A 248,510-nucleotide genomic window follows, 5' to 3' on the forward strand; every position below is an offset into this window, starting at 1 on the left:
TGTGGAGGAGCAGCAGGCCACCACGATGTGGCCGACCCTTTCAGCATCATCCTGGAGGGTCCCTCCAGAGCGGTCCAGGCACCTGAACTGCTCGATCATACCCCTGGTCGCTGCATGGCCGTCGTTGTAGCAGGTCACCGCATCGGTCTGTGGCCTCCGGATAGGCATCATCAGCCACGATGCAGCAGATAGCCCCTGCCACCCAGGAGTCAACTCCCCCAGCCACTGGGGAGGGGCGGAAGGCATCTCGAAGAGGCTGGGAATTGTCAAGTGTGTCAGGATGAAGGGGTTGTGCACACTGCCCGGGTATCAGACACAGACATGCATGATGTGCAGCTGATGGTCACTTATCAGCTGCACGTTCATCGAATGGAACCCCTTTCTGTTTGTGTAGAGCAGCCTGTCATCTGCAGGTGCTTATAGGGCGACATGCATCCTGGTGACCATCCCCTGGACCCAGGGCATCCGGTCGATGGCAGTGAACCCCGCTGCCCGGGCATCCTGATGGTCTCGCTCCACATTGAAATGAATGTATTGTGACGATTGGGCATATAGAGCCTCCATGATGGTGCAAAAACACCCGTGCACCTAGCTCTGTGAGATTCCTGAAAGGACCCAATGGCCTAAAAGTTCAGGTGACCATCACCTTGACGGCCACCAGGAGTGGGTGTCCTGCCCCATACCACTGCAGTGCCAGGTGCGCAGATATGTCGCACTGTCCCATGCTTATCCGGAGTCTTCAATGGCATGCCCAGTCCAGCAGGTCCTCGAATGAGAGGTGGTGCCGGTACACACAAGGCCTCAAGCGGCGCCTCCTTTGCACCTCCACTTCCACATGTTAGCTTGGTCAGTCCCGCCATGCCCAACAAGGTCCAACGGGCTATATGGTGCCCTCAGGTTAGCACTATGGACTCTGCCCCTGCATGTCCACCCCTACCTACCCCCCCCCCCCCCCCCCCCAATCCTCGCACCCCTGGCCCCATCAGCGCCCAGCACCATGGGGGCCTCTGGCCCTGCACCCGTCCTGGCTGCCAGTGATACCGTCGACTGGCGCTGCCTTTGCCAGCGGTACACTCTACTCGTCTGGTGCCCCCGTAGGGGCTACAGTGGGCTTTGTCCTTGGGTGGGCTGCCTGATTGTGGGGGGTGAAGGGGGGATGGTGGAGGATGGGGTGTGGGGGTGGGGATACCATGCAGCTAGCGTCACTCTGCACAACCAAGGCCAAGGTGGGTGGGCAGTGGGTGTGCAGCAAGATGGCTGCCTTGCAGGCCATGGCAATGGTGGTCCGTGCCTGGACACTGCCCCAGTCCAGTGGGGGGGGGGGGGTCACCCCAGCCACATGGCCTGTTTCCCCGTCATCCCACTCTGGGGACAATTGGTTACCCCATGCCTCTTGGGGAATATGAGCTCCCCCAATGAGGGAAGGAGGGCTATCACTAGTAGTTGCAGCTGTGTAAGTAGAGCTGGCCAGTGTGGTACCAGCTAGAGAGGGAACCAGTAGTGAACAATTGGCCCTGTGTACATATTGTTGTAAATAAAGTTACTTTCTGTTTGACTCTACAAACTCCTGCTGGATTCTTCATGCCCTCACAAAACCCTTGCCCCCCGGCCCTAGCAGGGTCCCCTCCCACCCCAGCCAGTTTCCGGCCCGGCAGCCCACAGTCGCGCCTCTCCGTGTCCGACCTCCTCTCTCTCCCTCATCACCAAGGTGCCAGTTTCACGATTTTTAAAAGCACAAGTGAACCTTGCTGTCGGGAATTCACCCCAGTGGAGGCGGAGCATTGCAGAGGTCCCTGAGAACACTGGGTCAAGCCGGTATAATGATATGCCAATGGCTTTTAATGTACTTGCATTCTGGAATGCATTGATTCCGCCGAAGAGGCGACAGAGAACTGCGATTTGGCATGAAATCGGCGCTCGCCACGGTTTCTGCGTCGGAACCGATTCTCCACCCACTCGCGTTTTCCTATTCCGCCGTCGGCCAATGGAGAATCCCGCCCCGCGTGTCTACTTTGTCTACAGGCTGAAATTTGACCTCTCCCTGCTTGGTGCTTTTTCTTGCCAATTGGCTTAGTTTCCCAAAAAGTGTGACCCACAGGCTGATTTCTCAGAAGTCTGATGTCACAGCCAAGAATTCTAATTTGCAACCCTCTTTCCCAGAAACCTGGAGATTTGGCTGGGTTTTGATGTGGGTTCTGGTCTTGTCCATTGATTGGAAAACTAATGGGAGCCCATTTCGCTTTTCTCCGGGAGGCCCAACACTATTTAATTCCAATCGGAGAATTAGCCGGCAGCATCAGACTTCCCATCCGGTTAATCTCCCAGCTGGGCAGAAATCCTGTCACACGAGCTGTTGGCCAATCAGAGGCCAGCAGCCACCAGTGGGACTACCAGTAGTGGTGGCCACTGGCCGTGTTACAGTGCGGCCTACCGTGAGGATCACCAATGGATCCTTAAATAGAGGTGAACATGGGCAGGATGGGGGTCACCGGGAGAGGCCGTTGATGAAGGGAGGGCTTGGAAACAAGGCCAAGGGGGATGGTTTGCTGTTGTGGCCTCCCTTCTCAATAGAGGCAGTGGTGTGATGGCATTGTCACTGGAATTATAATCCAGAGACCTAAACCAAGATCAGGGGAGCTGGGCTTGAATCCCACCACAGCCGATGGTGAAATTTGAATTCAATTAAAAGTCTAATCATGAAACCAATTAAGGGGCAATTTAGCGTGGCCAATCCCCCTAACCTGCACATCTTTGAGTTGTGGGGGTGAAACCCACGCAGAAATGGGAAGTGTGTGCAAACTCCACACGGACAGTGAGCCAGGGCCGGGATTCGAACCCAGGTCCTCAGCACCGCAGTCCCAGTGCTAACCACTGCGTCGCATGCCGCCCATCATGAAACCATTGTGGATTGTCGTAAAAACCCATCTGGTTCACTAATGTTGTTTATGGAAGGAAATCTGCCATCCTTATGTGGTCTAGCCTACATGTGACAGCACGACAATGTGGTTGACCCTCAATTGCCCTCTGAAATAGAGGCCAGTTGGGAATGGGCAATAAATGCTGACCCAGCCTGCGACGCCCACCTCCCATAATGAATTTTTCAGAAATTTTAGAATTATCAATTAAATGAGAGAACATACCCCCCCCCCCCCCCCCCCCCCCCCCCTCAGCCTCCGCACACAAACGAGGCCGCTGACAAAGGGAACATATTTCTGGGTGGCCATTCAGGATGCTCCCAGTCCCCACTGGTTGAATACCAGTGGCAGCAGATAAGGCTCTTCTGTGGCGACTGGAGGGGCTCAATTGACCAACGCAGGCTTTGAAACCATGGACAGCTTGCAAACCACGGATGTCATCACAATATCTTAAAACGCGGCACCATAAACTTAAAGGTGGCAGCTTTGCCAAGTTTGCCTTGAGCGAAAGTCAACTCGGGACTGTTGTGGTTCTGTGATCTTGTCTTGCAATGGTTCTACAGGCTTAACCAGAATGATGATTTATTGATGTACACATGATAAGGTAATGATCAGAATGCTATACAGGCCAAGTTATCAGAGAGTTACATTAAACTCTACTGGGACTACCCTTATGTGCGACTGTCCTCATGTACGCCTCACAACCTTCTCCTGATAGCCGGATGTCACATGACTGATGTCTGACGCCAACTGCTGATGGGAGGTCGTACTGCTGAGTACATGTAATATTATCCACAGGAACCTCTGCTCATTGTTAGTCTGAAGACCAGAATCGCTGGGTAATAGTACAGAGTGAAAGGAAGGCACCTGCAGATATTGCTTTGGGCCGTCAGATGAATAAATATGCACTGTAATTTGTGAAGCTACGCTTGGTAACAGCATAATTGGCCGGGTCGAGAGCAAAACCTTTATACAGTTGGGAGTTGTCGAAGCAGTTTACTGTAATTAAGTATTTCATTAGAGACTCAGACAGCATTTCAGCTGCTGATGGAGATAGATCTACGATTGGTCCTGGTTGGTTTTAATTGCAGCCCTCAGCTGAAGATGTTACAGGAACCAATTACAGAATTTCAAAGTGTCTTCATGTAGCAACAGCACCAGCGAAACCTTACTGAAGAAGGAGAAAATAAACAAAACTTTCAAGTGGTTCAGTGCCATAGTGAGGGCCACCACAATCATGGCATGGAGAAGCAGTGTGATTCGCCTGAACTTTACCGTATTTTAAAACATTGCCCTGGAGATATGAAGATTGGGGTGGGATTCTCCGGTCCACCAGCCGTGTGTTCCTCGGCAGCGCACCGTTCACTGGTAGTGGGATTCTATCTTCCTGCCCATTGTCAATGGGGTTTCCCATGGTAACCACCCCGCTCCGCCACAAAACCCAATGGTGGGACTGCACCGCCAGCGGGAAAATTAAATCGCAATGACCGGAGAATTCCAGACTGTATTTTTTCCGATTCTGTCTTAAAATCCATGCCAGATGTAAAGGAAAGAACGAGGCGCTCTTAACAGAAGAACTCGAGCTCTATAACGTCAAAGTCATCATTTCTTCCGCTACAGGAAAGTAACCACAAGGTCACTGAAAGCTAAGCATTGCTGTGAACTGAAGTGGGCATTGTAAGCATGTTTGTCACTGTGAACTGTGACGGCTTGCAGCTGGCAAATATCGCTCAAGCAGCTATCACCCTGGGAAACTAAACAAGTCCCTGAAATCATTTCATCATTTTGGGATTTTCATTTGCCACCGTACCTGTCTCAATGCTCCCCACCCCCATCCTCAGCCCTTCCTCGCCCCCAGCTTTTTAGGGAGACACCTTCAATTTTTCATTACTGTGTCCTTCTCCCTGACCTAGCTCTGATTTAAAGGTGATTCCTCCCCCACCCCCGACCCCAGCCCTTGGCACCCACCACCCTCCCCTCCACCAGAGGAACTTCAATCACCCATCCTTCAATTCCTTCACCCCTTAATCCTCCATATTCAAGCCAATGCAATCTTAGTTTATGCTACCCGTTTCTCATAATTTCACCCCTTCTAGCCCAGGGTCGTTCTGATCAATGTACCAGAGTCTGCAATCTGTACCAATACCCAATGATACTGGTCATCAGATAAGGGGAAAGCCACTTCGGACCGAGATGAGGAGAAATATCTTTAGAATCATAGCATTCCTACAGTGCAGATGGAGACCATTTGGTCCATCGAGTCTGCACCAACCATTCGAAACAGCGCTCTTCCCATGTCCACTCACCTATCCACCCCATCCTATCCCCATAACCTAACCTGCACATCGCTGGACTGCAGCAGGAAACCAAACACCCAGATCCAAATTGGATGACCACACACTTTACCACCTTGAACTCCATCTGCCCTAGTTTTGCCACTTCACTTCATCTAATATTGCCCCTTCACAACTTCCCATTTCCATCTTACTGTGACATCTAGCTTAGTGCCACCGGCAAACTTAGGTGATACTTCTATCTTTCTGCTCCTTTCAGCCAATACTTGAAACCAACCTCTGACCTAATTTTGGTCATGTGTTCTAATATTTCCTTATGTGCGTCTGTCTCAGATATTCAATGATAACCCTCCTATGAATTTCACTGTGACATGTTTGCATTGGTAATTCCCGCTATGGAAGAGAACGGAGGATTTTATAATGGAAAAAGACAACAGAAATTGTTTAATATTGCCATGGTAACGGCACCGTTGCCGCTCTCCCCTAAGAGGTTTACCACGAGCCCGGTGTGGTGGCGGCGACTCTAAGAATCTGGGGACAGTGGAGACGGCATCGGGGGGAAACAGGGGGCTCGATGGAGGCTCCACTGGGTGGCAACCATCGGTTCATCCCGGGGAACAAGGATGGGGGATTTAGGGGGTGGCAAAGGGCAAGCATCAGCAAATTGAGGGACCTGTTTATTGGCGGGAGGTTTGCGGGCCTGGGGGAACTGGAAGATAAATTTGGCCTTCCCCAAGGGAACATGTTCAGATACTTGCAGGTAAAGGCGTTTGCTAGGCGACAGGTAGAGGGATTCCCTCTGCTGCCGTCGCGGGTGACAATGGACAGAGTGCTTTCGGGGGTGTGGGTCGGAGAGTGGAAGGTGTCTGACATCTATAAGGTAATGCAGGAGGTGGAGGAGTCGTCAGTGGAGGAGCTGAAGGCTAAATGGGAGGAGGAACTTGGGGAGCAGATAGAGGACGGGACTTGGGCGGAGGCCTTGGAGAGAGTCAACTCTTCCTCCTCATGTGCGAGGCTTAGTCTCATCCAATTTAAGGTGCTACACCGGGCCCACATGTCCGGGACTAGGATGAGTAGGTTCTTTGGTGGTGACAGGTGCACCAGATGTTCGGGGAGTCCAGCGAACCATGCCCATATGTTCTGGGCATGCCCAGCACTGGAAGAATTCTGGAAGGGGGTGGCGGGGACAGTGTCGAGGGTGGTTGGATCCAGGGTCAAACCAGGGTGGGGACTCGCGATGTTTGGAGTTGCGGTAGAGCCGGGAGTGCAGGAGGCGAAAGAGGCCGGTGTCCTGGCCTTTGCGTCCCGAGTAGCCCGACGAAGGATTCTGCTACAGTGGAAGGATGCAAGGCCCCCAAGCGTGGGGACCTGGATCAGTGACATGGCGGGATTTATAAAATTGGAAAGGGTCAAATTTGCCCTGAGAGGATCAGTACAAGGGTTCTATAAACGATGGCAGCCTTTTCTGGACTTCCTGGCTCAAAGATAGGTATCTTGGTCAATAGCAGCAGCAACCCGGGGGGGGTTCCTTATTGTAGTGTCTATTCTGTAACTTTATATTGTGTTAATTTGCGTTGTTATTAAAATGCCGTGTTGTTTATGGAGGTGGGGCGAATGTTCATGATTGTTAATATTATTGTTATTTTTGGTATTTTACTATGGTGCGTTATTGTTGTATAAATTCAACATTTCTCAATAAAAATTATTTAAAAAAAAAAAGAAATTGTTTAATATATCACAGGTAGGTCAATAGAGTATGATTAATATGGCACTAGTCTACGGGCTCAACCTCACCACAGTTACTTTCATGAGTTTACTGTTTAGTACCAGTTTAGAAGAAAATCTTCAGTGATCACTCGCTATCGAGTATGATTGTCCACTTAAGAGCCTGATCCTAGAGCCGCATCTTTGGCTTCCCACGTGGCAGGTGTTTCCGGAAAATGGGATCAGTCCTTGGGCTCTAGATGGCTGGTATTCCATTCTCAGGCTCCTTTTCCGGGCCTCCTCTTGCCGATGGGTGTCCTCGAAGAACTGTGTCCCTTCAATCAGGAGGTTCCTTCAAGTAGGTCTCTTCTGAGCAAGGGTCTCCCAAGCGTTGACGTCTATGTTGCATTTCTTGAACACAGTAAGAAGTCTTACAACACCAGGTTAAAGTCCAACAGGTTTGTTTCAAACACGAGCTTTCGGAGCACGGCTCCTTCTTCAGGTGAAGCATTTCTTGAAGTAAGTGTTCAGGGTGTCTTTGAAGCACTTCCTTTCTCCTCCTCTTGTTCGAGAGTCTTCCTGGAGGTGGGTGAAGATGTTTTGGTTTGGCAGTCAGGATTCTGACATCCAAAGGCCGGCCCAGCAGAGTTGGCTTTGGATGATTATAGCCTCGATTCCTCTTGGCTCCTTTGAGGACACTGTTGTTATTATGGCTGTTATCCCATCTGATGCAGAGAATCCGTCTCAGACAGCTTTAATGATACCTCTCCAGGATCTTGAGCTGTTCTCTGTATGTTGTCCAAAATACTGAGCCACATAGATTAGTTGGGAGGACAATTGCCTTGTACACCAGGATCTTGGTGTCAGCACGTATGTCGCAGTCGACAAAGGCTCTAATGCTTAGGCGCCTGAAGGAGACGTTCGGGAATTAGATCCAATGTTGGATTTCTGCACCGATGTCAGCCTCAGATGAGAAGTGGTTCCCCATGTCGGGGAAATATTCAACGTTTGGTATGGTTTTTCCGTTGATCTTGATGGGATGAGAGACCGGATCTTACCCTGGGGTAGGTTAGTATAAGACTTGATTCTTCTTGAGGTTGAAGCTGAGACCGATTCTTTGGTATGCTTCCGCGAAGGCGTCAAGCACGGCTGGGAGATTCTCCTCTGAGAGTGAAGATGGAGATGTCAGCTGCGTACTGAAGTTCCACAAGCGATATCGGTGTCGTTAACTTCTTGGATTTCAACCAATTGAGGTTGAAAGGTTTTCCATCCATCCTGTAGACTATGTCCACTCCACCAGGAAGCATGGACGGAATTCTCCGACCCCTCGGGGGGTCGGAGAATCGCCCGGGGCCAGCGTCAATCCTGCCCCCACCGTGTCCCGAATTCTCCGCCCCCGAGATTTGGCGGGGGCGGGAATCATGCCGCGCCGGTTGGCGGGCCCCCCGTGGCGATTCTCCGGCCCGCGATGGGCCAAAGTCCCGCCGCTGACAGGCCTCTCCAGCCGGCGGGAATCAAAACACCTACCTGACCGGCGGGATTGGTGACGTGGGCTCCGGGGTCCTGGGGGGGGCGCGGGGCGATCTGACCCCGGGGGGTGCCCCCACGTTGGCCTGGCCCGCGATTGGGGCCCACTGATCGGTGGGCGGGCCTGCGCCGTGGGGACACACTTTTTCTTCCGCCCTGCCATGGCCTTCACCATGACGGGGGCGGAAGAGACCCCCTCCCCTGCGCATGCGCCGATATGACGTCAGCAGCCGCTGGCGCACTGGCGCATGCGCGGACTTCCGCCGGCCGGCGAAGGCCTTTCAGCCCCGGCTGGCGGGGCGCTAAAGGCCATTCGCGCCGGCCAGCGGAGCGGGAGCCACTCCAGCGCGGGCCTAGCCTCTCAATGTGAGGGCTTGGCCCGACGGCGGAGTGGTTCACGCCACTCCGTCCCGCCGGGAGCCCCCGCCCCGCCGGGTAGGGGAGAATCCCGGCCCTTGTTCTTGACAAGGTGAAGGATAGTGGCGATGAAGATGGAGAAAGGGGTGTGTGTGTGTGTGTGGGGGGGGGGGGGGTGAGAATGTTACATCCCTGCTTGACTCCAGTCTTTTTTTAAAGTATTTCTATTCCACAAATTTTCAACATTTTTACAATTTACAACAAACCCACACGTCCCCCACAACCTTTTAAGCCCCCCAACCCTCCCTCAGCATTCAACGGTAAGCAACTCCCCAAAATGCAAAACAAACTCTAACTATTGTAGAACCCATCACTCGATCCCCTTAGAGCGAATTTCACTTCTTCAGGGCCAAATATTCCAACAAATCCCCCCCCCCCACCCCGCCATGCCAAGGCACAGGGTGGAGAAGCTGACATCCAAACCTACAAGCAATCTGCGAGACAAAGTCTAAAACATCTGTCCCCGTACCCGCCTGCAGCTCTGGCCGATCCGACACCCCAAATATGGCTTCTAGGGGACCAGCCTCTCCTCCACATGTAGAACCCCCGAAATGGCGCAGAACACTGTCTTCCAAAACTTTTCCAGCTTCAGGCAGGGCCAAAACCTATGCACATGTTTCACAGGGCCCTTCTCACATCGCTCAGAGACATTTTCCACCTCACAGCACAGCCTGCTCATCCTAGACTTTGTGAGGTGCGCCCTGTACACTACCTTCAGTTGTATCAGCCCCAGCCTCACACACAAGGTTGAGGCATTTACCATCCGCAGCACCTCTTGTCACATCTGCCCCCTTTACTTCCTCCCACTTCACTGTAACCCCTCCATTGAGAAAACGCTGGAAAATCTCAGCAGGTCCGGCAGCATCTGTAGGGAGAGAAAAGAGCTAACGTTTCGTGTCCAGATGACCATTTGTCAAAGCTAAAGGGCGGAATTCTCCGCAGAGGGCCGAATTCGTGAAGGCCGTCGTGAACTCGGCCGAGGGAGCCCGCTCCCCGCACCTAATTCACCCCCACCCGGGGGGGCTAGGAGCGGGCCTCCGTCTTTTTCGGCAGCGACCTCGTCATGCCGAGAATGTGAAGTCATCCACGCATGCGTGGGTTGCTGGGTCCAACCCACGCATGCGCGGATTACTTTATCGCGCAGACGGCATGAAGCCGCGCATGTGCGGTGGCCGTCTTTCTCCTCAGCCGCCTGGCAAGACGTGGCGGCTTGATCTTGCCGGGCGGCGGAGGGGAAAGAGTGCATCCATTTTGGACGCTGGCCCGATGATCGGTGGGCACCGATCGCAGGCCTGTCCCCTCCCGAGCACAGTCGTGGTGCTCCCGTGCCAATCGGGCCCCTAGATGCCCCAAACGGGCATCTGGCGCCCGTTTCACAAATGCAGCGACCAGGTGTGGTTGCTGCCGTGGTGAAACGGGCGTGAAGGGCCGGCCGCTCGGCCCATCGGGCTCGGAGAATCACCGTTCGCTGTGAAAAACGGCGAGCGGCAATTCGGGGAGTGAGGGGGGGGGGGGGGGGGGGGAGAATCTCTGGGGGCGCCAGGGGGACGTAAAAAATGTTGGGAGGCCCTCCCACGATTCTCCCACACCACGTGGGGAGCGCAGAATTCCGCCCAAAGACAGAGAAAATGGGAAATATTTATACTGTGGAGTGAGACTGAAAGGTCATCTCTCATTCTCACTCCACAGTATAAATATTTCCCACCTTCTCTTCATGAAGGCCATGTAGAGTGGCTGACGTAGCTCCTGGCATTTCTCTTGAAGTTGTCGAGCAGAACCCCAGTAGCATCTTGCTCACACTACTAAAAAAACAACTTGGGCATGAATATTGGGAGATTCTGAAACACAAACAAAAACTTTGAGAGCAGTGTCATCTTTATCGTTTGGACCCTTTCAGCCAACGACAAAGGCAACACATCCCCCCCCCCCCCCCCTAAAGTCCTTCATTCCCTCCACCAGTTTTGCCAGATTCAACTTGTGCAGCTCGGCCCAGCTCAGTGCCACAATCCCAAAGTACCAAAAGCCCGCCCCTACCAGCCTAAATGGCAACCTCCTCAGACTACCCGCCCTGTCCACGGGAATTTTTCAGAAATGCCTCACTTTTCCCCATATTGAGCTTACATCCTGAAAAAAGACTGAAATCCCCCCAGGATTTCCAGAATCCTGACAAAACCTTCAACCAGCTTCGTAACATATACCAAGAGGTCATCAATCCCACCCAATCGACAAACCCCTGCCCAAACCTGAACCGCCCCAGCAACTCAAAAAAGTATGGCCACTCCATGTGGTCAAACATCTGTTCCGTGCCCATAGACACAACCACCTTCACCACCCCCACCCCCCACACCCCTGCCCATTGAGGGCATCATCGCATTCAATAACCTCCAAACATTGGGCGATAGCTGCCACCCCTCCATGAATTCCGTCTGTTCTGCCCCTATCACCATGGCATGCAATTCTCTTGGTTTCGCAAAAATGTGCTCGCCTCCTCTGGCGTGTCCATGTAGAAGTCCTGGCCCTGGCATGCAACTCACAACCGGGCTGGGTACAGCGCCACAAACTTCATTCCTTTCTTCAATAGGACCGCTTTGATCCTGTTGAACCCAGCCCGGCTCTTCACCGGCTCCGCAGTCAGATCCTGGTAGATCCAAATCACATTCCCTTCCCAGGTGCACTTCTTCGCCTCCTTCACATACTGCAGAATCTTCTCCTTGTCTAGATGTCTTTGAAGTCGTACTGCCATCACTTTCGCCTGCTCACCTGCCGTCAGCCTCCTCCTCAGTGACCTTTGCGCTCCTCCTTGGTGAGTCAGTCAAAGACCCCCACCCCCACCAGTTTTACAAGCATGTTAGCTAAATATTTTGTGGCCTGCGTTCCCTCAACGCCTTCAGGCAATCCCACAATACAGAGATTCTACCTCCTCGACCAATTCTCCAAATCATCCACTTTCTCCCTCAGCTTCCTTTAGCTCTCAGCCACCAGCGTAATCTCTGCCTCTAACCGGCCCTCATGGTCCGCCACCGACTTTTCCACCTTTTGGAGTGACTCACCATGTGCCTCTAACCTCTGCTCCACTTTCCCCAATGGTTGCCCGCATTGGGTCAGTCACCTTAGCAGGTCTTCTGAGGCCTCCTGCCTTTGCTGCCGGAACTTGACCATCAAAAACTCTGCCAACTGTTCCGTGGACCACTGAGCGGGCAACCACGCCGCAGAGCTCTCCGCCATCTTTCCTTCTATCGCACTCCTCGAAAGCTCCTGGTCTGACTGTTGCCCCTTTACTGTTGCACTCCTTGTGTGATAGGGCTGAGACATGCCCACAGGAAGAAGAATCCTTCGCTCTATCTGTTCCTGTACTTTGTATCAGCAAACACCCCTGTGACGGGAACAAGAACCAGACAGTTCCGCCTCAAGCAGGAGGCACCAAATGTGCGACCACTCACTCCATGGCCACCACCAGAAGTCAGCAATCACCATTTAAACCCACCAATGGTATTCAACTCAAAGTTAGACAGGGAGAAGACATTTAAGTTTAATCAAGTAAAGTGTGTGAAAAGAAGGGTTATTATCCTTAATCGTTGCCTACAGCAACCTACTCTTAATAGATCTCTTCTTCAACCCTGCCGTCTCTCTCTCTTTGTGTTTTCTTTTCTCCATATAATTAATATCTTCACAATGGTAAAAAGCTAAGGTTTGAACGGTTTGTTTCCGTTGAACATTGCTGTCCTTGGCTCCTGCTTATGTGCTGAGTTAGGAAGAGGGGAGAGACCTGCACGCCCCCCCCCCCCCCCCCCACCTCTTGTCATATTTGGGTACAATTTGCAATGGTTCCCATGTGCACTGGTCATTATCTACCATTGGACTCAAAGGGTTGGACTCCGTTTGAATGTCCAGATGTAGGGAGATGGGATCAACCCTCACGAATCAGTCTCAATCCTGGCCTTCACTGCCACTGAGCCACATGATGAACTACTGGACAATGATAACAATAGCTTGCAAATTTATACCACTTATAACATTGTAAAATGTCCCACAGCGCTTCACAGGAGAGTTTTCAGGCGGGCAGCACGGTGGCACTGCTACCTCACAGCACCAGTGATCCGGGTTCAATTCCGGCCTTGGATAACCGTCTGTGTGGAGTTTGCACTTTCTCCATGTGTCGCATGGGTTTCCTCCGGGCTCTCCGGTTTCCTCTCACTGTCCAAAGCTGTGCAGGTTAGGTGGAGTTACAGGATTGCTGGGATAGGGTGGTGGTGTGGGCCTAGGCAGGGTGCTCTTTCAACAGGTTAGTGCAGACTCGATGGGCCAAATGGCTTCCTTCTGCACTGTAGGGATTCTATGATTCTTTGATGTCCAGGTTAGGTGGATTTGACCATTATAATAAAAAATTGCCCCTTAGTGTCCAGAGATGTGCAGGTTAGGTGAGTTTCTGGGGATAGGGCAGGAGTGTGGCCTAGGTAGGGTGCTCTTTCAGAGAGTCAGTGCAGACTCAATGGGCCAGATAGCCTCTTCCTGCACTGTAACGATTCTTTGGTTCTATTCTATGGAATCATATGAGGCCATATTACAGTTGGTGATCAAAAGCTCTGCGAAGGAGATGGTTTTTAATAAGAAAGTTTAGGAAGAAGGAATGGTGTGGAAATAGAAAAGTTTCAGGGAGCGAATGTCCTGAGCAACCAAAGACGTGACCGTCTATGCTGGAGCACAAGCTATGGTAAATATACAAGATATACACTTGTACCTCGTATGTAACTTCATTGAAGCCTACTCGTGACAATAATCGATTTTCATTTCATTTCATGTAAATGCAATATTTGTTGATAAAACAGCAAGAGAACTGTGGAGATCCTGGGAATCGTGTAGGGCTGGAGGCAGCGACAAAGATAGAGATAACAAACTCAGCCCAAACACCAAGCAGCAATGTCTTCAATTCACCCAACAGAGAGCCATGAACACAGCCCAGTCCATCACACAAACCCGCCTCCCATCCACTGACTCTATCTACACCTCTCGCTGCCTTGGGAAAGTGGGCAGCATAATCAAAGACCCCTCCCACCCGGATAATTCTCTCTTCCAACCTCTTCCATCGGGCAGAAGATGTAAAAGCCTGATAACGCGCTCTAACAGATTCAAAAACAGCTTCTTCCCCGCTGTTACCAGACTTTTATGGACTAATCTGATCACTCTACGCATCTTCTCTATTGTTGTAGCACTACACGCCGTATGCTTCACCGCAGTACAGTGTGTATTTACATTGTGTAGTTATCATATGTCCTATGTTTTTCAGGCTGTGATCGATCTGCCTGGATTGTACACAGAACAGTACTTTTCACTGTACTGCGGTGCACGTGACAATAAATCTCAATCTAAATATTGCCAAGACTGGGCGTGGGAAGGTGGGGGAAGGGGTGATACCGTTCTGTCGAGTGCAGCCTTTGAATCAGCAATCGGACAAAAGACAATACAAACACCAAAGGCATTTGCTGCCCCAATATTAGATTAAACTGAAAATGCTGCAACTCTAACCCTTCGCTGTGTCATAAATAAGACATGCAGCCTAGCCCTAATGGGTTACTTGTCATCCTCTCATCGGCTTATATTTAGCCAACGCGTCGGGAACATAAGAGAGCTTTGTCGTTTTGGATGCAATGCTATAATTTTCTGAAATCCTTAGCTTAGAATGCCACCCCGCCCTACATAGCCTCCAGGCAGTATCGAAAATTGAAAATATGACAACACACCTGTATGCCTCATCTATATGCGCGTCCCTTAATCTTGTAAGTGAAATCTAATAACCTTGATTGAACACAGCGTTGAAATTGCAGCTGTGGGTGTCAAACGGGTCAAGACCTTGTTCATATTTCAGAAACATTTGGGGACAATACCTGTTCATCATACTGGTTTGAACTAATTATTCCTCCGCACGGTACATCTTGTTGGCACCACCTTACTCTAAGTGAGCTCGTGGGCAAGGGTTGGGCACTTCTCAGCAATGGCCATCCAGGCAGTCAGTCTGATTCAGGCTGCAATTGAACGTGTCTCCTAGAGCTGGTTATCAGCATTATTGGCAGGGTGTTACGAAGAGCTGCCCACCTACCCATCTGGACACTAATAGAAGACGTGGTGTGAAGAAAAGGGGGGGGGGGGGGGGGGGGGGGACATGTGGCGCAGTGGATAGCACTGGGACTGCAGCATTGAGGATCTGGGTTCGAATCCCGGCCCCGGGTCACTGTCCGTGTGGAGTTTGCACATTCTCCCCATGTCTGCGTGGGTTTCACCCCCACAACCCAAAGAGGTGCAGGTTAGGCGGATTGGCCACGCTAAAATTGCCCTTTAATTGGAAAAAAATAATTGGGTCCTCTAAATTAAAAAAAAAGAGTGAAGAAAAGGTAAAACAAAGGAGGGGAATGTAAAACGTTTGCCATGGAAACTCAAAGTGTGCCTACATACATGGAGTATCATCTTTCTCTGCATCTATTAATTGCTGATTATCGATGACAAAGATGTGCGTGCACTATGTGTTTCATCACGCCAGGATGGAGGAGCAGGGGGTTCTTTACTCTAACCTTATTGGAACTCATCCAAGGACAAGCTTCTAAAGATACTTAAATCAAAGCAAAATATTGTGGCTGCTGAAAATGGTGGGAAAACTCAGCAGGTCTGGCAGCATCTGTGGGGAGAAAAGCAGAGTTAACATTTCAACTCCTCTTCAGCTCTGAGTTCTTCCAGCACTTTCTCTTTTTATTCTAAACATACCGCCGCAGTTCATTTCTGTCTGCGCCCGTTCCTCTGTGGCCATTTGTATCTTGCAGCTGAGGTACAGGATAGCGAGGGAGGGCCATAGGCTGGTTTTCCGTCAGATTCGCTTCATTTTGCACACCGCGCAGTCTCGCCTTTACTCGACAATAAGAAGAGGTGATCAAAGTTACTGGGGGGTTTCCATAGGGTAAAGAAGGTTTAACATTTTCCACTGGCAGGTGGGTCGGTAACCAGAGAACCCAGACTCAAGATAATTAACAAAAGTATCAGAAAAATGAGGAGATATTTTACAGAGTGAGTGGTTGTGATCCGGAATGTTCTGTCGGAAAGGGCAGACAGGGGTGCATGGTGGGGGAGGGGAGGGGGGAACGGGGGGAGGGGGGAACGGGGGGGGGGGGAAGGGGGGATGGGTGGATGCAGATTCAATAGTAAGTTTCAGAAGGGAGTTGAAGGTCCTGGTATTATACAGTACAGGAGGCTATTCAGCTCATCATGTCCCTGCTGGCACTTTGATAGAGCTATCCAATAATTTCCATTCTTTCCTGGAAGCAGGCAGCCATCTTGAAAACAATGTGGGACTGCCAGGCCCTGCAATAGAAATCTCTCTGCCACCATTGTTGCAAGTGCCCCTCAAGGTGGAGGCATCCTTGCCTTTGCTCTGTTGCCTCAGCTGCAGCTGCCCTGATCGATGGCGCAGCCGAGCCGTCTGATTGGGCTGGCACTGTGGGTGACCCGTCAGCCTTCCCTAATTGGCCATCCTCTCTGTCCACTGACTCTTCATTGGCTCCGCCAAGCAATTTTTGTGGTGGGGAGGGGGGTGACTTTCACCCGCAAACCCCCCCCCCCCCCCCCACCCCGAGCTGTCCATCCAAAAAAAGACTGATGACGGGCACATCCACACACGCACCCCCACCTACGCCCCCCCCCCCCCCCCCCCCCCCGACTCCCTTCTGGGAAGAGTACATCCCCGGACTCTCTCCCTCACAAGGCTGTAGATGCCACGTCGGCTGGAACTTTGAAGACTTGCGACAGGAAGGATTTTATTACCTGTGGAATATGGCTCAATGTTGGGTAAAGGGGACTGAGGTACAGATCAGTCATGATCTACTTAAATGATGGGACTCTTCGAGATGTGCTGAATGGCCTATTTCTGTTCCTGATGATTCGCTGAATGCTTGTTTCTTTCCTGGGGACTCTTAGGTTGTCAGACAAACGTGGAGTGGGATCATACTCTGCTCATTGGTTCACTTCAAGCCTATTTTGACCGGTGGGCCCCTCGGGAATAAAACAACGGGCTAAACCTTCAGACATTTATTAATGTGTTGGGGGCTGACTTCTTCTCAAAATCACAGAATTCTCCAGTCCAGAAGGAGGCCATTTGGCCCATCCTACCTGGGGCTGGCCCCTCACAACTCACTGTGATAAAATCTCTCCAGTGCCTCCCTGGGCTTCCTCTTGACAATTATTTTGAGTCAAATGTCCTCTGGTCATTGACCCTGTCCTGTTAGAATATTGTTCATCAAGGTTTCCTGGATACTTGGGGGCAGTTTGTTGGTCTGTTCCAAAATCAGTTCGAGGCCAGCAATGAGGAGTAAGCTAATAAGAATTTTTAAAAACATCTGGATAGATGTGGTACCAAACGACTGTGCCGCCCGGGGGGGCAGAGGCGGAAGGAAGGTGGGGAAACCCCCCTTCTTTTTTTTCCATTCTGTCCGGAAAATAAAAGGAAAAGCACAGCCAAAGCCGGGGGGGGGGGGGGGGGGGGGGGAACAACAGGGAAGAGGGAGGAACCATAGACCGATCCAAAGGGCAACGAAATGCACGTAGAATCAGTTAAACGAAGGACAAACTCAACCTCTCTGTGTAATAAAGGAAATTAGCGTGGGCGAGAAAAATGTGATGCGTATATATATACAACTGCTTATAAATATGGGAAAGGCCAATAAAAAGATTTTGAATAAAAGAATATAGTTCGTCAAGGCAGCATAGTGGCGCAGTGGTTAGCACTGCTACCACACAGCGCCAAGGTCCCAGGTTCGATCCCGGCTCTGGGTCACTGCGCATTCTCCCTGTGTTTGTGTGGGTTTTGCCCCCATAACACAAAAATGTGCTGGGTAGTTAGATTGGCCATGCTAAAATTGCCCCTTAATTGAAAGAAATTAATTGGGTACTCAAAATGTATTTAAAAAAAGAATACAGTTCATCCCGATAGGAAAATAGATCATCCCTATTTATTTGATTTTTAAAAACCCTTCCTAATTGTGAACCCCATAGAACATAGAACATTACAGCGCAGTACGGGCCCTTCGGCCCTCGATGTTGCGCCGACCCGTGAAACCATCTGAAGCCTATCTGACCTACACTATTCCATTTTCATCCATATGTCTATCCAGTGACCACTTAAATGCCCTTAAATTTGGCGAGTCTACTACTGTTGCAGGCAGGGCGTTCCACACCCCTACTACTCTCTGAGTAAAGAAACTGCCTCTGACATCTGTCCTATATCTACCACCCCTTAATTTAAAGCTATGTCCCCTCGTGTTGGGCTTCACCATCCGAGGAAAGAGACTCTCACTGTCCACCCTATCTAACCCTCTGACTATCTTATATGTTTCTATTAAGTCACCTCTCAGCCTTCTCCTCTCTAACGAAAACAACCTCAATTCCCTGAGCCTTTCCTCGTAAGACCTTCCCTCCATACCAGGCAACATCCTAGTAAATCTCCTCTGAACCCTTTCCAAAGCTTCCACATCCTTCCTATAATGTGGTGACCAGAACTGCACGCAGTACTCCAGGTGCGGCTGCACCAGAGTTTTGTACAGCTGCAGCATGACCTCGTGGCTTCGAAACTCAATCCGCCTACTGATAAAGGCTAGCACACCATATGCCTTCTTAACAGCCCTATTAACCTGGGTGGCAACTTTCAGGAATTTATGTACCTGGATGCCGAGATCTCTCTGTTCATCTACACTACCAAGAATCTTGCCATTAGCCCAGTACTCTGCATTCCTGTTACTCCTTCCAAAGTGAACCACCTCACACTTCTCCGCATTAAACTCCATCTGCCACCTCTCAGCCTAGCTCTGCAGCTAATCTATGTCCTTCTGTAACCTATAACATCCTTTAGCACTATCCACAACTCCACCGACCTTCGTGTCATCTGCAAATTTACTAACCCATCCTTCTACACCCTCTTCCAGGTCATTTATAAAAATGACAAACAGCAGTGGCCCCAAAACAGATCCTTGCGGTACACCACTAGTAACTGAACTCCAGGATGAACATTTGCCATCAACCACCACCCTCTGTCTTCTTTCAGCTAGCCAATTACTGATCCAAACTGCTAAATCACCTTCAATCCCATACTTCTGTATTTTCTGCAATAGCCTACCGTGGGGAACCTTATCAAACGCCTTACTGAAATCCATATACACCACATCAACCGCTTTACCCTCATCCACCTGTTTGGTCACCTTCTCAAAAAACTCAATAAGGTTTGTGAGGCATGACCTACCCTTCACAAAACTGTGTTGAGTATCGCTAATCAACTTGTTCTTTTCAAGATGATTATAAACCCTATCTCTTATAACCTATTCCAACATTTTACCCACAACTGAAGTAAGGCTCACAGGTCTATAATTACCAGGGTTGTCTCTACTCCCCTTCTTGAACAAGGGGACAACATTTGCTATCCTCCAGTCTTCCGGCACTATTCCTGTCGACAAAGACGACATAAAGATCAAGGACAAAGGCTCTGCAATCTCCTCCCTGGCTTCCCAGAGAATCCTAGGATAAATCCCATCTGGCCCAGGGGACTTATCTATTTTTACACTTTCCAAAATTGCTAACACCTCCTCCTTGTGAACCTGAATCCCATCTAGCCTGGTCGACTGTACCTGAGTATTCTCCTCGGCAACATTGTCTTTCTCCAGTGTAAACACTGATGAAAAATATCCATTTAACGCTTCCCCTATCTCCTCTGATTCCACACACAACTTTCCACTACTATCCTTGATTGGCCCTAATCTTACTCTAGTCATTCTTTTGTTCCTGATATACCTATAGAAAGCTTTAGGGTTTTCCTTGATCCTATCCGCCAATGACTTTTCGTGTCCTCTCCTCGCTCTTCTTAACTCTCCCTTTAGGTCCTTCCTGGCTAACTTGTAACTCTCAAGTGCCCTAACTGAGCCTTCATGTCTCATCCTAACATAAGCCTTCTTCGTCCTCTTGACAAGTGCTTCAACTTCCTTAGTAAACCACGGTTCCCTTGCTCGACAACTTCCTCCCTGCCTGACAGGTACATACTTATCAAGGACACGCAGTAGCTGTTCCTTGAAAAAGCACCACATTTCGATTGTACCCATCCCCTGCAGTTTCCTTCCCCATCCTATACATCCTAAATCTTGCCGAATAGCATCATAATTGCCTTTCCCCCAGCTATAATTCTTGCCTTGCGGTATATACCTATCCCTGCCCATCGCTAAAGTAAACATAAACGAATTGTGATCACTATCACCAAAGTGCTCACCTACATCTAAATCTAACACCTGGCCGGGTTCATTACCCAGTACCAAATCCAATGTGGCCTCGCCCCTTGTTGGCCTGTCTACATACTGTGTCAGAAAACCCTCCTGCACACACTGCACAAAAACTGACCCATCTATACTACTCGAACTATAGTATTTCCAGTCAATATTTGGAAAGTTAAAGTCCCCCATAACAACTACCCTGTTACTCTCGCTCCTGTCGAGAATCGACAGTACCTCTACCCTCGCCACCCCCCGCCCCTTGTAAAAAACAACACGTCATATTCTTTTGCCCCAAACAAAAGCGAACTGCGCCTGACTCTGGCATGTTAAACTTCTCTAAGCTTTAGAAGTACAATCCCTCTTGGAAATTACTGGGATGTTGCTCCCACAGTGAAATTAAACACATTCAACATGAAAAGACTGCTTGATTAAATATTTATGATGTTGAGACAGATTTTGAGAAATAAAGTCATGACAGTTGTTAGGATTGCGGTCTAAGCAAAGATAACAGCCAGGAGGCACGGGTTAGAGGAGAAAGGAGAGCTTGGATATGGAATGAGGGGAGGAATGGGCTGCTGCTGATATATTGATAGAAGCTCACACAGCAGGCACTGCCCGTGAGGCAGTAACCACGACAATGCTCCACAATATCAGCTGTTTTGGAAAGCTGCACTGTGGTGGGGAGCAGTCCATTTAAACAATGGGGCAATCAGCTCTGAGTGAAGAGGTAGCAGGAGCAGGGTGTGTGTCAGCACAGAGCAGGAGCAGGGTGTGTGTCAGCACAGGGCAGGAGCAGGGTGTGGGTCAGCACAGGGCAGGAGGAGAGTGTGGGTCAGCACAGGGCAGGAGCAGGGTGTGGGTCAGCACAGGGCAGGAGCAGGGTGTGGGTCAGCACAGGGCAGGAGCAAGATGTGGGTCAGCACAGAGCAGGAGCAGGGTGTGGGTCAGCACAGGGCAGGAGGAGAGTGTGGGTCAGCACAGGGCAGGAGCAGGGTGTGGGTCAGCACAGGGCAGGAGCAGGGTGTGGGTCAGCACAGGGCAGGAGCAGGATGTGGGTCAGCACAGAGCAGGAGCAGGGTGTGGGTCAGCACAGGGCAGGAGGAGAGTGTGGGTGGGTCAGCACAGAGCAGGAGCAGGGTGTGGATCAGCACAGAGCAGGAGCAGGGTGTGGGTCAGCACAGGGCAGGAGGAGAGTGTGGGTCAGCACAGGGCAGGAGCAGGGTGTGGGTCAGCACAGGGCAGGAGCAGGGTGTGGGTCAGCACAGGGCAGGAGCAGGATGTGGGTCAGCACAGAGCAGGAGCAGGGTGTGGGTCAGCACAGGGCAGGAGGAGAGTGTGGGTGGGTCAGCACAGAGCAGGAGCAGAGTGTGGGTCAGCACAGGGCAGGAGCAGAGTGTGGGTCAGCACAGGGCAGGAGCAGGGTGTGGGTCAGCACAGGGCAGGAGCAGGGTGTGGGTCAGGACAGGGCAGGAGCAGGGTGTGGGTCAGGAGCAGGGTGTGGGTCAGGAGCAGGGTGTGGGTCAGCACAGGGCAGGAGCAGGGTGTGGGTCAGGACAGGGCAGGAGCAGGGTGTGGGTCAGCACAGGGCAGGAGCAGGGTGTGGGTCAGCACAGAGCAGGAGCAGGGTGTGGGTCAGCACAGGGCAGGAGGAGAGTGTGGGTGGGTCAGCACAGAGCAGGAGCAGAGTGTGGGTCAGCACAGGGCAGGAGCAGAGTGTGGGTCAGCACAGGGCAGGAGCAGGGTGTGGGTCAGCACAGGGCAGGAGCAGGGTGTGGGTCAGCACAGGGCAGGAGCAGAGTGTGGGTCAGCACAGGGCAGGAGCAGGGTGTGGGTCAGCACAGGGCAGGAGCAGGGTGTGGGTCAGCACAGGGCAGGAGCAGGGTGTGGGTCAGCACAGGGCAGGAGCAGGGTGTGGGTCAGCACAGGGCAGGAGCAGGGTGTGGGTCAGCACAGGGCAGGAGCAGAGTGTGGGTCAGCACACGGCAGGAGCAGGGTGTGGGTCAGCACAGAGCAGGAGCAGGATGTGGGTCAGGACAGGGCAGGAGCAGGATGTGGGTCAGCACAGGGCAGGAGCAGGGTGTGGGTGGGTCAGCACAGGGCAGGAGCAGGTTGTGGGTCAGCACAGGGCAGGAGCAGGTTGTGGGTCAGCACAGGGCAGGAGCAGGGTGTGGGTCAGCACAGGGCAAGAGCAGGGTGTGGGTCAGCACAGGGCAGGAGCAGGATGTGGGTCAGCACAGAGCAGGAGCAGGGTGTGGGTCAGCACAGGGCAGGAGCAGAGTGTGGGTCAGCACAGGGCAGGAGCAGGGTGTTGGTCAGCACAGGGCAGGAGCAGGGTGTGGGTCAGCACAGGGCAGGAGCAGGGTGTGGGTCAGCACAGGGCAGGAGCAGGATGTGGGTCAGCACAGAGCAGGAGCAGGGTGTGGGTCAGCACAGGGCAGGAGGAGAGTGTGGGTGGGTCAGCACAGAGCAGGAGCAGAGTGTGGGTCAGCACAGGGCAGGAGCAGAGTGTAGGTCAGCACAGGGCAGGAGCAGGGTGTGGGTCAGCACAGGGCAGGAGCAGGGTGTGGGTCAGCACACGGCAGGAGCAGGATGTGGGTCAGCACAGGGCAGGAGCAGGGTGTGGGTCAGTAACGGGCAGAAGCAGGGTGTGGGGCAGGAGCAGGGTGTGGGTCAGCACAGGGCAGGAGCAGGGTGTGGGTCAGCACAGGGCAGGAGCAGGGTGTGGGTCAGCACAGGGCAGGAGCAGGGTGTGGGTCAGCACAGGGCAGGAGGAGAGTGTGGGTCAGCACAGGGCAGGAGCAGGGTGTGTGTCAGCACAGGGCAGGAGCAGGGTGTGGGTCAGCACAGGGCAGGAAAAGAGTGTGGGTCAGCACTGGGCAGGAACAGAGTGTGTGTCAGCACAGGGCAGGAGCAGGGTGTGGTTCAGCACAGGGCAGGAGCAGAGTGTGGGTCAGCACAGGGCAGGAGCAGGGTGTGGGTCAGGACAGGGCAGGGGCAGGGTGTGGGTCAGGACAGGGCAGGAGCAGGATGTGGGTCAGCACAGGGCAGGAGCAGGGTGTGGGTGGGTCAGCACAGGGCAGGAGCAGGTTGTGGGTCAGCACAGGGCAGGAGCAGGGTGTGGGTCAGCACAGGGCAGGAGCAGGGTGTGGGTCAGCACAGGGCAGGAGCAGAGTGTGGGTCAGCACACGGCAGGAGCAGGGTGTGGGTCAGCACAGAGCAGGAGCAGGGTGTGGGTCAGGACAGGGCAGGAGCAGCGTGTGGGTCAGCACAGAGCAGGAGCAGGGTGTGGGTCAGCACAGGGCAGGAGCAGGGTGTTGGTCAGCACAGGGCAGGAGCAGGGTGTTGGTCAGCACAGGGCAGGAGCAGGGTGTGGGTCAGTAACGGGCAGGAGCAGGATGTGGGTCAGCACAGAGCAGGAGCAGGGTGTGGGTCAGCACAGGGCAGGAGCAGGGTGTGAGTCAGCACAGGGCAGGAGCAGGGTGTGGGTCAGCACAGGGCAGGAGCAGGGTGTGGGTCAGCACAGGGCAGGAGCAGAGTGTGGGTCAGCACAGGGCAGGAGCAGGGTGTGGGTCAGGACAGGGCAGGGGCAGGGTGTGGGTCAGGACAGGGCAGGAGCAGGATGTGGGTCAGCACAGGGCAGGAGCAGGGTGTGGGTGGGTCAGCACAGGGCAGGAGCAGGGTGTGGGTCAGCACAGGGCAAGAGCAGGGTGTGGGTCAGCAAAGGGCAGGAGCAGGGTGTGGGTCAGCAAAGGGCAGGAGCAGGGTGTGGGTCAGCACAGGGCAGGAGCAGGGTGTGGGTCAGCACAGAGCAGGAGCAGAGTGTGGGTCAGCACAGGGCAGGAGCAGGGTGTGTGTCAGCACAGGGCAGGAGCAGGGTGTGGGTCAGCACAGGGCAGGAGCAGGGTGTGGGTCAGCACAGGGCAGGAGCAGGGTGTGGGTCAGCAAAGGGCAGGAGCAGGGTGTGGGTCAGCACAGGGCAGGAGCAGGTTGTGGGTCAGCACAGGGCAGGAGCAGGGTGTGGGTCAGCACAGGGCAGGAGCAGAGTGTGGGTCAGCACAGGGCAGGAGCAGGTTGTGGGTCAGCACAGGGCAGGAGCAGGTGTGGGTCAGCACAGTGCCGGAGCAGAGTGTGGGTCAGCACAGAGCAGGAGCAGGTGTGGGTCAGCACAGTGCCGGAGCAGAGTGTGGGTCAGCACAGAGCAGGAGCAGGGTGTGGGTCAGTAACGGGCAGGAGCAGGGTGTGGGGCAGGAGCTGGGTGTGGGTCAGCACAGGGCAGGAGCAGGGTGTGGGTCAGCACAGGGCAGGAGCAGGGTGTGGGTCAGCACAGGGCAGGAGCAGGGTGTGGGGCAGCACAGGCCAGGAGTGGGTGTGGGTCAGCACAGGGCAGGAGCAGGGTGTGGGTCAGCACAGGGCAGGATACCACAAGACAGCAAAATTGGCCTGGATAGGAAGTCCATTCTGCCCATCTTAACTCCTGCATCGTGGAATTATCATTGTCTGGTGGTGATTGCACTGGATTAGCAACCCAGGGACTTTGATATTTACCATGTTTAGAATGAGGTGGGCTGGGGGATCACCTGTTTTGGAAAGGAAATTCAGAAGTAAGAGTTTCCTGGGTGTCTGCAGCTTTTAATATTTTTCTCCAGGTTTGTCACTCTAAGGCAAGCCTGATTGACAAACCGATTGACATTCTGATTGACAGTTTGATTGACAGTTTGGTTGATATTGTTTGACAGTCTGGGCAGTGTGATTGACAGTTTGATTGACAGTTTGGTTGATATTGTTTGACAGTCTGGGCAGTGTGATTGACAGTTTGATTGACAGTTTGGTTGATATTGTTTGACAGTCTGGGCAGTGTGATTGACAGTTTGATTGATATTGTTTGACAGTCTGGGCAGTGTGATTGACAGTTTGATTGATACCATGTTTGATAGTCTGATTGACAGTTAGATTGACTGAAAATGATTGACAATCTGATCGGCAGTTTGATTGATTCCCTGTTTGACAGTCTGACTGACAGCTTGATTGATAACCTGTTTGACAGTCTGATTGACAGTCTTGTTGACAGTCTTATTGACAGTGTGCTTGACAGGTGTATTGTTACTGTTTGATTGATGTCCTGACTGACAGCCTGATACAGGTACAGTAAGTGATTAGAAATGTAAATGGAATGTTGTTGAATATTGCAATGAAATGAAGTGAAAATGAAAATCACTTATTGTCACGAGTAGGCTTCAATGAAGTTACTGTGAAAAGCCCCTAGTCGCCACATTCTGGCATCTGTCTGGGGAGGCTGGTACGGGAACCATGCTGTTGGCCTGCTTTAAAAGGCAGCGGTTTAGCGAGCTAAACCAGCCCCTATGGCTATGGATAGAATATAAATGTTTTGCTCCTGTTTGCACAGGGTGTTGGCGAGGCTGCATGTGGAGCACTGTGCAAAGTTTTAGTTCCCTTATTTAAGAAAGGATATAAATGCATTCGAAGCAGTTTAGAGAACGTTCACTTGACTGATTCCGAGAATGGGGTGTTGTCTTATGAGGAAAGATTGGAGGTTCGAAGAATGAGAGGCGATCTGATTGAAACATATATAAGACCCTGAGGAAATTTGACAGGGCGAATGTTGAAAGGATCATTCCCCCTGTGGGAGAGGACAGAACTAGGGGAACACAGTTTAAAAATTTAAGAGATGAGGAGAAAATAACTTTTTTCTCTCAAGGTGGTGTGTCAGTGGCCCTCTCTTTCCCGGAGGCCTGTAGGGGCGGGGTCATTGAATATTTTTAAGGCAGAGGTAGATAGGTTCCTTGACTAACAAAAGAGTCAAAGAGGGTAGATGGAATGTGGAGTTGAGGCCACAATCAGATCAGCCTTGATTTTATTGAATGGCGGAGCAGACTCGAGGGGCCGAATGGTCAATTCCTGCCCCTGACTCATTTGTTTTTGTGTTTGTTGACAGTTTGATTGATAGCATTGCGGGCGGCACGGTGGCACAATGGTTATCATTGCTGCTTCACAGCTCCAGGGACCCGGGTTCAATTCCAGCCTTGGTGACTGCCTGTGTGGAGTTTGCACATTTCCCCCATGTAGGTTTCCTCCGGGTGCTCCGGCTTTCTCCCACAGGCCAAAGACGTGCAGATAGGTGGATTGGCTTGGCTGCAATTGCCCCTTAGTGTGTAGGTTAGGTTAAGGGGTTATTAGGGTAGGGTGGTTATTAAAGCAGTGATTTCTTTTCACTGTCTCTGTCTGGACTGTTCTCTAGCTTTCAGGTCGGTGTCTCTCTTATTGGGGGCTTCCTGGCAGGGGTCTCTCTTATGGGGGAGCTTCCAAGCAGTGGGCTCTGTAATTGGGGGGGGGGGGGGTCTCTCTCATGGGGGCTCTCTGGAAGGGGTTCTGTATTAGGGGGTCTCCAGTGGGGGTCTTTGTAATTGGGGGTCTCTGCTGGTGGTCTATCTTATGGGAGTCTCTGTTGGGGTATTGTGGGGGGGTGGTTGGGTCACCCTCATACTGTAGGGGGAGTGACCTAGAAAGAAAATTCCTTGATGGATGGGGAGGTGGGCGGAATTGTGTTACGGGTTGGAGACGGCCCAGTCGGCAGTCCTCGCTATTGGACCGTCTGCTCAAAATGGTGGCCCGGTAGTGGGATTCACGAGGGAATCTCTCACAATCCCTGCCGTGCAGAAATTTGCATGGCCAGGGTTTGTGAATCGCTTCTGGATTTGCGCTCCCAGCACGAGGGCACAGCAGAGGCGATTTATCTCCGACGGGAGAACATAGGGCTGGGATTCTCCGCTGTCGGGATTCTCCGTGGCGCCAGCATCCCTGGGATTTCCCAACGGCGTGGGGCTGCCCACAATGGGAAGGCTGGTACGGGAATTGAACCCGCGCTGCTGGCCTTGTTCTGCATTGCAAGCCAGCTGTTTAGTCCACTGTGGTAGTCACCACTGTTGCATTATATTGTATCTCTGGGTATTACGGAAAGGCCCCAGTACTACAAGTACGGGGGTAGATCCCTGCCTGCTGGCTCCGCCCAGTAGGCGGAGTATAAATATGTGTGCTCTCCGAACAGCAGCCATTTCGTCAGCTGCTGTAGGAGGCCACACATCTCTGTGCAATAAAGCCTCGATTACATTCGGCTCTCGTCTCACCGTAATTGATAGTGCATCAATTTATTACACAGAGATTTTTTAGAGATGAACTTCCACATCAAGCCGCATCGCCTGCAGCTGCAACCTCAAGCAGAAAATGCCAAAAAGGATTTAGAACATTGGCTAGCCTGTTTTGAAGCACACATTGGGTCTGTGCCAGACCCAATCTCAGAAGCACAGAAGCTCCAGATTCTGTACACGCGGCTGAGCTCCAACATTTTTCCCCTCGTCCAGGACACACCTACCTACACAGAGGCCATGGCGCTACTGAAGGAGAATTACGCTCAGCAGACCAACAAGATCTACGCCAGGCCCTCCTGTCCACATGGCACCAACTTCCCGTTGAGTCTGTGGAAGATTTGTGGCATGCCCTGCTCGCCCTGGTGAGAGACTGTGACTGCGAGGCCGTTTCGGCCACTGAACATTCGAACCTGCTAATGAGAGATGCATTCGTTACGGGCATCGGGTCTGACTACATCCGCCAGCGGCGACCAAGAAACTAGTGCTCTCGCTCACGGTCGCCTCACGCAATGTACAGGCTTATGCCCCCGACCGCACTGCCCAACCCCCTGTGCATCGTGGACCCCGCCAGCGGCCACCCAATCGTGGACCCCATCAGCAACTTCCCTCAGCCAACCCCACGCCTGCGCCGCGTGGCAGTCAACCAACCCCGGGGGACCCAAGTGCTACTTCTGCCTACAGACAAAACATCCACGGCAGCGCTGCCCGGCAAGGCCTGTGGAAAGAAGAGACATTTCGCTGCAGTGTGCCAGGCCCGCTCAATCGCCGCTATTGTCCTGGCACCCCCCACGTGCGGCCAGTGGACGCCTCCATCTTCCTCTCCTCAGACCACGTGCGGCCCATGGGCGCCACCATCTTGCTCCACTCACAACACCTGCGGCCCGTGGGCACTGCCATCTTGCTCCACTCACAACACGTGTGGCCTCAGAACGAATGGGCGCCGCCATCTTGCCTGCCCCAGGACACGTGCGGCCCGTTGGCGCCGCCATCTTACCCGCTTCAGGACCCCTGCCCGTCAGGCACCTCATCGGGCCGCTCATCATCTGCAACCAACAACGACCAGCCGCGTCTCGCCTCGGTCACGATCGATCAGTCTTGACCGCACAACCTCGCGACCGCTTCGACAGAGGTGAAGGTCGACGGGCACGAGATATCCTGCCTTCTGGACTCCGGGAGCATTGAGCGCTTCATCCACCCCGATACGGTAATACGCTACTCCCTCGCGGTGCACCCCGCTAACCAAAGAATCTCCCTGGCCTCTGGATCCCACTCTATGGTGATCCAGGGGGTACTGCATCGCCACCCTCACCGTCCAGGGTGTAGAGTTCAGCGTCTTCCGCCTCTACGTCCTCCCCAACCTCTGCGCTGCTTTGCTACTCAGCCTGGACTTCCAGTGCAACCTCCAGAGCCTAACCCTGAAATTTGGCGGGCCCCTACCACCCCTTACTGTTTGCGGCCTCGCGACCCTTAAGGTCGACCCGCCTTCCCTTTTTGCAAAGCTAACCCCGGATTGCAAACCCGTCGCCACCAGTATCAGGCGGTACAGCGCCCAGGACAGGACCTTCATCAGGTCTGAGGTCCAGCGACTGCTGGGGGAAGGTATTATCGAGGCCAGCAACAGCCCCTGGAGAGCCCAAGTGGTAGTGGTGAAAACCGGGGAGAGAAACAGGATGGTCGTTGACTACATAGAACATTACAGCGCAGTACAGGCCCTTCGGCCCATGATGTTGCGCCGTCCTGTGAAACCCCTCTAAAGTCCCTCTACACTATAGAACATGAACATGAACATGACTACAGTCAGACCATCAATCGCTACACGCAGCTCGACACGTACACCCTCCCACACATATCTGATATGGTCAATCAGATTGCACAGTACTGGGTCTTCTCGACTGTGAACCTGAAATCTGCCTACCACCAGCTCCCCATCCGTACACTGCATTTGAAGCAGACTGCCGCCTCTATCACTTCCTCAGGGTTCCCTTTGGCGTCTTCCAATGGAAGATGGACCGAATGGTTGACTGGTACGGGTTGCGGGCCACTTTCCCGTACCTGGACAACGTCACCATCTTCGGCCATGATCAGCAGGACCACGACGCTAACCTTTCCAAATTTCTCCACGCCGCCACACTCCTCAACCTAACTTATAACAAGGAGAAGTATGTGTTCAGCACGAACCGGTTAGCCATCCTCGGCTATGTGGTTGAGAACGTAGTTCCAGGGCCCGACCCCGTCCCCGAATGGGATGGTCTGGAGGGCCGTCCAGCTGGCCCTACGGTCCAGAAATCTCCCGGTCTCCCGCTCTCAGGAGGTCCTCCCCGACCCACTTCACTCCATTCGGTCGCTCCTGTGCACCGCGACTAACGAAACCCCCCATGAACGTCTCTTTGCCTTCCCCAGGGAGTCCACCTCCGGGGTTTTGCTCCCAATGTGACTGGCAGCTCCAGGACCTGTTCTCCTCTGCAAGCACATTCGGCTACACAAGGCAGACCCATTGGTTGAGAGGCTACTCCACGCAAACCCGCAGTACGCCTACATAGCGTACCCTGACGGCCGCCAAGACACAGTCCCCCTCAGGGATCTGGGACCAGCTGGGTCCCCACACCCCCCCCACCCCTGCCCCGGCGCCACCCTCCCTTCCCCCGGCACACCCCACCGCAGCCCCCGCTCCAGGACAATCCGCCCTCCCCTTGCTCCCACCCGGGGATGAAGAGGATGTTGACACGCTCCCGGAATCACCGAAGACCAAGCAGACGCCTGAGTCGCCACCAGCACTGCGGCGCTCTCAACGACAGATCAAGGCACCCGATCGTCTAAATTTGTAACCTTCTCTGTAATTTTGAAATGCAAACTGTATGTAAATAGTTTTCCACCACCCCCGCTGGAATCATTTTTAACAGGGGGTGAAAGTGGTAGTCACCACTGATGTATTATATTGTATATATGGGTATTACAGCAAGGCCCCTGTACTACAGGTACGGGGGTAGATCCCTGCCTGCTGGCTCCGCCCAGTAGGCAGAGTATAAATGTGTGTGCTCTCCAAACAGCAGCCATTTTGTCAGCTGCTGTAGGACGCCACACATCCCTGTGTAATAAAGCCTTGATTACATTCTGCTCTCGTCTCATCGTAATTGATAGTGCATCACCCACTGTGCTAAACCAGCTCCTGAGTTGGTTCGTTGAAAAAAGAACTGCTGGAAAGCGACAACAGCAGGACTCTCATGTCCTGAGGGAGAGAGGTTTCATAGCAGTGAGCCTTGCCGCTAACGTTAACCCCCCCCCCCCCCTCCCCCCCCCCCCCCCCCCCCCCACCACCCCCGCAGAAGAGATTTACCAGGATGTTGCCTGGTATGGAGGGCATTAGCTATGAAGAGTAGTTGAATAAACTCGGTTTGTTCTCACTGGAACGACGGAGGTTGAGGGGCGACCTGATAGTGGTCTACACAATTATGAGGGGCATAGACAGAGTGGATAGTCAGAGGCTTTTCCCCAGGGTAGAGGGGTCAATTACTAGGGGGCATAGGTTTAAGGTGTGAGGGGCAAGGTTTAGAGGAGATGTACGAGGCAAGTTTTTTACACAGAGGGTAGTGGGTGCCTGGAACTCACTTCCGGAGGAGGTGGTGGAAGCAGGGACGATAGTGACATTTAAGAGGCATCGGAACAAATACATGAGTAGGATGGGAATAGAGGGATACGGACCCAGGAAGTGTAGAAGATTTTAGTTTAGTCGGGCAGCATGGGCTTGGAGGGCCGAAGGGCCTGTTCCTGTGCTGTACTTTTCTTTGTTCTTTGTTCTTTGAAACTCAGAGGTGAGAACTGATGTGTTAGGCAGGTTGGTTCAACGTTGACTGCAACTGGATGCAGGGAAGCTAGAAACAAACGTCTGACACCGGAGATGATCCAACACTGTTTTATTTAACTATGGACTGCTGTACTTATTCAGCTGTGGGTTGACAATCTACTAATCTAACTGATTACCTCTTACTGGCTCGACCAGACTAGTTACCACATGGCAATAGTGCCCACTAACTTGTGCACTCTGACTGTCTCAGTATCTGGGTCCTGAGAGAGATGGAGTCTTAATGCCCCTGTGGGCTTTATAGTGGTGGTGTCCTGTCTGGTGATTGATTGTTCTGTGTTGTGTGTTCATTGGTCATCCTGTGTGTCAATAACTGCCTGTCTGCATCTCATTATATACATGAGTGAATATTGTGACATCTCCCCTTTTTTTTAAATACGTTTTGGAACGTGAAGGTATATACATGCCTGACTATGTACAAGTGGTGAGCTAATGAACATATGTACATGGGAAGCTGTCTATCATGCAGATACAGAGCAAACTGAACAAATTTTACAAAAGTAGTCTATAGATTTAGTCTTTGAGGCGGGCGACGAATTCTTGTCGATCACCATAGAGTTGGAGCAAGAGACGCCGGTACTTGGACAGGCGGGATTGCTGGCATTGCGGCGGTGTCATGGACATGGTATAGACTCGCTGGACCAGACTCAGGAGCTTGCAGGCACGAGCACCGAGCAGGGACGCCCTGTCAGGCTGGACAATCTCGAATCGTAAAGTTGCCTTGATTTCCTTGTGAGATACCCTTAGCCGACACGATCCACTGGCAGCTATGGCATTGCCATTGTCGTCAAGGAGTTGGCAGGCTGGTGGAAGAATGTTTGGTTGGTCACGGATGCTGTCGAGATCTGACTATGAGATGAGGTTCGCAGATGCGCGGGTGTCCAGTTTAAATCGGATGCGAGCCTGGTTGACTGTGAGGACAGCACACCACTCATCATCGGGATCCACACTGAGGATCGAAAGGCGGGTTGCAGGTGCAGTGGAGACCAGCTCGCGTGTGGTTATGATGCCCACCTGATATGGAGACTCGAGGCAGTCAGCACCAGGGTCCATTGGGCTGTTGGGATCAGAATCCTGCATGTCTTGTTGTACCGAGGGGACACTTCTGCGCCGTGTCTGGGATCGATGGCTGATAATCGGTGGAGTGGACCTGCAGCAGGCCGTGTAATGGGCAGGCTTCCCACACTATAGGCATCGCCGTCCTTTGGCTAGATATTGCCGCTTTAAATGGGCGGAGCCACAATTCTGACACGTCATAACGCTGACGTCAGCACGGTCCGTGCGCCAACACGGATGCGGAGTGCAGTCGGCCGACATACGCACCTGCGCATTAGGGTTTTCGGCCTCGTCGTCCACCCGGTTGTGGCGCGCATGAGTAGAGACCCGGGAAAAGCGCGCGAAACGGCCACTCTCCTCGATGCTCAGGACTTGCAATTTTTCAATGCCTGCACCCGTTCTGCCTCGTGCAAGGTCAGTTTTGCAGTTTCTGCCGCCCTGATGTGGGAGTAACGATTCTTGGCTTGCTCATGGACTACACACATCTCGATAGCGAAGGAGAGGGTTAGCTGTTTGATTTTGAGGAGCTGCTGCCGCAGGGAATTGGAGTGGACCCCGAAAACGATCTGATCCCGGATCATGGAATCAGCCGTCGAGCCATAATTACATGACTGCGCCAGGATGCGGAGATGGGTCAGGAAGGATTGAAAAGGCCCATCCTTACCCTGAAGCCTCTGTTGGAAGATGTACCGTTCAAAGCTCTCATTCACTTCAATGTCGCAGTGGCTGTCGAATTTTAGCAGAACTGTTTTGAACTTCGTCTTGTCTTTGCCATCGGCAAACGTAAGTGAGTTGTAGATATGGATGGCGTGATCCCCCGCGGTCGAGAGAAATAAGGCGCTCTTCCTTGCATCTGATGCTGCCTCGAGTTCGGAGGCCTCGATATACAGGAGGAACTTTTGCTTGAAGATTTTCCAATTGGTGGCGAGGTTGCCGGAGATGCGGAGCTGCGGAGGAGGCTGGATGTTTCCCATTTCGCTGGATGGCCGCTTGCTGGTCGTTGCAGATTCACTCGAGGTAGGTTTGGCAGAATTAATAGCACTCTGGTACCATGATGTGTTCGGCAGGTTGGTTCGACGTTGACTGCAACTGGATGCAGGGAAGCTAGAAACAAACTTCTGACACCAGAGATGATCCAACACTGTTTTATTTAACTATGAACTGCTGTACATGTTCAGCTGTGGGTTGAGACTCTACTAATCCTACTGATGACCTCTTACTGCCTCTACCAGACTTACTAGCTACCACATGGCAGTAGTGCCCACCAACTTGTGCACTCTGACTGTCTCAGTATCTGGGTCCTGAGAGAGCAGGAGTCTTAATGCCCTGTAGGCTTTATAGTGGTGGTGTCCTGTCTGGTGATTGGTTGTTCTGTGTTGTGTGTTCATTGGTCATCCTGTGTGTCAATCACTGTCTGTCTGCATCTCATTATATACATGAGTGGATATTATGACAAGAACTATTGTCACATAGGACTCCTGACCTACCCTGCAGAACTGCACATCGTGGACCTGTGTAGCTACAGAGTGCCACGTTTCTGTGGGGAGTGATGGGGGTGCTTAAGGCTGCACGAGACAATTGGAAACTCACCTGCTTATTTAATGTGGAGATACCGGCGTTGGACTGGGGTGAGCACAGTAAGAAGTCTCACAACACCAGGTTAAAGTCCAACAGGTTTATTTGAAATCATAAGCTTTTGGAGTGCTGTTTATTTGAGGCACCATTCTCGGTTCAATTTGTATTCGATCTGATTCATGTTAAATTAAAGGCTACAAAAAGTGGAATCTTGATTTCTTCACTTGTAGTTATTTTGGTTGACCCCAAGGGGCAGGTAACCGCACTCCAAAAAATACAACACACCTGGAGGCGTCCTGAGGTCATGAGAGGTGCTATAGAAGTACACATTATTACTTTCATAATAGATGCCAGCATATTCTGCCAAAGCTGAATGTAGTGCAGCGGACGACTGGATGTGGGCAGGCTTTTGAATGGAAGAGGGAAGACCTCGGGAACTGGCAGAATTGGGAGATTGTGTGGTCTAATTATGTCTAAAAATTCCCCAGAAGGAAATATTCCAATTTATTGAATGGGAAACTCTGATTCTAATCTTTCCCTCACGGTAGCATGGTGGTTAGCATCAATGCTTCACAGCTCCAGTGTCCCAGGTTCGATTCCTGTCTGGGTCACTGTCTGTGTGGAGTCTGCACGTCCTCCCCGTGTGCGCGTGGGTTTCCTCCGGGTGCTCCGGTTTCCTCCCACAGTCCAAAGATGTGCGGGTTAGGTGGATTGGCCATGCTAAATTGCCCGTAGTGTAAGGGTATTGGGGGGATTGTTGGGTTACGGGTATACGGGTTACGTGGGTTTAAGTGGGGTGATCATTGTTCGGCACAACATCGAGGGCCAAAGGGCCTGTTCTGTGCTGTACTGTTCTATGTATGTTCAAACCCTTCACCAGACTTTACCAAGCTGTTATTAGTGCATTCAATTTAGCAATCAACTCCTTTTGACTAACGTGTTGCATATGTTACTGTGCACAGTGGGTCATAGCGGACAGTTCACTGGGAGTGTTTGATTCTTGTGTCAGTGCCTGCACATGTCTGTGATTACTGTCTGTGCACTAAAGAACGGGAGAGCAATATGTTGGTGGCCGAGGAATAGGGATTAAAGGGACACGGAGTTTAGGAATAAATGTTTGGCAAACCAAAAATGGTAAAGGGAGTCAATCTGTTGAGCCGTCAGGGGCACGATGCTGGGACATATTAGGAGTTGTACACTGCATCCCAACGCCAGGATCTTTGAACACATGGACCACGACTGGATTTGCTCGGGCGTCACCTTCCCACCTTTCCATGTTTCAATTTTCTGTGGGTCTGGAGGTTTTGGGAAAGGCTGCTCAGAGCACTATCACTGGTCAGAATATTTCAAGTTATCAATTTTGAGAATTCGGGAAAAATGGATCCAATCCCATCCCCTGCCACGCTTCATCGCACAAACCGGTACAATGGTTGTTCTATGCGTCCTAATTGTTAAGTATTTTAGTATGGGACAGTCATCTGTTTCAATCAGCAGGCCCTCATTTCGGAGAAGGGCTGGGGAGTTTTGCCCAGTCTCCTGGTTAATATTTATCCCTTAACCAACATTGCTGACCAGGTTATCTGGTCATTATCATAGTTTCTGTTTGTGGGATCTTGCTGTGCTGGCTGCTGCATTTCTTACATTACAACAATGGTGACAGTTCAAAATGACTTCACTGATTGTCAAGGTCAGGAAAGATGCTCATAGAATTTGGAGTGCAGAAGGAGGCCATTCGGCCCATAGAGTCTGCACTGGCCTTTGGAAAGAGCCCTCCCATTTGAGCCCATACTTCCAACCTATCCCTGTAACCCAGTAACCCCACCTAACCTTTTTGTTTTTGGACACTGAGGGCAATTTATCATGGCCAATCCATCTAACCTGGACATCTTTGGACTGTGGGAGGAAACCGGAGCACCCGGAGGAAACCCACGCAGGCACGGGGAGAACGTGCAGACTCCGCACAGAGAGTGACCCAAGCAGGGAATCGAACCTGAGACCCTGGAGCTGTGAAGCAACTGTGCTAACCACTGTACTACCGTGCTGCCCACTGTTGTTGTTGAAATGCAAGCTCTTTGTTTGTCAGCAAACCGACAGGACACTTAGTGAGTTTGATTTAACGCAGGGTCAGGGTGACTGACCCCTAGCGGGATGATCAGGTACAAGCCCACCCTAGCTCCAGCAGCCTGGCCCACAGGAATTCAACACTCAGATTTAAGGATGGGAACTTCCAGAAGGTGGTGTTCCCATGTGTCTGCTGCCCTTGTCTTTCTAGGTGACAATGGTCGTGGATTTGGAAGGTGCTGTCTAAGGAGCCTTGGTGCGTTCCACCACTGTATCTTGTAGATGGTACACACATTTGTCACTGTGTGTCTATGGTGGAGAGAGTGAAGGTTTGTGGAAGGGGTGTCAATCAAACAGGCTACTTTGTCCTGGATGGTGTTGAGCTTTTTGAGTGTTGTTGGAGTGGCGCTCATCCAGGCAAGTGGAGAGCAATCCATCATACTCCTGACTTGTGCCTTGTAGATGGTGGACAGGCTTTGGGGAATCAGGAGGTGAGTTACTCACTGCAGGATTCCTAGCCTCTGACCTGCTCTTGTTGCCGCAGTATTAATATGGCTAGTCCAGTTCAGTTTGTGGTCAATGGCAACCCCCAGGATGTTGATAGTGGAAATTCAGTGATGGTAACGCCATTGTATGTCAAGAAGCGATGGTTGAAGATGATCATTACCCAGCACTTGTGTGACTTGAATGTTTCTTGCCAATGTAGCACCCCAGGGAGCTGCTGGTCAATCAAATCTCCGGTCCCAGCAGTGCCACCATGAGCTGTGGTCCCAGTTGGGACTATATCCAAACCCCTACAACGAGAATGGAGCCAGAGTGAAAGGTAATCATAGAATTACATAGAATTTACAGTGCAGAAGGAGGCCATTCGGCCCATCGAGTCTGCACCGGCTCTTGGAAAGAGCACCCTACCCAAGGTCAAGACCTCCACCCTATCCCCATAACCCAGTAACCCCACCCAACACTAAAGGCAATTTTGGACACTAAGGGCAATTTAGCATGGCCAATCCACCTACCCTGCACATCTTTGGACTGTGGGAGGAAACCAGAGTACCCGGAGGAAACCCACGCAGACACGGGGAGGATGTGCAGACTCCGCATAGACAGTGACCCTGGCCGGAATCGAACCTGGGACCCTGGAGCTGTGAAGCGATTGTGCTATCCACAATGCTACCGTGCTGCCCAGAGAGGGCTAAGGGTATCACTGGGACTAGGCTGGCTGGTCTCCACGAGTATGTGAGGGGAATGGGGAGATAGCGGGAGGGGAGGAGGTTGGGGGGGACCAGTTGGTGGAGTGGAAAACCTAGGGGCCTCTGATGGGCCTATGCCACCCGCCATGCCCGCAACCAGCTTGTCCAGTGAGAGTTGCCGTGGGCCTCACCTACCACTCATTAAATCCCACCGGTAGCTGGATGAGGCCCTAAAATGGCAATTAATTATCTTCATAAGAGATTCAATTGGCCTATGTGTTGGTGGGCTACCTTAACTGCCCCTGGTAAAATTCTGGCAGGACGAGGGGCGTGCAGGTATGTGGTGGGCACAGCATTCATGACACCCAAGGCATTTTTCAGACTTCATCCTGCCAGGAAACCCGCCACCAAGGGGTGAAAGTGTGGAGGGATAGGCGCAGGGGGCCATAAAACCAAGCCCAAAGAATCTACCAGTATTCTAGATCCTAGACATTGGTGTGAAAAACAGTAAGGAAGAGCATTTTCTAAATGGTGATATATTGGGAAGTGTGGATGTACAAATGAACCTGGGTGCCCTTGTACACTAGACACTGAGGGCGAAATTCTCCGACCCCCACGACGGGTCGGAGAATAGCGGGAGGGCCTTCCCGACATTTTTCCCGCACTCCCGCTATTCTCCCTCCCCCCCCGCCCAACTCCCGACACGAATCGCTGCCGCCGTTTTTTTACGGCCGGCAGCGATTCACAGCTGTTCGATGGGCCGAAGTCCCAGCCCTTTACGCTGTTTTTACGAACGGCAAACAGACCTGGTCTGGCCGTTCGTAAAAACGGCGGGAACAACTCGCTTTTTATAACCATGGCACCGATTGGCACAGCTGTACCACGGCCGTGCCAAGGGTGCCATGGGCCCGCGATCGGTGGGCACCGATCGCGGGCAGCGGGCCCGATGCCCGCGCACTATTTGTCCTTCCGCCGCCCCGCAGTATCCATTCGCGGGGCGGCTGAGGGGCATCCCGGCCCGCGCATGCGCGGGTTTCGCGCAAATACGCGATGACGTCATCCGCGCATGCGCAGGTTGGAGTCTTCCAATCCGCGCATGCGCGGCTGACGTCATATGACGCGTCAGCCGGCGCTAACTCCGGCAAGCGGGCTTAACGAAATTCGTTAAGCCCGTGATGCCGGAGCTTGCGGCGTCGGGCTGCTAGCCCCGACCGGGGACCAGAATCGGTTCCCGGTCGGGAAGGGGCGCGCTGGCGTCAAACCCGCCCGGGTTTGACGCCAGCCTTACGATTTCTCCCGTTTTGGGAGAATCGCGCCCTGAAAGTGGAGAAGCAGGTGCAGCAGGCAATTAGGAAGGCAAATGGTATGTTGTTCTTCATTGCAAGAGGATTTGAGATCAGAGGTAGAGATGTCTTACTGAAATTAAACAGGGCCTTGGCGAGACCACACCTGGAGTTTTGATCTCCCTATTCAAGAAAGGATATACTTGTCATAGAAGGAGTGCAGCAGAGGCTTGATAGGCCGATACCAGGGTTTGTAGGACTGTCCTTTGCAGAGAGATTGATTCGACTGGGCCTGTATTGATTAGGGTTTAGGAGGATGAGGAGATCTGATTCAAACGTTTAAAGTTCTAACAGGGCTGGGCAGACTAGATACAGTGAGGATGTTTTCCTTGGTTGGGGAATCTGAACCAGGGGTCAGTTTCAGGATACTGAGGTAGATCATTTAGGCCTGAGATCAGGAAAAGTTTCTTCCCTCAGAGGGTAGTGTCCCTGTGGAATTCTCTACCACAAAAGGCTGCGGAGGCCAAGTCACTGAATGTATTCAAGAAATAGATTTTCTTTTAGATGTTAATGGCATCAAGGGGTATGGGGAGAAAGCGGGAGTATAGCATTGAGATCGGGATCAGCAATAATCACATTGAATGGTGGAGCAGACTCGAAGGGCCAAATGGCCTACTCCTTGTTTCTATGAAATGGATTGCACTGAGCACAGCTGACAGTATAACTACTCTCCTGCAGGTACAAGATGGAAACTAAGGCATAGATTGTGAGGTTAAAACTTGAGAAATTGCGGTTTTTGATTCGTTATTGTGCTTAAGTTGCGAGATTTCTTCACTTTGTTTTTCACACACGTTCTCTCTGCGCTCATTTTAATTTGGGTTGAATGCCTCATTTTAACTTTGAATGCTCTGTTTTAACTTTCACTGACAGTTTGTAAAAATTAAAGGCTCTCAGTCTGAGCTGAAAAAACATTTACTGAGTATTTTATACCATCACCCACCAATTAGATCCATCTTTATTGGATGCTCTTAATCTCATTTACTTTAAATTGGGCTTATTTTAAAAACGCAAACTTTCTCTGTTAATTATACAGGGCTCTGCCTCCAAAGGATATTCCGCACATCATTCTATTTTGATTGCTGTGTTTCTTCTTCTGTTTGTTTACTTGTGTTTCCTCCCCGCTGCTGATTCTACCGGGCGCTGTTGGGGAATAGTTTTACAGACAGTCTCGCCCAAGAGGCCTCATTGTTACCCCAAACACTCACCAAATGTAGAAAGGATTGTCAGGAAGAATCTGTCTGTCACAGACTTGTAACACAGAGCCCTTGTGTACTCTGGTTGAGCTCATCTAACTCAGCACAACCTGGACAGCATCAACTTACATTTATCATAGAATCAAAGAATCTCTACAGTGCAGAAGGAGGCTATTCAGCCCACCGAGTCTGCACTAACCCTCTGAAAGACACCCGACCCAGGTTTACCCTCCTGCCATATCCCTGGAACTCCACCTAACCTTCATTTCTTTGGACACTAAGGGGCAATTTCAGCATGGCCAATCCACTTAACCTGCACAACTTTGAACTGTGGGAGTGTTATAACCTCCGTGGAGGCCACAGAGTTGTTGTGTTCCATGATTTTTTCTTTGCAATGATTCTACAGATCTGCTGGTGACTTAACTAGAATGATGATTTATTGATGTGCGGGTCTTCAGAGAAGGTACTGAAGTCTGAAGACCCGCACATCCAGACAGAGGAACAGCTTCTTCCCCACAACTACTAGACTCCTCAACGACTCCCCCTCGGACTGATCTGTTCCCTGTAAGAACACTATTCACGATGCCCTATGCTGATCTTGCTCATGTATTGCTTGTTTGGACCCTTGTTCCACACTGTAACCAATCGCTGTTTGTCGATGTACCATTTGTCAATGTACTCTGTCAGTTATTCTTTTGTCTACTATGTACGTACTGTGAACGTTCCCTTGGCCACAGAAAAATACTTTTCCCTGTACTTCGGTACATGTGACAATGAATAGCAATCAATGTACGCGTGGTAAGGTAATAATCAGAATGCTATACAGTATTGATTGAGTTACATGGACTCGCCTGGAACTACTCTTATGTGCGACTGTCCTGGTGTATGCCTTACAACCTTCTGCCAACAACCGGATGTCACATGGCTGATGTCTGACGCCGCATGCTGGTGGGAGGTCGCACTGCTGAGTGCATGTAATATTATTCACAAGCATATCACCACAAGAGTGTGGAACATTTGGTTCCCTGTGACCTCCATATGAACTTCCCCGGTAATGGGGCGGGCTTCCCCTTTAACGTGGGTGATGTGTTATCTGTGTTGGTCCAACATCGACTGCAACTGGATGCAGTAAAACGAGAAACAGGCTTCCGACACAGGAGATGGTCCAACACTGTTTTATTGAACCTGTTGATTGCTGTACATAATCTGCTGTGGGTTGACACTCTATTAACAAAGAACAAAGAACAAAGAAAATTACAGCACAGGAACAGGCCCTTCGGCCCTCCCAGCCTGCGCCGATCCAGATCTTTTATCTAAACCTGTCTCCTATTTTTCAAGGTCTACTTCCCTCTGTTCCCGCCCATTCATATACCTGTCTAGATGCATCTTAAATGATGCTATCGTGCCCGCCTCTACCACCTCCGCTGGAAAAGCGTTCTAGGCACCCACCACACTCTGCGTAATAAACTTTCCACGCACATCTCCCTTAAACTTTCCCCCTCTCACTTTGAAATCGTGACCCCTTGTAACTGACACCGCCACTCTTGGGAAAAGCTTGTTGCTATCCACCCTGTCCATACCTCTCATAATTTTGTGGACCTCAATCAGGTCCCCCCTCAACCTCCGTCTTTCCAACGAAAACAATCCTAATCGACTCAACCTTTCTTCATAGCTAGCACCTTCCATACCAGGCAACATCCTGGTGAACCTCCTCTGCACCCTCTCCAAGGCATCCACATCCTTCTGGTAATGTGGCGACCAGAACTGCACGCAGTATTCCAAATGTGGCCGAACCAAAGTCCTATACAACTGTAACATGACCTGCCAACTCTTGTACTCAATACCCCGTCCGATGAAGGCAAGCATGCTGTATGCCTTCTTGACCACTCTATCAACCTGCGTTGCCACCTTCAGGGTACAATGAACCTGAACTCCCAGATCTCTCTGCACATCAATTTTCCCCAAGACCTTTCCATTGACCATATAGTCCGCTCTTGAATTTGATCTTCCAAAATGCATCACCTCGCATTTGCCTGGATTGAACTCCATCTGCCATTTCTCTGCCCAACTCTCCAATCTATCTATATTTTGTTATATTCTCTGACAGTCCTCCTCGCTATCTGCAACTCCACCAATCTTAGTATCATCTGCAAACTTGCTAATCAGACCACCTATACCTTCCTGCAGGTCATTTATGTAGATCACAAACAACAGTGGTCCGAGCACGGATCCCTGTGGAACACCACTAGTCACCCTTCTCCATTTTGAGACACTCCCTTCCACCACCACTCTCTGTCTCCTGTTGCCCAGCCAGTTCTTTATCCATCTAGCTAGTACACCCTGAACCCCATACGACTTCACTTTTTCCATCAACCTGCCATGGGAAACCTTATCAAACGCCTTACTAAAGTCCATGTATACGACATCTACAGCCCTTCCCTCATCAATTAACTTTGTCCCTTCCTCAAAGAATTCTATTAGGTTTGTAAGACATGACCTTCCCTGCACAAAACCATGCTGCCTATCACTGATAAGTCTATTTTCTTCCAGGCTAGCTCTCTATCACATGGTGATGATGTTCATTGGCCTGTGCACTGCGACTAACTCCCTGGTCGTGTCCTGTGAGAGAGAGAGAGCCTTAATGCCCTGTGGGCTTTATAGTGATGGCATCCTGTCTGGTGATTGGTTGTTCTGTGTCGTGTATGTTCATTGGTTATCCTGTGTGTCAATCACTGCCTGTCTGCATCTCATGATATACATGAGTGGATATTATGACAGAGGGGAACCACCACAGTATAAAATCCTCGACCTGGTACAAGTTGGGGACGAGATCCTTCGTGGAGAGACGTATTTGTGTATAGTTAATAAAAGAGTATCGTTTGCATCCTATTTGCCATTCCAAGCGTATTCTCTTGGTGCGGATACTACAGGGAGTAAACGGGAGCACCCAAAGGAAACCCATGCAGACATGGGCAGAATGTGCAAACTCCACCACAGTCACCTAAGGCCACAGAACCTAGCAGCACAGAAGGAGGCCATTCAGCCCATCAAATCTGCAACGGCTCCTTTGCCAAGCCACCCAATTAGCCCGCAATCCCGCTCTCTCTGCCCCATCACTGTAATTATTTCCCCAGTTCCCTTCGAAGGTACTACTGAAGCTATTAAATCTCTATCCACCACCCAGTCAGAGGCAGCCTGACCACCATGTGTGGAAAGGTTTTTTAAAAATCCCTTGTCACCTCTGGTTCCTTTGTCAATCATCTTGAATTGTGCCCTCTGGTCCTAGTCAGCCATTGGAAACATTTTCTCTTCATTTACTTATTTAAACCCTTCATGATTTTCAACACTTTTAGAGACTTTAACGTACTGAAACATTCCGAGGCATATTGCATGAGCGAGTTCAGACACTGAACCATGTAAGGATTTATTGGGACAAGCGACCAGATGCTGCAGGGGGGGTGGAGGGGGGGGGGACTTAAGGAGCATCTAAAAGGAGAGAGGCAGCGAGATTTAGTGAGGCAATTCATGAGGGATTAAAGGATCATGCATATTCAAAGTATCTCCTCTTCATCCTGTAATACACCATGATATGAATGTCAGCTGGAATTGGTTCATGCAAAGCTGTGATTTTTGATTTATTCTGTCCGTATAATGTAGGGGAACTCCTTCATGTCTTTACGTTTAATGTTACTCTGAGGAGCTCCATGTCGAGAGGATGATGTGCGGGAATCGTGATGTCCAATTCTAAAATTAGAGCTCAGCGCCCGAGTACTCTGACAGAATTATGTTAGCAAATCAAGTGTGACCTCATTGCAATGGAGGATCAATCTACTTCCTCGTTCGCAAGCTCAGGGATGGCAAATGTGTGATCCATAGATAAGACTGAGAGTTTGTATTTATATTGCGCCTGTCATGACCTCAGGACCTCTGAGAAGCTACTGCAACCAATTAAGTATTTCCAAACTGTAGTCACGGTGTTTATGTCAAAACATGTTGGCAGCAAATGAAGCCCATGGGATTAAAAGGGCAGTGGCAGAATGGAAACAAAATTGATTCAGACAGGGGGCGGGATTCTCCGACCCCCCGCCGGGTCAATGAATCGCCGGGGGTCGGCGTGAATCCCGCCCGCACCGGCTGCCGAATTCTCTGGCACCGGAGATTCGGCGGGGGCGGGAATCGCGCCGCGCCGGTCGTCAGGCCCCCCCCCCCCCCCCCCCCGGCGATTCTGCGACCCGCGGTAGGCCAAAGTCCCGCTCATTCTATGCGGGTCCTGCCGACATAAATTGGACTAGGTCCCTTACCGGCAGGACCTGGCGGCGCGGGCGGGCTTCGGGGTCCTGGGGGGGGGGGGGGGGGCGTGGGGCGAACTGGCCCCGGGGGTGCCCACACGGTGGCCTGGCCCGCGATAGGGGCCCACCGATCCGCGGGCGGGCCTGTGCCATGTGGGCACTCTATTCCTATGCGCCGGCCATGTAAGCCTCCGCCATGGCCGACGTGTAGGTGAACCCCCCCCTGCGTATGCGCGGGGATGACGTCAGCAGCCACTGATGTTCCTGTGCATGCGCAGACCCGCGCAGGCCGGCGGAGTCCCTTCGGCCCCGGCTGGTATGGCGCCAAAGGCCTTCCACGCCGGCGGGCCTAGCCCCTAAAGGTGCGGAGGATTCCGCATCTTTGGGGCGGCCCGACGCCGGAGTGGTTCACGCCACTCCGTCCTGCCGGGACCCCCCGCCCCGCCGGGTACGGGAGAATCCCGCCCAGGGTTTTTCAAAGTGTGAGTCAAGAACCACGGGTGGGTCGCAGGCGGGTGTCGGAAGGGTCACGGAGTGATCTGTGGTGACATTCCCGCGATGGTCCCAATCACGGAGGAAGCGCCCAAAGCCCTATTCCGGTATTTTTAATGATAATGGCGGCTACTGCAGCCTTTTAACTGAGAAGGAAATGAGGCTGTTTGCAGTCTTCTGGCCAGACACGCAGCAGTGAGCAGAACACATGTGCCGCATAGACACTTGACATTGAGCTTGTACATATGTGCTTTTGGTGCCAAATCACAAAGGAGTGTTTCTGCCATTTTCTAACTGCTGGCAAGCAAAGGCAAGACGACTGTGAAGATGAATGGTTTTTTTACAAGAAAGAGACAGCCAGAGACACAAATCAGCAGTGTACCGACTAGACAAGATCTCAGAACCGAATCCCCTGGAGAGAGCTACACAGGAGAGTCCAAGGCAGGACAGAGCAGTGCCAGTTTAGCTATGTACAGAGCTCCGGGGCTCTGGTTAACAGCCTACAAAGAACACGGGTGTAATATTTGAATATTGCTGAAAAAAGAGACACATTGAAACTTTTTGTCTTACACTCATCAGAACACTTCTCAAAAATACCGACAACCATGTATACTGTATGACAAGAGAGCACTGATTGCTTGACAAGTAAGTTGTTAGATATGTTGCCACGGAAAATGAAGATGACTGACAGTTCTATCAGGGTGTAAAATTTGCAACTCTCTAATGCCCTGGCACCACCCCTGTATCTAAGGGGAATGGGACGATTATGGCCAGAGCTTCCGTACTTTCCACCCGATGTCCCTTAGCATCCTCGGATGCACCTCATCCAGTCCTGGTGGCTTAGCAACTTTATGTACAGCCAGACTTTCTCAAACTTTCTCTTTATCAACTCTTAGCCCATTCTCAGCTGTCTTCCCTCGCACTAGGACTTTAACATGATAAAGACAGGCGCAAAAGTGTAAATTTAGTACCACAGCAATGTTCTCTGGCTCTATGATAGATTCCATTTTTGGTCCTCGATTTACCCTTTAACTATTTATATGTCGGGGGATGACTTTTGCATTCTTCCATCTTAGCTGCCGGTCTCCTCTCATGTGTTCTCTTTGCCTGTTTATTTTTTTTTCCCCCTCCCTTGCTGAACTTTTTACATTCAGCCTGGTTCTCCAATGTGTTATCAACCTTGACATCTGCCATGTTCCCCCAGTGATGGAGGCCTTTAACAGATTCTTCCTTCCTGCCTGCATAGAGGTACAACCAAAGATGCCCCTTCAGAAAGACTCCCTTCACCCCTCCGACTCCCCCCCCCCCCCCCCCCCCCACACACACACACACACACATATACAATACAGTGGCTGCTTTTATGTAATTTTGAATTTAATTTAATTAAAGTGGCTGCGAAGGGCACCTTGTTCTTGTGTTTCTCAGATGCCAAAAGCCTCTGATTAATGTCGAGAGCCCACCTGCCACCCTGAGTTGGACAGAGAACCCGTCTCTCTGCAAATTAATATTTCACCTATGTGAAACCCTGACTTTAATGAGCTACCTGCTGGAGACAGGTTCGGGATCCAAAAACGGTCCCAGCTTCTGTCTCCATGGGGAAAATTCAACCCAAAGTTGATTTTGTGCAAAATGAGCATGGGGATGGGAAATAAATCAGCGGAATGGTCAGATACGTGTCCAGGCAGTGGTGGTCAGTTCCAGCCGAGGCTGCCCACAATAAACCTTATAGGCCTTTTGAACTATATTGCTTAGTTTGTTGTTGTTTGAATAGTAACTGGGACATGAAGAAAGAAAGAAATTAAAACATTTCACACAGGAATGTGGGAAAAACCTGAAGAGGCGGGGGGGAGGGGGGGGCGAAATTCCTAAATTACATAATGAGAAACCAAGAAAAACAGTCCAAGGTTTTGAAGGTTCTTCAATGAAATGCAAATGTTGGTGGCTCAATTGACATTCAATGTCAATAATGCAGACATTTTAATGGGACATTATTATATGTGGTTTTCTGAAAATATACAATCATGAGACGCAGAAGTCTTGAGACACTTTACTACAGAGCCACATAATGTCAGACCTGTCATTTTGACAATGGTTGAGGCAGTCCTTGCTGCTTGCCAGGTTTATTAGCGTTCCTGGTGTAAAAGCTGATGTCCAGATGTGTGGGCGAGTTCCCCATGTCCAGGTGAGAGGGATGTCAAGCCTTTGTCAACGACTCACAGGAATAAGGTGGCATCATATTGAAAGATCTTTGATATTTGGGATTTTCATATACTGATACACATGACAGAAGTCACTCACGTCCACTGTCTCATCCCTTCCCTATAGCGGCAATGTTGTGATTGGTAATGGGCAACAATTGTGGAAGGGGAGGGAAGAATTGGGGATGTATACAAGTGGCTGGGGGAGCAGGGAGGCGAGCGGGGGTGAAGATCAAGGAGAAATGGGAAGTGGAGCTGGGAGGGGAGATCAATTGTGGATTATGGAGCGAGGCACTGCGTAGGGTAAGCGGGACCTCCTCTTGTGCAAGGATGAACCTGACACAGTTTAAGGTGGTGCACAGGGTGCACATGACTCGGACGAGAATGAGTGGGTTCTTTCAAGGGGTAGCAGGTGTGAGCGGGGGCCAGTGAATCACGCGCACATGTTTTGGGGTTGAGATACTGGGCGGGAGTGTTTGCGGTCTTAGCCAGGATAGTGGAGGAGGAGGTGGACCCTTTGGTGGCGATATTTGGGATTTCAGAGAAACCGGAGCTCATGGAGAGGAGGAAGGCCGATGTCTTGGCCTTCGCCTCTCTGATTGCACGGCGATGAATTTTGCTGGAGTGGCGGTCGGCATCGCCACCGGGGGTAGCGGCTTGGTCGGGTGACCTGTACGACTTCCTGTGATTGGAGAAGACAAAGTATGAGTTAAGGGGCTCTTCAGGGGGGTTTGAGGAAAGGTGGGGGATGTTTGTGACCGTGTTTGAGGGGCTGTTCCTCGCGGGGGGGGGGGGGGGAGGAATGAAATAGGGGAAAAATCTGTACAGACTGTATACTTGATTGCTGGGAAGTATGTTTCCCGGGGTGTTTATTCGCTGTAACCTGTTTTGATACATGTTTGTAATAAAAATACATTTTTTAAAAAATGTAATGGGCAACAACTCATTCTTGTCTACATAACAGCACTCACCACACAGCAAACAGTGATTCATCACACAAATCACCTAAAGATGTGACAAATGCAGGATTTTAGATATATTGGATTATAAACGTTGGGCAATTTAAGGGTAAAAAGCTTGGGGTAGAAAATGTTTGACTAGAGTAGTCATGTTTTTTTTAATATATTTTATTCCAAACATTATCAAGTTCTTACACACAAAGGCTTAGCTATAACATACAAACAGTTGGTCATTTTTATTTTAACAAAGCAACAGCAATAACCCTAAGTCCCCTATCCCCCCTCAGCCCCACTATTCTCTCTCCTTATCCCCTCCCTCCTAATCCTCCTGCCCCATCCCCCTAATTGGCAACGAGCAGGTCCTTAAAGAAAGTGATCGATGGCAATCAACTGGAATAGAACCTTTCCTCCTATCCTCTCAGGGTATATTTAATCTTTTCCAATCGCAGAAATTCTGCAGGTCACTCAACAATGCCAAGACTCTGGGGGCACTGCCGACCTCAATCCAAGTAGGACCAAACCTAAGTTGCCCAAGACCTCGAAGAGGTAGCTCCACTCCGCACGGTCAAAGGCCTTCTCCTCATCGATGGAGATGATCACCTCCGGCACCTGCTCCACAGAGGGAGACATGACCACATTCAAAACCCTCCTGATGTCGGCCCCTGACAAATCCTGTTAGGTCCTCAGAGATCACTTCTGGTTGCATCCCTCCAAACCTTAGCTGGTATTTTTGCGTCAGTGTTTAACAGTGAAATGGGCCTTAAAGACACACACTCAAGGGGATTTTTGTCTTTTTTTGGGATTAGAGAAATCGAGGCCTGCGTTGGCATGGCAGGCAGCTCTCCTCTCAACAGAGAGTCTTTGAACATTCCCAGTAAGCGCGGTGCCAACAAGGCCGCAAACTGTTTGTAAAATTCAGCTGGAAAACAATCTGGCCCTGGTGTTTTCCCCGATTGCATGGAACTAATACACCAGCCCCTCATCCAAACCAAAAGTTTGCCAAAAACAATGAATAAATAAATAGTCCACACTCCTAATTGGCCAATCAAACTACTCCATATTATCATGTGCACGAAGGACACGGAACCCCAAATAAGTGAAACACAAACAGTAACGGGGACTATATACGTGAACATGCAAAATTCGAAAAACTCCAAAAAAAATTCCATAACCACAATCAAATCTCTCCTAGTCCGCTCCTCCTCACAAAGTCATTCGCCTCCTCCCGTGAATTAAAGTAATGGTCCTTGTTTTAAACAGGACCCACAGCCGAGCTGGGTACATCATTCCGAATTGCACTTCTTTTTTATAAAGCGCCCTCTTGGTCTTGTTGAACCCAGCTCCTCGCATTGCCAGTTCTACCCTGATATCCTGGTAAATTCAAACACCGTCCCCTTCCCAATAGCTTTCCTTCGTGGCCTTCGCACGTTTCAAGATCCACTCTTTTATCTAGAAATCTATGAAGGCGGACTATAACTGCTTGTGGTAGATCACTGGATTTTGGTTTCAGTTGTAGTGACCGGTGGGTCCAGTCCACCTTGGGAGAGTTAGCAAAGACCCCCTCCCCAACTAATTTCCCGAGCACCTTTTCCACAAATTCTGTGGCATTCATGCCTTCAATGCCGTCCGGTAACCCAGCTGTTCACAGATTTTGGCACTTAGACCTGTTCTTCTGGCCTTCAACCATAGCTCTTAAAACTTTTGAGTCTCCGCCATCAACTTAACCTCAGCCTCCAAAGCGGCAATCTGGTCGCTGTGATCCGAGACCGCCTCTTACATCTCACGGATCTTCATGCCTTGTTCCTTCATCTGCTGCTCCACCCTCTACAAGGTTAACTGAAGGCAGGCCACCTCTTCCTCTCTTGCTCGAGAAACATCTTTCGCCATCAACTGCTTTTGTTTATAGAACTTCCCCACAAGGAATTCCATCAATTTCTCTGTTGGCTCCAGGGTAGGCGTCGATGATCCGGAGGGCTCTGCCATGTTTTTCTTTCCCTCACCACGAGGTTCTGCCTTTTCAGATGAGATGCTTTTAAGTGCCTTCTGACTGTTTTTACCCCCTGCGGGCATTCCACATCGGAGGAGAGACTGGTAAGGGCAAAATTGGCCTGCCTTTTTCCAAAACATTTACACCCGATAATCGGATAACAAGGACCAAAGGTGCGTCATTGAACGGGAGCCGCCTTGTACTGGACCACTCACCGCATCATCGCAACCGGAAGTCAGTAGTCATGTTTTTAAAAGAATCTTGTTTTGCAAGACCAGAAAGCTTTTAGGAGCCAGAGATGAAATTGACCAGAGTCAAGGGCCTGGGCTGATGCACTGTTGTTTGACTAGGGGGGATTCCCTGTGGAGTTAATCAGCAGGATTCTCCGATCCCCCGCTGGGTCGGAGAATCCCCGGGGGCGGGCGGCGCGAATCCCGTCCCGACGGCTGCTGCCGTATTCTCCAGTGCCGTTTTCCAGGCGGGGTTCACGCCACGCCAGTCAGGGGCTGTTTTTGGCCCCACTGGCAATTCTCTGGGCCCCGATGGGCCAAGCAGCCGTTCGTTATTGGCTATCCCGCCAGCATGGGTTAGACATGGTCCCACACGGCGGGACCCTGGCAGCTAAGTCGGCGGGGGCGGTCCACGGGGGGGCGCGGGGGGATCTGACCCCGTTGGGGGCCACGGTGGCCTGGCCCGCGATCGGTGCCCACCGATATGTGGGCGGGCCTGTGCCATGGGGGCACTCCTTCCTTCCACGCCAGCCCCTGTCGGGCTCCGCCATGGTCAGTGCGGAGAAGAGACCCTCGCGCATGTGCAAAAACATGCCAGCAGTTCCAGGCATGCGCGAGATCATGCCGGCCCTTTGGCGCAAGCACAAACTCGCGCAGTCCCTTCACCGCCGGATGGCGCTGCGCCATCTCCTCCGGTGCCCACCTAGCCCCCGGAAGTGCGGAGAATTTCCCGCTAGCATGGGGACTTAGTCACCGGAAAGGAGAATCCAGCCCAATGTGTTCTCAGTCTGGGGAGACAATGTCATTGCTGGGTGGAGTTAAGATATTCAGGCATTTTGAGAAAGTCTGTTGAGTTGTGTTCTTATCTGGCTACCCTTTTAGACCAAAAGTAAAGTCTTTTGCTCTCACAGTAGAATAGTTTATTAAAAAGTAATAGTATTTAAAGCAGAGAAGACTTGTCTAAGGACAAAGGGAATGCTGAAACAAACCAGTTGAAACAGCTTTTTGAAGACATCCAACCAAAGTCTGCAGGGGTTCTTACAGGAGCCAAATTTGTTCTGGAACGTCACTATTACTCTGTGCCATTGGGATGTGGGATGAACTGAGAATTGTATGTTTTTCCTTTCTTCTTGTTTTAAAAAAAAATTAGAGTACCCAATTATTTTTTTCCAATTAAGGGCAATTTAGTGTGGCCAATTCACCTAACCTTTACATCTTTGGGATATGGGGGTTGTTGCACGTTTTACTATGGGCGTAAAACGCGTTTATTGGAGTGTATTAACACGCCTCCGAGTTCGACGTGTGCTTAACACTACTAGGCTCTGTTCTATGTAATTATTTAGCTCTGGAGTCGCCAGTTGCCGTATAGGCAACGTCACAAGTATCTCAAGGTCAAGTTCAAAGTAATAAAGACGATACACCGATTAGTAAAGTTCAAACGATCAATATTTATTATACAGTTATAATAAATACTCATGCACACACTAAGAGACTAAGCTATAACTAAACTTAAGTGAACAGAATACTTATCTAACAGGAACAGGCAAGGTCAGAGAACGAGGCCTTCGTCCTGGTTTGGTACTGCAGCCTTCAGCAAGCGTTCTGGTACTTGGGAGTCTAGTGGGCTTGGATCGCGTAGCGAGCGTTGAACTTACGGTTTCGGCGGCTGGTGCTCAACGGCTGGAGTCAGGATGCAAGATGTCAGTCAGAGCCGGAGCACGAGTTTAACAGACCGGGCTCTGTGGGGAATTTGCTTTTATACCCCTCTCTAATGTCCTTGCCCCCTTCTAGGCGGGCTCTACCTTTCGGTACCGATTGGAACGTTTCCAAACGGCTACCTTCGAAATCCTCCAATGCGGGGCTTCCCTCGATGTTGGGGGGTGGTTTCGATATTCGTTACTCTGGTGCCATCCTGTCTGCTCCACCAATTAAGTGCTACATTGAGATGGAAATGTTGCCATTGTGTGTGCCTGGATCTGGGCCGCCTCATCAGAATGTTAAGCGCTTTGCCATTAACACCTTTGGCTTGGAGATCTGCACCTGGCCAGAAAACTGGTTTGCTGCTTGCAAAATGCTAATTAGTTGAGAGCAGGCTGTCTGTTCTTACTAAACAGGCTTTCCCTGCTGTCTTCCATTTTAGTTTGGCTCAGTGTCCATTTTGCGTGGCCAGCATGGCTACAGGGTGAGACCCACGCAGACACAGGGAGAATGTGCAAACTCCACACGGACAGTGACCCAGGGCTGGGATCGAACCTGGGACCTCGGTGCCGTGAAGCAGCAGTGCTAACCACTGTGCCACCATGCTGCCACTCCTTTCTTGTTGTTTAATTGGGAATAGAGATAATAATTAAGGATATTGTATTTACTGTATTGAGTCGTATTGTTCAAGGAGTAATTGTAAGCTAGTTTCCGGTGTGATGTTAAAGAATTTAATAGTGAGTTAGTGATAAAGTTTTGTTTTAAAATACCAAATCCCTATTTCTTCGTACAATCATCCCTGGAGCGAATCATTCTTTCCGCTCAGTGGGGTTTTGCTCCAGTTTCCGAGCCACGACTGGGTCTGGTTTGGGATCGTAATAGAGACATGAAACAATCCCTGTCTCTTTGTGTTCTGGATAGGGGGGGGGAGGGAAAAGGGGTCTCCTTAGCGGGAAGGGTCACTATTTATTTCTATTCTGGATGGAGGGAGGGCACTGTCCAGTTCTGTTCTGGGATGGGGGGGTCACTGCCCAGTTTAGTTTTGGGGTTCACTGTCCAGTTCTGTTCTGGGATGGGGTCACTGCCCAGTTTAGTTTTACGGGGGGGTCACTGTCCAGTTCTGTTCTGGGATGGGGGTCACTGCCCAGTTTAGTTTTGGGGTTCACTGTCCAGTTCTGTTCTGGGATGGGGGTCACTGCCCAGTTTAGTTTTGGGGTTCACTGTCCAGTTCTGTTCTGGGATGGGGGTCACTGCCCAGTTTAGTTTTGGGGTTCACTGTCCAGTTCTGTTCTGGGATGGGGGTCACTACCCAGTTTAGTTTTACGGGGGGGTCACTGTCCAGTTCTGTTCTGGGATGGGGGTCACTGCCCAGTTTAGTTTTAGGGTTCACTGTCCAGTTCTGTTCTGGGATGGGGGTCACTGCCCAGTTTAGTTTTAGGGTTCACTGTCCAGTTCTGTTCTGGGATGGGGTCACTGCCCAGTTTAGTTTTGGGGTTCACTGTCCAGTTCTGTTCTGGGATGGGGTCACTGCCCAGTTTAGTTTTAGGGTTCACTGTCCAGTTCTGTTCTGGGATGGGGGTCACTACCCAGTTTAGTTTTACGGGGGGGTCACTGTCCAGTTTGGTTCCGGGTATCCAGTTCTGTCCCTGGTATTTTGAATTAAAATGAAAGTATGACTGGGTTTAATTTTATTTGGCGAATGTGGATTGGCCTGTATGTCTCCTCTGAATTCTTCCCTTTTCCTCACATTGGAACTGTATCGTTCCAAACAATATCACCAGCATTATGCCCACACGATAACACTAGCAGTACTTTCATTAACCTACCTCCTGGGAAGCTAAAAATAAACCAAACGTCCAGGTTTAATATATATCTGAGAACTCGACTGCAGGAGTGAAACTGGCCCCCTTCAGACAGCGGAGAGATTACTTTTCGAGATGTAATATAGAAAGGTGCATGAAGGCAGAGAAGGGTGTGAATCATTTTGCAGCGTTATAACATTACCCAAGATCAATTTTCCCACAAACACAGCCTGTGCTACAATCAATGACATTTTGGAAAAAAAGGCCAAAGAAGAAAAGAACAAATTTGTGTTGATACACAGTCTTTCTCAGAATGTCCATTAACGTCTGCCAGCCATGAAGTATGCTTGTGGTATAGTTACCAGCGGTGGAGGCCGTTCTTGTCCATGTTTGAAGATTTGTTTGTCACCAGAGGAATTTGACAAACTGTGCGTGACATGTTTGTTTTGAGGTGTTTTTTGTAGTTTGTGTTTGACAAACACAAGTATATTTTGAAAAGATGCTTGAGGTGCAGTGATGAGGGAACCATTTTGTGAACAGTTATCAACAGCAATGTGATAACAACCAAATAGTCTGCTTATTAGGAGCTGATTGAAAGATAAATATTGGCCTGGACACTGGGGAGTACAGTACTACCCTGTTCTCCTTCAAACACTACCTGGGATCTTTCACACTCACCTGAGTGCAGACAGGACCTGGCTGGTCACATCGGTTTGCCTCTGTCTCTACCCTGATGCAGTGATGTGCGGCTGATTAGGAGAGGCCCCACATCCCCAGTGGGCCCCTGGAATCAGAGAATTTACAGTGCAGAAGGAGGCCATTCGGCCCATCGAGTCTGCACCAGCCCTCGGAAAGAACTCCCCACTTAAGCCCACACTTCCACCCTGTAACCCCTAACCTTTTTGGACACAAAGGAAAATTATGAAGCTGAGATGTAGAAACTCAAGGTCACAGTGATCTTGAGAGCCACTGGTCCACCAATACTTCCAGAGATCACCTCCTTCCACATCAAGGTGCACAGATCGGTCATGGCCTCCTGGGAGAGGTGCCATCTTCAGTGACATTGTCACTCCAACCTCTAGAGACATCTCACCCGTTACATCTCATTCGGGGGTGCGATTCAGCGGACTCAAGTTAAAGTCTGCCAAATGGCACATTTAGCGGGGTTGTTCTCAATGGTGCAGCGCCAAGAATCACCCCGCTATCCAACAGCATGGGAAGATCGAGGCCGCACTTAGAGGGATTTCCTGCGGCTGACTTCAGCATTTATGTGCAAAATGGTTCCCTGGTGGGGTCTGCCAGGCTCAGCTGGTGAGTCCCGGGCTTTGAAGCTCATTTAAATATTCAATGAGGGCGAGATCCAGATTGCGCTGGGCGGCACAAGTCAGGTGACCCGGGCTCGGCCTGGTGCCCAGCGCGGAGCCCAATTTGGAGCTCGCACTCGATTCACCCATTGCGCCCATCACTGAATTGCGCCTAATGTTTCTATTAAAAATTATATATATCATGGGCGGCACGGTGGCACAGTGGTTAGCACTGCTGCCTCACGGCGCCGAGAACCCGGGTTCGATCCCGGCCCAGGGTCACTTTTCGTGTGGAGTTTGCCCATCCTCTCCGTGTCTGCGTCACCAACATACCCCAAAGATGTGCAGAGTATGCCGATTGGCCACACTAAATTGCCCCTTAATTGGAAAAAAAATAATTGGGCACTCTAAAATTATATTTTTAAAAATAATTTTTTTAAATTTATATGTATCATTAATTTTTTTTTAAAGGACAAAGGGTTTAAATTGGCGGTAGCCATGACGAGCTATGACTCACACCAAAGGAATTCCTGGTCTTCAGCAAGCTCGTTATTTCTAAAGAGGTGTTAACTGCAGAGATCAAATCCCAAGGATTTGTGCAATGGTCTTTTACATTTCCAAGGTGAACAGAGACGATTGTCTGCAAGGACGAAATTTTCTGGAAACCTCTGTTGAATTTATAGTGGTTGAAACATTAACCATCTCAAGAATCCAGATAAGGAACCTACATCCTTTGTCCAAACCGTGGGTCTGAAAGGGGCAAAATCCATCCAGCGGGCAGCAACAGAGAAAGGGCTCGGTCCAGGTTTGGATACCTGGCTCCCTACCTGTTCTGTCTCTACTGGGATGTCTGAGTTTCTGTTCCACCGCCTACAAAACTAATTCATCTCTACATCTCTACATAGGGGCAGCACGGTAGCATGGTGGCTAGCATAAATGCTTCACAGCTCCAGGGTCCCAGGTTCGATTCCCGGCTGTGTCACTGTCTGTGTGGAGTCTGCACGTCCTCCCCGTGTGTGCGTGGGTTTCCTCCGGGTGCTCCGGTTTCCTCCCACAGTCCAAAGATGTGCGGGTTAGGTGGATTGGCCATGCTAAATTGCCCGTAGTGTCCTAAAAAGTAATGTTAAAGGGGGGGGGGGTTGTTGGGTTACGGGTATGGGGTGGATACATGGGTTTGAGTAGGGTGATCATTGCTCGGCACAACATCGAGGGCCGAGGGGCCTGTTCTGTGCTGTACTGTTCTATCTATCTATCCCTCTCCCATTGTGGAAGGCGATGCAACTGGACAGGTGGACCACCTAACATCCACTTCAGCCAGCTAACCCATAAAATCCCATAGAATCCCTACAGTGCAGAAGGAGGCCATTCGGCCCATCAAGTCAGCCCCAACCCACCGAAAGAGCCACCCGACCTTGGCCCACTGCGCTGCCCTGTCACCACCTAACCTGCACATCTTGGGACACGAAGGGGCAATTTAACATGGCCAATCCACCCAACCTGCACATCTTTGGACTGTGGGAAGAAACCAAAGCACCCAGAAGAAACCCACGCAGGCACGGGGAAAAAGTGCAAACTGCACACAGACAGTCATCCAAGGCCGGATTTGAACTCGGGTCCCTGGCGCTGTGAGGCAGCAGTGCTAACCACTGTACCGCTGCACCGCACTGTGAAGAAATACACCATTGGACATTTGATTCTGGATTTTGGATTCAGGTGAAACAATAGTTCTTATTTTTTCTGTGGAGTTTACCTTGAACCCCTTTCTTTCCTTTATCCCTCTTTTATTGTTCCAGCGTTCCAGCAATTACAAAGCACCACCACCTCCCGCCCCCGTGTTTTGTGTGTAAAATAAATGAACCCTCTGAGTTTACCCCATCTTATGTGTGCAGTGGGGTTTTTAATAGAGAACTGGATCATTCCAAAACTGAGGGGTTGGGGAAAATACGGCATCAATCAAACACCTGGGCAGCATGGTGGCGCAGTGGTTAGCATTGCAGCCTCACGGCGCCGAGGTCCCAGGTTCAATCCCGGCTCTGGGTCACTGTCCGTGTGGAGTTTGCACATTCTCCCCGTGTCTGCGTGGGTTTCGCCCCCACAACCCAAAGATGTGAAGGGTAGGTGGATTGGCCATGTTAAATTGTCCCTTAATTGGAAAAAGTGAATTGGGTACTCTAAATTTTTTTTAAAATTATAAATCAAACACCTTTCTGTTTACAGATCGGTAGTGAGAGGAGGAATCAGGACTGTTTAAATTAAACTCTCTTCTATTCGTAACAGTATCCTGAGGGGCCTGGAGGGGGGGAAGTGTGTCCACATGGATTGGGATAACAGCAATCCCATAGCCACCCACAGGGAGAGCCTCATGAAGGCAGAGCAGAAGAAAGGCCACAGATGGGGACCACAAGCAGGCGCCAGCATGGAGGCCAGGCTACCCTCTAGCCGTTTCCTCCTGTGGCTTGCTAACTGCCACTTGTAAACTTGGAGGAATGCCATGTTGATGTCTGGGGCCATCTGATTGAATTCACCACCTCACTGCCATCCACCATAATGTCCCAATCCAAGAAGGTACCAGGGTTAACCCTGGACAGAGTAACTAATCTACACGAAGCAAAAGCTCAACCTCAGGGTCCTCTGCTCCATGGAGTTCGTAAAAAACAAACAAAATGGAGCCACTGGAATGAGCCACAGGCTTGGCTGTGAGGCCTCTACAATCCAATAACTTGCTGGCAATCATGCATGAGGGATAAGTGGCCTTGGAGAGGAAGTGGAAAACTACGCGATCCCCACGTTGGCGTAGCTCATCAGCTTCAGGGGGATAGAATCTGGAACATTAAAGTATCTAAGAAGCAAGAAAGAGAAATAACCATTGGGAAGGAAGGTTTAGGTGGGAGATACAGGATTGAATTTTCCTTGAAGCCATTGGGGCATTGCTGGCAAGGAATTTATTACTCGTGCCAACTTGCCTTAAGGTGTTGGGGCCGCTTGAACTACTCTGGTTTGACACAGCTGATTGTCTTGATGAGTTATTTCCGTGGGTAGTTAAGAGTCAACCACTTAGGCGTGGGACTGAATGATAATTGACAAAGGTCATCATTAGATTTTTAATTCCAGATTTTTTGTTGAATTCAAATTTCACCATCTGCAGTGGCAGGATTTGAACCTGGGTCCCCAGAGCATTACTCTGGTTCTCTGGTTAGCCAGAGTCCAGTGTCAATACCAAGATGCCACCGCCTCCCCTTCTGCCTTCAGAGGTCTATTTACAAACATGTCAAGGTCTCTTTGTTCCTCAGGACTTCCCAGCGTGGTGCCATTTATTGAACATTTCCTTGTCAAATTGCTCCTTCCAAAGTGTAATACCTCACACTTTTCAGGATTAAATTCCATCTGCCACTTTTCTGCCCATTTGACCATCCCATCTATATCTTCCTGTAATCCAAGACTCTCAGCCTCAACCACCAGCCCAATCTTTGTGTCATCCACAAACCTACTGATCCTACCTCCCACATGGTCATCTAAGTCATTTATATAAATGAGGAATAATAGGGGACCCAGCACAGATCCCTGTGGTACTCCACTAGACACTGGCTCCCAGTCACTAAGGAAGCCATCTGTCATCACCCTCTGTCTCCTATAGCTCAGCCAGCTTTGAATCCACCTTATCAAGTTCCCCTGAATCCCATGTGCATTTGCCTTCTTTATACATCTCCCACGTGGCACCTTGTCAAATGCTTTGCTGCAATCCATGTAAACTACATCTACACTACCCTCATCTACACCCATCTCCAGTTCCAGCCATCCCTCCCAATCCCACCACAACAGCTGCCCATTTTGCAGGGTCTGGCGTCATTATAAATGTTGGCCAGGGTTTGGGATCTGCTTGGATATGAGGGAGACACTGGAGAAGAAGCAATGGGACCATCACTGAGGAACCAGAGGAGGGGCAGGAGAGCCAGGAGGAGAAGGAGGAGCAGGCTCAAAATCAATAATCAGTCTACCTCAGTCGAGAGGTAAAGGCTGCAATAGAGGGAGGGGAGGCTTCAACTAGGCCCTATAGGAAATCGAAGTATCATTACCACTACTGTTAACCAGGGTACCAGATGGTGGAGGTATTTGACCACGCTGCAGGTAAATCTCCCAGAAAACTAGGGCAAGAAGGCAACAGTGGGCCTCACCATCCGATTTTTCCTGGTGATTTTGGAATGGGTATTGGCTTTAATTAGTGCTAGTATTGACGGAACAATACTCGCTGTCAGATGCCTCTGAAATAGTATGTGTCTGTGTTCAGGAAACAATTCGCTGTTGTATGGTGTTGAGGAACAAATGATATGGAAGCAGTATTTTTTATATGTGGTAATAATAAAACCACAATCCTGTTTTAAAAAGAAACAAAGGCGGAGGGGGCTGTTGGAAATGAAAAGAAGTGACCTGGAACGTATCCTGACAGCTGTCTCTGACATGCCCGCTAACAAGGGCAAGGTCCTCAGCAGGTTGGGGGGGGGGGGGGGGGGGGGGGGTGGACTTGCTTAGCAACTGCTGGTGGCAGGAGCTGATTGAGCTCACAAACCCACTGAGAGGCAGAGCCTGCTTAATCGCCATCAATCAGACCAAGCAGAAAACACTGAACACACCGCCACCCAAAACACTGTACACCATGCAGCCTTTTCACATATTCACATTATTTTGTATAGTCTTACCTCCTCATTGGGTGCGGGTAGCGTGTTTGAAGAAATCCCCTGTCTTTCAATCCAGTCGTAGCGTTGAAGAATCAAATGTTATTACCTCTCTCCCAGCTTTAACCTGAGGACAGTGTAATGGCTATGTTACTGGGCTATTAATCCTGAAGATTGAGACAATGATGCCGGGGATGAGAGTTTGTAATCCCATCATGGCTGTTTTGAGAATTGGAGATCAATTTTGTTTTTAAATTTAGAAAGGAAAAATTGATATCACTAACTGTCCATGAGATTATTGGACTGTTGTAAAAACTCACCTGTTTCACCGATGACAAAGAACAAAAAATAACAAAGAACAATACAGCACAGGAACAGGCCCTACGGCCCTTCAAGCCTATACCGGTCATGATACCAACTTTTGCCAAAACCCTCAACACTTCCTTGTGCCATATCCCTCTATACCCATCCTATCCATGTGTTTGTCAAGATGCCTTTTGAACACCGTTAAAGAATCTGCTTCCACAACCTCCCCTGGCAACGCATTCCAGGTGTCGAACAGGCGCTGGAATGTGGCGACTAGGGGCTTTTCACAGTAACTTCATTTGAAGCCTACTTGTGAAAATAAGCGATTTTCATTTGTCATTCAGGCACTCACCACCCTCTACGTAAATCACCTGCCTCGCACATCTCCTCTAAACTTTGCCCCATGGACCTTAACCTCCATCTGGGTCTATTCAGCCTCTCCACATGACCAGAACTGTGCGCAATATTCCAAGTGCGGCCACACCAAGGTTCTATACAACTATAGAATCATAGAATTTACATTGTAGAAGGAGGCCATTCAACCCATCAAGTCTGCACCAGCCCTTGGAAAGAGCCCCCCACTTAAGCTCACACCTCCATCCTTTCCCCGTAACCCAGTAACCCCACCTAACCTTTTTGGACACTAAGGGCAATTTATCATGGCCAATCCACCTAACTGGCACATCTTTGGACTGCGGGAGGAAACTGGAGCACCTGGAGAAAACCCATTTGGACATCGGGAGAACGTGCAGACTCCGCACAGACAGTGACCCAAGCCGAGAATTGAACCTGGGACCCTGGAGCTGTGAAGCAACTGTGCTAACTACTGTGCTACCGTGCTGCCCCTATGACTGTAGCATGAATTGCCAGTTTTTATACTCGATGTCCCATCCAATGGAGGCAAACATTCATTATGTTTTTTTGACTATCTTGTCCACTTCTGTTGCCACCTTCAAAGATCTGTGGACCTGCACGCCCAGATCTCTCTGACTTTCTATATTCCTAAGAGTTTTGCCATTAATGATATATTTCCCCTCTATGTTAGACCTACAAAAATGCATTACCTCACATTTGTCCGGATTAAACTCCATTTGCCATTTCTCTGCCCAAGTCTCCAACCTATCTATGTCCTGCTACATCTTCTGACAATCCTCAACACTATCTGCCACTCCACCCAATCCTGGTGGCATCTGCGATCGTACTAATCAGACTGGCTACATTTTCCTCCAAATCGTTTATGTATACTACAAACAACAGAGGCCCCAGCACCGATCCCTGTAGAACACCACTAGTTACAACCTTCTATTCAGAAAAACACCCTTCTACTGCTACCCTTTGCCTACTGTGACCGAGCCAGTTCTGTATACATCTTACCACCTCACCTCTGATCCCGTGTGACTCTTATTTTCTTTTCATGTACGTAATGATCTGTTGAGAAAAACACAGAAAAATACTTTTCACTGTACCTCGGCACACGTGATAATTAACCAATCCAGTCTTCCAATCCAATCTTCCTTTTGTACCAGTCTGTCATGAGGCACCATGTCAAAGGCTTTACTGAAGTCCATGTAAACAATATCCACCGCCCTCCCCTCATCAATCATCTTTGTCACCTCCTCAAAACACTCGATCAAGTTAATGTGGCATGACCACCACCATACCGATGCCAAAGAATAACCAGGCAATGTGCCTCAATGACTACTGTCCGGTGGCCCTGACTTCAGTCGTAATGAAGTGCTTTGAGAGTTTGGTAATGAAGCGCATCAACTTCATACTCCCAGAATGCCTTGATCCACTGCAATTCACATACCGCCGCAACCAGTCCACAGCAGACACCATCTCCCTGGCCCTACACTCATCTCTAGAGCATCCCAGCAACAAGGACTCCTACATCAGACTCCTATTTATTCACTACAGCTCCGCCTTCAACACCATAATCCCAGCCAAGATCATATCAAAGCTCCAAAACCTAGGACTTGGCTTCTCACTCTGCAACTGGATCCTTGACTTTCTGACGTACAGACCACAATCAGTAAGAATAAACAACAGCACCTCCTCCACAATAGTCCTCAATGCTGTGCAGCTGGGCAGCACGGTAGCATTGTGGATAGCACAATCGCTTCACAGCTCCAGGGTCCCAGGTTCGATTCCGGCTTGGGTCACTGTTTGTGCGGAGTCTGCACATCCTCCCCGTGTGTGCGTGGGTTTCCTCCGGGTGCTCCGGTTTCCTCCCACAGTCCAAAGATGTGCAGGTTAGGTGGATTGGACATGATAAATTGCCCTTAGTGTCCAAAATTGCCCTTAGTGTTGGGTGGGGTTTCTGGGTTATGGGGATAGGGTGGAGGTGTTAACCTTGGGTAGGGTGCTCTTTCCAGGAGCCGGTGCAGACTCGATGGGCCGAATGGCCTTCTTCTGCACTGTAAATTCTATGATCTATTCTATGAATACCAGGGCCCCACAAGGCTGCGTACTTAGCCCCCTACTATACTCCCTGTACACACACGACTGCGTGGAAAAATTTGGTTCCAACTCCATCTACAAGTTTGCTGACGATACGACCATAGTGGGCCGGATCTCGAATAACGACGAGTCAGAATACTGGAGAGAGATAGAGAACCTAGTGGAGTGGTGTAACGACAACAATCTCTCCCTCAATGCCAGTAAAACTAAAGAGCTGGCCATTGACATAGGAAGCAAAGTACTGTACACACCCCTGTCAGCATCAACGGAGCTGAAGTGGAGATGGTTAGCAGCTTCAAATTCAGAGGGGTACATATCTTGAAAAATCTGTCCTCGTCCACCCACACGATGCTACCACCAAGAAAGCACAATAGCGCCTATACTTCCTCAGGAAACTAAGGAAATCGGCATGTGCACATTAACCCTTACCAACTTTTACAGATGCACCATAGAAAGCATCCTATCGGGCTGCATCACAGCCTGGTATGGCAACTGCTCAGCCCAAGACTGCAAGAAACTTCAGAGAGTCGTGAACACCACCCAGTCCATCACACAAACCTGCCTCCCATCCATTGACTCCACCTACACCTCCCGCTGCCTGGGGAAAGCAGGCAGCATAATCAAACATCCCTCCCACCCGGCTTACTCACTCTTCCAACTTCTTCCATCGGGCAGGAGATACAGAAGTCTGAGAACACGCACGAACAGACTCAAAAACAGCTTCTTCCCCACTGTCACCAGACTCCTAAACGACCCTCTTATGGACTGACCTCATTAACACTACACCCTGTATGCTTGACCCGATGCCGGTGTTATGTAGTTACATTGTGTATCTTGTGTTGTCCTATTATGTATTTTCTTTTCTTTTCTTTTCTTTTCATGTACCTAATGATCAGTGTGAGCTGCTCGCAGAAAAATACTTTTCTCTGTGCCAATATACTTCTGACTTTTCACGTGACAATAAACAAAATCCAAATCCACTCACAAATCCATGCTGTCTATCGTTTATGAGTCCATTTGTTTCCAAATGGGTGTAAATCCTGTCCCTGAGAATTCTTCCAATAATTTACCTATGACCAACGTGAGGCTCACCGGCCTATAGTTTCCTGGATTATCCCTGCTACCTTTCTTAAACAGCGGTACGACATTAGCTATTCTATAGTCCTCTGGTATCTCACCTGTAGCCAATGAGGATACAAATATGTCAGTCAAGGCAAGCAATTTCCTCCCTTGCTTTCCTCAGTCTTCTGGAGTAAATCCCATCCAGCCCAGGAGACTTATCTACTTTAATGGGCGGGATTCTCTGAGCCTCCACCCCAAAATCGCGATCAGCGCGGGGGCGGAGAATGGACCCGGAGAATGGCCACATATCGTGCGGCACGGTCTATGCGGTGCGAGTAGGCAGCCATTGACAAAGGCCACCCCTGCAATTCACCAACGGAAACTGGCCGAGTTGACGACAGCGTGATTCTAATCACGTTTTGCCTGTCGGGAATGCCCAGTGGCGGCAGCGGAGTCAATCCGCGGCCACCCTGGTGGAGGGCAGGGGGGATCCTTCACCTGGGGGGGCCTCAGGGACGGGTAGGCTCGCGATCAGGGGCTACCAATCTACGGGCGAGATCTCGGGGGTGGGGCCCATATTTTCGGGGCTGGTCCGCGATGTGAGTCCGTCATGGCGCGCGGGGCGGCCGCCGCCGTGCGCATGCGCAGACTCCCGACTGGACATGCAGGGCCCCTTATCAGCAGCCGGAGCTGCGAGGAATACTCCGGGGGCCCTGCTAGCCCACTTCAGGTAGGAGAATACGGCCCTGCTAGCCCACTTCAGGTAGGAGAATTTTGACGCTGGAGTGGGACATAGCTCCATCATTGGAGAATGTCGCCCAATATCTTTTAAAAGACCCAAGTCGCCTCCTTTTCGATGTTAACATGATCCAGACTGTCCACCAAGAATCATCTTCCACAAAGTCTTTTCTTTGGTGAACACTGATGCAAAGTACTCATTCAGTACCTCACCCATTTCCTCTGGCTCAACACATAGATTCCCCCTGTGGTCCAATCCTTTCCTTAGCCACCCTCTTGTTTTTTTACATATGAATAAAAAGCTTTGGGATTCACCTTAATCCTACTTTCCAGGGACTTTTCATGACCCCTCCTAGCCCTCCTAATTTCCCGCTTCAGTTCCTTCCTACTTTCTTTATACCCCTCAAGGGTTTCGACTGTCCCTACCCTTCTAGACAGTACAAAAGTCTCCTTTTCCTTTTTGACGAGGTTCACAATATCCCTCGTTACCCAAGGCTCCCTAATCTTTCCATACTTATCCTTCGTTCTCTCAGGAACGTGACTTTCCTGAATCCTAATCAACTGTCGCTTGAAAGACTCCCACATGTCTGATGTTGATTTACTATCCAACAGCCGCACCCAATCCAAATTCTTCAATTCCTGTCTAATGTTATCGTAATTTGCCTTTCCCCAGTTTAGCACCTTACCCTCATCCCTGTCCAAAAGTACCCTAAAGTTTATGGAATTGTGGTCACTGCCCCCAAAATGTTCCCCTACTGAAATCTCAACCACCTGTCCAGGCTCATTCCCCAATACCAGGCCCAGTACTACCCCTTCCCTCGTTGGACTATCTACATATTGCATCAAAAAGCCTTCCTGGATACACCTTACAAACTCTGCCCCATCCGTAGCACTAAGTGAGTCCCAGTCAATATAGGGGAAATTAAAATCCCCTACCACGACAACCCTGTTAATTTTGCACGTATCCAAAATCTCTCTACTTATCTGCTCCTCTGTCTCTCGCTGGCAGTTGGGGGGCCCTGTAATAAACGCCCAACATTGTGATTGCCCCCTTCCTGTTCCTGAGCCCTACCCAGATTGCCTCATTGTTTGAGCCTTTCACAGTGTCCTCCCGCAATACGGCTATAATATTCTCTTTAACCAGTAATGCTACTCCCCCACCCCTTTGACATCCCCCTCTATCTCTCCTGAAGCATCTATATCCTCCAACATTCAGCTGCCAATCCTGCCCTTTCTTTAACCATGTTTCTGTGATAGCCACAACATCATAATTCCAAATGCTCTAAATTAATCTGCTTTACCCCCTATACTTCTGCTGTTGAATCAAATACACTTCAAACCACTGTGTTTGAGCAGACAGTTGTTTTCTTATTTTTGTTCCCTATTTCCCCTTCAGTTACTACACCTTCTAAGCTAACATTCTGGTTCCCACCCCTCTGCGATACTAGTTTAAATCCTCCCAAGAGACTCGAGTAAATCTCCCAGCCAGGATATTGATGCCCCTCCAGTTTAAATGCAACCCGACCTTCTTGTACAGGTCACACCTACCCAGGAAGAGATCCCAGTGGTTTAGAAATCTGAAACCCCCTCTCCTACACCACCAGTTTAGCCATGTGTTTAGCTGCACTATCCTGTAGGCAGAGAAACCTGCTGTCCTGTCCCTGGCTGGCCTGCATCCAGTTGCACATAAGATAATTGACTCTTAACTACCCTCTGAACTGGCCGGCTGAGCTACTCAGTTGTAGCAAACTGTTGCAACCACACTGGTACAGTGGTTAAGGAACGCAGCTCACCATCGCCATCACGGCAAGCACGGTAGCATGGTGGTTAGCATAAATGCTTCACAGCTCCAGGGTCCCAGGTTCGATTCCCGGCTGGGTCACTGTCTGTGCGGAGTCTGCACGTCCTCCCCGTGTGTGCGTGGGTTTTCTCCGGGTGCTCCGGTTTCCTCCCACAGTCCAAAGATGTGCGGGTTAGGTGGATTGGTCATGCTAAATTGCCCGTAGTGTCCTAAAATGTAAAGTTAAGGGGGGGGGGGGTTGTTGGGTTACGGGTATAGGGTGGATATGTGGGTTTGAGTAGGGTGATCATTGCTCGGCACAACATCGAGGGCCGAAGGGCCTGTTCTGTGCTGTGCTGTTCTATGTTCTATGTTCTATGTTCTATCACTGATATTGTCGTCCTCACTGTCACTGTCTCCATCACCATCATCTTCAACAAAAGTATGATAATCACCATCACCGGCACCATCAACGTCATGATTGCCATCACTGCTGCCGTCAACATCACCATCACCAACACCTTAACCATCACCATTACCTTCAATGTCACCATCCCCATCACCTTCACCACCACTGTCACCGTCATCAACATCTTAACCATCACAGTAATCATCAATGTCACCATTCCCATCACCTTCACCATCACTGTCAGAGTCATCATTACCATCACCATTGCCGTCAAAATCACCATCACCATCATCAACACCTGAACCATCACCATCACCATCAATGTCACCATCCACATCACCTTCACCATCACTGTCAGAGTCATCATTACCATCACCATTGCCGTCAACATCACCTTCACCATCATCAACACCCGAACTATCACCGTCACCATCAATGTCACCATCCACACCACCTTCACCATCACTGTCAGAGTCATCATTACCATCACCCTTGCCGTCTACATCACCGTCATCGTCATCAACGCCTTAACCATCACCGTCACCATCATCACCACCATCACTGTCAGCATTACCATCATCACCACTGCCCCCGCCACCATCAATGACAACATTGCTGTCGTTACTGTCACTGGGACTATCGCCGTCACCATTGTCATCACCGTCACCATCATTACGTTAAGGCCCCTGTACTACAGGTACGGGGGTAGATCCCTGCCTGCTGGCTCCGCCCAGTAGGTGGAGTATAAATGTGTGTGCTCTCCGTAAAGCAGCCATTTTGTCAGCTGCTGTAGGAGGCCACACATCTCAGTGTGATAAAGCCTCGATTACATTCTACTCTCGTCTCGTAATTGATAGTTACAGAGAGATTTTTCAGAGATGGACCTCCACATCAAGCCCGATCGCCTGCAGCTGCATCCTCAAGCAGACAACGCCAAAAAAGACTTCGAACATTGGCTAGCCTGTTGTGAAGCTTACATCGGGTCTGCGCCAGACCCAATCCCAGAAGCACAGAAGCTCCAGATTTTGTACACGCGGCTGAGCTCCAACGTTTTTCCCCTCGTCCAGGACGCGCCGACCTACGCAGAAGCCATGGCGCTACTGAAGGAGAATTACACTCAGCGGACGAACAAAATCTCTGCCAGGCACCTCCTGTCCACGTGGCACCAACTTCCCGTTGAGTCTGTGGAAGATTTCTGGCGAGCCCTGCTCGCCCTGGTGAGAGACTGTGACTGCGAGGCCGTTTCGGCCACTGAACATTCGAACCTGCTAATGAGAGACGCGTTTGTTACGGGCATAGGGTCTGACTACATCCGCCAGCGCCACTTAGAAGGGGCCACGCTTGACCTCGCGGCGAGGAAGAAACTAGCGTTCTCGCTCACGGTCACCTCATGCAACGTACAGGCTTATGCCCCCGACCGCACGGCCCACCCCCCCCCCCCCCCTGTGCACGTGGACCCCGCCGACGGCCACCCCATCATGGACCCCATAAGCGACTGCTCCCAGCCAACCCCACGCCTGCGCCGCGTGGCAGCCAACCAACCCCGGCGGACCCAAATGCTACTTCTGCGGACAGTCAAACCACCCCCGGCAGCGCTGCCCGGCACGGAGCGCGCTCTGCAAGGCCTCAGGCAAGAAGGGACATTTTGCTGCAGTGTGCAGGCCCGCTCAATCGCCGCTATTGTCCTGGCACCCCCCACATGTGGCCCGTGGGCGCCGCCATCTTGCCTGCCCCAGGACACGTGCGGCCCCTGGGCGCCGCCATCTTACCCGCCTCAGGACCGTTGCCCGTCGGGCACCTCATCAAGCCGCTCATTGCCTGCAACCGCCGACGACCAGCCGCGTCTCGCCTCAGTCACGATTGACTAATCTCGACCGCACAACCTCGCGACCGCTTCGACAAACGTGAAGGTCGATGGGCACGGGATATCCTGCCTTCTGGACTCCGGGAGCACTGAGAGCTTCATCCACCCCGATACGGTAAGGCGCTGCTCCCTCGCGGTACACCCCACTAACCAGAGAATCTCCCTGGCCTCCAGATCCCACTCTGTGGCGATCCAGGGGGTATTGCATCACCACCCTCACCGTCCAGGGCGTAGAGTTCAGCGTCTTCCGCCTCTACGTCCTCCCCAACCTCTGCGCTGCTTTGCTACTCGGCCTGGACTTCCAGTGCAACCTCCAGAGCCTAACCCTGAAATTTGGCGGGCCCCTACCACCCCTCAATGTTTGCGGCCTCGCGACCCTTAAGGTCGACCCGCCTTCCCTTTTTGCAAACCTAATCCCAGTTTACAAACCCACCGCCACTAGGAGCAGACAGTACAGTGCCCAGGACAGGACCTTCATCAGGTCTGAGGTCCAGCGACTGCTGGGAGAAGGTATTATCGAGGCCAGCAACAGCCCCTGGAGAGCCCAAGTGGTAGTGGTGAAAACCGAGGAGAAAACAGGAAGGTTGTTGACAGACCATCAACTGGTGCACGCAGCTCGACGCGTACCCCCTCCCACGCATATCTGATATGGTCAATCAGATTGCACAATACCGGGTCTTCTCGACAGTGGACCTGAAATCTGCCTACCACCAGCTCCCCATCCGTAAGGTGGACTGCCAGTACACTGCGTTTGAAGCAGACCGCCACCTTTACCATTTCCTTAGGGTTCCCTTCGGCGTCACCAACAGGGTCTCGGTCTTCCAAAGGGAGATGGACCGAATGGTTGAATGGTACGGACTGCGGGCCACTTTCCTGTACCTGGACAACGTCACCATTTGCGGCCACGACCAGCAGGGCCATGACGCTAACCTTTCCAAATTTCTCCACACCACCACTCTCCTCAACCTCACTTACAACAAGGAGAAGTGTGTGTTCAGGACAAACCGATTAGCCACCCTCGGCTATGTGGTTCAGAACGGAGTTCTAGGGCCCGACCCCGATCGCATGTGCCCCCTTATGGAACTCCCCCTCCCCAAGTGCCCCAAGGCCCTCAAACAATGCCTGGGGTACTTTTCGTATTACGCCCAGTGGGTCCCAAACTATGCAGACAAGGCCCGCCCACTCAGTCAATCCACCGTCTTCCCACTGACGGCCGAGGCTCATCAGGCCTTCGACTGTATCAAGGCCGACATCGCCAAGGCCGCAATGCACGTGGTCGACGAGACGCTCCCCTTCTAAGTCGAGAGAGATGCATCAGACTTCGCTCTGGCCGCCACCCTCAACCAGGCAGGCAGGCCCGTGACATTCTTTTCCCGCACCCTCCATGCCTCCGAAATTCGGCACTCCTCCGTCGAAAAGGAGACCCAAGCGATCGTCGAAGCTGTGCGACATTGGAGGCATTACCTGGCTGGCAGGAGATTCACTCTCCTCACTGACGAACGGTCAATTGCCTTCATATTCAACAACATCCAGCGGGGCAAGATCAAAAATGATAAAATCTTGAGGTGGAGGATCAAGCTCGCCACTTACAATTACAAGATTTTGTACCACCCCAGTAAGCTCAACGAGCCCTCTGATGCCCTGTCCCGAGGTACATGTGCCAGCGCACAAGTGGACCGACTCTGGACCCTGCACGACAATCTCTGCCACCCAGGAGTCACCTGTTTTTACCACTTCGTTAAGGCCCATAATCTGCCCTACTCCATCAAGGAAGTCAGGGCTATCACCAGAGAATGCCAGGTCTGCGCGGAGTGTAAACTGCACGTCTACAGGCCAGACCGTGCACGCCAGGTGAAGGCCTCCCACCCTTTGAACGCCTCAGCGTGGACTTTAAAGGGCCCCTCCCCTCCACCGACCGAAACACGTACTTCCTCAGTGTGGTCGACGAATATTCCCGATTCCCCTTTGCCATTCCATGCCCTGATATGACGTCTGCCACTGTCATCAAAGTCGTCAACACCATCTTCGCTCTGTTCGGTTTCCCCGTCTACGTCCTCAGGAACCAGGGATCCTCATTTATGAATGATGAGCTGCGCCAGTTCCTGCTCAACAGGGGCATTGCCTCGAGCAGGACGACCAGCTACAACCCCAGGGGCAACGGGCAAGTGGAGCGGGAGAATGGGACGATCTGGAGGGCCATCCAGCTGGCCCTACAGTCCAGAAATCTCCCGGCCTCCCGCTAGCAGGCGGTCCTCCCCAACGTTCTTCACTCCATTCGGTCGCTCCTGTGCACTGCGACAAAAGAAACCCCCCATGAACGTCTCTTTGCCTTCGCCAGGTAGTCCACCTCCGGGGTTTCGCTCCCAACGTGGCTGGCAGTTCCAGGACCCGTTCTCCATAAACACTCCACAGGCGGACCCATTGGTTGAGAGGGTACAGCTACTCCACGCCAATCCACAGTACGCTTATGGAGCATACCCCGACGGCCGCCAAGACACAGTCTCCCTCATTGACCTGGCACCAACTGGGTCCCCACACACCCCCTCTGCCCCGGCGCCACCCTCCCTTCCCCCGGCACACCCCACCACAGCCCCCGCTCCAGGACAATCCGTCCTCCCCTTGCTCCCACCCGGGGATGAAGAGGATGTTGACACGCTCCCGGAATCACCGAAAACCAAGCCAACGCCTGAGTCGCCACCAGCACTGCGGCGCTCTCAACGACAGATCAAGACATCGGACCGTCTAAATTTGTAACCTTCTCTGTAATTTTGAAACCAATCTATATGTAAATAGTTTTCCACCACCCCCGCTGGACTCATTTTTAACAGGGGGTGAATGTGGTAGTCACCACTATTGTATTATATTATATATATGGGTATTGCGGTAAGGATCCTGTACTACAGGTACGGGGGTAGATCCCTGCCTGCTGGCTCCGCCCAGTAGGCAGAGTATAAATGTGTGTGCTCTCCAAACAGCTGCTGTAGGAGGCCACACATCTCTGTGTAATTAAGCTTCGATTACATTCTATTCTCGTCTCGTCGAAATTGATAGTGCATCAAGTTACAGATAATGACAGGAGCTGGAGACACTGGAAGGAGGCAAAGATATTGGCAGGAGTGAGAGACACCAACAGGAGTTACAGACATTGCCAGAAGCCAGAGGCGAGCAGGAGGTAGAGATACTGGCAGGAGCCAGTGACACTGGCAGTTAGAGACACTGGCAGGAGCCAGTGACACTGGCAGTTAGAGACACTGGGAGGAGCCAGTGACACTGGCAGTTAGAGACACTGGGAGGAGCCAGTGACACTGGCAGTTAGAGACACTGGCAGGAGCCAGTGACACTGGCAGTTAGAGATACTGGCAGGAGCCAGTGACACTGGCAGTTAGAGACACTGGCAGGAGCCAGTTACACTGGCAGGAGTTAGAGACACTGGCAGGAGCCAGGGACACTGGCAGTTAGAGATACTGGCAGGAGCCAGTGACACTGGCAGTTAGAGATACTGGCAGGAGCCAGTTACACTGGCAGGAGTTAGAGACACTGGCAGGAGCCAGGGACACTGGCAGTTAGAGACACTGGCAGGAGCCAGTTACACTGGCAGGAGTTAGAGACACTGGCAGGAGCCAGGGACACTGGCAGTTAGAGGCACTGGCAGGAGCCAGGGACACTGGCAGTTAGAGGCACTGGCAGGAGCCAGTGATACTGGCAGTTAGAGATACTGGCAGGAGCCAGGGACACTGGCAGTTAGAGATACTGGCAGGAGCCAGTGACACTGGCAGTTAGAGACATTGGCAGGAGCCAGTGACACTGGCAGTTAGAGGCACTGGCTGGAGCCAGTGACACTGGCAGTTAGAGGCACTGACAGGAGTTAGGGATACTCACAGCATCTATCCATAATGGTTTTTAAAAATTATTTCATGGAATGCAGGCCTTGCTGATAAGGCCAGCATTTATTTTCCATCCTTAACCCCCCACCCCCTCAGGTTCTGGTTAGAAATCAATCAAGGTCAAAATCAGACATTGATTTTCATGAATTCAGGAAGATCCCGCTTACCCACTGTTAGTGCCTCAGTCACCTGTCTGCAGCAAGCAGTTCAACAGATAGGTGTTGGATATTCAGTGGGAACAGGGTGGTAGACCTGAAAAACATTTTAGTCCACTCTCTCATGTGGACTGGGCTAGTAGCGAAAGCATGAGGTTTGTTTTGAATATCCACTGGAGGCTGTGGTAAAGAGGGGAGATTGAAATTCCACAAGGGTGAAGTCCTTTGCCATTTCCATTTTGAGCAGGTGCCGTATGTCTGGGGTCAGCTGCTTCAAGGATCTGTTTTGGGGCCACTGCTGTTTGTCATTTTTATAAATGACCTGGAGGAGGGCGTAGAAGGATGGGTGAGTAAATTTGTAGATGACACTAAAGTGGAGTTGTGGACAGTGCGGAAGGATGTTACAAGTTACAGAGGGACATAGATAAGCTGCAGCGCTGGGCTGAGAGGTGGCAAATGGAGTTTAATGCAGAAAAGTGTGAGGTGATACATTTTGGAAGGAATAACAGGAAGACAGAGTACTGGGCTAATGGGAAGATTATTGGTAGTGTGGATGAGCAGAGAGATCTCGGTGCCCATGTCCATAGATCCCTGAAAGTTGCCACCCAGGTTGAGAAGGTTGTTAAGAAAGTGTACGGTGTGTTAGCTTTTATTGGTAGAGGGATTAAGTTTCGGAGCCATGAGGTCATGTTGCAGCTGTACAAAACTCTGGTGCGGCCGCATTTGGAGTATTGCGTGCAGTTCTGGTCACCGCATTATAGGAAGGGTGTGGAAGTATTGGAAAGGGTGCAGAGGAGATTTACCAGAATGTTGCCTGGTATGGAGGGAAGATCTTATGAGGGAAGGCTGAGGGACTTGAGGCTGTTTTCGTTAGAGAGAAGACGGTTAAGAGGTGACTTAATTGAGGCATAAAAGATGATCAGAGGATTAGATAGGGTGGACATTGAGAGCCTTTTTCCTCGGATGGTGATGTCTAGCACAAGGGGACATAGCTTTAAATTGAGGGGAGATAGATATAGGACAGATGTCAGAGGTAGGTTCTTTACTCAGAGAGTAGTAAGGGCGTGGAATGCCCTGCCTGCAACAGTAGTGGGCTCGTCAACACTAAGGGCATTCAAATGGTCATTGGATAAACATATAGACGATAAAGGAATAGTGTAGCTGGGCTTTAGAGGGGTTGATGTGCCATCAATTGTACGAGAGACGAGTTGCTTTACAAAAGTTAGGCTTTAATAAACTAGAACTTAGTCCTGCGGTTGTCTACAATAAAATGGACGACCGCCGGACGTTTGACTATTTATACCTCGGCAAGGAGGCGCGGTTAACTCAGCCTCTCGACCAATCGGTCGAGAGGCACATGACCGACCAGGGCCAATGGTAAGCCGGTGTTCTGCCCCAATGGCAGACAGGTATGCAAATCATATCACCACAGGGGTTTCACAGGTCGGCGCAACATTGAGGGCCGAAGGGCCTGTACTGCGCTGTAATGTTCTATGTTCAGTAAATATCTGGTGACCCACCCTCATTTACACCTCCCTGTCTTAATGTGTGAGGGTTTCCATTGCATTACACAGCAGACAACTACATCATGGCTGGTTGAGCACATCCAAAGGCTCGTATATTTTAGTTATTACAGTGACCCTGGCCTAAATGTTCTGGATGGTGAATGCTCGGTTTGACTCAAGTGAGCGTTGATATCTGTAACCAAAACGGGGAGGTCTCACCCTCCACATTTTGGGAGGCACTGAAGGCGGTGATCGGGGGCGAATCATAGCGTATTGGGCCCTTACGGACAGAAACTAAAGAGCCGCCAGGCAGGGGCTGACCGACTCTGGATGTGGATCGGTGGTACTCTGCAGCCCCAACTGTGGAACTGCTGACAGAGAGGAAAAAGTTGTAGATGGAATTTGACCTGCTCTCCACAGGGAAGGCAGTCCAGCAGCTCCACTAGGTACGGGGGACCTTCTACGAACATGGAGACATGGCCAACCTCATGTGGCGCAGCAGCTAAGAAAACAAGCCGTTGCAAAAGCGATAGCACAAGTTAGGGACAGAAACGGTAGGATGGTGGCAGATCCGAATGAGATGAACAAGGCCTGTACACCTCTGAACCCCCGGAGGGGCACTCGGACGTTAAGCAATTCCTCGACAGACTGGACATTCCGGTGGTGGGGGAGGACAGGAAACAGGGGCTGGAAATACTGCTAGGGCATGGCAAATCATGGGATGTATTAATTCTATGCAGTCAGGGAAAGTATTGGGACCAGAAGGGTTCCTGGCAGACCTTTACAAAACAATGGTAGGGCTGGACGGGTGGGGGGATGACAAGTGTGGCGACATTTACAGACGACTTATAGAAAACATGAGGATCCCACTGGATGAGACCAGACTGAAATGGGGGAAGCAGATGGGCTTGGAGATGGTGTTGGGGGTGGGGGGGGGGGGGGGGGGGCTGTGGATCGATGCACTGCACAGTGTCAGGTGAGAGTACCTTTAAGAAATGGGTGTTTATAAATGGGTATGTGTATAAGTATCTATCGTGAGAGTACCTTCAAGAAATAGGTGTTTACTACTGCAGTGATGTCAGAGAGTGGGTGGAGCTGGGTTGTCTGTCAGCTTTTTACTTTCATTTGCTGCAGGATGGGTTTTAGTTTCGTTTTCAGAGCTGGATAGCTGCAGTCACAGCCAGAAGGTGTATTAGAGTCTCTCTCTGTAATCTAAAGACTGTAAAGTGATCCTGGTGATTTAAAACTAATAACAGTAGTGACTTTATCCTGATGTGCTTCTTGTAAAAGGTGTTTTAAGTCTTTTGGATGTTAAAAGGAAAGCTTAAAGGATTACTTAGTGTTGTATTCATTGGGGGTTGTATTTGAATTAATGGTTGCTAAGATGTTCACTGTATATTTTAAAAAGATAAACTTGAGTTCATAGAATAAACATTGTTTTGCTTTAAAAAACTACTTTTCCATTTCTGCTGTACCACACCTGTAGAGTGGGCCGTGTGCTCCCCATACCACAATCTTCATGATAGACTTTGGGGTTCTCTAAAGCCTGGCCCATAACAACAGGATTATCTCCATCCCCTCCTGTGCCGGGCTTAGCCTGATATAATTCAAGCTGGTGCATAGAGCGCACTTTACCAAGACACGCATGCGCGGGATCTTCCCAGAGCTGGAGGATAAGTGCAAGTAGTGTCAGGAGGCCGGCCAACCACACCTACATGTTCTGGTCCTGCCCCAGACTCAGGGGGCGGAATTCTCCCATCGGGAGACAAACAGCCGACGCTGGAGTGAAACCCGGAGTGTTTCACTCCGACGTCGGAGGCCGCTCCTCGCCCCCTATTCTCACCCCCCCCCCCCCCCCCCCCCCCCCCGGAGGAGCAGCGGTGCGTGAATTCCGCGCGCCGGGCCTTGACGTTTGCATCAAAGCAGCGCGCCGGGAATGACGCAGCCAGCGGCGCCAAAGTGACGTCAGCCGCGCATGCGCAGGTTGGCCGGCGCCAACCCACGCATGCGCGATTCCCGTCTTCCCTTCCACTGCCCCACAAGACATGGCAGCTTGGAGTGCGCCTTTTAGAGACGCCGGCCCGACGATCGGTGGGCACCGATTGCGGGCCAGACATCTGCTGAGTACGCCCGTGGTGCTCGATCCTCCCTCTGCCCCCCACAGGCCCCACACTCACCTGTCGCGCGCTGTTCACGTCGGCAGCGACCAGGTGTGGTTGGCGCCGGCGTGAACCAGTTGGGTTCGGCAGGCCACTCGGCCCATCCGGGCTGGAGAATCGGCGGTTGCCATGAGAAACGGCGAGCGCCGATTCTCCGAGCGGCCTGTCGCAAAACGCGACACGCCATTTTGGGGGGGAGGGGGGGTGCCAGGGCGGCGTGGCGTGATTCGACCGGCCCTCCCGCAATTCTCCCCCCCCGGCGTGGGGAGCGGAGAATCGCGCCCAGGGAGTTTTGGATGGGCTTTTTTGAGGACATGCCCAAGGTGGTGGGGGTCGAAATGGTGCCTTGTCCATCTGTAATCTTAGGGATGTCAAAGAATTTAGAGTTCTGGACAGGGAAGGGAGTAGGCACCCTGGCCTTCACCTCATGATCGCCAGACGGAGATTTCTGCTCGGCTAGAATTCGGCAGCGCCACCTCGGGCCTCAAAGTGGCTCTCAGATCTGGCCAAGTTCCTGAAATTAGAAAAGATAATATTCTCGATCGATCAGGGGTCCGACGGAAAATTTTACGACACTTGGAAGAAGTTGACAAACTCTTTGAGGACCTGTTCGCAACCAGCAGCTAAAAAGTGGAGGTGGGTTGCAAATAGGAAGGGAGGAGGCAGAAAGGGAGACGGGGCAGAAAGGGTAGAGGGGGGGAGCGCTGTCAGGATGGAAGGGAGCTTGCATGCAGCTGATGAGAGATGGGGAAGGAGGCCATTAGCTAAGGGGGCACAGCCCCCCCCCCCCCCCCCCCCCACATGGAAAACCAGGGAGGCAGATTATCCAAACCTCTTTCGAGAATACAATAGGGGAACAGGACTCCTCCCCCACCCTACCCAAATCAGGACAAATACACATAAAGAAAGTCAAGAGTTCTGACATGAACTATATATATAAATGTAACTAACAGAATGCAAGCACGGGAACCTTGGGCACAGGCAAAGTGATAACCGTTTGCACAGGTGTATATACAACTATTGTTGCTTAGTTTCTTTGGTTATGTATTTGCCACTGGCACTGTTTTTTTAATAAATTTAGAGTATCCATTTTTTTTTCAATTAAGGGGCAATTTAGCGTGGTCAATCCACCTAACCTGCACATCATTTGGGTTGTGGGAGTGAGACCCACGCAGACACGGGGGCTGTTTTGTTATATATAATTAAGGGCAGCACGGTAGTATGGTGGTTAGCACAATTGCTTCACAGCACCAGGGTCCCAGGTTCGATTCCCCACTGGGTCAGTTTGTGCGGAGTCTGCACGTTCTCCCCGTGTCTGCGTGGGTTTCCTCCGGGTGCTCCGGTTTCCTCCCACAGTCCAAAGATATGCAGGTTAGGTGGATTGGCCATGCTAAATTGCCCTTAGTGTTCAAAATTGTCCTTAGTGTTAGGTGGGGTTACTGGGTTATGGGGTTAGAGTGGAGGTGTGGGCTTGGGTAGGGTGCTCTTTCCAAGAGCCGGTGCAAACTCGATGGGCCAAATGGCCCCCTTCTGCACTGTAGATTCTATAATAATAATTATCTTTACACTAAATGTTAAAATCCCAATAAAAATATTTGTCTAAAAAGAAAAGTGAGCGTTGATTGGCAGCAGGCGTGATTTCCGACCGCCTTTGGATGGATGTCCTGCTAAGAGAGTTGTCAACCAATCAGATTGGCCGACAGCTCTCCCATCCTGCCGGGCACAGTGCTGCAGTGGCCAAAAGAGGTACTGCAGTGCCATGCCTGAGCCGAAGGGCTGAATTTTCCCTCTTGTTTTCGTCTAGCCTGTTCGCCATCATGAGCGGAAAATCTTGTGAGAAGGCCAAATCGGGATCACACCGTGATACATGACGTGACTGTCTTCTCTCCGGTCAGTGACATAGCATATTTATGTCAGGAACATTATCTAAATACACTGGCATATTATTATCTGGCCTCCCTGTAAGAAAGTCAATTCATGAGGATAGACCTGCATTAAAACCGATTGTTCTCCTACTCTCCCACGATATGCACCTGGTGAGAAGACCTCCCAGAAGAGCTCAGGTGAGTGCATTGCTCAGGGGAAAGAGGGTCATGACCAGGTACTGCCCCCTGACCCTGTCCTTTAAAAAAAATAAATTTAGAGTACCCAATTCATTTTTTCCAATTAAGGAGCAATTTAGCGTGGCCAATTCACCTACCCTGCACATCTTTTGGGTCGTGGGGGTGAAACGCACGCAAACACGGGGAGAATGTGCAAACTCCACACGGACAGTGACCCAGAGCCTGGATCGAACCTGGGACCTCGGTGCCGTGAGGCAGCAGCACTAACCACTGTGCCACCATGCTGCCCTCCCTGACCCTGTCCTAGGAGGGTCGTGCCAGTTGTGGCATGGGGAGGGGGATTCCTCGTGAACTAAAGTACACTGGGGTAGCCTTTCGAATGGTGCCCTAGTCTTCGAGGGATTGTGTTGCTGGTGGGACTGGCCGAAACAGAGCACCCCTGCCAGCGTTACCTTGTGGGACTTGCCCCTTTATGTTTTACTGACTAAGTCCTGACTTATATGGTGGAGAACGCCATCTCTGCTCCTGGTGACTTCAGTAAGAAGTCTTACAACACCAGGTTAAAGTCCAACAGGTTTGTTTCAAACACGAGCTTTCGGAGCACGGCTCCTTCTTCACCTGAAGAAGGAGCCGTGCTCCGAAAGCTCGTGTTTGAAACAAACCTGTTGGACTTTAACCTGGTGTTGTAAGACTTCTTACTGTGCTCACCCCAGTCCAACGCCGGCATCTCCACATCATGGCCTGGTGACTTCAACATTGCATTTCCCACCCATCATCAACCTGTGCCAATAGCCTGGAAAATTTTGCCCTATGTCCCGGGACTGCATTTCAGGTAAATCCTGAGGATTTCAGTGGCTGGAGGGTAAGGGATACCCTGGTGGTCAGGTGGGGAATGTCGGTCAGTAGGCCAAGGGAGCTTCCAGGTTCCTGAGGGGAAGGTGCCCAAAATCTGAAAAGAGCCTTCAGATTGAGGTGCCCACCAACCCTCCCCACTTCCTGCCTGAGAAGCTTGACGACTTTTGCTATCCAGCAGCCTGATCCAATCTGCGCCCTCCAGCATACAAACTGAGGGGGAACGGGAAAAGGCCATTCTGGCCCTACCGTAAAATTGCATAAGTGTCAGGGTGGGTGGGATTAGGGTGGGTGGGATTCCCCACTCCCACCCTCTGCCTTGGAGGGCAGCGTAAAATTCTGGTCTATGCTTTACAGTCAAGAATTACTCTTAAAGTGTGACCACTATTCCAATGTGGGTAATGCAGCAGCTTTGTACACAGCACGATCCCGTACACAGCACTGAGATTACTGGCCAGATCATCGGTCTTAGTGATATTCACTGCAGGATAAATATCAGCCAGGCTCCCAGGGAGAAGTTACCTATATATTTTTTACATTTGCTCTTGGATCTTTTACATCCACCTGGGGGTACAGAGACAGGGATGTTTAACGTCTCACTCGAAAGATGGGACAGTGCTGAAGTGTTAACCTAGATCACACGCTCAACTCTTTGGCTTGGGGTGAGAATCCACAATCTCTGACTTTGATATGAGAGTGAAACATGTCACTGGGTATCACAGAGATTGATTGATTGCGACCAATTAAAAACATCAAGGGATCATCCCCCCCCCCCCCCCCCCACACCCCATCTGTTCCCTGTTCCTGGTTGCGCTTTGACACATTGCTTATCTCTGTTCAGCCATTAACACATTCTAATCTCTTTTTGTGCCACTATCAGCATACTCCTGAGCCTTAATCACCCCCATTTACAGGTGGTACGGTTGCACAGTGGTTAGCACTGCTGCCTCAAGGCACCGAGGGCCTGGTTCATTCCTGGCCCTGGGTCACTGTCTATGTGGAGTTTGCACGTTCTCGCTGTGTCTGCGTAGGTCTCACCCCCGCAACCCAAAGATGTGCAGGGTAGGTGAATGGGCCACGCTAAATTGCCCCTTAATTGGAAACTAAAATTGGGTACTCTAAATTTTAAAAAATCACCCCCCTTTACATTCCCTTTGTCTTTCTATCCACAACATCTTTGTCAATCTCCACCTATCACTGGCCCTCTAGCCAACCCAACTGTTCCACGCTGTCCCCTCCCCTCCCAACACACACACACACACACACACAAAACAATATAAATCGGATCCTGTTTCCAGTTCCCTCTAGCTTTGACAAAGAGTCATCCTGACTCGAAACGTTAGCTCCCTTCTCTCTTCACCGATGCTGTCAGACCTGCTGAGATTGTCCAGTGTTTTCTGTTTATGAACCATGCTCGTATGTTCTGGTCATGTCCCAAGTTGCTACGCTTTTGGGTCTCCTTCTTTAACACTATGTCAGTCATTCTTAATTGCAGCCTTGTCCTTTGGTGGCCATTTTCTGGCTATCGGACTCGCCGGTGCAGCAGACGGGGGTGAAGGGGGACGACCCTGCCATTGCCTCGTTAATAGCCTGGAGGCGACTTCTGCCCAGGTGGAGGTCTCCTACTCTGCACAGTGCCTCGGCCTGGTAGAATGGCCTCATGGAATTTTTGCATTCAGAGACGGTCAAATGCACAGTCGGGGGCCCGTTGAGGGGTTCTACCTGAGATGGTAGCCATTCATTTCCTTTTATAAAGAGTTCGCCACCATCAGTCGTTAGTGGCGGGGGAATTTAGTTTACGGTTGAGGGAGTGGTTTGTTGTATGTGATCCAGACTGTTGGCTGTGTTTCTTTTATAGTGTAACTTGTAATATCTGTTTTTATATGGTTATATTGTTAAAAATGAAAATCCTTCAATAAAAATATTTTAAAATAATAAATCTGTCTCTCTCAAACTTTTTAAAAAATATATATTTATTCAAGTTTTCAGTCGATTTTGAACAAAGAAAACAAGAATTATACATAAGGATTTCCCCAAAATATAATAGCCCCCCCTATAACAATAAGAACACAGATCGGGAAACACCCCACCCTAACCCCAACGTTACCCCAAGAGGAAAGCCCCTTCCCCCCCCCCCCCCCCAGCCCCCTCCCTGGGTTGCTGCTGCTGCTGACCTCCTCCTAGCGCTCCACGAGAAAGTCTAGGAACGGTTGCCACCGCCTGAAGAACCCCCGCACAGACCCTCGCAAGGCAAACTTTATCCTCTCCAACTTGATGAACCCAGCCATGTCATTAATCCAAGCTCCCACGCTAGGGGGCTTCGCATCCTTCCACGGTAGCAAAATCCTCCGCCGGGCTACCAGGGACGCAAAGGCTCTTTCGCCTCCTGCACTCCCAGCTCGTCCGATTCCCCAAATAATGCTACCCCCCAGCTCGGCTTGACCCGGGTGTTCACCACCTTGGACATAGTCCTCGCAAAGCCCCTCCAGAACCCCTCCAGCGCCGGGCACGTCCAGAACATATGGACGTGATTTGCTGGACTCTCATAGCACCTCACACATCTGTCCTCCACCCCAAAGAACCTACTCATCCTCGCCCCTGTCATATGCGTTCTGTGAACAACTTTAAACTGCATCAGGCTGAGCCTGGCACAAGGAGGAAGAATTGACCCTGCTCAGGGCATCAGCCCACAACCCCTCATCGATCTCCTCCACGAGCTCCTCCTCCCATTTGCCCTTCAGCCCCTCCACCGAGGCCTCCTCCTCCTCTTGCAGCTCCTGGTAAATCGCCGAGACCTTGCCGTCTCCAACCCACATCTCCGAGATCACCCTGTCCTGAATCCTGCGTGCTGGAAGCAGCAGGAACTCCCTCACCTCTCGTTTCACAAACGCCCTCACCTGCATATACCTGAAAGCGTTCCCTGGGGGTAGCCCAAATTTCTCCTCCAGCACCCCTAGGCTCCCAAACGCCCCATCAATGAACAGGTCACCCATTCTTTTGATCCCTGCTTGATGCCAGCTCAGAAACCCCCCATCCATCCTTCCCAGAAGAACCGATGGTTCTCTCAAATTGGGGACCAAATCGAGGCTCCCACCTCGCCCAGTGTCGCCTCCACTGCCCCCAGATCTTCAGAGTCGCCGCCACCACCGGACCCGTGGTGTACCTTGTCGGCGGGAGCGGCAGCAGTGCCGTCACCAGCGCCCTCAGACTCGTGCCCACACAGGACGCCATCTCTAGCATCTTCCACGCCGCCCCCTCTCCCTCCATTACCCACTTATGAATCATCGCCATGTTGGCTGCCCAATAATAGCCACATAGGTCGGCAACGCCAGCCCCCCTCTGTCCCTACTACGCTCCAAAAACACCCTCTTCAGCCTCTGGGTCTTATTCGCCCACACAAATCCCATGATGCTCCTGCTTACCCGTTTGAAAAAGGCCTTAGGGATCAAAATGGGAAGGCACTGGAACACAAAAAGAAACCTCGGGAGGACCGTCATTTTAATCGACTGCACCCTACCCGCGAGTGAGAGTGGCAACATATCCCATCTTTTAAAATCCTCCTCCATCTGCTCCACTAGCCGCGTCAGATTGAGCTTATGCAGGGTCCCCCAACTCCTAGGTACCTGGATCCCCAGGTACCGAAAGCTCCTTTCCGCCCTCTTCAGCGGAAGCTCGTCTATCCCCCTTTCCTGGTCCCCTGGATGCACCACAAAGAGCTCACTCTTCCCCACGTTGAGTTTATACCCCGAAAAGTCCCAAACTCCCCAAGGATTCGCATGACCTCCGCCATCCCCTCCACTGGGTCCACAACATACAACAACAGGTCATCGGCATACAACGACACCCGGTGTTTCTCTCCCCCCGGACCAATCCCCTCCAGTTCCTGGACTCCCTCAGTGCCATGGCCAACGGCTCAATTGCCAGTGCAAACAACAAGGGGGATAAGGGACACGTCCCCCGGTACAACCGAAAGCATTCTGACCTCCGCCGGTTTGTAGCCACACTCGCCACAGGGGCTTTGTATAGTAGCCTGACCCAACTTATGAACCCTTCCCCGAACCCAAACCTCCACAGCACTTCCCAAAGATACTCCCACTCCACCCGATCAAAGGCCTTTCCCGCGTCCATAGCCGACACTACCTCCGCTTCCCCCTCCACCGAGGGCATCATAATCACGTTGAGGAGCCTCCGCACATTAGTATTCAGCTGCCTATCCTTCACAAATCCCGTCTGGTCCTCATGAATCACCCCCAGGTCACAGCCCTCAATTCTCATGGCCAAAACCTTCGCCAGCAACTTAGCATCAACATTGAGGAGCGAGATTGGTCTATACAACGCACATTGCAATGGGTCCTTGTCCCGCTTCAAAATCAAAGAAATCAGCGTCCTGGGCATTGTCGGGGGCAAGGTCCCCATCTCCCTCGCTTCATTAAAAGTTCTCACTAGCAACTTCCTGTAAAATTCAACCGGGAACCCATCCGGCCCCAGGCAGGCCTTCCCCGCCTGCATGCCCTCCAAACCTTTAACCAGCTCCTCCAGCCCAATCGGTGCCCCCAGCCCAACCACCTGCTCCTACTCCACCCTCGGGAACCTCAGCTGATCTAGGAATCATTGCATCCCCTCCCCCCCCACTGGGGGCTCAGACCTATACAGATCCCCATAGAAGTCCCTAAATACCTTGTTTATTGTCACCGCACCGTGTTCTCCCCTTTATCCCTAACTCCACCAATCTCCCTCGCCGCTTCCCTCTTACGAAGCTGATGTGCCAGCAGCAACCAGTTCCCCCCCACCCCAGCTAGATCCTCATCTAGCCATTTTGCTTCCCCCATGGCACTCCCGTAAGTCAGCTTACTCCTGCTGACCCCGGCCTCTCCCGCCATTCCAATGACCCTCCCAGTGTGAGAATCCCTCCCCCACCTCCCCCTGGCAATCAGTGTGCGTTCCTCTCCAGCACTGCCCTTCCCCCCGGCCCCGCCCCCTTCCTTCCCTAGCGTGGGAAAAAGCCCGCGCTTTCCACACAAGACGGCCCCGCCCCCTCGGGCGCAGCTCCCTTTTTACGGCCTAACCCCAACTCCCCATCCCCGGGCCTCCGACCCCCCTCTTCCTCCGCGGGGCCCTGCCCCTCCAACTCCGACGCCCACACTCTCACAGCCCTCACATCAAATCCATTCACCCAACCCCACCCGGCACCCAACAAAAACAGAACATTCCCAAAACACAGTAACCCCCATAAGCACCCCCCCCACGACAAACCCTCAGTTCGAGTCCAACTTTTCAGACTGAATAAAGGTCCACGCCTCATCTGGCGTCTCAAAGTAGTGGTGTCGATCCTGAAATGTGACCCACAATCCTGCTGGCTGCAGCATCCCAAACTTCACCCCCTTCTGATGGAGAACCGCCTTAGCCCGATTGAAACCAGCTCTCTTCTTGGCCACCTCAGCACTCCAGTCCTGGTAGATTTGGATCTCCGTATTCTCCCACCTGCTGCTCCGTTCTTTTTTGGCCATCTCAGGATGCACTCCCTGTCTATGAAGCGGTGGAACCTCACCACTACAGCCCTTGGCGGCTCGTTGGCTTTGGGTCTCCTTGCCAGGACCCGATGAGCCCCGTCCAGCTCCAGGGACCTCGGGAAAGCAGACGCGCCCATCAGCGAGTTGAGCATCGTGACCACATATGCCCCGGCATCGGACCCCTCCACTCCTTCAGGGAGACCCAGAAACCGAAGCTTCTTCCTCCTCGACCGATTCTCCAGGTCCTCAATTTTTTCGTGCCACTTCTTATGCAGCGCCTCCACCTTCACCGCCAGGCCCAAGATCTCGTCCTCGTTCTCCCAGGCTTTTTGCCGCACCTCTCGGATCGCCGCCCCTTGGGCCTTTCTGGGTCTCCACAAGCTTCTCGATCGACGCCTTAATTGGCGCCAGCATTTCTACCTTCAGCTCCGCAAAGTAGCGTTTGAGGAACTCCTGCTGCTCCTGTGACCATTGCGCCCACGCTGCTTGGTCTCCACCCGCCGCCATCTTGCTTCTCCTCCCTCGCACTTTTCAATGCACTAAAATCACTTTCTTGACCGCTCCACTCCTGGTCCAATCCATACAGTGCCGGGGCAACCGTACTGTCACCTTCCACAGAGAATTCCACAGATTCACTCTTGTCTGAGAGAAGAAATTCCTCCTCATCTCTGTCTTAAATGGACGATCCCCTTACTCTGAGAATATGTCCTCTGGTCCTAGACTCTCCCACAAGGGGAAACAACCTCTCAACATCTACTCGTTGGTCCTATTTGTTGCAGTTCTGATGGCTCCATATCCCCAACTAAAGTGACATAAACCGACCTACAGCCACTGGTGAAAGTTAACTGATTTCATCAATGTTCTTAAGTTGAAGTGTAATTGTGCTGATGGATTGCAAACATTAATGTCCCTAAAATGCTCTGCAGGGTGTTTACCAGGCCTCACACGCATCTGATCAACCCAGCATGGAAAACATTGCAGTGGTCCAAAATCTTCAGTACCTCGCGCTATCCGATGAGAAGAGTTTGATTTGATTTGATTTATTATTGTCACATGTATCAGTATACAGTGAAAAGTATTGTTTCTTGCATGCTGTACAAACAATGCATACCGTACATAGGGAAGGAAGGAGAGACTGCAGAATATAATGTTACAGTTATAGCAAGGTGTAGAGAAAAGATCAACTTAATACGAGGTAGGTCCATTCAAAAGTCAGCAGGGAAGAAGCTGTTCTTGAGTTGGTTGGTACGTGACCTCGAACTTTGGTATCTTTTTCCTGACGGAAGAAGGTGGAAGAGAGTATGTCCGAGGTGCGTGGGGTCCTTAATTATGCTGGCTGCCTTTCCGAGGCAGCGGGAATTGTAGACAGAGTCAATGGATGGGAGGCTGGTTTGCGTGATGGATTGGGCTCCATTCATGACCTTTTGTAATTTCCTGCGGTCTTGTGCAGAGCAGGATACATACCAAGCATACAACCAGAAAGAATGCTTTCAATGGTGCATCTGTAGAAGTTGGTGAGAGTCGTAGCTGACATGCCAAATTTCCTTAGTCTTCTGAGAAAGTAGAGTCATTAGTGGGCTTTCTTAACTATAGTGTCAGCATGAGGGGGACCAGGGCAGGTTGTTGGTGATCTGGACACCTAAAAACTTGATGCTCTCAACCCTTTCTACTTTGTTCCCATTGATGTAGACAGGGGCATGTTCTCCATTACGTTTCCTGAAGTCGATGATAATCTCCTTCGTTTTGTTGACATTGAGGGAGAGTTATTGTCATCGCACCAGTTCACCAGATTCTCATTCTCATTCCTGTACTCTGTCTCACCATTGTTTAAAATCCGACGCACTACTGTGGTGTCATCAGCAAATTTGAAAATCGAGTTGGAGGGGAATTTGGCCACACCATACAGTCATAGACACAGCTTATCCGTAAGTTCTCTGAGTGGCTCCAACTCACCGGGAGCTGCAGCACAGGGAGAGTTAAGGAGAGTTGTCAGGGCAGGATTTTCTGTTCGAGCTCGGGATCCCCTGGGTCTCGAGCAAGCGGAGTACTGCGCCGTTTCAGGACCAATAACCCAATTGCAGGATTGGTCAATTTGTGTCCACAAAGCGTGCTCACCGTCCAATGAGAATGGCAGGTGGGCTGCAGAACAAATTAGAGACATCACCAATCCCCACCACTAGCATTAGACCTGTGACCTGCTGTTTTATATGTTCATAGGATGTGGGCGTCGCTGGCAAGGCCCAGCATTTGCCATCCATGCCTAATTGCCAATGAGAAGATGGCGGTTGTTGCAGGTATGACAGAGAGAGGCACTTTGAGACAGCCTCTCAGCACTCTGAAAATACTTCAAACTTAAATGACCACAGCTGCCCAGCAGATTGATGTGGAGGGAAATCCTCCCTCTCCATGAACACCCAGCAGCGATGTAACAGTGGTAGACGGGCAGACAGTCGGGTCTGAGAACCCCCTCAGTCGCCCGCTGCCTGGACCTGTTGATGGCAAGTTTGGTCAGGCCCAGGAGCAGGTTCATGAGAGGCCCCCAGACCCCCTGGAAAATTCCAGTTGATCTGTGATCAATGGTATTAATTGACCTTTTAATTGATTTGACAAGCAACCCGCTGCTTGTAGATTTGTAGCTGTTCCTTGCCCAATCCAGCCTCCAGGAAAATGGCAGGGTCGGGACAATGCATGCATGCATGAGTGAGTGTGTACGTGCATGCGTGTGTGAGTGAGTGTGTATGTATGCGTGTTTATGTGTGTGTGTCTGCTTGTAATAATAATAATCGTGCATGCATGAGTGTGTGTGCACGTATGCGTGAGTGCATGCGAGTGTGTTCATGTGTGCAAGATGTGTGTGCATGCGCGTGTGTGAGTAAATGGGTGGGTGTGTATGTGAGAGTGGGTGCGTATATGAGTGAGAGTGTGAGTGTATGTGAACGTGTATATGTGGGTAAATTGACCCTTGCACCGTGCCACCATTGATGAAAGAGCAGATTGATACTTTGCAGTTCAGTAAGGCTGTCACGTAACTCCCACCTTTCCACACTGTTTGTGACAAAGGACATGATCCTTCTCCTGGGTCCCTGAGATTGTGAAATATCTCAACCACTACGAATTGAAAGGAAGGCCATTTCAGGGGCAGGGGTTGTATGTTGAATTTACTTCACTTCCTACTTACCGTCCCACTGAGCAGAATTTACAAGGCAATCAGAACCCACGCAAGCCTTAAATATTTTCCATCCCGTGTAACTGATGAAAGGCAGGAGGTTTCCTTCAGTATCAGAAATCTTCAACTCAAGGAGAAAGAGTAAATCTGAAGGTGAGGAACAGCGGGGGAAGGGAGAGCAACTTCAGAGCGAGAAACAGCGTGGGCTTAAAAAACCCACCAAAACCCAGCCAAAGGCGAAAGGCACACAAAAGGATTATGGATGGAAAAAATAACAAATCGAAGGGAGGCAAGATGCAAGGAGCAGCAGTGAGGGAAAAGCGCAGGAGCGGAGGGTGTGCAGGCAGGCGGCCCCACGAGACAGGACGGAGGTTCAGGCGAACCTGGGAGGGGAAAAACTGGCGGACTAAACAGCGGAGCAGGAACAGGATGGGGTGACCATCATCCCCCCTTCCCACACAGGGGAAAGTGTGGAGAAGTGCACTGAAAAGGGAACTGAGTGCCGTAAAGGAGGCGCTCAAGACTGGCATGGCTGGGGAACTAGGAGTTTTCATGGAACAGATGGGGGCGGTGGAGGTTCCTGCACCCGAGAGAAAAGGAATTCTCATACTTTTCACAAGTACACAAGGTATACCCGTATCGACTTCTTTGCAGTGGGGAAATCGGTGCTTTCAGGGATCACGGGAACGGAATACATTGCGATCGTTATCTCCGACAACGCTCCACACTATATGGATGTGAGGTTGGAGACAGGCCGGGCCCAGCGCCCCACGTGGAGGCTGGACACGGACCTCCTGGCCGACCAGGCCTTCTGCCAAAAAACATCGCGGGCCATAGGCGACTACGTTGGTAACAACCAAAACGGGAAGGCCTCACCCTCCACGTTCTGGGAGGCACTGAAGGACGTGATTAGAGGAGAGATCATAGCCTACAACACAAGCAGAGATAGGGAAGAGAGGGTGGCCAGGCAACTACTAGTGGACTCCATTCTGGAAATCGACAAAAAATACTCCTAGGCCCCGACCGTAGGGCTGCTGGCGGAGAGGAAAAAGTTGCAAATGGACTTTAACCTGCTATCCACTAGGACAGCAGTGTACCAACTCCGCCAGGCACGGGGGACCTTCTACTAACACGGAGACAAGGCTGGCCGCCTATTGGTTCACCAGCTGAGAAAGCAGGCAGTCACGAGCGAAATACGCAGGTAAAGGATAGCAGAGGCAGACTGGTAACAGAACCAAAGGTCAATCGGGCATCTGAGACCTTCTACCGGGGAGTGTACACCTCCAAGCCCCCCCCCCAACAGGGATGAAAATTGCTTATTGTCACAAGTAGGCTTCAAATGAAGTTACCGTGAAAAGCCCCTAGTCGCCACATTCCGGCGCTGTTCGGGGAGGCTGGTCGGGGAATTGAACCCGCGCTGCTGGCTTTGGATGTCCTAGACGGACTGGAACTACCAGTGGTGGGGGAAGACAGACGGGGGGAACTAGAAGCACCAATAGACCTGGGAGAAATCATGGAGAGCATCAGCTCCATGCAGGCGGGGAAGGAACCGGGACCCGACGGGTTCCCAGCGCACTTCAACAAAACATTTGCAACAGTCCTGGCCCCACACCTAAGGGACATGTTCGCGGACTCACTGGCAAGGGGCACCCTGCCCCCTCCCACGCTACCGCAGGCCACAATTACACTGATTCCCAAAAAAGATAAAGACCTGACGGAATGCGGATCATACAGGCCCATTTCACTGCTGAACGTGGATGCAAACATACTCGCAAAGGTCCTGGCCAAAAGGCTGGAGGGCCGCGTACCAGAGGTGGTCACAGAGGGCCAAACGGGCTTTCTCAAGGGTAGGCAGCTCACAGCTCACATCAGGCAGTTGCTGAATATAATAATGATTCCCCACGGGTAGAGAACACGTGGGGTGATAGTCTCCCTGGACGCAAAAAAGGCCTTCAATAGTACTCGAGGTACTGGAACGGTTTGGGTTGGGAGCGAGGTTCACCATCTGTGTGAGGCTCCTGTACAACGCTCCCAAAGCGAGTGTGTAAACTAACACCATTGGCTCTGAATACTTCCAGCTACAGAGAGGAACAAGACCCCTGTCCCCACTTTTGTTCGTGCTAGCGATCGAACCCCTGGCGATAGCCCTGCGGGATGTGAAAAGCTGGAAGGGAACCCGGAGCGGAGACAGAGAGCACAGAGTCTCACTCTATGCAGATGACCTGCTCCTCTATGTCTCGAAGATACAGAAGGTACTGAAGGCAATACTGCAAATACTGAAAGAGTTTGGAACCTTCTCGGGCTACAAACTTAACCTGGGCAAAAGCGAGGCATTCCCAGTGAACCCAAAAGGGGGAGGGACTGAGCTGGAGGGCCTCCCGTTTAAAACGGCCCAGAACAGATTCTATTACCTGGGGATCCAGACAGCCAGAGACTGGACACAGATCCACAAGTGGAACCTGACCAGCCTGATGGAGGAAGTAAGAAGTGACCTTCAAAGGTGGGGCTCACTCCCACTCTCCCTTGCGGGGAGAATGCAGACGATCAAGATGAACGAACTGCCAAGGCTCCTCTTCCTTTTTAGATCCATCCCGATCTTCATCACCAAGGCCTTTTTCCAAAATGTAGACAGTCTAATCATGTTGTTTGTGTGTGTGTGTGGGGGGGGGGGGGGGGGGGAGAGAGGGGCGCGTAAGAACATGAGAATTCCCAAACCGACATTGCAAAGAAGGAAAATCAAAGGGGGCTTGGCACTCCCAAACCTACAATACTACCACTGGGCAGCTACGACAGAAAGAGTGAGAGAATGGGTACAAGAACCCGACACAGATTGGGTACAAATAGAGGAGGCACCCTGTAAAGGAACGACCCTCAGGGCCCTGGCCACAGCAGCACTCCCATCCTCCTCAGCAGGGTACACAATGAGCCCAGTGGTAGCGGCCGCGCTGAGAATGTGGACCGAGCTGAGACAACACTTCGGGATAACTAAAATGGCCCCCATCGGCAGCAATCACAGATTCCTCCCAGCCATGCTAGATACCACCTTCAAAAGATGGAGGTGGGACAGGGGCACACTGGGTCGGGGACTTTCTCGTAGGGCTCAGACACTGGACGAACTGACGAGGAAGTGGAAACTAGCAAAAGGACAGGAAATGAAACACCTTCAAATATAACACTTCCTCCGCAAAGAGACAGAAGGGTACCCTGGGGCCCCAGAAACCACACTACTAGAGGACCTGATAGGCACAGGCAGCGAGAAGGGGGTCAATGTGGGAAAATATACGGACAGCTACTGGACAGAGCTCGAACACCACGGATGAGACCAGACAAAAATGGGGACGGAGGTAGGATGGGGACTCTGGAGCGAAGCACTGAACAGGGTGAACTACACCTCCTCCTGCGCAGCTCAAAGTGGTGCACAGAGCGCACCTGACCAGAACCCGAATGAGCAGGTTCTTCCCGGAGGTGGAGGACAAATGTGAGCGATGCCAGAGGGGCCCAGCCAACCACACCCACATGTTTTGGGCATGTCCCAAACTTCCTGAGTTCTGGACAGCCTTTTCTGAGGCAATGTCCAAGGTTGTGGGGTGAGGGTAAAGCCATGCCCGATAGTGGCAATCTTTGGGGTATCGGAGCAGCCAGAGCTACACATGGGGAAGGGGGCTAATGCCCTTGCTTTCGCTTCCCTTATCGCACGCCGGAGAATCCTGCTCGGTTGGCTGTCGGCAGCACCACCCACGGCTGCAGGTTGGCTCGCTGACCTTTTGGAATTTCTCCACCTGGAGAAGATTAAATACGCCATCGGAGGGTCGGAGGAAGGCTTCCTGGGTACTTGGGGATAGTTTGTTAGTCTGTTCCAAAACCTGTTCAAGGCCAGCAACAAGGAGTAAGCTAAGAATAAAAAAACCAAGATAGGCGGGGAACTAAAGAACTGCGCAACCCGGGTGGAGAAGGTGGGAACAATGGTGGGAGGGGGAGGGGGCAGACTGGGCTGTCATAATATACACACAAGTATATGATGGTGCCCAGACAGGCATTGATTGACATACAGGATGACCAATGAACACACAGAACACAGCAGCCAATCACCAGACAGGACATGACCACTATAAAGCCAGAGGGCACTAGTTTTCCCGGTCTCTTGGGATCCAGCCTCTGAGACAGTCAGAGCCCATGAGCAACAACTAGAACATCCACCATGTGGTCGTAAGATAGTCTGGTCAGGTTAGCCTCAGGTCTCCAGTCAAGTCAGCATAGTGTCAACCCACAGTTAAAGTATGTATGATAGTTAAGAGTTCAATAAAATAGAGTTGCATTTCTCCAAGTGTTGGAAGGCTGTCTCTCTCACTGCTGCAGTAAACGCAGTCTTCGCAGACCCAGCTTACCCAACACTTCATGGGCCAGGTTAGAGGAGGAGTCTTGTCAGGGTACCACTCGCTCCAAAGAAGTATACGGGGATATGGTGGTGGATGTGGTGATAACCACTGTCGTGATGTGTACTTGCAGTAGGGGGATGTATGGTTGTACCTGTAATACAGCTTCCTCCGGTAAGCCCTTGCCGGCTAGCTCCGCCCACAGGGAGCTTGTGTATAAATATGCGTGTGAGTCACCCAGATCCTATTCTACAGTAGATGAGACACTGCCTTTTCAAGTAGAAAGCGACGCTTCAGATGTTGCCCTTGCCGCCACGCTGAATCAGGCAGGCAGACCCATGGCATTCTTTTCACGCACCCTCCACGCCTCCGAAATTTGACATTCCTCTGTTGAAAAGGAGGCCCAGGCAATCGTTGAAGCGGTGCGGCACTGGAGGCATTACCTGGCCGGCAGGAGATTCACTCTCCTCTCTGACCAACGGTCGGTAGCCTTCATGTTCAACAACACACAGCGGGGCAAGATCAAGAATGACAAAACCTTGCGATGGAGAATCGAGCTCTCCACCTTTAACTACGAGATCTTGTATCGCCCCGGCAAGCTCAACGAGCCCTCAGACGCCCTCTCCCGAGGTACATGTGCCAGCGCACAAGTGAACCAGCTCCGTGCCTTGCACGAGACCCTTTGCCATCCGGGGGTCACTCGCTTGTACCATCTGATCAAAACCCGCAATCTGCCCTACTCCGTTGAGGAAGTACGGACAGTCACCAGAGACTGCCAGATCTGTGCGGAGTGCAAGCCGCACTTCTACCGGCCAGATCGCGCGCGCCTGGTGAAAGCGTCCCGCCCCTTTGAACGCCTCAGCGTGGACTTCAAAGGGCCACTCCCCTCCACCGACTGCAACACCTACATCCTTAATGTAGTCGATGAATTTTCTAGGTTCCCTTTCGCCATCACATGCCCTGATATGGCGTCTGCCACCATCATCAAGGCCCTGGATTCCATTTTCACTCTGTTCGGTTTCCCCGACTACATCCACAGTGACAGGGGATCCTTGTTCATGAGTGATGAGCTGCGTCATTTCCTGCTCAGCAGGACGACCAGCTACAACCCCCGGGGAAACGGGCAGGTAGAGAGGGAGAACGAGACGGTATGAAGGGCTGTCCAGCTGGCCCTATGGTCCAGGAACCTCCCAGCCGCTGGCAGCAGGTCCTCCCTGACACGCTCCATTCCATTCGGTCACTACTGTGCACCGCAACTAACAGTACACCCCATGAACGTGTTTTTGCCTTCCCTAGGAAGTCTACATCCGGGGTGTCGCTCCCGACGTGGCTTACGACTCCGGGCCCAGTCCTTCTCCATAGGCATGTCCGGCACAACAACGCGGAACCCCTGGTGGACAAATTATGCCTTCTCCACGCCAACCCTCAGTATGCCTACGTGGAGTTCCCCGACGGCCGTCAGGACACAGTCTCACTCCGGGACCTGGCTCCCTCAGGTGCTGATCCCATGCCCATGCCCCTTTTCCCCCCCACGCCACCCTCTTTTTCCCCGGCGCCCCCCGTATTCGTCCCCACCAGGCCCATCCCTCGTCCCCCTGCCCACACTGGAGGACACGGAAGATTTCGGCTCGCTCTCGGAGTCATCCCGCCAGCAGCCAGCACCAACATCGTCAGCACCTGCACCATCGTTGCCATCACCGCCTGGGCCGACGCCGCCACCACAGCTACGCCGATCACAGCCGAACCTTCGACCGCCGATTCGGCTCAACCTGCAACCTGCTAACCGGATGGTTTTCTTTGTTTGAACCCTTTTGTAAATATATAACATCCTTTGTATTATAGTTACACGTCACCCCCGCCGGACTCATTTTTGTACAGGGGGTGAATGTGGTGATAACCACTGTAGATATGCATACTTGCAGTAGGGGGATGTATGGCTGTACCTGTAATACAGGTTCCTCCGGTAAGCCCCTGTCGGCTAGCTCCGCCCACAGGGAGCTCGTGTATAAATATGCGTGTGAGTCACTCAGATCCTATTCTACAGTTGCAGCCGGAGAAATAGCACCACACAGCAATAAAGCCTCGATTGTACATAGAACATAGAACAGTACAGCACAGAACAGGCCCTTCGGCCCTCAATGTTGTGCCGAGCCATGATCACCCTACTCAAACCCACGTATCCACCCTATACCCGTAGCCCAACAACCCCCCCCCTTAACCTTACTTTTTTATTAGGACACTACGGGCAATTTAGCATGGCCAATCCACCTAACCCGCACATCTTTGGACTGTGGGAGGAAACCGGAGCACCCGGAGGAAACCCACGCACACACGGGGAGGACGTGCAGACTCCACACAGACAGTGACCCAGCCGGGAATCGAACCTAGGACCCTGGAGCTGTGAAGCATTTATGCTAACCACCATGCTACCCTGCTGCCCCCACATGTCTCTCGTCTTTGAGTATATTTGTTAGCGCCACAGTGGAGTCCTCTATAAATGTCTGGAACTAGTTAAGGAGGCACTTTAAACTGGCTCACGTCGGTGTAGACACCATTGTGTGGGAACCATTGGTTCATGCCAGTGTGTGTGCGGGGGTGGGGGGGGAGGGGTGATGTATAGGCGGTTGGTTGAATTGGAGGTCGGTTACGCCACCTGGGGCTGCAGCACGGCTGAGGGATCTGTACAAACTTTGCAGGTTGGCGAAAATCGAGTTTGCCCTCTCGGGGTCAGAGGAGGTGCTTTGAGGTATGGTGGAGGTCACTCATGGCTATATTTGAGGAGCTGTTTGTCCACCTTTCAATGAGATCATACTGATTGACCCAGTCAATCAATCTAGTTGATTAGTTGACTCTCTGCTGCTGTCTGAAGTGGTTTTCTGGAGTCACTTGGCTGCATCAAATCACAGGGTTGGGGTCCGTCCTCAGTTTCTCACAGTAAATGGCGACAGGCCAATAAACGTCAGCCCAGCCTATCTACACTCATATCCCGAGTTTGAACAATAATAATTTAAAAAATCCTATCTGGGGACAGCTCTTCCCAGCGCCTCTTCTCACTAATACCTCACCTGCTCCTTCCTTGGGAGGTAATTCTCCGCAGTCCTGCTGGCTGTGTGTAAGCCTGGCATTAAAATATTCTGTTAAGTTTACTTCAAAAAAGGGAAATTATGGGTGGAAGAATATGAACTACAGTCCTGTCAGATTGTAATTAGGCTTACCAAGTCATTCCCTTTCAAATAGCTAAAAACTGTGCCTTTGCCAACAGCTTCTGGAAGACTCTGGCTTACGTTGTCAAAAAGTTTACTGTTTATGTTAAACTAATGTCTGGGTTCAAAATTATATAGCTTTCACGTTATACTTTGAAAAATGTCTCCTTACAGCATTGGGTTTGTTAAACATTGGGTATTGAGCAAAAAATAGTTTTGTGGTTAGGAAGGCACAGCCAGAGTGCCGTACCGTGGAGTGGATAGGGCCCACCAACCCACATTTGGCTGGCGAGGTTACCCAGAGGCAGTGGAGCACTTTCCAGATGGGGAGGGAGGCAGAATCACCTTGATACAAAGGCAAAATACTGAGGATGCAGGAAATCTGAAATTTTGAAAACAATGTTTTGAAATTCTCAGCAGGTTTGGCAGCGTCTTAATAATAATAATCTTTATTGTCACAACTAGGCTTACATTAACACTGCAATGAAGTTACTGTGAAAAGCCCCTCGTTGCCACATTCCAGCGCCTGTTTGGGTACACAGAGGGAGAATTTAGAATGTACAAAATATCTAACAGCACGTCTTTCGGGACTTATGGGAGGAAACCGGAGCACCCGACGGAAACCCACGCAGACACAGGGGGAACGTGCAGACTCGCACTGTCAGTGACCCAAGCCGGGAATCGAACCTGAGACCCTGGCTAACCACTGTGCTACTGTGCCGCGGACAGCATGGTGGTGCAGTGGTTAGCATTGCTGCCTCACGGCGCCAAGGACCCGGGGTTTGATCCCAGCCCCAGGTCACTGTCTGTATGGTGTGGTGAATATATAATGCTTAACTCACACTATATACCATTGTGTCCTTGTGGGCTCTGTCTGTGAGCCGTTGCGTGGCTCTGCCCACAGGGGCAGATGAGGAGCTTGTACAGGGCTCCACCCTTGGCTCCGCCCGTGGCTCCGCCTATGGCCCCTCCCATAAAATGCTGCGGTCTTGTGAGGCTGCCCTCAGTTCTTCTGGTCGCAGGCAGGATCAGTTGTAAGTCTATTAAAGCCACAGCTTACTTCCTCTCGTGTCTCGAGTGAATTGATGGTCACATCAATTTAATAGACTTAAAAAACCACCATGGAATCAGCCCTCAAACCTGATCGACTAGAACTCAACCCGCAGGCTGTAGAAGCGAAGGAAATCTTTCTACACTGGCTTCGGTGCTTCAAGGCCTACCTGGCTGCATTGACTACCTCCGCTACTACTGAAGAGCAGAAACTCAGCCTACTGCACGCACGGGTGAGCCATCGCATCTCTACGCAACTCGATAGTACCGACTCGTACACCGAGGCCCTCGCTATACTCGACCGACTATACGTGCGGCCTGTAAATGACGTCTACACGTGGCATATTTTCACTACCCGCCGCCAGCGCCCTGCAGAGTCGCTAGAGGACTACCTGCGCGACCTAAAAGCTCTTGCACGGGAATGTAACTTTCAGGCTGTGACTGCCTCCCAGCATGTGGAACTCGCTGTGGGTGATGTGTATGTTGCAGGGGTCCGGTCTAACTACTTGCGCCAGCGTCTCCTCGAAAAAGGGGCCCGGAACTTGGAGGACACTGTAACACTAGCAACCTCACTGGATGTCGCGTTTCAAAGTTTGAACTCGTTCCCCGCAGACCACGCGACCCCATTGTGGACCCCCGACCAGCGACTGCCCCAGGCCTGCGCCGCGTGGCCACCCACTCACTATGGAGCGCCAGCGTGCCATTTTTGCGGTGAGCCCCAACACCCACGGCAGCACTGTCCGGCCCACTACGCGACCTGCAGCAGCTGCGGTCGAAAAGGACATTTTGCTAAGGTATGCCTGTCTAAATCTAAACCCTCTAACTCTCCCGCTGTCCAGAGCAATCGCTCCCCCAACGCGCAGGCCCGCAGACCCCGCAGGCCCCGCAATGTTGCAGCGTGTCTGCCGACTCCGCCCCCCACCCAACATGTGCGACTCATGGGGGCCGCCATCTTGACAATCCTCCCCCACGCGGCCGGCCATGTGCGAGTCATGGGGACAGCCATCTTGGGCGCCATCTTCGTCGCCGCCCTACACATGCGATTTACGGGGGTTGCCAACTTGGACACCATCTTCTTCATCGCCCGCCACGTGCAATCAACGGGGGCCGCCATCTTGGCCATCACCCGATGTTCATCTCGACGACTACGACCTCCGCGGACAGTCATCACGGGGCCACTCCAGCACTGCTGATCAAGTCACCGACTACCCGCAACTCAATGCAGTCACTTTGGACCAGTCGCGGCCAAAGCACCTCAAGAGCTCGATGATGTCCGTTCAGGTCAACGGATACAAGACACCGTGCCTCTTCGACTCCGGGAGCACCGAGAGCTTCGTCCATCCAGACCTGGTAAGACGCTGTTCACTCCCTATCTTCCCTGCATGGCAAACTATCTCCTGCACCTCGGGTTCGCACTCGGTTCAAATACAAGGCCGCACCGTTGTGACATTAACAATACAGGGCTCCAGCTACTCTAATTTCCAGCTGTACGTACTCCCAGACTTCTGCGCCCCCCTCCTACTCGGGCTCGATTTTCAATGCAATCTTAGAAGCCTCACACTTAACTTCGGGGGACCCCTACCCCCTCTCACTATATGCAGCTTAGCAACTCTTAAAATCGACCCCCCTCCACTCTTCACTAATCTCACTGCTAACTGCAAACCCGTAGCCACTCACAGCAGGCGGTATAGCCTGCAGGACAGGGTATTTGTTAGAGCCGAAGTCCAGCGGCTCCTACGTGAGGGTGTTATAGAGGCCAGTAATAACCCCTGGAGAGCTCAAGTGGTGGTCGTCAAGACCGGGGAAAAGTTCCGGATGGTGGTTGATTACAGCCGGACCATTAACCGGTTCACGCACCTCGATGCGTACCCCCTCCCCCGAATTGCAGACATGATCAACCAGGTCGCCCAGTACCGCATATTCTCCACGGTGGATCTGACGTCTGCATACCACAGGCTCCCAATCCGCCCGGAGGACCGCCACTACACAGCGTTCGAGGCAGATGGCCGCCTCTTCCATTTCCTCTGCGTTCCCTTTGGCGTCACGAATGGGGTCTCGGTGTTCCAACGAGCAATGGACTGAATGGTGGACCAGTACGGGCTGCGGGCCACGTTTCCGTATCTGGATAACGTCACCATCTACGGCCATGACCAGCAGGACCACGACGCCAACCTCCACCGATTTCTCCAAACTGCCTAGAAACTCAATCTCACATACAATAAGGAGAAATACATTTTCCGCACAACCAGATTAGACATCCTCGGCTATGTCGTGGAAAACGGAGTCCTGGGGCCTGACCCGGACCTGACAACTCCCTCTCCCTCATTGTTCCAGGGCCCTCAAGAGGTGCCTTGGATTTTTCTCCTCTTGCGCCCAGTGGGTCCCCCAGTAGGCGGACAAAGCCCGCCCACTATTTAAGACAATATTCTTCCCACTGTCAGCCGAGGTCCACCAGGCCTTCAACTGCATCAAGGAGGACATTGCCAAAGTCGCCATGCGGGCGGTGGATGAATCCGTCCCCTTTCAGGTGGAGAGCGACACCTCAGAGGTCGCTCTCACTGCCACTCTGAATCAGGCAGGGAGACCAGTAGCTTTCTTCTCCCGAACCCTCTCCGCTTCGGAACTTCGACACTCCTCAGTCGAAAAAGAAGCTCAAGCCATTGTGGAAGCCGTACAGCACTGGAGGCACTACCTCACAGTTAGGAGGTTTACCCCCATCCCCGACCAGAGATCGGTTGCCTTCATGTTCGACAACTCGCAACGGGGCAAAATAAAAAACGATAAAATCTTGAGGTGGAGGATCGAAATCTCCACCTATAATTATGACATCATATATTGGCCGGGGAAGCTCAACGAGCCCCCAGATGCCCAGTCCTGCGGCACATGCGCCAGCGCGCAAGACGACCGATTACAGGCTATCCACAATGACCTCTGCCACCCGGGGGTCACCCGGCTCGCCCACTACGTCAAAGCCCAAAATCTGCCTTTCTCCACCGAGGAGGTAAAAGCCATCACCAGGGATTGCCCGATCTGCGCGGAGTGCAAACCTCACTTCTATAGACCAGACAAGGCCCACCTGGTAAAGGCTTCCCGGCCCTTTGAATGCCTGAGCATCGATTTCAAAGGGTCCCTCCCCTCGACCAATCGAAATGTGTACTTCCTCAACATCATGGACAAATTCTCCCGTTTTCTGTTTGCTATCCCATGCCCCGATATGACCTCCCATATAATCACCTGAGCCCTGAACAGTGTCTTCACCCTGTTCGGCTTCCCCAGCTACGTACACAGCGACAAGGGTTCGTCCTTCATGAGCGACGAGCTGCGTCAGTACCTGCTTGACAAGGGCATCGCCTCGAGCAGGACTACCAGCTATAACCCCAGGGGGAACGGGCAGGTGGCGAGGGAGAACGTGACGGTCTGGAAGACCGTCCTACTGACCCTACGGTCCAGGAATCTCCCGACCTCCCACTGGCAGGAGGACCTCCCCGACGCGCTCCCTGCAATTAGGTCCCTCCTGTGTACGGCCACTAATCAGACCCCTCACGAACGATTATTTGTTTTCCCTAGGGGCGCTACCACGGGGGCTTCGTTCCCATCTTGGTTGAGGACACCGGGCCCGGTTCTCCTCCGGAAGCACGTCCGGACACATAAAACGGACCCACTAGTAGAAAGGGTACTACTGCTACACTCGAACCCACACTACGCCTTTATAGAACACCCCGGCGGCCGTCAGGACACCGTTTCCCTCCGGGACCTAGCGCCTGCAGGATCCACCACCACCACCACCACCATCGAGATACCCCTCACACTACACCCCACCCGACCCCCCACACCCTGCGCCCCCACGCCTACAGGTTTCCTTCGCCCCCCTTCGCCCGTCGCACCGGTCAGGATCGAAGCTCTGAACGAACCACCCTCGGAGTCCACCCTCCGATCCACACCGCCCGTCAGCACACAGCCATCCGAAGCGGCTGCAATCCCGGTGCTCCGCCGATCCCAAAGGACGACTCGGCCACCGGACCGGCTCAACCTGTAGACCCGTCACCCCCGCCGGACTTGATTTTTTTTCCAGGGGGTGAATGTGGTGAATGTATAATGCTTAATTCACACTATATATCATTGTGTCCTTGTGGGCTCTGTCTGTAAGCCGTTGCGCGGCTCTGCCCACAGGGGGAGATGAGAAGCTTGTACAGGGCTCCACCCTTGGCTCCGCCCATGGCTCCACCCATGGCCCCTCCCACCACCGGAAGTATAAAATGCTGCGGTCTTGTGAGTCTGCCCTCAGTTCTTCTGGTCGCAGGCAGGCTCAGTTGTAAGTCTATTAAAGCCACAGTTTACTTCCTCTCATGTCTCGAGTGAATTGATGGTCACATCTTATGGCTTTTGCACGTTCTCCCCATGTCTGCGTGGGTTTCGCCCCCCCCCCCCCCAACCCAAAGATGTGCAGGGTAGGTGGATTGGCCATGCTAAATTGCCCTATAGTTGGAAAATAAGAATCGGGGACTCTAAATTTATTTTAAAACAAGGCTTGGCAGCGCCTGTGCAAAGAGAAGCATTTGAAATGGACGAGGCATCACTTGAATCGTTAGTTCACAGCTCCTCGTGCACAGTTGTTGAACTGCAATAGCAGAGCCTGGATTAACCTTTTGTCTCATGGTAGCAGCATGGAGGAGACTTACAGAGGAGAGAAGAACCAGGGTCAAAGGGCTAGATTATAGAATGGTTTCAGCACAGAAGGAAGCCATTCGGCCCATCGTGTTTCCCCAGCACCGGGGAAAATATGATCTGTACCTGTAGTACTAGGGAACTAGAGAGGGGTTGAAACTAACTATGAGGGGAAGGCATCACATTTTGGAAGATGTGGTAAATCGAAGAATGGAGACAAGGCAATAGAGTGAGGTATTAATATGGGAAGCGATAAAAAGACCACGACAGGAAGCGATAGAGTGCAAAGCTAAGAGAAAGGTAAGCAGGTAAGGCTACATGTTAAAAATAATAAAAGGACAAAACTAATGGCTCGGTATCTAAATAAACATAGCATTCATAACAAAACAGATGAAGAGAGCACAAATTAAGTTAAATCACCATAGTCCCATAGGCTGCTTTCTCTGGGGAGGGAGAGCTGACTGGTTGGTTTTTAAACCTGAGGCTCGTCCCACCTCAGGCGAGGGGCAACGTTGAGAAGCTGGGGCCTTCATGAATAACATTAGCTGGTATGGGAATTAAACCTGTGCTGTTGGCCTTGCTTTTGCATTATGGACCAGCTGTCCAGCAAATTGAGCTAAACCGACCCCCAATACAAATAAATAAGAACTGATAGCCATTACAGAGATATGGATGCAGAATTACATAGATTGGGACCTGAGTATTGACATGACGTTTAGGAAATTTAGGAAGCTAGAAAAAGGTGGAGGGGCGGCTCTGTTAATGAATGGTGGTATTCGCACAATTGGGTGACCTAAGTTCAGGAAACCAGGATATAGAAGCAGTTTGGGTAGAGGTGAGAAATGATAAAGGCAAGAAGTCACTTGTGGGAGTGATGCACAGGCGCCCTGGCAGTAATCACATGGTAGACAGAGTATAAAGGAAGAGATAATGGAAGCTTGTCAGAAAGTTACAGCGATAATCATGAGGAATTTTAATCCACATATCTGAAAAATCATATGGGCAAAGGTAACCCAGATGAGGAGTTCATAAAATGCTTTTGGGATAGTTTCTTCGAACAGCACATTCTGAAGCCAACCAGAAAGCAGACTAAACTAGACCTAGTATTGACAACGAGTCACGATTAATTAATTATCTCATAATGAAGGCGTCCCGAAGTGACAGCAATCATAATGTGGCTGAATTTGGCATTCAGTGAGAGGGAGAGAAGTGTGGGTCCAAGAGTAGTATTTTAAACTTAATAAGGGCAATTATGAAGGCAGGGAAGCAGAGGTGAACTGGCAGGTTAAGGGATAAATCAATAGAGATGCAGTGGCAGACATTTATAGGTATATTTCAAAATAGACGGGGGCCGGCACAGCGACACACGGGGGCAGCAATGTGGCACAGGGGGGTGGTACAGTGGTTAGTGTCATAATATCTACTCATGTATATAATGAGATGCAGACAGGCAGTGATTGACACACAAGATGACCAATGCACGTCCTCCCCGTGTCTGTGTGTGTTTCCTCTGAGTGCTCCAGTTTCCTCCCACAGTCCAAAGATGTGCAGGTTAGGTGGGGTTACAGGGTTAGGGTGGGGGAGTGGGCCAAGGTAGGGTGCTCCTTCAGAGGGTCGGTGCAGACCCGATGGGTCAAATGGCCTCCTTCTACACTATAGGGATTCTAATAGATACATTCTGATGGGAAAGAAAACTTCCAAGGGAAGGACACACCATCTGTGGTTAACTAAAAAATGTAAAGACATTATCAAACTTAAAAAAAGACCATATAATTACGCAGACAAGTGGCAGGTCAGAAGATTGGACAGAATGTAACCAACAACAAAGAATGGGTGAAAGATTAATAAGGAGGGAAAATTAGAGTACGAGTGAAAGCCAGCTAGAAATATAAAGGCATATAGTAAAAGTTCCTTCAGATATTTAAAAAAGAAAAGTGTTACACAAAGTAATTTTTGGTCCTATAGAAAGTGAGTCTGGGAAATTACTAATGGAAAATAAGGAGATGACAGGTGAATTGAACACGTATTTTGCATCTGTCTTTGCTATAGAGGGGCTGGTTTAGCAAGGGCTGTTTTAGCACAGTGGGCTAAACAGCTGGCTTGTAATGCAGAACAAGGCCAGCAGCGTGGGTTCAATTCCTCTACCAGCCTCCCCAAACTGGTGCCGGAATGTGGCGAGTTAGGGGCTTTTCAGAGTAACTTCATTGAAGCCTACTTAGGCAGCACGGTAGCTTAGTGGTTAGCACAATTGCTTCATAGCTCCAGGGTCCCAGGTTCGATTCCTGGCTTGGTCACTGTCTGTGCGGAGTCAACATGTTCTCCCCGTGTGTGCGTGGGTTTCCTCCGGGTGCTCCGGTTTCCTCCCACAGTCCAAAGATGTGCAGGTTAGGTGGATTGGCCATGCTAAATTGCCCTTAGTGTCCAAAATTGCCCTTAGTGTTGGGTGGGGTTACTGGGTTATGGGGATAGGGTAGAGGTGTGGGCTTGGATAGGGTGCTCTTTCAAAAAAAGAGCCGGTGCAGACTTGAATGGACTCCTTCTGCACAGTAAATTCTATGATTACTTGTGACAATAAGCTATTATTATTATTATAGGATACAAGTACCATCCAGAAATAACTGTAAGTCAGGAAATGGAAGGGAGGGAGGAACACAGGAAAATTACACCAGGAAAATGGTATTGGGCAACTTTTTGGAGTTTTTTGAAAAAATAATGTGTATTGTGGATAGGGGCTGGTTTTGCACAGTAGGATAAACAGCTGGCTTTTAATGCAGAGCAAGGCAGCAGCGCAGGTTCAATTCCCGTAATGGCCTCTCCGAACAGGCGCCGGAATGTGGCGACTAGGGGCTTTTCACAGTAACTTCATTGAAGCCTACTTGTGACAATAAGTGATTATTATTATTGTTATTATAATGGGGATTAGGTAGATGTACTGTACTTAAGATTTCCAGAAGGCAGTTGATAACATAGAACATAGAACATTACAGCGCAGTACAGGCCCTTCGGCCCTCGATGTTGCGCCGTTCTGTGAAACCACTCCAAAGTCCCTCCACACTATCCTTTATCATCCATATGCCTATTCAATGACCATTTGAATGCGTTTAGTGTTAGCGAGTCCACTACTGTTGCAGGCAGGGCATTCCACACCCTTACTACTCTCTGAGTAAAGAACCTACCTCTGACATCTGTCCTATATCTATCTCCCCTCAATTTAAAGCTATGTCCCCTCATGCTGGACATCACCATCCGAGGAAAAAGGCTCTCACTGTCCACCCTATCTAATTCTCTGATCATCTTGTATGCCTCAATTAAGTCACCTCTTAACCTTCTTCTCTCTAACGAAAGTAACCTCAAGTCCTTCAGCCTTTCCTCATATGATCTTCCCTCCATACCAGGCAACATCCTTGTAAATCTCCTCTGTACCCTTTCCAATGCTTCCACATCCTTCCTATAATGTGGCGACCAGAAGTGCACGCAATACTCCAAATGCGGCCGCACCAGAGTTTTGTACAACTGCAACATGACCTCATGGCTCCGAAACTCAATTCCTCTGCCAATAAAAGCTAACACACCGTACGCCTTCTTCTCAACCCTCTCAACCTGGGTGGCAACTTTCAGGGATCTATGGACATGGACACCGAGATCTCTCTGCTCGTCCACACTACCAAGAATCTTACCATTAGCCCAGTACTCTGTCTTCTTGTTATTCCTTCCAAAATGAATCACCTCACACTTTTCTGCATTAAACTCCATTTGTCACCTGTCAGTCCAGCTCTGCAGCTTATCTATGTCCCTCTGTAACTTGTAACATCCTTCTGCACTGTCCACAACTCCACCGACTTTAGTGTCATCTACAAATTTACTCACCCATCCTTCTACGCCCTCCTCCAGGTCATTTATAAAAATGACAAACAGCAGCAGATGACCAAAACAGATCCTTGTGGTACACCACTAGTAACTGGACACCAGTCAGAACATTTCCCATCAACCACCACCCTTTGTCTTCCAACAGCTAGCAAATTTCTGATCCAAACTGCTAAATCACCCTGAATCCTATGCCTCTGTATTTTCTGCAATAGCCTACCATGGGGAACCTTATCAAATGCTTTACTGAAATGCATATACACCACATCAACTGCTTTACCCTCATCCACCTTTTTGGTCACCTTCTCGAAGAACTCAATGAGGTTTGTGAGGCACGACCTACCCTTCACAAAACCATGTTGACTATCTCTAATCAAATTATTCCTTTCCAGATGATTATACATCCTATCTCTTATAAACGTTTCCAAGACTTTACCCACAACAGAAGTAAGGCTCACTGGTCTATAGTTACCGGGGTTATCTCTACTTCCCTTCTTGAACAAGGGGACATTTGCTATCCTCCAGTCTTCTGGCACTATTCCTGTAGACAAAGATGACTTAAAGATCAAAGCCAAAGGCTCAGCAATCTCCTCCCTAGCTTCCCAGAGAATCCTAGGATAAATCCCATCCGGCCCAGGGGACTTATCTATTTTCACACTTTCCAGAATCGCTAACACCTCCTCCTTATGAACCTCAAGCCCTTCTAGTCTAGTAGCCTGTATCTCAGTATTCTCCTCGACAACTTTGTCTTTTTCCTGTATGAATACAGACGAAAAATACTCATTTAGCACCTCTCCTATCTCCTCGGACTCCACGCACAACTTCCCACTACTGTCCTTGACTGGCCCTACTCTTACCTTAGTCATTCTTTTATTCCTGACATATCTATTGAAAGCTTTAGGGTTATCCTTGATCCTACCTGCCAAAGACGTCTCATGTCCTCGCTTGGCTCTTCTTAGCTCTCTCTTTAGAGCCTTCCTAGCTAACTTGTAAATCTCAAGTGCCCTAACTGAACCATCACGTCTCATCTTTACATAAGCCTCCTTCTTCCTCTTGGCAAGTGTTTCAACTGCTTTAGTAACCCATGGTTCCCTCGCTCGACCACTCCCTCCCTGCCTAACAGGTACATACTTATCAAGGACACGCAGTAGCTGTTCCTTGAACATGCTCCACATTTCCATTGTGTCCATCCCCTGCAGTTTTCCTCTCCAGGCGATGCATCCTAAGTCTTGCCTCATCGCATCATAATTGCCTTCCCCCCAGCTATAGCTCTTGCCCTGCGGTGTATACCTATCCCTTTCCATCGCTAAAGTAAACGTAATCGAATTGTGGTCACTATCACCAAAGTGCTCACCGACCTCCAAATCTAACACCTGTCCTGGTTCATTGCCCAGTACCAAATCCAATACGGCCTCGCCTCTTGTTGGCCTATCTACATACTGCATCAGGAAACCCTCCTGCACATATTGACAAAAACGGACCCATCTAAAGTACTCGAACTATAGTGTTTCCAGTCAATATTTGGAAAGTTCAAGTCCCCCATAACAACTACCCTGTTACTTTCGCTCCTATCCAGAATCGTCTTTGCAATCCTTTCCTCTACATCTCTGGAACTTTTCGGAGGCCTATAGAAAAGCCCTAACAGGGTGACCTCTCCTTTCCTGTTTCTTCACTCAGCCCATACTACCTCAGTATTCGAGTCCTCATCAAATGTCCTTTCAGCCACCGTAATACTGTCCTTGACTAAGAATGCAACCCCTCCCCCTCTCTTACCACCTTCCCTGAGCTTACTGAAATACCTAAACCCCGGCACCTGCAACAACCATTCCTCGCCCTGCTCTATCCATGTCTCCGAAATGGCCACAACATCGAAGTCCCAGGTACTAACCCATGCCGCAAGCTCACCCACCTTATTCCGGATGCTCCTGGCATTGAAGTAGACGCACTTTAAACCACCTTCCTTCCTGCCGGTACACTCCTGCAACTTTGAAACCTTACTCATGACCTCACTACTCTCAGCTTCTAGTGTACTGAAGCTACAATTCAGGTTCCCAATCCCCTGTCGAACTAGTTTAAACCCTTCCGAAGAGCTTTAGCGAACCTCCCCCCCAGGATATTAGTACCCCTCTGGCCCAGGTGTAGACCATCCCATTTGTAGAGGTCCCACCTACCCCAGAATGAGCCCCAAATGTCCAGGAATCTGAAACCCTCCCTCCTGCACCATCCCTGCAGCCACATGTTCAACTGCTCTCTCTCCCTATTCCTCGACTCGCTAGCACGTGGCATGGGTAACAACCCAGAGATAATAACTCTGTTTGTCCTGGATCTAAGTTTCCACCCTAGCTCCCTGAATTCCTGCCCTACATCTCTATCCCTTTTCCTACCTATGTCGTTGGTACCTATGTGGACCACAACTTGGGGCTGCTCCCCCTCCCCCTTAAGGATCCCGAAAACACGATCCGAGACATCGCGGACCCTGGCACCTGGGAGGCAACACACCAACCACGAGTCTCTCTCGTTCCCACAGAATCTCCTATCTATCCCCCTAACTATGGAGTCTCCAATGACTAATGTTCTACTCCTTTCCCCCCTTCCCTTCTGAGCAACAGGGACAGATTCTGTGCCAGAGACCTGTACCCCATGGCTGACCCCTGGTAAGTCGTCCCCCCCAACAGTATCCAAAGCGGTATACCTGTTACTAAGGGGAACGACCACAGGGGATCCCTGTACTGACTGCTTCCTCCCAGCCCCTCTCACCGTCACCCATCTATCTTTATTCTTTGGCATAACTACCTCCCTGAAGCTTCTATCTATGACCCCCTCTGCCTCCCGAATGATCCGAAGTTCATCCAGCTCCAGCTCCAGGTCCCAAACACGGTTTTTGAGGAGCTGGAGTTGGGTGCACTTCCCACAGATGAAATCAGCAGGGACACTGTAGGCGTCCCTCACCTCAAACATGCTGCAGGAGGAGCATTGTACTGCCTTCCCTGCCATCCCCTCTAGATACAAAGCAAGAAAAAGAAAGGAAGAGCTTACCTGATATTCTCTCAACCCCTTAGGTTAGAGGGGGTGGAAGGGTGGGGGACACTCAAGTGTAGTGTCTCGGGTTTAGCAACCGCCCGACTTGTATACAGGTACTCACCTTTCCGACAGGCCCCTGCTCCCGCCGAAAATCCAGAGGCCGCTCCCACTGAAAAGTAAGCAAATTTAAAGGCACTCACTCGCCTTCACGACAGGCCCCTGCTCCAGCCGAAAATCCGGAGGCCGCTCCCGCTGAAAGGTAAGCAAATTTAAAGGCACTCACTCACCTTCACTCCCGCCGAAAATCTGGAGGCCGCTCCCGCTTCCCAACGACTGCGGTTGGTTTTTTTTGGTTAGAGGAGGAGGTAGGGGGGGAAACACTGAGTAAGTGTTTCGGGTTTAACTGTCACTTGACAACAGACCCTCCACAAACCACCTTCAAATTACGCTGACCGCACTGCATGTATGCAAATTTCCCCGGAACAACCAATCAGTAGCTCCTCTCTACTGCCCTCTGCTGGATAAGGTGCCATATCAAAGGTTATTGTGGCAAACAAAGCTGATGGTTCAAAGGGGAACATGCTGTTATGGACACATGATTGGCTAGCTGGCAGAAAACAGAGAGTGGGCATAAATGGGTCTTTTTCTGGTTGGCAGGGTATGATGAGGTGTGCAACAAGGATCAGTGCCGGAGCCTTGATCTTTTACAATTTATAGAAATGACTTGGATGAAGGGACCAGAGGTAGGTTTGCTAAATGTGTTGATGACACAAAGATAGGTAGGAAAGTAAGTTGTGAAGAGGACATAAAGAGGCTACAAAGGTATATAGACAGATTAAGTGAGTGAGCAAAGATCGGGCAAATGGAGTGTCATGTGGGCAAATGTGAAATTGTCAGTTTTGGCAGGGAAAATTAAAAAGTAGCATATTATCTAAATGGTGAGAAATTGGTGAGGTATCTGGGTGTCCTAATGCATGAATTGCAAAATGTTAGTATGGAAGTACAGCAAGCTATTAGGAAAGGTAATGAAATGTTATTGTTTAATGTGAAGAGAATAAAATACATAAGTAGGGCGAAAGAGAAAATGCTGGAAAATCTCAGCAGGTCTGGCAGCATCTGTAGGGAGAGAAAAGGGCTGGTTTAGCTCACTGGGCTAAATCGCTGGCTTTTAAAGCAGATCAAGCAGGCCAGCAGCACGGTTCGATCCCCGGACGAGAGCCGGAATGTGGCGACTAGGGGCTTTTCATAGTAACTTCATTGAAGCCTACTCGTGACAATAAGTGATTTTCATTTTTCAAGAGCTAATGTTTCCAGTCCAATGACTCTTCGGACTTGAAACGTTAGCTCTTTTCTCTCCCTACGGATGCTGCCAGACCTGCTGAGATTTTCCAGCATTTTCTCTGGTTTCAGATTCCAGCATCCGCAGTAATTTGCTTTTTTACATAAGTAGGGCGGTTATGCATCAGTGTACAGGGCATTGGTGAGGCCACTACTGGAGTATTGTGCACCGTACTAGTCACCTTATTTAAGGAGGGATGTAAATGCATTAGGAGCAGTTCAGAGAACATTTACCAGACTAAGACCTGTGATGGGCAGGTTGTCTTATGAGGAAAGGTTGCAGAGATTAGGTTTGTATCCGCTCGAGTTTAGAAGAGTAAGATAGAAACCTTTATGATCCTGAGGGATCTTGGCAGGGTGAATTTGGAGAGAATGTTTGGAGAGAATCCTCTTGTGGGAGAATCTAGAACTAGGGGTCACCCATTTAAGAGAGAGATGAGGATTTATTTTCTCCTCAGGGGGTTGTGAGTGTCTGGAACTCTCTTCCTCAAAAGGCAGTGGAAGCAGAGTATTTGATAATTTTTAGGGCAGAGCTAGATAGATTTTTGATAAACAAGGAACAATTCACTTGGTATCTTCCCTCACCTCCGCTCCCAATTAAGCAACAAGAATAACTTTATTAAAGCACCAGAAATGTTAACATTAATTACAATAATTATTTCACTTCTAAATATTGTTTGAAAGTATGGTCAATACATGGTCAGTGATAATCTATTCCCAAATCACAAAAATGACTCCATTTCAAAATACTTTATTGGCTATAATTCGCTTCGGGACGTCCTGAGGTTGGTGAAGTTTGAAAATCATTGTAAATCTTTCTTCCTTGGTTTAATTTTTTCTTTTAATATTTAATTCATTTCTCAGGAGAGTTCATTCAGAACGTATTCACCATGCACATAGCTATAAGTTTTTTGTGTGGAATCAATCTTTTTCAAGTACTTTTTGTGATGGTGTCAGGGGTCACCCTCTCACCTCTGGTTTAGTAGGCTGTGGGTTCAGGATCCACTTTGTTAAAGTTGAATCTAGACTTATACTTTAGTGTAGCACTCAGTAAGTGCTGCGCTGTCAGAGGTGCCATTATCCAGATGATACATTAACCTGAAGCTCCCCCTATCAAGTGAAACTGAAAGATCCTGTGGCACAACTTGAAGAAAGCAGGGCGGCATGGTAGTGCAGTGGTTAGCACTGCTACCTAGGGCGCTGAGCACCCGAGTTCGATCCAGGCCCTGGGTCACTTTCTGTGTGGAGTTTACACATTCTCCCTGTGTCTGCGTGGGTCTCACCCCCACAACCCAAAGATGTACAGGTTAGATGAATTGGCCACGCTAAATTGTCCCTTAATTGGAAAAAATAATTGGGTACTCTAAATTTATTTTTTAAAACTTTAAAAGCAAGATAATTCTCCCAGTATCCTGTTTCATAAACACCTGTAAAAGATTATCTGGTCATTATCCCGTGGCTATTTGGGGGACCTTGCTCGACATAAATTGTGCTTTCCTATATTATGTCATTGACCAGACTTCAAAAATACTTCACTGGCAGTGAATTATCATGAGGATGGAAAGATACTATAGGAATCAAAGTACTACATCTTCTTTCATTAACGATGCTGGTGAATGGAACATTTCATACACCAAACACCAGTATCAAGCATCCATGTGTCCCATACCATGCTTGGCAAAGTAGTGCAGTGGTTTGCCATTGCCTTTTGCAGTATGCTGACCAGGAAACTCTCTCACTCTCACTGCTTGCTATCAGGCATATTGGAAACATGCATTTACGAGCTGATAATCAACCTGTTTGGTTATGTTATGAATGCAATTTCACCTGACCATCAAGTCCCAAAGTGGGACTTGAACTTGGAGCTTCTAGCCTAGAGTGGGGCACAATCAACTATGCCACAAAACCTCCACCAAGAATCGATAACCAAGATAAAAGAAACAATTTGCATTCATCTCTAGACCCACTAAGAATTCTTTAAGAATGATGTTTGTACCTGTGTTACTATTATGAAATTGACATGATTTTGTGTTCTTTGTGTTGCTTATTTCAGGATGGTTGGTGTAGTGTTCACAAAGACCACAGAATATCTTGAGCTTAAACAAAGCTATGATGTTATTAACATTACTAACTGGGATTCGACACATAGTCCTTCAGAATACATAATTGATCAATAATGTCTAACTACACTCATCTACTACTAATCGCACTACTGGTTTAAACTATAGTCTAATTTTACTTGCACCATCTGCTCTTCTGACCTTCACTAGCTAACTCCTGCATACACCCCTCCCCTAAGGTCTAGCATCACAGCCTTATATAATTGTAACTGTAACTGTAGCTCCCTCTAGTGGATACTCTTGACATTACATTAACCCTTGCAATGCTGATAGTTATGATACTACCACAATGATCACCAGCTCCACCATCTTAAAAATGAATAAACAGCAGCTGACTGCTCCTCGGACCCAAACCTTCAGACTCCGAGTCAGCTAGCTCTACTGTGTTACTCACATTAGTTTGTCTGCATAAAGGAGATTCACGGAGATGCAGGAACACTACAAAATATTTTTTTTATTTCTTCATTCATGGGATACAGAAGGTGGTGGTAAGCCACCTTCTTGAACCACTGCACCCCATGTGTTGTAGGAACACCCACAGTTAAGGAGGGAGTTCCAGGATTTTGACCAGCGACATTGAAGGAATAGCGATATATTTCCAAGTCAGGATGGTGTGTGACTTGGAGGGGAACTTGCAGGCATTGGTGTTTCCCATCCATCCACTGCTCTTGTCCTTCGAGGTGGTGGTGGTCACAGGTTTGGACGGTGCTGTTGAAGGAGCCTGGGTGAGTTGCTTCTTGCAAATGGTACACACGGCTGCCATTTTGCTTCAGTGGTGGAGGGCGTGAATGTTGAAGGTTGTGGGTGGGGTGTCAATCGTGTGGGCTGCCTTATCGTGGGTTGTATCGGGCTTCTTGAGTGCTGTTGTAGCTGCATTCATCCAGGCAAATCAATTTTAAAACTGCTTAAAATATTTAGAAAGTACTGGTTGATCTCAAGTTGACCAACTACAGTTTTCAGCTGAAGACTGAGGGTGCACAAGATCATTGGAGCAGAGCGTGCAGTGAGATTCAGACATGTTGTCCTTATTTTGATAGCATTGTGATTTCATATTATTATTGGTTATTCTGCAATGGGCTGAGAAGGTGCAAGACACAGAAAAGCTATATAACAGCACCACCAATGGCAAGGCTGTGCAATTACAGGGTGACGTGTTTACATAGGCAGTTTGCGCTGTAAATATGGACACAGAAATCTATAGATGGAAAACGTTGACACAAATACTTGACAAAAGATGTCGAAAGAAAGCAAGATTTTGTAATCAGGATATGTGCACAAGTTTCGGGTGATATGGATTCACTTTTCACCTGGGTTTCAGACCGACCGAGACAGGTTGGATGGAAATCTGCCGCCTCTGCTCGATGTAGGACTACTCAAATTAAATAATAATAATAATCGCTTATTGTCACAAGTAGGCTTCAATGAAGTTACTGTGAAAAGCCCCTAGTCACCACATTCTGGCTCATGTTCGGGGAGGCCGGTACGGGAATTGAACCTGCACTGCTGACCTTGTTCAGCATTACAAGCCAGCAGTTTAGCCCACTGTGCTAAACCAGCACCTCAAAATTGTCTCAAATTAATGATTTATGATTGAAAATTAATGATACCCAAAATAAAAGCAGAAAATCAGATCACATACAACTTCCTTTGGGCTCAGGTCGGATAGCATAAATTGTCAATGATTTGGCATAAATTGGCTATCCCAGTCTGAGAGCTGATACAGCTGGCTGACAGGGTTAATGTCTTTTTAATACTGAATAAAGAGATATTCCTTGACCAGGTTGTACTGACCTGGGAGAGCTTAAGACTGATGCAGGACAGAAACAGGAATGAATCAAGATACATTTACTCCTCTACAGTTGGGCTATTTACTGTTTTCAATTAATGATTAAAGGAAACAAAATTGATGGATGATAGTTGTTCTTTAAAAAAAACTGTATGCTGATAATTTTGTTTGTAGATTATTAAATCTAAATTTTAATCTGTGCTGGATAAGAGAGTGTGAATTCTCATCAACACATGTTTACCCAACCCAATAAACAAATGCCTGCCACTTGTGCTGTTCCTGTCCCAAGGAGTACAGCAAAAAAAATAATCAACTTGCATTTATATAGCACCTTTCACAACCTCTGGATGGTCCAAAATGCTCACAGCCAATGAAATGCATCTTGAAGCCACTGGTGTAATGTAGGAAACAGGACAGCCAATTAGTGCACGGTGATACAGTGGTTAGCACTGCTGCCTCACCGCGCCAGCAATCTGGGTTCAATCCTGGCTTGTGACTGTCTGTGTGGAGTTTGCACTTTCTCCCCATGTCTGTGTGGGTTTCCACTGGATGCTCCGGTTACCTCCTACAGTCCAAAGATGTGCAGGTTCGGTGGATTGGCCATGTTAAATTGCCTCTTTGTGTCCAAAGATGTGCAGGTTAGGTGGATTGGCCATGTTAAATTGCCTCTTTGTGTCCAAAGATGTGCAGGTTAGGTGGATGGCCATATCAAATTGTCCCTTGTGTCCAAGATGTGTAGATTAGGTGGGGTTACGGGATTGAGCGGGGGAGTGTGCCCAGGTAGAGTGCTTTTTTGGAGGTCGATGGCGACATGATGGCCCGAATGGCCTCCTTCCACACTGTAGGGATTGCATTCTAAGGAACAAGCTCCCACTAACAGTAATAAGATATTTTGCTTTAGGTGACATTGGAGAATTAATGACCAGAGCGTCAGGAACAACTCCCATTGAAAGCATGCCAGGTAATTGCAGATGGGGCCTGGGTTAAACATCTTATCAAAAAGACACCGTCAGTGCAGCTGCCTTCAGTAAGGCACTGAATTGTAAGCCTAAAAAACAGTACCTCCGACAGTGCAATACTCCCTGCACTGTCACTGAATTGTGAGCCTAAAAAACAGTACCTCCAACAGTGCAGTGCAGCACCCCCTGCAGTCACTGAGTTGACAGCCTAAAAGACAGTGGGCTGGATTCACAGAAAATGGGGCTATGTCTCCACACCAGTGTAAAAATGCTGGCATTGCACTCCCCAGTTTTCTGCAAAAAATATCATTGACTTACTGCAGGGAGTGCTGCACTATTGGGGATACTGGGCTGGATTCCCCGCAGCCCCACGCCGAAATCGCGTTTGGCGCACGGGCGGATAATCAAAGCTCATGAAAAGCTGCAGGGAATCCAGCCCAGTATCTCCAACGGCAGCACTCCCTGCAGTAAGTTAATGAATTGTCCGCCTAAAAGACAGTACCTCCCACAGTGTTAGTACATAGTATATAGAACATACAGTGCAGAAGGAGGCCATTCAGCCCATCGCGTCTGCACCGACCCACTTAAGCCCTCACTTCCATTGTCTCACCGTACCCCAATAACCCCATCTAACCTTTTTTTGGTCACCAAGGGCAATTTATCATGTCCAATTCACCTAACCTGCATGTCTTTGGACGGTGGGAGGAAACCGGAGCACCTGGAGGAAACCCACGCAGACACGGGGAGAACGTGCAGACTCAGCACAGTGACCCAGCAGTGAATCGAACCTGGGACCCTGACGCTGTGAAGCCACAGTGCTAGCCACTGTGCTACCATGCAGCACTCCCTGCAGTAAGGCACTGAATTGTCAGCCTAAAAGACAGTACCTCCGACAGTGCAGCCCTCCCTGCAGTAAGGCACTGAATTGTCAGCCTAAAAGACAGTACCTCCGACAGTGCAGCCCTCCTTGCAGTAAGGCACTGAATTGTCAGCCTAAAAGACAGTACCTCCGACAGTGCAGCCCTCCTTGCAGTAAGGCACTGGATTGTCAGCCTAGGTGATGTGCTCAAATCTCCGGCACGGGAGGCTCAAACCCACTGCCTTTGGGACTCAGAACCCAATGACCTCTCCTCATTTAGAAAATTGGGAAATTGTACGTTCAAAAAAAAAAGCCGAGATAATCAGCAAGCACCAGATAACTTCTCCTTTCAGTATTTCGGAGCAGCGTCTGGGTCTGTGCCCCTAGCTGCAGTTTATCGCAGAGATTTCCTCTCCCTCGCTCTCTCTCATAAACTCACGATCGCCCGAAGAAAATGAGGAAAAAGATGTTCCTAAATCGCGCGAAGTATTTACATCGACATACTGCGGCGGGCACTTTGTGTGTTTTGTAACAATCTCACAAAATATGCTCACATCCAATTGGCTTTTATGCTGAGTGAGTTTTCCAGTTGCAATTCCGACCAGAATCTCCAGACGGTCAGATTGTTCACAATTTAAAATTAAAGACGGCGTAATCGAGGCAGATACAGAGATAGCGCCGAGTACAGAGACACATCTTGCCCGGAGCTGACTGAAACCCGGGTGCAGTCTCACTGGGGGTGGGGAGAGGGGAGGCTACTTGCTGGTGGGTCCCACCGGGCAGTGCCTTTGAAGCAGGTTTTCCACACTGTGGCGGTGAGGGAAACACCATTTTAAAGGACAGGGGGGAAAAAAGTCAGAAGATTTCTCCGGGCACCAACTTGTGCCTCAGTTGAGGTTTGATTGCGGAGGGAGGGATGGAGCAGGGTTGCTGGTGGAGAGAAAGCTGCCGGATCCTCATTCTGGCGGGGGGCGGGAAGACGCTGATCTGAATCTCAATTTGTGTTTATCAGGACAGACACACGCTGTGTTGCTCTTGTGGGTTTTTTTTAAAGGAGGGGCTGGTCCAGTTTTATCTCCACCCTCAAGTGTGTGTGTGTGTGTCCGGGCCGGTTGATCTTCACTCACTCCCAGTGCAGTGCAGTCCGCGGGAAGATGTGTGTGGAGAAGGACACCTCAGACTGCCCGCTCTCCGGCTCCGTCTCCTCGGAGGAGATCCAGACCCTCCGCGACACCGGCGCCGCCGCCGAGGCGCCCTGCAGCCCGGCGGAGAAATTCCGGGCGCTCTACCGCCTGCGCCCTCATATCGCGGCCGGGGTGCTGAGCTTCGGCTACGTGGTGAATTATATGGACCGGTACACGGTGGCAGGTAAGGCACCGAGAGCGAGAGGGAGATTCCCTGGGACGGTCAAAGGGGGAATGAATACACCTGTTCTTAAACCGGCAATGTATTCTGATCGAGAGCATCACCTCCACTGTAGTTAGAATGTGTGTGCGTTAACTGAAATTCTACCATAGTGTGTAACTAATGTGTCTTTAAATAGCTATTGTGTATCTTTACATACAAAATACTGTACAGTAGTGTGTCTTTACATACAAAACACTACACTAGTGTGTCTTTACACTGGCTAGTGTGTATCTTTACATACAAAACACTACACTAGTGTGTCTTTACACTGGCTAGTGTGTATCTTTACATACAAAACACTACACTAGTGTGTCTTTACACTGGCTAGTGTGTATCTTTACATACAAAACACTACACTAGTGTGTCTTTACACTGGCTAGTGTGTATCTTTACATACAAAACACTACACTAGTGTGTCTTTACACTGGCTAGTGTGTATCTTTACATACAAAACACTACACTAGTGTGTCTACACTGGCTAGTGTGTATCTTTACATACAAAACACTACATACTAGTGTGTCTTTACACTGGCTAGTGTGTATCATTACATACAAAATACTGTACACTAGTATGTAACTAGTGTGTGTCTTTACACTAGCCAATGTGTATCATTACATTAGTTACACACTAGTGTACAGTATTTTGTATGTAAAGATACACACTAGCTATAGTAAAAACACATATGTATAGTGTTGTGTGTCTTTACAATAGCTAGTGTGTATGTTTACATACACAATTCTGTACACTAGTGTGTAATGTGTGTCTTTAAATGGCCAGTGTGTATCATTACATACAAAATACTGTACACTAGTGTGTCTTTACGCTAGCTAGTATAGTGTTTTGTGTGTCTTTACATTAGCCAGTGGATCGTTACATACAAAATACTGTACACTAGTGTGTCTTTACACTAGCCAATGTGTATCTTTACATTAGTTACACACTAGTGTACATTATTTTGTATGTAAAAATACACACTAGCTAATGTGTATCTTTACATACAAAATATTATACACTAGCATCTAACTAGTTTGTGTCTTTACACTAGCTAGTGTGTATCTTTACAAACATAACACTGTTCACTAGTGAGTAATTCATGCGAAACACTTAACTACTGTGTGTCTTTACAAATCAAACACTGTATATTGATGGTTTGGGTACTGTAAGGGGATTACTTTCCCCACATTCTCTCCCCCCCCCCCCCTTCCTGGTAGAGCTGGATCACAACCACGTTTCAAGTTGATGTATGGAACTGTAACATTGAAGGGGAGCAGGTGTCGACAGGCAGTGCCGTCCAAGGAGTTACCTGTTCACGGTGCCAATCACCAGTCACCTGAACAGGTGAGAGGGTCTTATTCCCAGGCTGTTGAGGAACATTAATACAAAGCTCTTTCAAATGAGTGTAAGTGGCCTACAAATGTTCCATTGGAATGGGTTTCTGTGATTGTCTGCACTCGGGTTCTCTAAAAGCACCAGTATCTTCTCTAAGACCCATCTACTTTCAGGTCTCCCTGCACCAGTAACAATGGAACAGACTTCCTCATGGTTATAAAAGGAGAGCAAATATTAGGGCCTGGCCAATAAATGCTTTGCTGCTGTCATTTCTGTATCCACTCATTAATTTTCAGTGTGTTCTTACAAACCGTTCCAAGGAGCCCAACAGATGATCCATAAAGCTAATGGGCTTTTTTGTATAGTTCAGTCTGTGTCCAAGGGTTTACATTTGTATAAAATAAATCTCAGCCTAGAAGGGGAAAAGATTACTGTTAGATGGGTTGGTTCCTCTGGGCTAATATTAACAAGTGGACAAATTCCTTTTTTTAATATAAGTTTAAGAGTTCCCAATTCTTTTTTCCAATTAAGGGGCAATTTAGCGTGGCCAATCCACCTACCCTGTACATCTTTGGGTTGTGGGGTGAGAATGCGCAAATTCCACACAGTCAGTGACCCGGAGCCGGGATCGAACCTAGGTCGTCAGCGCTGTGAGGCAGCAGGGCTAACCACTGCGCCACAGTGCCGCCCCAACAAATGGACAACTTCTTAGTGGATTTCTCCAACTTCGAATCCCTACGGTACAGAAAGAGGCCATTCAGACCATCAAGTTTGCACCAACTCCCCAAAAGAGCACTCTACCCAGGCCCACTCCCCCACCTCATCTTTACACCCAAGCTTCACATCTTTGGACACTTAAGGGGCAATTTAGTGTGGTCAATCCACCTAACATGCACATCTTTGGACAGTGGGAGGAAACCGGAGCACCCAGAGGAAACCCATGCAAACACAGGAGAACGTGCAAATTCCACACAGTCACCCAAGACCGGAAACAAACCCGGGTCCCTGGTGCTATGAGGCAGCAGCACTAGCCACTGTGCCACTGTTCCACCCTTAATATCATTCCAATTCATTATAGACACTGAACTGTGTATGCAATACGCATTATATATTTTATGGATTCAAAATAAACAGGGATCATTGAGAAATAATTTAAACACACTACCATCACTGGTTCTAAACTTCCATCCTGAACTGGAAACTCACATTACTGGATGTGAAGATTCCTTGTTCGTTATTTTGTCTGACCTACCATCCCCATATGGGGGATCTTGTGACACAATGGGTAGCATCCCTGCCTCTGAGTCATAAGCTCTGGGTTCAAATCTCACCCCAGGACTTGATGACCAAGGAAGGTGAGTTCATAATGTGGCCAAACAGTTTAAGCATCAATCTGTAAATCTTTCCAACACTCGCCAATGGCAGGTGCTAAAATGGGAGGGATTCCTGATCAGCCAGAGAGAAATTGCAATCTATTCCATCATCATCTGTAGCTCTGGACTATGACATGCGTGTCCAATTCTCCACACTAACACGCATGCCTTGCGGAAACTGTAACACATCGTAACACCATCCCTTTTAAGACCTGTTCCTTTGTGCTATATTACAGGATGTGCTGAGGTTTAACCCCGTTTAAAGGCTACTCCCCCACCTCATCCTTACAGATAATTGCTCCTAAAGGGTTTTTAAAAGTGTAATTCCTTTTCCTTTCTGTAACATGTCTCTTTAATCCTGTCTTTTCTTTCACGCTCTTTAATTCTCCTTTGGTACCTGATTACACTCTAATTCATTATTCCTTTTATTATTTGTGAAAATCCTTCCCACCTGAATAGGTTATATGATTCATACCCAAACGAGAAGTCTACCCATCCACAGGGACCATATAACTCTCCCAGACTGTACATTGCTCAGAATTTGCTGCCACAAATACCCGGTTTAATAGGAACCGACAAGGAAGAGATACTCCAGGAATCGCAAACCCGTTGCAAGTTGCTGAAATAATTAGTATTGGCCATGTGAATACACGGCCTCACCCTCCACCTCCTTGTGATTCTTTGAAATCGTTAAACTTGCACATTGACTGTCATTTGATCTTGCCACAGCATGTGAGGTTTACAGCTTGAGTAAAAGCAATCTACTGTGGTTGCGGGGAATCTGAAATGAAAACAGAAAATGCTAGAAAGACTCAGCAGGTCTGGCAGCATCTGTGGAAAGAGAAACAAGAATTAACATTTTGAGTCCGTACGATTATTCTTCAGACCCACAGCTTCTTAATGAGGAGCTTTATCTTCCTGCAACCTTACTAAACCTCTCCAGCCCAGAAAGGGAGCAATTGAGATTGTAAAGGATCATTCTCGCTGGTAGATAATTGCTCCTAAAGGGTTTTTAAAAGTGTAATTCCTTTTCCTTTCTGTAACATGTCTCTTAATCCTGTCTTTTCTTTCACTCTCTTTAATTCTCCTTTGGTACCTGATTACACTCTAAACCATTCTCACTCCTTCTCTGTCATTTTCCTATTTTCTTTTTCTATCTTAAATCTCTTTGCTTAAGGAGATGGACTGTTGATCCTGTCATCCAGCAAGGTTCCAGGACCCCTCTTGCCCACAATGTAACTCTCAATGTAAAATGTTTTTAAACCGAAGGTTGAGGAATGAAGTCCAGCTGATTATCGGATCATAGAATTTACAGTGCAGAAGGAGGCCATTCGGCCCATCGAGTCTGCACCGGCTCTTGGAAAGAGCACCCTACTTAAGTCCACACCTCCACCCTATCCCCGTAACCCAGCAACCCCACCTAACCTAAGGGCAATTTACCATGGCCAATCCACCTAACCCGCACGTCTTTGGACTGTGGGAGGAAACCGGAGCACCTGAAGGAAACCCACACAGACACGGGGGGGGGGGGGGGAAGTGCAGACTCCGCACAGACAGTGACCCAATCCGGGAATCGAACCTGGGACCCTGGAGCTGTGGAGCAACTTTGCTAACCATTGTGCTACCATGCCACTTATAATGGGGTGCATTATGAGATGATCTATTCCAACAGTATCCAAGTCCATATTTTACCTTTTCTCTGCATGTATTCTGGACACAAAAATCTGTTGGAGATACTTTTGGCAGGCACAGATTAGCAGGTGCATGACACGGTCTGTATGTTGAATCAATTCAACGCTGACACTGTCTCGACAGTAACCAAATCTATTTGAGCAAGTTGAAGGGTCCTGTTTCCATAAGACAGGATAAGTAGCCTGAAGCAAAAACTAAGAAATGCATTGTCAATATATGTTGGTATTCAAACCAGGGTCGCATATTCTGCAATGTACTAAAGTGTGAGATATCCAAAGCATTATTCAAGTGATTAAACCACATGTATCATAAAGTTCCCTGTTTAAATCAGTAGACTTAGTCCTCCAGTCAAAAAGGAAATCACCATCATCTTTGATAGGATGTTGTAGTGGGAAATTGGTTGACACAGATGAGTATTTTTTGGGAGTGGTAGGTAGGAATGAAAAATAGTATTAATTGACTTCAAATCATTCCTTTTTAAAAAATAAATTTAGAGTATCCAATTATTTTTTCCAATTAAGGGGCAATTTGAATGTGGCCAATCCACCTACTCTGCACATCTTTGGGTTGTGGGGGCGAAACCCACGCAGACATGGGGAGAACGTGCAAACTCCACACGGACAGTGACCCAGAGCGGGGATCGAACCCGGGACCTCAGTGCCGTGAGGCAGCTGTGCTAACCACTAGGCCACCGTGCAGCCCTTTCAAATCATTCCTTGTTGAATTTTTGTTTAAGGAGGAAGAGTAGTTTGTGGATAAAATGCACCTCTGTCCCAAACAGGTCCAACCTGAAAAGATATGTCCTAATTTCTGCTGCCAAGCAGTTACAGGCTGGTTAGAACTAGGTGGTTGAGTAATCTTTGACATATGTTTACCCGATTGTGTATTTGGCAGGGGAGGGGGTTTCAGTGTATATTTCACAGGTGGGGAGGGGAGTTCAGTGTAAATTTCACAGGTGGGGAGGGGAGTTCAGTGTAAATTTCACAGGTGGGGAGGGGGTTTCAGTGTATATATCGCAGGTGGGGAGGGGGTTTCAGTGTATATTTCACAGGTGGGGAGGGGGTTTCAGTGTATATTTCACAGGTGGGGAAGGGAGTTCAGTGTAAATTTCGCAGGTGGGGAGGGGGTTTCAGTGTAAATTTTCCAGGTGGGGAGGGGGTTTCAGTGTATATTTTTCAGGTGGGGAGGGGGTTTCAGTGTATATTTCACAGGTGGGGAGGGGAGTTCAGTGTATATTTCACAGGTGGGGAGGGGGTTTCAGTGTAAATTTCGCAGGTGGGGAGGGGGTTTCAGCGTATATTTCACAGGTGGGGAGGGGACTTCAGTGTATATTTCGCAGGTGGGGAGGGGGTTTCAGTGTATATTTTGCAGGTGGGGAGGGGGTTTCAGTGTATATTTTGCAGGTGGGGAGGGGGTTTCAGTGTATATTTCACAGGTGGGGAGGGGGTTTCAGTGTATATTTTGCAGGTGGCGAGGGGGTTTCAGTGTATATTTCACAGGTGGCGAGGGGGTTTCAGTGTATATTTTGCAGGTGGGGAGCGGGGCTCAGTGTATATTTTTAAAAATAAATTTAGAATATCCAATTCTTTTTTTCCAATTAAGGGGCAATTTAACATGGCCAATCCACCTAACCTGCACATCTTTGGGTTGTGGGGGTGAAACCCACACAGACACGGGGAGAATGTGCAAACTCCTCACAGACAGTGACCCAGGGCCGGGATTCGAACCCGGGTCCTCAGCGCCGTAGGCAGCAATGCTAACCACTGTGCCACCGTGCTGCCCCCTCAGTGTATATTTTGCAGGTGGGGAGGGGGTTTCAGTGTATATTTTGCAGGTGGGGAGGGGGCTCAGTGTATATTTCACAGTTGGGGAGGGGGTTTCAGCGTATATTTCACAGGTGGGGAGGGGGGTTCAGTGTATATTTCACAGGTGGGGAGGGGATTTCAGTGTATATTTCACAGGTGGGGAGGGGGTTTCAGTGTATATTTTGCAGGTGGGGAGGGGGGGTTCAGTGTATATTTTGCAGGTGGGGAGGGGGGGTTCAGTGTATATTTTGCAGGTGGGGAGGGGGGGTTCAGTGTATATTTTGCAGGTGGGGAGGGGGGGTTCAGTGTATATTTTGCAGGTGGGGAGGGGGGGTTCAGTGTATATTTTGCAGGTGGGGAGGGGGGGTTCAGTGTATATTTTGCAGGTGGGGAGGGGGGGTTCAGTGTATATTTTGCAGGTGGGGAGGGGGGGTTCAGTGTATATTTTGCAGGTGGGGAGGGTGTTTCAGTGTATATTTCACAGGTGAGGAGGGGGTTTCAGTGTATATTTTACAGGTGGGGAGGGGGGTTTCGGTGTATATTTTGCAGGTGGGGAGGGGGCTCATTACATTTTTCTCTCGCTCTGCAATGTTCATTTCTCTAAAGCCAGTTTTATCGTTTTGCAATCCAGTAAAGGTGAAAAACCCACTGTACCCCACAGTGGATCAATTGTAAAGGACAGGCAGCGCCGAGCACTCAATTATTCAAGTCTGAAAGCAGACCAGCTGGACACAGAACATGGCCATAATTCTTTGTCTTTTTAAGCTAAATGATGTATGAAGCCATTGCTTTGAGTATACCTGTGAAGAGTGTCACAGGGGCAGGAATTGCTGATAGTAATCCGTTTGGTGAGTGTATCTGTGTGTGTCTGTCAGTGAGATTGCTCGTGTTAACTGACAGCTGCAGTGTGAGCATTTATAAATGAATGAGAAGAAGATGTGTATGTTTTTTTTTCTTTTGGCTACCTTGAAGCATCAATAGATTCAGCGGCTGCAGGCAAAATGTGTCTTTCGACACTGCCCGGTGTGGAACTGACTGAGCTGTACATTAGCAAAGGCTCGATTTGCTGTGTGGTTCGTGATGAATTTAGCTGATGGTGTTGGGAGTGCTGACTGAGTTACTGCAAATGGGGTCAGTCCTCAGGCCAGGGAAGGGAGAAATCAGCCACTTCTGTCCTGGAGAGCGGACACTTGATGTGATCATTGGGTGGGGGCAGAAATGGGCTATCTGGCTTTGCTCATGAAAAATAGTCACCTGGGTTGGGCTTGGCAGGAACCTCGTGCTGGAGGTGAAAGGATAAAAATGGAAGAGAAGCAATGGGAAAACATCCACCAAAATGGCCATTAACTGGAGATCGCATGAAGCCCTTCCATTGAACTGCTAGTCGCTCCTTCATTTTGACTCAATTAGCTACACTTGGATACTAAGATTAACATTAAGCAGGAGATCAATAAGTAGATTTGGGAAATAAAGTCCGAACTAAGGTATCAGCATTTCCCTATCTAGTGAATGCATTTTGCAACAGTATGTGATATCCCTGTTGCTGTCTTTGCCCTCTGCCCTCTGGATGATGCCAGGCATGTAGACTGGAGTGTGGCGTCAGTAAGTGAGCTTACAATGGGACTGTGAGAGGAATGAGTAATTTCAGAAACAGTTCCCGCACTCCAGCTACACAATGCTCAATACGCATTTAATTGTTTCGTGGAAGTGTAAGGAAGTAGGTTATTGGTGAGAGAAAATGGAATTGTTGCTCAAGATTAACCTGTTACTCGTGGAATAAAAATAGGTGTTTATGTGGCAGTGGTGACTCAGAAGGGAGTGCTCTGAGTCAGAAAATTGAGGGCTTCCACTCCACTACTGAGGGAGTGCTGCATTATCCGCGGTGCCTTCTTCCATACAAGCTGTTAAACTAATGCTTATATAAATATCCCACGGCATTATTCTGCAGATATTCCTGGTCAACGTTTCATCCCTCGACCAAAACAGATCATTTGGCCATAATCATGTTGCTTTTGTGGGTGCTTGCTGTGCACAATTCTGCTGCCTCATTTCCGACATTCCAACAGTGACTACACTTGAAAAGTACTTCGTTACGTCTGGCCTTTGCCTCTTGCATGACGTTCCTCATCATATACTATGTTGCAGTGGAGGGAAAAGTCATGTAGCACTGCTTCTAGAGCTGTGCAATTTCTCATGCAGCCATGTGTCCAGCACCAATACAATTCAAGATCACTTCATCAGGGGCTGGTTTAGCTCAAGGGGCTGGTTTAGCTCACAAGGCTAAATCGCTGGCTTATAAAGCAGACCAAGCAGGCCAGCAGCACGGTTCGATTCCCATACCAGCCTCCCCGGACAGGCGCCGGAATGTGGCGACTAGGGGCTTTTCACAGTAACTTCATTGAAGCCTACTCGTGACAATAAGCGATTTTCATTTCATTTCATTTTCTTCATTCATTGCCCTCTCTGCAAAACCATGGCAAAAATTATCCCAGCTGAGCACTGGGACAATGAACAACGGTGACGGCAGTCCAGGTCAGAATGGGAAGTGTAGATCACAGTGTTTTAATAAGTCGTCCACCTGACATGAGGTGTGCAAGGAGGCATTTTGGTTTAAAAATCCACCGTCCGGGTGTGGGAGTATTTTTACTTCCGTTCCTTAACTGCAATCAAACGTCTCTGCAACAACCAACGTAGGTACTGATATGTACATAGACAGTCACTATGGCTAGCGTTACAAGCAGGTGAATGCTATATGTGACCGGTTCCAAACCGTGACTCTGTATATAGATGATACGATGCTGGAAAACTCAGCAGGACTGGCAGCATCTGTGGAGAGAGAAATAGAGATAATTGTGTATAACTTCTTTAGTTCTGTTTTTGGCGAGTTGCTGCAATGCACCTTGTAAATAAATGTTGCTGTGCATAAAAGGTCTTGAAGATATTTGGAGGAGAGAGAGCGAGAACGTTACAACACCCTTTTTTTTGAGTTTGCTCTGACAGAAAGTGATTTCCAGTTCAAAGTTCCTGACACCAAATGACAAAATAACCTAATAAGATGGTATCAGCAGCCTCGATATGAGAGGTTATAATCGAGCACACAAGTTCAGGTATTTGGGAAGGCAAATGGAATGCTCGCCTTTTATTTCAAAGGGATTAGAGCAGAAGGAAGTCCTGCTGAAACGATACAAGGCACTAGTTAGCCCACACCTGGAATACTGTGAACAGTTTTGGTCCTCTTGTCATTGGGCAGATGTTGAGAGGTTGTTTCCTCTTGTGGGAGAGTCTAGGACCAGAGGGCATAATCTCAGAGTAAGGGGTCATCCATTTAAGGCAGATTAGGGGGAATTTCTACCCCAGAGAGTCGTGAATCTGTGGGATTCTTCACTGCAGAGAGCTGTAGAGGCTGGGTCGTTAATTATGTTCGAGGCTGAGATAGACAGATTTTTAATCAGCAAGGGAATCGAGGGTTATGGGGATAAGGTGGGAAAGCGAAGTTGAGGATTATATCAGATCAGTCTTGATCTCATTGAATGGTGGCGCTGACTTGACAGGCCGAATGGCCTACTTCTCTTCCTACACCTTATCATCGATAGGAGGATGCCAGTATTGATGTTAAACCTGTGCAGTCGTGGACGTTCGAACCAGCTTCCCATGTTATAGTGGAAGTTAAAATGCACAGCTTGCCTGGGCTGTGTGGGGACCGTACTGATACTGAAGAATGTAGCACAGTCCATGCCCAATACCATATTCAAAACAAATCCCAGGAAACCTTATCTCCTTGGAACAACACAAAAACAAGAATATTTTTCTTGTGCAGAAATAATTATGTGTTCATCAAAGAACTGAATAGTCACTACGCAGTTTGAAGAGGCAACACCACGTTGGGGTGTGATCTTCATCAGAGTTAATTTAACAAATTGGTAATTCATTCTCCGGATGCAGGTATTGCTAACATTCCTCGTCAGCCCAATCGGATGGTGGTGGTATTCTTTGGGCTTGGCTTACTAGGCCACTTCAGACTCAAAAAGTGTTGTGGGACTGGAGCCACTTGTCGATCCTGAAGCTTTCTTTCCCTAAAGGAGATTAGTAAACATTTTCTTGACAAACCGTGTTCACTTTAACTGAAATAAGTTGTTTTGAAACTGAATTCAAATTCTCAAGCTGTCATGGTGGGATTTGAATGTGTGTTCTCTGATTTAATAATGCAGTGTCATAATATCTACATGACTGCACCTCCTGAACAATCTTTGATTGCAGCTTAAGATAGAAGAAAAAAAATCAATTACACTCCCCCCCCCCCCCCCAACACATCCACAGCAAGAGGCTTTCAAACAATCATCCTCCCTTTCAAAGCAAAATGATTACTGCATCAAAATTATATTCTGTCCTATGATTTGGAATGACAATATGAAACAGCAAAATTATTGTCAAATGTACTTTAATCAGTCCATCTTCAGGATTCCCTGTGTGATGTTGTATCATTACCTCAGTGGGATCTGAGCAAGCTGTTCAGTTATCATTGACTACATTGTGTGACTTGAAAGACTTTGGATAGTTTGAACGTTGCCTGGTGCATTTCTGATTTTGTTCAGCTCGCATCGTTGTGATGTGAATTCGCACCTTTCACAATTCACCCGCCTATTTGACCGCTTAAAAAAAAAAAATACTTGTTTGTGAAACAGTCCAGAGTGACTCTCTCCAACTGAGCATTGGTAATTTTTTTCTGTTGCGTCTGATGTGACAAGCTGTAAAAATAGCTGGAATGTGTAAATGCACAGGGTGCAAAGATCTTTAGTTTTACAGTGTGTTACTGTCAGGTTGTTTCATGTATTTTTGGGGGTTGAATTTTTAGACTCACTAAGGTGAGGAATTAAACACTTCTATTCTGGGCACTTGCCTGCACCGTGGAGATTTGCCAGGACAATGACAGTAGGGGCTCAGGATAAAATAAAGCTCTTGCTTCCACAGTCTCACCAATGTGCCCCTTAATCGCCACTCAGTATAGCGCCTCCTACTGAAGCAATGTGAATTTCCACAAGGCATCTTGGGGCGGCACAATGGCACTGTGGTTGGCACAGCTGCCTCACAGTGCCACCGACCTGGGTTCGATTCTGATCTCGGGTGACTGTGTAGGTTTCCTCCGGGTGCTCCAGTTTCCTCTCTCAGTCCAAAGATGTGCAGGTTAGGTGGATTGGTCATGCTAAATTGCCTTAATGTCCAAAAAGGTTCAGTGGGGTTACAGGATAGGGTGGAGGCGTAGGCTTTCCAAGAGCCGGCGCAGACTCGATGGGCCGAATGGCCTCCTTCTGCACTGTAAATTCTATGATTCTATTGTCCAAAGGTTAGTTGGCGTTAGGGAATAGGGCAGAGGATTGGACCAAAGGGAGTGTTCTTTTGGAGGGTCGGTGCAAATCTGATGGGCCGTATGACCTCCTTCTGCACTGTAGGGATTCTATGATCTTTGTAGCATTTCTTTCATACCTCACAGCTTATCTGTTTCTGTCTTGAGGGAGAATGGACATTTCCTCCTCTGCTTAACCCTTTGTTTCTGGGAGATGGCGTTTGTTACACTGGTTTACTCTGCCCGTCCAGTATGTTGAGGATCGGAGCAGCAGCCGGCCATTCAGCATCCTTCCAATTTGTCAGCCATTTATCGGCATGGGAAGGCAAGGGTGCTGGGATGATGGACATGTCAAGTGAGCAATGGGGGGTGGGGGGCGGGATGGGGCATTTGAGAGCAGAAGGTCATGTGATGAACATTTTCCTGGAAGTTCCAATCGGATTTGGCAACTGTGTACAATATACTTAATTGACACTCTGAATATTACCCAATTAGATGTAACCATTGCCAACACTCGGTTATGGAAAAAAACATTCCCCATTTTGGCTTCTTTCTCAATTGTTTTTTTTTTAAGTGATTGCATTTACACAGTTAATGAGCCGTTGCAAAAGACTGTTGCCAGATCATTAAAAATATTGTTTCCGGGGCTGAATGGAGAAAGGGTTACTCCCTGTACCTGAATAAATTAGGCAATTTATCCCATGATTTGTACTAATAAACATGCCCATTTTCAATGTTTATTAATGAGGTGCATCAGAGGCATTCGGTCCCTCACTCATTGGAGTGAATTGAAACTTGGAGGAGTGTGCGGGCGTGCCAGAGAAAGGAGGGGGGAGATTGACAATTCGTTGGTAAATTATTTAGCACATTCTCTGTCCTGTCCAGCAGATCTTGGAAGTGTCCTATAGCCTCTGACATGGGTTCTCCTCTGCAGGCCCTGCCTCCAACACAAACGCCTGCTTACTGGTGATGCCTGAGTCACCGGATGCAAACCCAACTCTCTTTCCTTACTAGTCCCACCAAAGTGTGAGTATCTGAGCTGCGACATGGTCTACGTGTGTCCTGTGATGTGTGCGCCCTCGGAGTAAGCCACCTCCTCTGAGGAATCATTATCCTTCTGCACCCCCTCATACACCAGGTTAAAGTCACAAATTAGAGCTGTGAAAGCAAATATGTTTCAAGTTAATCATTGTGGACATAATCATATTTCACCCACTGCTGACGTCAAGGCAACATGCATGTTGGATGCCGTGTGGCTGTCTGATATTTAATCCTGTCAGCAGTTGGCTGGGAATCCACCAGCTCACTACCTTCATCAACCAGGCACACTGAGGTTCCACTAGTGCTCGATGCCTCCTAATCTGCAGCTATCAGGATGGAGATGGCAGTCGGATCACCCCTGGTTCTCTGCCTCTCTCTGTACACTCTCCTCCTTCCGAGAGGGAAATAAGAGATCCAAGACCGAGAGGAATTGATTGTTTTGAACAGACGGATGGACAACTTTTGTTGAGGGTGACTGTGAGGGGGAAGCATGTCATTGCACAAGAATGATGGTCACCATTAGAGATGGATTGACAGTTGGGAATGTGAAGGAGCACGGAGACAGAGGGATGGGCGTGCCTGGAGGTCAATGGGTGTGAAGAATGTTGTGGAGTAGGCTTCAGAAGATAGAGTTAGGGGGGGGTTAGGCGGTGCAGGGCCCGGTGGAGGGTGTCTTGGCATAATCCACACATTGGGATGGAGGTGGCTCTGACAACTTTATTGCCTTTCTACACCTGCCTTTGGGACTGAATCTATGAGTGTGACACTACACTTCTGCTATCTCCACACCATCTTGGTTTCAATTGCAGGGCCTCTTCCTCCTCTAACAGGAAACAGCGTCTCCTTACAGAGCCTTACAGTTCTCAATATTACAGCCAGGGGAGAATTGCCTTAAATGAGGTGCAGCCATTGAATGTGTGCACTTCATTCTGCAAAGGCCACTGACCAACTTGCTGCTTACTTTCTGGTTTTGTGTTCACTAATGCAAAAGGGGGCTCCTACGCGCCCCCCCCCCCCCCCCCCCCCCCCCCCCCCCCCCCATCAACCTCACAGTCACCAAGTTGTGGGTTCAAGTCCCACACGTGGGATTTGAGTGCGCAATCTCGGGTGGCACTGAGGGAGTCCTGCACTGTTGGAGGTACCACCGTTCACAAGAGGCATTAAATCGAGAAACCATCTGCCCTCTCAAGTGGAAGTAAAATTTCCTGTGCTACTACACCAGGAGCAGAGGAGTTCTCCCCTACGTTATTTAGCAGCACGGTAGCATACTAGTTAGCACTATGGCTTCACAGCACCATGGTCCCAGGTTCAATTCCTGGCTTGGGTCACTGTCTGTGCGGAGTCTGCACGTTCTCCCCGTGTCTTTGTGGTTTCCTCCCGGCGCTCCGGTTTCCTTCCACAACTCCCGAAAGACGTGCTTATGTTAGGTAATTTGGACGTTCTGAATTCTCCTTCCGTGTACCCGAACAGGTGCCAGAATGTGGCAACTAGGGGCTTTTCACAGTAACTTCATTGCAGTGTTAATGTAAGCCTACTTAGAACATAGAACATACAGTTCAGAAGGAGGGCATTGGGCCCATCGAGTCTGCACCGACCCACTTAAGCCCTCACTTCAACCCTATCCCCTTCACCCAATAACCCCTCCTCACCTTTTTGGACACCAAGAGCAATTTAGCATGGCCAATCCACCTAACCTGCATGTCTTGCACTTGTGACAATAAAGATTATTATTATTATATTTATCCCTCAATCAGCATCATTAGTTCAGATAGTCTGATCATTTACATCATTATTGTTAGTGGAATCTTACAATGCGCAAGTCGGCTCCTTCATTTCCTACATTGCAGCGGTGACCACAAAAGGACTTTGTTGGCTTTAAAGCACTTTGGGATATGCTACCCCCAGTGTAATAATTACCATCAGTACCTGCTTCACAGAAAGGTTGATATGTACATATGGACCAGGCACCCAAGAAGAACTCCCCTGGTCTTCTCGAATAGTGCCATGGGTCTTTTACAGTTCCAGAACAGACCAAACTGTGTTTTAGAGGTGTAAATGACAACAGTAAGTGCAAGTGGAATGACTATCCTTGGCAGTATGTAAACTCCCATCAATCGTCCTTTATTAGAGTGCATTAGCAGGTAATGAAGGTGTGTCAATATACTGTGTGTTTAGAACTCATTCCCTCAGGAGCTAATATACCTGCCAATATTTGAAGTTAATGTTTCCATGTTATCCAACACGTTGTGTACATTGATAATCTTTATAAGATCATTTACAGGAGATGACGTTTATTGCTTTAATTCAGAGGGTATTTTAAGAGACAATCACATTGCTGTGGGTCTGGAGTCACGTGTAGGCCAGACCAGATAAGAAGGATGGCGGATTTCCTTCCCTTAAGGGCATTCATGAACCAGATGGGTTTTACAACAATTGACAATTGTTTCATGGGCAGCATTAGACTTTCGATCCCAGATTTTAAAAATAATTGAAATTCATCTATATGCCCTGGTGGGATTTGAACCAGAGCATTACCCTGGGTCTCTGGATTACCAGTCCAGTGACCATACCACTACGCCACCACTTTCCCATTGAATGATATCAATGATCATGTAGCATCCTGTGCAGCTGCTCTGTTCTCGGGGCATTTCCCATCTCTAACCTTCGCAGCTCCCATTTTTGGGGTTTCCCTCCTTGTTCTGACTGCTGATTTAAAAACATGGTCAGCACGTTCTCACTGCTCCCCCCCACAAGAGCTGTACCAGGTTTCTGTGAGAGTGAGGCAGGCAGTCTCTGTCCTACACCCTCGCCAGACCTTCCATCCCATACTTTTCAATAGTTCAATTCAAACAAAGCTGAAGGGAAACCTTGAACAAAAGCACCACGCGTGGCCAAGATTTTTATAATAAGTCTCCTAATTGCTAGTTTTACTGGAATCCTATGATCATGGCTTTCCTGTTTTTGGTATTAGGGAATTCCAACCCCTATAATCCCCAGTGAGCTATTTACTCATTGGAATAGAACAGCCCTTTGGTTCCTGGTACCCGTGTTGATTCTGGCATGTTCATACTACACTGACACCGGTATACACAAGGTACGACTCCACACCACTCGAGTGTCTTGGAGCAGAATTAGGTCACTCAGCCCATCGAGTCTGCTCCGCCATTCAATCATGGCTGATATTTTTCTCATCCCCATTCTTCTGCTTTCTCCCCATAACCCCTGATCCCCTTATTAATCAAGAACCTATCTATCTCTGTCTTAAAGACACTCAGTGATTTGGCCTCCACAGCCTTCTGGATGCTTGGGATTCTCCTCGAGATGCTGGTAATAGGTATCAGGAAGGGGGTTCAGAAATTCCTGAACGAAGCCAAAACGCTACTCGAAAAGTGTCGGAGATGACCGGTTTGATCGGCTTTTTCACAATCCCATTCCAACACCAGACCTCGGCACTGGTTTACGGGTGCACTCGCAGTAAAATTTGCTTTCAGTTAATATAAGTACACCCTGAATCTGGAGTTTGGGCATGTCCAAAATTCCTGGAGTGAAGCAGCATCCTGAAGGAAAGAAAGACTTGGAATTTTAATGACACCTCTCATGAGCTTGGGGGAAACCCCAAACGCTTTGCAGCCAATAATGTGCTGGTGGAGTGTCATCACTCTTGTCATGGAAGGAAATGTGGGATGTTAAATTTGATCAGTTGGGCCAGTTTAGGTAAGTCAGAGAGTGCAGGTTAGTCACTGCATCTATCTCCACGACCACCCGTTCCTTAAGGTTTGAAAGAAATTGCTGATGAGCTGCCCAGTTATGAGCCCATGGGGTCAGAAAAACCCAACACACAATCTTTCTGAATGATGTTTGAACACTGTTGGGTGGTGCAGACTCACCAACTGAATCGAATGCACTTCTGACAGCATACATTCTCCCAATGCCAGACTTGAGTCAGACCCTCAGAGGTGGGCTCACACTGCGAAGAACCAAAGAGAATGTAGTACAGACAGCCACAGGATTTGCTGGTGTGTCCACTTCCTGCCCATGCCAGCTGTGCTTTGAGTGGCGTCACTCTTCCCCTCAGTTCCCACAGTCATGGGTTTGAGCCCCACTGCTTGAGAGCATGATCTAGGCTAACACTCTGGTGCAGTACTGACGGAATGCTGCACTGTCGGAGGTTCTGTGTTTTTTTTAAGGCACCATTCCAAGAAGGCCCCTGTCTGATCTGGAAAAGATCCCACGTCACTATTTGAGGAAGAGCAGCGAGGTCCATGTTCTGACCAACAATTATCCCTAAACTAACATTTCTAAAAATGGAATATCGGGCAGGATTCTTCGGGCACGTCTGCCCGGAAATTCCCGCCCAAGGTCAATGGACCGTTACATGGTCCGCGTTCCGTGCATGCCGATCTTGCAACGGCCGTGGCCGAAGAATCCAGCCCATCTGGTCATTTATCTCATTGCAGTTTGTGGTGTGTGTGTAACTTGCCCATTGCTTTTCATATACTACAACAATGACTTCACTTCTCAAAACAAATCACTTTGGGATTCCCTAAGGTTGTGAGAGGTGCTATATAAATGTAATTTATTTCTTATCCTATATCAGTACATGCTCCTCTTTAACTATTCATATCTTTCTGCGACCCAGTTTGTGGCAGCGCCACTATTTTCTCTTGGGCAATAATCACCGACTCAAATTGACGTGTTTATTGTGTGGCACATTGAGTTAGCTCAGACTTTCACTCGCCTCACCTGGGGCCCTATGAGAGATGGCATTGCGTAGTCTCCATACAGAGTTTGTTAATATTTGGTGCCCCTTCACACTCTCTACAGAAAGCCCCACAATGAAACCACAAACCTAGGTTTTACTTAAATAAAACTTACCATAATGCAGTAAAAATGAAATGCAACAGTGGGATAAGTGTCTTTTAATGTTGCCAGGACTTTGAAATTGCAGCTATGAGGAGAGTTTGGATAGACTAGAGTTGTTTCGCTTAAAACAGAGGAGGCTAAGGGAGTGACCTAATTGAGGTGTGCAAAATTGTGAGGGGCCTAGACGGGGAAGATTTCTTTCCCCTGACAGGGGACACAGATTTAAAGTGATTGGTAGCAGGATTAGAGGGGGCCTGAGGAGAATCTTTTCCACCCAGAGGGTGGTGGGCGTCTGGAATTCACTGCCTGCGAGGGTACCTGGATCTGCATTTGAAGTGCTGTAACCTGCAAGGCTACAGACCAGGTGCTGAAAAACTGCATTTAAATTAGCAGCTAGTTTCTTTTTTCTCTCTTTTTTTTTGTTGAGCCAGTACAGACATGATGGGCTGAATGGCCTCCTTCTGCACCATAACTTTTCTGTGGTTCCAATTTAGGCACAGCTTGTTTTGATATGTTTTGCTTTGATAAATCGATGAGGTAAACATTTTTTGGGCCTATTTTTTTCATGTGTTTTTTTCATAACTAGGTCCATTAATTCTACCACTGTGGCCAGCTTATGCTGGACATAGACCAATGACATATACATTGGTGACATCTTTCCAAGAGACTAATTTGGTTGTGGGCAGGGTGGAGTTGGCGGTAAAGGTAGGTCATGGGTGAAAAGGCCTTGTGCGGTCAGAGGGGAGCGGACTCTATAATTTAAAAAATTTTTTTTAGAGTACACAATTCATTTTTTCGTGGGTTTGGGAGGTACTACCAAGGAGCCTTGGTAAGTTGCAGCAGTGCACCTTGGCGGCATGGTGGCACAGTAGATAGCACTGCTACCACATAGAGCCAGGGACCCGGGTTTGATTCCGACCTCGGGCGACTGTATGGTAGAACATAGAACATAGAACACTACAGCGCAGTACGGGCCCTTCGGCCCTCAATGTTGCGCCGACCTGTGAAACCATCTGAAGCCTATCTGACCTACACTATTCCATTTTCCATGTTTGCACATTCTCTCTGTGTCTGCGTCAGTTTCCTCCGGGTGCTCCGGTTTCCTCCCACAGTCCAAAGATGTACAGGTTAGGTGGATTGGCTATGCTAATTTGCCCACAACTGTTCAAAGGTTGGGTGGGGTTACGGGGATAGGGCGAGAATTGGACCTGTATAGGAGGTCTTTCAAATGGTTGGTACAGACTCGATGGGCCGAATGGCCTCCTTCTGCACTGTAGGGATTCTATGATCTTGTAGATGGTACACCAGGCTGCTACTGTGCATCAGTGGTGGAGGGAGTGGATGTTTGGGGAAGGATTGCCTATCCAGTGGGCTACTTTGATTGCAAACTTCATGTTTGATGAGCAGATTAAGCCACCAAATGAAATAAGTAAGTGTTTTTCCTGAGTCTGTCTGTCCGAGTTAGTTTATGGTTTGGAATTACACTTAAAACCCCATTAGGACTGAAGGGGAAATGCTTGCGAGATGCAGTCCCGCTTTAAGTGACAGTCCCATTGTATATGGAAAGTGTAACGCAGCAGTGACAACTCGATCAGATAATCTCAATAACTACACTCAAATTTCCCTTTCACAAAATCAGCAAAGGTGCTGATTCTTCCAGATTTAGAAACCCAGTGCCAAATTTGGTTATTATTTTCAGCCACTCCAAAGATATTTCCTGTCAACAGATTTTTATTTTTGTTGGCTCTCCTTTTTTAAAATAAATTTAGAGTACCCAATTAATTTTTTCCAATTAAGGGGCAATTTAGCGTGGCCAATCCACCTAGCCTGCACATCTTTTGGGTTGTGGGGGCGAAACTCGCGCAAACACGGGGAGAATGTGCGAACTCCACACGGACACCCAGAGCCGGGATCGAACCTGGGACCTCAGCGCCGTGAGTCTGCAGAGCTAACCCACTGCGCCACCGTGCTGCCCTGGATCTCCTTTTTAAGCCACACTTCCTACCACAACTCCTGGTCTATAGTGGTAATTCTCAGCCAGCACGGTAGCTGCGGGTGAACCTGGTTTGACCACGCAACCAATGTCCCTGCTAATTTCCATTCGCTGTGCGCAGTCCATTGGCTACATTGCTCAGCCCCTTCACGATTGCCGAGGGGCCACATATTTGTGCATCTTAAAGGGGCTTTTGCTTGTGCATTTGTTCCCTGTGTGGTAGCTCAGTCCGCTGGACAGCTTGTTCGTGATGTGGAGCGAGGCCTACAGTTCCTGTACCGGCTGAGGTATCCATGAAGGACCCATCTTCTCGACCTTGCCCTCATCTGAGATGTGGTGACCCTCGGGTGAAACCACCACCAGTCAGCTCTCTCCCTCAAAGGGGAAAGCAGCCTAAAATCATCTGGGACTATGGAGACTTTACTTACTTTCCCGTTTACTGCATTGCTGTGTATCCACGCAGCTTAGAGCAAATGTTGCACGCATCCAAGATAATTTAAAAAAAAAAAGATTAGCTGTTCATTATTACATTGTTGTATGTGGGATCTTGCTGTGTATGAAATGGCTGCCGCGTTCCCTGCATTAACAAGGGCTGCATTCATAAGCCCCTGAGGGGTACTAATGAGATTACAAGGATGGGGACACCCTAGGGAAGGAGGGCTGCTACAATAATCTGTCACAACCCCTTCTTGTTCAATGTGATCCTATCTTGATTGGCAGAAATTTGAGATTTGGAACTGGATTCTAGCCAATCAAATGGAAATTTTTTTCCCTAAACTAGCTCCCAGTTTCTGACTTGAAAGTAGGCATTCTTAGGGACAGAGGAGTTGTCCCCTCAAACTTCGGATTGACTAATGGGTTAAAGGAGATGGTTCTTGTTGAAGTAATGATGTGGAACAGAGTTATGACATTTCCTTTTGATACCAATGCAGTGATGGACTTTAAGGTCTTGAAGTGATGAGTGATTAGGATGTTTTGCTTGTGAGGTGTATATGTACCGTAAGGAACCTGTGCCCTTGATGGCCTTGTGTCCTGGGGTATAACCTATTCGAAGGATTTGTAGCTTCAAGATTCTCTACGTTGCGGGTTCCAGAATATTATATTGATAGGAAGTGTGGTATGTTGCCACGGGGATGGAGACCAAGTTGGAGGGCAAGTCAACAAGATCACCTTGGCACAACTGCATAGAAGGTGCTGGCAGAGACCGAGGAACATGGAGTCTTTTAATAAATTCTCGGGATATGAGCAACGCTGGAAATTTATTAACCATCCCCAGCTGCAGGGCGGCACGGTGGCGCAGTGGTTATCACTGCTGCCTCATGGCCCCGAGAACCCCGGTTCGATCACAACCCCGGGTCACTGTCTGTGTGGGGTTTGCAAATTCTCCCCGTGTCGGTATGGGTTTCACCCCCACAACCCAAAGATGTGCAGAGTAGGTGGATTGGCCAGGCTAACATTGCTCCTTAATTGGAAAAAAAAATTGGATACTATAATTTTTTTTAAACATCCCTAGAGAAGGTGCTGATGGGTCTTCCCTTGAGCCTCAGCAATGTGGGTAGTCTATTTGGTGCAGAGGGCCTGACTATAATCTTCCAAAGTGCTCTTGATTCAGTAACCATTGTTTTAGATTGGAAAACTAAACGTCATTCCCCTATTTAAGGAGGGTGAGAGAGGGAAATAGGAGAATATAAACAAGATATCTTAACACCTGTTATCGGGAAACTACCAGGGTTTATAATTATGGATACGATGCCTGAACACCCGGTCAGACAAAAGCCAGATCGGATTTGTAGGTCATGTCTGACGAACATTCGGAAGAGGTGACTGAAGGAGTGAACAGGGAAATGGACATTATTTATATGGACTTCCAGAAGGCATTTGATTAATTCCTTCATAAGAGACTGTTAACTCAGGTGAAGCTTATGAAGTTGAAGGCAGGTTGTTGACCTGGTTTGGAGGTTGGCTGAGTGGTAGGAGTAAGAGGAGGGATAACGGACAAATACTCTAATTGGAAGAATTTGACTATGGAGTGCACTGTAGATTTACCAGAATGAAACCAGAACGCCAAGGGTGAAAGTGAGGAGAGATTATGGGGTGAATTCCCCGCGATTTTGTCAGATATTAACGGAAACCCATGGGATGGAGAGAAATTATTTCGACTGATTGCGAGTCTTGGGCCAGGGGTCAGAGCCGAAAGATTAGCGCCAAATCTTTCCGGGGTGAAATTAAGTCATTCTACACACCAGGGTTGTTGGAGTTCAGAACTCTGTCCCACAAATGGTGATTGATGCTAGATCAATTGTTAATTTAAATCAGATTGACAGATATTTGTTAACCAAAAGTATCTAGGGATATGGGATGAAAGTTGGTGTATGGAGGTAGGCCACAGATCCGTTATGATCTCATTAAAAGTTAGAACAGACTCGAGGGGCTGAATGGCTTCTCCTTGTTCCTATGTGCTAAGGATTTCCACAGTGCTGTAAGGGAAGGAATTGATCCAACAATTTTTTTAAAATAAATTTAGAGCACCCAATTTTTTTTCCAATTAAGGGGCAATTTAGCATGGCCACTTCACCTACCCTGTACATCTTTGCGTTGTGGGGGTGAGACCCATGCAGAAATGGGGAGAATGTGCAAACTCCACATGGACAGTGACCCGGGGCCGGGATCGAACACTGGTCCCCGGCGCTGTGAGGCAGCAGTGCTTACCACTGCACCATGTGCCACCCGATCCACACATAATGAAGCAACGGTGATACATGGTTCCAAATTGGGATGATGTGTGAGTTCAAGGGGAATGTGGAGGTGATGACCTTCCCATACAACTGCTGCTCTTGTCCTTTGGCTGCTGGGGAGCACGGGTTTGGGATTGATAGTTGAAGAAATGTTTGTGAGTTGCTGCAGTGCCTTGAGTAGTCAGTGCACACTGCCACCACTGGGCTTTTGTGTGCGAAGAGAGGAAAACGGGAGAGAGAAAATTAAACTAAAAAAAGAATGGGGGGGAAAAAAGCATTTAAAGGAGAAAACAATGCCTGTGTCCCAAATTAAATTTAGAGCTGCATTTTTGAAGGAGAAAATGCATGAATTTTAATATGCTCAGCAGAAAAATCTGTCTTCTTATTCTAATTCTCAAAATAAATTTGCCATAATTGATTTTAACCTTCCGCAACAACGTAATTTATAACCATTTATAACTGATAGTGTATTAATTATGCATTTTTTCTGCCAGGTTCCTTTTTTTTAATTCTCTAATTCTCCAGCCTCCAGTGGTTTAATGCTCTTTATGAAGTTTGTACAGGAGCTGTGTTACACAGATCAGAATTCCTCCCACATTGCGATAGCATTTCCAATCGTAGACAACCAAACAAAGGAAGAATCCTTTAACATCAAAGAGAGTAATGCTCTGGGGACCCGAGTTCAAATTCTACCATGGCAGATGGTAAAACTTGAATTTAATTTTAGAAACCTACAATTAAAAGTCTAATGATGACCACAAAACCATTGCCGATTGTTGTAAAAAACCCATCTGGTTCACTGATGCCCTTTAGGAAATCTGCCATCCTTACCTGGTCTGGCCTACATGTGACTCCAGAGCCACAGCAATGTGGCTGACTTTGTTTTTAAATTTAGAGTACCCAATTTTTTTTCCAATTAAGGGGCAATTTAGTGTGGCCAATTCGACTACCCTGCATATCTTTGGGTTGTGGGATGAGACAAACGCAGACGCTGGGAGAATGCGCAAACTCGACACGGACAGTGACCCAAGGCCAGGATTGAACCCGGGTCCTCAGCTCCGTGAGGCAGCAGTGCTAACCACTGTCCGCCATGCCGCCCCCATGTGGCTGACTCTTATATGCCCTCCGGGACGGGCAATAAATACTGGTCCAGCCAGCGATACCCAAATCCCATGAATGAATTAAAGGATTATCAGTGCGAGTCCATTGCCCGCCAGGGAGTAAAGATTCACGTTTGTGGTAGAATCGGAAAGTCAGGCTTTGAAACCCCCCTGAACATGGAAAATCTTTCACGATCAATTCACGAGTGGGCACATTTGGTGCTCATTGCTGCTGTGGGCTACACTCAGGAATGATTTGTTCGCAGCTTGGAGTAGAGGAGGTGACAAGTGTGGACTAAAAGCACGATTATGGTCAATGATTGCTGATAGTGCCGTGCTGTCCTTGATAATTGACAGCAGGTCAGGTCCAATGATTAAGCACCGACTCTTATTAACTATAGCCCACTTGATCCCACAGCATGATTGAAATCCTGTTCCCTGATCCCTTCATAATGAGCTGAATCTTTTTGTAGCAAGGAGGCTATCAGCAGTAAATGTGTTGTATCCCATCAACTGAATTCATTACCATTAATGAGTCAGCGAAATGATTCCGGATGCATTAATGAGTTTCTATTAGTTTTTGCTCTTTCTCATCCTCTAATTCCCTCTCTCAATTTATCCTCAGGTGTACTGGCAGACATCCAGAGACACTTTGGAGTGAGTGACAGCAAGTCCGGATTGTTGCCCACAGGTTAGTGACCAGCCGCTAACCACTTAGTTTTGACAACACAAAGTTTCACCTACAGAGGCCAGGCCTCGTCTCTCCGGTTGCCCAGCAGTGAGTAGCTGAATCCTGTGGCCACTTAAGTGATTTGAAATGCACTGTGTTTAACCATCTGAATATGAGCATGGACTAGACTTTGTCAAGAGTTGAATTGCATGTGGAATTTCAAGTGAGAATGGAAACTGCAGCAGACGAGCTGTGACTGGGATAGAGTGGGTGAACCGCTATGGACATCACAAGGTTGACTAACATTGTGAAGATTGAGCTGTGCTTTAGAAAGAGTTGTGAATTACAAATCTTTGAGTTCCCTCAATTTCCACTCATTTTGAAGGAAGGTCAAAACTCAGTGGTTACTTTAACATGTCACAATTTGGGCTCTTTTTTAAAAATTAATTCACAGGATGCGGGCGTCGCTGGCTGGGCCAGCATTTGATGCCTATCCCTAATTGATCTTGAACTAAGTGGCTTGCCAGGCCATTTCAGAGTCCATCACAGAGTCTTGTGTGGGCCAGACAGGTAATGATGGCAGATTTCTTTTCCTAAAGCAACCAGATGGACAATGGTTTCATGACCATCTTCAATTCCAGATTTTATTGAATTCAAATTGCACAGAATCACACAGTGGAGAAGAGCCCTTTGATCCATCGAGTCTGCACCAACACGTGAAAAACACATAAACAACCTACCGAATCCCATTTACGAGCACTTGGCCTTGAATATGCCAAGTGCTCATCCAGGTACCTTTGAAAGAATGTGAGGCCACCTGCCTCTACCTCACACCCTTCCAGTGCCTTCCAGACCGTCGCCACCCTCTGGGTAAAACAGTCATTCCTCAAATCCCCCCCCTAAACCTCCTGCCCCTCACTTTGAACTTGTGTCCCCTCGTGACTGACTCTTCAACTAAGCTGCTCCCTAACCACCCTGTTCATGCACCTCATAATATTGTCCACCTTGATCAGGTCACCCCTTAGTCTTCTCTGCTCCAAAGAAAATAACCCAAACTTACCCAACCTCTTTTCATAACTTAAGTGTTCCAACCCAGGCAACATCCTGGTGAATTGCCTCTGCAGTCCCTCCAGTGAAATTACATATTTCCTATAATGCGGCAGCTAGAACTGCAAACAGTATCCAGCTGAGACCTTACCAAACTTCTGTACAACTCCACATGACCTCCCTGTTTTTGTAATCTATGCCTCGATGGATTAAAAAAACATTTTGAGTGCCCAATTATTTTTTTTCCCAATGAAGGGCAATTTAGCATGGCCAATCTACCTACCCTGCACAACTTTTGGGTTTGTGGGGGTGAGACCCATGTAGACACGGGGAGAATGTGCAAACTCCACACAGACAGACAGTGGCCCAAACTGTCCTTGATGTTGTGAGGCAGCAGTGCTAACCACTGCTCCACCATGCCACCCTGTGCCTCGATTGATAAAGGCATGTGTCCCATACGCCTTTTTCACCAATGTATTTACCTGTCCTGCTGCCTTCAGGTCCTTTTGTTCCTCAACTTCCTAGTTCATGTCATTCATTGAATACTTCCTTGTCAAATTTCTCTTTCTAATGTTTATCACCTCACACTTTTCAGGGTTAAATTCCATCTGCACTTATCTGTCCATTTGACCATCCTGTCTATATCTTCTTTGAACCTAAGACACTCAACCTCACTGTTAATCTTTGTGTCATCTGCAACCTCAATGGTCCTATCCCTCACATAGTCATCTATGTCATTTATATAAATTACAAATAATAGGGGACCCAGCACAGATCCCTGTGGTACGCCACTGGACACTGGCTTCCAGTCACTAAAGCAGCCGTCTGTCATCACCCTCTGCCTCCTACATCTAAGCCAATTTTGGATCCACCTTGTTAAATTACCCTGTATCCCATGTGCATTTGCCTTTTTTTTTTAATAGAGAAATACAGCACAGAACAGGCCCTTCGGCCCATGATGTTGTGCCGAACGTTTGTCCCAGGTTAATCATAGATCATAGAATTTTGGACACTAAGGGCAATTTATCATGGCCAATCCACCCAACCTGCACATCTTTGGACTGTGGGAGGAAACCAAAGCACCCGGAGGAAACCCACGCACACACGGGGAGGATGTGCAGACTCCACACAGACAGTGACCCAAGCCGAAATCGAACCTGGGACCCTGGAGCTGTGAAGCAATTGTGCTATCCACAATGCTACCGTGCTGCCCTTAAGAACAAATTAATCTACACTCCATTATTCTACCATAATCCATGTACCTATCCAATAGCCGCTTGAAGGTCCTTTGAAGACTTTACAAGTCTTCCATGTGGGACCATGTCAACGGCTTTGCTGAAATCCTATATAAACGACATCAACTACACTACCCTCATTTACACACCTGGTCACCTCTTGGGGAAAAAAAAATCATCGCATGCTGTGGTTGGATTTGAACCCAGGTCCTCAGCATTGCCCTGGGTGTCTGGATTATTAGTCCAGTGGCTATGCCACTGTGCCATGGCCACCCCTTCTCCTGTTTCTTTTTCCCTCCACGTATTCTACCCCCAGCCCTCTCCACCTCCTCTCCCAGTTGACCCTCATTTTTGGATTGTGCGCAGAATGCAAACCATTCCCAGGATTATCACCGATTCAAAAATAAAAATCAACATTCCAACCCATGCAGCAAAAGTGAGAGAAAATGGAATAATAATGTAGTCTGAGGAGAACAGAACTGAGATTCTCTCCCTGAGTGGTTTAAATGATTGAAAAAGGGCTTGCTGATAAAGGTTGGAGACAAACCTGCTCCTCTCTTTTGAAAAAGGGGAGAATTAGTCCTTTATGCTAAATAGCAGCTGCAGTGTGCAGCTAAATCACTTCAATGTAAATAGCCTTGCACTGGGACTTTACATCACAAGCTGAGCGTTTGTGTGAAAGTATTACTGAAAAGGAAATAAAAGGCAGGGACAGTGATTTGCAGCAGGAATCTGCAAGGAGGAAATGGGACATTAATGGAGGAAGAAAAACAGATATACTGAAATCAAGAATAGTGTGTTTTGTCCCTGAAATTAGAGAAATGGATTCCCCATTCGCTCACATTTATGCTTCAGCTCTGATCTAAACCGGCAAATGCCGCAGGTACTGAAACCCTGCGAGTGCAGGAGATTCCCCAGACGCTGTGGGCAGAGTCCAGATAAAAATCCACATGTTTCCTCCCATGGCCATAGCTGTAACACTGAATCTGGGAGACAGCAAGATTTGTATTTGCAGTGGCCAGTTTCTTGCACAGTAAGATACCAATATCAGCTGGGGAGGGAGAGGGGTAGAGTGATCAGAGGGCTGGGGGAGCAGAAAGGGACAGGAGGGAGGAGATGGAGAGGGTTAGGGGAGATGGAGAGGAGGAAGAGAGAAGGGAAAGGGGAAATGAGGGGAAGAGGGAGGGAGTAGGATGTACAAGATGGGCCCGGGGTGTGGGGAACAGGTGGGAGTGGTTCAACAGGGGAAATCCGTGGTGATTTACATATTCATACTTTGTACCTGCAAATCACCATCCTGTTAAAAAAACACATGGACTGAAATCAAATTATGCACATTTTATTTCTTGGTTAAGCAAAATTGTGGAATTCTGTCACTGCCGATATTAGCTTGAACTAGGTATTACAGCAGTGCCAGGCACTTGATGCCCCCCTTCAGATCCAGTATCCATAACCTGCTAATCATTTACAAACAACATTCCCCAGTAGCTGAAGGACTGCATTCTCGGAAATGCTGCCAGGTACTAGTGATCGGCAGTTCAAATCTAGATTAGCAGTAATAATCCATCTTCCTCGTGTAACAAAACAAACCAATCGGGTTCTAACAGTGGTCATTGCTACCTCACATTCCCATGGACCAATCGTATTCCACAAAATGTACACTTGGCAGCCATGTTGGATTTTACACCTGTCCAGGGCTATACACGAAAGGAAAATTAATTAACTAAAGTCGCTCCTGTTAAATTCCCGATTTCTAATGTTCATTCCAAAATGTGGTGCCGAAAATAAAACCATAACACTTATGGAGAGAAGGAATTTGGAGTGGTGAATTCCAAAACATTTTTCTGCAGGAAGTGGCTGAGGCAGAGAACACTGCAATATTTATTGAACCCCCAAATTAGCTGCAACCTTTGGTTGCTCTTTGGAGAAAGAGGGGTGGAGGATAAGGGTTAGCTTCGGAGCATACGAGTTAAGAGCAGGAGTAGGCCACTCGGCCCCTTGAGCCTGTTCTGCCATTCAATAATATCATGGTGAATCGAATTTTTAACCTCAGTTCCACATTCCTGCCTACCCCTGATAGCCTCTCGGAGCCTCATCAACAATCAACCAGCCTCTGCCTTAAAGATATTTAAAGACTCTGGGTGGGATTTTACAGCCCTTCCCATCAGCAAGATCTTCCGATCCTGCCAAAGTTGGCCCCTGCCATGGGTTCCCCAGCAGTAGGACAGACGAGCCATGCAGGACACTACAGACCTGCAGGATTGGAAGATCCTGTCTGCGGCCAAAAGTGATCCACCTCCGCCGAGTGGGAGCTGGAAAATTCCAGCCTCCGTCTCAAGCTCCTTATGAGGAAGAGAATTCCAAAGTCTCGCAACCCTTTGAGAGGGACAGTTTTTACTCATCTCCGTCTTATATGGGCGACTCCTTATTTTCAAACAGTGACCCCTAGTTCTAGATTCCCCCACAAGAGAAAATATTCTCTCCACATCCACCCGGTCAATACCCCTAAGGATCTTGTTTGTTTCAATCAAGTTGCCTCTTATTTTTCTAAATTCCAGTGGATACAAGCCTAGCCTGTCCAATTTCTCATTAGACAACCCACCTACTCCAGGTATTAATCTGGTAAACCTTCTCTGAACTGCTTTGAATGCATTTACATTCTTCCTTAAATAAGGAGATTAATACTGTACACCGTACTCCAGATGTGGCCTCACCAATGCCCCATATAACAACACATTACCTCCCTACTCTTGTATTTAATTCTCCTTGCAATAAGTGACAACATTCTATTAGCCTTCCTAATTACTTGCCGTACCTTTACACTAGCATTTTGCAATTCATGCATTAGGGCACTCTGTATCTAAGCTCTGCAACCTCGTATTGTTTAGCTAATATGCTTATTTTTTTATTAATTCTGTCAAAATGCGCATTTCACAGTTTCCCACGGGCTACTCTATTTGTCAGATCTTTGCCCACCCAATTAACCTCTTTATGTCCTTTTTGTAGTCTTCTTGTATCCTCTTCACAACCTATCACTCCCAATTCATAACTTGGCTGGGGGCTAATGGTGGGCAGGGCATGTGTGTGTGGGTGTGTAGCAAGTTGAACAGTAAATATAAACCAGCGTAAAGATAAGTGCCTGGCATTGATAGCCAGAATTATTCAAAGGTTTATAAATGTTAGAGCAAAGCTCCAGTGCATGAATGATGTTGATGAGAACTTTATGCTTTTTGTCTTTATAACCTCACCAGAATCCCACGATTTAACCAACTAGGTGCAGGTTTACTGCATGTTGTTTATTACCACTCTCGTTAATGTGGTTTATTATGATCATTGCAGAGACTGATAATTTTTTAAAAAATTCAAACTTCCAATTGATGGCTGAAAATATGACATGTCGAGGTCTAACTTTTACTGTAACAAAAGACAAGAAGCACTGTTGACTAAACAGTATCTTTGTAGGCAACCTGTACTTTAAACCCCAAAACAGAACATTCCCCTTTTAGTACAACAGAAGATGCATTTCACAGGGCGGCACGGTTGCGCAGTAGTTAGCACTGCTGCCTCATAGCGCACAGGTCCCAAATTCTATCCCAGCCCCAGGTCACTGTCCATGTGGAGTTTGTACATTCTCCCCGTGACTGCATGGGTCTCACCCCCACAACCCAGGATTGGTGAATTGGCCATGCTAAATTTCCCCTTAATTGGGAGAAGAAAAAAAAAATGCTTTTCACAGATATACTTTACATTGTCCTTTTTATTAGACATTCAATTCTTCCGGAACCAGTCCTCAGTGGTTCTTCGTTCCGGAGGGTTTACTTTTTCTTTTCTTTTTTTTAGCCTGAAAACTTTAAATCTCAGAACTGGCTTTCACAGTGAGGTTTTGTCCCTGTAGATTCTTTCGCTCAAGCTAAGAAAATCTTCCAATGTATTTTTTTATCTCCTCGTGAATTTGTCTTTTCAATCTGAGCATCAGCTCCCACCCACATTCCTGCACGGTCAGCCATAGTATCTTGCTGCCTATAGCTGCCCACCATCTTCCAGATCCCAGCAGGCTAACCTGTGTCTGTAAGTCTTCAGAGATACCGCAAATCCTATCTCCATGGCACTGTGAATCACATGGGCCTTGCTTCCATGTAGAAATACTGAATGGCATTCCGGTGGCGGCTATATAGGAGTAAGTCGCACATTTGGCGGCTCCCGCTCTGGTCGGATGTTTGGACCTTTTCCCCGGATTTTCTACCGGACTTGAATTGTAAAACTGATGACAGAGGCAATAGTGTACTGAATTCCCACATCGGTGGATGGAGAGAAGGACTAGAAGTGCTCGCAAAGGCAGAAACAGAAAGACAGCGAAGGTTTGGACTGTAGCTGCAGCAGGAGACAGCATGCCGGAGGACCGGACCTCTGGTATGTCGACCCAGAGGTCAACGGAGCAGCTGATGCAAGTTATTCAGGAAGGCTTTGCTAAGCAGAAATGGGATTGCTCGGACCCAATAAAAGAGTCAGTTGAGAGGCTGGAGCTTAGATTGGACGCCCAAGATCAGGCGATCCAGAAGGTAGAGAAGGCGCTGGCTGACCAGGAAGAACATCAAACTGCGGTGGAGTTGGAGGTGGGGATTCTGAGAGACCAGCAGAAGAAGCTCCTGGAGAAGGTGGAGGACCTAGAGATTAGGTCCCGCCGGAGGGGTCCGAAGGAGCGGACGCTGGAGCATACATAGCGGCCATGTTTCAGAAGCTGCTGGAGGAGGCGACATTCTTCCAATCCTTGGAGGTGGACAGGGCTCACAGAGCACTCGCGAGGAAGCCACGAATGGGAGACCCCCCCGAGGGCAATGGTGGTGAGATTCCACAGGTACTTGGATAAGGAGCGCATTCTACAGTGGGCCAAGCAGACACGGAGCAGTAAGTGGGACAATAGTATCCTGCGGGTTTACCAAGACCCGAGTGTGGAGGTGGCCAGGAGAAGAGCAGGCATCAACCAGATTTAGGTCGATCCTTTTTAAGAAAAAGGTGAAGTTCGGACTGTTGTATCCGGCCTGTCTCTGGGTCACGCACGAGGAACAGCACTTTTATTTTGAATCGCCTGAGGACGCGCTGGACCTCGCGAAAAGGAAAGGACTGGTGGTGGACTGAGAACTTTTGAACTTTGGTGCAATTTTTGATTTTTTTTCTCTTTCTTTTTCTGTTCTTTTTTTTAAAAAAAAGTTTCTAATTTTTCATTTTGTGGAAGCTGTTTGTAATGCCTTTTGCATTGATTTGGGACCATCGGTAGAGCTGAGTGAGTTAAGGTTTTCATTTGCACTGTTAGGGGATGGAGGTGTGCTTGTTTAGATCTTGGTGTTTTTCTGTCGGGCAATTGTGTGGGGATTGTTTCATGTTGGAGTATGTTTGTATGAGTGTGGGTGGAGGAGGAGGCGGAGGGGGAGGAAACAATAGGTGGGAGACTATCCGGCGCCAGGGATGGGGGCCTCGAAGCTAGCTGGGCAGGCTAGCTCACGGAAGCGCAGTGGGGGGGGGGGGTGTGCATATGTTGGGTTTATTAAAGGGGTTGGGTTACAGAGTGTTGTTACTGGGGGGAGGGGATAAATGTTCTGCTGATGAGGAGGGACTTCAGTTGAGGGACAGAGAGGAGGTTGGGGGTGGAGGCTGCCTGGGGGCGGACCGGTGGAGGCACGGAGCATAGGCTGGAGGCGGGCCCAAAAAAGGGGATGGCTGATCAGCGAAAGGGGGGGGGGAAGCAATGAGCCCCCCAACTAGGCTGATCACCTGAAATGTTCGAGGATTAAATGGGCCGGTGAAGAGGGCACGTGTCTTCGCGCATCTTAGGGGACTGAAGACGGACGTGGTAATGTTGCAGGAGACGCGCCTTAGAGTTACGGACCAGGTTAGACTGAGGAAAGGCTGGGTCAGTCAAGTCTTTCACTCGGGACTAGACTCCAGACGAGAGGGGTCGCGATCCTGATCAATAAGCGGGTGATGTTTGAGGCAGGTAGAATAGCCTCGGATGTGGGAGGGCGGTACATTATGGTCAGTGGGAAACTGGAGCGGGTGCAAGTGGTATTAGTAAATGTGTCTGCACCAAATTGGGATGATGTGGAGTTTATAAAGAGGATGCTGGGGAGGATACCGGACCTGGACACGCATAGGTTGGTCATGGGAGGGGACTTCAACACAGTTATTGCCCCTTGCTTGGACCGGTCAAGCTCGAAAGTTAGCAGGGTGCCAGCAATGACAAAGGAACTAAAAGGGTTCATGGAGCAGATGGGGGGGTGGTGAATTCATGGAGATTTGGGCAGCCGAGGGTGAAGGAGTTCTCCTTCTACTCGCACGTACATAAAGTATACTCCCGGATTGATTTCTTTATTTTGAGCAGGGCCTTACTGGCAGGGGTGGTGGTCATGGGGCACTCGGCGATCACAATCTCAGACCATGCTCCGCATTGGGTTGACCTGCAGGTTAGTAAAGACAGTAACCAGCGCCCGCAATGGAGGTTAGATGTGGGGCTTTTGGCTGACGAAGGAGTGTGCGAGCGGCTGAGGCAATGTATTCAGAACTACCTGCAGGTCAACGGCACGGGGGAAATTTCAGCAGCGGTGGTCTGGGAAGCACTGAAGGCGGTGGTCAGAGGGGAGCTGATCTCGATATGGGCCCATAGGGAGAAGGTGGACAGGGCAGAGACGGACTGACTAGTAAAGGAGATACTACAGATCAATAGGAGGTATGCAGAGACCCAGAGGCAGGATTTTTTAAGGGAATGGCGGAGACTACAGGCGGAGTTCGGCTTGTTAACCACAAGGAGGGCGATGGAGCAGCTTAGAAAGAGGGAGGCAGCCAGGGAGATAGGGAAAGTAAATGACGGAGATGGGAACCTGGTTGGAGATTCAGCAGGGGTGAATAAGGCGTTTAGGGATTTCTACAGTAGGCTGTATAGGTCGGAACCCCCTACGGGGCCGGAAGGGATGAGGCACTTCTTGGAGGGGCTGAATTTCCCAAAGGTGGATAGAAGGGCTGGGGGCCTCGATCGGGTTGGAAGAGATAGTGGAGGGTCTGAAGGCCATGCAGTGTCAAGCCCCAGGCCAGATGGGTACCCAGTGGAGTTTTATAAAAAGTTCTCTGTGATATTGGGTCCGGTGTTGATGAGGATATTCAATGAGGCAAGGGAAAGAGGGGTGCTGCCCAGGATGATGTCACAGGCCACGATTCTGCTGATTCTGAAGTGGGACATGAACCCAGAGCTGTGTGGGTCCTACAGGCCAATATCCCTGTTGAATGTGGATGCTAAATTGCTGGCCAAACGTTTGTCCTCCAGGATTGAGGAATGTGTTATTGGGGAGGATCAGAGGATTGTTAAGGGTAGGCAGCTGGTGGCCAATGTAAGAAGGTTGTTAAATGTGATAATGATGCCCCCGGAAGGTAGGGAGGTGGAGGTAGTGATCGCAATGGATGCAGAAAAGGCTTTTGATCGGGTAGAATGGGATTATCTGTGGGGGGCACTGGGACGGTTCGGATTTGGTGGGGCATTATTGACTGGGTCAGGTTGCTGTATCTGGCTCCTGTGGCAAGTGTACGGATGAATAGGACAACATCGGACTATTTTAGACTACACCGGGGTACGAGACAGGGATGCCCCCTCTCCCCACTGTTGTTCACGCTAGCAATAGAGCCGCTGGCAATTACTCTGAGAGACTCAAGGGGCAGGAAGGGGTTGGTCCGGTGGGGCGGGGGGGGGAGGGGGGGGGGGGGTGGATCACAGAGTCTCGCTCTATATGCTCCATGCAGACGTCCTGCTTCTGTGTGTATCGGGCCCAATAGAGGGAATGGAAGAAATTATGAGGATTCTAGGGGAATTTGGCCGGTTTTCAGAGTATGAGCTAAATATGGGGAAAAGTGAGATTGCGATCCAGGCGAGGGGACAGGAGAGGCGATTGGGGGAGCTGTCGTTTCGGTTAGTAGGGGGAAGCTTTAGGTACCTAGGCATCCAAGTGGCGCGGGAATGGGACCGGCTGCTTAAATTAAATCTGGCCCGACTAGTAGACCAAATGAAGGACGATTTTCAGAGATGGGACGCGCTTCCATTATCAGTGGATGGGAGGGTGCAGACGGTGAAGATGACGGTCCTCCCGAGATTCCTGTTTATATTTCAGTGTCTCCCCATCTTTATTCTGCAGTTATTTTTTAAACGGGTCAACAAAGTGATCACTGGCTTCGTTTGGGCGGGCAAGACCCCGCGAGTAAGGAAGGTAATGCTTGAGCGGAGTCAGGGAGAGGGCGGGCTCTCTGTAATAATCACTGGTTTTCCCCGAGAAATATGGATGAGGGGTTCCGGATATGGTAGTGAGCAGGGATTGAGAGGATGGGGGATATGTTTATAGAGGGGAGCTTTCCGAGTATGAGGGCGCTGGAGAAGTTTTAATTGGCGAGGGGAAACAAATTCAAGTACCCGCGAATGCGGGACTTCCTACGTAAACAGGTGTCAACCTTCCTGCTCCTACCGCTAAGTGGGGTTCAAGACAGGGCAGTTTCCAGAGGGTGGGTTGGAGAAGGGAGCGTCTCTGACATTTACAAGGAACTTATGGGTTCAGAGGAGATGCAGACCGAGGAGCTGAAGCGAATGTGGGAGGAGGAGCTGGGAGGAGAGATAGAGGATGGTCTATGGGCGTCGCATTGAGTTGAGTCAACGCATCTGCAACATGTGCCAGGCTCAGCCTGATACAATTGAAGGTCATTCACCTCACATGACAGTGGCCCGGATGAGCAGGTTCTTTGGTGCAGAGGACAGGTGTGCAAAATGTGCGGGAGGACCAGCGAACCATGTCCACATGTTCTGGTCATGTCTGAAGCTTAGGGGATTTTGGCAGGGATTTACAGATGTCATGTCCACGGTGTTAAAAATAAGGGTGGCGCTGAGTCCAGAGGTGGCGATTTTCGGGGTGTCAGAAGACCCGGGAATCCAAGAGGAGAAAGAGGCAGACGTTCTGGCCTTTGCTTCCCTGGTAGCCCGGAGACGGATACTATTAGCATGGAGGGACCCAAAGCCCCCGAAGTCAGAGACCTGGTCATCGGACATGGCTAGCTTTCTCTGTTTGGAGAAAATCAAATTTGTCTTGAGAGGGTCAATGTTAGGGTTCACCCGGAAGTGGCAACCGTTCGTCGACTTCTTCGCGGAAAATTAATTGTCAGCAGAAGGGCGGAGGTTAGTTTAGCTTGGAGTAGGGGGTTAATAAAGGTGAGACCTGTAAGGAAGGGAGACAGCTTTTGCACTATGTTTATAGTTTCATGTACATTGTTTATTTTTTTGTTGTTACTATACCAAAAATATCTCCATAAAATGTTTACAAAAAAAAATATACTGAATGGCTATCCTTGAGATCCCTGCACTCTTTTATCTTGGAAGTAAATGGATAGAGTAAAGCACAACTGGTTACAACCCAATATACTCAGCACTTTTCTGGAACTTTGCAGACCCAGACTTTCCACTGTTCGCACACAGGCTGCTGCACCATGCACCTTCTTTCAGTAAAGCAAGCTTCACAGTGCAGAAGAGGCCCTTCAGTCCACTGAGTCTGCACCAACACATGAAAAACAGCTGACCTATCTACCTATCCAATTCCATTTGAGGGGAGGCAGTGACATAGCGGTATTGTCACTGGCCTAGTAACTACAGACCCAGAGCAATGTTCTTGGGACCTGGATTCGAATCCCACCACGGTGAAATTTGAGTTCGATACAAAGCTGGAATTAAAAGTCTAATGATGACAATGAAACCATTGTTGACTGTTGTAAAAACCCATCTGGTTCACTAATGTCCTTTTAGGGAAGGAAATCTGCCATGCTTACGTGGTCTGTCCTACATGTGACTTCAGACCCACAACAATGTGGTGGACTCTTAATTGCCCTCGGGGATGGGCAATAAATGCTGGCCCAGCCAGTAACGCACACATCCCATTAATCAATTCTTTAAAAAATTGCCAGCACTTGGCCTTGAATGTTATGACGTGCTAAGTGCTTCTGCAGATTCTTTTTAAAGGATGCAAGGCAACCTGCTTCTACCACCCTCCCAGGCAGTGCATTCCATACCATCACCAACCTCTGGATAAAAAGGTTTTGCCTCTCATTTCTCCCCCCCCCCCCCCCCCCCCCCCCCCTCACCTTGAACTTGTATCCCCTCATGAGACCCTTCAACTAAGGGGAACAGCTGCTCCCTATCCACCCTGTCCATGACCCTCATAATTTTGTGCACCTCAGTCAGGTCGCTCCTCAGCCTTCTCTGCTGCAACAAAAACAACCCAAGCCTATACAAACTCCCTTCATAACCTAAATGTTCCATCCCAGGCAACATCCTGGTGAATCTCCTCTGCAGCCCCTCCAGTGCAATCACATCATTCCTACAATGTGGCGACAAGAATTGCACACAGTACTCCACTGCTTTTGTAATCTGTGCCTTAATTGATAAAGGCAAGTATCCCAAATGTCTTTTCCACCAACCTATTTGCCTGTCCTTCTGCCTTCAGAGATCGATGGATAAACAAGCCAAGGTCCCTTTGTTGCTCGGAACTTCCCAGTATGAGGCCATTCATTGAATACTTCCTTGCTAAATTACTCCTTCCAACATACATCACCTCACACTTTTCAGAGTTAAATTCCATCTGCCACTTATCTGCCCATGTGACCATCCCGTCTATATCTTCCTTTAACCCAAGACACTCAACCTCACTATTAATCGCCAGACCAATCTTTGTGCTGTCCGCAAACCTACTGATCTTGCCCCCACATTGTCATCTATGTCGTTTATGTAAATGCCAAATAATAGAAGACCCAACACAGATCCCTGTGGGATGCCACTGGACACTGGCTTCAAGCCACTAAAGCGGCTGTCTGTCATCACTCTGTCTCCTACAACTAAGACAATTTTGAATCCACCTTGTCAAATTACCCCGTATCCCACGCACATTTGCCTTCTTTACAAGTCTCCCATGTAAGACCTTGTCAAAGGCTTTGCTGAAATCCTATATAAAAGCTTGACTCCCTTTAACATCTGCCCGTCAAACCACCCTGGCTTGCTGTTAAGCTTCTGCAAGAAGCTTCTATATGCTTCTCTTCTATTCTACAAAGTAGACTTCACAACAGGTCACATGACCCTCTCCCTTTTACCTTTTCAAATTAGAGGCACCATCCCAAAACATAACAATCTTGTATGATTGTAACAGACTGGACTAAAGGCCCTTCTTGAAGCAGCTGTTTCTTGACAACATTTCATTGCCCTTGACGAAGACAGCAACTCAGTCTGTGGGAAGTGTTGCTTCAGCGGATCATCGAGCTAAATTGGCCCTCTTCCCTCCCACTAACTCCCTCAACAGATTTTTTTCTTTTTGCTGAGAGTGATTGATGCGCTGAGGCCGGAAGATTAGATTTTAATTTGGTTGCAGGTGCCTTCTGCGTGCGGCACAAGCCATCCTGCCGAACCATGTTGACGATTTGCTTCCAAGCTACTGTCCTGATCGGCATATCAATGTTTGCACGCCTATTGGCAAAGGAACTTTTAAACTAGCTGTCTGCGCACCTCCAGCAGTAGTTGATGTTTAATATATATTTTAGAAAGCAGTTCCTACATGTAAAATTATACCCGCAATAATCCTGTTGTTTAGCTGGCTGTAAGCGAGTATGCTCCCTGTTCAAGGACTGGATGGCATAGTCGTGTGTGGATTTGTCTGTAGTTATGACAGGGCTGTGTTGAATCCCACTGGATTTGCAACTCAATTGGACGTGTGTGGAGTATTTTTCTTTGCACAATATCCTTTTAAACTCGGAGGCTTGCGTTGCAGCAGATATTCTGTGCAAGAAATACTAGCTGCTTGCTGATTCCAGCCCAGTGCTGAGGTTTGTTAAATTCTGGCTAATTACACTGGAGTTTATCATTACCCTCGTGTTGCTGTGTGTCATGTAGGATCACCAAGCGTGGTCGGATATGTTCCAGGAGATTTCTTCATATGATTCGTAATCTCCCAGGATACAGGATCAATCATTTTTATTTCTCTTGACTTACATTGGGAAAGATGTACGTCAGGTACTCTGTTTGCACTCTCGGCCAAAAGTCAAAATGATTCCCGCTTGAGGGTAAAGATTTTCCGGGACAACCTGCTATTTTCTCATCCCCATTCTCCTGCCTTCTCTCCATAACCCCTGATCCCTTTATTGATCAAGAGCCTATCTATCTCTGTCTTAAAGACACTCGGTGATTTGGCCTCCACAGTCTTCTGCGGCAAAGAGTTCCACAGATTCACCACCCTCTGGCTGAAGAAATTCCTCCTCATCTCTGTTTTAAAGGATTGTCCCTTTAGTCTGAGATAGTTTCCTCTGGTTTCTAGTTTTTCCTACCAGTGGAAGCATCCTCTCCACGTCTACTCTATCCAGGCTTCGCAATATCTTGTACGTTTCAATAAGATCCCCTCTCATCCTTCTAAACTCCAACGAGTACAGACCCAGCTTCGGTCAAATGTTCCTCATACGACAAGTTCCTTCATTCCATTCGATTTGACGGGAACTGAAGACTGAGCCGTTTCTGTCATGGATCTGCCGATGAGCCTCAGCTTTGAACCCAAGCGACCAATCCAAACTCTCTGCACTCTCTGTAGCGGGTTACTTGACTTTTCATTAGGTTTCGAATCCCTGCCCGTCCTAGAATCTCACTGCCAGTGTTTGCAGTGTGGAGGCAGTCGGGTTCGCGCACTGGTTCTGTGCTCAATGCAAATAGTCCTGAGTTACAATCATAAAGACAGCATCATGAGGCCACAGAGGTGTAAATCGGGGATGGACTGATGGATGGACCCTGCTTCAAAACATCTGAATGAGCTGTGGTTTGGCTGGAGTTTTCCACAGGGTTTGCAGGAGGGAGCCTCACTTTCTCTGATCAAGTTAACCCCTTTTAATTGTTGGAATTTTAAAAATGAGCATCGGGACTTACTGATAAGGGTGCGTATCGGCAGAGAGAGGGAACAGCAAGGTACCTGCCTGAACCTCACCTTGCAGTTGACCTGGGAGTTGAGGTTGCTGCTTGTTCACTCTTGTCCATCTTTCATAGTAATGCGCAGGCAGGGTTGTATTGAAACAATGCGTCTTTGTCATAGCGTCACTCTAGCCTGCTCTGTACTTTCTCTGGACTGCAGGCTTCATTCACCCAGAGAAATGGAAGCTCGATGAGACAATCCCATTTGAACAAGTGCAGGCTCACTCTGCACCTGACTTGAGCAAGAAACAAACTAGGCAGGCTGATTGGGAGGGCTTGCTTCCTGAAGAAGCTGCGCATCAAAAATGGGACAGTTATCCCGCTTAATTAATGGAAACCCATCAACCCTTGGCCCAAGGCAGAGGGGCTGTTTTCCACATTCAGAAAAGGGTGCTGATTGGTATTCGAGGTGTTGCCATGGAGAAAGCACCCTTTTTCTCCTGTGGTACAAATTGTTGTGACAGTCTGAAGTTTGGAATTCTTGCTTTTGTCCTAATGAGTGCAAGATGAAAAGCTTCAGCAGCATGTGCCACTTTTGAGGAATAAACATCCAGTCACCTAACGTCAGTTCCAGGTTGTGGGGTGGGAGTTGTTCTAAGGACTGGGCTGGAGAATGAAGTCAGAAGGCAGTCACATGGAATGAGAAAGGGAGGGCCCTTTCTAGGCAACCATATTATTAAATATGACAGTATTTGGTGAAGGTGTCTTTGTCTCTCTCTCTCTCTCTCTCTCTGGTCTTCACAACATTTTGCCTGGAAGATTACGAATTAAACTAAAAACCACAGGAATGCAGTGATGTAGGCAGAACCGGGCTAGAAAGTCAATTAAAGAAATATAAATGTGCTTGTGGCGGAGGAAGTGTCATGCTGTGGTTGGTGGGTGTTGAGGAGGTTTAGCAGAGTCAATGCTTGGAGCCCACCTCCTCGAATCTGTATGAATTACTGCACATCGAAATGGAACATAACCTTGTCAACAAAAAGTAGGAAGATCAGTAGAGACAGAAGGATACAGTTCCAGATTGATGCGATTGGCAGGCAACCAGCAAATGTACTTCCACTGATGAATTGCTGAGAGAATGCGCCCCACAGTTATGCAGTGGATTGAAACGGGGGGGCTACCTCTGAGCAGGACCCTGGGGGTGGGAGAACATTCATAACTTTCAGTGTATGGACAATGAAGCAATAGGACCGTGGGAAATTGATTCTGATTGGTGGGGGCATTGATGGTGACCAGTGAGGTACTGAGCCTGATTGGTGGGGGCATTGATGGTGATCAGTGAGGTACTGAGCCTGATTGGTGGGGGCATTGATGGTGATCAGTGAGGTACTGAGCCTGATTGGTGGGGGCATTGATGGTGATCAGTGAGGTACTGAGCCCGATTGGTGGGGGCATTGATGGTGATCAGTGAGGTACTGAGCCTGATTGGTGGGGGCATTGATGGTGATCAGTGAGGTACTGAGCCTGATTGGTGGGGGGATTGATGGTGATCAGTGAGGTACTGAGCCTGATTGGTGGGGGCATTGATGGTGATCAGTGAGGTACTGAGCCTGATTGGTGGGGGCATTGATGGTGATCAGTGAGGTACTGAGCCTGATTGGTGGGGGCATTGATGGTGATCAGTGAGGTACTGAGCCCGATTGGTGGGGGCATTGATGGTGATCAGTGAGGTACTGAGCCTGATTGGTGGGGGCATTGATGGTGATCAGTGAGGTACTGAGCCTGATTGGTGGGGGGATTGATGGTGATCAGTGAGGTACTGAGCCTGATTGGTGGGGGCATTGATGGTGATCAGTGAGGTACTGAGCCTGATTGGTGGGGGCATTGATGGTGATCAGTGAGGTACTGAGCCTGATTGGTGGGGGCATTGATGGTGATCAGTGAGGTATTGAGCCTGATTGGTGGGGGCATTGATGGTGATCAGTGAGGTACTGAGCCTGATTGGTGGGGGCATTGATGGTGATCAGTGAGGTACTGAGCCTGATTGGTGGGGGCATTGATGGTGATCAGTGAGGTACTGAGCCTGATTGGTGGGGGCATTGATGGTGATCAGTGAGGTACTGAGCCTGATTGGTGGAGGCATTGATGGTGATCAGTGAGGTACTGAGCCTGATTGGTGGGGGCATTGATGGTGATCAGTGAGGTACTGAGCCTGATTGGTGGAGGCATTGATGGTGATCAGTGAGGTACTGAGCCTGATTGGTGGGGGCATCGATGGTGATCAGTGAGGTACTGAGCCTGATTGGTGGGGGCATTGATGGTGATCAGTGAGGTACTGAGCCTGATTGGTGGGGGCATTGATGGTGATCAGTGAGGTACTGAGCCTGATTGGTGGGGGCATTGATGGTGATCAGTGAGGTACTGAGCCTGATTGGTGGGGGCATTGATGGTGACCAGTGAGGTACTGAGCCTGATTGGTGGGGGCATTGATGGTGATCAGTGAGGTACTGAGCCTGATTGGTGGGGGCATTGATGGTGACCAGTGAGGTACTGAGCCTGATTGGTGGGGGCATTGATGGTGACCAGTGAGGTACTGAGCCTGATTGGTGGGGGCATTGATGGTGACCAGTGAGGTACTGAGCCTGATTGGTGGAAGACCATTTCCAGTTGGGCTTTTCTTCTCCATACCGATGTTCAGAAAGCCCTTTATGGATTGGTTTCAACCACGTCACAATCATATCACCTATTTCCTGCCAATTGTTTAGTCTCGCACTAATGAGAGCGTGTTCCTTTGTCTCAACAAACAGGAACTATGTGCAAAATGCAGAAATATATTGGGAATGGGATGTTTCCAGTGTAGTGAGTGGAGGAAGGGTGGGGGTTGGATGGGACAATCTTGTTTCATATCCTTGCACGTATTGTCTGCTCCTTCTAAACTGTCAAATGTTTCAGCTTGTTCTTGGTGAACCCTTCATAGGAAACCCCTCTGCATTATGATTAATGGGCAGCACGGTAGAACAGTGGGTAGCACTGTTGTTTCACAGCTCCAGGGACCCGGGTTTGATTCCCAGCTTGGGTCATTGTCTGCATGTTCTCCCTGTGTCTGCGTGGGTTTTCCGGGTGCTCCGGTTTCCTCCCACAAGTCCCGAAAGGCATGCTGTTGGGTGAATTGGATATTCTGAATTCTCCCTCTGTGTACCCGAACAGGCGCCGGAATGTTGCGACTAGGGGCTTTTCACAGTAACTTTATTGCAGTGTTAATGTAAGCCTACTTGTGACAATAACTATTATTATTACTCGCTGCTGTGCCATCATGCCACCTTGGTCAGCTCTAATACTACCTTGGCCGCCAGCTCTGCCAGCTCTGTTACTACCTTGGCCAGCTCAGCTAGTTCTGATGCCATCTTGGTAAGCTCTGATAACACCTTAGTCAGTTCCGCGAGCTCTGATACCATCTTGGTCAGCTCTGATACTACCTTGGGCCACCGCGACCAGATCTGATAGAACCTCGGCATCTCACTGATATGTCATTACTAATCGCACCTTACGGTGCAATTCCTGGTCAGTAATTTCCCATCTGTGGCCTGTCATCCACCCTCCTCGTGCTCTCTTCACACCATCATTAACAGCCAACACATCCTATCTCCCTACATCTCAATCACTAAATACCATCTGTCCCTTCAACTTGTTAGTCGATTTTTAAAAAATGTTTTTGCATTTATATAGCGCCCTCCCTGACTTTGGGATGTCCCAATCCATGCTAAAGCTGATTAAGTATTTCCGAAATGTACTCGTTGCTGTAATGCAGGAAACGCAGCTGCCAATTTGTGCACAGCAAGCTCCCACAAAGCCGAAGGAAATCAAGGATACGGTGATCTCTTTTAGTGAATGCTAGTGAGGGATAACGTTTGACCAGGGCACCAGGAAAACCTTTGTTCATGTCAAGAGAGCCTTGACTCCACTAGAGAGGGCTATGGCTCAGCCTCAGTTAAACTTCTCGTCTGAAAGGTAACTGGGAAAAGGGAGTGAAGGAGAAAGGTTTTGGGAGCAAGGTGGTAAATGTGACTTGGACTGTTTATTTGTGTTGGGAGGGGCGGGGGCCGGTAAATGGTAGCAGGAGCCGATTGTGGGCTAAATGGCCTGTGTCTGACGTGGATGTAGTTTGAAAATCTTCTCGATGCCCAGCATCTTGTTTTGGCTTCCAGTCACCCTATTGTAACTCATTGCCTGTTGCTTAATCTCTGTTTTCCCCCACACACTGGGATCCCAAAACCCCAGGGTGATTGACACTTAAAAAGCAGCGAAATAACAAAGCAAATTATGATCGTTGTCGTTTTTTGAAACCAGAAACCAATATGGAGATGTCGGGCTAAAATCTCCCAAACAATTTCTAAGTGAGATCTCCGGCTGGAGAAGCAGAGTAATTCCCGGCGTGTGGTTTGGCGCGATCCTGATCACAATCCACCCACACTTGGAAATTCTTTTGGAGTTGGGGGGGGGGGGGGGGGGGGGTTTGCACCGGCACTGAGAGGGAAAGTGCCTAAACACGGCGGCATCCTGGCTTCACAGAGATCGGAGCGCCATCTCTAGTGACCTGGGGTCACCGTTACTGATGTCCAGTGACCCAGATGGGTACTTACCACAATCAGAAAGCTTCATTATTTTAATTCCAGTTTTATTGGATTCAAACTCCACTGTCTGCTGTGGCGGCATTCGAAACCGAGTCCCCGGGGCGTTACCCTGGGTCTCTGGGAATTACATTACTGCCTAGCTCAAATACCCCCACCCCCAGTCCCCAAAATCTCTTGATCATTTTTACAATTAATAAACCGCAAAGGACACTCTTTATGTTGGCGACTGTGTGAATTTTCGTGCAACTGTCTGGGAAATTAATCTCTAATTCCTGGAGACTCCAGGGGCAATCCTGCGGGTGGGCAGGATTGGCAATCTGACTCCATTTGTCACTTGGGGTAGAACTGATGGGCAAACAGTGCCCCGGTCCACTCGCTTGAGTGTATCCAGTGTTACGTGAAAGGGCAGCTCGCCTGGGCAAATCCACTGTCAGAAATAAACTAATTATCAGGGGGGGGGAAAGAAGGCACAAGTGAATTTGGAACGGCTTCCCGCCTACTGCACCATGAAGTCATTCTTGGACGGAGTTTGCATAGTCAAAAGGTTTTCACTGAATGCAGTGAGCGAAGCAGTATTTTATTTTACTGGCACAGGTAGTGCTTGTTCTTGGAGCTGCAGGAGCAGCTTTGTTGGAGGGAAATGTAGCTCCCATCAATAAGGGCTCTGAACATGCACCAATCCTACACTTAATGTTATTGTACTAAAAGCCACTGTTAGTGAGCCAGCCTGGTGGTGATTAGCTTCAACTGAAGTGCAAGTCACTAATGTCAGCGTGTGTTTTTATCACCATCAGCAAATCACCTCTCAGTCAAATTCTGGTTTCGAGTCTCGTGCCAAAGGCTCGAGAATATAACCCAGACCAAAACTCTGGTACAGTACTGAGGAAGTGCCTTGGAGGGACTGTCACGTAGGTTTACAAGAATGATACCTGGACTTCAGGGGTTAAGTTAGGAGGAGAAATTATATAAATGAGGCCTGTTTTATCCAGAATTTAGAAGTTTAAGGGGTGATCTGATCAAAGTCTTCAAGATACTAACAGGGGAAAAAACAGGGTGGCAAAATATTCCCACTGGTTGGAGATTCTATAGTCTAAAAATTAGGCCCAGGCTATTCAGGAGAGATGTTAGGAAGGGTGGGGGGCAGGATGTGAGGCCTGAGGGAAGACTCCTTCAGGAAACTATCGCCTCCACCTCTCCTGGAATTAGTGATTAAATGTCTAAACCCTGCTGCGAACAACCCAGGAGAAAAATTGTAGGGTCTTTGCGTAGTTTGTCATTTTCTTTGAACACTGCTCAAAATATTGGACATGGGGTGATGTGAAGGCTGACAGCCCAGAATCATCCAATCGGGTAACAAGGAGACTGTTAGGTTTCCAATTGGCCAACCGGACATGGTGGGAGTTTGAGCGTGGTGGTAGGTATTGGTGATAACCTACATGAGGACCACAGTGGATCAGTAAACAATCTCCCCATGGGGCTCATAGAGTACGGGTTCCTGTGGTAGATGCTGTTTCCAGATGCGGACCGGGAGTTCCGATAGTCTCGGCCTGGAATATTTGCATGCATAGATACATAGAAGATAGGAGCAGGAGGAGGCCTTTTGGCCCTTCGAGCCTGCTCCACCATTCATCACGATCATGGCTGATCATCCAACTCAATCGCCTTGTCCTGCTTTCTCCCCATAGCCTTTGATCCCATTCTCCCCAAGTGCTATATCCAGCCGCCTCTTGAATATATTCAAAGTTTTAGCATCAACTACTTCCTGTGGTAATGAATTCCACCGGCTCACCACTCTATCTGTGAGGAAATGTCTCCTTATCTCTGTCCAAAACGGTTTACCCTGAATCCTCAGGCTGTGACCCCTGGATCTGGACACACCCATCATTGGCAACATCTTCCCTGCATTTGTGTTGTATGCCGTGGTAGCGGTTTTATCTTTTGCGTTCCAGTAAACCAGTTTAGCCTCATTCTTCATGTCTCCTGGATTACCATTTTGGTGACCAGAATCGACAGCAAGATTCTGGACAGCCTGCCTTGAAACTCTGGTAAGGAACAAAGTGCGAGGATAACCCAGAAATGACCCTATTCGGAAAACCTGGACCATAAGATGCAGGCATAGAGGACTAGCCTCAGTATGCTGAAAGAATGCGCTATTTGTTTTGTGCAAACGCCATAGAAGGTGACGACTGACACAAGGTAATCCTTTTGAATACTTGTGGAGCTGCAACCTTCGGCATCATTAGGAGTTTGACGTGCTCGGTAGCCCTGGACTCAAAAACATTTAATGAACTGGGAGAGTTAGTAGCAAACCACTGTGTCCCAAGACCATTGATACAGATGTAACCCAGCTGGAGGTACCCGTGGAGAATCCATGTAGGAATTCTGACCAGCCTCTGGAAACTGGTGGAACGCTGAGTATGGGACATCCCTTCCTGAGGTGCTAAGGAACTGATTGGTATGTGGGATGTAAACAACGTCACAACAGAGAAAGCTACTAGCAGAACCCACTCTAGACCTTAAAAGAACCATAGAATTGCCGTTGTTCCTGGATAATGCCGGGAAAGGAGCATCTGGAACTACAAGGGTCAGTGGACAGTAGTGTGCTCAGTGTAGGGTGACCCTGTATAGGAAGTCTAGGTTCCCGGTCGAGAGCACTCGCGTGCCCTACCCACCGCTTGTTCGCCACTCTGCCATGGCACTCATGAATATTGGTGGACGACCGAGAAATCCCAGAAATATTAGGGAAATCTCCTCGGAGGGCTTCAGAGAACTGTTGAAAGGCTGCTCTATGGCCGAAGGACATTCCCAAGGCAAGATTGCCAGAATCGACAGTAAGCGTGTCGCCCAGGCTGAAAGCCAAAGCCACCTCAGGCCCAGGCCGGACAAATTCACCAGCCCAAACCGGATGAAATCATAGAGTTGAACTCTATCACTGCCCTCAAGGTTGCCTCAATTAAAATCAAATTCTAGGCCAATGGTCACTCCCTGAAAATGGAAGTGGGCACAGGAGCCACCACCTCCATTATTGCAGAACAGACTATTGGGCACCTCCAAAAGGGCATTGTGCCCTGGGGCCTGTGAGACACCAGGGCCAGGTTGGCCACCTATACCGAGGGGATCTCTAAGGATTGTAGGAACCACCATGACCCCAGTTACCCAGGGGTAGCAGATGGTCTGACTCCCTCGGATAGTCATAGGAGGACCAGGGCCCAGACTTCTGGGCAGAGACTGGCTCCAGCAGAACCATTCGAACTGGCGGCAAATTTTCAAAATGGGAACTGGCGGTCTATAACAGGCCAGCGGAAAATACTGCGAGGTATTTTCCGAAAGACTTTGATAAAATCAAGGGAGCAAGAGCAAAAATCTATGTAGCCCCCGATACCCTACCTAAGTAATTTGGGTCATGACTGGTCACCTATACCTTGCTCAGCAAGGTGGAAACCAAAAGTCTTGGAATCATGTACCTGATGCAATTTGGGGAATGAATTGCGCAGTAGACTCGGTCCTCAAGCCTGACAAGTCTGTCCGCCTTTGCGAGGACTATAACTGTTAACAGAGCCTCCCTTCTAGACTGGTACCCCATGCTGCGCATCGAGGACCTCTATGCAAAACTGGCAGGAGGCCACACTTTTACCAAGCTCGATATGAGCCACGTGTTACTCCAGCTAGAGTTGGATACGGCATCCAGAAAATATGTAACTCTCCATACCCATAGGGGTTTGTATGCGTACACCCACCTACCTTGTGAAGTCTGGTCGGCGTGCATCATTTTCTGGCGCATAATGTAAAATACCCTTCAAGGGCTGCCTAAATTTAAAAAATATATAAGCCTCAAATCTTCTTCAGACCGGAAAACAGCAGAATGATGAGCTTAGGTTGAAATTGTCAGTCACTTGGGTATTCGGATCTCCAAGAACAGACAGTCTCAAGACTCGGATTGTGTCAGGTTTGATGGGGGAAGGGATGAGTCGGCATTTTGGCCTTCCACTGAATTGTGGGCTTGATGTGTTTTTCTTTTTATCAATTCGATCCAGAACAGGGCTGCTGACTCTATCTGGGCGTGTTCATCACATGTGACCTCCCATCACTGGAGCAATTCAGGAGACATTTCATTTCAACTCGAGACAACACAAATATCCCAGCCTGGAACTATCGGAACTCCCGGTCCGGGGGCAACGTTTAACGGGCTCGCTAACGAGTCCCAAGGGGAGTTCGATTAGTGATCCCTCATGGTCCTCATGAGGGTTATGATCCTCTCTCTCCCAATTCCCACAATTCTTTCATTTCTTGGCACGCTGACTCGGTGCAATTGTCAGTGAAGCCCTATGGGGGGGGAGGGGGCAGTGAAGCGGATGGAGGAGCGTGAAGCTGATGGGGGAATTGTCACTTCCTGGCATCGAAATATTCCCGACTGGAGGAATGGCTGAGCTTCTACACTTAGCCTCAGTGCCACCAAGCTGAGAATGAGAAACATCAGCTCGGGTTCTCAATCCTGGTGTCTGTAGCTTTGGCTTGCTCACTGCACCCCCCTTGCCAGAGACTGAAAATCCTGGCCAACATGTGGGATGACCAAATGGTGGTAAGAAATGGGGGCAGGGGTTCTCCGAAAATGGAGTTATGTCCCCACACCTGCCGGAAAACGGGCGCGAATCACTCCAGACACTTTTCAAAAAGTCCGGAGTGATTCTCCGGTTTGAAGAGGGATACCAGGGCCCCAGCGTGAGCCGCGCAGCTCCTGCTGCTGATACGGGGCCCTGCACTTCCGGCCGCGGATCCACCCATGCGCGCGACGGCCATTTTCACGCCGGCCTCAGCGCAACATGGCGGAGCCACACAGCCGGCCAGTGCGGAAGAAGATGGACCCCCTGGATCGCATGCGCCCGCCAATTGGTAACGCTTGATCGAGGGCCTGTCCGTCGTGGAGGCCCCCCCCCCCCCGCAGTCTGATCACCCTGTCCCCCACCAGGACGGCCTGCACGGCCGCGAGTCCGAGCACCCGCCGGGTGGAACCAGGTTGGAACCACACCGGTGGAAATCGGCAGGAACTCGGCTGGTCGATCGCGGAGAATCGCCGCGGGGGCTCTGTTAACGGCTCCTGACCGGTGCCGCATCAACCGCACCTGTGCGTGGATGGCGGCGTTTCTCCAGTCTGCGGAAAATCGCGTCCCGACGCCGCGGCTCTGAGACCCCATTCTCCACCCCCCCGCGTCGAACGCAATTTCGATGTGGAGGCTCGCCAAATCCCACCCGCGGTTTTCGAGGAAAGGGAGGCAGAGAGCTTAGGGAAGGAATTCTGGAGCTCCGGACCTAGATGGCTGAAGATACAGCCGCTAATGATGGAGTAATAGAAATGGGGGATGTGCAAGAGGCCAGAGTTGGAGGGACCCCTAGATCGCTGAAGGTTTTGTGGTGGGGTGAGGCCATGAGGAGATTTGAACAAGAGGGTGAGAATTTTAACAGCATCACTCGTGTTTGGTTTTTAGAGAAAGTCACTTTATCCTGAACCTCTAGAGCGGGGAGATCTGCCCATCATTATAGACCTGTTGGTGGTCCCATCTGATTGCGACAGTGGACTTTAGCGCTCAACAAATGTGTTGATCATGGAAACCATGAAGTTGCCTCGGGAAGAGGCCCTGGCCCCGTTCTTCCTGACAGAGAAGTGGTCGCTATGTGGAGCCGTAACCAACATTCGTAGAGAGGAAGTGATACTGGTACCCTTTTTTTTAGTTTCTCTTGGTGACGGGCAATATTGATACTAGTCAAGAGCTTACAGTCTGTGCTAAATCCCCTTTTTAAAAATAGTATTGGTGTTGGCAGCTCTCCAGGAAAGCTGGAGTCAGTAGATGGGAGTTTGAGGATGTGTATGTCAGTGTTACACAGGATAAGGGTCAAGTTATTTTAAGAGTTTTAAGCCACCCATTCTAAAACGCAGAGTTTGATTGCTACAGATTAAATGATTGAGGGTGGATGAAGAAAAAGGGGGTGAAGGGACATAGGAACAGGGGAGGGTGGATGTGATTAGGGTTATATTGCTCGTGTGGTGGGTAAAAACAGACACGGATTGGTTGGGTCAAATGGGGGTCGTCCCCTTGCAAATTGGATGTTGTGAAAATAATGTCAGATTAATGCAGATAGTTAAGTTCAATTAGCGGGAAATCTATTTACTCAATGCCAGCTATTGAATTTTAAAGCTGAAAGATTTAATAGTTGAGTTAGAACTGATTAAAGTTTAGATTTCCAAGCAGCTGGATTCATTCTTTTTAGTTTGTCATCTGCCTTTCTCCCTCCTATAATAGTATACATGTATACTATTCCCAGTTTCAACCTAAGCCCATCATTGTGTTGTGAGAAAGATTGGCGATGACAGAGCCATTATACATTATATATACTCTTGCAATTGCCCAGTCTCGGTAACTGCAATAGCGTAGCACCCCTGTTCAGGGGATTTTGTGCGTGCGGGTTGGTCACCACTGATGTGGAAGTATCCTGTGTTCGTACTCGAATGTAGATGTACCAACCCCTGTGAAATTTATCATTCAACACACGATTTGTAACTATAAGCCTTTCGTGATCGGACAAAAGAATCTCAGGGTTTTTCATTGACATTCCTCATCCGAGGGATTTCTTGTATCAATGCTCCTGTGCAGAGAAAGTGTTAGTGTGCTGAATGTCAGCGAAGAACACGGTGTTGTAATGGAGTAAAGCTGCCTCTCTTCCTCTTTTGTGACCATGAGGTGCTCATCTGTTCCCCCTCAATAAAACCCAACTGTGTGTGTGTGTCATTCTCTGACTCTCTTGCTCACTCTCTCTCTTTCTCTATCTATCTATCTATCTAGCTCTCTATCTATCTAGCTCTCTCTCTAGCTCGCTCTCTCTCTATCTCGCTCTCTCTCTCTATCTCGCTCTCTCTCTCTATCTCGCTCTCTCTCTATCTAGCTCTCTCTCTATCTAGCTCCCTCTCTAGCTCGCTCTCTCTCTCTATCTCGCTCTCTTTCTCTATCTCGCTCTCTCTCTCTATCTAGCTCTCTCTCTCTCTCTATCTCGCTCTCTCTCTCTATCTCGCTCTCTCTCTCTCTATCTCGCTCTCTCTCTCTATCTAGCTCTCTCTCTCTATCTTGCTCTCTATCTAGCTCTCATTCTCGCTCTCTCTGAGAGAAAAAAATTTAAAAAGAGAAAGGCCTCTCCCCCTTTTAAAAAATTAACAGTAGTTAGTCATTCCCAGTTTTAGGAAGTTGTTAGCTACAGAACTTTCAATCAAAAGAGACCATCCCCTCCGACACCTGCCTAATTCACTAACTTCAGAAAACAGTTACTGGGCTGGTAAATGTGACCTTCTGTCTGTTGAACCAGGATGTCTAACTGATGACAGGTAGAATTTTTAAAATATTTTTTTTTAAACGTTACCGGGTGCAGTAATATAACTTTGTAAAGAGCTCTGACCATTTTGAAATTAATGAAGCCGTGATTGGGGTTTATAAACCATCAGTCAATCCATTTACGTTTGCAAGAAAGACATTTTTATATCTCTTCAGTTTTAATAGTTTGCCTCTGATTTATGATGGGTTGCCATCACCTATAAAATGTCCTTAAAGTGAAGATTAGTGGAACATTGTTATAAAGTGCTGGGTCTCTGGGCTGAATTTAATGACAGGGCTGTGGTTTCATCCACCAAAGTTCTGGTGGCAACACTGCAACACCATTTCCGGTACCACAGTGGGATTGATTTCCTTCTCGGCACTTCCTTGAGGACTTCATGATGAAGATCCTGCCTCCAAAATCTGTTGTCCCAATCACAGGGCAAAAGGTTTTTCAGCACCACTCGCAGCAGTGGCTACTGCTGAGACTGAAGGAGGCCCATGATGCAGGGCAGCCATGGAGGTGAGGTCAGTGGAGTGCCTCACTTGGAACAGTCAGGTGGGGCCTGGCGAGGAGGGATGGGCAGTGGAGGGAAGCATGGGATCCTCCCGGAGGGATTGTTATTGCTGCCAGTGGGGCCCGTGCCTGATCTGGAGGGCACTCGCCTCGCCTGCAGGCAGGGCAGCTGAGGCCAGAGGGATGAGACCATTAATTGACCCCTTCCTCCAACATTTCCTGCCCTGGACTTTATCGGGAGTGGGGGAGGGTCAGAAGTTGGAGGAGTCGGGGTGGGGGGCATCGGGAGTGAGGGGAAAGACAAAGGGCTCTCCACCTTGTGCCTTTCCATCTGATTAAATGTCTCCTCCTTGCCAGTTGCCACGTGGATCAAAATCAATCCATCAGAGTTCTTGGCATGGCTATCTGTATCAACACATTGACCTGTTTGCACTCCCAAGACATCCTGTCTAAGATATGTAGCAGGATTCTGTCAGCCATAATGTGTTGTGTAAAGGGTTAAAGATCAAGTCTGCCTGTAGTCCATGGGCCTGCAGCCTGTTGCCCCCAGTAACAGGCCCACAACCTGTTGCAGCCTTGAGCTGCTTTGACTGTGCATGAGCTCCTTAGTAAGAAGTTGGTCCTCTTATTCTCTGGTTATAAGAGTACCCTTCAATATTATACAACTTGCAAAAAGGTCTCTCAGTTCCATCCTTTGAGTGAGCTGACTGCCATAAAGCTGAGAGGAGTTGGTAGCAAAATAATCAGAATTGACCTTCTAAATGCTGTCAAGTGCCAATTAAACTGCCTTTCATCAAAGACAGGACCCAGACTGCAGGTGCAACAGTAGCATGTTTCTATATGTAGACTGTGCTTTCATGCAACTTTGCATTCTGTCAGCTCCTGAGAGCGGGAGGAGTCTCCTCCACATTTAGCAACCAAATTGCCACTTGCACTCAGTATTTGTGAATGCTGACAACAAGGTGCACCGTCATGCACCCTCCCTCTCCTATGCAGTGGAGATTGCTGATTGTACCAGACCTTCTAGAGCACCAACTGGTTAATCTCATGTGTGAGACAGTAGCAAGAAATGTGTGGTGGGATTCTCCACTAACCGGCGGGGCGAGCCGTACCAGCGCCGAGGAGTGGCGTGAACCACTCCGGCGTCGAGCCGCCCAGAAGGTGCGGAATTCAGGGGCTAGGCCAGCGGCGGCGGGGTTGGCGCTGTGCCAACTGGTGCCGAAGGGCCTCCGACAGCTGGCACGAGTTGGCGCATGCGCGGGAGCGCCAGCGTGTACTGGTGTCATCCCGGCACATGCACAGGGGGGTTCTTCTCCGCGCCGGCCATGGCGGACCGTTACAGCGGCTGGCGCGGAGGGAAAGAGTGCCCCCATGGCACAGGCCCTCCCGCGGATTGGTGGGCTCCAATCGTGGGTCAGGCCACCGTGCCCCCCCAGGGCCAGATCCCCCCGCTCCCCAGTGAGGACTCCACATGCCGCCCGCAGAGCCAAGTCCCACCGTGGTGTACAGACCTGGTGTAATCTACGCCGGCGGGACTGGCCGAAAACAGGCGGCCTCTCGGCCTATCGCGGGGTGGAGAATAGCCAGGGGGACCGCTGCCAACAGCCCCCGACTGGCGCGGCCGATTCCCGCCCCCGCCGGAAAACCACCGCCGGAGAATCCGGCAGCTGGGTGCGGGATTCACGCCACCCCCCGGCGATTCTCCGGCCCGGCGGGGTGTCGGAGAATCCCGCCTGTGATCTCCATCAGTATCTTTGGGCAAGTTTTCATATAAAATCTTTGAAGTTAATTGGACGTAAAGGCCTGGGCATCTTATGTTTGTTAAAAAGCCAGTTTTCCAACCCGACTTGGAAATATATTGCAGTTCCTTCACTGTCGCAGGGGCAAAATCCTGGAACTCCGCGACTGTACCGTACCCACACCTCCGGGACTGCAGCCGTTCAAGAAGGCAGCCCACCACCACCTTTTGAAGGGCAACTAGAGATGGGCAATAAATCCTGGCTGAACCAGCGAAGTCCACATTCTGTAGATTAATTTATTTTAAGGAACACCATGATGGTTCCAGTAGTTGGATCTGAACAGAGGCTTTAATACACTTACAACAGAGCCAGCCTATTCGTCGTTGAACTCCAGATGAAATGGCAGGTTGGCTCTAAGGCACTGATCTTTATACATCGGTCCCAGGGGGAGGAGTCCTGGGCGGAGCCAAGGGAGGAGCCCAGTACAAACTCCCGCGTACTCCCAGAGCGACTCCCCCTGGTGGTCGTATAGTGTAACTGCACTTACAATGGTGGATAGTGAACATATATACACGGAGTTATATTGGCAACTATATCCAGCATTAATCTTACAACGGGTAGATAACGAACATATATACATGGAGTGATATTCGCAACTATATATAGTGTGAATCACATTCACTACACACTAGTCCTGAGAAATGTAGATGATGATTGAGGGGAGAGGTCTGAAGTCAGGGATGGGGTTTTGGAGGAAGTGTCAATATTATCTAAAGCCAGGTGAGGGGAGAGGAGAACACTAGTACCGCCAGTGTTGAAGAAGAGTGGGATGAAAAGTGTGTCAGTATTGAAGAGGGAGGGGAGGAACAGTGCAGCTTGAACAGTATTGCAGAGGTAAGGGGCGGGATTCTCCAATCCCGCGGCAGAGTGTCCACGCCGTTGTAAACGACGTCGCGTTTTACGACGGCGTGAATGGGCCGCTCCCACGACTTATTCTGGCCCCTGCAGGGGGCCACCACGGCGCTGGAGCGGTTCACGCCACTCCAGCTGCAGATCCCGGCGTGAACTGAGCGCCACAGGATCCGCACATGTGCAGTTGCACCGGCGCCAACGCACTCATGCGCAGTGGACTCCTTCAACGCGCTGGCCCCGATGCAACATGGCGCAGGGCGACAGGGGCCGGCACGTAGGAAAGGAGACCCCCCTGCCACAGACGCCGGACTGCCGATTGGTGTGCCCCGATCGCGGGCCAGGCCACATCGGAGGTTCCCCCCCCCCATGGTCGGACCCCCCCCCCCCCCCCCCCACAGGCCGCCACCCGACCCTTACACGCCGAGGTCCTGCTGGCTCAGAGCAGGTTAGAACGCCGCCGGTGGGACTCGGCTCTTTTCTTATGGCCGCTCGGCCCATCCGGGCCGGAGAATCAGTGGGCTGGCCGCGCAGAGCGGCCCGCGACCGGTGCCGCGCCAACCACGCCGGGCGCCAATGGCGCTGATTCTCCACTCTGCGGAGAATCGCATGCCAGCGTCGGGGCGGCAGGGCGCGGCCCGTCGGCGATTCTCCGACCCGGCGCGGGGTCAGAGAATCCCGCCCACGGCAACCGATTGAGAGTGTGGAGAAGGAAGGGAGTGTCATTAGGAGGGCGGAGACTGATAGTAAAATGGCGGAAAGTTGGATGAGGAGGAGTTTCATTGTGAATGTAATGGCGGATGGGATTTGGGGGGTGGGAGCTAACTGAAGAGAAGTGATACTCTGGGGACACTGTCGATAATCGCAATGCCGCATTATTTTTCCTTTTCTTTAAATTTTAAAATGCAGTTGTGAAGTGTGGATAAAATTAACCAGAGCGCAGTTTTGACATGAGCTTTCCACTCAACCCATCTCTTTAACAATGGCCGTTAACATTGAGGTTATCTCCTCAACACTTGGGATTGTCCCACCACTGAAAGGCTGGATAGAGGCGTGCTCATTTGTCACAGGCCTTTTTGGAGTTAGGTCAGTTATTTTATTGGTCTGCTTACTCAGTTGGCATGTTCCTGACACTGGGCCGGGGGCAGGGCAGCACTCCTTTTCTTAAGAGTCGACATTATAGTGTGAGATGACTTTCACGTGCAAGGCAGACGAGGTGAAGGTGGAAGGTTCCACCGAGGTCTCCGCCGCTTTGTGTAACACTCGCTCTTTACTGCTGGGGAACCGGGGGGGGGGGGGGGGGGGGGGGGGGGGGGGGGCCGAATTCCCCAACGGTGGGACCGGAAAATCGAGCTGGCAGGAAGGGCTGGAAAATTTAGCCCATTTGAATTTAATTTCACAAGTTATGCTGCTAGGACTTACTTAACCTCAAAATCTTCTGGGTCACTCCCATAAGAAATAGTTGGCCACCGTATGCGCCACGGTTTGACAATCTGATTTTTCGAAGATCTCATTCACTTCATCTATAAATATTGGTGCTCATGATGTAATCTCGAACGTCCGCCTCCCCTTCACCTCTGCTTGTGCAACGCGCATCATTCCCTCGTTAGGGGCTATTTAATAAGATGCAAATCAGCATTGTTTTCACTCTATTTTCTGCATCTCAGCAGCAAGCGAAAGCAAATGAATTCTCTGATGACACATTAAAAATGTTGTGAAAGAATCATGCATCGCAGATCGAAGGAGGCCTTTCAGTGCCTGTGTTATCTCTTTGAAACAGCTACTCAAATAATCTCACTCCCCTGTCTTTTCTCCATCGCCCACCACTTGTTTATATTTTTTAAATATTTATCCAATTCGCCTATGAAAGCTATTACTGAATCTGCTTCAGGCACCCTTCAGGCAGTGGATTCCAGTTCACAACTCTTATATCAAAAATTCTCCTCGCCTCTCCTCTGGTCCTTTGGCCAAAACTTAAAAACACATCCACCCCACCCCATTGGTAACAGTTTTCCTCTATCTGGTGACACCATAAGCAGCTACAGTATCATACCCTTCTCTCAAAGCCCCTCAGGATTTTCAACACGAATATTAAATCTCCTTTTAATATTTTCTGCTCCAAGGTGAACAACAATCCCGGCTTCTCTATTTCCTGCACATAACCGAAGCGAGCATCCCTGATACCATTCCAGTATATCTCCTCTTCACTTAATTCACTGATGGATTAATGACAGTCACCTAATGGCAGTGCCTGCCCCTTTAAGAAGTGAAGGTCCAGGGCAGCACGGTGGCGCAGTGGGTTAGCCCTGCAGCCTCACGGCGCCGAGGTCCCAGGTTCGATCCAGGCTCTGGGTCACTGTCCGTATGGAGTTTGCACATTTTCCCCGTTTCGCCCCGACAACCCAAAAATGTGCAGTTTAGGTGGATTGGTCACGCTAAATTGCCCCTTAATTGGGAAAAAAAAAATAATTGGGTACTCTAAATTTATTTTTTAAAAAGAAGTGAAGGTCCCAGGCCCGTGGGAGGCTGAATTACCTCAGGGAGGCAGTGGCTTAGTGGTATTGTCACTGGACTAGAAAACCAGAAACCGAGGGTTTCTGGTTCCAATCCCGCCACTGCAGATGGTAAAATCTGAATTCAATATAAAAACCATTGAACCATGAAACCATTGCCGATTGTCGTTTTTTAAAGAACCCATCGGGTTCACGAATGTCCACGAGGGAAGGAAATCTGCCATCCTTACCTGGTCTGGCCTACATGTGACTACAGACTTACAGCAATGTGGTTGACTCTTAACTGCCCCTTCAAGGGCAATTCGGAATGGGCAATAAATTCTGGCCCAGCCAGCGACGCCCATGTCCCATGAACAAATAAAAAAAACTCTCACCTGCGTGGGTTATGTTCAGAGTTTTGGCATTGATGGTAAATTGAAAGAGACTTTCTGAAGGAAGTGACTGGGTGACCAGAGCTCAACAAAAATGGTTAAATGTTTGAAAGGTCAGCTCCCTGATTCAGGGAACAGAGCGAAATGGGAGCAGTGTTATATTTGAAGGGTTGATATTTCCTGTGTGACTGTACACACTGGGCCCACTTGGCAGGCTTTTGACAGTCGAGCACCGTGAATGGCTTGGAAGATCCAACTTGTGAAATAGTCAACCCCAGATCTCAATCCTTTGCTTTGTTAAGATGGATCTCAGCTTCCTCCTCTGGCAGTGTTTTATTAATTACTCCCTAAGGCGGTGGATGGTTAGGCCATGGTGAGGTGGTGTATGGGAATGGCGTTGGAAGGACAGCTGTTTGCCAAATGTCAGGAAGCTGATTGTTTCCAGAAACCAATCATTCTTCCATTAGATGCTAACAGTCTTCCATTAATGTTTGTTTTCCTCCACCAGTCGCCATGTTGTTGCTGGCATTTTAATGGTGAATGTAAGGATTTAAGACAATCGTGATAGTCAAATGCTTTGGGCACCTCACACTGGTAGATGAATCCAGAATATCTAGGCCTTCAGGAGTAGAATTAGGCTGCAATTCTTCACACAAATGGTATTAAAAAGCCTTGAACATTCTCCCCAGAAAGCTGTGGGTGAACGGGGGTCAATTAAAATGGTTTGTATGGAAATTGGTAGATTTTTGTGAGGCTTGAGTATCGAGTGATATGGAGCAAAGATGAGTAGGCTCGAGGGGCTGAATGGGCTCCCCTACTTCCTCTGTCCGATTAATGTATTTAAAAGATTCTGTTTCGGAGGTGCCCATTGGTTTTCATTTCCTTCACTGGTCTAGATGGGAGCAGGGAAAATCGGTGCTGGATTGCCGGCCCTTCTACGTTATAGAGTCGTGTTCAATTGGACCCTGGTAATCCAGTCTGACAGTCAGAGCTGTCAGTCAGAAGAGGGAATTTGCACACTCCCCATCCCATAAATTCACACTCCTCCAAGACTGGGCACAACATGAGAGGCTCGGAATGGCCTGTCTCTCACTGGGATCAGGAACAGGGTAGTGGGATCCTCCTGTGCCGATTTAAATGGGTGTGACTGTGTGTCGGCTCCTCCGCCCCCATCAGGCAGTGGATTCCAGTTCAGAATTCATTCCAAAAACTCTCTTCATCTCCCTTCTGGTTTACATAGAACAGTACAGCACAGAACAGGCCCTTCGGCCCTCAATGTTGTGCCGAGCCATGATCACCCTACTCAAACCCACGTATCCACCCTATACCCGTAACCCAACAACCCCCCCCCATTAACCTTACTTTTTTTTTTAGGACACTACGGGCAATTTAGCATGGCCAATCCACCTAACCCGCGCATCTTTGGACTGTGGGAGGAAACCGGAGCACCCGGAGGAAACCCACGCACACAGGGGGAGGACGTGCAGACTCCACACAGACAGTGACCCAGCCGGGAATCGAACCTGGGACCCTGGAGCTGTGAAGCATTTATGCTAACCACCATGCTACCCTGCTGCCCCAGTTGGTTCTTTGGCCAACTATCTTAAAAATCCACCCACCCCTGTCATGATCTGCAGACAGGCACATAATGAGATACAGGCAGGCAGCTAATGAACACAGAGAACAGGACATAACCAATCAGCAGGCAGAACACTTGGGGGTGGTTTCCCACTATAAAAGGCATGAGGCGCTTACACTCTGCCTCTTTCCACTAGGGACATCTAGAGTGGGTCCGGTTTAGATATCACGTAACGCATACAGGACGTGGCTAAGAGCTAGTCTGGTTCAGTCAGACAGAGTGTCGAACTCACAGAGAACTGTCCTAACTGTGTGACAGGTTCAATAAATCAAATTGAACTAACTTCAAGGTCTGGAGTCTATTTCAGTTATAGCTGCATCCAGTTGCAGCCCGTGTTATCTCAGTGTGCTTAACAGGCCAACCCCCACCCCACTGGTACTAGCTTTCCCCTATCTGGTGGCACCGGCGTAAGCAACTACAGTATCAAACTCTTTTATCAAAGTCCCTCAGGAATTTGAAGAAAGGCAATTCAGCACGGACCCCCTTTCAGGCTTCTGTGGCCAAGCTGTCAAGTCCTGAATCAAACCTTGTCGATCGGAGCGCTGCTCACACACCCACTCATTGACAAGATAATCCCACAGCACAAACTATAATAGCAGCAATTAGCAAGCGTTGAGGTAAAAGCTGCAGCAGGTAGGGAGGTACCTGTACCTGCCCACACTCCAGAGCAATTGGTCATGCTCCTATTCTCAAATTCCTCTCCTTGTGAGCAGTCCCTATTTGCTACTCTCCACTAGAAATAAAGAAGCTCGCATTGTTTATTTGTATCTTGGTAGTTTCACGCCTTACCACCCTGGTGAAACGAGGCAGATTCTTTTCTTTGTAGTGGCGCCTTTTGTTTTAAAACGGGAGTTGCCACGTCAAACCCGCCCCCAGCAGGTTGCGTTACCCACCGCACCCTTCCCCATCCGTTCCTGATTTGAAGCGACATCTGTGATCAGCTGGCAGTCAACCCTATCGCAGTCACCGTTTAGGGCAAAATCTATCGCTTTGGCAAATTCCAACTCGACCTTGTCTTTCAAACCCCTCACGGCATCTCATCCAAACACTGGGCTAGTCAGAATTAAACTGGTCAGCTGTAAGTAATTGTGGTTAAGTAAAGGCACACATGACACCCGATCCATAGCTCAGACAGCCGAGAATTTATTCCTGACTTATAAAAACAGTCATTTCTTCGGCCCGGAGCAGATTCATCACTTGTAATTTCCTAAAACATCCTTTCCTTTACTTATCTCCCTGGAAAAGAGAAAAAAATGCATTTGTATAGCACTGTTCACAACCTCAGGATTTCCCCAAAGCACTTCCAGGCAATCCTTTTTGAAACGTCCCTCGCTGTTATAAAGCAGGAAGCATGGCAGCCAATCTGTGCACAGAAAGCTCCCCACAAGCAGCACTATGATAAATGACCAGCTCATCGCTGATTGAGAGAGATAAATATTGGTCAGACCCCTGGGGAGAATTCTCTTGCTCTTCTTCAAACGGTACCTTGGGATCCACCCAAGGAGCTTGTCTTTAATGTCTCATCTGAAAGACTTTTACAGTGCAGCACGCCCGCAGTAGTTTGCAGTCTGCCGCTGCAAAATTGCCTTTTGTAACAATTACCTTAACAAAGCTTTCTAATTTAGCTAGAAAGGGATGCATCGAAAAATTCCACAAATGTAAGAAAGCTGAAATAGAAAAGAGAGAATGTTGACCGGTGAAACTCCGGTGCTCTCGAGGTCATAGCCCCGTGAAATTTTGATCATGCGTTTCGTGCCCAGAAGTCAAATGTGCTGAGGCCATGTCCCACCCCACACATACATACACACACACACACAAACATGCACAAGCCTCAGCGCCCACCCCCACGCCTTCCCCAGAGAATTCTCATTCCCGCGTGCCTTGGCGATCCCGATTCGATTGGGCACTAGTGTTGGGAACATACTTCCCAGGGATCCAAGAGTTGACAAGCACCACTGAGGGCTGTTTGGGTTCGAGATGAAGTCAGGCCCTGGGGGTGACACCCGGGAGCTGTGTGCAGCATTCAAACTTACTGCACCACCTGCGCTCCTGAGTTGAAATACACCAATGCCATTCCCGTTGCTGTCGCAATTACTTTAGATCCCAATCCAGTCAAGGTTGTAGCATTTCAATTCATTTTGTGCAGCTGATCCTATTCACTGGTGGGAGATAGAAATCTTTTCATTGCCACTGTGGCTCCAGACCCCTTCAGCTGAATTAATCATGAAAACACATATATGCTTTTATTCCCCCACACAGCGCGTATGGGGAGGCGTGCTGTTAGAAGTCGATGAAAATGCCCATTTAATGTACTTCTGATCTCCAAGGACATGAGCCCCCAGTTGAAGGGAAGGGGCGGGGGGAGGGGGAAGGGAAGGGGGAGGAAGGGAAGGGGGGATGGGGCGGGGGGAAGGGGGGATGGGGCGGGGGGAAGGGGCGGGGGGGAAGGGAAGGGGCGGGGGGAAGGGGGGAGAGGAAAGGGTGGGGGGGAAGGGGGAAGGGAAGGGGCGGGGAGGAAGGGAAGGGGCGGGGGGAAGGGAAGGGGCGGGGGGGAAGGGGGAAGGGGTGGAGGGGGGGAAGGGAAGGGGCGGGGGGAAGGGGGGAAGGGAAGGGGCGGAGGGGGGGAAGGAGGGGCGGGGGGAAGGGAAGGGGCGGAGGGGGGAAGGGAAGGGGCGGAGGGGGGGGAAGGGAAGGGGCACGGGGGGGAAGGGAAGGGGCGGAGGGGGGAAGGGAAGGGGCGGAGGGGGGAAGGGAAGGGGCGGAGGGGGGGAAGGGAAGGGGCGGAGGGGGGGAAGGGAAGGGAAGGGGCGGAGGGGGGGAAGGGAAGGGGCGGAGGGGGGGAAGGGAAGGGGCGGAGGGGGGGAAGGGAAGGGGCGGAGGGGGGGAAGGGAAGGGGCGGAGGGGGGGAAGGAAAGGGGCGGGGGAAGGGAAGGGGCGGGGGGGGAAGGGGCGGGGGGGTTCGTTGTCTTGCAAAAAGTAACGGTTCACCTTTCTACAGGCGAGAATGCGATCAATGATCGATTTTAATTATTAGTAAAGGATAAATATTGGCCAAGGCAATGGTATAACCCCCACCCCATCTGATCCTCCGCCCACTCAACATCGAAATAGAGATCCCGGATGGTCGGAGACCAGGAAGGGGGGTATGCTGGCACTCCTGGCAACTGGGCACCTTGGCACTGCCCCCGTGACACTACCAGGGTGCCTGGATGGCATTGCTGTATCAGCTGGCAGGGTGCCAGGCTGGCAGCCCATAGTCCTGGGTGCCAGGTTGTCTGTGCCAGAGGTCGAGCCCGGGATTACTTGCCTTTAAGTAGTGGGGTGAGAGGGTGCTCGAGGACCCCAGAAGAGGTGGGTTGGGCACAATGGGGAGGGGGGGGGGGGGGGGGGGGGTGGAGGCCGCAGTGCGATTGTTGAGGACGAATGGGAAATTGGAGCTACTTTTAAAAATGGTGCCCCGATCCACGAGTCACCTTCCTGCACTGGTAAGTTGAGTGGCACAGTAGTTAGCACTGCTGCCTCACAGCGTCAGGGACCCAGGTTCAATTCCAGCCTCAGGTGACTATCTGTGTGGCGTTTGCACTTTCTTTCCTTGTCCACGTGGGTTCCCTCCGGGTGTTCCGGTTCCACCCCACAGCCCAAAGATGTGCACTGAACCACGTGTGGTCTTCAGCTGTTCATCTTCTTCAATATGCATCTGCGAGGAGCTTGCCGACTCTCAGGGCGGGGGCAGGCAGGAAACCGCTGTTATTATACCTCATGTGGTCGAAGGTCAGGGTGCCATATTTAAAGGAACAGCCTGCATCATCCCTTCTGCCTTTGCACAGTCACTGCTTCACCTTCCCCCTGCTACCCCTTCCTTTGTCACCCTCCACGCAACCTGCACCAACACCCAGTCTGAAGCATAGGCTGGCATTTACACACACTCCCCAAAGAGAACCCTGCAGCGGCAACTCACCATTAATCAGGGAAGAGGTCGACCTCGCCAGGTGCACGCCACTTATGTGCAGCCGTAAAAGTGAATATTCTAATTTATCATTAGTGGGGAACTTTTGGAGGGGGTATTTCGTACTGGTGCGTTGGACCTTTAAAGAGCATTCATAATGTACAAATTGTTAATCAGGAGCCTTGACCTGTCTTTGAAATTCCGGGAACATAATTGCTAAAGTTCATCCCACCATCGGAAAACTGATTTTTGGCTGCCAGTCAAATTGAGTTTACCCGCCCTCCAGACTTCCTGCTGTTGGTTAGCCTGGAAGATTTCCCCCCCCCCCCCCCCCCCCCCCCCCCCCCCCCCCCCCCCCCCCCCCCCCCCCCCCCCCCCCCCCCCCCCCCCCCCCCCCCCCCCCGCCCATTGGAATTAAAAGTTTCCAACAAAGGTTCAATTCGGATTCTGAAGGGACTTCGCTCTGGTTTAAAACCAGCCGCATCAAGAAAGGGAGTGGGCGTTTTTCTGAATTCCTAATCCCCACCTCATTGGGCCAAGAGGAGAGTGACCTTTGGGCTGACCTCTGGCAACCCCAGTCCTCACGGCAGGACCAAGAGCAGGGTGTCCAAACATGGCTGAGTGGGGGGAAAATGTAGGGTAAACCTTCCAAGACCTGAATCTTGTGTGTTAAGAAACGGTTGGCACAATGGTTAGCACTGCTGTCTCACAGCACCAGGGATCCGGGTTCAATTCCGGCCTTGGGTGACTCTGTGTGTGGAGTTTGCACATCCTCCCCGTGTCTGCGTGGGTTTCCTCCGGGTGCTCCGGTTTCCTCCCGCAGCCTAAAGATGTGCAGGTTAAGTGGATTGGCCATGCTAAATTGCCCCTTAGTGTTCAGAGGTTAGGTGGGTGGGGTTAGGGGGCTGGGGCAGGGGATTGGACCTGGGTGGATGCTCTTTCAGAAGGTCGCTGCAGATTTGATGGGCTGAATGGCTTCCTCCTGCAACGTGGGAATTCTATGAAATGACCCACCCAGGTTTCCCATCCAGCACCAAACCATAGAAACAACATTAAGGGAATGGTAAGAGGCTATCAATCAGGTTGTAGTTGAGGAAATTTACACATGAGCCTATCACTAGGCCTCATCCTGCTGAGGTACGTAAAATGCAAAGCACTGTTCCAACCAATGTGGCAGTCCAAACGTATTTACAGAATAAGCGATGATAGATTGATGATAGAACACTTAAAGTTTCACACTTAGTCTTATTTTGACACACAGCTGGCACATTCCAGTAAAAAAGGATGTTAGTTGCCTTCAGAAAATGCTTGGCATTTCAACAGGAATAATGGCTATATCCTCCACCTATAGGCCTTGGGGACTTGTACTTCCTGAAACACAGCTGGCCTGGATTGGGAAGCAAGTTTGACAAAGTTAGCATGTTTGTGTGGAATCGCCCTTCTCCCCCACCCCCACCCTCACACAACCCCCCCCCCCCCCTTCCAGATTGTTTCTCCGCTTGGCTGGTGGCAGCGTTGGTGCTACAGAAGCCACTGGTTCGAAAGGAACATAGAGTTTCTTCACTGTCATCACCACAACCGAGTTGTTCCTGACCTCGGCGAGGGGCGCAGAATGAATTACTTTGAGAAGCCAGTTCTCATCATTATGGCAGCCAGCAGTGCAGAGAGCAGGTCACAACCACCTATTAATAAATCATTGCGACGACAGCGGAGCACCAAGCTGCCTTTAGAAGTGATGCAGCCGTCACACTACCAACAGGGGCTCGTGGTGTGCAACCTGCTTTAATCAAATGCTTTGGGTGAATTTTCCCACGCATAGTGCTGTAAGCTATACAGCACCTAACCCCTTCACCCATCGAACAGCTTCACAGACAGTCAAGTGTTTTTGAAGTGTACTGTTGTGACGTACGAAACGGGAGAGCCAATTGCTGCACAGTCAGCTCCCACAAACAAAAGTCTCTAATAAACAGTTTTATTTTTAGTGAGATATGTTGTGGGATAAATAATGACAAGTCATAGGTTGCACTGCTGTTCTCCAATAAGGTTGGACAGGCCAGGCTAGGCTTGTATCAATTGGACTTTAGAAGCTTAATCACAGAATTTACAGTGCAGAAGAAGGCCGTTCAGCCCATCGAGTCTGCACCGGCCCTTGGAAAGAGCACCCTACCTAACCCCATATTTCCACCTTATCCCCACACTTGCACCCTATCCCCGTAACCCCACCTTACCTTATCTTTTTTGGACACTAAGGGCAATTTAGCACGGCCAATCCACCTACCTCTGCACATCTTTGGACTGTGGGAGGAAACCGGAGCACCCGGAGGAAACCCACGCAGACACGGGGAGAACTTGCAGACTCCTCACAGACAGTGACCTAAGCCGGAATCAAACCTGGGACCCTGGCGCTGTGAAGCCATTGTGCTAACCACTATGCTGCCGTGCTGCCCTTAAAGAGGCAACTTTAAACGTACAAGATCCTGAGGGGTATTGACAAGGTGAATGTGAAGAGAATGTTTTCTCTTGTGGGAGAATCTAGAACCAGGCGGTCACTTTTTAAAGATAAGGGGTTGCCCATTTAAGACCGAGATTAGGAGAAATTGTTCTGAGGGACAGGAGTCTTTGGAACTCTCTTCCTCGAACAGCAGTGGAAGCAAAGTCTTTGGGTGAAATTTTACAGGCCTGTCTTGGGCGGGGCTGGAAAGTCTGCCAAGCCGATCAAAAGTCCATGGAATTCGACGGGACTGGAAAATCCTGCCAGTGGGAGTGGCCGTAAAATTCTGTTGAATTAATACTTTTAAGTAGAGGTAGATTCTCGATAAGCAAAGGGGGTGAAAGGTTATCAGGAATAGGCGTGAATGAGGTTATAATTAGATCAATCGTGATCTTATTGATTGGCGGAGCAGTTTCGAAGGGCCGAGTGGCCAACTCCTGTTTCATATGTTTGTAATGATGTTACGGGATCTTTTACTTCTGAAGGGGGCAGACCGGCTCAGTGTCTTCTCTGAAAGATGGCACCCCTGACAGTGCAGTGCTCCCTCAGTAGAGTCAGCCTACATTAGCTACCCATGTCTCTGGAGTGGGACTTGAACCAACAAGCTTTGAACTCGGAGGCGGCAGTGCTGATAATGGGACTACAGTAAATTGCTAACCAGTTAAATTGTAATCGCTTTGTTGGGCGTTTTGTTTTAATTTCAAAATTAGCAGCCTGAAGTCACAATAAAATTAAATCATCGCGTTCCATTTGTTCAAACAAAAAATCCTTGTTGCTTCGTCGGGGGGCAGAGGTGTACAACTGTTTCAACATGGCTGGCTTTCCAGGTTCCTCACAGGGTGCTGTGGTTGTGAGTCTATGACCCTCACGCTGTGTGTTCAGCTAAGCTAGCCTGGGGTGGAGTAGAATCCCGACTTTTGGCTGACACTGCAGGGATAGGGGAGCAGATCGGGAACTGGGAACTGGCAAAGGTCCAGCTTGTAGGCTGAGCTGACAACCTCCCACACTCGCCGGCCTAACCAGGAGGCCCCTTAAGGCAGGCGACACAGAGATTTTGGGGAATGAAATAGAGGCAGCAGGCCCTCCAAACATTGTTGGCTGACCTCTGAATAGGGCAGAGATCATGAGTATCCATGGCCCGACTTCCTCAGCCCCTCCCCTTTTGGCTCAATTAATCTTTACACATTTGGAAAGATACCGTGGCCTTGTGACAATGCCTGTTTAAACTCTTTTGCCCATTCTGCAAACATACCAAACCAACTTTTTTCCCCATCTTATAGTGTTCCATACTTTGGATTTGGATTCCTGCCCTAGGTTCATACTATATAGAAGGAGGCCGTTTGGTCCATTATATCTGTGCTGACATTTTGAAAAAGCTATTCAAGTACTCGCACTCCCTCTGTTGTTTCACCAAATCCCTGCAGTATTTCAATTATAGATCAAAGGTTATTATTGAATCTGTTTCCACTACCCTTTCAGGCTGAGCATTCCATAATATTACAATGTTTAGGGCAGGATTTAATGCTCTCCTCTGTGGTGAGTTTGCTGGTGGGAGCATCTAATTGGGCAGGAGTGTGGCGAGTTGGGCAGCACGGTAGCATGGTGGTTAGCCCAATTGCTTCACAGCTCCAGGGTCCCAGGTTCGATTCCCGGCTTGGGTCACTGTCTGTGCGGAGTCTGCATGTTCTCCCTGTGTGTGCGTGGGTTTCCTCTGGGTGCTCTGGTTTCCTCCCACAGTCCAAAGATGTGCGGGTTAGGTGGATTGGCCATGCTAAATTGCCCTTAGTGCCCAAAATTGCCCTTAGTGTTGGGTCGGGTTACTGGGTTATGGGGATAGGGTGGAGGTGTGGGTTTGGGTAGGGTGCTCTTTCAAAGAGCCGGTGCAGACTTGATGGGCCGAATGGTCTCCTTCTGCACTGTAAATTCTATGACTCTAATTCTATGAGTGGGGACCATGTCACCTTCCCACTTCTTTCCCGGTTCATTCTGGGGTAGGGAGGCTCACAGATGGCTTTCCTGCCCAGCCACCATTTGAGGTCCTTAATGGGCAATTAATGGCCACTTAAGGCCCTCATCCTGCCTAGCGGGGGATTCAGGTTTGCTTGCAGACTCCCTGTGAGGGTCCCTCTTTCAAAGATATCGGGAAGTGGGGGCCCATCTGAAAGGCCAATACCACCGCCCACCCTGAAGCTCCCATCCCAACATCACTCACCTTGGCCTGGGTGCCTCTGTGATCCTGGGCCTCCGCTAGGTGCAATACTAGCAGCAGCCCCGCCTCCCCACTGGCCAACATTGTGAGGGCGGGCTTGCCCACCTCTGAGGTCCCTGATCCTAGGGAAGGCGGCAGCTTCCCAGTTATGTGCCTGAGTAGCATTTAATACAGTGGACATTCCTCATGGGTTGGCAGTTGTCCCCCCCCCCCCCCTTCCGCGCGCCCCCCCCCCCCCAAAAGTACCATTCTAGTAAATCACCAATTTGCAGTAACCAAGACACAAACAGCCCATGTGTGTGCATGGGAGGCAGACCGATGGGCCCTGGAATTGTGCAACAAATTCTCTTGACAGATGCTCAAATGGCTGAATGGTCACAATGAGATGTTGGTCACATTTCGATTATTACAAAGCATTAGCAAGTGGCCGGCGACACCACAGTGACAGCCAGACTTTATTTCATTGGTGTCTGCTGTTAATCGCGTTGCCTTCCTGTAAACTCTTCTGGAATGCCAGAGCCGAGTAAACATGGGAAGGAAACCTTGGCGAAAGTTACAGAGTGTGCTTCCTGTTTTCCACCAGTACCACTGCCTCCTTATGCATCAGGAGCAGGATCTGATCATTTAAACTTGTGTATTTAAAGAAACATTTCTTTATCGTGCTAAAACAGATCCCTCCCTTCAACTCTCTTCCAGCTATGCTGTGTGCAGAATAATGGCCAGTTAATGGTTCAAGGCTGTGTCGCTGGTGAACCATTCAGTCACGTAGCCTGCACTGTGTACCACGTACGTGCTTCCAAATCCATCACCTCAATCACAACCTTATTGTTTTCATTTTGAATTTTATGTTCCTAGCTTCACGTGGCAATAGGTCAACATGTCAGTAGGTACTTGATAACTGGACGTGTGAACTCGGAACATTTGAGTTTCAAATTGGTTAAAGGTAGTCATATTGCGAACAACACATCAGACTCCCACCGCCCCCCCCCCCTCCCCCTTTGACTCAGCGCATAAGGGAATGCTATGGGAGATCCTACCTGGGATCGAGCCCGGGTCCTCAGCGCCATGAGGCAACAGTGCTATCCACTATGAAATGAAAATGAAAATCGCTTATTGTCACAAGTAGGCTTCAAATGAAGTTACTGTGAAAAGCCCCTAGTCGCCACATTCCGGCGCCTGTTCGGGGAGGCTGGTACGGGAATTGAACCGTGCTGCTGGCCTGCCTTGGTCTGCTTTCAAAGCCAGCGATTTAGCACTGTGCTAAACCAGCCTCTAACCATGCCATGCCACCGTGCCGCCCCCCAAGCAGCATCTCATCTTCGGGTTGGGCACACGGTACAGCCCTCGAGACTCAATGTTGAGTTCGGCAAATTGTGACCTTTCTCCCCCCCCCCCCCCACCTTAAACCTTTTTAAAAAAAAAATATCCCATACATTTATTGCCTCAATGTAACCTCCCCTCCCACACCAGGTCATCTGTTTTTGGTTCTTCCAGTTGCTACATTTTGTTGCAATCTGTCACAGCGACACGTTAATATCAAACACATACTCCCTGTGGTGGTATGATTAGCATAGCTGCCTGCCATTGGTGCAGAACACCGGCTTACCATTGGCCCTGGTCGGTCATGTGCCTCTCGATCGATTGGTTGAGACCAGTCATGTGACGGCTCCCCGATTGGTCGAGAGGCTGAGTTAACCCCGCCTCCAGGCAGGGTATAAATACCCAGTACTCCTGGCGGTTGTCCATTTACTGTAATCGACCGCAGGGCTAACATCTAGCTGATTAAAGCCATACTTTTGTACAGCAACTCGTCTCGCGTTCAATTGATGGTACATCACTCCCCCACGTCAGTTCTGCTGAAGAGCCACAAGGACCCGAAATGTCAACTCTGTTTTTCTCTCTCCTTTCAGATGCTGCTGGACCTGCTGAGTTTTCCTAACACCCCTCTGTTCTTGTTGCAATATAAATGAAAAATGTTTTCTCTCTCTTGCATAGTCAACGAAACTAAACAGCCAGAGGCTATGCTGTACTGTGTAGTGAAAGCTCTTGTTAAAGGATTGTGCTCCTTCAGTACCCCACTGGAATATCAGTCTGGATTACCAGCCCTTGAACCTCTGCATTATCGAGAATGAGGGTACGCCTGCAGTTAAGCAATAACACAGCAGGGAAGTAGAGTTATGTGCTGGAAGTATTCCCAGCGTTATAAATGAGATGTGCTTCTGTATTGGAACACGATCATTACACAGTGCCCTCGTGGAGATCAGGGTCTGAGTTTATTCCATTTTTAGAGATTTCTTTTGGTTGAATGACATGCTGCTGTAATCTAACCACGCAAGTCAAACTGGGCTATTGCCTTGGGAGATCCACACACTCATTCTAGGATTTGCTTTGCTGCTACTCAATGGGAAGCTCCATGGCTTTTGTAAATTGTATTGTTAGTGAAAAAAACAAAATTGATCCGTTACCAAGACTTAGTGACCTTCTGTAATATTGTGGCTGCGGGGTCAGAAAATCTGTCCTTTATTTTGAGCACTTTTTCAGCTATTTTACTGCTAGGCTGCATTCTGCGAGTCTTTAAATCAGACACTGCAGCTCACTGAGTAACTGCACACTCGCTCACACTCGCACATTCTTTTTTTAAATAAATTCAGTGTACCCAATTAATTTTTTCCAATTAAGGAGCAATTTAGCATGGCAAATCCACCTACCCTGCACATCTTTGGGTTGTGGGGGCAAAACCCACGCAAACACGGGGAGAATGTGCAAACTCCACATGGACAGTGACCCAGAATCAAACCTGGGACCTTGGCGCCGCGAGGCAGCAATGTTAACCACTGCGCCACCGTGCTGCCCACATTCTCACACACACACATACTCACACTCTCGGACTTATTCACTCACTCACTCATTCATTCATTCATTCATTCACTCACACAGGCATTCTCTGACGCACTTGCTCACTCACCTCACCTCCCTTAGCTCACCTCACTCACTTGCCTATACTCTCATTCACTCTCTCACAGTGAGGAAGATGCTGCAGACCTTTAAAAATGGTGGCTGGAACCGAAATGTGGAAGTTCTGCCCCTATTTCTGACATGTCCAATTTTTTGCCACTAGGGGAAATGCTTGGGTGTGGTTCACATGGAAGGAAACTCAGGCTCAGTTGGACCTTTTGAACTGATTTCAAACAGACCCCATGTTGGTTATTTCAAGGACCTTAACCCACTGTGTGGGATCACTGACAAATTGATGGAGTAGATGTAAATGCTTTTAAAGGGCAGAAAATCTGTATAGCTTTTATGATTTGAAGTTTTTTTTAAAAATACCCTGCTCTTTTAAACTTATAGCCGGGGAGGCAGTGGCATGGTGGTATTGTCGTTAGACTAGTAATGCAGAGATTCAGGGTAGTGCTCTGGGGACCCAGGTTCGTATCCCACCATGGTAGATAGTGAAAATTTGAATTAAATTTAAGGGGCCTCACGGTAGCATGGTGGTTAGCATCAATGCTTCACAGCTCCAGGGTCCCAGGTTCGATTCCCGGCTGGGTCACTGTCTGTGTGGAGTCTGCACGTCCTCCCCGTGTGTGCGTGGGTTTCCTCTGGGTGCTCCGGTTTCCTCTCACAGTCCAAAGATGTGCGGGTTAGGTGGATTGGCCATGCTAAATTGCCCGTAGTGTAAGGTTAATGGGGGGATTGTTGGGTTACGGGTATACGGGTTACGTGGGTTTAAGTAGGGTGATCATTGCTCGGCACAACATCGAGGGCCGAAGGGCCTGTTCTGTGCTGTACTGTTCTATGTTCTAAAACAAAAGGCTGAAGCTGTCGATCAGTATTTAAAAAAACCTGAGGGTTAAAAACAGCCTCTGCTGGACTGCTTCGATTAACAGGTCTTCTGCTCCAGGTTAGAAAAAATCATCGCATCTGTTTGTACAGTCTCAATAGAGTGCTTTGACATTTCCCAAAGGATTATTATTATGTTGTTATGAATGCCTGGCTGAGTTTCAAAACCTAAAATTATCCCTGCGAGGGGCACCCACTCTGGTGGGGTGGAGCCTGGTAGAGCGAGCAAGATGAGTTCCACTGAAATTGACTGCCATCTTTAAAGGGAGCCTCAATCTGCCCTGAAAATAAACATCCCCTATAGGCATGGAAGACCCTCCCCCAAAAAAAGCATCAGGGCATTCTCCCCACCCTTCACCAAGCGAGCATGGGGGCTTTTCCTTCAAAGACATTGCCCCCCCCCCCCCCCCCCCCATTTCACACGAGGAGGAATCCCCAATGGGGCTCCCCCGGCAGACCTCCTCTGACATTGCCAACCTGTGCTATGTCTTGCACCACCCAGGGGTATACCTATCTGTGCACCCCTGACCTAGTCATCATGACTGGTTTTCATTTTTGAAAACCAGCAGCAATTCATGCTGGCGTGATATCACACTGGCTGCATCGGACGACACGGTGAGCGTGGAAGTACCGGCATTAAGCCCTATAATATTCTAATTTATTATAAAATATGCTAATCAGGCTAGTGCCCTTCTTGGGCGTAAACCTTATCACCATGTCTTCAGAGGGGATGCGGAGAAGATACCAAAGTGAGATGTCACCATCGCAAGTCCTGTTTTGGCCCTCTCGTGAGACTTCAGAGCTATGCCGGGATTTACGCTTGCGGCTAGCCTGGCCACTCAATCGCGGCCACGGTCTGACTCACACAGTTGTGCGCACACACGATCTCTCAGGTGCATGCATCGTCTTGTTGCACATACACACGCGGGCACACAGTCGCACACCTGCACGCTCGCACACAGGCGTATAGTCACATGCATACACAGTCTCTCCCTCTCACACACACACACACACACACTCTCTCTCTTTGATATACATACACTCCCCCAGATGCACAAACTTACTCGCACTCATGCCTCTCCCTCTCTCTCATGCACACACTATTTAGAGTAATTTGAAGTGACAGATAAAAGAATGTTATTGGCCCTGCCTCTTGTTTCATTGATTGTGTTAATTTGGGATTTGCAGCTTTAAACTGCCAAATTAAGTTGTTCAGAATAACGTGGCTATTTCAGCAGCATCTCATTCTGGGATACCAATCCCCAGGGAGTGCAAAGCGAAAAATCATTAACTCCCGTTGAAATCAATCTGCAGCTTTCCTCCTGAAAGTAAACACAGGCAGTGATTGGTTTGACCTCTTGAGGATTGTCATCCTCAGTGGTCCTCTTATTATCATTTTCCACCTGGTGGGTGGAATTTGTTGGACGATGATGCGGTGACAGGGGGCCTGTGTCTCCACTGATCTGATGGTTGGACTCGCTTGGAAACAGCCATAGCTCAGTGGGGAGCTCTCTCACCTCTGAGCCAGAAGGATTGTGAGTTCAAGTCCCACTCCAGAGACTTGAGCGCACAACCTAAACCAGTACGTTAATGTAATATTGAAGGTAGGGTTGCCAACTGTGATTAAATGTCTTGCTGGAGGTCTTATCAAATGATCAGCACTTCCGCGCTCCAGCCATTGATTGACCAACACATCCATCCTTGTAATGTATGGCCTTCCTACACCAATTGGAAAGCAAAAAGGCAGGGGCAGCATGGTGGCCCAGTGGTTAGCACTGCTGCCTTACGGCGCCGAGGACACTGGTTTGATCCCGGCCCTGGGTCACTGTCCGTGTGATGTTTGCACATCCTCCCCTGTGTCTGCGTGGTTTCCCCCCCCCCCCCCAAACCCCTCCACTTCCCCTCCACTTCCCCTCCTCCATGGAGGTTAATCTTCAATCAACCTCCAGGCCAATTCTGGAGAGTTGGCTCCCCGAGCTGAAGGTGTGCTACACTGACCAAGGTGCAGCCTTTTTGGATGAGGATTACAACCGAGGCCCCTGTCTGACCCCCTTAGCTGCACACAATCTGTCTCTGTGATCGTAAAAACAGAAAATTCCAGAATCTCAGCAGGTCTGGCAGCGTTAACTTTCAGATTTAAATGATCTTTCTACTGCGTTTCTCTCTCCCCAGACGCTGCCGTTTCTGCTGCGTTTATCCAGCATTTTCTGTTTTTGTTTCAGATTTCCAGCATCTGCAGTACTTTGCTTTTATCTGTTGGTTTTGGGATAAATATTGGCAGACAACACCAGGGAGAATCTGTGGGCTTATCTTCAAATCATGCCAAGGGATCTTCCGTTTCCAGCTGATAGAGTAACCAGGACCTTGGTTTAACATTAGTGATGCTGTAGTTGAACCAATGCCAGCCAGTGATTGATGTGCGTAATAGTGTCACACGTGGTGAAGCACAAATAAGAAATTGTATGATATTTATAGCAAATTTGATATATACCGAGTGTTACAGGGATCGAAAATTGGTGTGGAGTCTGGAGCCTGTGTTCAACATTTACTGTACTAACTGAGCGAAACCTCCATGTTTAACACCTTTTTATTTTTTCCCTTCTTTCCCAGTTTTCATCTGCTGTTTCATGGTGGCCACCCCGATCTTCGGTTTCCTTGGCGACCGCTTCAACAGGAAGTTCATCCTGAGCTGTGGGATATTTTTCTGGTCGGCCGTTACCCTTATCAGCTCCTTCATCACCAAGCCGGTGAGTTAGTGTTACTGGGGCAGTAGCACACCTCCCATTTCAAGGACGGGGCTATGTAGACTTGCTGTTAGGTAATTTGGACATTATGAATTCTCCCTCTGTGTACCAGAACAGGCGCCGGAATGTGGCGACTAGGGGCTTTTCACAGTAACTTCATTGCAGTGTTAATGTAAGCCAACTTGTGACAATAAAGATTATTATTATTAAGTTTTATTGAGATATGTCACTTGCTCCAGAACTGTTTAATTCCTTTTTAACTCTTCTCTCCCCCACCCCGACCCATCCACTCTATTGCTTTTGACTCCTTTTCCTGTAGGTCCCAGTTTTCTGTTTTCCTGCCCCACAGTCCATTATCCGTCCATTATCTATTTATCAGTCTTGACTATTTGGCTTTGGGAGGTGGGCTGTGGCTGACATGCCAGCTCTTGTGTGGCCTCCCCTGACTTCAGTGGGGGCAGGAGGGGGGGTCATTGCAGAATCTTAACATTTATGCCTCCCTGACTCCGAGGCTGTGTTATTGCTCACCCTTCTGCACTCCCCCGTAAAGCGCCCCAGAGCAGCCAAAGAAACACTGCCCCCTTCAGAAATACTTGATTTCAACTTCATTACGGAGTATAGATTGGCAGATGGCACCTCGCAGATCTTGACCATATTCTTTACCGGAATCAGAAGGTCATGAGTTAAAACTCCAGAGTGCAGCACTGGAGGCTGACACTTCAGTACGATTCTGAGGGATAGCTACACTGTCGGAGGTGCCATCTTTCAAATAAGATGGCTATGAATACCGCTGCATGCCCCACCCAACATTCTTCCCTTGATTCATGCCATCAAAAAGAGATTGACTTGCACAATCATTTGTGGGATCCTGCTGTACAGGGAGTCACTGCGCTTTAACCCATCAGGGTTAGTTTACGCTGCCTTCGCCTGACATGAATGGGCCTCAAAATGGAGTCACCAATGATGCAGCCAGCTCCATTTTGAAATGGGCCTACTGTTGGGTGTCAAACCCCATGCCTGAGTCATGCGATAGACCTCTTTCTGAGATAGACTCCACGGGACTCCAATCATCATTTTAGGTCTTGACAGCTCCCATCCTGGTCAGTATATATATATACACCTACTTTCGGAGGAGTTAAACTATAGGAGTGATGTGGAGATGCCGGCGTTGGACTGGGGTGAGCACAGTAAGAAGTCTTACAACACCAGGTTAAAGTCCAACAGGTTTGTTTCGAATTTGAAACAAACCTATTAGACTTTAACTTGGTGTTGTAAGACTTCTTACTGAACTATAGGAGGAGCAGGAGATTTAAATGAGGCAGGGGCTTCAAAATGGCGGGTGCTTCTGGAAAGCGTGGCGAATCAGTGTGCTCCCTTGGATGAGTCTTCCAACAGTTAAAGCCTAGCCCAGTGCAGTAATTTGGTCTGCAACATCTCTCAAAGCATGAATGAGAAATACGATTCCCTTTGTTCTCTGCTTTTTCAAACTATGATTTCCTGAAAATAAAAACTTGCTTCGATCTGCGTGCATTTGAACTAAAACATAAGCTGTTACAAATCATTTTTTAACCAAACCACAAAAATGAAGATGGAGTGATTGTGTCTGTTGGCGGTCTGCTGGAGATGAAGTGCCTCAGCTTGAAGAGGGTTAATAATTACACAGGAAATGGGATGATCAAGTAGAAAGTCGCGGGGGGGAGGTGGGAGAGGTGGGGCTGAAGGTTTAAGGTTTATCAGTCTCAGAATCACAAATCCTTTTGGATTGTCATTAAAGCTATAGGGCACAAATTGGAAAGTTTTGAGCTTTGAAATGGCTTCCAAACATCAACAAGGCCTCTTCCTGCTTTTGAAGAATATGGTCTTGAAAAGGCAAATGAAAGATGAGCTCCTCCTTTCTTTAATGCCTCAATAAACAGAATACAAGCTAATAACATCTCCACACAAGAAAAATAGACACTTGTTTCCTCAGGGAGGGAATGTTGGAGTCAGTTGTGTTATGATTTGGTGAGTTCCCAACATTCCTGTTCCACCTTTGTGTGTCTTCAGGATGAAAGAGTTTTGTCAGTTCTATAGAGCACGGTTGTGAGACACCTGATTCCCTCCAGCCCCCCTCTGTCCAAACGAGCCAATTGGAACAGCGCTGTGCAGCGGTCTCTATTAAGGGGCAATTTAGCATGGCCAATCTACCTACCCTGCACATCTTTGGGTTGCGGGGGTGAGAGCCACATAGACACAGGGAGAATGTGCAAACTACACAGGACAATGCCCAGGGGCCGGGATCGAACCCGGGTCCTCAGCACTATGAGGCAGCAGTGCTAACCACTGCATCACTGTGCCACCCCTCGCCCGCCATATTCCTTGACTCCTTTGCCTATCAAAAATCTATCCAGCTCTACCTTGAGTAGATTCAATAACCCAGTCTCAATCACACTCAGGGCAAGAGAATTCCACACGCTATCAACTCTTTGAGAGAAAAAAAAAAATCTCCTCATCTCCATTATAAACAGTAGACTTCTTGGGCGGGATTCTCCGTCGGCCGACGCCGGAATCGGGAAACATGATTGGGCGGAGAATCGGTTTTGACGCCAAAATCGTGACTAGGGCCGGTTTCACGCCAAATCTCAATTCTCCGGTGCCTCGACAGTGGCGTCAATGCATTCCACTCTGCACGTACAGTAACACTGTTGCCAAATAATTAGCGGGCCTGACCCGCTATTCTCTGGGGCATCCGTGATGCTCCACCTGAACTGGGGCGAATTCCCGATGGCGAATTCACTTATGCTTTTAAAAATCAGGAAACGGGCGCCTTGGTTGCTGAGGAAAAGAGCGGGGGTATGGAAAGTGTCCAACATCGCCATTGCTTGCTGACAGTTTGGGGAGGGTTGAGGGGAGTGGCGGGGGGTGGGCTGTGGGTCGGGGTGGATGGGCACAGATCACCATTGTGACCACTGTCCCCCCCAGGCCACCCCCATCGGTGCCCTCTGGCCCCAGCCGACCTATCAGGGGGATGGACGCACTCCAGTGCAACCAGTGCCATCTTCTACCCTATCATATCCCCACGGTTCCCATGTGAATAAATCGCTTCTCCCATTTGGATCTTGACTGTTAGTTATTGGTATTTTCCTCCCTCTCGTATTTTTATTGTCCCGAAGATTTCTCTCCTGGGCTTGCTTGCAGGCGAGTCTGGGAAAACTCATCCTTAATTCCGGGAGGCTTCCATGACATTCTGAGTAGTTTAGAAACCCCACTGCAGGCTTTGCCTGCAAGCTATCTAACAGTCCCGCAGTGATTAAATGCTAGCCTCACCTCACATTCTCTTTAGGACTGGCAGGGAGAGCAACGTTGTTAAGAAAGAGGAATTTGCATTTACATAGTGCCTATCACAACATTCCAGCGTGTGCTTTACAGGCAATGAAGGATTGTTGAAGTGTAGTTGTTATAATATGCCCGGATCTATAGGCTAGGCTGGGGGCAATTGGTTACCCCGTGACTCGAGGAATATGAGCTCCCCCCCCCCCCCCCCGCCCCCCTCAGAGTCATGGGGGAACCAATTGTCCCCAGCTGATAGGATCCGAGCAGTTATAACAGTAGCCATTGTTGGAATGCAGGAAACGCAGTGGTCAAAATGTGTGCAGCGAACTCCCCCAAGATGTAATGCGATAATGAGGAGATGACCTGTTATTGTGCTGCACTGAAATAACAGCTGAAATCTCTGCACAGGCTGTGGACTTGGAGGTGAGACAATTATCATCGACAAAATGTCGAAGAGGAAATTAGCAGGATCCTACCCCTTGCCAACATCCTCGGGTCAGGGGTTATGTTGGCCTCAATGGTGACTGCATCAGGTCACATAAGATCATCAGAAATAGGTTCAGGGGTAGGCCAGCCTGCTCCGTCATTGCACAGCATCATGACTGATTCGATTTGTGGCCTCAACTCCACACTCCGCCGCCCCCCAACCCTCTGCAACCCTAACTCCCCCGTCTGTCAAAAATATATCTCGGCCTTGAATAAATCATTAAACCAGCGTCCGGCACTCTCTGGGGAAGGGAATTCCATGGAGTTAACGGCACACTCCCTCGATGGCTCAGTTAGTCATTACATGACTCGGGAAGGTTAATGGTTCTGGTTGTCTGTGTGGCAATAGAAGGGAAGGGGAGAGGACTGGCCCAACTGTGCTCGCCTGGTTCCCATGGTCAAATAGCTTGCTGACTGTTAGTGCTGAGGAAAACGATACATTGGTCAGAGCTTTCTGTGTTCGCCAAACTCCAATTTTCCTGCCCGTTACATAAATGGGGGGAAATTCACATGCTAGTGAGTGTACAAGAGGTAAATCTCTGCTCCCAGATCTTAAGGAGAAGGGACAAGATGGCCGATGTGCATGAGGTTATACCTTCAGGGGAAGGGGAACATTGAGAGCAACAAATATCCGCATGCGCTGAAATGAGTTGGACTGTGTGCTCCTGTGGGGAATTTCAGCCAAGTCCAGTGTGAAGTGCCTTGGAGTTTTTGGAGGGTTCACTGAGGAGGGGAATGGATCTAATATTTAGGATGTCCTAATGTATTGGGCATCACCTACTTGTAGATGGCAGGGCAGGGGGAGTAATCAGACATTGTTCTGTTAAAGCTACTTTCCTTACTGTAGAAGGGTCACAATCCAGAAGGAGATAATTCGGCCCATCATGTACGTACCAGCTCTCTGCAAGTGCAAATTGGCTTGCACCATTTTCCGCCGATATTTTCTCCTCAGTTCACTCCTGAAAGCAACAAATGAATTTCTCTCCACCACACTCTCTGGAAGTGCATCAGGTCCTAACCTCGCGCTGCAGAAAATACATCTCCCCCATGCCCCCATTTTTCTTTTGCCATTCTGTTTAAATCCATTCCCTCTGGTTCTCCTGCTCCTTCCACCAACGGGAACTGTTTTTCTCCAATTTACTCTGTCCAGACCTCTCATGAATTTGTGGCTCCATCAAAATCTACTCTCAACCTTCTCGGCTCCAAGGAGAACTAATGTTTCCAACTTCTCCGATTTATCCATGGAACAGAAGTTCCTCGATCCTGGAACTGTTCTCAAATTACCTATCTGTATATTAAACCTCTAAGTTGCACTTCAACCTGAATGCCTACCTTATTTTAATTATATGGTGTGTACATTAAATGGTGCATACATTAAATGATCGGTCTAGTCCTAAATAAATCATAAACCCATTCCTTTCTTGGAAGATTGCCCTGCAAGCTTCAAATTTCCATTTTACTCCTGAAGCCTTTCAAATATTCATGGCATTTTGCCAAATTGCTTCTTAATATAAAATTCTGAATCAGGACAGAACTGAACATATTAATTTTTCCTTTGTCTAAAGTATTGTCTCAATTTCAAATCGCCCTGCTGCCAAGCTGTGTTTGTGCAATGTTACCTGTTCCTGGCTGATTCTGGGCTGGGCAGGACCATCAGTATTTAATGTGTGCCGGCTGCTCTGACCCCTGAGGCAATTATTAAATAATGCCCAAACGCACCTCACTTCAAAATCGTATGATCTTGTGTCTGAATACTGGCACCCAATATTACCCGTCTAATCCAAACGTGTAGGAAAAGAAACTAATTTCTGCCCTGTGAATTTAACCCTTACACGTATCAAACGGGGTAATCCAGGCTGTTACTATTTGACAGCATTATTATTATTTTTACATCATGAAGACTGAACGATGTTGGTCAATGTTTACCCCTGTGCTCGCTGACCTCCCCCTCTGCCCAGGCTTTGATTTTAAAATACGTGTTCAATGCTTTTAAATCTTTCCACGACCTCCCTATCTCTGTCTTCTCCTCAAACCCGCCAATTCTCCGAGGTACCTGTGCTTCCCCCAATTCTGGCCTGTTGATTACCCCTGGATTTGAATCGCTCCGTAACTGCGGCTGCGTTTTCAGTTGCCAAGACCATCAGCTTGGGGATTCCCTCGCTAAACCTCTCCCCTCCTCTGCTTCTCTTTTCTCCTGTAGATTTCTCCTTAAGGTCTATCTGTCCGGCCAGGTTTTTAGGTCATTTTTATCCGAATATCCTTGATGTGACCTGGTGTCAAATGTCTGATAACGCTTCTGTGAAGTGCCTCGAGGGGTTTGACTACGTTAAAGGTGCAATTGAAATGCAAGTTGTTGTTGTAATGTGCTTGTTGTTGAGGTCTGGTGAATAACTCTGGGCCAAGCAACTAACTCGCTCTGTTATTCCCCATGGAATTGTTTGGCACTTGATCAGTAAAAATTCCAGATAGGTGTGCAAATGGAATTTTTGCCAAATTCCCCTCAATAATTTGGCAACCAATCGGATTTCCCCAACATGTTCATTCGTAAACATATGTACACGGGAAACAGGAGTAGGAGTGGATTACATGGCCCATCGAGCCTGCTTCACCATTCAATACAATCATGGCTGATCATCCAAAAGACTCTGACGTAGAGAATTCCGAAGATTCAACCCTTCGAGTGACGTCATTCTTCCGGACCTCAGTCCTAAATGATTGGCCCCTTCTCCTGAGACTGCCCCCCCCCCCCCAATGTTTTCGATTCCCCGACCAATGCAAACAATCTCTCAACCCTATCAAACCCCTTCAGAATTTTTTACGTTTCAATGAGATTGCCTCTCATTTTTCTAAACTCCAGAGACTACGAGCCCAATTCACTCCACCTTTCATCCTGAAGGAATAGAATTAATGATCTGAATGGTAGTTCGCTCATCCTTTAATTGGAGAAAGCAGCAGAAGCTGATTAAAGTCACAGTTTCACTGTACAGTCACGTCACGTTAGCAAATAACCTTGAATTGTGTGACTGTGGCTGTATAGGCTTGTCATAAAGTGTTAGGCTTTGTGCCAGGACAAAGTGGGAGCCCACGGCCCCCAAATTCTGCAGGCTTGATATTTAACTGATGGTGTCATCACCATTAAAGGCAGTTTGACAAACCTCTCACTAAACTGCGTAAAAGTGCAATTTAGGCCGAAGTGTGTCATTTTGTCACATCACATATGTACGCAGAAATCGTAATAAAGATCAGCCTCAACCACGCACCCTTGTCCCCCAACAAGGGCAGTTCCCTTTTAAGAGGCTGTGAACTGCACTCTTTATCCACGGGCTCTTCCTTTATGCAAAATTCTCTGAATAGGACCGTTCCTTACACATGACGATCTATCCTAGTGAATCTAATTCTAGGTTAACGCCATCGGTGGGGATTTGAACACACCAGAGAAATGTTCATTACTGATGGAGGGATTAAGTCCATTGATTGGATTTTTGTCATCGTTTTAATAATGAGACCGAATCTCACAGCTACACTTAATCTCTTGGCTGCTATCATAGAATTATACAGCACAGGGCAGCACGGTGGCACAGTGAGTTAGCCCTGCTGCCTCACGGTGCCGAGGTCCCAGGTTCGATCCCGGCTCTGGGTCACTGTCCGTAGTGGAGTTTGCACATTCTCCCCGTGTTTGCGTGGATTTTGCCCCCACAACCCAAAGATGAGCAGGTTAGGTGGATTAACCACGCTAAATTGTCCATCAATTTGAAAGAAAATTGGGTACTCTAAAAATTTAAAAAATAATTATACAGCACAGATGGAAGCTGGTCAGCCTGTCCTGCCCGTGCTAGCTCTTCAAAAGAGGTATTCAATTAATCCCTCCCCTTGCTGTTTCCCCATAGCCCTGCAAGACATTCCTCTTTGTGTATACATCCAATTTTCGGTTGAAAATTACTACTGCTTCCACTAGCCTTTCATTCCAGATTATCCGTATATACTCTTTTTTTTGTTGAACATTTCCCCTCTAGTTCTTTTTGCTCGTTCTCGGAAGCCTGTACCCTTCAGTGGAAACAATTTCTCCCATGAACATCCAGCCTTGAGAAAACGTAAATGTCAAAACTCAGAAGTCCATCGCTAGAAGCCTTCAGAAACCAGGCCAGGGATATCAAGAGCTTGCGACATGAGACAAAGCAAAACATACTGCAGAGCAATTGGCACAAGAAGTGTGCAATTTGTGCGAAAGTGTTTCTAATTCCTAGTTTTATCTAAATGCAAGCAGAACCAGACGGTGTGGGTTTGGCCCACTAATTATATTCTCTTCAAGAAGGTGAAGATCATGGGTTCCGCGGAAGAGCCTTGGCTAAAACCCTGTGGGGAAGATGGGTAATTCCGGAATAGGATCATATGAACAAAATGGAGGCCATTCGGCCTTTCAAGCCTGTACTGCCATTCTGTGAGATGATGATGTTTGATTTGCGTACCAAATCTATTTATCTGCCTTCACTCCCCACCACACCCATTCCTGAACATTTCAATCGACCTCCAGCATCCAGTCTTTTTGGGGAGAGAGTTCAAGATGTTTACTCCATTTTGAGTAGAATATTGCTTCCTGATTTAATTCCTGAATGGTCTATCCCAGTTTTTAAGATTAAGACCCTGGTCCAGTAGTAGAAATAGTTTCTCAGTACCTAGCATACCAAATCCTGTCATAATTTCAAACAGCTTTGATCGGGTCAACCCTCAATCATCTTTACTCAAGGGAATGTAAACTTAACCCATGCAATCTGTCCTCTTAATTATACCTTTAATCCCCAATAGCATTCCAGTGATGCGACGCTGCACCGTCTCCTTTGGCCAATATATCCTTCCTGTGGTGTGGGCCAGGATCTTCCAGCTCTGCCGAAAGTCAGTGGATTTCTGGCTGGTCTGCTGCTACGGGTCATCGTTTTAATAATGAGACCGAATCTCACAGCTACACTTAATCTTGTCATAATATACACCAGTATATCATGGTGCAGACATACACTGATGGACACACACAGGGAACAATCAACATGTACAACCACCGCAGCCAATCACCAGTTAGAATACACACACTATAAAGGCAGAGGGCATCATTGTTCCCGCTCATTCTGGGTGCTGCCTCTCAGTGTAACAACAACTCATCCAGCCCAGCACAGACTCGCACCACGTGCTGAGAGAATCAACTGGTTCGGACAAGGCTTAGGCCTCTAGTTTAAGTTAGCATCATTTAGACCAGGGGTGGGCAAACTATGGCCCGTGGGCCGCATGCAGCCCGCCAAAGGTCTTTATGCGGCCCACCAAGTCATTTTTTAAAAAGAATTTTTTTTTTTTTTAATTTTTTTTTTTTAATTTTTAATTATTTTTTTTAAGGTTAATGGGGGGGGCTGTTGGGTTACTTACTGGTATAGGGTGGATACGTTGACTTGAGTAGGGTGATAATTGCTCGACACAACATCGAGGGCCGAAGGGCCTGTTCTGTGCTGTACTGTTCTATGTTCTATATGAGGCACCCAGAATCATAACCGGGTGAAGTAATTATTTTACTTAATATACTATGCGGCCCTTTAAAATTGTGAATTTCTGAATGTGGCCCTTGCACGGAAAAGTTTGCCCACCCCTGATTTAGACGCACAGTCATCGTGCGTCAGTTAAAGTTAGTTAATAAAATTGAGTTGAACCTTCACCAGTGTTGGAAGTGTCTGCTCATCTCTCAAGTCTACACTAGCCAACACATCAAATCTCTTGGCTGCTATCATAGAATTATACAGCACAGGGCAGCATGGTGGCAGAGTGAGTTTTTGTCATCGTTTTAATAATGACACCGAATCTCACAGCTACACTTAATGTCTTGGCTGCTATCATAGAATTATACAGCACAGGGCACCCCGCTACGGGTCCCACCACAGCGGGACCAAAAGATCCCAGCTGTTGGTATCCAAAACTGGACACTTTACTCCACACGGGGCTTGACAAAGACTATGTACAAATAAAACGTGGCTTCTTCCCCGTTGCATTCCAGCCCCTCCACAACCTCAACTTGCATTCAGATAGCACCTTTCATACAGTGAAATACCCCAGGCCACTTGCTGGGCATGTTATCGGACAAAAAGTGACATTTGAGCCCCGTAGGACAGGCGACGAGAAGCTTGGTCAAAGTGAGTGCATGGGATGTTGACTCATGACACCGGGAGCATCCCGCCGCCATGGTGACCTCAGGGTAATGTGTGAGACTGACAGTGCTCCCTGCTCCTTGTTAAATGCAAAATCAGAGCACTTCCATATTGGAGATGAGAATCTGTCAAGTGGCCGTATCTGAATCGTCACAAATTGTCCACAAATCTAGAGTTGGTTGTCAAACTCTGCCAGAGGACCAACCGTTTGCCTCTTTATTAAAAGGCGGGAGGGCTTCAAGGGGTATAAATAAATTCATTAACTTCAACAATAAGCACGCTTGCCATCCCCCCTGAAAAGCTCTTTAACTTCAACAACCTGCAATATTATAGCAGCTGTGCATAAAGAAATGGCCCAAGTGACTGGTGAGTTCTGCAAAGTCACTGCTTGATAATCCCAGCTTTGGAGCAGCAAATAGTGAACAGGTTGGAAAGCCTAAGTATAGGCGTTACCATCGGTAACACCAGTCCTCGACAGTGCTGGAATGCCGGAGCTCTTGTTTGACAGACACTCGTGGGAAAATTCCAGCAAGAATTAGACTGAGATTTGCATTGTTTGATTTGGATAAGTGGAAATATTTGATGATTGTGTCACCTTCTTGTATAATTTGCCTACTCCGCAGAACTTCTGGCTGTTTCTTATTTCGAGAGGTTTGGTCGGTTTTGGTGAGGCCAGTTACTCCACAATCGCTCCTACCATCATTGCTGACATGTTCACCAAGGACACCAGGACCTGTATGCTGTCCTTCTTCTACTTTGCAATTCCACTGGGAAGGTATCAATGTGTGTCTCTGTCTTCTCGGTTAACATTCGCGCTTGCAAAAGTTCTGTGCTTTTTGAAATTCATTCTGAAGACGTGGGCATCACTCTCCTTTATTGCTCATCCCCAGATGCCTTTTAGAAGGTGGTAATGGGCCACCTTATTGAAATTCACCTATCCCTTGTGTTGTAAACATTTGTAGAAAATCTTTGCAGCTTTTTTAAAAATTCTCTTATGGGGTAATAGTGTCGTCGGCAAGGCCAGCAGTGCCCATTCTTAATTGCCCGAGAACTGAGTGGCTTGCTGGGCCATTTCAGAGGGCAGTTAAGAGTCGACTACATTGCTGTGGGTCTGGAGTCACATGTAGGCCAGACCGGGTAAGAACGGCAGATTTCCTTCCCCAAAGGACATTAGTGAACCAGCTGGGCTTTTACAGCAATCAACGGTTGTTGACATGGTCACTGTTGCTGATGTCAAGCTTTCTATTCCAGATTTCATTTTATTAATTGAATTTAAATTCTGTCAGCAAGTAGTTAAAATTCAACCACAATGGATTTATGAATTTGTGAAACCGATTCCGCTTGTTTTCTACCAGCCCCCCCCACCCCACTGCCCACAGATTAATTAAATTAGCCCCTCCATTCAGAGACTCCTATTTCACAGAGACCTCCCCCAAACCCGCCCTAATCAAGCAAATGTGAAATCCCGACAAAGGACCTGAACCCCCCCCCCAAAATACCAAGCACCTCTTGGCTGGCAGCTGTCCTTTTTTGTAAAATTTAGAGTACCCAGTTCATTTTTTTTCCCATTAAGGGGCAATTTAGCTTGTTCAATCCACCTACCCTGCACATCTTTGGGTTGTGGGGGCGAAACCCATGCAAACACGGGGAGAATGTGCAAACTCCACACGGACAGTGACCCGGGGCTGGGATCGAACCCGAGTCCTCACCACCTCGGTGAACGAGGATCCAGTCCCTTATGTGCGCTCAAGTGATGCCGCCTGAAGATTTTGGGGTTTATGTTTTGCAGTAACACTACTGAAATAATGTTTCCTGTCCCCCTCGTTCACAGTGGACTCGGCTACATTCTCGGATCCTGCGTGACACAGGCCTCTGGGGACTGGCACTGGGCACTCCGGGTGAGAGTTCAACTCTTTCTATAAGCTTTCATTTGTGCAATATCTCATTTTGGATTTGGGACATATTCGAGGTCTGTGCACTTGCTGTGACCTATATTGCTGGAATGTAGGTCGAGCTGGAGATGGGGACGTATCATTGTGGAAATGGGCCTTTAATTTCTACTTTCTGTTCCCATGGTAGTCATAGGGGAGCTGCTTCTAAAACGTGAAGTCCAACCCCCTGGCACAAGGTTTAAAAACCTGCCTCCAGTGTGTGAATCTTCCCAGTCTGTGTGGCCTTGTCTGGCCTCGGGCATGAAAGATACCTTTGTGGGAAATCTAATCGACTGGAATAATTCCCCATTCCCTTGCTGAGCTGAAAAGGTGAAAATATCTGCTTTGGATCTTGCTCTCCATTACTATATGATGACCTACGCTGCAGTGAGAGAGACTGCTGCATTAATTAAGAAAGACCATGGCTGAGATGCCATCTCCCCGACCGTTAAATGCCCCATAACTATTCATTGTACAGACTCACCAGTGAAGGATTAGCACTTCAGAAAGGTGAGGAGGGCAGCAACAATTGAGCTGCCCAAGACCTGTGCCATTAACATCAACATTCAGACTCATGCAATACATCAGATTATCTGCCAGGATTTACTGAGATAGCAGCTGGAAAAATCCCAGTATATTCACTTCTCAATCAATACCACTAAAGCAGATAGCTGCTCAATTATCTTTCATTTATTCTTTCACGGAACATGGGGGTCACTGGCTAGGCCTTTATTACCCATCCCTAATTACCCTTGAGAAAGTGATGGATTATCTGACTTCCTGACCTACCGTAGTCTATGTGCTGTAGGTACACCTACAGTGCTGTTAAGGTGGAAGTTTCAGGATTTTGACCCAGTGACAGTGAAGGAACAGCCAAGTCAGGATGGGTGTATGGCTTGGAGGGAACTTGCAGGTGATAGTGGTGTTGTTCCCATGTATCTGCCACCCTTGTCCTTGTAGGTGGTAGAGGACGCAAGTTTGGAAGGTGCTGTTGAAGGAGCCTTGGTGAACTGCTGCAGTGCATCTTGTAGATGGTACAGCTGCTGCTACTATGTGTTGGTGGTGGATGGGGTGCCAGTCAGGCGGGCTGCTTTGTCCTGGATGGTGTTGAGCTTCTTGAGTGTTGTTGGAGCTTCACTCATCCAGGCAAGTGGAGAGTATTCCATTACACTCCTGACTTGTGCCTTGTAGATGGTGGACAGGCTTTGGGGAGGCTGGAGGTGAGTTACTCATGACAGTTTCCAGCCTCTGACCTTCTCTTGTAGCCACAGTATTGATGTGGCTGGTCCAGTTCAGTTTCTATATCAGTGGTAACTCCCGGAGTGTTGATATCTCGTGCGGTTTGTGGGAAACTCACTAATTGGCTTCTGTGATTCCTACATAACAGGAGGGACTACATTTTAAATAGTATTTAGTTTGAAGAGCTTTGAAATGTTCTTGGGAAATGGAAGGCATATTCTTTCTTATGTGGTGCAGTGGATACTAAAGTGACCGTATCTGTTAAAAGCAATGACAAACAGAGCTGTACTTCCAGCCCCTGATCAGTGGATTTTATGTGGATGGCTAATTTCCCATTACAGGAAACCATAATCTAACCATTGGAAAGTACAAGTTCTCCTGCACCGTGTGCTAAACCCGTGACAACGAACTTAAGCCTGTTTTGTCTTTTGAAGCATAAGAAACAAATTTCAGTGGGAGACCCTTAGTGCTTCAGAGGCGTTTGATTAAAGCCGAGTGTTCGGCTGTGTGTCTCCATAGATGTTGCAGCCTCAAGCCAGCACTGTGATCTCTACAAGCTCCTGTGAGCCATAGAATTAATGGAAGGAGTCAGTCCCACAGGGGGTTGGGTCAGGGATGGTGAATGTACAGGCCCAGTGTGCTCTCTACTTAATCCTATTTCCTCTGCATGTTCCTTGGCTGTTCTTGCCGCCTTGTTTAAACTGATTTTTTTTTCTATGGTCACAAACAGGTAACTCCAGCCATGGGCTTTGCTGCAGGGACCCTCATTATCTTGCTCGTACCAGAACCAAAGAGGGGGGCAGCGGAACAACACATGGTGCAACTCCGGGCCAGCACCTCGTGGAGCAAAGATATGAAGGCCGTGGTTAAGATGTAAGATACAATGTTGTGTGAGAATTGGATGAGCACCTAATTCCAACCCTTAAACAATAACACCAGGGAATGTTTGAATGGTGAGGGATAAGTGTGGAATGGCTCCGGCAGACTGCTGGTCTCCCAACCTGTTTCCCCTCACTCCCTTCCCTGTCACTCCCCTCATCCACACTCCCCTCGCTATCACTCCCCATCTACCTCCCCCACGACATTCCTCATCTCTCCCCCCATACTCTCCTCACCGTCACTCCCCTCACCCACACTCCCCTCGTTGTCACTCTCCATGTCTACCCCACATTTCTCATCTCTTCCCCCCCCCACATTCCTCATCTCTCCTCTCCCCATATTCCTCATCTCTCCTCCCTCACTACCCTCCCTATCACTCCCCCACCTACCCCTCACTTCACTACCCCCTCCCCCCCCCCCATTCCCTGTCACGTTCCCACATCCCCCTGGAGGTCAGTGGGAGCTGCACCCAGGATCTCCTGCTGCTGCCTGTAGGTAGTTTGAGCAGTTTAATTGGTGGTACATTTTTTTGGCATATTTACTGAAACATCAATTGTCTGGCCATGCGCAAATGTTCATTGTTCTGATTATAACTAATCAGCAGTCACTATAAATTGTAATTAAGATATTTAATAATAGCATGGTACTTATCCTTCATTGGAATGCATGGGTGGTCTATTTTTAAAAAAATTTCCTCCTCGCGCTCATTAAGAAGAAACACACAGCAACCTCCACATTCAGTTTTAATGCTGTTTTAGCTCCCGTCTTGTGATTGTCACTGGGAGCAGTTTTAAGGAGTGCCACTACTCCCAGTCTTAAATCCAAACCACTCCCCCTAAAGTGCCGGCTTAACTGATTTAAGGGTCAACCCCCGTTCTAGACACCGTAAATCATATTGCCATTCGTACCCTGGGCACCAGTCTATAATAATAATTTTTTTTTAAATTTAGAGTACCCAATTATTTTTTCCAATTAAGGGGCAATTTAGCGTGGCCAATCCACCTAATCTGGGGTGTGGGGGCGAAACCCACGCAGACACGGGGAGAATGTGCAAACTCCTCACGGACAGTGACCCAGGTCTATAATAATAATAATAATAATTGCTTAGTGTCACGAGTAGGCTTCAATGAAGTTACTGTGAAAAGCCCCTAGTCGCCACATTCCGGCACCTGTTCGGGGAGGCCGGTACGGGAATTGAACCCGCGCTGCTGGCATTGTTTTGCATTGCAAGCCAGCTATTTAGCCCATTGTGCTAAACCAGTCTAAAAAGTGTTGGCAAGCTTTTCGACAATGTGGGGCATCGTGTCAGATCCTGGACGCGTGCTAATTCTGTGAATTGTTGTTTATTCCTCTTCTCACAACCACTGACGGCCCAAAACCACTGGGATACTGAGGGAAGGTATAGCAACTTCAGTACGATGCCATTGGTATGAGCACAAACCAGGATGAAGCCTTGGACCTTCATAATCTTTAAGATTCACAAATGTATTGACTACCCCTGCTCAGTAGGTTGTGCTCTCACGTGGTGTCAATAGGTCATAGATGTGAGCCCCACTCCTGGAGTGACCTTGACAGTACTGAGGAAGCGCACACGCTGTCAGAGGGTCAGTACTGAGGAAGCGCACACGCTGTCAGAGGGTCAGTACTGAGGGTGCACTGCACTGTCAGAGGGTCAGTACTGAGGGAGTGCTGCACTGTCAGAGGGTCAGTACTGAGGGTGTGCTGCACTGTCAGAGGGTCAGTATTGAGGGAGTGCTGCACTGTCAGAGGGTCAGTACTGAGGGAGCACTGCACTGTCAGAGGGTCAGTACTGAGGGAGTGCTGCACTGTCAGAGGGTCAGTACTGAGGGAGCACTGCACTGTCGGAGGGTCAGTATTGAGCGAATGCCGCACTGTCAGAGGGTCAGTACTGAAGAAGCGCATGCGCTGTTGGAGGGTCAGTACTGAGGGAATGCTGTACTGTCAGAGGCTGGTTTAGCTCACTCAGCTAAATCGCTGGCTTTTAAAGCAGACCAAACAGGCCAGCAGCACGGTTCGATTCCCGTACCAGCCTCCCCGGACAGGCGCCGGAATGTGGCGACTAGGGGCTTTTCACAGTAACTTCATTGAAGCCTACTCGTGACAATAAGCGATTTTCATTTCATTTCAGAGGGTCAGTATTGAGGGAGCACTGCGCTGTCAGAGGGTCAGTACTGAGGAAACGCACACGCTGTCGGAGGGTCAGTTCTGAGGGAGTGCTGTACTGTCAGAGGGTCAGTATTGAGGGAGCACTGCACTGTCAGAGGGTCAGTACTGAGGGAGCACTGCACTGTCGGAGGGTCAGTACTGAGAGAGTGCTGCACTGTTGGAGGGTCAGTACTGGGGAAGCGCCCAAACTGTCGGAGGGCGAGTGCTGAGGGAGCGCTGCCACGTCAGAGGGTCAGTGCTGAGGGAATGCTGCACTGTCGGAGGGTCAATACTGAGGGAGCGTCAGCATCGTCGGAGGGTCAGTATTTAGGGAATTCTGCACAGTCAGAGGATCAGTACTGAGGTGCACTGCAGAAGTCAGAGTTGCCATCTTTCAAATTAGATGTGCTGTTCCATCTGCCTCCTCATCGGGCATAAGAAATTCCCAGATTCTATTTCTTTTTTTAAAATAAATTTGGAGTACCCAATTTATTTTTTCCAATTAAGGGGCAATCTAACGGGGCTAATCCACCTACCTGCACATTTTTGTGTTGTGGGGGCGAAACCCACATAAACACAGGGAGAATGTGCAAACTCCACACGGACAGTGACCCTGAGCCGTGATCGAAACTGGAACCTCGACGCAGTGAGGCAGCAGTGCTAACCACTGCGCCACCATGCTGCCTCCCGGACTGTATTCTGAAGAATGGCAGGGAGTTATCCCTGACTTACTGGCCAATATTTATCCTTCACCCAACCTAATTAAAACAGATTATCTGGTCATTAACTCATTGCTGCTTACAGGGCACAAATTAACCAGTAATTCTCACACTTCAAAAGTACTCAATTGATTGTAAAGTGCTTTTGGGACATTCTGAGATTGAAACGGGTGCTTTATAAAATGCAAGTGGCTTCCTGATTTGGATTCAATCCTGCAAATGGCAAAATGTCACCACCATATACCACTGTTTTGTTTCTAATGTTCCCCTGTGCTCTCCCTCAACAGTCCAAGCTTCGTGTTCTCCACTCTGGCCTCGGCCTCTGTGTCCTTTGCCACTGGTGTCCTGGGAATGTGGATCCCGTTGTACCTGTTCCGTGCGGAGGTCGTACAGAAGAACATCGAGCCGTGCACTGTGGAGCCCTGCAGTGGCAGAGACAGGTAAGTTTCCCATTGATGGGGGCCATTCACCCAGAGGCTCCTTGGGTAGGGGAGGGGGGGGGGGGGGGGGGGGGGGGGGGGGGGGGTCCCTTGATGGATCTTCATTGAGTCCCACTTTGAAATTTTATCCTGAATGTGACATTGGTAAAACCTTATTTATTTCTTGGCCACCCAATTTCTCAAGAGGGCACGGGTACTAAACGCAGTCAGAAGTGAATGGCAACAATCATTTTCTTTTCCTGTTCAAATAAAATTGAATTCTAGGAACTCGCCACATTTGCGGTGAATTTTGATGAACATGCATAACTGATGTTGGACGAGGGTTAACCATTTCGCTATTTCTTTGCAGTTTGATATTTGGAGCAATTACTTGTGTTACTGGGTTCCTCGGACTGATTGTGGGTGTTGCAGCCACGAGGTGGTACCGCACTAAAAGCTCGCGGGCAGATCCTCTGGTATGTGCATTTGGAATGCTCAGCTCGTCCATCTTTATCAGCCTGATCTTTGTCTTTGCCCGGTTCAACATTGTGGGAGCCTATGTAAGTATAACTCCTGTCTGTCAAAACCACTGTCGTTATAATGCTCCAAGAACTTGGTTGCTCTTTGGGCAAATCCTACAGTGTAGAAGGAGGCCATTTGGCCCATTGAGTCTGCACTGACCCTCCGGAAAAGCAACCGACCTAGGCCCACTCCTCTTTTTTTCTGTTGTTTGCTAGAAATGATGCTTGCGCTAATGGGGTTAAGAAACTGATATAATTAACCAAATGGCCAAATACGGCAAAGAAGGCCCCTTGTTGCAATACCCAACTCACCAGATAGAATTTTTTTTAAAGTAAAGAAATAACTTGCTTTCATGTAGCACTTTACACAAACGTTAGGATCCCAAGAAGTACTTTGCAGCCAATTTATGCACAGCAAGATCTCACAGTAATGAACGGGAAACATGCTTTTAAATATCGGCCAAGGCACCAGGGAGATGTCCCGTGCCATTCCTTGAAATAGTACCACAGGAGTTTTACATCCACTGGAAAAGGCAGACCGGGTCTGAAAGATGACAACTGTGACAGTGCAGCACTCCCTCGGCACTGCGCTGGCATGTCAGCCTAGATTTCTGTGATCAAGTCTCTGGAGTAGGACTTGAACTCACAACGTCCTGACTCAGAAGTGAGTGTGCTGCCAACTGGGACATAGCTGATATAAAATCACAACCTCTTTCTCTGTCGCACTCTTTGTTTGCCTCCCATTTTATTCAAACTGCTGTAATCAATGGTTCCTGGAACTTCTCTTGTTCCTCCCAGGCTTCATGCACACTCTTGCTCACAGGATGAAAATTGAGCTATTATAGGTTTAATTTCGCTGTGCATCCCTTTTATCTCGCCTCTCACTCCTATTGCTTTTTAAGTTTGGTGTCCTGGACTGGAAGGTCGCCTAGAGCAGTGTTTTCAAAATTTGTGTCCCCGAGACCCACTTTTACCAACCTGCCGACCTTTGCGACCCACCATTTTCATGTACCTCTAATACGACAGGTGAGCCTGCATGGTCCTCACCATCTCCCTCACTTTGTCATTCGATGTTACATTTCTGCTAAGGATTTCAGCTGGTGGTTTAAGTTCTCGCTGCATCCTTTGATAAGAAATCAAGAGGTTTGTCTTTGAACTCGCCATGCTTCGTCTTAGAACATAGAACATAGAACAGTACAGCACAGAACAGGCCCTTCGGCCCTCGATGTTGTGCCGAGCCATGATCACCCCACTCAAACCCACGTATCCACCCTATACCCGTAACCCAACAACCCCCCCCCCCCCATACCTTACTTTTTAGGACACTACGGGCAATTTAGCATGGCCAATCCACCTAACCCGCACATCTTTGGACTGTGGGAGGAAACCGGAGCACCCGGAGGAAACCCACGCACACACGGGGAGGACGTGCAGACTCCGCACAGACAGTGGCCCAGCCGGGAATCGAACCTGGGACCCAGGAGCTGTGAAGCATTTATGCTACCCACCATGCGACCGTGCTGCCCCTAAATGCCTTCAAATGCCTTTGAAGTTTTGAGGGTTTTAAACTCTCATTTCTCAGTACTTCCCTGCATATAACACACATGGGCCTTGCATCCTGGCGCAATTAACAAAGAAATCAACTTTACACTGCTTTGTTCACTATTTCAGTTTTTAAAGAATACATTTGGAGCAGTGTATAAATGATTTCTTCAGGTATGGCTTTGTTAATTGCTGCCAGGATGCAAAACCCATGTGTGTTATATGCAGGGAGATAGTGAGGGCCAAGCAGGCTCACTGTCACTTTTTTTTGCCAATTTGGCATGGCCAATTTGCCTACCATGCACATCTTTTTGGGTTGTGAGCATGAGATCCACGTAGACACACTGATAATGAACAAACGCCACATGGACAGTGATCTGGGGCCGGGATCAAACCCGGGTTTTCAGCAGATTTCAGTTTTTTCTTTGTTGGCTGTTCACCAGGGGCCCCGAAGCTCTGTACAGAGCTAACACTAGCACTGCTTTGACCTGCTGTGGACTCTCCTCTAGCAGCACTCTCTAGCAGATTCAGTTGAAAGATTCTGGCCTGTTTATATCTCTGGCCTTCTCTTTCATCTAGAATTCTCCACCGTCCTGTTGCGGTACTTGCTCGCAACTAAAAAATGGAGGAATCTCTCCTCTGTGATTTTGTGCCAAAAGCACAGATGCGTGACATTGGTGTACATGCCAGGCCCGTAACCTGCTCTCTGCCGCCGCTTCTGCCAGAAGAGTGCATTGTTCCATTTAAAAGTTGGTTGCGACCGACATTCTCGATTAAAAGTCGGTCGCGGCCATTGGCCGCTTCTCCCACGATCGGGAACGTCACGACCGATCTCTTTGTGACACTCCTGACATCCATCCCCTACCCAACCGCAGTTTGAAAAACACTGACCTAGAGTTAACTTCAATCACAAACAGAAGTGAGGATTGCGGAACTGAAATACTTGAGATTCTCCACACTGTACTCTGTCTGGATGCAGGGGTCCTGATTTATTTTAAGATTCAGTTGAAGTTGGAGTTCAGCCATCACCACACAAGCTGCAAAGGACTTCTCCTGATCTTGTTCCATTTGAATGTGCAAGTATTATTTTACCAAAGGAACGCTTGACTCAATCGGAGCACAATATGCTTTAATAATCTAACAGACAAAATACTCTGCCCAGTCTTTGACCTGGATGCAAGTTATATTCTGCCGAGTTCCAGTTACCTTATTGTGTTTGTCCATTATGCAGAAAGTGCCCTCTTGCTGTCTTTCTGTTTTCTGGCTTCTCCTCAGGCCTGTTTCCCATCTAATATTACGCCAGATGGGTTGCATTTAATCAAAGACATTAATTGCAACCCACTACCCTGGATAATATGTTCCACCTGGGATTATTTTTAACTGGAATGACATTGGCGAATACCAATGGGAAATGATCTCCTGCCGAGGAGACGGGGCCTGGATCGACCCTAACCAGAACGGGGATTGAACCCCATTCTGTTGGTACCATTCTAATCCACACCAGCCATCCACCCAACCGAGCTGACCCAAGGAGATCGGGTTTCTCTGGTAACATACACTGTTCCAAGCATGTTGTAGTCTGATATGGATAGTGATGGTAGAGGCTTTAACGTTCTTTTCCTCACATGGTTGAGCAGAAATCTCTCCCACTCTTGCTGCCTGCCATTGGCGTGTGTGTGTGTGTGGTCCCATGGAACTTGAGCCTCTGGCTCAGAGGCAGGGATGCTACCCACTGCATCACAAGAACTTTCCCAGCCATTACTGAGACTATTTTTTTCATTCTGAATTTATTAAATTAAATTTAAATTTCCCCAGCTGCCGTAGTGGGATATGAACTCCTGTCACCAGTTCATTCATCTGAGCATCCAGATTACTAATCCCGGTAACACTACTAAAAGCTGTTCTTCACCTGACTGGCTGTTTGGTGCATCAAGTAGTAGTGGAAGGTGCTGTAGAAGTGGAAGGTTTTTCTTTTCATATCTTTCTTTTGGAAATCTCTCTCTCTCTCTGTCAGTGCATAGTTTTGGACTTTTACACCAAGGTTTCCAGTCCTGTGAGTTATTCTGATGGACGTTGCTTCAAGCAGCCAGGGAGGAAATGGCCCAAATCTTCTGAGGAGTGACTGCCACCACTGGATTGCCAGTCTGCTCCCACTTTCCTGCACAACACTGGAGTTCCCTGTTTCTGGCCCGGACGTCACAGTCTGGGTTCTCCTGAAGTGCGGAGCATCCCCTCAATCCAGCTGCTTCCGCGAAGGGCTGGAACGTTGAGGAGGGGATGGGGGGGGGGGGGGGGGGAACGACAAGTCAAGGGGTGGGCAGCACGGTAGCACAAGTGATTAGCACTGTGGCTTTACAGCGCCAGGTTCCCAGGTTCGATTCCCCGCTGGGTCACTGTCTGTGCGGAGTCTGCATGTTCTCCCCGTGTCTGCGTGGGTTTCCTCCGGGTGCTCCAGTTTCCTCCCACAGTCCAAGGACCCAAAATCCAGAGTGCAGATTAGGTTGATTGGCCATGATAAATTGCCCTTAGTGACCAAAAAAGGTTAGGAGGGGTTAGTGGGTTACCGGGATAGGGTGGGTGAGGGCTTAAATGGGTTGGTGCAGACTCGATGGGCCGGATGGCCTCCTTCTGCACTGTATGTTCTATATGATCCCTTTTTACAGCACTAGCTGCCGTATTCTGGTTACCTGTTCGCTGTCACTTTGAAAAGCCGGGCATTTATGAGCGCCTGCCTGAGTTAATGTGTAAATGTGTAGTGTGGGTGAGAGGCAAGGGCGGGGAGTTAAGTGGATAAGGAGGTAGGGTGGCAGGTGTGTGAGATGGCAGATGGGGAGGGTGTTAGTTGTGTAGGGTGGTAAAGCGTAAAGTAGTGGGTGGAATGGGAGGGTCAGAGTCAGTGAGGTAGGTCAGGAGGTTAATTGGAGGTCCGTGGGGAGGATGATGGTGAGGAGGTAAATGGGGGATAGGGAGGGTTCAGTTGTATATTTACTCGGGTATTAGACCAGGTTTTAATCTGTCTCACATTTCCTGGGTAACAATCCAGTTAAGTAAGTCGGAACTGCCTTACTCAGAGCTGGAGACTCATTCGGAGGGTCCCAGGGAGTAGGGGACTTCCCCATTGGAACTTCAAACATTTTGGGCAACTCCCATCGTGTCAGTGCGTTGGAGTGTTGTGGGAATCCTGGAACACCATCCTATGGAGACGGGAAGGTCTGAACCATTGATTATTTTGTTTCTTCAGTTATGGAAATATTGGAAAAGGGCTGTTGAACTGGGTGGGGTGATTGGTGGTTGGGTCGTCCTGTCACAAAACCCCCCAAGTTGTTAACTCTGAGTGGAACATGCAGCACATGGGCTGGATTCTTCCGCCCGTCAGCTGCATGGTCGCCATGGCGGGACACGGACCGTTGAAAGATCCATTGACCTCAGGCAGGAATTTCCGGTGGCTGGGCGGGCGTGGCCGGAGAATCCCGACTTGGGCCTTAGCTCACCAGGCTAAATCGCTGGCTTTTAAAGCAGCCCCAGCAGGCCAGCAGCACGGTTCGATTCCCGTACCAGCCTCCCCGGACAGGCGCCGGAATGTGGCGACTAGGGGCTTTTCACAGTAACTTCATTGAAGCCTACTCGTGACAATGAGCCATTTTCATTTCATTCATTTCTTAATCAGGAGGTGCTAACTCTAATTGATGAATCCCTGATCCGACATCTGGATTGCCCATGTCAATTTATCAAGGCAAAGTCTTTTGATGAACTTTTCACATTAAAGCTTCCTTCAGTGCAATTTAAAAAGCCCCTGTTTAATTCTTGCAATTGAATATGCAAATCATCTTTGGCCTGAGAATGATAGCCCAAAGATTTCATTCTGTGTTTAGTTTCTACCAGCCCCCAGCCACTGTAAATCTACCTGCTGTTAAACAACCGTAATGGAATTGTACGTAAAAGATACCTCGAGATAAAGTGGCAGTTGGACTCGGTGGAAATAACCTCTCCGACTAGCCTGTATTTTCTGGAGAAAGGTACATTAAATATAGGCAGCATTCTTCGACACTTGAGAAGCAGTCTGAACAAGTGAAGAAGAAATTTCATCCTGAAATCAGACAGCTTAATGGGAATAACCTGCGGCAATACAGACACTCATTTCATCAGTTACATGAACGTGTCTAATAGTCACAGCTGGTGACAGGTAGAAACCTCCCCGGGGGCACCGGGGTCAAGTGCACACAACTGGGTCAAACATTTCCCATGGGGCACTTACAAAATCGCCAACTCTGTTTGGCCTTATTCCTGCAGGTTTTGTCACATGACCTCTCACCTCCAACAAACGCCACCTCCCCCACCTCCAATCCAGTCAAACCATCTTTTCCCCCCTCCCCTACGATCTCTGATATTTTTATAACCAGTAATCGTAGGAAAAGGGCTCTTTGCAGGCCATTCTATTTCCACTGCCGGCAGCGGAACAGTGGTGGAACTTGTGCATCAGTCAGAATGCTATGGGTTCATGCCACAGTCCAGAGCATTGAGTGCCCGAATCTAGGCTGACAGTGCAGTGCTGAGGGGGTTCCACGCTGTTGAATGTTTTTAAAAATAAATTTAGAGTACCCAATTCTTTTTTTTTCCCAATTAAGGGGCAATTTAGCGTGGCCAATCTACCTACCCTGCGCATCTTTGAGTTTGTGGGGGTGAGACCCACGCAGACATGGAGAGAATGTACAGACTCCACACGGATTGTGACCCGGGGCAGGGATCAAACCCGCCGCCGTGAGGCAGCAGTGCTATCCACTGCGCCACCGTGCTGCCCCACACTGTTGAATGTTAACAGAATCCAAGCTGGTCGGTGAAGCCGGATCCAAGGCTTTTCTTTTATCGACAGTTCATTGTCTTGTTCAATCTCGCAGCTCCCCTCCCGCACAGCCCACTGTCCCAGCTATCCCCCATTTATACCCCTTTGACGTGAACACATGATCTTTTACATAAACAAATGAAATTCCCCTATTTATGTATGCTCAGAGACTATTGAAACCTATCGCCTTTTCCTTAGCAATGTAATTGGCATTGACAAACTTGAACATTTACATTAACAAGCCGTAACAATGTAACGAACAAGATGTTAACATTGGAGGTGCCATCTTCTAGATAAGAGGTTAAACAGAGGCTCCACCTACCCTTCCGGTTTCCCAGTGTCAGGTAATAGACCCTACGGCGCAATATATTGAAGAAGAATGGGAGACTTTCCCTGTTGTTGCAGGCAATATTTATCCTTAAGCTATCACCACTAATGCAGATGATCTGGTCACTATTACATTGCTGTTTGCAGGAGCTTGCTGTGCAGAAATTAGGTGTTGTGTTTGCTACAGTGTGATTAATTAGCAGTCAAGCACTTTGGCAAGTCCAGCGGTTCAGGAAAGGTTCTATGTACTGCGTGCATTTGTGCTCCCCGTCTCATTGTCCTGTTCCTCTTGGAACTCTTAACATTATTAATAACCTACGACCCTGACAAAGAGTCCACTCTTGTCAACTTGCTTATCTTCTCCGCCCACACTGACTGACCTGCCCAATGGTTCCTGCATTTTCTGCTCTTGTTCCTGAAAACAAATCATGCTGGAGCATTATTACACATCTCTAAACTTGGTTGAGATTAAATGATCGACCCCGAGATTTATGAGACTTGTTTTCATTACACTGTCTAGAAGCATTACAAATGGACAAAGGTTCAGCCGGTCACTATGTGCTGCCAGGTCTGAGATGCAGCAACAACCTTCAGGAATTGCTTGTTCATAATGCTGCAGGATGTTTAAGGGAGTTTGCTTCCTTAGCCAAGCAACATTTCCATTTCCCAGGTGTGCTGCCTTTGAGGTTCCGGGTTGATTATATTTGATGATATTCCAATCTGGGTTTGTCCCCTTTGCCCAAGGAGAACTGGACCGACCTGTTTGATGGCAGGACTTCTGAGAAATGTGTCAGAGAGATCTAGCTTATCTCGTTTGTCTGGCTTGGCTTCAAAACCCGGGAGCTGGAGACAAAATCAGTGTGTCCTCCACCCTGAGGTCTTTGGCAGGTGGCTTGAGACTCTGGCTGCAGAGGAACCAGAGGAACACAGACGTGTGGAGCCTTGGAGAATTTGCTCACCGAGAAAAGCACCTCTGACTCGCGACAGTAAATAACTCTGTTGAATTCTCACATAAAGATTGAGAGCTATGTCCCGCAGTTCCCATACACTCAAGAAAAGGCCACAAGCCTTTTTCATCATTGCATGAAGCAGTTGCCAAGATAAATTTAATCCCTCCCATTGTAATTGCTGGGGCAAAGCATAAACTTAAGTAAATACATGTGGATGCCGATGTTATATCAAATTACAGAACAAACTACAGCACCCAACTGGTCTATATCAATGTTTATGCGGCACAAGAGCTTCCTCTCGTACTCCCACTCTCTCTGTATAAAGATTCCTTCTAGATTCTACTTTGGGCTGGACTCTGTCAGTGACGGGAGCTGTTTCTCCACATCCATTCCATGAAAGCCCTCCATTATTTTAAAAGACTGTGATCAGATTTCCCCTCTCCATCTCCTCTTTCCTCAAGAACCTGCCGTTCCCGCGATTGGGGTACCATCAATGCAAATCTTCCAATTGAAATTTTGATTGGGTGCTCCATACTCCCTCACTGAAAATGTGAACTCCCTCAGTACCATTCCAGCGAACGCAACATATTTTAGATGAAGTAATGGGCACTAGGAGCTCTGCCCTCAATGTCTCGAGGTTGCCCAAGTGCCTGAACCTGTGACTCAATGCCTGAATGTAAAAGCAGTAGTAATTATAGATGTTGAGTGTTGTCGGGTAAAGGATTTCCCAAATAAACTTTGGTTGCTAGCGTGGAGTTTTTATTGCTCCTGGACACTCCATTCCATCCAGATCTCATGGACTGGGTCTCCCATTCTCCAAGGTGTATTTTTGTCTTCGGGAATCTTCTGACAGTCGTCCCCTTTTTGAGAATCCGTTTGGATGATCCCCTATGCTGGATTTCCACCTTGTAGAACTGTTATAGCACAGGGGAAAACCAACTTGCCTATCGAACCTCCATGGGGCAGTCTAGAACCAGGGGACACAGATTCTGAATAAGGGGGCTCCCGTTTAGAATAGGGATGAGGTGGAATTTCTACCTCCAGAGGATCGGTAGAGTTTGGAATTCTCTTCCCTCAGAGAGCAGTGGAGGCTGGGACATTGAATATATTCAAGGCTGAGTTAGATTTTGGATGGACAAGACAGTCGAGCGTTATGGGGTCAGGCAGGAAAAAGGAGTTGAGGCCACAATCAATCAGCCATGATCTTTTTAAATGTCGGAGGAGGCTCGAGGGGCCAAATGGCCTACTTGTGCTCCTATTCCTTATGATCCTGTGATCTGATTTTCTATCACACCTGTGCTGTTTCTTTGAAAGAGAACTATTTAGTCCCATCCCCATTCTCTTAGAACTTGTCCATTTTCAAATAATTATCCACTTTCCTTTTAAAGTCTGTGTATGTTCAGGATCCAGCTATGTTTACATTCTGTGCCTAATGTTTCGTTCTTTTAAGAATAAGTGGTTGTTGCATACCCTTGTAACAATATGTAATGAGGGACAACTTGTAAATAACTAACATTATAGTTTGCGGTGATTTACAAAGTTAACTTTGCCTCTTGGGCCCAGTAGAGCAATATTTACTTATCTGAGATTAACACAAATTTCAAAAGATATTTTAAAGCAGCTTTTAATTAACAAAAATATGTCTTTGTTTGAGATGCAAGTAAGTTAGGTATGTGCTGATGGACTTCCTTCCTCCTGACCCCCCATCACTCATTATGCCAACCTACTTCCTTTAGTTAACTAGTGGTCTCCGCCAAGTCATGTCCTGTTGGTCCCTATGCCCCCCTCCAGTCTGGGGAAATCCGTCAGTAAGTTACAATGAGTTTGAAACACTCAGCTCCCAGGGCCAAGAGTTTAAATGTTATCTGGGCATCCAGTAATTTCATAGAATCCCTACAGTGCAGAAGGAGGCCATTCAACCCATCAAATCTGCACCGATCCTCTGAAAGAACATCCTGGGCGGGATTCTCCGCTGGCGGGATTCTCCGTTCTGCCGGCAGTCCGGGGGCTTCCCGACGGCATGGGCCCCACAATGGGAAACCCCATTGACCGGCCGGCGTAACGGAGAATCCCGCTGGCGGGTCAGGGCAGAAATGTGGTGCAGCGGGGCGGAGAATCCAGCCCCCTAACTAGGCCCAACCCCCGCCCTATCCCCATTAACCCACCTAAATTGCACAACATTTGGACACAAAGGGACAATTTAGCGTGGCCCATCCACCTAACTTGCACATCTTTGAAACCAGGGCTCCTGGAGGAAACTCGTGCAGACACGGGAGAGAGCGTGCAAACTCCACACAGTAGCCCAAGGCTGGAATTGAATCCGGGTCTCTGCTGCTGAAAGGCAACAGTGCTAACTACTGTGCCAATATACCACCCCATTATTGAGATATGATGTGGAGATGCGGGCGTTGGACTGGGGTGAGCACAGTAAGAAGTCTTGCAACACTAGGTTAAAATCCAACATGTTTGTTTCAAACACTAGCTTTCGAAGCACTGCTCCTTCCTCGGGTCACCTGAGGAAGGAGCAGTGCTCCGAAAGCTAGTGTTTGAAACAAACATGCTGGACTTTAACCTAGTGTTGTAAGACTTCTTACTATTATTGAGATAAAGAGTGTCACAGTTTTCATACAACACATTTGACATCTAGGTTCTAATTCGCACCTTTCTCTCTTTGCATAGATGTGTATATTTATCGGAGAAACACTCCTCTTTTTGAACTGGGCCATCACTGCAGATATCCTCATGGTAGGTGTGAGAATTTTAAAGTTTGACTCCCTTCTTCCTTCACAGAGAAAATTAATCTCTCTCTCGAATAGTCCTAAAGGTGCACTCGCAATTTCTGTTTATAAATGAGTGCTGGGCTAGACGTTTGGAATTCTCTCTGTTCAAATCTTGAAGATGTGAATTCACGTTGAAGAGTTCTAGAGGTGGCACAGGGTAACTGCTACTTTCAAGTGACCATTTGAGGGTCTAAGCGTGTGCCCGTTACGTTACTGGACCAATAATCCAGGATGAGGAGAGTATAAAACCCGCAATGACCGTTTCAGAAAAGACTACAAAATCATTAGATTGTAAAATCTCAACCTGTTCACTAATGCCCTTTAGGGAAGGAAATCTGCCATTCTTACCTGATCTGGCCTACATGTGACTCCAGTTCCAGACTAATGTGATTGACTGTTAACTCTCCTCTGAAGAGGGCAGCACGGTGGCGCTGTGGGTTATCCCTACTGCCTCACGGCGCTGAGGTCCCATGTTCGATCCTGGCCCTGGGTCACTGTCCGTGTCGAGTTTGCACATTCCCCCCCCCCCCCCCCCCCCCCCCCCCCCCGTGTTTGCATGTGTTTCGCCGCCACAACCCAAAAGATGTGCAGGCTAGGTGGATTGGTAACGCTAAGTTGCCCCTTAATTGGAAAAACTGATTAGATTCTCTAAATTTATTTTTTAAAACTCTCTTCTGAAGTGACCTAGCAGCCACTCACTTGTACCAAGTGCTGGACCAATTCCTGACACTTGCATCTTGGGGCAACTAGGGATAGACAATAAATGCTGGCCTTTGCCCGTGTTGTGACATCCCAAGAAGCTGTGATCCCAAAGAGCCAGTGAGCTATTTCCCCCATATCTATTCAGCCAGTGTTCTCAGACAAGTGATTGGCAATGTTTTCCTCATCCAAGCCAAAGGATTTTTAAGACCTATTGTCCATCCCCGAGCCTCAAGGATGGATTGCTCAGCATAGACTCGGTATTTCCTCACAAGGATGAAAGAAAATTGAAGAGCAGGATGTACAATTGTTCTGTGTTTGATTATGTGAGTCTGTTTACTATTGATGCTCACTGTGCTTGATTGGTTAAACCTGGGTATGAACTCTGAAAAAAGTAAACAAAACTCCAAAGGGCCAGAAGTCAGATTTGGAAACCGTGGAGCAGACATTTTAAATAAAACCCATTACACACACACACACAAATTGGTGTCACCTCTGAATAGCTTTGAGATATAAAATAAACAATGCCACCCGCCCTGGGTGATGCTGCACATCTCTTGGCAGCTGATTAGAGAATCGTTCTGCTTACCAACCCGCCGCTGTCTTCAGCAGGCAATATGTACTGTGGAAAACATAAAAGAAAGAGCAATTAAGCAAATTTGTCACCATTGCACAACAAGACCGATCAGTGCTCATGATGTAATGTTTGTGAGCTCACCAGTGCCTCAGTTTTCCACCGCGCTGAGGTCCCAGGTTCGATTCCGGCCCCGGGTCACTGTCCGTGTGGAATTTGCACATTCTCCCAGTGTTTGCGTGGGTCTCACCTCCACAACCCAAAAAGATGTGCAGGGTAGGTGAATTGGCCACGCTAAATTGTCCCTTAATTGGGGGCGGGAAAAAAAGAATTGTGTATTCTAAATTTATAAAGCAAAATAATTTTTTTTTTAAATGCCTCTGTTTTCTCACTCTTGTGCTAAAGTCCCTTCAAATCTTCACCCTTCCCTCTCTCTGTACGCTTCTCCATCCCTCTAAGATAACTATGCTCCTCAAACTCTGGTTTCTTGGATATTTCCAATTTCCTGTGCTTCACATTGCTTTCAGCCATCTTCGGTTCTAAGCTCTGAAATCCTGTCCCTAAACCTCCGTATCTCTACTTTGAGGCATCTTTTAAACCCTAACTCTTTGATTTGCTTTGGGTCACCTTTCCTAATATGTGCTTCTCTGGATTGATGCCAATCATTTTGTCCAACTGCATCCTTTGAGACAGCTTACTCTGGTGCTATATGAATATAAGTTCAAATTTGAAGGAATCTTCATGGCCTGGAAATACCTCAATCAAATAACTCTTTCTCTTTGTTCCCAGTATGTTGTTATTCCGACCCGTCGCTCGACAGCCGTGGCCTTGCAGAGTTTCACCTCTCACTTGCTTGGAGATGCCGGCAGCCCCTACTTAATCGGTGTTGTAAGTACAATGTGTTTAGTTAGCACCAATCATTGAGTTACTGATTGACTGGCAGTACGCAGTCTTGTGGCACAACAGACTGGAGGGCCAAAGGCTTGATACCCCTCTTGACCGCCCTATCTCAGCCCTACTGTTCTGGGAACCTACCCACAGGTAAAGTGGAAGGGAGGGGGAATCATTCTGAGAGGAGCTCTCATGCACCATCTAGTGGCTGGTTCATCTACATACTGGTGGAAGCTTGGCAGCAGGTCAGCGGCTGGCTGCCTTGACTTTAAGAGATTAGAGGGTTAAAGGATGTGGTGGAAGCAAGTTGGTGCCAGGATTACAGCTACCTTGCAGGAGATTAAGGAGCAGCATTGGAATTGATAGAGGCCTCTTGTACCTCTTTGGTTGGGAGTTTGATGCACACACTGAAATTGTTGCACCCTTGTTAGCTAATGATAAGGCCAGAAAATATAGGCCAGTCAGTTTGTGCTCGTCAGTGGGTAAGCTTTTGGAAACCATTGTCTGCGTCAAAATTAATAGTGACTTGGATAAGTGTTGATTAAGAATAGACAGCATGGAGATAAATCCCTCTCCTCTCCTTGGCTCAAGAGTCATATGGACTCAAAATGTTAACTCTATTTCTCTCTCCACAGATGCTGCCAGATCTGCTGAGTTTTCCAGTATTTTCTGGCTTAGTTAGAGAGGAATCGAGTTTAACTAACTTGATTGAAGGGCGTGGACAGAGTATATAGAGAGAAACTTGCCATTGGCAGAAAGGTTGAGAATCGGAGGGCAATGCTTTAAAATGAATGGCAAAAAACCCAATGTCAATGTGAGGAAAGATGTTTGTCACTCAGCGAGTGGTTAGGATCTGGAACGCTCAGCCTGAGTGTGGCGGAGGCAGGTTCAATCATTGCTTTCAAAAGAGAATTGGATCATTACCTGAGGCAAAAGAATTGCTGGGCCACAGGGAAAGGGTGGGGGTGCAGGACTACGTGAGGTGCTCTTCAAGGGAGCTTGCACTGACTCAGGCTGAATGGCCTCCTCTCTGCTCAACCATTCTATGATTCTACATCACGGAAAGAGAAATGATTTTGTGATGGCCAGAACTGCGAAGGGAAATTATCACAACATTAACAAGATTTAAATATCCACATTCTGAATCAGAATCACAGAATCCTTACCGGGCGGGAGGCCATTCGGCCCATCAAGTCTGTACTGTACTCCCTCTGGGAGTTTTTTATTGTTCATTCTTGGGATGTGGGCATCGCAGGACATGGGCATCGCTGGCTGGACCAGCATTTCTGTCTGGCAAATTCACTGTGTGGCATTTCCAAGTCTGCGGGTAAGGGTGGCAGATTTCCTTCCCTAAAGGACATTTGTGAATCAGATGGGTTTTCATGACAATTGACAATGGTTATATGGTCTGCATTAGACTTTCAATTCCAGCTTTTTATTAAATTCAAATTTCGCCATCTGCCAGGGTGGGATATGAACCTCGGTCCCAGAGCATTACCCTGGGTCTCTCCAGTGGCAATATCACTACACCACCATCTCCCTTTGCTTTGTTCCAGACTTATTATTATTGTTCCTTATTGGTAATTATTTAATTAGTATCATGGGTTGCTGCCATTGATTGAACAAGCATTTAGATGGAGAATAATTGGATTTCTCTCTACTACTGTTGTTCCATAAAATGCTTTCTATTCCTCAGTGCGATAATGTCACAATAAACAAGCCATCTGCACCCTTTAATTAAAATTACTTTCTGAAGGTGGTACTCTAGGAGACTGGGAAGTATTGGGAGGAATTACAGTCCCTTAAAAACACTGCTGTGCAATTTCTGATCACTGCTGTGCAATTTCTGATCACTTCCGCCGTGATGATTAGTGTCGCCCGAGAGCCCATCCCTTAAGGCAGGTGGGCACAGTGGTTAAGAAGGCATGTGGTATACTTGAAATCCACATTGTAGGAGGGATGTGATAGCACTGGAAAGGGTGCAGAGGACATTTACCAGGCATGTTACCTGGCCTGGAGAGTTTTAATTATGCAGAGAGATTGGATAGACTGGGGCCGTTTTCCTTGGACCAGAGGAGACTAAGTGAGGACATGATTGAAGTGTATGAAATTATAAAGAGCGTAGATAGAGTAGACAGGAAGAAACGTTTCCCCTTGGTGAAAGGATCAATGACCAGGGGGCTCAGATTTAAGTTAAGAGGCAGGAGATTTAGAGGGGATGTGAGGGGAAACGTTTTCACCCAGAGGGTGGTGGGAGTTTGGAACTCGCTGCCTGAAAGGGTGGTGGAGGCAGAGACCTTCATAACACTAAAGAAGTATGTAAATGTGCACTTGTGATGCCAAGGCATACAAGGCTATGGGCCCCAATGCTGGAAAATGGGATTAGAATAGTGAGGTGGTTGTTTCTGACTGGTGCAGACGTGACGGGCTGAGTGGCCTTTCCTGTGCTATGGACCTCTATCACTCTGACTCTTTAAAATAAAAAGCAGCGATATTTAACAAATATGACACCAAGTCAGGCGAGAAGAAATTAGGACAAGATGATCAAAAGCTTGATCAAAAAGGTTGGCTTCAAGTAGCACTTCAAGGGAAGAAAATGAGTTTGAGAGACGGAGAGGCTTAGGGAGGATATTCTGGGTTTTAGGATCCAGGCAGCTCAAGGTACTGTGCCAACAGTAGATGAAGGAAATTGGGGATGTACAAGAGGCCAGAGCTGGTGGAGTGTAGAGTGTTGACACATGTGCCACACTGAGATAGGTTTGTGCTTTTACACCAACTTCGTGTTCCATCAAAACAATAACTTCAAATTCTGCTGTTTTCTTGACTTATCCCCTCCCTTTATCAACCTCATAGCCTTTTTGCTTTGCTATCTCATTCTTTTAATGGAATCATTTATTTGTCAATAAGCTTCTTTTTAGCGAGTTTATTTTCCTTAAACACGTTTAAAAAGCCTTGAAGTATGTTTGCTTTCTCTTGTCTTCCCCAGATCTCGGACGTGATCAGACAGAGTAAGCCTGATTTGGATCTATGGGTATTCCTCAGTCTGGGTTACGCTCTCATGCTGTGCCCGTTTATCATTGTCCTAGGAGGGACCTTCTTCTTGGCTACAGCCCATTTCATTGTCCAGGACCGAAACAGAGCTCATCAGCAGTGAGTGTGAAAGATTTGTCTCTCGATCTGTGACCATATAGAAAAATTAATCCGATTTCTCAATGAACCTCGCTCTGTGCGGAGTCGGCTATTTTGTTTCCCCTTCCTTTACCTCCTCTCCCTCTCCTGAAAAATGGTGGCACCATGTTTTTAATTGTTCATAAAACGGGACATGGGTGTCGCTGGCTTGGCAAGTATTTATTGCCCATCCCTACGTGCCCCTGAGAGGGTGGTGATGAGCTGCCCTCTTGAACTGCTGCAGTCCCGGTGACTGGCTGCTTTCTCATGCTTCACCAGAGCAGTCACTGTTCAGATGTGAGCTTAGACGGTGAGAGTCAGGAGACCATTTGACTGCAGTGGGCATCACAGCCGAGCCTGAACCGGCTCTTGTCTAATACTCCCACCCCGAGGGGGTCAGTTGACTTTGGGTAAGAGTGGAAGATGGACATTGTGGGATCTCCTCTTCCCTGATTTGAATGCAGTGGGAATTAGAATCCGGAAGTGGTGTATAATATGTGGAAGAATTGATATCGCTTGTTTTATACCACTCACGGTAGCCAATTTGTACACAGCAAGATCCCATCAGCAGCCCTGTGATGATGACCAGATAACTTGTTTTTCAATAACGTTGATTGAGGGATGAATATTTGCCGAGACATTGGGGAGAGCTCTCTTGCTCTGCTAAATAGTTTCATAAGATCTTTTACACCCACATGGGGTAGCGGAAGGTACCTCAGTTCAACATCTGAAAGATGGCATCTCCAATTGTACAGCATTTCCCTCAGTTGGCAATACTCTAATTTCTCAGTCTGAAGGTTGTGGGTTCAAGTCCCATTCCAGAGGTTTGAGCTTAGATTTTCTTTTATGCCCCAGGCTCTTGTTGGGACATGAATCTATAACCTTTTGACTGGGGGATGAGATACTCAGCCATAACTAAATGTAACGTGGATTGGGGGAAATGGTGACTTTCGATCTATGGTTCCCATAATTCACAACCACTGGGCCTTGCATCGTCCTACCGGACAATCTGCTATAGACTGCTGGATGAAGGTGATTATTGCGATTAATCATTGTTAATTAATTAATTAAAAATTAATGTAAAATTAATTATTGTTATATCATGTAACCTCAGGAACGGTAGATAAATTAGATGGCCCGTAGGTCTTATTATTCAGCGATTCTTTTTTTTTTTTCTTTTTTTTTTAAATTTAGATTAGCCAATTATTTTTTCCAATTAAGGGGCAATTTAGCGTGGCCAATCCACCTACTCTGCACATTTCTTTTGGGTTGTGGGGGCGAAACCCACGCAGACACGGGGAGAATGTGCAAACTCCACCGGACAGTGACCCAGAGCCGGGATCGAACCTGGGACCTCAGCGCCGAGAGGCGGTTGTGCTAACCACTAGGCCACCGTGCTGCCCTATTCAGCGATTCTTAAGTTGAAGGCAATGTCATCATCAGATTTCTAGAGAGTGCAGAAACATTCAAAAGTTCTGAATCATCTCAACTTTAAAACCATCACCAATTTTCATTCCCACCCCAAAGTTTGCCTGTGGTTGGAGCTGGTTTGAGTTGTCCCACAAGTGGGTGTGTGTGAACCACAATAGCAGTGTGTCAGGGGCTGGACTAACCCTATTCTCAACCATTTGGATTGACAAAGTATTTATGGAGGTGTCTTTTGTGGCGTATTCCTAGACAAGCGCTCGTCAACACAGAGGCAGTCTCATTGTTAGTAATAAGTGCTGCCCTTGTTTCACTGAAAGAACCAAGCCAGGATTGATGATTCACTTAATCCTCAACATTCTAAAAGCATTTGTATTATTTCAGAGTTACCAGTGAACCATAAAAAGCTACTCCTACCTCAATTGCACATTCCTCTGATCGAAAATTCACATTCTCATGGTTAAATCCGTCATGGTTATGTCCCTTTCTATCTCTGGGACTCTTTAAACCCCCCCCCCCCCCAACCCTCTCACCTCTCCCAACTCTCCATTTCTCCCTCAATCTCCCAATTTCTCCATCTCCGTCGTACCTGTTCTGCTGATGTTACTTTCCATCATGGCACTTCTGACATGTCCTCCTTTTTCCTTCAGCTGAGAATTCCTCCCACAGGGCCCTCAACCGTGCCTGACCCATTTCCCGCACTTTTGCTTGCAGCCCCTTCCCCTCCCTTCCAGAGCCACAACAGGATTCCCCTTGCCCCACTTTCCACCCCTCCAGCCTCTGCATTCAAAGGATCATCCTCCGCCATTTCCCCCAACTCCAGCATGAGGCTACCACCAAACACATCTTCCCCTCAACTCTGTCCTCCGTTTTGCCAGCCTGTATCCTGTTTTGGTGTCTTTGCTTTCAGGTAGCACTGAATTTTATTCTGTTATTAACACCTATTCCGGGACAATGCTTTGTTTCTTTACTACAACCATTACCATTCCCTTAGCCATTTGTTCAATGCCAACTTTGGTATTTAATCTCCTCCACTCTCTAACCCTTCCCTGACCACCTCTTTCAGCTCTGAAGACATCATATTCAACTCAAAACGTTAAATCTGTTTCTCTCTCCACAGATGCTGCCAGACCTGCTGAGCTTTCCACCACTTTATGTTTGTATTTCAGATCTCCAGCATTCACAGTATTCTGCTTTTTGTTTCATTTCATTTTGCTGGCTTTGGCATTTTGAATAACTTCCACATCGCACCTTCATCATTCTTTATCTCCAGTTGTCTAGCACATGCTTCAGGATTCCCTCCCTCCAGCCTCTCGACCTGCTTCTCCTTCTGAAAGCTCAACCTTTTGACCCTGTCGACTATCTCCTCTTTTGCCCCAGCGTCCATCTTGCCTGATCCCACCTTTGTTAAAGGGCTCATTCTATGTTATAGACATTACAGCAGTCTAAGCCTTTATCGTTGAACGATGGATTGCCCTGTGTCCAATCCATGATTGCGGACCATCACGACACTGGAACTAAATGTTTAGCATTCTGTCCACCTGGTTTAGCTCAGTGAGCTAAATCACTGGCTTTTAAAGCAGACCAAGCAGGCCAACAGCACGGTTCGATTCCTGTACCAGCCTCCCCGGACAGGCGCCGGAATGTGGCGACTAGGGGCTTTTCACAGTAACTTTATTGAAGCCTACTCGTGACAATAAGCGATTTTCATTCATTCATCTCTGTCATGATATGCAAACATGCAACCGATGAACACTCAGAATAGGACACAACCAATGGGCAGTCAGGACACTCAGAGGTGGTATCATCGCAAGGGGGCATGACATAAACACTATAAAAAGGGATGAGGCACTCACACCCTGCCTCCTTCCACAGACAGACATCTAGAGAGTTAGACAGGGTTGATCAGCAGCATCACACCTCAGCACGTGGCTGAGAGCAAACTGGTACAGTTAGACTGAGTTACTACAGTTAGATTAGCTGAGAGTTCAACTCATTTGAGAACTGTGTTAATAGTTCAATAAACACGTTGAACCCATTTCAGAATCTGGAGCATCCTTTAGTTAAGACTGCATCAAGTAGCAGCCTGTGTTATCCGAAGCACCATAATACAACCATCTCCACATCTTTAGGCTTGAAGGCCCTTACTGGTGTTGTGCTCGGTGACTGGCACTTTTCTATCCCCCTGAACCTGCAGCCATCAGCTAACAGCCCAGACAATTGGGAGGCGAGGTGAAACCTCACTGCCCTAACCTGTTATGCTCCTGTGTGTTTAATAGCTGGGGGTCAAGCGACTGTTGTTTTTGCTTCCTCTGCCTACCGTGGGGAGTCCCTCGGACACTTGGAGCTTAGGTCAATGAAATATACACAAGACCGTGACTGAACCCAGCACCAGCTAGGCCGCAGGTTCATTACTCTTGTCACATAGTGCACTTTTGCCAAAGAGCTTTTTGAGCCAGTTTGACTTGGATCTTCTTCCTGAACCTTTAAACTACATTTCCCACCTCCCACCATCACCTTGATACTAGCCAGAGGCGAAATAATAAAATAGTTTAATAAACCAATACCACTGTAATTCAGAACAAACAAGTTAATGCCCCCGTAAAATAGCAGAGAAAGGAATCTATTATTACTGTATTCAATGTTTAGACACTAACATTGCAGAGGTGATTTTCTTTTTCCTTCAGATTAAAAAAAATAATTTTAGGCCATCAAAAGCAGCAAAAAAAATAGAAACATAGAAAACAGGAGCAGGAGGAAGCCATTCGGCCCTTCAAGTCTGCTCCGCCATTCATTATATCATGGCTGATCATCCAACTCAATAGCCTGATATAACGGGGTTATTAGCTACCCTCCAATCTGTAAGAACTATCCAGAGTCTATAGAATCTTGGAATATGACCACCAACACTTCCACTATTTCTAGGAACACTTCCTTAAGTACTCTGGGATGTAGATTACCAGACCCTGGGAGGACTTGTTGTCCTTCAATTCCACCAATATGCCCAATCCCATTTGCCTAATAATATTGATCCGGTGGGGAACAGAGAGAAGTAGACCTTGGAAAATAGGCAACAGGTTTAGATAAAGGATCTGGATCGGCGCAGACTGGGAGGGCCGAAGGGCCTGTTCCTGTGCTGTAATTTTCTTTGTTCTTTGTTCATTCAGTGCATCCCTCTCACTAAACCATGTGTTCCCCAACATTTCTGAGTGTCCAAAAGGTTAAAGGTCAGATGTGCCTGACAGTGAAGTCAGTGGTAACTCTGTCACGGCATTGTGATGATGTCCAGAAACTGTATTCCCGCGTTTTAGGATCTCAACATGACTCCCTCTCCTAGCTGTTGGCTTGCTGCTTTCTGTCAGTTGTTCTGAATGGCTTCCGCCAACCCTGTGCTCCCCTGGAGATGCTGAATTAGCACCATGTCCTGGCAAGGGTTTCAGTAGCCTGGTCCAGTGGCTGGCCAGTGTGGGTAAAGGGTTGTGTCATGACCCTCTCCCAAATCCCGGGACCAGGTGTGAAATTTGAATCCATGTTCTCATTCAGAGGATTGAGTACATGGCCTGGGCTGAGTGAAGTGAGGGCTGAATGAGTGCAGCACTGTCAGATCACTGTCAATCTTTCATATTGGACTTGAAACTGAGGCCCTGTCTGCCCTTCTCAGGAGCACGGGAAAGATCCCACAGCACTATTTTGAAGACGGCCAGGAGGCTTGCTTCTACTGTCCTGCCAATATTTATGTATAGAAGAGGAGATGGCAGCATAATGGTAATATTGCTCGATGAGCGATTCAGATTAATGCTCTGGGAGCATGGATTCAAATCCTACCTACTTCACTCGTAGGCACAGTCTCAACTTTAACTTTAAATTGGCAGCTTGAGATATTCACAGGTTAATAATGAAAAGACTGGAATTTATTTGCTCGAATGAAAGATGTTTCTGTGTCGCAACCCTATGTATTTCTATATATCGCCCATGAGAACCACAGAATATCATAGGCCACTTCATATTCTTTTTCATTCGTGGGGTGTGGGCATCGCTGGCAAGACCAGCGTTTGTTACCCCTCCCTAATTGCCCTTGAGAGCAGTTCAGAGTCAACCACATTGCTGTGGGTCTGGAGTCATACATAGGCCAGACCAGGTAAGGTGTAGGAAAAACTAGAACCAGAGGACACCATCTCAGACTAAAGGGACGATCCTTCAAAACAGAGATGAGGAGGAATTTTGTCAGCCAGCGGGTGGTGAATCTGTGGAACACTTTGCCTCGGAAGGCTGTGGCGGCCAAATCACTGAGTGTCTTTAAGACAGAGATAGGTAGGCTCTTGATTAATAAGGGGATCAGGGGTTATGGGGAGAAGGCAGGAGAATGGGGATGAGAAAAATATCAACCATGATTGAATCATGGACTTGATGGGCTGAGTAGCCTAATTCTGCTCCTATGTCTTATGGTCTAAGGATGGCAGATTTCCTTCCCTAAAAGACGCTAGTTAACCAGATTTTTTAAAAAACAACAATTGATGGCAGTTTCATGGTCACCATTACTGAGAATAACTTTATATTCCAGATTTTAAAAAAATAATTGAATTTGATTAATCCCATTAGTCCGAGGAGATAATGATAATATGTGTAACCCATGCCTTACCCACACTGGGCCAGGGCGTTGAAACTGGAACCGGTTCTCCCTGTGTCTGCCTGGGTTTCCTCTGGGTGCTCCAGTTTCCTCCCATAGTCCAAAGATTTGCAGGTTACGGGGATGGGGAGTGGGCGTAGGTGGGGATGCTTTTTCAGATGTTCGGTGCAGCCTCGATTGGCTGAATGGCCTCCTTCTGCACTGTAGGGATTCTATGATTCCGAACCTGGGCTAACTTGGCATCTCCAAGGGAGTACAAGATTGGAGAAGCCATTCAGGATAATCAACAGAAAGCAATGAGTCACAGTGAGAGAGAACATACAATGCACCCAGTCCCTCCATTTGATACATTTGCACTGACACTCTGCGAGATCACAATCACCTGAACTACACTGCATTACATCCCATCAAACCCAAGTCTGCTCACTCAGTCCCTCACTACATTGGAAAGTGACATTATTTGAAAGATAAAATGGGTTTGTGTTTGAGTTGCAGTGACCTGCAGGCTGTAATTGAATCAGAGCTGTCCAGGTGATATTCACAGATCATTCCCACAGTCTGTTGGCGGTAGTCCTCTGCTTCACAACAGCGTAGAACCTCACTCTTGCACTTTCCCAGCTTCATGTGGGTGTGTGCGCGCAAGTGTGCGTCCAAGAGTGTGGGCGAATGTGTATGATATTGTGTATGTGAGGAGAAGTGAACTCCATTTATTCAACCTCTTTGGTTGTTTTTGAAAAATGCATTTTCCTTCCCCGTAGTTTAAAAAAATTAATTTAGAGTACCCAATTCATTTTTTTCCCACTTAAGGGGCAATTTAACGTGTCCAATCCACCTAGCCTGCACATCTTTGGGTTATGGGGGCGAAACCCACGCAAACACGGAGAGAATGTGCAAATTCCATTCGGACAGTGACCCAGAGCCAGGATCACACCCGGGACCTCGGTGCCGTGTCTGTTTGTTATCTGGTTAGTTAGGAATTCCCTTTGTCTCCAGAGTTACATAATTAAAGTTCAGCACTTTGGATTTTTAATGCCTCCCATTCAAAATTTATTTTTTTGAAGTGGACCTTGACATCCCCAGGTGTGAAATTCCATAAGCAGCATGTCAACCCGTGCAATCCATATAGTGACTTTCCAGAAAAGGTCAATGTACAATTCCAGACATCAGGAGACTGGTGGTAGCCATTCTTGGTTGGTGTCCTTTGTATTTTCTTTTAAAATGGGTCCTCTTTAAACAGTTCAATGTGTCTTTGGTCAGTTGGTCCAAAGATGTGCAGGTTAGGTGGATTGGCCATGATAAATTGCCCTTAGTGTCCAAAGGGGTTGGGTGGGGTTGCTGGGTTACAGGTATGGGGCGGAGTTCTGGGCTTAAATAGGGTGCTCTTTTCAAGGGCCGGTGCAGGCTCGATGGGCCGAATGGCCTCCTTCTGCACTGTAAATTCTATGGGCGGAATTCTCCGTAAGGCCAGACGCCGTCTTGAAACCCGGAGAGGTTCACGACAGCGTCGGAGGCCGCTCCTCACCCTCTATTCTCCCCCCCCCCCCCCCCCCCCCGGGGGTCTAGGAGGGCCGTGCCATAAAGATCCGCCATGGGGCCTTGTCGCTGGCGTCAAGGCCCGGCGCGCCGGGAATGACGCGGCCGGCGCGCCTAATGACGTCAGCCGCGCATGCGCAGGTTGGTCGGCGCCAACCCGCGCATGCGCGGTTGCTGTCTTCCCCTCCGCTGCCCCGCAAGACGTGGCAGCTTGATCTTGCGGGGCGGCGGAGGGGAAAGAGTGCGTCCCTTTGAGACGCCGGTCCGACAATCGGTGGGCATCGATCGCAGGCCAGTCCCCTCCCGAGCACGGCCGTGGTGCTCACTCCCCTCTCCGCCCCCTACAAGCCGCAAACCAGCTTTTGGTGCCATGTTCACGCCGGCAGCTATCAGGTGTGGTTGCCGCCGGCATGAACCGGTCAGAAACGGCAGGCCGCTCGGCCCATCCGGGTGGGAGAATCGCGGGTCGCCGTGAAAAACGGCGGCCCACGATTCTCCGAGCGGCGTGTCGCAAAACGCAACACGCCATTTTAGGGGGGTGGGAGAATCGCGGTGGGTACCAGAGCGGCCCTCCCGCGATTCTCCCACCCGGCGTGGGAGCGGAGAATCGCGCCCTATGTTCTATGTTGAAGTAATAGGTAAGTATCACTCAGTCCCAATTTCCCATTGTCATGACCATGTACATAGAAAAACATAGAACATAGAAAAATACAGCACAGAACAGGCCCTTCGGCCCATGATGTTGTGCCGAACCTTTGTCCTAGATTAATCAGAGATTATCATAGAATTTACAGTGCAGTGTGTGTGTGGGAGCGAGAGAGTGTGTTAATATGTATATCTATTACAATGGGATGTTTCACCAGTGGAACTGCATGGGACATACAAAGGGTTAATTTCTGTGGGATGGCTCTGTGTGTGGTGAATATGTTGCAATCCCCCATATGAACTCTGGCTGTAATAATGGAGAGGGAGAGACCCCAAGCAAATTGACCCACACTCTGCTGTGTGCGGAACATGTGGCAGTTTCCCTATAACTGGGCTCAGAATAGCCCACTGTCTACCCCTAATGCCCACGCTTTCTGTATGTCAGACTGGTGCAGCAGAGGGTGAGGTCAGAGTTTACTGTCAACAGTGGCCTGATTTTTCTGAATGCTCACTAGACTGTGTGGCTGAACCATTCACAACAGGAGACCTGAGCTCTCACCCCTGATCAATGCTGAGCTGCCTGCAGAGCTAGACAGAAAGTGAGAGAGAAAATAAATCTGCCACGGCTCATACTCCTGCTTACTGAAGAGTGGCTCCTGTTGGGACGTGCTTAGACTCACCTGCAAATCCCTCCGTAATGAATAGCCTGCAGTTATTTACTCTCGAGGCTCACATGTGAAACATGACATGTTTTCATGACATGCTGGAGAACTGAGTTTTAATGAAACTGCAATGAAGCAAGACTTGTATTTACATAGCAGCCGGGATTCTCCATTCCAGATTCTAAGTGCTCCCACCAGCGGAGACTCGGGACTGTATCCAGCTGGCGCTAAGAGCGTCGCTGGGACAGGATTCTCAAAACTTGACTATGAAGAAATTATGCATAGCACCAAACATGCTGGTTTCCCTTCAGTTACTGGTGACGTGCCGCCATTTTGAATGGGCACCCTGATTCCAGCGTCCAGGGACAAGCTCCGCGCCGGCCCCACCCACAATGGAAATGTTCACACCCGTCTTGCATCAAGGAGGGACCCCCAACCCAGGAATAACGGGTCACACAGCCACGCATGCATGAGGGTGATCTGGCACCCCCACTTGACCCCCTCGGCGTCCCTCCCCCAAGAAAACAGGAAGTGAAACCTCTTAGCTGCTGTGAATTCATAGAATCATAGAATTTACAGTGCAGAAGGAGGCCATTCGGCCCATCGAGTCTGCACCGGCTCTTGGAAAGAACACCCTACCCAAGCCCACACCACCCTATCCCCATAACCCAGTAACCCCACTCAACCAACACTAAGGGAAATGTTAGACACTAAGGGCAATTTATCATGGCCAATCCACCTAACCTGCACATCTTTGGACTGTGGGAGGAAACCGGAGCACCCGGAGGAAACCCACGCGCACACGGGGAGAACGTGTAGACTCCACACAGACAGTGACCCAGCCGGGAATCGAACCTGGGACCCTGGAGCTGTGAAGCAATTGTGCTAACCACTATGCTACCGTGCTGCCCACTAATTGGTCAGTAGCTGTCAATCACACAAGAATGTTCATAAACATCGGGGTTGGGATCAATGCAGGGTGTTTCAGCTGCATTCAAGCGTGAAGAGAAAGATAAATAAACAAACCTCCAACCTGCTGTGTTTAAACCATTAAGCTGTCAATCAAAGGCTAGTTAAAGGTATTGCACTGGGAAATTAAATGAATGCTTAGCATTTCAAAGGACCTTGGGATTACAAGGCTTTTCAAGCGTGCACTTTCTAAGAAGGCTCTGACACTTCAAAAAGCAGCACTTTTGAAAGCTGAGGGAGCAGATGAGGAAAGTATTCCTGGCTAGAATTGAACTGTCTGATCTGGTTCACTGTCTGATACAGAGCAATTCAGAGTAAGAAGCCCACTTCAAAGTTTAAGCAGGTCAGACGAGGATGAAGATCTTGAACCTTGAACTTGAGATCACCATGCCAAGAATGATCTTCAGGTTACCCAGGGCGGGAAGGGGCAGTCCATACGTGGGACCCCATCCCTGAGAATGGTCCTGGGGCCTTTACTACAGCCCAGGTCCACCCAAACCCCAGGATCCTCTGCAGCCTGGCTGTGGGCAATGGCCGACCCTCTTGACCACCCCCTTGGGGTCCATCATGTCAGGATTGCGCTTGGCAATACTTACACCAAAGTCCGCCCAGTGAAGTTCCCACTGTGGGGGTTGGAGTGTAACGAAGTGGGGGCGGGGGGGGGGGGGGGGGGGGGGGGGGCAGAGAGAGAAAGGGAGTCAGGCTTCCACCTTGTTAATTACATAATGAATGCAAATCAGCTGTTTTCATGTTCCTGCTGGCGTGGGGCAGGAAGCCCACTGTAGCCAATGGGACTGGAGACAGATCTGTCGCCTGGGCCAATCCTGTTTTTGGCCCCACGCAGGTTCTCTGCCTGATTGGGATTACCAATCTTTGCAGCAGAGAGCAGAGAACCACAACTTCAGACCATCGAAAAGAGATTTTACAGCCAATTTAGTACTTCTCAAAGTGTGGTCACTGTTGTAAGGTAGGCAATGTAATGGCCTATTTATTCATAGAAAGATCCAATAAATAGCAATGTGAAAATGACCAATTTAATAGTTTCTGAGAATTTGTTTGGGAGATATATATATATTGGCCAGGGCAAGCCCAAATAGCACCATGTGATCTCTTGCGCTCACCTGGGAGGGCAGATGGGACCTTGATTTAACATCACATTCAAAGGACAACATAGCACTCCCTCAGTACTGCCAGCCTGAACGTGCTGCTAAACTTCCTGGAGTGGGACTTGAACCCATAACCATCGGACTCCAAAGTCAGGAGTGCTATCCACTCAGCTACATCTGACATCTACTTCACTGTCCATCATTAACTGGATGAACAATCCAGAAGTCACATGTTCAAATGTCAACTAGAGAGAGTGGTGAAATTAACTCCAGTAAATCCAGTAATTTGAAGGCTGACAAAGGAGGCCATTCAGCCCAATGTGTTTGCACCAGCCGTGAAACTGTTAAACATTTATTAAAACTAAATTGGTGCGCTAATGTCCTTTAGGGAAGGAGCCTGCTGTTCCTGGCTGATCGGGCCTATGTGTGATTGCAGTCGCACACTGTGAGTGCTCTCTGCTTGTCCTTCATGGAGAGGACAACCACAGATTGGCATTAAACGATTCCTTTGCCAGCATCGCCCATATCTCAACCCATTTTCCTCAAAACATGAAGCTCGGTCATTGTGTATGTTCAACACTGAGATTGATAGATTTCGACATCTTAAAAACATGAAGGGAGAGTGCAGGAAAATTGTGTTGAAGCAGAAGATCAGCAATTATCTCATTGGCATGTTGGAACGGGTTGGAAGGGCTGAATGGCTTCTCCTGGGTTTATATGTTCTTGTGGAAGGAATAAAACATGGCATGTAGTATATCAAAAGTTTGACACCAGGAGCCGAGAAAGCAGGGACAAGTTTCCAGCCAAGATGATAAATAACACTTGAGAGGCTGTTTTCACCTGACAAAAATTGAATATTATTCTTGGCAAGTTGATGAAAAGACCCAGTTTGAAAAAACAAATTAAATGAAACTTCCTGACAAAGAGCAATGGTATTTTTATTGTTCTGAGGTCTGGATGACAAACCGTTTGGTCAGGCGAGACCTGAAGAAATCTCTGGAATGTCAACGTTTCCCAAAAACATAATTTGCATTTTGAAATGACAGGAAGGGCTGACACAATGAGGCGAATGGGTTATTGTGAAGGCAATGCCAGATAAGGGAGCAACAATGGCTGTTTAGGAAGTGCATGTTTTTGTGTGGCCAGACACCTCCAGGATTGTGGCTCTGAGTAGGTTCTTCAGAAAAGGGGGTTTCTTGTCAATAGAATGAATTATAGTCTGGAAGATTTAGAGCAACAACTGTGGTGTTTCTCGCTACAGCACTACCCCATCCCCACCCTCCCGATAAATGCCAAGCACCCATAAGACCATAAGGCATAGGAGCAGAATTAGGCCACTCAGCCCATCGAGTCTGCTCCGCCATTCAATCATGGCTGATATTTTCTCATCCTCATTCTCCTGCCTTCTCCCCATAACCCCTGATCATCCATCGATTTCCAAATGCATGCACTGATTCACGCTGTGCCAAGCTTTCAATGCCAGGGCAACATACGCAGGCACTGGTTCCAGCCATGCTTAATCAGGCTCCAGGTTCAATCCCGTAGTCAGCCCTTAGCCTGAATGGCAGTGTGGGAGTAGCAATTGGCATAAATCCTCCGAGGAGGGGTTGAATGAAACCAGGCTTCTGATATGGGTTGCCATGTAATAACTGCATTGTGCGAAAGTGCGAAGGTTGAACGTGGCTGTAATAACTAAATACCATATTATTAACATACAAATATAATACCACATGTACACTGTGAAATGGATCACTATCTTTGCTCTATACTTATAACAGAGTGGGGTGGTGAATTACATGAGTGCTTACTGAATGAGGATTGGAGCAAGTCACTTAATAGTTGACAACTTGCTAGCTGCCTTTTTATGCTACAGTCATAGCCCAGTTACTGTTACCAACCCAAAACCTGCAGGGAGTCAACTGAGGATGGAGGGCTGGAGGCCACTGAACGAGGTGATGCTTCCTCATCACTCCGGGTCAGGTCTGGTTCCGAGCCTGGTTTCCAGCCACATTTACCCTCTATCCTTAATGGTGACATGAAGAAAAACTACTTTTACTGGTCACAGTGTGAATGCACCTTTTAATAAACAGTAGACAGTAAGGTACTTAGCTCTAAATGGAGCTACATTCAGACCCCTGGATTAAATATTCACAATTTACTGAAGTTGACAACAGAAGTTGACAAATCTCAGTGGAAATTACATTTGGAAAACAGACCATTCAGCCCTACCAGTCCTGGTATTTATCCTCCATACATGCTGCAATCCTAATTCTAAATGACCTTTCTGATCCCACATCTCTCTATTTTTATTTTGGTCCAGTGAAATGATCTTTCCCCATCACCGTGTGGGTCTCACCCCCACAACCCAAATGATGTGCAGGGTAGGTGGATTGGCCAATTTAAATTACCCCTTAATTGGGGGGGGGGGGGGTAAAAATATTCTTAATGATCTTGGCTTCGACCTCCAGCACTGCTTTCCAAAGCCTCACAAGCCTGTATGCTTTTTAATTCCCTTGCTCCCTAGTGAGCCCCTCATCCCTGATCTCCTGGGGTCTGCCACCTCTGTTCATACTTTCTGAAGCCAGGCGGTACGGTGGTGCAGTGGTTAACGCTATTGATTCAAGGCGCCAAGGTCCTAGGTTCGATGCCGGCTCTGGGTCACTGTCCGTGCGGAATTTGCACATTCTCCCCGTGTTTGCGAAAGTTTCGCCCCCACATCACAAAGATGTGCAGGGTAGGTAGGACGCTAAATTGCCCCTTAATTGGAAAAAATGAATTGGGTACTCTAAATTTTAAAAAAAATTCAGCCTGTGTCAAATTGTGTTTTACTCTTTTAAACCCTTGTTTTGGAACTCTGTGAAATAAAGATCACTTTGCATGTAATTACAGGCTGTGTTGACCCTGGCAGAAAGGGTCTCTAACCATTCCATCACTAGCCTGGCCATCCTATACGGATATACTTTCTCGCTCATGTGCTCCGGTTAATTGTAATTACTTGGAAACATTCCATTTAAATTCCGTGGCTCATGATGTAATTACATAGCAATAGACATTTAATTACAGTGTTGGAGAAACTGCAATGTAACTAAGATATTACAATAACTATTTAAGTTGTGATTAAGTTAATTGTTTATTCACTTCCATGGGTGTATGAATTAATCATTTTCATTTGGGATTTTTCTGGGATAAAGGAGCCAGTTTTAGCACTCCAGATCCAGGACTCTCACCTTGTTTCCCTCACAATCCGGATATCCCAAAATACTGTGCAGTGTGAGCATTGTTGTAATATACAAAACATCTCATCCAGTTTGCACACAGCAAGGTCCCACAAGCAGCACTTGTGACTTGATAATCCGGTTGAAATATGGTCCCCAGGAAAAACCCATCTGCTCTTCTTCAGAGATCACAGATCTTTCACATTGACCTGGGAGGGTCAGACAGGGCCTGTGTTTTATTGCACGTTAAAGTTTAAAAACAAAATTCCAATTAAGGGCAATTTGGTATGGCCAATCCACCTACCCTGCACATCTTTGGGTTGTGGGGACGAGACCCATGCAGACACTGGGAGAATGTGCAAACTCCACACTGACAGTGACCTGGGGCCGGAATTGAACCCGGGTCTTCAGCGCCATGAGGCTGCAGTGCTAACCACTGCGCCACCGTGCCGCCCAGCACATCTGAAGTGTAGCACCACGTCAGTTGTGCAGTCCCTTGGTGTCGCACTGGAGTGACACCACAGCTTGGCTCAAGGCATGAGCCCCCAGCTACGAGGAGGTGAGCTAAACTGACGCCCGCCCCTGATTCATAGGGCCTTTTGGGCTCAGACTTTGTGGCCCAAAGTTTGTCAATGTGGGTGCCAACAATCAGTTCGCAGGTGCCTGATTCCCCAATGGGTGATTTGAGGGGAGAAGAATGAAGATCCTCACTTCATCACAATGGAAAATGCTGTCTTTTCGGGTTATTTGTCCAAACTCAGCACATTAGAATTGCGAGTAAGAGAGTCACAAGACCCTGCGAAAACTGGCTTCTCCAGCAATCGAGGAAGTCGTCGCTCTTTTGGCCTTTTTAAAAAACTCTATCTTTACCCCTGTTTCCTGTTATTTCGGCATATTTGCTCATTTGCCTAGGAGATCATATGGAAGGCCCCCAGGCCAGGGCATTAGAAAATTGTTGATCTACTGTAGTTCGAAAAAATCTTCCTTTTCAAATAGTTGTTCAGTTTCCTTTTTAAAAAAAAAAAAGAAATGACCACACTTTCAGTCAGTGCACTCTGACACTTTGAGGACTTGTCAGAATCTAGTGTAATCAACTCCTCTGATTCCGATAGCTGCTGACATCTTCCATACAATTAAGCAAGGCCTTTGAACCAGCTTTATCTAGGGGTCTGGACCCACGTCCATTATTTGAAACAGATTGGTACTAACTTGACAATCCCACTGACGGGTCATTGTATACAAATGCCAATATTCAGGAATATCATTTTTTGATGTCATCAATATTATTATTGTCTCACTGGCAACAAAATGACAGAAGTTCAAAAAACAATTGGCAAAAGAATCGGAAGGGATATGAGAATGTTTGTTAGTGGCACAGTTAGCGTTTTGTTGAGCTAACAGAAGATGACGAGGTTTTATGTGGTGGATGTGGACTTCCAAAGGCATTTAATAAAAGTATCCCACGATGGACTTACTGGCGTGGTTGAAGCCCTTGGAATGGAAGGGAAAGTGGAAACATGGAAACAAAACTGACAGAGTGACAGAAAATCTAGTGGTGGAGGTTGGTTGTTTTTCAGACTGGATGGAGGTGTTCCCCAGTGGTTGGCACTGGTATTGCTACTATCTTGAACTATAGTAATGGCTGAGACCTGGCAGTACAGCAACTTCAAAGCTTGCAGATAAATGATGCAAAACTTGAGAGTGTTATGAATTGTGAAGAGGACGATAAACTTCAAAAGGACATAGACAGCCTGGTGGATCTGTAGCAGATAAAATTAAATGTGGAGAAATGTGAAGTGATACATTTTGAAAGGAAGATAGAAGAGAGACAAACTAAAGGGTAAAATTCTAAGAAATAGGCCTGATGGTATATTAGCAGGAATCATTGATATATGAACATACAAATAAGGAGCAAGAATAGGCCGTACATCCCCTCAAGCCTGCTGCGGTGACAGGGCAGGTTAGGAAAGTGGTTAAAAAGACATTCGGGATCTGTAGAGGCATAGATTACAAAAGCAAGAATTAACCTTGAACAACTGTCCTTACCTGGTCTGGTCTATATGTGACTCTAGACCCACAGTGGTTGACTCTTAACTGCCCTCTGAAATGTCCCAGCAAGACACTCAGCTCAAGGGCAGTTAGGGATGGGCAATAAACGATGACCTTGCCAGCCTCACCCACATTCCCATGAAAGAAAATAAATAAATTATTGGTGCGGGGCAATGATCAGGGGATAAGGCCATGTCCTGGTGAGGGAGGTGCAGTGCTCAAGGGGGCACCAAGCTGGGGTAGAGAGTCGGGGAAGGTAGGATAGTACCTGAGAAGGTGGCACACGAAGCGGTAGTAGTCTGGTGGAGGTAGTGATGCCCACAGATGCTATCCTACCCTCCCCCACTCCCTCAGACATTACACACTTGTTGCTTCTGCAACTTGACCTTTTTTGAATGTGTTTCCTTTCTCTGCAGAGTGGAAGAGATGAAGCTGGTTTCTGTGAAAGTTTGAGAAGGTAAGAAAGAAAATAAAACTAATAATCGTATCCACATTATTGTCGAGCAGGGCATTTCAATGAAATGTGAAGTTGTTAAAAACAACATGTCTTTGGAGGACTGCCTGCAACATGATTTGTGTTGATTTCCTTTTAGTTAATAACTTTCTTTGATGAAGAGGTCACTGAGTTTGCTTCACAGGAAACTAGTTTCCAAGGCGAGTGACCAGGACTGAGATTTATCACTGGGGTTAGAACAGAGGGAGTGCAACAGAGAGATGTGCGGGAGCCGTGTCCCTTCAGATCTGAGAAATTCTTTGCTGTGATGTTGTTTTGCTGCTGTAGTTCAGTGTCACTGTGGCCTGCCTTACAGTAAAGATGTTAAAGTGTGATAGAATGTGAGTAATGGTGGAGGAGATGATAATCCCAAGATCCACCATGGTTTTCCCCTTGCATGTTCTTCTCTGAACCTAATGAGGACAATTGACTCCAACAAAGGGTCACTTGACACACAAGAGAAACGAGTTGTTTACAACCAGTGCCCGCAGTTCCAGGCCTGTTTTGTGGGCAGACTTTTGGAGGTGGCAGTAGTTCCATTGCTGGGCCCATGTCAACCTCGTACGGAACGCTGGCTTCTTCTCAGACTCAGCCACTCGCTTAGAGGCAGGTGGGGTCGGTGAAAGTGCAGGTCTGGAACGGGCAAGGGCCCCCCTCCCCAGCAGTAGAACATTTAATACCAGCTTGCTCGTTCTATCTGAATAATCAGGGCTAGTGTGGTTTTCCTGTGTTTGGACTGATTAATGAGAGAAAAGTTGATCTGATTCCAAGTTGGACAAATTTGAAAGAAAAACCTGAATTCAAGTGCAGTGCAGAGATGAGGAAACTCCACCACCTCCCCTCCTCAGAGTAAACCCACAACACTGTCAGGCAATGCCTGTCAAATACAGGTCATGTCTTGTCTGAAAACATATTGGCCCCTGATTCCTCCTATTGAAGTCAAGGGAGCTCATTGGGCACGCGAGTGCGAGACTACTCAGCTTCCCATTGTTAATGTCAAGTGGAAAGACACCGGTTCCTTAATCAACAAGTGGGGCAGCAAAGAGTTCTCAGCACTTGTTAGTGGTCGGGAGCGAGCTTTTGGTTTAGTGGTTTAGAAGGGTGAGTGGAGGCTAGAAAATGGTCCCTAAATGTTTGACTTACATCCAGACATGTAGTAATAATAATAATCGCTTATTGTCACAAGTAGGCTTCAATGAAGTTACTGTGAACAGCCCCTAGTTGCCACATTCCGGCGCCTGTTCGGGAGGCTGGTACAGGAATTGAACCCGCGCTGCTGGCATTGTTCTGCATTACAATCCAGCTGTTTAGCCCACTGTGCTAAACTGGTAATCACGGCTAGACTGGGTGACGGCTGGCCCAGGTCATATTGTTGGGGTCCGGGCGCACACAGACAGATTCAGTTCGCAGAGACCCATGTGACAGCCCTGAATGCTCGGTTGATGTCCAGCAAGGGTACTCTGTTCGCCCGTCACATTTCAAAGGATAGATGGGTCTCCTTAGCCCTGCCTGCAGGTCAACATAAGTACTCCTTCATTTAAAAAGCACAAGGATGATAACGAAAAATCACATCAGCCTGTCGATCCTGCTGCAAGAGGCTTGGGAATCTCACATGTGAAACTTTAAAACCATAAATTTAGAGAACCAAATTTTTTTTTTCCAATTAAGGGCCAATTTAGCGTGGCCAATCCGCCTATCCTGCACATCTTTGGGTTGTGGGGGTGAGACCCAGGCAGGCTCGGGGAGAATGTGCAAACTCCACACGGACAGTGACCTGGGGCCGGGATCGAACCTGGGACCTCGGAGTCCTGAGGCAGCAGTGCTAACCACTGCGCCACTGTGCCGCCCTACGTGTGAGACTCAAGTTAATACCTGCTCCCAGAGACAGGACAAAGACATGAACCAGATGGTGGTTAGGGAGACAGTCAGTGGGAGAAACATTAAGGGAGAATGAGATAGATAGTTGGTGGAGCAAATGATTGAGGGCCATTAGGATTAGAAGCAGCCAGGTGGAGTCTATTCCATCCGTTAGGTGTGGTCGAGCTGAAATGCTGCATCAATCACTGCAGAAAGAAAGAGGATAGATATCTGATTACAAACAGGTTCAAATATTCTAAAAATATTGGAATAATGGTGGAAGCAGATTCAATGGTAACTTTCAAAAACAAATTCGATAAATGCTTGAAGAATTTGCAGTGCTCTGAGGGTGGAGCAGGCGAGTGGAACTAATTGGAAAGCTTCTTTCAAAGAGCTAGCACAGAGGAAATGGGCTGAATCGCCTCCTTCGGCAAAGACGAATAAATATTGCAGTATTTTACTGAAACAGTCTTTGGATGTCAGGCAGTATTTGCACAGTACTCCGCCACGAGATTTGCACAGAACTCCGCCACGAGAGGTGAGCAGTTAGAGGAGATGAAATGTGTTGGCTGGAGTTCGTGAAAGTATAGATTGATCCCAGCTGTTGACAGAATTGCCTTTATATCCCAGCTGTTGACGGAATTGCCTTGATGCAGCTAGGCAACCAGTGAATGCTAAAACATCAGGGGTGGGTTATTTAAAAAACGGCCCTGGGATGAGCGATATAATCGGTTGCTCTGGCATTTTGAAAACATCAATTCCTGGGAATTTGCGGACAGTCAGTTTTGGCACCGTTACCCGAGGAATGGTGTGGAGCTACAAACGTCCTCCAGAGTTGCCCAGAATTGAATATGTTTGTGTCTCTGAGAAAATAAACCACTAATGTAGTATTTATAGTGCCAAACATGCCTTGCCACCTATTTGGCCTGTATTGGCATGTCTGCTGCACATTGAGCCTCCTTCTATCTTACTTCATCTCGGCCTATCAGCATGACCTTTCTCCCTCGTGTATCCATCTAACAACCCCACCCTTTTCCTTTCCAGGGCTGAGGTTGAAGCAGGTGAAAATGGTGCAAGTCAGCAACTTTCACCTTCAAACAGCAGCGCAGTTTATCATCACCACGTCACGGGGCCCTCCGACTGCCGGGGAAGCGGTGAACCGCCCAAAGAGCGTTGGGAACGGCACAACTTCCAAACGGGACTCGATAATAAGGAACCTCTCCTCTATAGGGACGCGACTTTGCATTCTCTTTTTATTACGGAAATCTCTGCGGAGGAGCAAAGTCTGAAAAATTTGCGTTTGTCTCTGGTTCCATTTCTTCCCCGACCCCCCCCCCCCCCCCCCCCCCCCCCAACCCCCAACCCGCTCCCTCCGCCCATGGGGAAATGCATTCGTGTGTCAAGATCTGACCTCCGGGTTTGAAGCCATGTTTTTACTAGAAAGAACAAGAGAATGCTGTCAATCTCTGCTTCAGCAATGTGGGGCTACGTGTGATGAAAATAAGGCAAGTGCTCCGACCAGTGTCTGAGATGCAAAATATTATTCCTTCCATTTAATGCTGCAGTTTAGAGTTTTCACTGGGAGATGCGCAGTGGGGGACCAGCTGAAATCTCCACCACACTCGCAACTACACAAGCACCCAACAGTGTACATATTACCCTTAAATGAGAGAGCACTTTGAGCTGCACTACACTGGGATGCCAACACAACTGTTACTTATTGAACTGACTCTGCATTAGTGCTACCCTAATGGGAAAATATGAACCAGTGAACTAAGTTTCAGCTGTAAGGTGTATTAGATTCTGTGATTTTTGTACTAATGCCAGTGATAGCATTGTAACCACTGGCTTATGAATATGCACTAAATATCCCTTGAGTGAATCGAGATGCGCTAAGCAATCTTCAAATCTTTCCTTCCTACTTTCTAAAGTTATATCATTGAGGCCAATGAACAGGTTAGGAAAAGGGGATAGGCAGTATGCAAGATCTAAATTCCTTTTAAATGCAGCAACTGGTCCACTACTTGTTGTTTTATCGAAGACGGGTTCCAGTTGGCGCTTCTAGCCATTCCTCATTCCTCCTTCCAGGTGCAAGCGATGAATCATCTAGCAGAAACTGGATTGTGCATCTCCCGACTACTTCCTCTCCATTTTTCTCTCAAAGGCTTCTTTCCCCAAGTAGCTATCCATCACGTTCCCATCAACAATCACTTCCACCAACAATGTCCTCCGCCTGTAATGTGTATTCGGAGTAATTTTCCTGTTCCCTAGCCTAGAGGGACCGAGAACACTTGTAGCAGTTCGAGTCCCACTTGATCTGAGCTTTGCAAAGGCACCAGTTGAATCATATAATCACTACAGTGCAGAAGGAAGCCATTCGACTTATCTAGTCTGCACTGACTTACTGAAAGAGCACCCTCCCTCAGCCCTGGAACCTGGTATCTTCCAGGCTACGTTGCTGAGTATTGCACCATCTCCTGTTTCACTGTAATGGAGTAACAGTATTGGGGTAAATCTGCAAATGGACAGAATTAGTTCTGTTACAAATAAAAGAGCAATTTAAACAATTCAAGGGGAATATTTGTTTACGCTATAGTAACTGACTGATTTAGCAGCTGTGACTTTAAAAACTGCAAAAGTGTTTGCTGTGTTGTGTTAACTTGCTGACACATATTTAAATCAACCAGTTTCCTTATTAAAAAAAAACCTAACAGCTGCTTTAAAAAAATGTTCCCATTTGCCTCAGAGTTTCGGGTTAACTGTACCATTGCCCTTATGGTTTAGATGTTGCTGTCAGGCCTGCACTGACGCACACCATAAGAATTTGATTTTCAATTGTAATCTTCTCAAATTAAACCAAATTATTTGCATGCAAACAATAATGGATCAACCAAATAATTGACTGGAAAAACTGGCCTCTCTGGAATGTGACAGTCACATGATTTGCTGCTCTTTCTCATTCGTTGGATGCTTAGCAGGCAATCCTGCTGAGAGAGTACGACTGCCGAAAGTTTCTTCCTGTACTTTTGCACGTCAAGTCACCTCAGGCTGTTACCATAGCAATGACATCCACTCAGTAAAATGAACCAAGATGGCAGAAAATGAGAATCCAGCAGGATTTGTGAAAGAGCCTTTTGGGCAGTAGTTACCCCGGTTATCCTTGAAACTCAGCCTACCTGCTCAACTGAGAAGCCAACTGAGTAGGCCCCATCACTCTGTCCAAAGATGTGCAGGTTAGGTGGATTGGCTATGCTAAATTGCCCCTTAGTGTCTAACGATGTGCAGATTGGGTGGGTTTATGTAGTTACGGGGATAGGACAGGTCGGTTTCAGAGGATCAATGCAGACTTGACGGACTGAATGGCCTCCTTGTGGAATGTAGGAATAAATCTATGTCCACTGTCTTGGTTATCAATGCCGAGAGCTTAAATTAAAGTACATTCTCTCGGCAGTCAACACTGACCAAAGCTTGCACAATACATTTTTATGTTCTAAGTTTAACTATTTTTCAAAATGTATGGAAAAATTCCACCATTCTACATTATTATGATCACTTGTGACTGTGAAACTTGGTGCCACTGTGTGATTGTGGTTAGTGGCACCGGTGAATCCATCGCTTGCACTCCAGAGTTAAAAGTGATTATATTTAAACATAAATAGGAGGTGTGTGATGTACAACTTTCAGTGAGTTTAGCTTTAGGCTTTCAAGAGAATGTGCAACTGTTTTTATTACTCTATGCGATTTACAGACAAACAGGTAACTGGTGAGGAATACTTGACAGTATGGGGACGTTGATGGTTTAAGGCAGGGGTGGGCAAACTACGGCCCGCGGGCCGCATGCGGCCCGCCAAAGGTATTTCTGCGGCCCGCCAAGTCATTAAAAAAAAAAAAAAAAAAAATTTTTTTTTTTTAAATTTTTTTTTTTTTTTAATTTTTTTTTAAGGTTAATGGAGGCGGGCTGTTGGGTTACTTACTGGTATAGGGTGGATACATTGACTTGAGTAGGGTGATCATTGCTCGGCACAACGTCGAGGGCCGAAGGGCCTGTTCTGTGCTGTACTGTTCTATGTTCTATATGAGGCGCCCAGAATCATAACCGGGTGAAGTAATTATTTTACTTAATATACTATGCGGCCCTTTGTGAATTGTGAATTTTTGAATGTGGCCCTTGCACGGAAAAGTTTGCCCACCCCTGGTTTAAGGGGTCTGACACTCCTCACTTGCAAATCAACAACTTCAGAACCTGTCCAAAAATTCATGTCCTATCACATAATCACAGTGGCCGAGCAACTGATAATGATTCAGGAAGATACGAGGTTAGGTGCTGTTATCGAAATTGGTGTTGTCCAGTAGAAACTGCAAACCACAGATGTTGCTACGCCTACAGTGTTTTAGCCGCATGCTTAAATTTTAGTAGAAAACACTTTACAGTCTTCAGAGAAAGGCACATCAGGCGAGGATATTAGCTTACATTTCCGATCATTAATCCAGGAAGTAGAAGTACCAAAAAAAACTGTCAAGTTTCTTAACCAATACACAAAAAAAGGCCAAAGGTTCACATGCAGACACCATGCTTAATACTCTTACTGAGATCATATAACCAATGACTGTATTTTAATTACTGATTAAAATTGTAATTAGCTTCAGCTAGCTTCCCAATTAGCCACATGTTGTTGGTGGCTAATGCAATGGACAACACCAATCTAAACCATCCAATCAAACATCCAGTACCGTGAATGTAAGCATCAGATCAAAAGTACAATGTCTCAGTTGTGGGTTATGATGTATCTGGTGAGATGTGGATGTTTGAAGTTATCGACAAGGCATTCCTCAAACAGGATTGCTATCCTGTAATGCACTCATTACTCATATCTTCCACGGAAGGAGTTATGTAAATTCTATGATTCAGAGTTTGCCAAATTGTTAATTAGTCATACTATCCAATGCCAAAAGCGGTTTTCTCGTTTCGAGTATCACATCCTTTACCCAATCTTGCAAGACTCCCAATTGCTGCTGCCTGATTTTCTCAGTAACTCAACCGTATACAATGGTCGGCTGTGTTGAATTTTATTTTCTGTGTAATATGCATTTGTTTCTGTATAAATTCCATCTGCACTTTTCAAGTGTTTGAGATTTCTTGTCAGACAAGAACTTTTTTCTAAAAGAAATTCTATTTTATCTGATTATTTCAGGTATATTTTATTGTTTAAAGCCAAAGTATATAAATTATACACCAGAATATAGCTCAAATGTATCTATACTCCATATAAGTTAATAAAACTATTTGAATGCAGTGTTGAGTTATTTCATGTTATTTTATATAACTACCATCAATTATAACTTCCATCAAAAATCATCTGGTCCTGCTGAAACTCATTTCCTCAATAAACCAACTGCCCAATCACAGTTCATGCCTTAAACAGACAGACTGTCCAATCACAGCTCACTCCCCAACTATGTATCCAATCACAGCACAGTCCTCAACAAGCCAACTGTCCAATCACCATTGTAAATTGCAAAAGATTAGCTTGCAAGTGCAATGAGGAAAGCTAATATTACTGATTAAAATTGCAATTATACGAGTAGCATGATGGCTGGTGCAGTGATTAGCACGGGGACTGTGGCGCTGAGGGTTCGAATCCCGGCCCTGGGTCACTGTCCGTATGAAGTTTGCACATTCTCCCCGTGTCTGTGTGGGTTTCACCCCCACAACCCAAGAAGATGTGCAGGTTAGGTGGATTGGCCACGCTAAATTGCCCCTTAAATTGGAAAAAAAAATAATTGGATACTCTAAAAAAAAAAATTTTTTTTAATTGCAATTCTAGTTTATTATGAGGGAATTGAATACAAAAGCAGGGAGGTTATGCTTCTGTTGTACAGGACATTTATGAAACATCTGGAGTATTGTGTACAATATTGGCCTCCTTATTTAAAGAAAGATGTGAATGCATCAGAAGTAGTTCAGAGAAGGTTTATTAACCTAATACCAAATGGGCAGGTTAAGGGGAAAGTTTGGACAGGCTGGGTTTGTATCCACTGGAGTTTAGAAGAGTAAGAAGGGGACAGCACGGTGGCGCAGTGGGTTAGCCCTGTTGCCTCACGGCGCTGAGGTCCCAGGTTCAATCCCGGCTCTGGGTCACTGTCCATGTGGAGTTTGCACATTCTCCCCGTGTTTGCGTGGGTTTCACCCCCACAACCCAAAGATGTGCAAGTAGGTGGATTGGCCACACTAAATTGCCCCTTAATTGGAACAAAAGAATTGGGTACTCTAAATTTATAAGAGTAAGAAGTGACTTGATTGAAACATAGGGGGTGGGATTCTCCAATCCCTTGGCAGAGTGTCCACACCGTCGGGTTTTACGACGGCGTGAACGGGCCGTTCCCACGTCTAATTCTGGCTCCTACAGGGGGCCAGCACGGCACTGGAGCGGTTCGTGCGAACTGGGCGCTGCGGGATCCACGCATG

At 48.6% G+C, this 248,510-nt stretch overlaps 1 protein-coding gene across 1 annotated transcript; it reads left to right on the plus strand.

The window, feature by feature from the left end:
* The first annotated feature begins 115,207 nt into the window (after window positions 1-115,207).
* LOC119974615 (protein spinster homolog 2-like) lies at window positions 115,208-243,383 on the plus strand. Its single transcript, XM_038813648.1, has 13 exons — window positions 115,208-115,730; window positions 139,668-139,733; window positions 189,708-189,844; window positions 200,442-200,593; window positions 201,650-201,716; window positions 203,719-203,861; window positions 207,040-207,192; window positions 207,542-207,731; window positions 218,031-218,096; window positions 220,194-220,292; window positions 223,282-223,445; window positions 240,111-240,151; window positions 243,089-243,383. Exons 1-12 carry the CDS (start codon window positions 115,517-115,519, stop codon window positions 240,145-240,147), a joined length of 1,488 nt encoding a protein of 495 aa, XP_038669576.1. The 5' UTR covers window positions 115,208-115,516; the 3' UTR covers window positions 240,148-240,151; window positions 243,089-243,383.
* The last annotated feature ends 5,127 nt before the right edge of the window (window positions 243,384-248,510 follow it).

Source organism: Scyliorhinus canicula, chromosome 12, assembly GCF_902713615.1.
Source record: "Scyliorhinus canicula chromosome 12, sScyCan1.1, whole genome shotgun sequence".
Lineage (NCBI taxonomy): Eukaryota > Metazoa > Chordata > Chondrichthyes > Carcharhiniformes > Scyliorhinidae > Scyliorhinus > Scyliorhinus canicula.

What these genes read in the sequence shown, in the direction of transcription:
- LOC119974615 (XM_038813648.1), top strand. Translation starts at nt 115,517, where the DNA reads ATGTGTGTGGAGAAGGACACCTCAGACTGCCCGCTCTCCGGCTCCGTC. An exon ending in GGACCGGTACACGGTGGCAG is followed by an intron (nt 115,731 to 139,667) that starts GTAAGGCACCGA and finishes ATTTATCCTCAG; the next exon opens with GTGTACTGGCAGACATCCAG. An exon ending in ACTGGCACTGGGCACTCCGG is followed by an intron (nt 201,717 to 203,718) that starts GTGAGAGTTCAA and finishes GGTCACAAACAG; the next exon opens with GTAACTCCAGCCATGGGCTT.